General features: G+C 43.0%; 4 protein-coding genes across 4 annotated transcripts in view; 3 read left to right on the top strand and 1 right to left on the bottom strand.

Moving 5' to 3' along the window:
• Positions 1-6,203, bottom strand: part of LOC133446405 (NALCN channel auxiliary factor 1) — a 133,516-nt gene extending 127,313 nt beyond the window's left edge. Inside the window, exon 1 of the mRNA XM_061724430.1 lies at positions 4,785-6,203. Coding sequence (XP_061580414.1) covers positions 4,785-5,519 — 735 coding nt within the window. The 5' untranslated portion in view covers positions 5,520-6,203. The remainder of the gene's footprint in view (positions 1-4,784) is intronic.
• Positions 6,204-47,466: 41,263 nt separating this feature from the next.
• Positions 47,467-56,065, top strand: abhd13 (abhydrolase domain containing 13). Its single transcript, XM_061723357.1, has 2 exons — positions 47,467-47,664; positions 52,547-56,065. The coding sequence occupies exon 2, from the start codon at positions 52,581-52,583 to the stop codon at positions 53,634-53,636; it is 1,056 nt and encodes a 351-aa protein (XP_061579341.1). The 5' UTR covers positions 47,467-47,664; positions 52,547-52,580; the 3' UTR covers positions 53,637-56,065.
• Positions 56,066-59,727: 3,662 nt separating this feature from the next.
• On the top strand, positions 59,728-66,043 carry tnfsf13b (TNF superfamily member 13b). The gene is made up of 6 exons (XM_061724429.1): positions 59,728-60,107; positions 60,810-60,906; positions 61,874-61,930; positions 62,750-62,862; positions 63,897-64,047; positions 64,672-66,043. Exons 1-6 carry the CDS (start codon positions 59,883-59,885, stop codon positions 64,782-64,784), a joined length of 756 nt encoding a protein of 251 aa, XP_061580413.1. The 5' UTR covers positions 59,728-59,882; the 3' UTR covers positions 64,785-66,043.
• Positions 66,044-99,370: 33,327 nt separating this feature from the next.
• myo16 (myosin XVI) lies at positions 99,371-247,544 on the top strand. The gene is made up of 35 exons (XM_061723355.1): positions 99,371-99,782; positions 105,612-105,881; positions 121,551-121,621; positions 121,950-122,093; positions 140,723-140,831; positions 145,847-145,971; positions 146,049-146,174; positions 152,206-152,281; positions 156,410-156,560; positions 157,420-157,570; positions 158,573-158,683; positions 162,205-162,270; positions 168,422-168,549; positions 170,977-171,082; positions 173,661-173,778; positions 174,801-174,948; positions 175,022-175,139; positions 179,762-179,879; positions 182,213-182,284; positions 182,552-182,693; positions 185,657-185,729; positions 191,934-192,086; positions 193,316-193,516; positions 195,923-195,998; positions 202,725-202,906; positions 206,021-206,101; positions 212,262-212,467; positions 223,538-223,640; positions 225,551-225,647; positions 226,966-227,245; positions 229,857-230,236; positions 231,517-232,758; positions 236,504-236,656; positions 238,385-238,467; positions 246,908-247,544. The coding sequence occupies exons 1-35, from the start codon at positions 99,755-99,757 to the stop codon at positions 247,088-247,090; spliced, it is 5,871 nt and encodes a 1,956-aa protein (XP_061579339.1). The 5' UTR covers positions 99,371-99,754; the 3' UTR covers positions 247,091-247,544.
• Positions 247,545-288,358: the final 40,814 nt, after the last annotated feature.

Here is a 288,358-nt window from a genome sequence, read left to right as displayed (position 1 = left end):
CAAACATGCTTACCTGTTACCAAACTCTGAAAAACAATATAAGGTTATCTTTGGACCTGGACGTTTTAGATGTAGACTGTATGGTCATGTCCTTACTCTTGCATCAAGTACAGGGAACGCACGACACAGGTTTCTAGTAGGAATGGGCGATATTTTACCGTTCATGATATACCGTCAAAAAAATTCCCCACGGTAAGAGTTTGTCATCTCACGGTAAAAACGATAAATTCCCATTGATGACGTTTTTGTGTAAAGCTGATTTATGGTTCTGCGTTAAATCCACGCACAACGTACATGTGAAGGAAGGAAGGAAGGAAGGAAGGAAGGAAGGAAGGAAGGAAGGAAGGAAGGAAGGAAGGAAGGAAGGAAGGAAGGAAGGAAGGAAGGAAGGAAGGAAGGAAGGAAGGATATGAGCCTGAAAGAAAGAAAGAAAGAAAGAAAGAAAGAAAGAAAGAAAGAAAGAAAGAAAGAAAGAAAGAAAGAAAGAAAGAAAGAAAGAAAGAAAGAAAGAAAGAAAGAAAGAAAGAAAGAAAGAAAGAAAGAAAGAAAGATTTTTTTATTGTCATTTTTATCGTTATCGGGATAAATGCCAGAAATTATCGTGATACATTTTTTAGTCCATAGCGCCCAGCCCTAGTTTCTAGACCTGCCTTCTATCACCTTCATATTATTGATAAAAAGAAGAACATTTTGTCTTACGTAAAGTGATGCAGAAAAATTAGTCCATGCATTTGTCACATCAAGATAGCACAACAGCAATTCACCATAAAAGGGATGTCCTAAAGTGACTCCAAACAGCCTCCAGCTGATGCGAAACGTTGCAGCGACAGTTCTGACGAGGATTAGCAGGAGAGATCATATTTTCCCAATCATAGCCTCTCTCTTCATTGGCTTTCTGCAAAATCCTGGATAGAAATTAAAATTCTTCACTACACATATAAAGCCCTTCGTGCTTCGCCACTTCTTATCTTGAAGACTTAATAGCTCCATATCATCCCAACAGAGCACTTTGCTCTGAAACTGCCGGCTTACTTGTGGCTCCTAGAGTTTCCAAACGTAGAATGGGAGGTAAAGCCTTCAGTTCTCCGGCTGCTCTCTTGTCTTGTGGAGCCAGCATCCTGTTTGTGTTTGGAGAGGCAGACACCCTCCCTACCTTGAAGATAAACTTAAAATATCAAGTTTATAATTCAAGCTGCCTTGGATGACCCTGAGCATTTAGTTATGCTGCTATTTCCTCGTTGTGCAATCTTTACTCTTCACCTGATAGGCCATTTTTGTATGTTACTGATGTTATCTTTTTTATGTAGGTTTGTGTCATAGCAGGAATCCCTGGATTAATCTCTATGTCTTTGTTGGTGTATCTTTCCCATCATTTCAGACCCCCAACTGGTGAAGGCAGATGGCTGCTCTTCATGAGTCTGATTCAGCTGGAGGTTTCTTCGTGTTAATGGGTAGCTCGTCCTTCGTGCTGTCGATTCATGCTCCACGATGGGAGACTGAACTGAAAACTTCATGCAAACTGCTGGATTCCTTGGAAGCGCTATTGTTTTTTTGTTGTTGATTTTTAATGAATTGGTATAATAGGAATTTCAATTGGATGGACTGAGAATTATTTGTACTATCAATAAGTGGCCAGCTCAGTCTCCAGACTATAACCCATCTGGCCGGTTTGGGATGAACTGGAAAAAAGGAGTGAAAGAAAAAGCATCCTACAAGTGTCACACAGTGAAGGGAACTGAGTTTGGAAGAACTCGCTAAAGAATATTTGATTTCCATCCTAGAGAGAATGCCAAAGAGTGAGTGTGTTCAGCTGTTATCTTTGCCAACAGTGGCAACTTTGATGAATCAAAGGTTTAGAAGTTTATAAATTGATTCCATGGTTGAAAAGTTTAACTTTTTTTCCATTTATTTAATTTTGCTGTATTTCTCAGCTCTAATCACTATCTTTTACCCATCTGTCTTCACAATCAATCACGGAAACTTTACTTGCTTAGCAGAACTTCCAGCACTAATTGCTTTGCAGGATTAAAAATATTAAAGCAATGTGTGATAGTGGTTGAACATTTGTGAACATGTTGGAAACTGCATTTGTGCATGAAAAGAAGTGGGTTATTTATGTATTTTTATGCAAGTACCATTACTCTACAATGTCTGTTCCTAAAAGTGTCTTTCACTGCAGTTATTTCTATTTTTTGTAAAACAAAACTTTTCAATTCATCGCCTATCATCTACAATCTTGACAACACACACACAAAAACTATATTGTATTACTGTTTTATTTCACTTGACTGAAAAGAAAGTTTCATCACCCTTTTCATATGCGAATGAAGCGTTTAAAATAGTGAGGTTTGAGAAAATAGAAATATAAGGAATAAAACTGAACAGCAATGAGTATTCCTTCAACCCGTCTAATGTCTTTTTATCGTCCAGGAGCTTTGTGGCTGCTGATCCAGGCCGGCAGGCTCGGGGTGCTGAGATTTCACAAAGGTCATACAAACATTGAGCCAGATTAGCAATTCAGAGTGAGCCAAAGGGGCTAAAAGCGCTGATGTCGCCCTTGCTGATTCTTATTACGTTAGCAAAGAGTTGCAGTGTAAAAAAACACCCAACTCCTTGGATGGCGAGATAGTGGAGCAGACAAGTTATTAAAAAAATGTAAATAAACTGTGCACACATGCTCAGTTATTAAACAAACAGCATAGTAGAGCACCTGATGCGCTTGAGGAAGGTTTATCATCGGTATATATCCTGCCACTAACTGCACTGACAGCCAAAATAAAAACCCTGACCATCTGCCCTTGTGCAACATTTACCTTTCAGAAATGAGGCTAGGTGGCTGGACTTTTATGACAGCGCATTTGAAATCTGTTTTTCATTCCTTGACCCAATTTTTCTGAAACTCGGTGCTCAGGGCAAGCACCTAAGTCAATCTATGGCGCATTAAACGCAAAAACATGCACACAAAAAAAGTGACAGCAAAGCTGTAGATACAGTACATGTGGTCTGATGATGCATGTCATCAAGACTGCATCATTACACAGGCTTGTACTGTCTCTCTACTTGATAGGCTGAGATAACATAAATCTCTGCAGTCCTTGTCAGTGCTTTCTCACAAATCCTCACTGTCCTATACTTGAGTATCAGATGGAATTCTAATCAAATAAGAACTGTAGGAACTGCAGGACTATTGTCTGGTAAATATGGTCCAAAAATTAAATGTTTGCACAAAGATTAAGACGGTAATAAATGACTCTTTTCCCGTTTCCTCCTGAAAGCCTTCTGAAGTGGCTTCTTTCAGCACCATGGACAGTTCTCATGCGGTGCTGATGGAGAGGCCGGGCCTTCGTAACAGTCCCTTGCACAACAGAATAAACACGCTCAGGTGTAATTCAAGTGATGTGTCTTCACCCTGTTCCCCTTTAGAGGGTTTTCACCGTTCATCACAGTGAGATCAGCTGTATTTCCGTGTTGATTTGTTGCGGTCAATCTGCCCCAAACCTGCAAGTCAAAGCCAGGTGCAAGTGCTGTGATGCTCTACTCTACATTTGGAACGGAAAGCAAACTGGGGACAAAGCAAAGCCCGGATTAGGTGCTGAAATCACTGGAGTGCTACTATCCATAATGAAAAGTGCACCAATTGACACAACACTCTCCTCATCACTGTCCTCCTCATCTCACAGAACCGTGGGAAGGTTGGCCTATAGACCTCACTCTGTGCCACAAACGTCACCTCCACAGTCCCAATATGCAAATCAGTCCATTTTTCTATGTTTACCTCTAAAAGTTAGGAAAAGAAATGGGGTGAAAGAGAGAAAACATGAGGAGCTGCAGACGTTTATGTGACTCCAGACTCCAGAGCCCAAAATGTCACTTTTCAGTACCACTCAAGGTGACAAAACTTACTTATGATTTTTGAAAAGATCCACGCCTATAGATGATATTTTGGTATGATAACCCTTCCTGAGTGGCAGCTGGATCATAGTTATCAGCTCATGAAGTTACCCACCCCCTTCAGAAAATTACGTTGGGCCACATGATGCTCTTCTAGTTTGAGGCTCATAATGACCTGTAACAATGGTATGGGGTATAATATACATTTCCTGAATCCTTATGGTCCTGTGAGTATTCCAGTTTTTGTATTTTGTGTCTCTGTTGTTCCTAAGTGACACAGGGCTAAAAGATAGTATATGATTTAGGCGAAAATTGTGTAAAAATGTGTGTTGTTTATAGTTTAAAGAGCTGCAGTGACCTCTATGTTGGTCAGAAAGGTTCAAGATCTTAGCTTGAATGAAAGCTTAAAAGGTCCCCTTTAAAATTATACCAAACACAATATTGTGAAACATTGACATATATCCTGTACATGAGTCTAAACCAGGATATGCAGCATCTAAAATGTAATTTTGTGAAGGGACTGGGTAACTTCATGAGCTGATAACTATGAAACAGCTGCCACTCAGGAAGGGTTATCATACCAAAATATAATCTATAGGCGTGGATCTTTTCAAAAATCATAAGTAGGTTTTGTCACCTTGAGTGGTACTGACATCTGGTCTGGCCCATGGACTACCTGCACCTGCGCCACGCTGTTTGTGCGCAAAATCTGGAAAATGAGATGAAGAACCTCTGATAGCCTGCTGGCAGGTTGAACTCTACCAAAAGAAGAAGAAAAAAAAACAAAAAAAACGCCAAGTAACATGACAGATATGCACGCTGGTTGCCATGGCGACCGTGAAACCACCCCCGAATGCACATGCGAGCCTTTTGGCCCTCGTTCATGGTCCTACCTTGCACTCGTCCATGCACGTCCTAACCGAGTATACATCCGTCTCGTATTTGTGCACCAGCAGCTCAAAGTCCCGGTAGTTGTCCTCCACCTGCCGGTCCAGCCGCTGGAAAGCCTGCACGCACTGGCGGCACCGCGGCGCGTCCACGCCCGCGCCCGCGCTCGCGTTCAGGCTGCAGTTTACCAAGTCCGGACTCTTAAACCCGTAAAACAAATCCCAAAGTGAGTAGGAATTACAAAAAGAAAGGTACAAATCGTTCAGGTGGTCCACGTACGCCCCTCCACCGGAGAGGCCCGCGCACACGCTCTGCGCGTCCGTGAAAGTGAAGCAGTCCTTGGACGCCGCGCCGGGCCGACAGGTGTCCATGATCCGCCACAGAGGTTTGGTAGTATTCCCTATAAAAATAACATCTTCCTCTCCGGCGAGATGATGATGATGGGGGTCATGTGATGCGGGGATAGGGGAGTTTGGGTACTCGCCCATCATGTCCGTGATGATTTCGTGCTCCTCGTCCGAGCGCACCTTGTCTCGGGTGCGCGTCAGCTTCGCCTCGGCGCAGAACCACAAGTGATCAGAGAGCAGGACGGTGATGAAGAGCAGCGAGGCCAGCGACAGTCGCCATCTCTGGGCCCGCTCCGACTCGGTGAATGGCTTCTCGTTCTCTCGGGGTGCGAACCAGTATTTTAAGCCTTCTTCTTCGTCATGCTGCCGACGCATCCAAGCACCCCTGGTCATATTTTAGGAGAGAGCGCTGCCCTGAGCCGACTCCACCGCGGGGGCTGCTCTGCCACAATACTCATGGACTTGTTGTGGAGACTGGACTCGGGTTTGGTTCTGGGGGTTTTCCGAGCCTCCTGATGCCGGTTCCAGGGCGCTGCTCCACTCCACCACCGTCGGTCGGGGTTGCGGGTTCCGTATCCAATTAGCGAGCCTGCACAGATTCAGCACAGTCGCGCTGCTGCCGCATCCCGGTTCTCCACGGCTCTCCGGGGGGAAACGGCGTCCTCTTTGACCGCATTGCTCTCCCCATCTTTCCCCGCACGTCCCTTCCCGGGCTGGAGCAGCTTTCTACAGCAGCTGCTCGGGTTGGTGCTGATGCTGCGCGTCCGCTCGCTTTCTGCAGGATTCACTTAAAGCAGAGCAACGAAACACCAGTCGACGCAGCAGCAGCCGGATCGCTCTCTTTCTTTCTTTCTTTGTCCCGTACCTGAGCTGGAAAGCCTCGAATCCCTTCCTCTGGTGGCCATTGTCATCTCGGACCGCGGTTTAAGTTGCCGCCATGTTCGTCTTGAAACACTTTTTCGGAAATCTGGGTCTGTTTGCGTCATCTCCATCGTTGCGAGAGCTCCATCGTGGCGCAGTGGCGGAGCAGCTTATTACCTGTATATGCGCCCCTGCACGTGCACACGCACACGCGCAGGGGGCGGCCAGAGGTGTTTAATTGTGTTTTGGCTGTCCCCCCCTCAGCTCTTCATTACAGCCGCTAAATGTTTTTCCTGACAAGAGGCAACACACACTTGTGGCGACATCTTGCTCGTGGTGCAGGGTTAAGCATGATTTATGGTGCCGCGTTAAATCGACGCAGAGCCTACCGCGTACCCTACGCAAGTAGGCTCTGCGTTGATGTAACGCGGAACTATAAATCAGCCTTTAGACGCCAAATCCATTCACAACAATGCAGCAAGGACACCTCACTTACTGAGTCTGAATAATCATTCAAATGATCCGACCCATTTTTTTACGCACCGGGCTGCGCTCGCATCTCTCTCATGTCAGTCCGTTTCCTTCCGCAGAGGAGAAGAGGGGGGCATTAAGAGGGAAATGAAGGGTTTTGACAACTATGTAGGCTCGAGCCTGGACAGGTGCACTGAAAAAAATAAATCTAAGTGCATGTAAATATAACATATTTGAATCTGTGATATTAACAATTAAAAATGAAGTTTGGTGTTTGTTTGTTTGTTTACATGAATACATCTAGTTTTGAACTTAATCTGCATTTGTTCAAAAAACAAGACATTGTGCATTTTTTCCTTAACAATGTAATGCCAAGCAATCTTTTCATTTACACACAAACTACAAGCAATTATCTTGTTGTATTTGCTTTTCATTTACCAATTTTAATCTATTGGGCAGATTGACCAACGTTTAGATGAAACATGCTTTATTTGTTTAAGTAGAACACAGTAAAAAATATCTTGCTTGATCTACTTTAAAAAAAATTAAGGCGATTTTTATGTAGATCAAGAAAGACTAGTCTTTGTATAAACTACTCAATTTTTGTACAAAATTAATTTGCAAGTGAAGTCAACTTAATTTTTTTTCTTTTTTTTCCTTTTTTTTCTTTATTTCTCTTTCCTTTTTTTCTTTTTTTTCTTTTTTTTGTCCTTTTTTTCTTTTTTTCCTTTTTTTCTTTTTTTCTTTTTTTGTCCTTTTTTTCTTTTTTTCTTTTCTTTTCTTTTTAAAGTCAACTTAATTAGATAAATAAAGTAAACTTAACACAATTAAGTATTATTATTAAGTAAGTATTAAGTATTATTCACATACATAACATTAAGTAGTTTATACAAAGACTAGTCTTTCTTGATCTACATAATAATCTCATGCAAAAAGTTTACTTATTTTTTTAAGTAGATCAAGCACAATATTTGTATCAGTGTGTCAGTCCGTTTCCTTCTGCAGAGGAGAAGAGGGGGGCCATAAGAGGGAAATTAAGGGTTTTGACAACTATTCAGGCTCGAACCTGGACAGGTGGGAGGCAGCTGAACAAGCACTGGGCTGGTGAAAATATAGGCTGGATAATATTCTTAGTCCCCGACCCCGGTCTTATCAGCTGTGTTGTGTTTGGTCAGTGGCACCATGGCTCCATAAGCTCTGCTCCTGCGCGTTTGATCCCCGAGGGATGCACAGAAAGAGAGGTGTGTGCATGGGGAAATAAACGGAAGTTGCTCATATGAGAGCTGAAAGTAAATTACACTATTTACTTTCATTCTTTGAGCCACTAATTGCCAACAGCATTCGCATTTGAGTGCTGCAAAAGAGACAAGAGAGCTCCGTTTAATGTTAATAGGCTTTATTGGGAAGAAGATGGGGGTGATTACCTGATTAATTTGCGCCGCAGTCCCTGTGCCTGACAGCTGGAGAACAGAAAAGTGCTTAATAGTGTCAAACCGGTTTTAGGGCTGCTAGCAGATGTGTAAGCTTATTGGACGTTTCACATAAAGAGTAAATAAGAGGTAACCAAGCAATAAGTTTGGCCTGAGTTCAGGTAGGGACACATTTACCATTTTTTAATGACGCCTATAAATGTTTTCTGCATGCAGATGCCTGTTGACACCGACTGTCTGCTTATGAGAACATGCAGTTTGTCGATAGCATCTTATTCTATTCCATCTTTTTACACTATGGTCACATGTCAAGCTGATGATTCAAAATCAGCATACTACCATGTACTTTTGGCCTCGCTTGAAGTCCTGGAACTCCGGCTGCTTTTCCGTCAACCTGCTCTGCAGCATCTTTTATTAAGATATTGGATTTCTATGTGCAACACAATGATTAATGACTAAGATGCCTGCATTCTGGGTCTCGTTTGGTTTTGTTGGACTAGTCCAGGGATAGATAGTGGTCCTAGAGCCGCAGTCCTGCATGTTTGAGATGTTCCTGTGCTTCATCACCCTAGGACTGTGTCATTAACAGACTTGTCCAGACCTGGATGAGAAGCTGGTGATGACCGTTGATTAGAATCAGGTGTGGTGATGCAGGGAGACATCAAAAACATGCAGTCCTGCATGTTTTGGATGTCTCCCTGCATCACCACACCTGATTCTAATCAATGGTCATCACCAGCTTCTCTAGGACCAGGGTTGCCTATAGTGTATCAGTCCATCCTCACCAGAAACTCTGATGCATTTGTTTCTTTCTGCATGGGCAGGTTGTCGCTGTGTTCCCTGGACACATTAGCCATACGGAGTGGAGACATGACTTATTAGGATTTCTAGACTGAATCTGAGTTGCAGATGAACAATCTGGAGGTAAAGTTTCCACGACTTGGTACAAACATAACTGAACATTTATCACAGTGGCACAGCTGGTGTGTCTGTAGGTTGCAGATCCTACTAAGTCATCTTGTACAATGAAGAGTTGGGTCACATGAGCCAGAAAGGATATTATAACTCATGTAAACTGCATAAATATAAACTTCCTATTACTCTCTCTTTCTCTTTATGCCTGAAACTACGCACTTTGTTCACATCTATCACTTCATATCTTTGTAAACAGCAAAGATTTATTAATTCATCAAGTTGTTAGAAACATCAAATGTCCCAGTGGCTTGTTTCCCTTGACGAGTTTCTGAGGACTGGGGCTTTTTAATGTCAGTTAATTTCCCATCTTCACTCTGTGACGGACACTTTCAGCTGATTTATTTCCAAACAATGGAAGATAAGGAGTCAGCTGGATGCACAGGTGTGTAGTAACGAGTTACATTTACTCCGTTACATGTACTTGAGTACGTTTTGGGAAATGTTGTACTTTTAGGAGTAGTTTTGAATCACTATACTTTTTACTTTTACTTGAGTAGATTTGTGAAGAAGAAATGGTTACTCTTACTCCGCTACATTAGGCTACGTTGAGCTGTTACTTTTCTTTTATCCCTTTTATCCGCGTACGCGTCGATCTCATGACATCACTGGTGATTCTTTGGGGGAAAAAATTTGTTTTTGCATGTTTTGTCACATATGCACAGACTCAAACACACAGAGTTTCTATGAGTTCATGGGCTTGTTCTAGTTCTGCCTGGTTAAAAAAGAAAAGTACAAAGGCTTGACATTTTGTGCTACTTGTGCTTAATTTTTTTTTTATTCTGTTATTATTTTATTTATTTTATTATTTATTAAAGTACTTGAATTCACTTTAAGATTATTTTAATTTAAGTTTTTTTTTATTCATTTTAATTTATTTTATTGATTTAATTTGCCTGAAGATGATTATTTTGTACTTTTGTCTGTTTGAATGGTTGTGTTAAAAAATAAATCAGACGTTACTCAACAGTTACTCAGTACTTGAGTAGTTTTTTCACCAAGTACTTTTTTACTTTTACTCAAGTAATTATTTGGATGACTATTTTTACTTTTACTTGAGTCACATTATTCTGAAGTAACAGTACTTTTACTTGAGTACAATTTTTGGCTACTCCACCTAGCTCTGACTGGATGTCTGGAGCTCTTCCTCTGCGACTGGTGTCCGCTTAATTGTAACAGCTGATGGTTGATGTGAAACGGCCAGATTTCGGTGGGAACACGACGTGCACTGGAAATAGAGATGTTGATATGGCAAACATCTGTTGTGTGGTTGCTAGGGGCGCTCGAATGCGCATTAATCACTCCGCGCCCTTGCGCATTATGTCACCGCGGGAGATGTGATCGCGCCCCGCGGGTAAAGACGCACAGCCGCGGCTGGAATAGTGCGCACCTGTGTTCACACCCTCCTGTCCTGGTCTGGTGGATGTATTTATGCACCTCCCCCCCGGCCAGGGCAGTCACCGAATCAGTTCCACGTCTCCAGCCTGACTGGGCCGAGCCGGACGCGTCACGCGTGTCGGATCCTATAAGAGCGAAACCGGTCAACAACATATGGAGTTGGAGTCTGGCGCAGCGGAGACTTATCAGTTTCACACCAGCCCTGGCGCGTCCCTACCTGTTTGTGTGTTTGTGCCTGTGAAGGAGAAACAAAGTAGTGCAAGGACAAGCGAGAGGGAGAGAGAAACAGAGATAGAATAGAGAGGGAGTGGAGCGACAGGGGTGGAGGAGGAGAGAGAAAGGTGGAGCATCTGTGAGATGAATGCAGAAGGCCCGGCCCTTAAATCCGGAGCTTTCACAGTAACAGTACGGCCCGTCGCACATGACTCATCCACTATCCACGCTGCCTGTCGGGGAAAGTGTGTTTGCGTGCGTGCATGTGAGTCCTCCCTGCAAAATGTGTGCGGCCGATTGTCCTGTCTCAATGTAATGACACTTTTAAGATGTGTACGCACTTTTAATAGTTTCTGGGTGCACAGAGGTTGGAAATAATTGCGTAACTTGCCAAAAAAATAGGCCCCTGGATGTCTTTTTCTGTTGACAAAAAGCTCAGAAATCTATTTATAAATGTTTCCTTATAAAAAAAAATGAAAAAATATATAACTGAGCTTTTTATTTTTTTAAAGCATCCTTTGATGCTTTTTTTTAAATCAACTCTGATGGAAATAACCCCGCTGTGCTCTGGGGAGGTGGAGGAGGTGAAGCTGAGGTCTCGACCCTCCGAGGGCGCGTCGTGGGTGGGAGAGCTGGATTTTACGCGCTGCTGTTCGTGCCGACCAGCCCTCCCGGTGCCAGGAGACGGGGAGGTGGTTGCCAGCTCGGACTGGCTGGAAGTCAGAGGCAGGAGGCAGGATTAGAGGGAAGGAGCAGGTGACGTCCTCTTAATGTGCCAAACCGTGTTATACGTTCAACTTTCACACCTCCTGCTGAATGAGTCACTTCTTTGCACCTTATTCTCTTACATCCAGTACTCGAGTTGAGGGGGGATGAGGGGGGATGAGGGGGGATGGCATCCCTCCTGAAATAAAAACGGTAAAAGTCACCCCCCCCTGTAAAACTGCCATCCCCCCTTTCCATCCCTTATGTCATTTCATCAATGAATGTGGTTTTACTGCTATTTCAACATTTAGAGTCATCACCAGAAAAATAACACCAGAAAAATAACTTATTTGACAATTTTCACCTGTTTCAAGTACATTTTCACTTGAAATGAGTAGGAAAATCTGCCAGTGGGACCAGATTTATCTTTTTATTACAAGCAAAAAAAATCTTGTTCCACAGGCAGATTCTTCTACTTATTTCAAGTGAAAATCTACTTTAAACAGGTGAAAATTGTTGTTTTTCCCAGTGATGAGTCTTGTTTTAAGTGTAATGAGATTTTTTTTTACTAAAATCAGACATTTTAACAAGAAATAAGACAAATATTCTAGTTAAGATTTTGAGTTTTTGCAGTGATCCATTTTACTTATCCTCTAAAGGACAGAGTCATATTGATAAGTTCAGAAAACTGTTTTTTATTGTTGTGTTTTGATGTATTTGATGTAAGCCCAGTGGATATTTAAAGCTTACAGAAGGCTGCATTTAACTGCTGCTATGTCATTCCTGCAGTATTTCTGCAGGTGTTTTGGTCACTGCTATTATTTGTAATATATTATATTATTTGTATTCAGCACAAATTATCTGTCCCCATATGATAAAATCCACCACCCCCCCTGATTTTTTTTTACAACTCGAGTACTGCTTACATCCCTTGTGTGCTCTTTAAACTGCACGTTTTTTTCAGCTATTCTGTATTCAAACCCTCATTTTCTTTCTCCCGTCTGCGTTTTTTTTCCTTCATGTCCCACCACCACCATCGGCATCCTTCCTTTTCTCCATTTCTCTTTTGTGGTTCACCATCAGCCCATCTTTCTCTCCTCTCCATCGTCCCCTCAAGCCTTTCATCCGCGTGACGTCAGGCAGGCGGCTGGGCATCCCTGATTGGTCGGCGGAGACAACACCCTCAGCCCTCTTGGCTCCCATGGTGTAAATTGACAGTGGAAGTGTAACATAAGAGCCACTCCGAATCATTGGTCTATTACCTGCGCTATCGATTAATCAAACACGGTTCGTTTCAGCATAAAAGCAAATGGTTTAAGAAGAACATCAGCATCAGGCTGGTACATCATATAATCAGTACTCGAGTTGAGGGGGGATGAGGGGGGATGGCATCCCCCCTGAAATAAATACAGTCAAAATCATCCCCCCTTTCCATCCCTTATGTCATTTCATCAATGAATGTGGTATTACTGCTATTTCAACATTTTTAGTCATCACCAGAAAAATAACACCAGAAAAATAACTTATTGACCAGTTTCACCTGTTTCAAGTAAATTTTCACTTGAAATAAGTAGGAAAATCTGCCAGTGGGACAAGATTTATCTTCTTATTACAAGCAAAAAAATCTTATTTGGCATATTTTATTTTCACAAAGAGACTCAAAACAGGCACTTTTCACAGAGATGACTAGTTTTGTCCTCGCATATGTTTAAGAAGCAGTTTTGCATCAACTCAGCTGGCACATGAGGCAAGTGCTTATTCCTGGTTTTCAAGTGACGTCATATATCAAGGGCAACGCCCCCTTTGGAGGGTAAAGAGACATAGTTTATGAAGCCAGTCAGACATCTGCACACGTCTCAGAGGACACTAGCCACGGCTCCGTTCCTGCACAGAGGAAAGAAACCCCTGAGAGGACGAGATGGTGGATCTGGGAGATTTAATAAATGCACCCATGTCCCCGAATCAGCAACGACAGCCGTCCAAATACACCAAACGCGCCTGCATTTGCAGCGAGCAGGAAGCCAAAGCAAACATTGGCTCTATTATTCATTATGCTGTTAACATAAATGATATCTTACCACAACCAGTCTGGTGTTTTACCAGAGAGACCTCGACGTTGGCCTTAACAAGTCAGGTGCTGAAATTAGCTAGTGAGTTAAAAAGCTAGGATGTTACTGGGCAACGCATCCATCCATCACCTGTCTCATAGATCCGCTGGATCCCGGGTCTCTTGAGGGAAGAGGCAGAGCTTAGGCTTGCCACCTGTCCCTTGAAATACGGAATCTTTAAGTAATTGGGAATTAAAAGTTGCGTTCCGTATTGAACCAATATTGAATATATTGCAAAACTATAACTTCGTAATAAATTCAACTAAAGGTGAAACAAATGTATTATTTCCCACTACATTCAAAGTGAGATATTGCAAGCCTTTTTTTGTTATAGTGAATTAATTGAATGAATGAATTATTTTATTTTCGTGTCCGGACATTTAAATGACCCATCCCTCATGGGATTACACAGACACATTAATTACATTAAAAAAAAAATACAAAAAGAATACACCCACAGAAATACCAACCCACACGTATAGTTTCGGTGATTATGGCTCACAGTTTATGAAAACCCCAAATAAAAAATCTCAAAATATTTGAATATTTTATGAAATCAACAATTAAATCATCCAAATTATGACAAATAAAGGTTTAACATATCTTGCTTTGCATGTAATAAGACTATGTAATATTTAGTTTCACCTTAAACCTAACCTAAAGTTGAATTATTGAAATAAATGAACTTTTACACCATATTCTTCACCTGTAGCTATATTCTACATCTGGGCTGATGTGGACATACGTAGCATAGGAGGATATTTCAGTTGCTAGTATGGTTGTCTGTCTGTACAGTCATGTAAGTGCAAAGCTATTTAAGCACTTTAAACTTTAAATCAAAGCATTTTGTTTTTTCATATAAAATAAATACATTTTTATGCAGTTTAGAAATTTTGGGGATGTCCCTTTTTTTGGCTCCTGCGCAGCTGAAATCGGGGCGTCCCTTATTTCTATTTCTGAAAGGTGGCAACCCTAGCAGAGCTACACCCCCAACCGGTCGCCAGTCCATCACAGGACCACGTACGTGCAATTCAGGGTCAAAAAGGGGCCTAACATGTGGGTGAGGAGGCCAGGGCACATGGGGAAAACCCACAGAGACACACGGGGAACAAGCAAACCCCAACCAGAAACCCTCCGGCCAGCAGCCTGACCAGGAACCTGCGTGCTCTGCAGGTCCTGACCACTCAACCGGCGTGCAGCTGTACACCCAAATAAACATAAAAACACAACCATGAGCTTGTGTTCAGACTGACGAACTTCAAATAAAATATTGGTCCTGTCATCGATTCAGTTTTTCTTAATGTTTTTCACAGCGTAACAACACAAAGTTTGTATAACTGTCAGTTAGAGCAAGAAGTGATAATATAACTAAATGGTAATTAATACTCAGCTCTGGACTATTGTTTTGCTTCCGTCATGTTGCTGAAAAGTGTGAATACCGGTACGAATAATGCACGGAATATAAGGAGAAGCACTTGATGCAGACTTTACGACTTTTAAAGGGGACCTATTATGAAAAACACGTTTTTTCTTGCTTTAACAAACTGGTCTCCCCTCAGCCTGCCAACTCAGAGAAGGAAGAAAGCAACCAAATTCTGCAGTGTCTGTACAGCCGGCCGGATGAGCCATTCAGTGTGATGTGACTTTTACGAGCCGTTCAAATTCTGCTCCCGTCGTGAGTCACGACAGGAGCAGAGGTTTGGCCTCCGCTGCTGAAACCACGCCCACAACTAACTCCGCCATAACAAGAACTCCGCCATTGTTTGGAAGCGGTGTATCGTCTGTGCTAACCACTTCACCTCGGGCTGTTTCAACAACGAGGGACAGTAAAAATTTTGCATCAACACTTACCCTCATAAAAGGATCAGTACCAACAGTACGGACCCGGCAACTGCACACGAGTCAGCGGTAAGTGACGTTAATTTTTTATGTTATTTATATTTGTCCACGGGTAACACCGGACTGACCGGAGCTCCGGTGAGTGGCTTCGGTGTTACCTAACGGGTAACACCGGAGCCACCGGAGCCACTCACCGGAGCTCTATTAGTAATACATTTTTTTCTGTGTATGGTTTCAGATCTTCCAAGCAAAGCACCTGAAGCTGTTCAACAACACCTTCAGAAGACGCACGGCCCTTCCTTGAGCCACCAATAGTGCATAAATGTTATTTATATACAACTTGGTGTATATAAACAGAGTATGTTGTATATAAATAGTGTATATGGTGTATATAAGTAGTGTATATGGTGTATATAATGTGTACAAATGTTTTGTTTTTTTTTAACAATAAAGTTGCCATTTGTGAACATTCAGTGTTGTGATTTCTTTACAGTTAACATGATTCATTTGTCTTGTAACATTAGAAATGAAATGATGAGGAATCGGAGTAAATAACTGTGGTGTACCTGTTTAGAATTCAGTTAAATCTTCCTGTGTGAATTAGTGTGAAGACGAGGTGACCCGTTCCCTCTTCAGGGAACTAAAGGCTGATTTATGGTTCCGCGTTACACCAACGCAGAGCCTACGGCGTAGGGTACGCGTCGATTTAACGCAGAACCGTAAATCAGGCTTTAAGATCCGTTTACACCGTGTCATAACTGCATGCGAGCATCCGACTATCGCGTCGAGCTGCGTGACATCGGACGCTCTCTGTCCACACTGAAACCGTTAAACTCGCGGCCAGTTAGGACAGTCCAATAGAAAATAAAGCAATGGAATTGATTTTGTCGCTGACGCTCACTCGCATGGGACACGCTTTAATAGTGTACGGAGCCGGCTCTTCTGCCCGGAGAGGCTTTGTTCCCTCCCCTCCTACACGTCATTCAAGCAGCCAATCAGCGCAGAGCCTCATTATCATAACCTCCCCGCCCCTCAGAATCACTCATAGAGAAGGAGGTTAGAAACGGTAAAAATAAAGACATGGCCTACAGGCTGAATTTCTAATTTATGTAGAAAAAACAATCAAAAGCTCTTTTTTTTAAGACATTCAAGGCCTGTTTAAAATAGACATTAAATGCCATAATAGGTCCCCTTTAATTACTTTGCTTTTGTTTTGTTATTCAGAAAAATATAATGTTTTGGTAATATTTACCTCTGTACTTTGTCCACTTGTGTACATTTTGTCATAACCTGCTGCCCAAATGGTGCGTTGAAATATGGAAGAGGTTGAGGCAGGAGATTAAAAACAAAGCCTGCTCTTTTAAACTCATCAGTTATGTCTACAAAACTACCGTAAAAGGCTAAAAAGAACAAAAAAACAGCCCGTCTGACCATGGACCTCTTGTGTATGACGTCCTCGTGACGTCATACATCCATTTATCACTGGCTTCCATCAGGTAATGTTATCTATGTTATTTATCTTTAAATTCCCACATTAACCTATTTCTTTTTATAGCTCCCTTTTTTAAGTGATTCATTATTTTTCATTTATTTCTCTTTCCCTCTCCTCGTGTCTTTCCTCACTCTTAGACAGATGGTTTTTTGCCCCCCCTTTTCTTTGAGCGCTGCCATCTCTCTGTAATTGGACCCGCGGGAGAATTAAAGCCGTGATGGAGATACAGTCAGAGCAGATCAGACTCCCGCCCCTCCAGGCTACTCCCCCCCCACAGCTACACCTCTGCCCAGCCTCGGAGAACGAGAGTTTGCTCTCCTGATCGATTAACGTCCCACCTCCATCCCGGCAATCTCAGCGGCTCAGCTCACTTTCCCGATCATGAATTCCTGACCTGTTGTCGTTCCTGCACCCTGCAGTCTGGATATCTCCACCCAGCCATCCGTTTCCAAGGAAATTCCTGTCAGGGAGGTGCACTGCCACCTTTTGTGGAGAGAAAACAAGCAAGACGATACACAGAGTGCAAAGATACAGCAACCGAGCTTCTGTCTCATCATGTACAGTCATTATTCTGTGAATATCAGCTACGTGCTTGTTAGATTTCCTCATTTTAAACCTTAAATGCTCAGACTAAGGCTGGGACTTTAGCACATTAATTTCGATTAATTAATTACAGAAAAAATAACGCACTAAAAAAAATAGCGCATTTTAATCGCATTCGTTTTTTCCCCTCGGAACGTTTCTCACGGGACGACTTTCACACGGACGGCGCACCAACCAACCAGACCCTTGAGAGAGAGAGGCTGCGTCCGAAATCGCATACTTCCACCATAATGATATTTACTGATATTTACTCAAAAGTGTGCCGAACTTAAGTATACTTTTAGTATATACTTTTTAGTATGGCATTTCGGACGCACCGAGAGAGTTATGACACTTACGTGGACTCTCATTGTAAGCTCCGCGGCGAAATCAAAGCGTTTTACAACTCTCTCTCTTAAGGTTCTGCAACCAACGTGCATTAGTGTTACAGCGAAGTGCGGCCGTCGTCATAACACAAGCTAAGTTGTTACCACACACGTTCAAGATGAATGAAGTCGCAGACGAAAAGGGTCTCGTTGGTCCAGTGGATGGAAATTTAGTTTTAAAACACGGATGGATGGAAGCGTGCTCTGTTTTCTAATGTGTTTCCATGTTCTGGAATGTGCTTGAAACAGTTGAAAGTATTTTGTTATATTTAAGTGTTTACAGAAGGTCCTTGACTATAGGCTACCTGTCTCATTCAATGTGCATACTGCATATATTTAATTTACTGCACTTTATAGCAAATTGCACTGATTTGTTCTTGGTGAAGCACCACCTTGATAAAAATAAACTGTTTCATAAATTGAACATATGTTTTCACTAGTCAATCATTCACTCGTATACAAACATCCATTTGAAACAAACAAAAAAAGGAAATCTCATTGTTCTCAGGTCTAAAATTGATATGCGATCAAATTGCAATTAATTGCGATTAATTAATTACAAAGCCTGTAGTTAATTTGATTAATTTTTTTAATCGAGTCCCAGCCCTAGCTCAGACCCCTCTTTGAAACATCTTCCAGTGGCACCACAATCACACTCTTGGAGCTGTGTGTTGTATAAATATTTGTGCGTGAGGGTGTGGATGTGCCTGCATCTTCTCTTGCTCTGATGTTGCATCACTGATGGGTTTACTCTGCATCCAGATGCCTGGAGTCTGGAAACACGCAGGATGTGACTCCTCTTACTGGAAAAGGAGAGTGGCAGGAATGATGAGCTCACTTCCTTCAGTTCATCTCCAAGATCATCACAACATTTCCACTCAGAAAGCAGCAAGATTATCAACAACGTTCAGCTGACGATGGTTTTGTGTTTATTATAAATGATGAAGGGGAAGTTATTGTGTTGTGGTTTGTTTTTAGATAAAATACCTTGATATGAACACTGAGAAAATACTAGGAGCATTCTCGTAGGCTGAGTTTGGAGTCGATTCCTTCCGAAAATTAACATTTTAGAGATTGTCAGTCGTGTCAGGCAGGATTCACACCCGTATATGAAAGATTCCCACTTACTTTTTATTGAACACTGAGGATATCCACTTCTTAATTTCCTCTACAGTTCAGTACGGCATAAAAACACAACCCTTCCTCTGAATCTCAGTCTGGAGAGGCTTCACTTTCATTTGTTTTAGGTTAAAAAGGATTTTTCCTCTCCGACGCCACGAACCAGAACTTAAGTGCACGTATAAGTGAAGTGGACTGCTAAATATGATTAGTTGAACGTTGTGCCCGTTCAGAAGTGACAGGAATCTTTAAAAGAGCTGCAGAAATCAAAAGTATACCCACTTCTTCTTCCTCCTCTCAGCCACCGTGAATGAACATTGTGTTTCTAGCAGCTTGAGCTGCTCTGTCTCAGGTTCCAGTCGGGGGAAAGCCTTGTTTGGTTTCAGAGATGCTACTGCATCGAGCCGAGCCTCATCTTCCCCTTTGGATGAGTTTGTCTTCCATTTTCTGGACTCGTCCATCTTTCCTGGCAGGGAACAGGCCTCTCTTTCTCTCTGGAAGGCATTTAAATGGACGTAACCGGAGGGTCTGCTAGTTTGGCATCTGACGTGTCATTGACTGTCCGTCTGTCCGGGAGTGTGGTTGGACTGGGATGGGGGAAGCTTTCCCACTTCTGGACCCTCGACTGTTTATTTCACTCCCTGGCTGCATTCAAAATCACATCCTCCTCATTATAGCGCACTTGCATGAATGAGCATTAACGTTATATCAAAAATACTTAATGCCTGTTAATAAAACTGATGTCCTCAAATCAGATGTGGGTCTGACATCTAAAAACTGCAGTATGATTGTGATGTGAAAAGCAGATGTGTGTTATTACGGGGTTTCCCCAGGAGGGGGTGTGGTCTGTCAGCAGTCTGAAGGCTTGAGTTAATTATTCAAACTCAATCAGGAAATCAAGCACAGCTTATTTCTGAGGTAAATAAGGACGAGTCGGTAGGATTGTTCAACTTACAAGTTGACAGCGTCAGCACAGCGAGAGCGGGCCGTTGCAGCCGTCTCTGCCTTGCAACTGGCCTTCTTCTTTGAATCAAAATCCCTTGAACGATCATCAGAATGAAAACAGGAAGGTTTTTATTAAATAAGAGTTTGAAAAGTGTAGAAAATGACGATCAGAGAAGAGTAAATGTTTTCTTTACAGTTTGAATTGGAGGCATTGGACACAGACTGCGTTTACATGCACTCAATAACCCTTTTAGAACCCGAATATTGGCAATAACCCGAATTTGCACGGCCATGTAAACACCAAGAACCTCTTTGAATAACCCGAATTTGCTATTTGCATATTCCGGTTTTTAAAAACCCGAATATGAGCCCTGGGTTACGCCTTTTAAAACCCGAATATTCGGTCATGTAAACGCCAAACGGAATATCCCCATCAAACGGAACATGAATTTGTTTTCTGTGCATGCTCTGTTCACAAGGAATCCTGGTCTTTTGAGTCCAGGAAGTTCTTATAAACACGGAGAAACGCAAGACCACGCCACACTTTTGGAGTGAGGAGGAGACTAATCACTTCATAAATGTAATGAAGGATATGAACATTTTGGCATTTGTAGACGGTAGAAAGTACGGGGATAGCGAGATTTACAAGAAGGTGAGTGAAAAGTTGCGCGAAGCAGTATTTGTTTTGAATTTGGATACAGGAAGAAGAAGCGGAAATGATGCTAATCGCGTCATCACGTTCTCCGCGCGTCGCTGGTTTGATCGGGATATACCAAATGATTTATCACCATGTATACAGGGATAACCCTGTTTGCTCACGCATTTAAACTGAATATTCTGAATGTTTCAAAAACTGGAATATTAGCAATAACCCGAATTTTGACTGCATGTAAACGTAGTCACATTCATGAGCTGTGCAGCGATGGGAGCAACACAAACAATAATGTCCTTGTCGGAAAATAAGGAAATATACATAAATGATGGAGATGTTCGGTCAGCAGTGACCTGATCGGTTTCATCCGTATGACATAAAAAGGTCCAGATGGACCTTTTTAGATAGAAGTGACAGAACTACAGGAAGTTCTGTCCAAATGCTCCTTGTGCGGATGAGTCCGCCTCCTAAAACCCGACGTATGACTCCCTGGTGACCTTTTCCTCCTGGACCAACATGAGGTCACGTTCCAGGATGTTTTGGACCTTTATGCATCTCTTTTCCATCAGCCTCAGTTGTGTACGTCACCAAGCGCCGCACAGACATCTGGAACGTGATCTGGACCTCAGTTCATCACCACTTCAATTAGTTCTCACCTGTTTTTATCCCAATTACTGTACTTTTCATTGATCGAGCTGTTTTTAAGAGCCTGCACAGAGCTCTTGGCATCATTTGATTTTAACATCCTTCCTGGAGCGTATATTTATTTTCATAAGCTGCATTTAATGGAGAACGCCGAGGAATCTGCAGGAAACATTTCTCAACGCGAAGCCTGGCGAAGACTCGGAGTCGGAGCGCAGAAAATGAGCTTCTCTAAATGCTTTTTGCCTCAAAATAATCTGTGCTGTCAGAGAAAAGCACCTTCTGATGAAAGGGATGAGTCGGCCCTCGGATCTAACAGCAAAGAAAAATCTTCCTTTGAAGAACTGCGAGAGCAAGTCCAATCCTGGATAACACGGGATGTGGAAGCAGCTGGGCCGACGTCCAGTCACCTCTCCTCGTCCAGAGGAGACGTTTCCACAGGAATACGCAGTCAGGGATATATTAGCAATGAGGACAGTAACTCCAACCCTTAGTTGCAGCTCTTTTCTGCTTGTTTGTCCTCTTTTGGGCTTCGAGACTCTGCTGTGGTGTTAAAACAAAGCTCATGATGTAAATCATGCAGGTCTTAGCCGCCTCTTCCTTTCAAAAGACCACTTTGGTGCAAAGTAGTTTACATCCAACTTTCACTTTGAGACACGGAGCTCAGCAGTAATTGGTCGAATCAGACTAGATTGGGTTCAGACTCAAATGATAAATCCTTGACAAGACATTCTTGATCCTCTCTCATCACCTCGGACACAATAAAGCTCACGGAAATCCACATTCTTGGTTTTGAGCAAATTTAACAAGTTAAACGGGAAACTTAGTTGACACAGATTCAGGCCAGTATATTTATATCTGCTGATCTCTCCACGAGCCTCAGATTAATCATTTCAGCCTGATATGTGACAAACATTTAAAAAGTTTCAAAAGGTTTTAAGGTCCATGACACAAAACATCTCAGTTCCACATTGTTAGTGTGGCTCCGTCTATTTCCCGGTAAAAGCACACTAAGCTATTGTTCCGAGCATGTAGTTGACGCATACTTCAAATAAAAGTCACAGTCCGAGTTCTTCTTTCAAAAGTTTAGTGAAAAACTTTTCTTCCAACAACAAAAACAAAAAAAAACTGTGCGTTAATATATGAAAAAAACAATATTCTCGTGTAAGCACGGTCAAAAACTAGTGTGCTCTCTCGGTTACATAGCTTCACAAAAAAAAACAATAATGTACGTACATCACGTGACATATATGCAACCAATGAGAAAGCTGCAGTTATTAATATTATTAGGCAAACACCTTGCGAACTGATATTAAACTGCATATTACTCGAAATACACTTAATCAAATATACATGACAAATGGCTCTAACATACATAGATTTAAGAAATCATACAAAGACTTTGACTTCTATGTTCATCTAATGTCTCATTATATGACGACATCTACCTTCAGTGTCTCGTTTTATCACGTCATGATGTTGACGCTGAGGGAGCGTTAGCATGGTGGTTACGGGGGTGGGCCTGGGGGTCCCTGGGTTGGCCTACAAACTGCTCCCCAGGCTGGAAAAATGGTTGTAACCAGTGATTAGGTCTAATTTGAGGGGGTTTCATTAGATACATATTGATAAATAAAAAGTATTAATTAAAGGGGACCTATTATGGCATTTAATGTCTATTTAAAACAGGCCTTGAATGTCTTAAAAACAAGCTGTTGATTGTTTTTGCTAAATGAATTAGAAATTCAACCTCTGAGGAATGTCTTTATCTTCCCATTCTCTAACCTCATTATCCATGCGGGATTCTGAGTGGGCGGGGCTATGATAATGAGGCTCTGTGCTGATTGGCTGCCTGAATGACGCGATACACCGCTACGGAAAAATGGCGGAAGCTCCGGCCAGCGGAGTTAGTTGTGGGCGTGTTTTCACACATCGGAGGCCAAGATATGTAAATCGCTCCCATAATTACGTAACGAAAGGGAGCAGAATCTGAACGGCTCGTAGATCCACATCACACTGATGGCTCATCCGGGCGGCTGTACAGACACTGCAGAATTTGGTTGCTTTCCTCCTTCTCTGAGTTGGCAGGCTGAGGGGAGACCACTTTATATATGTTAAAGCAAGAAAAAACCTTTAAACAATCTTTGTTCAAGTTCTGCCTTAAAAAAGGAGCAGATGATGGGAGGAGCTAACTGTCATCTTGTAAGGCAGGTTTATTTCTACAGCACAATTCAACTATAAAATGCAGGGATTCAAAGTGAATTAAAACAAAAATAAAAAAGTGTCATTTAAAGTGTCATTTAAACAAGAAAGAAATAAGAGCAATAGATAAAAATCAATAGTTAGAATATGATTAAGGTTTGGCAATGCAGGTTTAGAGCTTTACTCAAATGCAGTTAAGAACAGGTGTGTTTTCAACCTGGACTTAAATAAAGTGTCTCAGCTTATCTGATTGTTTCAGGGAGTTTGTTCCAGACGTGTGGAGCATAGAAGCTTCTCCATGTCTGGTTCTGATTCTGGGAACTGATAGAGAACTGGATCCAGATGACCTGAGGGGTCTGGAAGGTTCATACTGGGTCAGGAGGTCCCCGATGTATTTTGATCTGACACCTTGTGTAGTTTTCCACAACCTGTTCACTCCGTCGTTTTACTCTCGATTGTCGAGTCAAGACGCATGTTTAGGGGGTTAAGCCTTTTTCTACTGTACATTCGAGTTTCATTCATCTCAAATGGATGTGGCTGCACACATCTGGAAAAATGCAGCAACTAATTTCTAAGAACGTTTTTCTGGTTTTTAAGAATTCTACTAAATATTTCAATCGGCAATCACATTTTTGCTTAAAATAAGATTGATTAAATTCCTTGAATATTAGGCTCATTTTCTGGAGGGGTTGTGTTTTCAGAGGATGATGGCTGAGGAGCATTCTTAGATCTCATTCCTAGGAAAATATTTGTCTGAGACACATGAGACTGGTGTTTCCCAGTCCAGGTCCCCGGGGGCCACGTGGCCTGCATGTTCCAGATGTTTTCCTGCTCTAACAAGCCTGGTTCACTAAGATATCCGTCCATGGAGAGTCTCCCTGACAGCCGCGGGCACCAGACTCTCTAAGCAGAGCCGGGGTGCAGTCGCCAACCTCCTGCCCTGATGTATTCGGCCCGATGTATCGGGCCAAAAACGTGTCGCTGTAACAATGCATCACTGTAAATGAAGAACAATAAAAACTGATGTCAGAATGCATGAAGGATCAGCTCTTGATTCAGAAAATGCTGACAGCACCATCTCATTACAGCGTTGCCAAGAGACCAATCATAGAGCAGTTACACAGTATACGGAATTAGATGAGATAACAACAGGTCCAAAGTTGCAATCAGGCGTTTTTGATGAATAACTGCAGAACAAACTGTTTGGAGAGACAGAATTATCTGCGATATCAACATCTGTAGGCTACATGGGTTTAGTTGTCTGTTTGCATCGTTCACGCGTAGCGGGTAACTCAAGCTCCTGCCTGTCATTAATCATGTAAACTTGAGCTCACAAGCGCCAAATAAACCTGTAATGCTGCGTTTCCCTCCAGTTTTCAGAGGCAATGAAAAGTTGAGTCACATTCTCCTAGATTATTATGTAACCCAACAAACGTTTCCATTTATTGAAGCTCCCATGATGCATTTCCTTCAGCACGGTGAACCCAGGAGGAGTTTCATCTCCGAGGCAGCCGAGGTGACGACTACAAAGCAGCCTCAGAGCTTCGGCGTTTATCCGCCACGACGACCCCCTAAGACTCCCTGATGCAGCCACATAAACGCTCTCTTGGTAAACAGAGCCGAGGTTTCCCGGTTATCTGATCACCGATGCAACATGCAGGCCGCCACAGCTCGCAGCTCGCCGTCGCAGCTCGCCGTGCGTCATCCATCTCATCACAAAGGCTGACCGACCTCAGATGACTTTGCAGACACACTCTGCAGTCTGCCAGTCACGTGCGAACCTCTCCCTCTCCCCCTGCGTTGGGGGGGGGGGGGGGGGGGGGGGTTGCTCCACTTCTGATCACAGGACGCATCCGTGCTTCTCCCGGCCGTCGGAAATCTGAGTGTCGGTGAGGAAGTTGAGAGGGACCTCCGATAGCAACGCTTCACAAACAGTCGTTTAGCTTTTACTGTTTTTGTTTGCAACGATTGTGTCACCGTAGACGACGTCCACACACACATGCAGCACACACACATGCAGCACACACACATGCTGCACACACACATGCTGCACACACACATGCTGCACACACACACGCTGCACACACACACGCTGCACACACGCACGCTACGCACACGCACGCTGCGCACACACACGCTGCGCACACACACGCTACGCACACACACGCTACACACACACATGCTGCACACACACATGCTGCACACACACACACGCTGCACACACACACACATGCTGCACACACACACACGCTGCACACACACACACATGCTGCACACACACATTCTGCACACACACATGCTGCACACACATTCTGCACACACACATTCTGCACACACACAGACATGCTACACACACATGCTGCACACACACGCTACACACACACATGCTGCACACACACATGCTGCACACACACATGCGGCACACACACATGCTGCACACACACACATGCTGCATACACACATGCTGCATACACACATGCTGCACACACACACATGCTGCATACACACATGCTGCACACACACATACTACAGACACATGCTGCACACACACATGCTGCACACACACATGCTGCACACACACATGCTGCATACACACATGCAGGACACACACATGCTGCACACACACATGCTACGGACACACACTTGCTGCACACACACATGCAGGACACACACATGCTGCACACACACATGCTACGGACACACACATGCTACACACACACATGCAGGACACACACATGCTGCACACACACATGCAGCACACACACATGCTACACACACACATGCAGGACACACACATGCTGCACACACACATGCAGCACACACACATGCAGCACACACACATGCAGCACACACACCCCTCTGTAAATATCGGCCTCAGACGAGTAAAGTTCAGTCAAAGGTCAAACAGTGATCAATTCTGCTGCGGTTTAATCAAGCGGCCGTTCGCTGCACCTCCTCGTAGCGCCGTGGCTTCCTTAAGGGAGGCGGGAAGCCGCAGCGGCGCCTTCTCATCCCGCATCTGGACATTACGATAATCATGCAGCATCGTGAGAACCGCAGCCTCGTGGTGATGCACTGCGGCACGGCGAGGTTTCACGCTGAAGGAGCATCGATGGCGAACTGAAACGTCAGGCAGATCTCCGTCACCGGATTCCCAGAGAGCAGATCGCCGAGCGGGAGTAATTTATGGGGTCACGCAGGGGTCACGGCGTAATCAAGGTGGGATCCAGAGCGCCGTGAGGCCCGGGGGCCGTAAATCATTACCATCACACGCTGCTGCCTGGCGTGCACTGGGACGCAGGTGCACGGGGACTCATCCCAGCAAGTATCAAGCCGTGTCATCGGGACGCACTCGCATTCTGCTCATCTGGCAGCGCCACTTGCTCAAGGGTCACATTACATTCCAATTTCCCCAGGTTGTGATAAATAAAGTCTGTCTGTCTGTCTGTCTACAGTGGGGCAATAAAAGATCATTGACTACGTTTACATGCAGTCAATAACCCTTTTCTAACCAGAATATTAGCAATAACCCGGTTTGGCACGGCCATGTAAACACTAATAACCCCTTTGAATAACCAGAATTTGCTCATATTCCAGTTTTTAAAAACCCGAATATGACCCCTGGGTTACTCCTTTTCTAACCCGAATATTCAGTCATGTATAGCCTGACGGTATATCCCCATCAAACGGAACATGAATTTCTTTTCTGCGCATGTTCTTTTCGCAAGGAATCTTGGTCTTTTGAGTCCAGTAAGTACTTATAAACATGGACACACGCAAGACCAGGAGAAGACAAATCACTTCATAAATGTATTGAAAGATATGAACATTTTGGTATTTGTAGATGGTAGAAAATACCGGGATAGCGAGATTTACAAAAAGGTGAGCAAAAAGTTGCGCGAAGCAGGATTTGTACGAACGCCAGACCAGATCAAGCACCGCTGGAAGACGCTGAAAAAGCCGAACTACAAGGCCAAGAAAACAAAACGACTTCTACTGGGCTGTTCATTATCCGCCGTGCTGCTGTTATTATTGTTGTATGAATTTGGATACAGGAAGAAGAAGCGGAAATGACGGGAATTGCGTCATGACGTTCTCCTTGCGTTGCTGGTTTGATGGAGAAATCCCAAATGATTAATTACCATATATACAGGGATAACCCTGTTTGCTCACGCATGTAAACTGAATATTCTGAATGTTTCAGTAACCGGAATATTGACCGTAACCCGAATTTTGACTGCATGTAAACATAGTCATTGTCATGCTGAAGGACCCAGCCACGTTTCATCTTCAATGCCCTGCTGATGGAAGGAGGTTTTCACTCAAAATCTCACCATACTTGGCCCCATTCATTCTTTCCCTACACGGATCAGTCGTCCTGGTCCCTTTGCAGAAAAACATCCCAAAAGCATGATGTTCCCACCCCCGTGTTTCACAGTAGGTTTGGTGTTCTTTGGATGCAACTCAGCTTTCTTTCTCGTCCAAACACGACAAGTTGTGTTTCTACCAAAAAGTTCTATCGGTTTCATCTGACCATATAACATTCTCCCAATCCTCTTCTGCATCATCCAAATGCTCTCTAGCAAACTTCAGACTTTATACTGGCTTAATCAGGGGGACACATCTGGCACTGCAGGATCTGAGTCCCTGTAGTGTGTTACTGATGGTTCCTTTGTTACTTTGGTCCCAGCTCTCTGCAGGTCATTCACTAGGTCCCCCGTGTGGTTCTGGGATCTTTACTCACCGTTTTTTCATCATTTTTACCCCACGGGGTGAGATCTTGCGTGGAGCCCCAGATCGAGGGAGATTATCAGTGGTCTTGTACGTCTTCCATTTTCTAATAATTGCTCCCACAGTTGATTTCTTCACACCAAGCTGTTTAGCTATTGCAGATTCAGTCTTCCCAGCCTGGTGCAGGTCTACAATTTAGTTTCTCACGTCCTTTGACAGCTCTTTGGTCTTGGCCATAGTGGAGTTTGGATTGTGACTGAGGTTGTGGACAGGTGTCTTTTATACTGATAACGAGTTAAAACAGGTGCAATTAATACAGGTAACGAGTGGAGGACAGAGGAGCCTCTTAAAGAAGAAGTTACAGGTCTGTGAAAGACAGAAATCTTGCTTGTTTTTAGGTGAGCAAATACTTATTTTACTGAGGAATTTACCTATTCATTCACTAAAAATCAAACAATGTGATTTCCTGGATTCTGTCTCTCATAGTTGAAGTTTACCTATGATGAAAATTACAGTCCTCTCATCTTTCTAAGTGGGAGAACTTGCACAATTGGTGGCTGACTAAATATTTTTTTTATTATTTGTGATCATTTCAGTTCATATGCATCACTTCTCCTACAGATGATGATCCTCTTTCAGAACCGCAGCTTCAGGGTTGCTTTCAAGACCTTGAAACGTCCTTCCTAGGTGCTGTTATTCCACTTTTAGTGGTTTTGGGGGTGTTTAGATAGGGCTTGCGTGTTTGTTGCCCTGCCTGTGTCGTGCCGCCGGTCCAATGTTGGTCCAGTGATGCACAGAGCCCGACTCTCCTGCACCCGTGGGTGCTGCCTCCTGGGAATCAAGGTGGAATCTTTTCATCAGAGGGGAAACTAATGACGAGGGTCATCCAGGTTATGGTGTCGCTCACAGGGACAAAAAAAAAACCTTATGCTTTAGCTTCATCAGTCCAAAGCCCCGGGTTAAGGTCCGGTTTGTGCTGCTGAATGGCAGAACCCTGCACTGCCACTCAAGACTCTGACGAATCTTCCTGACAATCTGAAGCTTTATGAAGTTTTTTTGATTTAGTTGTCTCAACCCAGTTGCCTGGAAACTGAAAAACAAAAAAAATATGTTTTATTTGTCAAGAAAAAAAAAAAAATGATGCCTGACACGCAGAGGTGGGTAGTAACGAGTTACATTTACTCTGTACATTTACTTGAGTAAGTTTTGGGAAATTTAGTACTTTTAGGAGTAGTTTTGAATCACTTTTTACTTTTACTTGAGTAGATTTGTGAAGAAGAAACTGTTACTCTTACTCCGCTACATTAGGCTACATTGAGCTGTTACTTTTCTTTTATCCGCGTACGCGTCAATCTCATGACATCACTGGGTGATTCTTTGGGAAAAATGTTTGTTTTTGCATGTTTTGTCACATTTACACAGACTCAAACACACACATATTTATATGAGTTCATGGGCTTGTTCTAGTTCTGCCTGGTTAAAAAAGAAAAGTACAAAGGCTTGAAATTTTGTGCTACTTGTGCTTAATTTATTTTTTTGTTCTGTTATTTTATTTATTTTCTTATTTATTAAAGTGCTTGAATTTACTTTACGATTATTTTAATTTAAGCTATTTTTAATTTTTTATTAATTTTAATTTATTTTATTGATTGAATTTGCCTGAAGATGATTATTTTGTACTTTTGTCTGAATGGTTGTGTTAAAAAAATAAATCAGATGTTACTCAACAGTAACTCAGTACTTGAGTAGTTTTTTTTAAAAGTACTTTTTTACTTTTACTCAAGTAATTATTTGGATGACTACTTTTTACTTCTACTTGAGACATATTATTCTGAAGTAACAGTACTTTTACTTGAGTACAATTTCTCTGCTGACACGTGTGTTTGGTTTCTCAGGCCTATCGGTTTTCTCATTCATTCACACAATATCCACGTAGGACTGTTTCACACTTTACACCCTTTTTCTTCAGATCCTGTGATATTTGTGTTCACTCTGGTCCAGCGTTCCTGTTGGGTTTTGGGTTTATTTTGTTGTGAGTTACTTGGTTCTTTCTTGTGTTTGTGACCCGTTTTCTGTTTTATTTTGAAAATCTGCATCTTTGAGTTTGATTCTTTTTCAGATTTCCAGAGTCCCGTGATCCCGACTGCACCTGTGTCTCGTCAGCTCCGCTGCGTATACAACTCATGTCCGGACTTGCGTTCTTGGGAATTGAGAAATGGCCATCTTGTCTTTCCCCTCCTTCCTCCTTCCTGTCTGCCAGTCTGTTGTTTTCTGTTTTTATTTTTCTCTGTTTTTCCTGCGGAGGCTGTCGGGGTGCTTGTTTTTCTGGAGAAGAGACAAAATACCGTTGTCAACAATATGAAGCTTTGAGGAAGACAGACAACTTCCCTCGTACAAGGATCCGTTCTGATTGGATGAAGAAAAATGACCAGACAGGTTTTACATGAGATGCAGTTACTGGTTGAAAAGGTGGGGAGTGGCCGTGGTTTGGACCTGCTCTCTTCGTGGGAGGACCGGCTGGTACCGGCCTCGTGGTTCCCTTCATCTTCTCTCTCCTCTCTTCCTCAACATCCGGAGAGAACTCACCTCCTCTGCCTCCCTTAGTCCTCCTCCTCCGAGTCTCGGCGTTGTGTTTCCCCGCAGTACGACCTTGAGCTGATGAATCTGGGATGTGCAGGGTGTGTGTGTCCCACGAAGCAGCTCCCATCAAAACAAGATGTATATATGTGTGTGTGTGTGTGTGTGTGTGTGTGTGTGTGTGTGTGTGTGTGTGTGTGTGTGTGTGTAAGCATGCAGCAGAAACCAACAGATATCCTGGCTTCTCTCCTCCTTGTATTAGTTGTCGTGGCGCCGAGCCAAGGGTTTCGAACCTCCTCATCTTTTCTCAGGCCGTCACACTTCTTCACAGCACAAGGCAATATGTGTGATGACAGTAAATAGAATTTCTATTTTTTTTTTTAAATAGAAGAAGAACTCATGATTCTATATAACTCTCCATACTCACTCAGACATATGAATTTTCCTTTTTTCTTTGTTCCTAGAATTTTAAAAGAGGTTGGGAAAAGATCATTTTATTTTAAAGCTCCATCAGATTGGAATAATCTTCCCCTTTTTGCATTCTATTACCTCTTTTCATTGTTTTAAGTTGGCATTATACTCTCATCTTAAAACAAATTGCCTATGTTTTTAATTTATTTATGTATTTTTTTGTGCCTTTTTTCTATTTATTTATTTTTATTTATGTATTTATTTTTTCTTTTCTCTGTGTTATGTTATATTTATCTCATTGTTTCGGTTATTCAATTAGTCTACTTTGTAACAAGACTTATGTGGGTAGGGGTTGTGTGTGGGAGGGGGTGAGCAAGATGTCTGTGTTTGTTTTATGTCATGTATGTCTGTACTGTAATGTGATATATTGTAATGTTGTATGTTTTATGGGACCCCCTTGAAAATGAAATGTTACATCTCAAGGGGCTATCCTTTAATAAATTCCTACGTAAATTGCTAGAATTGTTATAATGTAAAAGTACTTAAATGAGCCGAATAGTACGACAAATGATTATATCCTAACAAAACCTTTTGTGCTTTTCTTTTGGACTCCTGCATGCACAGTTTTTTTTGTTTTTTTTGTTAAGTAAAAGACTTTTGTTTGTGTTCCTGCCGCCAGAATCTCCTGGATTTGGGTCCTCACAGTTATTCCTGACAATATTTTTTCTTTCTTTGTTAATCTTCTGCCTCTTGATTACCGACATTCTGGATCATTCACCAGTTTTCCTTTAGATGCCGAAGCCAAGAGAGACAGAAAAGTCCCTTGCATACTCCTTCTTTACGCTTTTTTTGCAGCCTGGCAAAGAAGAGGGGATCGGTTTGTGACACCTCTCTGGAAAGGGGTTCTTACATACGGAGATGGAGAAACAAGGGGAAATGCTCTGCAAAGAAACCCAGAATGTACGGGTCACGTTTGCTACGTGGCTTCAGATGAGCACTAAAGCCACTTGGCTGGCAGCTCCATATATACCAGCTGGTCCGGGTATTGAAAGATCCTCGGTTTCGTTTGTCTGGTGCACCATAAGAAAACCAGTGAACAGAATCAAATGTTATTACAAGCCTTTATTATATCATGCACAATAGTTTCCAGCCGAAGGTACACTTTTCTCAAACCACATAAGTAGGAGAGAAATGCACACATTGGTCATCAATCCAGTCGTATTTATACTGAAAAGGGAGGTGTTTTGTACATTATAGGTGCAGATGTTGAACCTTATCTGTGGAGACAGCTGCGGGGAAAGATACCTAAGCATGTCACCCTTTCAGCCATATATTTTCTGTTGATTGTTTCTTACTTGAGATGTTAACTCAGCAAAGATCTAAGATAACTAAAACTTTGAGAAAAGCAGGATAGGACCATACCTGTCAAGTCTCCTGTTTTGGCTGGGAAACGATCGTATTTTACCCCTCTTTCCCGCCGTCCTCCCGTATTAGTATTTTCCCGTAAATTTCCAGTTTTATAATATAATAATTTTTAAAAAGCATTCCTGTTCCTCTCCAAACTGAACCGTCACTAGCCTCACGAGAACTGCTGCTGGCTGCAGCCTGGGTGGCAGTTCTTGCGAGGTTAGTGGCGACAACGGGAACAAACTCGGAACAACAAATCAGAGATGGATGGATGTAACAAGAGAGAAGACATTTCTGCCAAAAAAGACTTTGTATAAATATCTCTAAAAATGGTATAGAGAATGTACTTTCCTGAAGAGGAGCAGGATGGGGCTCAGTTACGTGTCCTGAAAGACGTGTTCAGTGTCAACAAATGTAGACCTGTCAGATTCTGAGAACATAATTGTAGTTTGTACGTGTTTGACAGGTAAGTTATTTTGGATTTCTTGGAAACCTGTCTCTCAAAAACCTGGACCTCGGTTGGGCTGGTGGGACAGCGGTGGATAGGGTTGCCACCCGTCCCTTGAAATACGGAATTGTTACGTAATTGGGAATTAAAAGTTGCGTTCCGTATTGAACCAATACGGACATATATTATGCTCTTATTTATTGATGTCATAATATACAGGTGAAGGTCGGAAAATTTGAATATATTTTAAAACTTCATTAGTAGTAAATTCAACTCAAGGTGAAACAAATACATTATTTCCCACTACATTCAAAGTGAGATATTTCAAGCCTTTATTTGTTATAATTTTGGTGATTATGGCTCACAGATAAATAAAAAATCTCTATATTATGAAATCAATAAACAATTCAATCATCAACTTTATAACAAATAAAGGTTCAACACATCTTGCTTTGCATGTAATGAGACTATGTAATGTATTAGTTTCAACCTTTAAGTTGAATTATTGAAATAAATTAACTTTTACACCATATTCTTCACCTGTAGGCTATATTATACATCCTGGCTGATGTGATGACGGTTGGCTGTCTGTACAGTCATGCAAGTTCAATGCTATTAAGGCACTTTAAACTTTAAATCAAAGCATTTTGTTTTATAAAATAAATACATTTCTATGTATTTTAGAAGTTTTGGGGATGTCCCTTTTTTTTTGTCGCCTGCGCTGCTGAAATTGGGGCATCCCTTATTTCTATTTCTGAAAGGTGGCAACCCTAGCGGTGGAAAATGTCCCTTATTTTTAAATAAAAAACTTGACATGTATGGATGGGACCTATCAGTTTTAAAACATCTGTTTCTATTCGTTGTCTTCACCTAAAGAAGAACTTATCTAAACAGGTTAGTAATATAAACAGGAGGTGTTCCTGCCCTGAGAGTGGAGTGTAGAATCTTACAGAAAAACCCCTCAAACCTTTAACAATTTCATAAAGTCCTAACAGTGTGGATGGATGAAGAAAGAAATAAAAAGATTAGCATTCAAGCACAATTAAAGAAAACACAAAAACATGCTGCTGCAGGGACGCGGCGCGTGAGAGGGGACCTCAGGTTCCCCCCCAGCTGGGCTATTAGCCTTATTTCCAGCCCTGGCCATTGTGGCCCGCTGACACGCTTTGATGAATAAGTACCTTTCTCTTCCGCTCGCATCAGGCAAAGCGTTAAGGCAAAGCCCTACTTTAGCTAATTATAGTGCAGGAACCGCCGGCGACAGCTCGGCCGGCAGGAGTGCATTTACAGAGTTACTATCACGGGGCTTTTATCCCGGCGTAAAGAAGTGCAAATAATTAATTATCCAGTTTAGTCTTTTAATGATGATCCATTTCAGAAATGTGATTTTCACTGAGTGTGCACACACACTCGCACGTATTCGACCCTACACTGCTGTGCACAATCACACTGAGTTGTTGAATTAAAAATTGAGAGATTGTCCCTCTACAGATAAACTGTAACCTTTCATCTGCGGCTGAAGCTTTTCTTTCCTTGAACTGGAGCCTCTACGCGTCCGCTGTTATCAGCGTTGTCAGGGGTGACCTCCCGAAGCAACTACATCACTTATTACTGGCCAGGCTAACCTTCACACGCCCACTAAGCTCCCCCAAAGTGAGTGAATTTGCTCTTTGAGCTCGCCGATGTTGGCCGACATTCCCTAAAACGCCCAAAGGTTACTTCAGGAGGCTCCCGGCGCCGCTCGGGCAGCGTGGGAACATTCGTCAGCGTCAGCAGGTTCTGCCGCTCTGCAGAGTCTCTGCAGGCTGAACAGGAAGCGTAATTACAACATACCCTTGATGGGGGACCTTTCAGAAATGCCCTTGAATGTCCGACATGAGTTTCTATTCGCACCTCCGTCCGAAGGATGAGGTCACCCACGGAGAGGCGTGTTTTAGTTTCCTCCCAGGATGCAACATCAGATCAAATCTTGAACTATAACTGTGGATTCTCAACAAAATTGTCAGAGGCGTCCAGGCTGCCATTCATTTTCTATGAAAACTCGCTGCAAGAGGCGTTGGAGGCGTTGGAGGCTTTGGAAGCGTCCAGAGCGCCAATTTGAAGTTGAGAGAGTCTCAACTTTATGCAAATGAGCAGCAAAGACGTCGAGGAAGTGTCCAATCACAGACTAGGACTCCCAAAGCAAGAAGGTCTATGGGCTACAGAGGTCTTGGGTCTGGAGGACCCAGGGTCAAGCCCCAGAATGGCATCTAAAGCCGAGGACACACCAAGCCGACGTCGCCTGCTGTCGGCCGACTGCTGTGTCGCCTCGCGTCGCCCGTGTCGGGCTTGGTCAGGCTCAAAAAGAAGCACTTGGACACACCGCAAAGACGACACCCAACGGCAACTAGCACGTACGTTCTACGCATGCGTGAGAGGTAATTCCCCTCCATACCAGCAGGCAGCGGTAGTCTGTATTCACTCAAAAACAAGGGAAAACCGGAAGCTCTGGGAAGCGGTAAACAAAACAAATAGGCTTTATATTCACACCACATTTCCACACCACTCTCGCTACCACAATGCGTAAGAATAAAGAATCGGCACTGGCGTTGTCAGCCTGTTTCTCTTCTCGTCCACTGATTCGCTACCTGAACAGCCAATCACAGTGAGCTGTTTGACCAATGGCCGACGCCGATTCAACATGTCGAATCGGCTGAAAAGCTGCCGACGGGCGGCCGACCTGTGGCGACGTGCGTGACACACAGGGGAAACTAGGCCGACAGATGCTCATCGACGGCCCGACGGCCGACAGTCAGCTTGGTGTGTCAGGGCCTTAAGATGAACCATCTTGGGCCCCTGCGCAAGGCCTAAACCCTAATTGCTCCATTGTGTGTGTCTCAGATGTAAGTCGCTTTGGATAAAAGCGTCTGCTAAATGACAGTAGTAGTAGTAGAAGCCTCAATGCACATTGTACTTTTGTGTACACACAAACGTACGCTCATTCAATGCACACATGAGCATAGCTGTGCACTAACAAACGTTGTGGCAGGGTGGAGGAAGTGCAGCCACTCAGGCAGCCTCTCCACCCTGCCAGCCTTATAAGGGAGAGACAGAGAAGCTGCAAGGAGGACTGGAAAGCTGCTGCTAATCGTGGCGCTTGTGCACGTGTGTCCTCTGTGTGAGGTTCCGGTGGATTAAATAAAGGGTTCTGCACTAAACTCCGTGTCCTCTCTATCCTGTCGGTCGCGCCCCGTAGCACTCGCCGTGCTACACTGGCACCCAACGTGGGGCCCGACGGGATGGAGAAGGGAGGCACAGCGCGGGCCCTGGAGGCGCTCGCCCATGCCATGGTGGACCTGGCCGCCCTGCTCCGTGACCAGGGCGAGCAGCAGCTGGCGAGGCTGGAAGCGCTCGTGGCCGCAGAGCGACCCACCCCTGCACCACGCTTGAGGTTCGCCGCAGCAGCGCGGGAGGGGCTGGCAGCGCCGCAGCTGAGAGGCTGGGAGGCAGAAGCTGCGGGCCGCCAAGCGACGGCTCCCAAGGCGGCGGGACCCCCGGAGCGGCCCACCCCAGCACCACGCCTGAGGTTTGCCGCGGCAGCGCTGGCGGGGCTGCAGCCGACCGGCCGGGGGCAGTGGCTGCAGGTCGCCAGGCGACGGCTCCCGAGGCGGAGGCGGAGTCGGAGGCAGAGTCAGGGGCGGAGTCGGAGGGGGCTGCGGAGGTGGAGGCGGACCAGCAGCCGGAGCAGGGCGGCGTTACGGAGGAGGCGGTCCTGGACACACCAGCTCCAGAGCAGGGCTGCGCCGTGGAGGAGGCGGTCCTGGAGGCGGACCAGCGGCCGGCGCGGGTCCGCGTCACGGAGGAGGGGTGGTCCTGGACGCACCGCCTGGCCCGAGGCCACCATCGGCCCGGTCCCGAGAGCAGCTTCCTCGGCGGTCGGCTCGTCACCGAGGACGGCCCCCCCGACCGTTCCCGCTGGTCGGCCCGGCGCCGAGGGCGGCCTCCCGACCGGGAAGGCCCGGGGGCGCGGACGGCGGTTCCGGGCTTCCTCTCCCGCTCCGAGGGGGCAGGGGGGGAGGTGCAGCCACTCAGGCTGACGGGACACAGGTGTGGCCCGTCAACCTCTCCACCCTGCCAGCCTTATAAGGGAGAGACAGAGAAGCTGCAAGGAGTACTGGGAAGCTGCTGCTGGTCGTGGTGCTTGTGCACGTGTGTCCTGGGTGTGAGGTTCAATAAAAGGGTTCTGCACTAAACTCCGTGTCCTCTCTATCCTGTCGGTCGGGCCCCGTAGCACTCGCCGTGCTACAAACTTATTTTATCAGGAATTATTACTGTATATTTCATCTAGCAAACTGACATTTTTGCTAATTTGACTGCCGTTTTACCTGAACTCAACTGATGGTTGAGGGGCTGTATGGTCCAAACTATTTTATTTGCTACATCGATCCAACACAAAATAATTAAAAACCTTACTTATTAATCACAAAGCATAGTTTAAACAATATGACCAAATCCGCTATGACCCAGTGTGTCAGTGGTGATCACCGCAGACAGACTTTAGCCGTTCACCGGGACCAACGACTCGCCGATAGTTGATCATCCTGTTGATCAGGCAGCAGCACGATGCAGGCGTCCTGAGCAAACACAGGCCATTTTTTGACGCTTTCGGTGTGGATCCACAGTAAGGATTAATAGTATATCCTAATGATGGATGCTGGCAGGCCGCCATGGAAACTGCTGTAGTTTAACAGATTTTACTGGAACGGGGCTAGGGTTGCGTTTTCCTGTATTTTGGCATTTTTGAGGTGTTTTAAAAATACTGTTACCAAGGTCACAAATCTGACCGCCACCGCCAGAGGCGCTGCAATGGGGCAGGCAACCCAGGTTATTGCCTAGGGCCCCGTGCTGAAGGGGCCCAGAGGGGATGGCTGACGTCAACAACAAAATAATGGAACTGCTTTAGACGCTGCAACGACAGGCATCAGAAAATGCCCTTCTGGGGCCCTTTCCAAGTTGTCACTGGCTAATTGATAGTAGGGGGGCCCCGACAGAAGGCTGATATCGATCCATATCAGCGACACAACTTGAAACCCCCATAGACACTGCAAGCACCCCTTAGTCAGCACCAACGTGCGGCAATAGTGATTCACAATTTGAAAAAATGAAGCGAACATCTCCCTCTGGGCACAGGAAAAGAAAAAAGACAAGAAGAGGATGAAAAAAAAAGTGCTAAATGGGAATGCATAAGCTCTGTGTGTTACATTATAAAAAGTATATAAAAAGTAGTGCTGCTAGCCAGTCTGCCACTTTATCCCAAAACCACAGTCATCCATCGAGCAAGTTTACTGCACATTAAAGTCGTGTAAAGTGAATTCAAACATTTTCTTCTAAACACATTCAGCCACATAATAAGTTACTGGGTATGTAAAGTTTGTGTTAAGCTATTTATGTTATGTATTATTTATTTTATATGTTAATTCCTGATCTGTGGTCCTGGACTTCATTCATCAGGATTTCTGGGGGGCCCCATGGTCTCTCCTGCCCAGGACCCCCATGGGGTCTAGAAACACCCCTGGCCACCGCTGCCGCTCAGGATATTTAACAGAGTAAAAGATAACAAAGGAACACATCTGAAATGTAGCTGGGAAATAAGATGCCGGCTTCGGGTTGCTAGCCGAGCCACTTCCACCCGGTTCACTTCACACGACGTTGAAGGTGCCGTACACAGATATAAAACAAGGTTTACAGGCATGGTCCGACAAGAACTTTCGGTTTCAGCTCAACTCTTTGTTCGTGTTGCGAAGGAAAACCAACAAACAGCATCAACTCTTCACTTCGATGCAGTCGCAGAGAGAAAGAAAGAGAGAGAGAGAAAAGAAGAAAGGTTAACAGGGTGACTCAGATCTGCCCGGACATGTCGGGGGTCTTATTGACGGGAAACAGAGACCAAGGCATATCTGCCTATGAGAACCAGAGAGGGAACGACGTTAAATGCAGTACTATTGATGTACACATACTCTTCTTGGATGTTTATCTCAGTATCTAAGCCATCAATTACTGTAAATTTGATCAAAAAGAGAGGTTTTAAGCCTAATCTTGGAAACTCCAAGAGCACCAACACACCTGCAGTCTGACGGTGGAGAGCTTTGTTTGTATGAACGAGGAGTTTCTCAAGAAAAAACAGTGTTAATATGTGAGAAGAATTTTAAATGATGTCCTGAGTTTAACAGGAAGCCCATGAAGGGATGCTGAGGCGGTTTGAATCAGCTAAGAAGCCGTTTAAAGGGACGTCCTGAGGGGTTGCAGCTGGAGGATGAGACAGAAAAACCTCAAAACATGGGGTTAAACCCTCTAGGGCATATTATCGGCCTTTAAACGGGAATTCTGTGCTGAATTTTGAGAAACTAACTGATAGAGTAGGTAATATAAAAATTAAAGTAACTAAAGTAACTCTTTGTCACTATATTAGAGAGAAAATATCCTCCTTTCCTCTCTTTTCTAATGAAGCGCTGGTTCATCTCCTTAAATGAGCAACATGCCCCTGCAAACAGATGAATTTTTATTTTTTATTAACCTTTATTTATGCAGGTAAAATCTCATTTGGGTTTCATTTATAAGAGAGACCTATTTTAAGTAGAGCCAGCAAAACACAAAGTTACAGACTAACTGAACGTACAAGATACAAAAACCAAAAAAGGAACATAAGATAAATAATAATGAAAAAATTAAGGAAAAAAGGAACTAGTTAAATACAGTGAGTACAGATATACAGATGAGCCTCATGGCGGAAACCGTCGGCGTGAGCTGCAATGGGTCTGTTTCCAGTACTCGAGTTGTAAAAATAAAAACCGGGGGGATGGTGGATTTTATCATATAGGGACAGATCATTTGTGCTGAATACAAATAATTTAATATATTACAAATAATAGCACTGACCAAAACACCTGCAGAAATACTGCAGGAATGCAGTTCTGTAAGCTTTAAATATCCACTGGGCTTACATCAAATACAACTTAACTTATCAATATGACTCTGTCCTTCACAGGATAAGTAAAATATATCACTGCAAAAACTCAAAATCTTAACAAGAATATTTGTTTTATTTCTAGTTAAAATGTCTCATTTTAGTAAAAAAATCTCATTACACTTAAAACAAGACTCATCACTGGAAAAAACAATAATTTTCAACTGTTTCAAGTAGATTTTCACTTAAAATAAGTAGAAAAATCTGCCAGTGGAACAAGATTTTTTTCCTAGTAATGAGAAGGTAAATCTTGTCCCACTGGCACATTTTTCTACTTATTACAAGTGAAAATTTACTTGAAACAGGTGAAAATTGTCAAATAAGTAATTTTTCTGGTGTTATTTTTCTGGTGATGACTCTAAATGTTGAAATAGCAGTAAAACCACATTCATTGATGAAATGACATAAGGGATGGAAAGGGGGGATGGCAGTTTTACAGGGTGATGATTTTGACCGTTTTTATTTCAGGGGGGATGCCATCCCCCCTCATCCCCCCTCAACTCCAGTACTCTCCGTTTCACTGTAACACATCTCTCTTGGACTAAATGCTCAAGCTGCACGCAAAGCTCGGGTTCATGAAATGGCGGCCCGTTAGCTTCGCTTGAAGGGCGAGCTCAGCGCCGCCAAACATCAAAGAACCGAGGGACGGTACGTTCATCAGGTCAGAGATTTTGGTTGGGACATGTTTGAACTCTGGATGGAGTCGCACAAGCAGCTTGCCCTGCGTCCAACCTTCATACGACCTCAACCAATCCCCTCCTCGACCTGAGCGTCATCCAGAATCTCAGCAACGTGGCCAACAAACTATTTATGATCCAAAACATCAAACAATCCTTTTATTAAAAAGTCTACCAAAACTATAAATGACTATAAAAGTACTGGCTTTTTAAAACCCAGAGTGCTTTGAATGAATAAGCCTGTTTTTTTAGAGGCTGATGTTGGCGCCGTTCGCACTGCGGGGTCTTGAAAGTCAAAGAAATCAGACTCTGAAAGTCATCTTGTCATCTTTATTTTTAGCACGATTGTTACGTGTCCTAATTTTCTATTTCCTCCATCGGAGGAGGTTGTTGGCCCGAGACCAGGAGAGCGATGCTGAGTGGCATTTATTCCTGCCATGAAAACGCTCAAGATGTGACAGGAGCCTCGAGGACGGGGGGGGCACAAGCCGGCATTACAGTCCAAATGAATTTTTTTTTGCCCCCAACTTTATCACCACTCCCTGAAAGCCTCACATAAACCCACCGGCCGCCCCGTTAGAATTACAGACACGATCACAGGCGGAGCAGGGAGTTTATTTGCAGGTGTGATGGAAATCTGAAAATAAAGACTGACAAAATAACCAAATGGTCTTTATGTCATTTGATGAAAACCTTGCAGGGGATCAGCATACAATCACAACAAAGTATATTTGCACACTGATGGTTTGCTCCAAGGTGTAGGTGTGTTTTATAGACAAAGATTGTGTAAGTAAATGTATAATAATCTATAGGTGTGGTGTAATGCCAAATGTCATCAAGTCTGTAAACAGTCAAGAAAGAAATTATAAATGGACAGGTGATCAGTACTTACTTCCCGGATTCAGATAAAGTTAAACAACAAACAAAGAGAATAAGATAAGATGATTGCATTTCCAAGACTCAGACAGTGAGTTCATTCAAAGTACAAGTCTGGAATCAAAGTGCATCATATAAAGCAGGGGTGTCAAATGTGCAGCCCGCGGGCCGCATGCGGCCCGAGAGAAGTTTCCAACGCAAAAAAATGAATTGTTAATTTACTAAAAAGGAAGGCATAAATGATTGCCATGAATCGCAGCTTATCCGATAATATATTTCTTCTACAAATCCATCGTTATTCCACAAAGAGAGCAGTTTTCGACATTTGCCGCATTTGCCGATTTTATTTCTTTGTAGACGGTCGTTTATTTTTATTAACTGACTACTATTATATATTTTCGCAGGAAAAATATCACTGCTAAAAAAGATGATAGAAGATATTTATTCGGAGAATTTCAGTTTTGAATACGAGGATAGTGACAAAGTAAAACAGTTAAAAAAGAAGTGCTGACTTTTTCGGCACACTGGCGTAAATATCCGCACCAATTTTTAAAAATAAATACACTTAATTGTATTGGAAAAATCTTTAAATCACAGAAAAACACTCTCGGATGTAATTAGAAAGATTTTGATTTTAATTAAATTTCCTATAAAAAAGCGAAATATTAAAAAAAACATACTTGTTTCTGTTTATCTTTGTAAAATGATATTAAAAGTATCTTACATAATTTGAAAAAAAACGAGAAATTTCAGGAAAAGATCCTGAAGAAATGTATTTTACATAACTAGAGTGTAAACAAAGTGCATATTTCCTTTAAAATTAACTAAACTGATATTGGATTAGATAACATTGTTATTTTTCCATTACACAGGTTAAATGAAGGACATGTGTTTTTTATTAAATGTCCATCTCTTTGTCCTCCCCTCCTCCCTGCTGCTACCTCCTCCCCTCCTTCTTCCCTCTCTGCTGGGACACTTTACCAGACACATGTGTCCACAGCTGCAGGTGAGGCGGGTCTCCATCACGTCTCTGGTACGTGAAGAAGAAAAGCAACATTTGATTGAATCCTGCCAGTAAAATGAGACGAACAGGAAGTTTGAGGCCGGACAGCCCTGGCAGGTGACGTCTGGCCCTGTTCGTCCCATCTCTCATGCTGTATTTAGACCGAGTCGCCATTATGCGCTTGTCCTCACTGGCCTCGGAGCAATGTTCCGTCTCCACGGTGACAGTTGGTCTAAACGGTAGCCATGGACACCGATATCCAGCTTCTCATGTACGGCATCCAGTGGCTCGCGAATCAAAGGAGCATCGCTTGTGATGATGTCAGACGAGCTGAAGCATGTCCTTCACAAACTGGGACAAAAATAAATGCAGCGCGGCAGCTTGCTGTGTTAGCACTGAAGGTGCCGGGTTCAAATCCCAGCAGGGGTCTTTTCTGTGTGAAGTTTGCATGTGTGTGAAGTTTGGGCTTTTGTGGGTTGTTTCCGGGTTCCTCATCTCCATTTATGCTCCCACTTATGAACACGCCACAAGGGGAAAACAACTTTTAATGGGAGAGAAAAGGAAACTGAAATGTTCAAGTTTCAGTGTAACCTGCAAAGGTCCAAACATTTGGAATGAGCTTGGTAGTGCTATAAAAGAGTCTGGATCTCTCTCAATTTAAAAAAAAAGACTAAAACAAAAATTGTTATTAAATTATGTATCTTATTAAATTTTTTATGTACCAATACCTTATTGATTATTTTTATATCAATATATTTGTATCTAGGAAATCTGAGGAGGTCTCAGGGTTTTTTTTTTTTTTATTTAGGTTATAAGGTTATATATTGTATGTACCGTATATGTATTATATGTGTAATTTATAGTTGTTCTGCTGTGCTACAGTAGCTTCTGGGGAGTCCCATTTTACAAAACCTCAATTGATTATTATCTGTATTTGTGTTTTTTTTTATTATTTGTAAAAATAAACTCTAAACTTCCTCCTGCAGCCCAGAAGTGATGAGAAATCACCCATAGGATAAGCGTGATTGTGTGGTTGTTTGTCTCTACGTGGCTCTGTGACGGACGGGTGACTCACGACCCTGAATAGTCACACAGATGGATTACAGACAGATGGATGGATAAATAAAAGACGTAACGATGGCAACTCTTGCAGTAAAAGTCGCAGCATCAGTCAGAAAAGGTGCCGACTGACCGAAATGTCAGTTCTTATCAGTCGCTTGGATTAGGCCCATTTTCTTTTTCATGTTATCAAAAGAGGAGCACGGACGCCTTGGAAAACGGGACTGTACCTCTCTGATGTCCCCAGGAGGCCACTGGCCGCCCGGCGTGAGGTGAATGATAAGCGTTTCCTTTGACCTAATGGTAGGATATTACCTGCCAGGTCATCGCAGTGGCTCCTCGTCCTATAGCGGCGGTGACTCTGTGTTATTGAGCCGGGGCCCTCCAGCGGTTTACAGAGCTATATTTCAAGTAATTGAGAATGGAGCTGGTGAGCTGGTGAGGGTGCAGGAAAGTTTGTGTGTTTGTGTGGAACAGATGCTTTGTGCGTCATGTCTGAAGTAAATTGAGTAAAAGGTAAGGAAAGGAGAACTTGCCAGACGTCAGTTTGCAAAATCTGTCAGAAGAGACAAATAATAATTTTCGAATTATTTCCTTTTTTATATATTAAAATATTTTTACTTGTATAAATCAATTTTTTCTGTATAATTTATTGATTGAAGGTATCAGATACGTCACATCAGGCATCAAGCAGCTAATGCATAATGAAACACCAAGCATTAGACACGGCCAACAGAATCACCCCCAACTGTGTTAGTACTGTTTACTTTGCTATAAAATCTAAACAACGAATTTAGTTTACACTCAAACATCGTAAAGTCAGTATTTTTATATTGGAAGCTATGGTTACTCATCATCACTCCTCCCTTAGGAGGCTGTTTTCCAAGCAGTTCTTACTAAAAAATGGGCCGTGGCAGTGTTTTACCCTTCAAAAAAGTGTCCGTAGAGCGTTTATACAATCTTGTGTGAATTATTACGATACAAGTAAAGCTGTTGGGATGACCGGCTGTTTGGATGCCAAAATTGTGCTGCACTCGGCAGAACTTCGACGTCAGCAAATCCTTTTACGATTTTTATTTATTTATTTTCAAATTTTGTTGCTCTACTGACCTTCATGGAAAGCTGTGAGACAGAAAATAGGAGATGATCCACAACAAAGTTATGTAGCCCCGAACCTCTCGTCAACAGCCTCAAAGTTGTGACTTAAAGTGTCTTGCCAAAGGCTGAGTAAGCTTCTCTGCCTCCACAGCGAGAAAGACACAAACTATGCATTTTTCTATGTGACTTATTCATGTATTTTAGGTTTATCATATTCTGACTCAGTTTTGGTAAATTCTAAGTTTTCATCTGGCAAATTAGAGCTGCATGCTCCGTCTACTATGGAAGCATATGAGGGACTATATTCAAATTAAAATGCATTTGCGGAAATGCTTTTTCATTTTAAGAATGTGGCCGCATTATTTGAGTCAAAAATTAAATTGATAATATATAATCCGATTTGCATTTTAATTTTCGTATTCAACACTGCTTATTCTTGTACTTAATTCAAATTAAAAAGAAAAAGACATTTGAGATTTAATTTTCAAATCATGCCTCAGCAAATAGTTGCCAATATTCAATTTTAAATCTAAAATGTGAAAATGAAAATGCATTTCCAGAAATGCTTTTTCATTTAAGAATGTGGCTGCATTATTTGAGTCAAAAATCAAATTAATAATGTTTAATCCGATTTGCATTTTAATTTTCGTATTCAACACTGCTCATTCTTGTACTTAAAAAATAAATGGAAAATATACCATTTCTAATTGAAAAATCCTGTTAAATAATCTGCCAGTTAATGCATTAATGTTAATGCTCTGCATTGTTTAAGTTTAACCCTTTAGAGTTACAGTAAGACTGTTTAAGAGTTTTTCTCTTAATATATGGCAGCAGAGAGTTAATGAAACTGCAGGCTGCGATTCTGAAGCACTCCAAATTTTGATAAGTTTATACTTTGTCCGACAGCGGCATCCAGTGGACAAAAAAGGAATCGCACATATCTTTCTAGGGATGCACCCCTTTAAATGGGCCACACCTTTTTTTACTATTTATACTGGTGAATGGGGAACATTACATAAAACTCTGTGATGTTGTCTTGTGTATTTTAATTTATTTGACTTATTTCGTCAGTAATAACAGCTGCCCATGCAATGTTTGGTTTTTGACAGTGACAGTGGACTTCACAACCCCCCCCCCCCCCCCCCCCCCTCACCGTCCTCAACAGCACTGTCTCCACCACAGGCACCTTCAGGTTCCTGGGATCCACAATCTCCCGGGACCTGAAGTGGAACCACCCACATTAACTCTGTCCGGAAGAAGCTCACCAGAGGTTGTACTTCCTGCGTCAGCTCAGGAACTTTAACTGCCACAGCAGCTGCTGATCACCTTTTACTCTGCCATCATACAGTCTGTTCTCTTCCATCACTGTCTGGTTCAGATCGGCCACCAAACTAGACAGGCACAGACTGCAACGGACAATTAGGTCTGCAGAGAGGATAACTAGGACTAACCTCCCATCTATCCAGGAGCTGTACCGATCCAGGACCAGGAAACGGGCAGGTAGCATCCCTGCAGACCCCTCACACCCAGGACACAGTCTGGTTGAACTCCTCCCCTCTGGACGGCGCTACAGAGCTCTGTAGCCAAAACCTCCAGACTCAGAGACAGTTTCTTCCCCCAAGCTGTTGCTCTTATGATCATCACTCCTAGAGTCTCAGGGTAATCAACCACTGTGCAATAAGAATAATAATACTAATAATACTAATACTAATACTAATACTAATAATAATAATAATAATAATAATAATAATAATAATAATAATAATAATAATAATAATAATAATAATAATAATAATAATAACCACAATGCACCTTTAAATAACCATGACTACCTCATACTGCTGCACCTTTCACGTTTTTTTTTAAATTGTATATATGTTAATAAGAGCCATTTGTCTATTTACTTAATGTCCAGTGAGTGAAACAACCGGAGTCAAATTCCCTGTCTGGCATGTTCATACTTGACCAATGAACCAGATTCTGATTACCTGGTCTGTTATTGACAGATACAGAAAACCCGTCCCAGAGAGCCCCTGCGGTGCACATCTGTCACGTTTCACGCAAATAAGCCATCAAACACAACGTTTTGACTTATCTAGAACTCAAGTTCACTTCAAAACTGTACCAACATTGACAAGAGACCAGCACCAACTTCTCTCCTACGGTCTGATTACAGCCAAAATATTAATATTGACTTTCTGGAAGAAAAGGGAAGTATCTACAAGAGCCATTTGTCTATTACTGGTTGTAACTATTTAAATCTGGGTTCAGTGAGCGAAAAAAAAAAAACGAAAACAAATTCCCTGTCTGGCATGTTCATACTTGGCCAATAAAGCTTATTCTATTCTATTCTATTCTTATATGCTATTCTATTACATTCTGTTCTTTTCTATTCTTTTCTATTCTATTCTTTTCTTTTCTATTCAATTCTATTCTTTTCTATTCTATTCTTTTTTTTTCTTTTCTTTTCTATTCTATTCTATTCTTTTCTTTTCTATTCTTTTCTTTTCTATTCAATCTATTCTATTCTATTCTATTTTATGCTATGCTATTCTATTCTGTTCTTTTCTATTCTTTTCAATTCTATTCTATTCTTTTCTTTTGTTTTCTATTCTATTCTAATCTTTTTCTTTTCTATTCTTTTCTATTCTATTCTTTTCTATTCTTTTATTTTATTTTATTTTCTATTCTGTTCTTTTCTATTCTATTCTGTTCTATTCTATTCTATTCTATTCTTTTCTATTCTATTCTAATCTTTTTCTTTTCTATTCTTTTCTATTCTATTCTATTCTATTCTTTTCTATTCTGTTCTGTTCTGTTCTATTCTATTCTATTCTATTCCATTCTATTCTATTCTATTCTATTCGATTCCATTCTTTTCTTTTCTTTTCTATTCTATTCTATTCTATTCTATTCTATTCTATTCTATTCTATTCTATTCTATTCTATTCTATTCTATTCTATTCTATTCTATTCTATTCTATTACCGCACGAGCAAACGGCCCGGAACCTTTTTTTCTCTCTCCCAAAGATGTACCCGGAACTGAAGAGGGTTGCACCTGTAATGCTAACCTGCAGCTAGCCTCGCCGGTGCTGCGCTCCGGGCTTTTACCTTCCTGCATCTCCTGATATTCAGTTAACCACCCTAAGATCTTGATGACAGCAACTGTACTGCATTTGTGTCCCTTCCTGGTGGAGATTTCCCGCAGCTGAGACGCTAAACATGAGAGAAAGGTGAGTAGGTGGTTTAGGTGCTACACGTAGGTGTTGCTAACGGTAGCCACTCACGGCTAACGTGGATTTCTCTGACATTTCCCTCACAAACATGACCCGCGGCGGATTTGACAGCTTTGTTCAGGCCGAAATCACACGGTTACACAGTGAGTGTGTCCAGTATCGTTGGAACAGCGTCTGCAGCTTCTGCTCCATGTGGGTGGGGTCCTGGGGTTTAACCTGCTGTTATTATGGTTCAGTTTGTCTGGTGTTTTTATGGTTTCTTCAGTTTTAAAGTGAACTTGAATGAATGAATGAATGAATACTTTATTACAGACTCAAAAGGTTCCATATAAAATACATAGAAATTACAGGTGACACATTAAAAAACATGCAAACATCTGTTCCAATGTTTCCATAGTCCAGATGTGTTTGATGTTAGTGACTCATGGAGTCGACACATACATTTAAACATAAAATTCCTCAGCAGAGCATGGAAGGTGGGGACATAACAATTAACAAATAAAGTGCTTGCACTTGTCCATCTTGGAAGATTAAGGAGGATCCTGAACACATTAGGGCTGGGCGATATAGAATAGAATAGTAGACTTTATTAATCTCCCAGAGGAGAAATTCAGTCGTGCAGCAGCCAAAACACACACACGTTTTATACAAAAAATGACAAATAGAAATTACCATAAATGGTTAAATAATAAAAAAGAGCAATATAAAAAGTAGAAAGTAGAAGTAGAAAAAGACTATGTACAGGAGAGAAAAAAAAGTAGTAAACACAAAATAAACGGATAATATTTACAAAAATATGTGAGGTATTAGTGGTTATTGCACTTTTAAAGAGACAGGTTTATTGCACACAGGTGGCTACAGTTTCTTATTGTACAGTCTGATGGCTGTGGGGATGAAGGACCTGTGGTAGCGTTCTTTCCTGCAGCGCGGGTGGAGCAGTCTTTGGTTGAAGGAGCTGCTGGTATGGCCTTTTATTAATATCTTGATATTTTTAGGCCATTTCACGATACACGATATATATCTCGATATTTTGCCTTAGCCTTGAATTAACACTTTGATGCTACAATCACACCAGTATGATGATTCTATATGTCTACATTAAAACATTCTTGTTCATACTGCATTAATATATAAAACTTATTTTAAACAACATGCAAAAAGGGGGAAAATCACAACTAAGTCAAATTTACCAAAACTGTATTTATTAAACAGCTACCAAGCAGTGAGTGGCACAAACATAAAAATTGTCATTTAAGAACATCTTCTGGTCCCGGTTTTACCAGGATGAGCTGCTCTGAGCAGGAGGGCCTTTACAGCAGCTTTTATGTTAAGACTATTGTAGGTGTAGAGACTGCAATTCATCCTCTCCTCCTTAAATTTGCATCACCTTCACTTACTTTTAGAAATATGACGTCATATAGTCTTGTTTGACTTTGTTTCGATGATAGTGATTGATTTCATGTGGCCACATTTAAGCAACACTAGGTGACGTTTCTCAGCTCTGTAAGAGAAAGGCTCTGCGCGCGGATGCGTTTGGCACTGAGCGGCTCCTCGGCTCTCCGGAGAGCCGTGCGTGTCGTGCAAGGAGAGAACATCCCCTCCCGTCTTTACTAAACCGTCCCAGTTTGTTTTGAAAAGAGTCCGCTGCGAGTAGCAACCGCGCAGATGAACTCACGGTGCAAACAGGCCGAGTTTGGGAAAGTTAGGTGGAACTCACCGGCGGTCCCGGACAGCAGCGCTGACACCAGCAGCTGGTCGTGGGCGTATGATGATGCACGCACGACAGTATGTGACTGACGTATGTAACTAGGTGCACTTGTTTTATCTCTCTGAGAAGGAGAGACGAGAGAGTGAGAAAAACCTGTAATTTAAAGCAAATGCGTGACAATGTATACTCGAATATTCACGATATAGTCATTTTGTACATCGCACAGAGTAGAAGCCGCGATACCTCGAGTATACTCGATATATTGCCCAGCCCGCTAGAACACATCATTATATGCTACCTGCAACTTCTTTAGCTTGGTGGTGGTATAATTACACCAAAGGTGAGCTGTGTAAAGAGGTGTACAATAGGCTCTGAATAGATTTATCTTAACATCAGCTGTGCACATATGGAATCTACGGGCAATCATATTGGCCTGAGCATCGAGCTGACACCACTGACGCTGGATGTCATCATCATCACAAAGATCCTCATTTATGATGTGACACAAATACCGTACTCTCTTAACAACATCTAATGGGCGATCAGACAGTAAGAATGGGGGAAACTTTTGTTTCTGATCCTCCTTAGCTTTAACAATCAGAATAACACTCTTCTTAGGGTTAAACACAATGTCATACACAATGTCCATAGCTAGAGCACACTTTAAGCAGTTTCTGTAGCCCAGCACTGTATGGAGACATGATGACCGGGTCATCAGCATATATGAGGTGATTAATAAGACTATCACCTATCATACATCCGGTCTTGCACTGACTAAGCTTCATGGGAAGATTATCCATGTAAATATTGAAGAGGACAGGTGACAAAATGCCACCCTGTCTCACCCCATTAGTTACATTAAAAAGTGCAGATATAATACTGCCCCATCTGACTTGCATGGTCTGTTGTGTGTACCAGAACTGCAGGATCCTTATCAGGTGAAGTGGGACACCACGCTCTTGCAGTTTGGAAAACAGTTTACCGTGGTTGACCCTATCAAATGCTTTTGACGCATCTAGGAAGCACATAAACCTGGTGGAATTCTGCCGTCTGTATTTACTAATAATTTCTTTTAATGCATATACACACTGATCAGTCCCAAGGTTGCTTTTAAAACCAAACTGGTTGTCCGTATTTCCCACATACTCACTAAGCCTGTCTAAAATACGTTTTTCTAACAGTTTAGAAATTATCCCAGCTAGAGCAATAGGCCTGTAGTTATCTATGCTGGAGATTTTTCCAGTTTTGTCTTTAATCACAGGCACTAACAGTACAGACAGCATAGAGTCGGACAGTATGCCATGCATTAATAACCCAGGAAAACGCATACAGTAGCAAGCAAGACATGTAATCTTTGACAGGCATATTTCAGATGTTCTGTTATCTGATCAAGACCACATGCTTTGTTCATGGTGAATTTCTCAATGGCATAGTACACATCATCAGGTCTAATAATCACACCGTCGTTAAAAGTAACATTTCCAGCATAAAATGTATCACTCTTAACACAATTAAAAATGTTACTATAATGGTCGCTCCAAAGTTCTGCTAGAGTTCTGGAGAAGCCAAGACGTTGGCGTTTGATGGCTTATTTGCGTTGAACGTAACAGATGTGCACCGCAGGGGCTCTCTGGGACGAGTTTGTATCTGTATCTGCCAATAACAGACCAGATGAGACGGATTACACATGTGAAATAGTCGTTGGTGTTTTTGTTGTCTTGACTAGTCCTGTTCTGGAAATGAGCTAGCAGATGGGTTTCAGTGACATTTGCAGGATGTGGATAAAACTATCAAGCTGGATGGCCTCTTTTCCTATAATATAATATATGTAATACTCTGTAATTGATCCTTTTTCACAACTGTGTCTAAACTAGACTTGTAGTAAAGACCAAGACTAGTTTCAGCTCAAAACCAAAAGAAACCCAGTTATTTCCTAGTTATTTCATCATCCTGTAGAACATCAGCAGCATCCTGGTTCAGCTAGTTTCCATATGAGTTTGTATTCAACTGCAGCACAATAACACAGAGAAGTGGATGATGATGTTGAACTCACTATAAATGTTTTCATCCATCAGCTGAGATCAGATATGTGTGGTGACTGCACTACCGCTATTTCTACACTATTGGAGGATTGAATCCAGTGCTTTTGAGGATTGACACGACTACTAACTAGTCCCAAAGTCCTCTAGCAGAATAACCAGCTCCAACACCCCCCTCCACCTCAGAAAAGTAATGAATAGTAAATGTTACTGATTTAAATTGGACTGAATTTGTAGATGAAACGTGATTTTGAAATATTAAAGATACAATTATCGACTTGAAATTACATTATTTACCATTATAGTAATCAGATTAGGGAATAATATAATTGTTTTATATAGATAATAATAAGAATGGTAGATAATATGAAGATAGAATGAGTACTTTCATTACCCTTCTATAGAATTGATCCTTTTTAATAGCCTACGTTTATTCATAACCACCTATTTTATGTTTATTGTGATTCTATTAGCCTATTGATTTTAAATGAAAATATTTAATGAATGTATTGTTATTAGCGTATTTTGAAATAGAGATTTTTATATAATCCTGTGATTTTGATGTTATATTGTTATTGTTTATATTGTCATTTGTATTGGTCCAAATAAGTTCAGTTGGCAGTTAACACCGAGACCAGTAAAAGCCACTGACGATCAGCCGACTCACATTTCCGTTTTCATATTTATTCTTTCAGGATAAATGTTCTAAAATATGTCACCCTATAAGTCAGCTTTCAATCTGTGGGCGTAACATATTCCTACCCACTTTAAAGATTTACTCGATTTAATAATAATAATGACTTGGATTTATATAGCGCCCTTCAAGACACCCAGAGCGCTTTACAGAGATCATTATTCATTCATACACATCCTCACTGGTTAAATACAAAAATTAATATTATAGAAGTTGCTCTATGTATCTAAATGGAGAAGACGAACCCCTTAACTTGTCGGGGTCATCTGATTTACAGTAAAAAAAAATTGCGAGTCAAACGCAGTAATTCTACTTATTTAAAACTAATAGAGCCTGAAATTATTATATCAGTTCTTCAATGTGCTTATGTATTAATAGTAATTTAGACGTTCCTGCTATCTTCACCCACGTTCTCTGTTTGGCTTTCTGTTTGTGCAGGTTCTGTGTGTTGTGACTCAGCTTGTGTGCAGCGATGGAGAAGCCGTGGCGGCTGTGGGGGGCGATGGAGCGTTGCACCCTGACTCTGGTGTCCTGGTCGTGGGGCGCCTGCCGAGTCTCCCTCCTCGCCCTCATCCTCACCTTCCACCTGTACGGGGGGGTTTTCCTCCTCGCCCTCATCCTGGCGTCGGTGGCGGGCATCCTTTACAAATTTCAAGATGTTCTCCTCTACTTCCCCGACCAGCCGTCCTCCTCCCGGCTTTACGTTCCCATGCCGACGGGAATCCCGCACGAGAACGTGTTCATCCGCACCAAAGACGGCGTGAAGCTCAACCTCATTCTCCTGCGTTACACGGGAGGCGACGCTCCTCCCGGGGTCACCTCCGGCAACCAGAGCAGCCCCGCGTCCTCCGCTCCACCCACCATCCTCTATTTCCACGGTAACGCAGGTAACATCGGCCACAGGGTGCCCAACGCCCTGCTGATGCTGGTGAATCTGAAAGCCAACGTGGTGCTGGTGGACTACCGCGGCTACGGGAAGAGCGAGGGCGAGCCCAGCGAGGAAGGGCTGTACCTGGACGCCGAGGCGACCCTGGACTACGTCATGACTCGCCCCGATCTGGACAAGACCAAGGTGGTGCTCTTCGGCCGCTCGCTGGGCGGCGCCGTGGCCGTGCGCCTGGCGTCCGCCAACCCTCACCGCGTGGCCGCCATCATCGTGGAAAACACCTTCCTCAGCATCCCCCACATGGCGGCGACGCTCTTCTCCTTCATGCCCATGCGCCTGCTGCCCCTGTGGTGCTACCGGAACCAGTTCCTGACCTACCGGCAGGTGGCGCTGTGCCGCATGCCGTCGCTGTTCGTGTCGGGCCTGTCCGACCAGCTCATCCCGCCCGTCATGATGAAGCAGCTGTACGAGCTGGCGCCCGCACGGACTAAGCGGCTGGCCATCTTCCCCGAGGGGACGCACAACGACACGTGGCAGTGCCAGGGCTACTTCGCCGCTCTGGAGCAGTTCATGAAAGACTTGCTGAAGAGCCACGCCCACGAGGAGAGCGCCCAGCCCTCGGCCAGCGTCACCATCATCTGACGAGGCGGTCGCCGTGGACCGTGAGGAGAAAACGCGGTCAGGATGAGAGCGTTTCTTTCTCGGTGGGAACGGAAAGAATGTAATTTCCTTTTTTTCTTTTTTTTACTCTTTATTTTCACTCTTTTTACCTTTTATGTAAATTTGATATGTTAAAATATTTTTGCTCTTCCAAGGTTTTAAGTGACGGTAACTCCACCACCACCACCCCCCCAGCTCCCGGGTTCTCTGTGTTGCAGCTATGAATGCATGCATCTGCAAACTTTAATGAATGAAGCCAGAGCTTAAACACGCTTAAACCAAAAACACACGTCTCACAAGGGCCGTTTCCTTTCACCGAAACGATTGACGAGAATCCAAACTTCTAATATTGTCTAATTCTGTTAAATGAGAGTCATTTGTTGGGGGGGTTTAATGTAGATATATACATATTGTTAATCCACCGCACTTTTCAGTTCAGACGTCCCTTGCTAACATATTCTGAGCAATACTCCGAAGAGCAGAACGATGTTTCTGTTTCCTGCTGTCACCGCTCGTGCAGCGTCATGGCGTGTGTGATTATTTATTAAGACGTGTTTTCAGTTGGCGGAGGTGAATCGGTCAGAACCATTAAGTAACATCGGCACTTCTGCCCGCGAAAGCCGACTTCTTAAGGACTCGTTTCCTGTCGAACTACGTCTGCGTCAGTGAGATTAGAGTCGGCCGCGGGCGTTTCAACTCTGCACCGTTTCCGTCGTGTTTCAGCCGGGTTCGAGGAGTTCATGCGGCTTTTAAACTGGTCTGAGGCGTTCGCTTTGGTCTTGTTTGGGGCGGTTCTGGTCCGTAGTCGAGTGCAACAATAAAAGTGTGCGTCCTGAAAGTGAACTGTCACCGGCTCGTCAGTCCCACGACGACGCATGCGCTGAGAAAGTATGTCGGCGCCGATAAGAAACTGAAATACACTTCTCATTTTTTTTCAAGAGTTCTGCTAATAAAAGAAGAAATTACAACAACAAAAAAACTCTTAAATCAATTTCAACAAGGAACTGCAGATTTCTGAAGAATTTGAGAAAGAAATACTTGGAAAATAAAGAGAAGAGGGCTACTAAAGGCCCGTTTTAACTTCAATTGGACTTATTTCCCCACCTTTCCATATTGAAGGGGCCAATAAATGATTACCAGGACTTGATCCCTTCAGTCTGCCGTGTACGCCGTTGTGAGTATTGTATTGACAGCTTTAAAGAAATGAAACAACCCTGTCGAGAACTAGGAATAAAGAGTCTGCAGTGTTTGTGATTATTTATTAGCCATTATTATTATCACCAACATTGAAATAGTTAATTGGAGGGTTCCGTCTCCCCGTTCTTCAACGGGGGAAAGTGGCTTCCCTCTCTTGGAGGGCTTTTAACAAGCTAATTAACCTTTCGTGCACGTCTTCCACAGAGCAGAGCGCGGCGATTAAAACACCATTTCTGCTCTTGATTTGTAAATGCAGCGCGCTGCAGTGCAGTGGTGAGGAAGCCATCATTCAACACATCTCTATAGCCATAATTCATTAATTTAACAAAAAGAAAGAAAAAAAAAAAAAAGACTGACAGCCCCAAAAAGCCCAGTTTTGTGTGTTTTCATGTACTGAAATGGTGTGCAGGAAATGAAAGTGCTTTCTAAACGGTCATGTATGAATAGCCCTTTTCCCAGCTGTCTGATTTTCGTTCTCTCTCTCTCTCTCTCTCTCTCTCTACGATTTGCACTGAACCAACATTTTTTGTGTAATATCAAATCCACATGCTGAAAACAGTTGTGAATATATATCTGCTGATTTGATCCACGAACCTTGTTCTCTACGCCTCTGCCGTTGATTTCATGTCGCACCATCTTCCTCATTTATGAAAACATCTAGGAACATTTTCTCCTCTTTCTTTTTTTTTTGTTAGCTTTCCCTAAAGCAAATTTAAAAAAGGATAAAATACCGGACTTGTGTGTTGTCTCGGCTCAACACGCTTTGAACCGAACTGGAATAAAACTGAATGTCCTTTTAATCTTGATGTGAGATGATCTGCCTGGTATCAGATACACTGTGGAGAGCATCTTCCACGTCTGTGGATTAAGCAGAATGAAAACTGGTGCAATTTCAGATGAATGAAATGCTTTCTCAATCTGGCATGTGATTACGTCGAGTCAAACTTCTTTAACAAACTCTTTAATGTACATTTCCCACGATTCAAACCTCGACTCTCCCGCCGAGAAACGCAGATGAAACCTCCACCCTGGCAGACATCTGAATGAGTCGTTTTTATCGTCAGTAAGAACCTCTCGGTTCTACTGCTGTTTGTTTTTTCTTCCATTTTATGCTATTTTTCTTTTCTATTTCAAAATTGTAGACTTCTTTTCTAAGCACACATTTTCACTATTTTCTGTACTGTAACATGCAATAAACTTCTGGATGAAACTTTCTTCTCCGCTCATGTTTGATCATTTTTAGGAGTACTCACTCGTTCAGTCTGGACAGAATAAAACTCGGCTGGACTTAAAAATAAACTCAGCTGATCAACACATGACACGCTGCACTTCCTTAGCAATGACAATAATAGACTCCTTGAACAGTGATAACTTTGAAAATCTCTTCATATGTTGTTTCATCTTTCTCCCAGTTCATCGTGAAGGAACTGCAGCTCTTTACCACGTTTGCAGGCTTTGATTAATGCACAGCTCTCTTCAGGTCTTAGTGCTGGATTCAGGTCTGGAATCGATACCTCTCCTGGTTTCTTTCCTTTCTGTTTTCCATCCATTCTGCTGTAGATCAGCCGACGGCTCGGCATCAGACCGAGCTGTCGGACAGAAGGCCTCACGTTGTACTCTAAACTTTATTATACGGACAAGTTCATGCTCGTGTGGCTGCAAAATGAGCCTGAATCCTCAGCACGCGCTTGGCGGCTGGCGTGGGGGGTTTGTGCTGATGTGCAGGGGTGTTTCTAGACCCTCTGGGGGTCCTGGGCAGGAGAGACCAGGGGGCCCCCCAGGTCCAGTCCAGGACCGCAGATCAGCAATGAAATCTTTTATAAAAACAATTAACATATAAAATAAATCATGCATAATTTAAATATCTTTATGCATTTTTCATATTTCATATTTTCATCCTCCTTGTTTTTTTTCTTTTCTTGTGCCCAGAGGGTTATGTTTGCTTCATTTTTTCAAAATGACTGACTGTCATTGCAGTTTTTATGGGGGTTTCAAGTTGTGTCGCTGATATGGAGCGACATCAGCCGTCTGTCGGGGCACCAGCTAATAGTTTCAACTTCATTGCACTCTGTAGCCCACTTTTACTCTCACCATTCTTGGAGAAGAACAGTTTTATGTCCTGGGCCCCTCCTCTGATGCTCTTATTTCGGGCCTCCTTTTCTAACCTTTTTCTGGTGCCCGGTTTTGTGCCTTTTGGGGCGCATGATCAGAATTAGAAAAGGGTTTATTGTTAACACACACAAGGAATTTGTTACAACAGAAATGTACAATATGAGGTTTTAAAGTGCCGGATATGAGTCTGTACAAAAAGTGACTTAGGATGACTTAGGACAGATAAAATGTATAAACAGAAATGTACAATATGAGGTTTTTAAAGTGCCGGATATGAGTCTGTACAAAAGTTACAGGATTGAAATATTTACGTTAATGTAACGTAGAGTGGGATGGGGGGGCAGTCCGTGGTTGACGGGGAGAGGGGGAACCGGGGCCTTGTTGATGAGGACAGCTGCAGACGGGAAAAAACTGTTTTTGTGGCGTGAGGTTTTGGTCCTGATGGACCGCAGCCTCCTGCCAGAGGGAAGAGTCTGGAACAGTTTGTGCACGCTTCAGGGTCCTGGAGGCGTGCAGGTCCTGGAGAGATGGAAGATTGCAGCCAATCACCTTCTCTGCAGAGCGGATGATACGCTGCAGCTGCTCCTGTCCTTCACAGTGGCAGCAGCGTACCAGATGGTGATGGAGGAGGTGAGGATGGACTCAATGATGGCCGTGTAAAACTGCACCATCATTGTCTTTGGCAGGTTGAACTTCTTCTGCTGCCGCAGGAAGTACATCCTCTGTGATAGCCTTACCACCACCCCTACTATCAACTAGCCAGGGACAACTTGGAAAGGGAAAATCTAAAGTAGTTCCATTATTTTGTTGTTGACGTAAGCCGTCCCTTGGGGCCCCTTCAGCTCGGGCCCCTAGGTAATTGCCTGGGTTTTCCTGCTCCGTCGCGGCGCCTCTGCCGACATGTAACACCCACCGGCCACTCACCCTTCCCGGATCGATTGGAGGCACCAATTACCATATTTTCTGGACTATGAGCCGCTACTTTTTTCATAGGTTTTCAACCATGCAGCTTATACAAAGGTGCGGCTATTCTGTGGGTTTTTCTTCCACCACTAGGGGCGCTCTAACCGGTATTACAATCAAAACTAAGACAAAATAAATGCAAAGAAGAATACGCTACTTCTTTTTTGGCAGATAGAAGTAGGTAGAAGCAGATTTCAAACAGATAAATAGATAAATAAATACTGGTTATTTTCTCTTGGTTCTGTCCCGTTTTAATCAGCAAAGTTGCTGCCGTGTTAAAAGACACTGTTAGGAAAGGATCTATTTAGGTACAAACATGTACATCATTTACAGTTCAAAATGGTTCTGTACATGTAGTAACTATCTAATCTAACAACATAAATATCTGCGGCTTGCATATCTTTTTTTTTTTAAATAGAGCGGATGCGGCTTATATACAGGTGCGGCTTATAGTCCAGAAAATACGGTACTCATTTTGTGATCCTTACTGATGTCTTTTTCCTGCAGCGTTGTGTTAGCGCACCTCTTAATGCTCCAGAGCAGGAAACCGCCTAAACATCTGTCGTCACATTCGTGCCCACATCGGCCGATGATCGCTCAAAGCCAGGAACTTCCCAGAAATCCAGTAACTGGCATCAAAACTTTGTGCGCAACTCTGATTGATACCCGGTAAACACGCCCCCTGGCTGTGATTGGAGGAGCGGTGGAAACTTGGTGGTTCCAAAGGAGCAAATTAGCTTGTTTGTGTCCAATTATCAGAAAATAATGGGGATTTCAGCCAATATGACAAAAATACTCAATTGCACCCGACGTTAGGGGGGAAGTTAAAATAAATAAATGACCGGTGTTGTGCAGTTGGGGTTTTATTCACTTAAATTAAATACTTGCCTGCAGTACTCTACTGCCCTTATTTTTAACAGCTTGTGCTTTTTATTATTTTACTTCTTTTCTTATTTTATTTCATTTATTTGTTATTTAAGCGTACTCTTATATTAGCAACTTGTGCTTTTATTATTTTACCTTCTTTTCTCATCATTTTATTTCATTCCATTTGTTATTTACTGTCTAATTATGTCTTGCCGCTTTTAATGTTGATGTAAAGCACTTTTTTTTTTTTTTTGTTTATTTTGGTCATCCAATAAACACTGTTGACCACTTTGAATCATCTTGTGTTGAATTGTGCTATATAAATAAACTTGCCTTGCCTTAATTGTTAATCCTGGTGAGGATTAGGGGATGTTCCTTTTTAAATTATGTCCTGTTGCATAAAATCTTGATAGAGTTCATTTTCTCTTCTTCTCTTTTCCTACTTGGTAATCGTTGCATCACTTCACATTTTTAATTTTGGGAATTGTAGCTTGTCTTGACTTGTTTGAGCTTTTGTCGAAAGTGAAGGTTTTTCTTTTGTCGTTTTAGTATTTTTGCACTTCCCTCTTTCAGCGCGTGCCAGAATCAGTCAGTTGTAAGAGTTGATCGTCCTGTTTCTCCTACTGGGTCTAACAAAGGTTCCACCTCCGCCACCTCCAGGCCCGTTTCCATCGCACCGCGTTGTCGGGTTGACCCGGGTCGTCCCGTTGGGCGTCCGAGGAGGCCAGGAGGGTTCGGCCTCCGCCACCAGAGTTGGCGTGGAGACTCTTGTCAGGGTCGTTGGTCATGCAGGAAGCTGAGTGTGGTTAGCCGAGCGGAACAGCAGAGGGGAAGCTGTTTTACCCTTTTTATACTGTATTTGAACTGCGCAGTCACTCAGACCGAACTGGATCTGCCGGCAGACGGACAGAAAACGAGAGTTAAGGAAGCCGGTCTGGCCGCCGGAAGACAATCGGGTCATTGTTGGGTCTTGGGGACAGAAGAAAACGTCCACTGTTCTCGTCCCGAGCCTGTCCGGGGGGGGGTTTAGGGCGCGAGGCTCGCCGGGCCGTCGATGTGAGCTCCCTGGGGGGTTCATGTTCCCCTGCCATGGCAGCTTCGGCAGGCGTGGGGTCGGGGACCAAGGGACAAACGGCAGGTGAAAGAAGGCTGTCCTGGCCCGTGTTCCTGCTGACACTGGCCGCCGTCACCTCCTCCTCGCTCTCAGCTCTCTCCCTCTATCAACTGGTGGCCCTCAAAGCCGAAGTGGAGGGACTCAAATCCGACATCAGTCGCAGGAGAGGAGAGGGGCAGGAGGCCAGGAGCAGGAGTCAGGTGAGTACGCCGTCATCGGAGGGTAGGGCTGGGCGATATATCGAGATTTTAATATTATATCGATATATTTACAAACGCGATATCGTACGAGACAATATCGTTTATATCGATTTAATTTTTTTTTTTTTTTTATGATTTTGATAGCTTATTTTGTGACAAATTGACTTGAATGTTTTATTTGAGATTTGCACAAATGTTTTGTTATTTGCACAACTGTCAACCTCAGTGGAAAAGTCTGCCTGTTACTGTCTACATTGTATTAATTGCAGTGTATTTTAATTTAATTGTTATGCAGGAAAGGGATATTTGTTTTATTTTATTCAAGAAGCATTTTTATTCTATATATGCAGGCAGTTTATTTTTATTTCATTTGTTTTATACATTTGATATTGTGCAGACCTCTGTTAATAAAGAACCTGTGTGACATTTGGCACGAGGCTTTGTATTAAAACTGACTGTTTTTTTAAGGGTTTGTCTCAGAAAAAATGAAGCTAACAGAGATGCTATGCTATAATGCTTTGGGGGAAACCTCAATTATGTCACAGAAAAAATATCGATATATATCGAGTATTGTCATTTAGCTAGAAAATATTGAGATATGACTTTTGGTCCATATCGCCCAGCCCTATCGTAGGGGTTTACATCCCCCGTAACAAGCGCTGACCTTCGCTGAGTGTCAGACGGCTGCTTCATGTCCTGCAGACTGAAAATATCAGGAGCAGGAGAAACATCCAGGAGCCTCAGCAACCCTTCAACCTGACGAGGGAGAGGAGGATGGTACCTGGGACGGAGACGCCAGGTGAGACGGCAGCAACAGGAAGGTCAACACTGACAAGGGTTGTTGTGCTTTTACAAATCTCCTTAAAGGAGCAATGCCTAAGATACGTGTTGAATCCACCGACGCTGTCAAGTCAGCTTTGCATCCAGTTAAAATAGACGAGATGCTTCGCTGCCGTCTCAGAGAACCTGACAGTCAGCTGTCAGACGGCCGAGAGCAGCAGAAACGCTTCCTTCAAGACCGAATGAGAACAATTCATCTGCTTCGGGGTCGAGTTCCCCGCCTCCGAAGCATTTCCACCGTCTGTCGGATAATTTAGACGATAGATGCTGAGAATATCCACATTTTACCAACGTAATCCATCACTTTCATGCAGATTGTGACATTTTTACACCTGAGTATATTTCCCTTTGGCAGGTTTGTAGTTAAGAACAATTTGAAAATACTTTTTTTTTTTTACTACTTTTAGAGAGAAATATTGTAGTTTTTGCCCTGAACAAGCCGGTAAACATTAAAAACTGCAGCTGAAGACACATTTCAGATGTCAGATGCGAGTTTTGTGTGTAACTTCTTGCATTGTTGAGTTCTAATAAAAGTCAAAATAATCAGATATCCCACTGAAATTAAATATAAGAGAAAAGAATATGACAAGTTAAATCCGATTTGTGTTCAAAAAGCTTATCTTGGCTTGTAATTAGTCGTCTTGTGACCTCTGAGGCAGATCTGGGTTTAAATCCAGCAGCCTCGACAGGAACAAGCCGTTCACTCTGCTCAACGTGTCTCTGATGAACTTCATGTGCCGAACCGGTACTTTTACAGAAGTAAATCTGATTTCGTTCTGAAATGAGTTGGTGAATTGTAAACTTTGACTTGATGATGTAATTTCTGCTCTTCTCTAATGTGGGTTTTTTCCCCTTTTTCATTAGTTTTTTTTGTGAATTTAAGGGATATGAGCACTGAAACCAAATTTTCTCGTATTTTGAAACAGTTTCTCAATCCTGCCTGCAGCTACTGGCGAACAGCAGCAGAAAGACCTTCCAGAAAGGTAGCGTGAGTCCGACATCACCGTGGCATCTGAAAGCATACGCTTTCACTCTTTCTGTGACTCGCTGCACTGTTTATTCTTCACTTTCTTACCTGCTTTCGTTCAACATGACCGGGGGTCGGCAACCCGCGGCTCTAGAGCCGCATGCGGCTCTTTAGCGCCGCCGTAGTGGCTCCCTGGAGCTTTCTCAAAAATGTTTGACCTTTTTTTTCCTTTTTTTCTTCTTTTTCTTCTCTTTTTTCCTTTTTTTTCTCTTTTTTTCTTTTTTTTCCTTTTTTCTCTTTTTTTCTCTTTTTCTTTTTTTCTTCTTTTTTCCTATTTATATTTTTTCTTCCTTTTTCCTTTGCTTTTTAATCTCAACATTTCGACTTTTTTCTCGAGATTGTACTTCAAAATTAATCTCGACATTCTGACTTTGTTCTCAAAATTTTGACTTATCTCCACATTTCGGCTTTTTTTTCAACATTTTGACTTTTTTCTCGAGATTGTACTTCAAAATTTATCTCAACATTTCGACTTTTTTCTCGAAGTGCATAATGAAAAAAAAAAATTCCACCAGTTATAACTAAAATAGATACATGCAGCATGTGTTGCCTTCATTCTAAGGCTTATAGAAGACTTTTCATTTTTTGCAGCTCCAGACATATTTGTTTTTTGTGTTTTTGGTCCAATATGGCTCTAAAACATTTTGGGTTGCCGACCCCTGAACATGACTGATACAAAACATGTTTCGGTTCTTTCGCTTCTTCCTAAATGTTCATGAAGACCTGAGGAAGCTGTGGCTGCGTTTGCATGTTTTCTAACCAGAGTTGTCCTCAGGTGAATACACAGGTATCCCCTGGCAGGCGGGGCTGAAGAGAGGCTCCGCCCTGGAGGCCGACGGCGACCGCATCGTCGTCAGGGAGGAGGGCTTCTACTTCGTGTACAGTCAGGTGGGTCCATGAGCTGCCGTGTCATCACTTCTCCACACGGGGCTGCTGCTACTCTCTTTTCTGTGTTTTTTTACACACATTGGGAGGGAGGGGGTGATGGGGATGGGGGGGATGCTCAGTAAAAGCATGCAGCTGATTGAAGGACCTTGAAGAAAGGTCAGATTAAGAAGTCCCAGAGAATACCGGATAAAGCCTATGTTATTACAGCCTTTACCACACTCATTTCATTTTTTCATTTCATTTATTCTTTATTTCATTCAAAAAAATAAAACAATTCAATACAAATACAAATGTTCTTAAATTGTGAATGAAAAGGGAGCAGAAAGAAGAAGAATCTTATGTGATCTGCCCCTTTTTCCAAGAAATAACTTCACAATTAACATAAATTAAAAAAAAAAAGAAACAACTAAGTGAATAAAAAACTAAAATAAAACTCCTTGCGAGACGTTTGTTCCTGTTCAGATGGAAACAACAAGCGCCTCCATCCTTTTCTCATTGGGTCAATAATGTCATGTACTTCTTACAGCTAGAAAAAAAATCAAATACACACTCAAGGGATCCTCTCAATCTTTTTTCAAAATATGGAGTCCCTTTCTCGACTTCTATGACTCCTTACAGGAGCCCATTGACAATGAATAGGATGGAACTCACACATGATCGATCGCAGCCGTGAACACTCCCCTCTTTTTTTTTTTGTTTTGTTTTATTTTTTCCCTTTTCACTTCTGTTCTATTACTCCTCAAATGTGCTTTATATCCTGTTAAATAAACCTATGGGTGGGTGGTTGGGTGGGAGGGGGGTGGGAATGGTGGACTCACTGTGTCAATGTTTCAGCTGAACAATGCACTTTTACATTTTGGAGATGAATGTGCAAATTGAAGTCATGCATATGTTCTGTACTTTTCATCTCTGTGGGATAAATATAAAAAAAAAAACAATAAAACATATTTACAAAAAAAAAAAAAAAGAAGTCCCAGAGAAAAGTGAGCATGAAGTGCGTTTCAGTGCCCCGAGCTAAAGACTGACGTTGGCAGGTCTTCTACATGGACCGGACCTTCATCATGGGTCACGTGGTGTTCCGGATGAAGAGGTTCGTCGTGGGCAACGAGGATCCACACGTTCACCTGTTCCGCTGCATCCAGAGTATGAACTCTGATCATCCGTACAACACCTGCTACACGGGAGGTGAGTCCGTCTCCGGCCGCCTCCAGCCGTCTCTGGCCCGCCAACAGGTCACACGAATACCGAGGGGTTCTGATGAGCGGCGTCTTTGTTTTCAGTCTCAGTCTCATCTAGCATGGCTGTGTCGGTGATTGAGCGGAGGGAGGGGTCTTTTTTTTTTTTATTCTTTATTTATGTATGCCAGTACATATCATAAAGTAAAAGCAGTGATATTCTTATCTGCCATCCAGTTTTTTCATTTTAAGTAAACATACAGGACTGTCTCAGAAAATTAGAATATTGTGATAAAGTCCTTTATTTTCTGTAATGTAAAAATGTCATACATTCTGGATTCATTACAAATCAACTGAAATATTGCAAGCCTTTTATTATTTTAATATTGCTGATCATGGCTTACAGCTTAAGAAAACTCAAATATCCTATCTCAAAAAATTAGAATATTCTGGGAATCTTAATCTTAAACTGTAAACCATAATCAGCAATATTAAAATAATAAAAGGTTTGCAATATTTCAGTTGATTTGTATTGAATCCAGAATGTATGACTTTTTTTTTTAATTGCATTACAGAAAATAAAGAACTTTGTGTGAATTTCAGAGTCTGAGCTGATGTTTTTTGCATCCCTCAGGCATTGTGAAGCTGGAGGTGGGAGACTACCTGGAGCTGCTGATCCCGCGGTCCGCAGCCAACGTGTCCCTGGAAGGAGACTCCACCTTCCTGGGGGCTTTCAAACTGGTCTGAGGTGTCAGTCACCTCCCACCCGAGCCAAGGGATGCCGTTGCAGGGAAGACGCGGCCTATCTGGAGGAGAGAGAGCAGTGCAGCAGGTTTTTTGGTGTTTTTTTTTTCTTTTCTTGTGGTTCTCTCTCGTGACTTTTGCGAATACGACAAAAATACAGGAAGCAGACATTTCTCTTGTGGCTGAACAACAGACTGTGGTTTCTATCGCCGATGACATCACGAACGCTCTTCATTTTCACCATCCATCAACACAAACTGTTTCTAAAACTGTCAGATTCACTTTTGCTTTTTCTCACATATAATCACACAAAGGATACAAGATGTAAGAGACCTCCCACTTATATAAAATCACGCTTTCACTGTATGAATCAATAATATAACCTCCCATCCTGCAGCACTGACACCCACGAGGTTGAAACAGTTCTGTCTTTAAACGGCATATGCTTTATTCATTAGCCGATGTGTCAAAGTAATGTCATTATTTCACTGGAGTTTTTCTTTTTTATACCCGGATGGTGAGATTTCAGTTGCAATAAAGTGATGATACCTGCAGAAGAGATCCTGGATCGAGGTTGTTATTTCCACCGATGGGCACGAAAGGAAGGAAATCACATGGCAGAAGAAACGCAGGGAGAGCAATCCAGCTACGGTTGAGAGGCAGCAGTGAATATCGTGCTTAAGAGGATATTTTTAGCTCCGAGCAAGACCTTACACTGATTTATTTGTCTGCAAGGAGCCAATCAATGGCTCGCTTCTTGTGAATTCTGGAAGGATGCAGCTTTCTTAAGGGTAATGCTTCACTTTGGAATAATCTTGATGCGCGATGAGAGTGAGATGTTATCACAGATCACAGAGAAGGAGATGAATCAAAGCTGCTGTCACAGATAAATCAAAGCCAGCCCTCGACAGCCGATATCTAACGGCCGGGTGAATTGCTGGTGACATAACAGCTCAGACTTGACACGGCCTTGTGAGCCGTCGCCCTGCAGGGCGGAGTGCATGTTTCCCTTTTTTCGCCGCAGGGAGTTTTGTGAAGACGGACTGGAGTCGTCAACGATCTCGCCGATGTTACGTTCCGGGGACGAGCTGGATTTGTGATGTCAGCTCAGATAATAGAGGATCTAATTATGGTCACAAAGTGACATCAAAAAAACTTTCCCACAAACGAAATATGGATCGATGCAAAAGCCTAACACGAAGTTGTTGAATTTTTCTTTTCAAATATTATTATTATTGTACATGTTTAAACATAAATCTGGCAGGTCGTTAAATAAAAATATATAAAACTCATCCCAAACGTTGTCGGTGTCTGTCTGCTCCTCCTCTCCGAGGTCCCCTGGCCTGTCGCCCAGCAGCAAAATAGCTGAACATGACATAGAGCAGTGTTTCCCAACCCTGGTCCTCAAGCCCCCCCTGTCCTGCATGTTTTAGATGTTTCCCTGCTTCAACACACCTGATTGTAATTAATGTACCTCATTAACTTGTCACCAAGGTCTGCACAACTCTGTTGATGACAAAACTACTTATATCACGGTCTGCTGAAGCAGGGTAGCATCTAAAACATGCAGGACTGGGGGGGCTTGAGGACCAGGGTTGGGAAACACTGACATAGAGGGTGTCTCTAAATCTCATCTAAATGAACATTTTACGTGAAAACACTTCATTTTATCTGCCACATTGTCTACTGCAGCTCTGTGAGGTATCTTCATTCTTGCAATTGTTTAACACATCTAGGAAGTAGAAAAGGTTGCAGTTCCTCAACTGACCAGCGGGGGGTGAGGGGACATAGACTGTTATAAAACAATGGACAAACTATAGACCCTTTTTCAGCCTACGTCACAATGTTGCGCGCGCATCTTGGCAACAGAAGTGGCGTTGTTCACCAGCAGTTCTGACTTAAAGCAAGCATTTAACAAACTGTTCCCAGCATCAACATGTCTGGTTGTTGCGTAAACGGTTGTACGAATCGCTATTCCACCGGGAGGACTAAAGTTTTATAGGACCATTTCAGAGCAACCGGTGCTCCTGCGGCGGCTCGTACCTTCAGGGACAGCTGGACATCGAAGTCTCTGGCCTGCAGGAACTGGACCCCTCCGGACCCGGGGGGGACCCCGGAACCCCTCCGACCCCCTCCGGCCCCGGGGACCCCGCACACCCGCTCCGCTCGCCGCCGCAGGCTCTCCAGGGCCGGCCGGAGCCGCTCCGGATCCTCCGGAACCTCCGGGGGCCTCTCCGGGTCCTCCGGGGGTCGCTCCAGAACCTCCGGGGCCGCTCCGGATCCTCCGGGAGCTCGGGGATCCGCTGGCCGCTCATGACCCTCTCAGTCCGGGTTCGAGGCTCTGCAGCTCCGCGGTGAGGCCACTTGCTAACGTCTTCAACCCACTCATTAATAGAACACGGATCTGGAAGTCGGACACCATTTGTCAAAGTCAACTTGTTAAGGTAAAATTTGCAATCTTTAGTTGATAATCCCCTTGCATAGCTTGACACGCTGTTCATCTCCGCCATACTTCCGTAGCCAAAATGCGCATGCATACGTTCTACGTCATCATTGTTTACAAACTATCTTTGTTTACAAATCTTCTTCTTACAATGTCTTGTTGCCCGGGAAACCGAAGGAAACGCCCCCACCCTGTATCAATGTGATGGAAATTTTAGCCTTAGCTACTTGAAATGACCAAGAGCAGCAAAAAATAGCCTCAGCCCAACTAAATGTTCAGACTGGTAGTCTGCCCCAAAAAGATTAACACTGACCTTAAAGATGTTTTTGTCGACTCAAATCGTAAGAATGAATCATCCTTTCATCATGATGCTTCCTTTGTTTCACTATCATTTCTGCATCGAGACGCTTCATGTATGTTCTGACCCTTTTGCATGCAACTGTTTAATTAAATCTACTGAAATGTGAATAATCTCATACCTTATTTTTGGTTACTTAGAGACTCTGGTCGGAAAGAACGTATTATAGTGTGTTTAATAGGTTTTTCCACAACAGTCAATCAAACGTCTACAGTCGATCTACACCGAAGTGGCTGCAGAGTTGGACACTTTCACATTGGAGTCTGGAGAATGGCTCATTTTTGGTTTTTGGAGGTTGGCGCATGGGTGAGTCCAAAAGTGAGTCAAACTGTTTTGCTTTTTGTTTAGCTAGATTTTACACCCATGATAAATGCATTGACGAAGGGGGATTATCATTGTTATTGCTCCTTGTAGCAATCTCGTTGCCATTGGGGTTTATTCACTCTCACTGCAGACACACGTGCACCCGCACCTTCAGCACAGCCCCCTTGCTGCTGTGCAGCCACTTCTTATGAAGGCAGGCAGGGTGGAGAGGTTGATTGGGCACACCTGTGCCCAATCAACTGAGTGGCTGCTCCTCCACCCTGCCACACTCATTATAAAGATTTTTGTGGCTGTAGTGGGCTTTCTTTGAAAGAGGGGTGAGGAGTCTGGGAGACAGGATGGAGCTAAGCCTCTCTACCTATCAGGTAAAATTACTGAAAGCAACTAACTGATGTACAATCAGAGGTGTGGACTTTTGACTGGCACCACCTGCTTCTTACCACCGTGCTGACTTTGAGCTGCGATCAAAGACCCAACAGAGCATTTAAACAGTTAAAAGAATGTTTTGTTGTGCGGTTGATTTGCCTAACAGGCCGCTGTGACGGGTTGCGGGTTCGTCCGGAGGAACAAGCATCACCAAGAGCAAGTAACTCGTGCTAGATTAGCGTCGACTAAATGCAGCGGCCATTTCTGGTTCTGCCACCAAATCTTCATCTAAAACAGGAAGTGTGTCCCAGATGTAACGGAGGATATCGGGCAGAAGTGGCTGAAGTGGTGAAGTTAAAGAGCGTTGGGAGAGAATTGCAGGCTGAGGGGATCCATAAAACTCTGAGAGGCTCTCCGAAGAGCCGCCCGCTCTGTTTACCAGCTGAACACACAGCAATGGAGAAAGAGAGGGAGGAGGAGGGTGTAAGGAGAGAGGGCTTCAGAGCGCGGACCTCTCCTATAAATGTGTCAAGAGTGATGCCCCCCTCCCTCCGGGCCACGGATGTCTTTGTGCGCTGTCTTGGTGACAGCTTGTGTGTTTGCGGAAGCTGATGTCATTGTGGTGTCGGCTCTCAAAAGAGAAACCAGCGTCCAACCGGGGAATCAGGAAATGAGACCTGCTGCGTGCACATGCTGGCAGCGTGGATCATTCACACGCTCGCCGCCGCCGCCGCACTCGCTCTTCAAGTTCACACATCACAAACATCCAAGAGAAGTCTGACAGCTTGGGAAACGGGCCTTTTCGCTCACTTGCCGTAATTGATGAGTTCTCTGTCATGACTGAATATCAGGACAAGGCGTCTGCAAGCCTCCAGCAACTGTTTTACTCACTCTGAACTAAAGACGACAAACACAGCCAGGTGTTTAAAAATAAAGGTCTAAAAATCTCCTTTAATGATTATTTTCATCCTTTAATTTCTCAGAAGCATCATTCTGTCCTTTCACGTCCCCCTTCCTCCCTTTTCAGCAGAGGATCAAGGTGATCCTTGACTCCTGATAAATGAAATTCAAAATCACCACAAAGCACTCAGGTTCACCCACGAGTGCTGACGCTCGTGTTCACCATCACCGCCCGCCCAAATGCAGACCTTTCAGACGGCCTCGCGGCGCTTCCACATGCCACACGATTCCTATATCTACATACTGGTGCTGCATTGGGGGATTAGCTGGATCTGCCGCCGTCCGCCCGGGGTAATCAGGCTGATCCAGAGCCCTCTCGCTGAACCGGCTCCAAAGCCGTCTGGATTTCTCATGTAAGTGAGGATTTGCTTTATCAGGAAACTGGATTGGGCCGTTGGCCACTCTAAAACCTCAACACCAGAGCCTGCGAGCGCCATGGTTTTTTTTCTCCAATGGATTCAGCTTGAGAGGACATATCCGATCTGAGAAAAAAACGAGACTGCTCCAGTGGAGTAAGAGGTTTATTATTTTTTAGCAGTTTTTACCATTTGATCATATTTAGCGTTTCTACATCAGATCTGAGCTGATCTATAATTCATGTGGCTCTGCTTCTATCTGGTAAATCAGCAGGGGTACAATCTGTACAAGGACAGAAGAGTTTTTAAAGTCCTCTGTGTTCAATGTTGTCTTTTTTCTGCGTGCACCATCAGGGTTTGGAGCATCCGGATCAGTTTCTTTGCCCTGGTCTGGATTCATCCTAGAGCATCTGAAACACAGTGGAACCCGAGGACCAGAACCCAGTTCAAATATGCAGTAAATACTTCATAAATTAGGTGTTATGGGTTTCCCCGATTGCCCCACCAGTTCAACAAAAGAAGTAATGTCAACATAACAAGCAAACTATGACTGTGATTCAATGTGGATGTACTAATTCATCGTTTTGAGGGACTTTCTGTTTCTTTTCTCATATCTTTCAAAACAACTGGTGGTTTGACTTTATTTCACATCCCCATCAATGTCCTTCTTAGGGGGTTAACAGTTCTGAGGCCTCCGTAAAAATAACCTTGGGGACTCCCCCAGACAGGGGGGTTCCTCCTGTCTGCACGTGCCCTGCCAGAACGGGGAAGTGTGGTGCAAACCCGCTGACCGTCGGTTTCCAGTTTAAAAAAATTATTATTTAACGTTTCCCTTTGCCACACACGGGCCCAGAGAACCCTCTATGCTGATGTTTGCTCGTTTCTGCCTTTTAAACATGACATTTAATGATGAAGGATCCGATACAATCAATACAAAATGAAAACATCAGTCACCTGCAGTCTTCATCATTACATGCACGTGACATCGTCTCATGTCGACCTCCAGCTCATCAATGTGATATTGGGATTTACATCCCTAATGTTCAACCAAATGGCCATGCCAGGTGCAACGAGGGATAAACTGGAGTGGGACTCATGTATTTGGTCACTAAAACAGAAGTTAGGGAATCCCTAAAGTTACTGACGTTCTGTTGGGAACGGATTGCGTGCGTCAAAGTCGATGGAAATCCGATAAACAGACACTGATACTACTCAAATTGCAGCTTTATGCAGATTTAATTCCTACTTCCTTTGTTGCACGGAGAAGCGGCGAAGGGAGAGGCCAGAAGTGAGGTTAGGAGTGGAAGAAGAGAAAAGGAGCGTTTCCCTCTGCTCGCCACTGTCTTTTTTTGCTTCTACCAACACGGCATCGTCTGAGTTTCTATCTCTCCTCCCCGGCCACAATACAGTGCACATCATGCCCAGGAGCACAATCGCAGGGTGTAGTGTGCACGAAGTCCCCAGTCGCTCATTGCCACCATCTGCTTTTGGGCTTTTGATAAGCAGCTGTAATTAGACATTTAAACTCCCGTCACACTTGTTTTTTGTTCATCGCACAGAAGCCAGTGCTCTCTCTCTCTCTCTCTCTGGCAAACTCCTAAATCTCTCTCTCCTTCTCATCGAACCAGCCTAATTCTCCCTCCCAACTACCCCCCCCATTCACCCCAACTGCCCCCCCCTCGTCTCCTCCCCTCACGCTCTCTCTGCCTTTAACTCAGTCTCTGCTGGTGGAACGTCAGTAGTGGCGTTCAGCCTATTGGGGCTGATGCAGAGGACGCTGGGAGTGGATATCTCTCCGGCTCACTCGGTCGGGGAGTATCAGATCTCAGCCGTCGAGGCCGAGCCCGGACCGTCTCTGGATTTTTACTGCCGACAGGAGAGCGAGGAGCACGGTGTGGCACTGCTGTGAGGTGACGGCGCTCATCACCTCCCACTTGTCTGGGTCTGGCCGTTGAACTGGGTGAGTTTCTTTGATCGTAGGAGGGTCCAAAGGTGCAGTGTTGATGTCAGTGTCAAGATAAAGCTCAGAAATGTGTCATGAAACTTCACGCATGAGCCGTTTCTGTCTTCATGATGCTTTTACGGGAGAAAAACGGCGTCTTCTTCTTGAATCTGACCTTTGTTGTTGTTGTGCTCTGAGAGAGTTGACGTGTCAACTGGAGACTTGTTGACTGCAAACTCCTCCCAAAAAAAAGAAGAAGAGGAATGAAAAAACCAGCATGATGAAAGACAGTTGCTTTTTTCTAGGATGTTGGAGAACTTTCACTGGTGATGTTTGAAGTCTGCGGCATGTCGTTGGAGAGAAAACCAAGACTGGACCATAGTGACGTGTTGTTGGAGTGGGAAAACCAATATCGTAGAGGCATGTTTCAGGAGTGGGAAAACCAAGACCGGGCCATAGAAACGTGTTGTCGGAGTGGGAAAACCAAGACTGGGCAGTAGAGACGTGTTGTCGGAGCGGGAAAACAAATACGGTAGAGGCGTGTTGCAGGAGTCGGAAAACCAAGACCGAGCCGGTAGAGACGTGTTGTCGGACTGGGAAAACCAAGAACAGGCCATGGAGACGTGTTGTCGGAGCGGGAAAACCAAGACTGGGTCATAGAGATGTGTTGTAGCAGTGGGAAAACCAAGACTGGGCCGAAGAGACGTGTTGTTGGAGTGGGAAAACAAATACGGTAGAGGCATGTTGCAGGAGTCGGAAAACCAAGACCGAGCCGGTAGAGACGTATTGTCGGACTGGGAAAACCAAGACCGGGCCATAGAGACGTGTTGTTGGAGTGGGAAAACCAAAACCGTAGAGCCGCGTCGCAGGAGTGGGAAAACCAAGACCGGGCCGTAGAGATGTACTGTAGGAGTGGGAAAACCAATACCTGGCCGTAGAGGCGTGTTGTTGGAGTGGGAAAACCGAGACCATAAAGATGTGTTGTAGGAGTAGGAAAACCGAGACCATAGAGGCATGTTGTAGGAGTGGGAAAACCAAGACCGGGCCATAGGTATGTGTTGTAGCAGCAGGAAAACCAAGACTGGGCCGTAAAGACGTGTTGTAGGAGTGGGAAAACCAAGACCGGGCCATAGGTATGTGTTGTAGCAGTAGGAAAACCAAGACTGGGTCGTAAAGACGTGTTGTCGGAGTTTGAAAACCGAGACCATAGAGACGTGTTGTAGGAGTGGGAAAACCAAGACTGGGCCGTAGAGACGTGTTGTCGAGGAAGGAAAACCAAGACCGGGCCGTAGAGACGTGTTGCAGGAGTGGGAAAACCAAAACAAGAAGCAGCAGTGGTCAACTTTCTGGATCATTACAGATGTAATGGTCCGAAAAGCTCTTTCCTTTGTGTTGGAGAGAGCAGGTATCAGAGGAGAAGCTACGTCTGCTTGTGTCTACCCCTGATTACACAGCTTTTGTTTCACATGCGCTCACAGATGGCCTCATTCAGGCTGAGCATCTACACACTCCAGTGTGTGTGTGTGTGTGTGTGTGTGTGTGTGTGTGTGTGTGTGTGTGTGTGTGTGTGTGTGTGTGTGTGTGTGTGTGTGTGTGTGTGTGTGTGTGTGTGTGTGTGTGTGTGTGTGTGTGTGTGTGTGTGTCGTATTAACAAGACAGGAACAGTGTCCTGCTAATTCTGATTCAATTTTTAAAATGTAGAATTGTTTATATTGGTCCATCATACCCTAAATATGTAAAAAAATAAATAAAAACAAGATGTCCATTTAATACTTATAAACCTGATTTTGTGTATAATCTGTGTATTGACACAACCAACATCATGAATATTCACACAGTTTTGTTCTGATTGGTTGTTTGCCAGAAGGTCCTGATAATTATTAAATTGTCCTTCTAATTAACGTGTCGCTATTTACACTAGGGATGAGTTGGCAATATGATTACTCTCTATGCTATGAAACTGAAGATTTTATAAAGGTTAGTAGGCTGACTAAACCCAACCTTCCAACCTTGTTTCATTTCATTTGTTTATTTGGAAGGGACAGATACAGAAAACATTGACAGACATAAATGGCTATCTGATGCCTGTATCATAGCGTTTATAGTGAATGCTAATTTGCAACACTCGTCCCTAACAGGGCTCACGTCACAATTAAAAGGAAGGAGTTAGAAAAGTACACATACTTGACATGCCCTTACAAACATAAAAAACATACACAATACAAACATACAAAATTACACACATAATAAGAGCTAGCTTTGCTTATCTAGGCCTATCTGCACATCTCTACTGCTATAATTATTTCAGCATATAGCCTATATATGCTACTAATCCTTTGTAAGAGGAACCTCATCTACACACCCACACACAATTACCTACACTCACAAACACATCCACCCACCCCCATACACACACACATACCCCCATGCACGCACGCACCCCCCCCCCCCCCCCCCCCTTATGAAATTTTATGACACCAAAAAATAGGCACAAATATATCTAAATTTTGATCAAATATTGTTTTTTTAAAACATTATGGACAAAGAATGTCAAGAAATCTAAACCTTAAAAGAGCCATTTTCTCACAACACTATTTTTGTGCTCCGCTGCTGCCATTGTGTTGATTATGTCATTGAGAACTTTTTTAAGATTCTTAATACATTCATTTAATTAATCTATTTGTTCTGTATCCAAGACAAGTCTATCTTATTAAAATGTAATAAATAAATGTTGATAATGGATTTCTCCATGTACATGACCAGTATTTAGAGGAATGACTTCTAAACTGTCACAAAAGAAAGATGCCATAGAGCAGATAATTTGTACATATTTCACCTTCTCACCAATCAAGACTATCACAGTATGATGGAAAGATTGATGAAAACAAATCCGTCGATTTTAACTCCTTTCATTTATTGTTTATTTAGGATGGACTGATTTATTCAATATCTGAAGGTTGATTGAATTGGTTGAGTGTTTAATTCATATGTCAAATTGCAAGTAAAAGTTAATAATGGGAGGAAACCGGAGCACCCGGAGAAAACACAAAACTTTTACTGAACGTGAATATAAACCTCTGCGATGCTCTTCATCTTGTTATTGTTGTTTACTTCGTGACAGCCCATTTCTTCTAGCACTCACTCTGGATGTTGGACTATCTTCTTGTGCTTATAATGGCGCAGACATACCGGGGTGAGGAATTTCTTAAAGGGATTGTGACATGAAAAACACATTTTTCTTGATTTTTTGTGTTTTGTTGGGTGTCTTGACATCAATTACACCCAAAAAACAACGAACTTTTAACATTCAGTGTATTGTGTGCTTTCTGGGATTTTCCGCATAACTGTGCAAAAACGGCGCACCTGGTTTGGTGGCGGATCGTTACGTAACGATCCGCTAAATCACCGCCCCCTCCACCCAGCTCCCTGCCTCCTCTCCTCTCCAGTGCACCATAAAGGCTGATTTATGGTTCCGCGTTACACCGACGCAGAGCCTACGGCGTAGGGTTACGCGGCGACGCGCAACATACGCTGACCCTACGGCGTAGGCTCTGCGTCGATTTAACGCGGAACCATAAATGAGGCTTAACACGGAGCTGTTTAGAGCCTCTTTTGTTCTAATCACCGGAGGAAAACTGCTAAGAAGACCCGCGGCCACTGACTGGACTTAAGATAAGGGGACAGTGCTGCTTGCATGCCTTTATTTTTATGATTGTTTGCTGTGGTTCGCCCTCCTGCTTTTCCGTGCATGCTTCGCCTGTCGCTCCGACGCCGCTGTGAGCGTATGGCTGGAGGAGGAGGAGGTTTGGAGGAGGAGCGGAGCAATGATTGACAGGAAAGGGGGGAAAGGAAGCATTTTTCACGGCGCAAAAAAACACTGTAATAAAAAGCCAGGAAAAGATTACTAGAGTGAAGTTTTTCTTGTTACACTCTTTTAGACACATTTGAGGGATGTTGGCCAAGACTTTTAATAGTGTTAAAAGCATGTTAAAAATGATGTCACAATACCTTTAAATCGTCTCCACAGAGAAGGATTATATACCATTTTGGAGTTTGATTCTGAATCGGAGTCCCTTTTTATAACAGTATCCTGCTGTTCAGGGAGTTCTTCAATTACTTCAAATTGTTTCATATTCCCGGTAAATCCTGACCTGTACTTCCTTCTATGTCTTTGTTTCTTTGCTTTTTGTTCAGTGGCTGGTGCTGGTTTGGATAACTCTTCTGGTTCAGGGTCCCCCACTTTTGCAGCACTGACCTCAGACTGGTCACTTTTTTCTGTGAGTTCTAACATCTTACACTTGTCGGGTCCAGGCTCCATTGGTGACCCTTTCTCTGTTTCTTTTTGAGAGACGTCTTCTGGTTTGGAGACCATTGGCCCCCACCAGCTCAGAGACCCCCTCTGGTTCTGAAACCCCTACTTTTGTTGTCAACTCTAGTGAAACCATCAAGTCTGTTGTTGGTGTACCATCCTCTGGTTGAGGAAGGTGTTCAATGACCTGATTAGCATCCTCAGATTTTCCTGACTTTTTCTTCTGTCTGCGTTTACGCTTCTTTGCTTTTTGCTCAGAAACCCTGTCTTGTTTGGAAACCAATTCAGTGGTCTGTTTCAGCTCAGAGACCCCCTCTGGTTCTGAACTTTCTGTTTGTTCAACCAATTCTTCTGGAACCTCATGGTTCCTGTTTGGAAGAAAACCCTCTGATTTAAGGACTTCATCGTGGACTTCTGCTGGGAGATTTGAGAGCTCCTTTTCTTCTGAGACATTTTCAAAAGCAGAAGCTTCAGTTTGACTTGAGACACTTGTTATTTCTGAGATGTTTTCTGTTGCAGAAGACTCGGGTTCATCTTCACTGATCTCAGAGGTTTCCAGGGCAGACTTCAGTTGCTCCTTGAGCTCTGCAAACTTGAACTCTACACTTCGTTTTACTGTTTCCTGAGCCTCCGGTTTAGAGATCAAGATTAGAGCTTGTATCTTCTTCCAGTTGCTTTTTTAAGTCCTGTATTTCGTCAAGGACTGACTTATGGGCCTCTGCGTGTGGACTTAACCTCACCGTCCACTTTTTCAAGCGTTTTGGAGGACTGAAGTAGATCCTCAATAATACCTTTGCACTGATTGAGCTCTTCTTCATAGACCAGTGTGAGCTGGCGTTCAGCCTCCAAACGACTTTCAGCTTCTTTTATTTTTTTCAAATATGCAAGCGAATCTTTCTCTGCTGCTTCCTTAAAGTGCTTTTCCTGATCGAGAAAGAAATCCTTTCTCTCCAGCTTGTCCTTAAACATCTCCAGCTCATTTAATGGTGCATTCATATTTTCAAGCTCTGCACTTGGACGCCTTGGAGTTCTTGTGAGTGGTAGATGCCCGGAAGGGCAGACGGTCCTTCTTCACAAACCCTCGGGCAGTCCTTTGTGGATCAAAGCCCTGTTTGCAATTTGACTGTTTCTAAGGATAATTCCTGTTTTGTGTTCCCTCTCTTTTGACGTATTCTAAGCGGGTTTTCTCATTGGTGGGTAAACCTTTACAGTGCTGCTTCTGAGCACCAGACACCACCACATCGCTCCACAGACGTTTACTTAAAGATGCTTCGGTACCACTCATTATTATGGTTGTTTTTTTCCAATGATTTAAAAGTATAAAGTATATAAATAATATGGTACGTCTATTATTTAATTCCTATTGTACAGCATTTGTGAATTTTGCAAATGGCATTCATGTAGAAGGAGAAGGGGAAAAAACAGAAGACTGACTTTCTTGATTTGTTTCTTTTTTTAATTGCTGGCAACAGATGTAAACTCAAGCATGAGGTTTCTTGAACATTGTGCTTTTTAAAAAATTATACAAATTGAATAATCAAAGTTAAAACACTGTATATGACACTAAAGTGTATGTTTATAAGGATTGTCTGGAAAAAAAAAAGCGTGTCATATTTACTTAAAGGGGACCTATTATGGCATCTAATACCTATTTTAAACAGGCTTTGAATGTCTTAAAAACAAACTTTTGATTGTTTTTGCTAAATAAATTAGAAATTCAGCCTCTGACCCATGTCTTTATCTTCCCATTCTCTAATCTCATTATCTATGCAGGATTCTGAGTGGGCGGGGCTATGATAATGAGGCTCTGTGCTGATTGGCTGCCTGAATGATGCCATACACCGCTATGAAAAAATGGCGGAAGCTCCGGCCGGCAGAGTTGTTGTTGTTGTTGTTCCGGCCAGAGTTAGTTGTAGGTGTGGTTTCACGCATCGGAGCCCAACCGATGCAAACTGCAGTTTCATTACGTAACGAAAGGGAGCACAATCTGAACGGCTCGTAGATCCACATCACACTGGACGGCTCATCCGGGCGGCTGTACAGACACTGCAGAATTTGGTTGCTTTCCTCCTTCTCTGAGTTGGCAGGCTGAGGGGAGACCACTTTATATATGTTAAAGCAAGAGAAAACGTGTTTTTCATAATAGGTCCACTTTAAGTCCCTGAATAGTCAGTTTCACTGTCTTGGACTAACATGAATACCTGATTTATTTCAGATGTTACTTGATTGGTGAGCGTGATGAATAAACACTGTGCTTATTATGCAGATATTTCTAACAAACCAGGTCGCAAATACTGACACTGTAGTTATCTGGTCTTCATAAGTCACATATACTGGAAAATATTGTGTGTATCTTGGGGTCTCAAAATCCACTTATACGTGGAATAACTGTGTGAGAGGTTATAGCCCTCATAAGTCACATAAACCAGACAATGTCCCCATAAGTCACAAACAAATCAGATTTGATCAAAATATAGCTCTAGCTAAAATCTCAATAGATGAAGCTGGAAGCATGGGTAGAAACCCATTTGATGCTCAGACCTCTAAAACCTTTGGAAAGGCACGTACCCATTTGTCCTATTTTTGTCATACGTCCTTATTTTTCATGAAAACGTGTGTGTGTGTGTGTGTGTGTGTGTGTGTGTGTGTGTGTGTGTGTGTGTGTGTGTGTGTGTGTGTGTGTGTGTGTGTGTGTGTGTGTGTGTGTGTGTGTGTGTGTGTGTGTGTGTGTGTGTGTGTGTGTGTGTGTGTGTGTGTGTGTGTGAGAGACAAGGGGAGTCAGAGAAAGCTTGAACTGAGCTGTACTCGTTTATGTTAAACCTCAGGGACGATATGATTCAGAGTTGTTAAACACGGTGTAAAGAAATCAATGGTGATGTACGAGGAGGATCGGCCCGGCCCGTCTTTCAGCACCACGCACGAGGGTTTGTGTGAGTGTGTGTGTGCGCTACACCCATCTGTCCCCACACTCGGCCAGACTGTGAGCCTCCGTGTCTGGCAGCGTGGAGCGGAGTGAGCTATCGTTCCCGTTTTAAGCTCCAAAGATTATCGCCGCCCGTGCCGCTTTGACGATGCCATTTTTCCAGCAGCGGTCCAGCGGGCCGGCGGCGGCGCTGGTGGCTCAGCTCTCAACAGCCCTGCCAAGCTGCTGCCGTCAGGGCCTTGAGCTCCTCCGTCGCCCTCGTCTTCCGCGGGTCACCACATGTAGGCCGACCCTGACCCGACCCTGGCCCCGACCCTGACCCGTGAACCCGGTTTTGTTTGCTTTGTTCTGTCACTTTCTACACTTATTCCTCCTGTCTTTGAGCGTCGCTGGCAAGAAACCCCCGCCCCGCCTGAAATCTGTGCTCTACTGGGCCATGTCGAGACACGCGCTCCCCTGCGCTGTGGTCAGCTGTTGGGCCACATGGTCTCTGGAGTGAGTCACCTCCCCCTCCCCGATAATTATGGGTTGATATATCGGCAAAGTGGAACCGTGACGGAGCCAGAGAGGACGACAACAAAGACCAAAACCAAAGTTAGGATGTCTGTTGATATTTGGGTGTATTGGTGGATTTTCTGCAGCTGCAACTCTCGTCGTGGCTAAGGACGCCCCCAAACCTCCGCCCCCAAACCTCCGCCCCCAAACCTCCGCCCCCCTCATGTTTCAGGGGCGTTGAGGCCTGGGGGCTTTGGCCAGATTTTAGCAATGCAGTTCTTGCATGATTACGAACGAAGACACTTGATCCCAGAGGTCGGTGACAGAGTGCTGCTTGGTTGTAAATGTCACTGCTGCATAATGACGATATAATCGATATGCTCGGCCGGGGGAAGTTTTTCAGTTTTTTTCCAGCACCTTAAAACCGGGGACCTTCATTCTGCAAAAACAAAAACAAAACCTTTATTTGCCCCACATTTGTTTTGATCCGTCCGCCAGCTCATCTATTCTTAGCTGGAAGTCAAGGGGTACCCCTTCTGGGGCTCCTGTGACAGGCAACCCCCACGATAAGCCCCTCCGAGTAGGTGGATGCATTTCATGAGGCCGAAGTCAAACAGCTGACTGAGCAGACTAAAGAGGAGGGGGGGGGGGTGATTACAGGGGTTTACCTTTCATCTGGAGAGGGAGCGATAGATTTATCGCACCTTTAAATCAGATTAATGCAAACTGTGATCCATACCAATACGTGATACCTGTAAGTAGTCAGCTTTTACTTTTTCTATCTTTCTATCTGTAACATGTATTTTAAGAAGATAAATGTTTATAACTGCAGCTGATGCTCCTTGATCCATCTCCCAATGAAATGTGTGAAAACATTTATGAGCTATGGAAATGTGTTGCACTGCTTTGTTTTGGTGTTACTTGACTCGTTTCCTGTAAACACATTGTGCCCGTTGCCAACAACGACACTTTCATCTGCAGCTTTGGGTGTTAACTTCAGCTATCTTTTTCACATGTAGTGAATCAATCGTCTGCATTAGTTGAAATGTGACGTTTTCAAACCATTCCTTAAAAAGCGAGCGTCCTGGGACCGGACAGTTGGTCGGCTCGAACAGCAGCTACGCTGGCGGCAGGTGGTGGAAAGAACTGCTGGCAGCAGCCACGGGGTATTATTTGGAAATGGATCCCTTCCAGGAGGCTAGGATTAAATCCAAACCTTAGGTCTGAGCCCCCCCCCCCCTACACACACACCCACCCACACCCCTCCATGCGATGAAGCGTTGTCATCAAAGCAGTCTGGACAGACGCGGAGCGAAACAGGTGGAGCAGCTGACGCGAAGGCCGACCGAGCCCAAAGCAACGGTCGCTTCTGTCGGAGAAGAGAGGCGCTGTTCCCCCGAGTGAGCTCATTCTTCCGTGTTGATGTCGGCGCGCCGCTGCTGGCATGTGAAGGCGGCCCTGGCGACTTTGTTTTCCTTCCAAGGTTGCAGTCGGACCCGGCGTCGAGCAGAAGAGGAGTCACGGTCAGGGTCGGCGTCTGGGCTCGCCAGGACTCGCCGTCGCTGCGTTTGAGAGCACGTTTCATCGTTTGTGAAAGTTGAAATAAGGCCAAACCCCCCCGTGATTAAGGCAGGGTTATGCGCAGTGAGAGGAGTTGAAGCAATTTTAAACCAGACGATGAGGACGGGATGGAAAGTGCAACAGAAAGCATGAGAAGGCGAGAGCAGTGAATGAAGCAGTTGGTTCTCCTGCCTTGCTGGAATGTGTTCACGGGCAGGTGCATGAAATCTAGACGCTCCACTGCTCCCATCTCCAAGCACACACACACACACTCATGCTTGACCCTCCCCCTTGCACACAAACGCTTGTCCACCCACCAGTCCCCTGGCCCGTAGCTAGACAGCGGGTATTAGCACGGCGAGCGTGAGCCCAGCTGCAGAGCTATGCTAATGATTGGAACAGAAACGGTTAAGCATTCCCTTTAAAAACACTTCTTTGATGCAGTCGAGAGGCCGTGGGGGAATCTCTGCTGAGATGAAAGATAACGTCTCGCTGTGATGTTTGCATGCTTGATTTGAAACATGTCATCCTTCACATTTAACCTCATCCAAACGAAGACGGCGCTCAACGGGGAACTACGAACGCCGTCTCCGACGATACTGTGCCGCATTCCTGCCAAAGTTTTGTCCGCAGAGCGAGACAACGGCTTTAAACGGGAGAAACGGGGAGATACGAAGCAGAGAAAATGAAGAGGGGGGGAAGAATCACAGCTGGAGAAATGGTGGAACATGACGAGTAACAGAAGCCAAGAGGGTTTGAGATGAAGGTTCATCTGAGTGGTTAGGAGGAAGAAAGCAGAGAGGAAGCAGCGATAAAGCAAAGCCTGCAGCCTTGTTTGAGTGGAGATGAAATGTTCTGAAGCAAGAGATGATTTCCACATGAACCCAACCCCGAAGGGAACCGCTTCAGCGCGGCCGTGTCTGTATCCCACAAGTCTGGAAGTTTCTAGATTCCCTGAACCCTTCCCGTGCATCTCCTCTACACAACATGCTTACTGATGCATTTCATAAACTCAACTGGAGCCATAGACGCGTGGAGGTGGGAAGGAAAGGCCGTTCGCTCAAGTAGAAAGGGATCAAGTCAAATCATCCCTAACTGAACTCGGAGTATGGATTAGCTCAAGGGTGGTTCTGGGATATTAATGGAGAATTGGACACGGGGCTGTTGGGTATCAGCAGTGACGGTCACAGCTGTTGGTCACGACTAAAATTCACTCAATTAACTGAGTGAATTCATTAAACCCGCAGTAGCTGTTGGAGCCGGAAAGTTCACGATGGAAAATAGATACCAATGTTGGGCAAATCCTGGGAATGCAAATAAGTAAAAAATTAGATTTGTTAATGTCTCAAAAGTCTTAAAAATCCTCTTTCATGCAGCAACGAGGAGAAGCCGAGAAAAATGGGTAACGTGACCCCTCGTTTGCCCGAGCTTCAGTCATTTCACGGTAAAACCAGACAGCAGCTTATTTTACTGAGGTTAACGTACCAGAAGTACTATAAAACACCACCCTTGTTGGGGCTCAAAAAAACTGGAGCTTGCCGACATTATACATTCAAACATTAGTTTCTTCACAACTGGCAAAGATCAATAGCATTTCTGAAGTAACATAAATCCTTATGTTTCCATTTGGAAAACCGATGGGATGAGCGTCAGCCCCGCGTGCAGCATTTTTAGTGTTAGCCAATAAACTGGACGTCAGTTGTTGGTGAGGACGTGACATTTCAGAGTTTAACTCATGTTAACAAGAGACCGCCGTTAATTGTGTGTGAAGTGAACCCGGAGATTAGGGAAGACAGACTGGGAGCTATGCAGACAGATGGAGAGAAGATGCTGCAGACAGTTAAAAGAGAGAAAAGAGAAACAGAATGCTTGTAAATACCCAACCAGGTTTTTTCAGAGGTGTTTCTCAATCTTCTTGTAGCACTTCTGTATTCAGGCTGTTTCTGATTCCTCATGTGTTATTGGCCTGCAAGTGTACTCCTGGCTCTGTGCGGCCCTCTGACGCCAGCCTTTACTCAATACAACGGACTCGTCCATGGAAAATGAACAAAAGTGTATTTCTGTCATCGGATCGTGGCTGAATAAAGAATAATGGACGATGGTCCGGTTTCCCTCCCACCCCAAGGTGGGCGTTGGATTATCAGCAGCAACGCGCCGCACTAATGATGGCGGCATTAACTATTCATCACCTCACTGCAAATTACGGGGCTGGGGCTCGTGTGTGTGTGTGTGTGTGTGTGTGTGTGTGTGTGTGTGTGTGTATAGATATAGGAGATATCTGTGTTTCAGCTTTAAACATCCGTTTCCTGGAGAGCTTCTGGTTGCAGAAGTGAGCGTTCTTCTCCAAACAATTGGATTATTTGCAAACGTCCTTCCCTTGTTTTCCTTGCTTTTGTTACAGGTTGCTATGGAAAACTTCAGACTCAGACTCATCCGGACATGGCGACGACATGCTGCCAATCCAGGCACTTTTTTTGTTTGTTTTCATTTTCCATTTCCCCCCCCTAGACATTTTCTCTCCTTTCTTTTCATCAGACGCTGTGATGATGTGATGGTAGCGAGTAGAAATGGGAGCAGGGGGGGGGTATGTGAGGAGGGGGTGGGGCGGGTCACTCATGAGGCTGAGGGTGTTAAAAACACTCCTCAGATGGAGTAAGTGGGCTGGGCTCACCAGCGTCTGGAGAGTGGGAGGGACGCCCAGAGAAAGAAAGAAAGAAAGAAAGAAAGAGAGAGAGAGAAAGCAAGACAGATGAATAAGAATGTACAGCTACAAGCGGCAGCGTTTCCATGGCTACGGACGAGGGGATGAATGAATGACATCAGAGTGGCGGGGAGGTGAGCGAGTGTGAAATTGATTTGCCGGTTGGAGCTCTGGGAGACGACTCTCGCTGGGGTTTTGCCAGGCGGACACATTTCTTGGGGTGTCTCCTCCGGAAGGGGCTCTCGCCGGTAAGGATCCTCTTTTTCTCGCTTAACCCACCGACTCTCTCGCCTGTTGACCGTTAGGGTGATGCTGAGTTGCCAGTGGTGCTTTAGGTGCCTTTAGGTGTTGGCGGCGTGTTTTCGGCGAGCGTGCACTTGATGTGGCGGTCCTGGCGTGTCTCCGGGAGTGAAAGGAGAGGCAGATGTGCCAAGCAGTTGTCATGGCTCTGAATGTACCACTGCAGGCTCATTGTAGAAGAATGTGTGTCTTTTTGTTTGGGAAAGAATTGTGCAAAAGAAAACAATTCTGTGCACAATAAGATAGACACGCTATTAAGTGTCACTTAATAAATATCACTTTTCTAACTGTTTGGTTCTGTGTTGGAGTAAAAGAGCGGCTCCGTCTTGGTCCTTAGAGAAATTGTCGCCACCTTTCTGCGGTAAAAGAGCCTCTCTTCCGCCGCGAAACTGTGGACTTGTCGGCTCTGATTTACGGGCGCCCCTCCTTGGCCGTGCAGCACCATTCCATTTAAAGTTCATTGGCAACGCTTGTGCATTTCATTTGCTTCCACTGATTAATGAGGAAGTTGACCTGCGTTGACCTTTGCTGGACAAAAGGGTTACAGTGGAGGGGGGGGGGGGGGGGGGTCGATGTGACGGATTACATTACTCATCCGAGGTGATTCGTAAGGCGTTATCTCTCACCGGGACAACCAGCTGGTCTGTTTTTGTTTGAGAAGCGATTTACCTTCACAAAGGAAAGATCAGTGTGATTTCAGCCAGATTGTTTTATTTTTTCTCCCCCGCCGCATGAGTATCGGGGTTATGATAGTTATAGCAGGGAAGATCAAGAGGAAAAAAGCAGAATATTAAGTTTTACACACGGCGGGAGAAATATTCTCGGTGGTAATGACTGTGTCCAGCCTCAGATCTGCTGGAAGAACATCAATTATGAATAAGGAGGGATGAATATACATGAGGTAGTCTCCAACAATTTAATTTTAGGCTGGCCGAAAAAAAGAAAAGGAAAGAGGAATGTCCACAGGCTGGTGTAGTAAAGTAGGGCGTACTGTACCTGTGTGCTACTGTACGTTTCGGTGTTTACAGTCCCTGGATAAAACCCTCTCTTGGCTCAGGGGATAAACAAAAACAAAAAAAGCCGGGTTAAAGGGGCTCCGGTGGAGATAATACGGAGCCGGGCTGGCGTGTCTTCTGAGGGCACGGCTGCCTGGCTGCCAGCTTTTTTGGCAGCATGGTTGGGGGCACAAGTGGGTCAGTCGTGGGAGAGCCATCTAACATCACAATATCTCTTCACTCTCAAGTAGAAGAATAAGAAAAAACAGCCCTGTAGCTAAACATAACCCAGCGTAGAGGGGTGTTTCTTTATTTGTTTATTTGTAAGTCATCTGAAGGCTGATCTGGGTCATCTCGGTTTGTGCCTCCGGTTCTGCTTCCTTATTTGCGGCCCCGGCTGCATGCTGGCTCATGTTTTATTCTGAATTTGTCCCTCTCCTTTTTTTGGTGAGAAAGTGTTGAAATGTTTCTTAGTACCAGTCCCAGCCTCAGAAACCTGAAGGCTTCAGAGACCAGATACATGCTAACCTCAGGCGTTTACATGGTGGCGTCAGGATAGCGTCGCCACCCGTCCCTTGAAATACGGAATTGTTACGTAATTGGGAATTAAAAGTTGCGTTCTGTATTGAACCAATAAGGACATATATTATACTCTTATTTATTGATGTCATAATATACAGGTGAAGGTTGGAAAATATGAATATATTGCAAAACTACATTCGTAGTAAATTCAACTAAAGGTGAAACAAATATATTATTTCCCACTACATTCAAAGTGAGATATTTCAAGCCTTTATTTGTTATAACTTTGATGATTATGGCTCACAGTTTATGAAAACCCCAAATAAAAAAATCGCAAAATATTTGAATATTTTATGAAATCAACAATTAAATCATCAAAATGATGACAAATAAAGGTTTAACATATCTTGCTTTGTATGTAATAAGACTATGTAATATATTAGTTTCACCTTTTCAATTCAATTATTGAAATAAATTAACTTTTACACCATATTCTTCACCTGTATCTATATTCTACATCTTGGCTGATGTGGACATACCGGTGCACAGCATAGGAGGATATTTCAGTTGTATGGTTGTCTGTCTGTACAGTCATGCAAGTTCAATGCTATTAAAGCATTTTAAACTCTAAATCAAAGCATTTTGTTTTTTCATATAAAATAAATACATTTCTATGCAGTTTATAAGTTTTGGGGATGTCCCTTTTTTTGGCACCTGGGCTGCTGAAATCGGGGCGTCCCTTATTTCTATTTCTGAAAGGTGGCAACCCTACGTCAGGACCAGGAAGATACCTGATAACTTTGTTTGTTAACAACCAGATTATTTCACTAGAGGAAATCATACCAACATATACAAGTTAGATTTAAAGAAATATATGAAAGCCAACTAAGCTTCTCAGTAGAATAAAACTAACCTCCTTCGCTTAGACCTCAGTCCTCATCTCTTACAGTGTTACAAGCGCTGCTGTTCCCCTCATGGTAAACACTTACTCTGCTCCTAAATGCCGACAGTTAAACCAGAAATGAGCAAAGATTAAGTGATTACCCATCAAGGAGAAATACTGCTGATTCCACATCCAGCTTAAAAACCTCTCAAGTCCCGCAGCGTTTCCCTCCACGGCTGAAACGCTCCTTATTTCTTTCTTTTTGGCTTGTTTCTCTGCAGCAGTTTTTCTTCTGCTTCCTTTGCTAACACGTGTCTGCAGTGACCGCCACGTGTTAGCATTTCCCGCTTCTCTTAACCTCACACACTAACTCCTACGGGCAACTCAGAACCACCAGCTAAAGCTGACGTCCGTGTTTTTGGACTGTGGGAGGAAACCCACGCCAGCAGGGAGAACATGCAAACTCCACTTGTACTGTAGCTGCGAGGCATCAGTGCGAGATGCTGCAGCTTAGTGTTCAGGTGTTGAACAATGTAGGTACAATCGCTTCCTTCTGCATCGTAGACTTGTTTTTCTGGTTGTTCGGGAGTAACATCCTCTTTGTTGTGTTAATGGACTATGTTTTTGCTCATGAAACCATGAGCATGAGTAAATGTCTTATTCAATCATCTCTGGTGCTGGTTGACTCTGTTTCGTTGCGCTAAATCAATATCAAACGGGATGATTTGCACACAACTTGGGCAGCTGACAGATCTCGACTTCATGCTGATTATTATCCCTTTTTATTCCCAGAAACAAGCTGGTTTATAATATGATGCATACATGGCAGGGAAATTGGTTTCCTCAAATCACTGCAACATGTTTCGCTACTCCAATAATTACAGTCATGTCCGCTCCTTTCAAGAATGCATGTCTCTCTGCTTGTTGGGTGTAATTAAGGTTTTTTGGGAGAATTTGTACAGAATGAGTGTGTTTGTTGCCCTCAAACACAGCGACGTTTTAGGGGCCACTGTCGTTGGAGTTTAAACGGTTCTGACTGTAGCATGAATCTGGGTTGAGCAGCCGGAGACAGTTGTGGATGATTGCAGGAGCTTTCTGTGACTCGCCGGATCCGTGTTTGTGTGTCAGCCAGTCGTCGGTTTCATCCCGAACCATGAGGGAAAAAACGCTGTCTCTTAACGGAGAGCTGTTGGAGCGGTTACATGCTGGCTCGTGCTGTTCCCTTTTCTTTTCTCCCCCTGTCTGGGTATTGATTGTCTCTTGCTGAGGCTTGCGTTGCATCCTTTGTGTTGCATTGTTGTCCATTTCACCAGCTGCCATGGAGCAGGCAGTTCGGGAGATAATAAAGGATAGACCGAGAAAGAGGGGAACTCTTCCAGTTTGAGGGATTCTGAAGTGGTTTAGGGGAGGAGACCTAGAGGAGAACGCATAATTACGGGTGGAAAGTGAGGCTCACTCAGTGCAATAATGGATGAAAGGAAGAGAAACCTCCTCATAAGTTATTAATTGTTACAGCTCTGCAGTCTTTCCTGTCTTTGTCAAGTACTAATTTACTGCGTTTGTCTTTCGAATCCCCCTGACTCTGACAGCTCCTCTGCCCTCTTTTATGGAGCCATCGTGTCGTTGCTTCCCCCCCCCGGCCAGTGGTGATAATGAGCTGCATCTGTGTGCCAGTCTTCCAGCAGAATCGCACCGGATGATGTCACAAATGTCCTCTCGTTGCACTTTCCCCCACCCTTTTGCTGACAACTGCAGAGTTTTGAACTCACAGGAGTTCAGGTTCACCTGCCTGTTGAGCTGCAACTCCTCCCCCTTTTCAAGTGTATTTCTTTGTTTACTGGAAATCTTTATCAACTCGCTGTCTCCGTTCAGCTAAAGTTGCTTTCGCCAACGAAAATTATGACTAAATATCGTCGTCAACGAACCTTTATCAACTGAGGAAAACGAGACGAGACGCAACGACAATAATGGTCATGTGACGATAATGATAATTAAATATATAATGCAATATCGTAGAGGAATAAAAACGAGACTAAAATGTAGATTACAAAATAAAAACTCTCGCTAAAATGTGTCTTCATTTTCGTTGACCATAACGAGACGAGATGAAAGTTAGTATCAAGAGGCTGATGCCGTTAACGCAGAGCTCTAGGTTCACGTCAATTAAAAACAAAGTTACATAGAGAAAGGGGCCGATGGCCGGCCACGCGGGGATCTGCTCTGGGGCTGGAGAAGAAGAAGAAACCATCTTTGGATACACTTTCCTACATAGATGTGGAAAAGAAAACTGAATGTGTCGGTGAAAAAGACAAACACGGGGAGAAATGCGGAAAAATAAATATGTTGTAAACTCAAATTAGAGCATCTTTATCTGGAATAAATGTATTCTTGAGTCTATAAGGTAACAATAATATAATAATAAGACAACCTTGTTTGAATTGTAAAATTACATCAGTGACCTAATTACATTGAGGAGTGTTGATTGTTATGGACTACGCTCTAATGATCATTTATTGCTTTCTGTTCTATGTGTGCGCACAGAGCAAGGAAAAAGAACATTCACATACTCTGCCCCTTATACATGGAACAAACTTCAAAAGGATCTAAAAATAACAGAACTTACTCCATTGAGTGATTTTAAATCCAGAATGATTGCACTTGACACAGCATCTCTGATTTGTAACTGTTTTAAATGATTTCCATTTTTTGTTTCATTTGATTTTATTTGATTTTAATATTTTACATCACACCTCTGTAAATTTTAATATCTGAAATCTTGTGCTCCCTCTTGGCCAGGACACCCTTGCAAAAGAGATTTTTAATCTCAATGGGTTTCTTTTCCTGGTTAAATAAAGGTTAAATAAAAAAATAAAAAATAAAAATGGGTTTGGCTAAATACAATCTTTGACTAAAACTTTAATAAAATGGTCCTGGACAATTCTGACTAAAATAAGACTAAAATGCTCAGACTTTCAGTCGACTGAAACTTGACACGACTAAAAGGAGTATGAACCTGACTAAAATTAATAAAAACTAAAATTATAGCTCGACCCAAAGACTTAAACTAAAATTGAAACATGCTGCCAGAAACAACACTACGTTCAACCCTGAAAGCGTCACAGAAGGACGTAGTTCTCTTCTCTTAAACGGCCTGTTAGGGCTGGAGGAGGTTTGAAAGTTTCCCAGATAGAGTAGATGGAGAGGGTTGTCGGGAAAGGCAGCCTGGATATTAAACCAATAACAAATCAATACGTGGAGCACGACGGCCCACTCTGGAAACCCTTACAGAAAGCAAGAGCCAACAGAGTAAATGACACTGTCTGAGTTCTGCATTTAAATATCCACTTTTGTCACGTTGAGAGGACTTAATACCAAGTTCTGAGTTTAAAATTAAGCTGTTCTGTTTTTATTTGATATCAGCCATGTTTTTTTGTTCGTGTTAATGGCAGTTTGAGGCATTTGTTAGACTTTTATGCATGAGAACACCAACCTGGAGGTTTAACAGTGTTTTACTGTGTTAAACAGCAGATGACATGCTGTTTTATTCGCCCGTATCGTTTGGACAGACCTGCAGGGGGTCTGGTAGCCTGCAACCACATCTGGCTACACAATGTTCAGTTCAAACTCAAAACAGACACGGTTTAGTGTTTTGTTTTGATCTGATTATCTACTGGTCCTGATATTTACTATATTTATACTCTATTTGTCTCTTTCAACCCGACTCGCACTACAATGGACGCATTGCAATTACAATCTTTGTGTTTTTGTGTCTTCAAGTTTTTTAATCTGATCATTTTTATTGTCACCATCTTTATTTATTCGATTATTATAGATTAATAATAGTTGCAATAATATAAATGCAGTGCTTTCCGAGTAATGGTCTTTGGTGTAACTGTGATCCGTTAATAAATATTTTGATATATTTGGTGTCCACACCAAACATTTCTATACTTTTCTGTAAAGTTTATCAGTTTTATAGCTTGTTATTTAGTGTTTTATGGTTGTCTTTTCACTGAATACATTATTTACGAGCCCATAAAACCATACTCTTGAGTTTGTCATGTATTTACATATATTCAGCAGTTTAACATGTTGGTACCGGTTAAGTTTAAAGTCGATAAGAAAAAGGAAAAATAGCCTTTTAAAGTTTTGTTCAGAAATTCTTTTTAAAGAGCACAAGTTCAGCATCGTGACAAACGAAGCTGTGAATCTTAAGCTGGATAAAGTGATAAAGTCCTCTAAAAATGCCCCCCCTCTCCGGCGTTTCTTGCAGACTTGCAGCGTTTAGAATATGAGAGTGTTTTCTGCTCTTCAGTTTTAACCTGGATTAGGCTGCAATTATGAAGTGAAAAGGCGTTGGATTTACATTTAAATTCAGTCCACATAGTGATTAAAAGAGATTTAACGCTTACTGCCACGGACAGAAAACTTCACCTGTACTTACTTTTTTAATCTCTAAATCAATTAACCCTTTTAATTTTTCCAGAGCCAGTGCTGCTCAGTCTTTGCAAACAAATCCAGTTTTCTTGCAGCAATAAAAAAAACATCTTAGTTTTATTTTATGTCTTGTTATGTGAAAAGGTCTCCTTCGTGGCTAATACTGGCTCATCCTCGTGCGTGAAGGACACGAGCAGGAGAAAGGAAACAAACGCCCAGATCGACCTTCGAGCAGCCAGGTGTGACATCGGCAGGTGCAAACCGACATCCCGACATGATTCCTTTAACCTCCAGAGGAAAACAAGGAGCTGCAGTGCGACACCTGCGCCTGCAGCCGTGTTTGTTGTCACCACACAGACGTTACATCGGGATCCCCCCGCCCCCCCCCACGCTGTTTATGCTCGCGCCGGCTGTCTGGGCACGTAAAGGGCTGACAAAACATACCTGGCAACCTGCTGGAATATTATTAACATTTTTACTGTCCAAACTTGTGAAGTGCAGTCCTTCTCAAGCTCTGCCAGAGCTTCAGCAGCCTCGCCTGGGTCCAGGTGGGAGCTGACGGCAGCGGTAGCGGCCCAGGGGCTGAAGGTGGCCCCGTCTGAGGGCGCCGGAGCCGTGACCGGCTCTCCCTCTCGCCTCGGGCCAAACTGCTCGTTGGCAGACGGCCAGTCCGGCTGCTGGCTCAGCTGGTTTAGCGGCTTTCATGATCCAGGACCTTTGGAGGCCAATCCAGAGCCGGTGGTGGCGGTTTCCCACCACAGCTAACTGCACAAACGTCATACTCAGCTCTAATTAGTTAGTTTCTGAGTGGCTGAAGCAATGGTGGCTTGTTGTTAGTATCCCAGACTGCACTGCAGCCATCACTCCAGAACCAATTATGGATAAAGTTGGTGCTTGATATCGATTTACCTGATAAGGTGCCTAAAAACTCCCCACGAGTGTGACCTCTAGCGGTGGAAACCACAACCATTTTTTGCACCATGCTGTACTAGTGTTGTTTTTGGCAGCCTGTTTCAATTTTAGTTTTGTTTAGTCTTTGGGTCGAGCTATCTTTTTAGTTTGTATCAGTTTTAGTCACGTTCAAACTCCTTTTAGTCGTGTCAAGTTTCAGTCGACTAAAAGTCTGAGCATTTTTAGTCAAAGATTGTATTTAGCCAAACCCACTTTACAATTCAAACAAGGTTATCTTATTATTATATTATTGTTACCTTATAGACTCAACAATACATTCATTCCAGATACAGAAGATTGTCAGGCCTTTGTCAGGCTGGTGTGGTGAGGACCCAGATGCAGGAGCGAGAGGGAGGCCAGAGGCAGGATTTCTCAAAAACAAGGATTTATTCCACAAAAGGAGGCAAAAACCAAAAGCGCTGCTTGGCAGGATGAAAACTAACAGGAACAGGGATCAAAAAACTGGAGCACATGGAGGGAAGCACAGTACGGACCGACAAGGAACAAGGGAATGACAAGACCAGATATACTCAGGGGATAACGAGACACGACGAGAGACAGGTGTAGACAATCAGGGCAGATGGGACACAGGCGGGGCAAAACAGAAACTCAAAGACTTGGGGGGGAAGTGTCAAACCCTGACAAAGATGCTCTAATTTGAGTTTACAACATATTTATTTTTCCGCATTTCTTCCCATCCTTTTCTTTTTCAACGACACATTGGGTTTTCTTTTTCACATCTATGTAGGAAAGTGTATCCAAATATGGATCTTCTTCTTCTTCTCCAGCCCCAGAGCAGATCCCCACGTGGCCCGGCCATTGGCCCCTTTCTTTATGTAACTTTGTTTTTAATTGACGTGAACCTAGAGCTCTGCGTTAACGGCATCAGCCTCTAACTCTGCAGCTGCATCTTCTGGATCTGATTCCCCGCTGCCACGACTGGGATTGAGGACTAACGTCACCCAGCAGAACTAAACCAGAGGAAACTCCTGAAAACATGGACATTCAGGATCTTTGTTAGAACATTTAATCTTGTTTTGGTCAACGAAAAGGAAGACACATTTTAGCAGAGTTTTTATTTTGTAATCTACATTTTAGTCTTGTTTTTATTCCTCTACGATATTGCATTATATATTTAATTATCGTTATCGTCACATGACCAGCATTCTCGTCTCGTTTTCCTCAGGTGATAAAGGTTCGTTGACGACGATATTTAGTCATAATCTTTCATTGACGAAAGCAACTTTATGCTGTACATACGTTTCATTGTACAGCTAAGATATTTCAACATGGGGGGTGGAGGGGAAATGGTGACTGACTCGCACCCTAGTAGTCATTTGAGAAATTGCACATTTAGGAATTCCTCGGATCAATCACCAACCATCTAACTTCCGACCTGGAAGTAAAGTGCGGTCCCTCAGGTGGCTGCTAGAGGCCGGATGCAAGAGAGAGTCAATCACAGACTCCACGGATGTCCAAGTTTACAGCAGATTCGGGGTTAAGGTGTAAAATGAGGTTAGAATGACACGGGGGAATTTCAGCTCCTTTACTGCTGTGGACATTCATTTGTTTTCACAAAGCTATACACGATTTACTCTTGTTCGGTCTCTTACGGGAACATTATCTTGTTTTCTCTTTGTCACATCGGCCATCACGTCGTCTTTATCTTTCCCGGCTTCAGTTCCATTGTCAGTGAGTGACAAAGTGCCTTAAATGCTGTAAAGTGATGCAGTTGCTGCAGGAGATAGCAGTTCCTCTCGATGTGACGGGAAAAATGCAAGAGTCTTGCTGAAAATCATCAAATATTCCTTAAGCTAAGACGGATACAGAGTTTTTAACATGAGGGGAAAATATATTTGTCCAGCTATTGTACATAAAAACGGCAAGCACTAAGGAATGCAAAGAGTATTTGAAATGTGAAATTTGCTTAGCAAAATACATAAATATTTGTTTGGGTGACTAGATCACACGTGATGAATAATTAATCCACTCGAGGTCTCGTTTCATATATAATGTATCGCCCTCAAACACTCCACGAACCCTCGGATGCGCCATAATTGGGAATTATTCCCGCTCCAAGCACCCTGCACCGCAGGTGACAGATAACTGGATATCACGCCTGCGTAAATATTCATAAACTCCGGCACGGCAAGTTTAAAAAGTCCTGGTGGTTGCCGGGTCACAACATCTCCCGACACCTCGGGGGTGAAAAACAACAAAATAACAGCAGCATCTAAAGCCGAGGCCCGATCTCAGACAGACACGTGCAGAACCGGCTGCAGAGAGATCCGTCGCCGGCAGCGTCAATTGGGTATGGCAAGGTACGGCAGCCGCCACACCTTGGCTTCAAGGGAAAATGTAAATGTTTGTTTTTTTAATACATTTATGGAATTACTCTGTGTCTATTTGTATTGATTATTCTATTACTTAATACATATAGAATAACTACAAATGCAAATCAGAACAACATGATCGATTTCACTAGTTATTATACACTGCAAAAACTCAAAATCTTAACAAGAATATTTGTCTTATTTCTAGTTAAAATGTCTCATTTTTAGTAAAAAAAAATCTCATTACATTTAAGACAAGATTCAAAAACAACCATTTTCACCTGTTTCAAGTAAATTTTTACTTGAAATAAGTGGAAAAATCTGCCAGTGGAACAAGATTGTTTTGCTTGTAATGAGAAGATAAATCTTGTCTCACTGGCAGATTTTTCTACTTATTTCAAGTGAAAATTTACTTGAAACAGGTGAAAATTGTCAAATAACACGTAATTTTTCTGGTGATTACTCTTGTTTTAAGTGTAATGAGATTTTTTGACTAAAAATGAGACATTTTAACTAGAAATAAGACAAATATTCCTGGTAAGATTTTGAGTTTTGAAAAAGTTCCAATTTTCTTGACCACACAGATAAGCTACATAGCAAACTTCTGTGATGAGTATTTGCTGGACGTGTTGATTGATACTCTAGTTAAGTTCTGTGACTCGTAACCTTGCCATACCTTAGCTTCCACTGAATTGACGCCACTGGTCGCTGGATTTGTTTTTCCCCGGCTGCCTAATGATGTGCGTCTGGCATCCAGAAAAACAGGAGGAAACAAAAAGCATGACGAACTTTCTTTGGGATGAGGGAGCGAGAGGAATGCTCGTCCTGAGGGACGTGCATGACGTCCTAGTTGTTGAAGTGGCAAACGTCCGACGGGAGTGAACGGGTTCAGACGTCATCACTCGGGACTCGGGGCGCATTTAAAGCTGCTCTGGGAGGCTTTTGTCCACATTGTTTTAGTAGTCTGAACACACACCTGTCCGCAGAGGGATTGGGGAACCGCCTGCTGAACTAACACCACAGTAAAGCTCCTTGTCATTACACAGATCTTTCCTCATCCTGTAAGGATCTACAGCCTATTGCACACATCCTTTGTTGAATTAAGGTTTGAGAAGGAAAAAGGATCATCTTTTATTTAATAAAGTTCATTTTGTCTATGTCTTTACAATTCAATTTGCTAAGAATTTTTAGTTTTTTTTTTAATACCTGACATGATTCTGCGATTCCTTTGGCGTTCAGCAGCGTCACCAGATGGTGTGTGTGACCCGCCATTTATCAGCGGATGTTAAAAGAGAATTAGTTAGAAGATCCAGATCTCTGCAGGACTGAGGAAGCTGCACTTACGACGAGATGATCGCATGATGGTGTCTTTTTAGACGTAGCTTTCTTGTAGAAAGGGACTGTTGTGTTGGTCGGGAAAAAATTTAATAAAAAATAGTAGCACTGGCATGGCAGCACCTGTGTCCAACTGGACTCTCAGCAGTCTGACCTGCACTGATCCAGCTGGAGCTCATATGTGATTTCCTGGTTGTGTTGTTCTCTCAGGTGGAAGTCGCTTTGGATAAAAGCCTCTGCTAAATGACAGTAGTAGTAGTAGTAGTAGTAATGACGGTAATAGTAATAGTAGTAGTAATGACAGTAATAGCAGTAGTAGTAGTAGTAGTGGTAGTAGTAATGACATTAGTAGTAGTAGTAGTAGTAGTAGTAGTAATGACATTAGTAGTAGTAGTAATGACATTAGTAGTAGTAGTAGTAGTAGTAGTAGTAATGGCAGTACTAGTAGTAGTAGTAGTAGTAATGGCAGTGGTAGTAGTAGTAGTAGTAGTAGTAGTAGTCATGGCAGCGGTAGTAGTAGTAGTAGTAATAGTAGTAGTAGTAGTAGTAATGACAGTAGTAGTAGTAGTAGTAGTAGTAGTAGTAGTAGTAGTAGTAGTAGTAATGACAGTAGTAGTAGTAGTAGTAGTAGTAGTAGTAGTAAAAGGAGGCCTGACTCAGCTGTCAGATTGACAGGTGAGTCAGGCCTCTGCTGTCTGCTGTCTGTTCTCCTCCAGGATGCTTCAACTGTCCATCAGGACCAACAACAGGGACGCAGGAGCCGACATGCTCTCTCCCACCTGCAGCTAAAAAACCTCAAAACTCAATCTAAAAACACAATCAGCAAAGTAAAAAGGATCATCTTTATCCTCTTTTTTCTTTGTTTCTGTCGCACCTCATCATTCCCAGCTGCATTTGCTGCTCCTATACGTGCTAATGATAAATGAAAAAACCCAGGAAAACGAAAGGTGAGGTTCGGTCACCAGGATGGTTTCACTGTCAGATGTGAACCTGCAGGTGATCAGATTTGATTTGATCACATTTTCCAGTGTGGGGCCCCTGAGACAAGGTTTCACCTTTTTTCATGTTTCACCACTTCCTGCTACATCAGTGAGAAAATATATAGCCGCCTGTGCAGATAACAACATTTCTAAAGGCGTTAGTGACATTTAGATGGAAGATGGTGGTCTGATCTGATCCTGCAGGTCTGGACATCATGTGACATCATGTGGAAAAGCATTAATGACACTCGGCTACCTGAAGATGCAGCTAGAAAGGGCACGGGTCGGTGTGAATTATAAAGTCTCCCCATGGTGATATCTTCCCAAACGCTTGCACACGGGCTCCTGGGTATCCATGAGCACAAACACACATCATCCTGCAGGCAGGAGGTGGAGCGGCGGCGGCGTGTTGCATCAAAAGCAACGAGTGGTTTCTTTGACCTGATTCCTTGCGACAGGAATTACTCGAGCATCTTCCGACACACACACATCCAGCTCTCTCTGCTGCTGCTGCTGCTGCTGTCGCCACAGGCTGAACCTCGCCACATTCCCCTGTTCTTTCACTCCATTTCTACATGTTTTAGAGCAGAGGTGAGGAAAACAAATCCCTCACGTACGGCATCAGCCGCAGCGGTGCGAGAGCCAAAATGAGTGTCACAATCAGCCACCGCATGCGAGTTACCTCACACTCATTTATCTCTGTTCAACCCCTCTCTCACTCCTCCCATCTTTCTCACTCACGTTTCTTATTTTCACCCTTTTCTTGCGCGTATTCTGCAAAGATTTTTAATGCAAAGATGATTTATTCATACATGCAAATCAGCCTTTAGAGCAGAGTCAGAGATTGCCCTACAGACACAGTAAAAGCACAAGGATGGAGCTGAGATTGCATCACACCGTGTGTGAGTGTGTGTGTATGTGTGTGTGTGTGTGTGTGTGTGTGTGTGTGTGTGTGTGTGTGTGTTCATGCGCTGGTGTCAAACCCTACCTTTTCAGTAAACTGTACTTACCTGTAGTTAATCTGGGGACATTTTAAGAGCGACCATGAGTGCTTAACCTGTCACGGCACCAAAAACCGCACTGCAGCAGCTTCTCCTCTCCTCATCTGGAGCTGTCGTTCCACCAAATTCCCTCCCTCCCTCTCTCTCTCTCTTTCTCTCCCTCCCTCCCTCCCTCCCTCCCTCCTTCTCTCGCTTATTTCTCTTTCTCTTGCCCCCCCTGCTGCATCTGCCTTCCCCCAAACCTCCAGTTATCTTTTTTTGCTGTTACATCAGACAGCCTCCCTGGAGCCCGAGCGGGACGCGCGGCGTTGCCACCCACACCTGCGCTCCTCTCCTGACTTTTACGCATTTTATTTAATTTATTTTTTTTTAAACACAACTTTATTGAAAATATACAAACTCTCAAAGAGGATAATGGACAAATATCAATTTAAATGCAATATGAAAAGAAAGGAAAAAAATGGGGATTCTTGTAAGGAATACAAAAACAAAAAACAAGGCGCTCTAAGAATTAAAAGCTGCATATGAATAACAAAATAAATTAAGCATTTAAATTCACATAATGGAGCATAGAAAAGAGAGGAATTATTAAATTAGAATAACAAATAACGAGCAATGTCTAGACTTATTTTGTGTATGTCTGTCCAGAAACAATGAGACAAAGGACATTGATAAAACAAATGATCCAGTGTTTCTTCATCCTTTTTGCAGAAGGAACATTGATCTACCTCAAATTTAAATCTTTTTTTTAAGAAATTCTGCCACAGGATAGACCTTATTCATAATGTTAAAATGTACTTCTTTAACTTTAGGCAAAATAGGCCATTTAATAAATTTGGAGTAGTAGTAGTAATGACAGTAGCAGTAAGCAGTAGTAGTAATAGTAGTAGTTATGACAGTAGTAGTAGTAGTATTAATAGTAGTAATGACAGTAGTAGTAGTAATGACAGTAGTAGTAGTAGTATTAATAGTAGTAATGACAGTAGCAGTAGTTATGACAGTAGTAGTAGTATTAATAGTAATTATGACAGTAGTAGTAGTAATAGTAGTAGTAATGGAAGTAGTAGTAGTAATGACAGTAGTAGTAAGTAGTAGTAATAGTAGTAGTTATGACAGTAGTAGTAGTAGTATTAATAGTAGTTATGACAGTAGTAGTAGTAGTAATTAGACAACTTAATGGGGATCCTGTTCACATCAAAATCACATTTCAAAACAAAATCTAGACATCCTATGTTCTTAAACAAAGATCTTGGGATGTGAAACCACCTTTGGTTGTGACAGACAGGCTTCTATCCAGTTCACTCTAAATGTGCTGATTGTAAATTCGAATTCTGGAGCTTTAATACCACCATTGACATACTCCTTAACCTACGGAAGAGTATTAGGACCCTGCAGGAGAAAAAATATTAATCAAATATTAAGATTTTTGTTTATTGTGCACTTTGAGAAAAAAGTCGAAATGTCGAGAAAAAAGTCGAACAATATCAAGAATAAAGTAAAAATTTCGTGAATAAAGTCGAAATTTCGAGAATAAATTTGAAATACATTCCGACTTTTTTCTCGAAATTGTAGTTCAACATCAATCTCGACATTTCGACTTTTTTCTCGACATTTCGACTTTTTTCTCAACATTTCGACTTCTTTCTCGACATTTCGACTTTTGCATCATGAAAAAAAAAATCTTCCTCCTTTAAAATATTATTTTTATTTTTATCCTGCCTGGCCCTAATACTCCTCCGTATTAACGAGCTGGGATCTTTTGATGTAATGTGTTTTATTCCTCCACAAGAAGCCTGGATTTTACTCACGCATCTCTGCCGGTGGGAAAGTGAGTACAGGATAGTGTGTGTGTGTGTGTGTGTGTGTGTGTGTGTGTGTGTGTGTGTGTGTGTGTGTGTGTGTGTGTGTGTGTGTGTGTGTGTGGTGTGTGTGTGTGTGTGTGTGTGTGGGTGGGGGGGTGAGTGAGTAAGGATTGCGTCATGGGGGTGTGTTGAGCGGGGGGCGGGGCCAGCCGGCTGTCCGTCAGTGACGTCACTGCAGCACGTGTGTCGGCTGTGTTGGGGAGGAGGACGCGCTGCTGCTGCGGGGCGACCACGACCAGAACCAGCCAGCGGGTCGAGCCGGGGAGAGCATGCCCGTGCACGCGCCTGTGTGTGTGCATGTGAGTGTGTTGTGTGTGTGTATGTGTGTGAGTGAGTGCGCGTGCACGAGCCGCAGCGGGAGCCGCCGGCGTCGGCGGTGAATAATGATAATGCAGACGGGGGAGCGGAGTTTGGAGAGGATGCAGCGAGCCGGATTAATAATGCATCAGGCCGGTTACGAGCTCTGCATCTGTTAGTTTCTCTGGAACCTGTAGCTGCCTGCAACCTGCAACCTGCAACCTGCAACCTGCCTAAAACCCGCCTGCAACCCGCCTGCAGGACTGCCTGCAGGACTGCCTTGCTCACCGGCTTCCCGCCCACCTTTCTGCTGCTGTCGGACCATTGACTTGTTCAGAAAATGTCTCACTACCATTTTATCAAGTGCTGTAAGTAGCCGTTCTGCCACTGTCATTTCTGCATTCGAGGTTACCAATGCATTACGACCCCTCTCTCTCTCTGTCTATATGCATATATACATATATAGGAATAAAAAAATATATGTATATGTATATATGCACGATATGCAGAGATTTGAGTGTATGGGGAATTCAAGTTATTTGCCAGCCGAGTCTAAACTTAAAATGGGCATATGTACCCCCTTGTCTTGTGTGTGTGCCTTGTCTTGTGTCTTGTGTGTGTGTGTGTGTGTGTGTGTGTGTGTGTGTGTGTGTGTGTGTGTGTGTGTGTGTTCGTGTTCGAGTGTGTGTGTGTGTGTGTGTGTGTTCGAGAGTGTGTCTATGAGAACAAGTGGGTGTGCGAGCTTGCTGCAGAGACCTGCCGCAGATGTGTGAAGTTGACCGGCGAAATGCGGCAGGTACAGCAGCATAATGAAGGAAAGATGAAGCAGAGCCACCGAGACGCAGATCCCACGAGTGTCTGGGATGTTCATCCCTCGCCGACAGATCAGGCGAAGGCAGAAAGAGAGAGACACGGTCATGTCAGGGAGAGGAGGACTCGATAGAGAGAATCTGAGGGCGCTGGAGAGGAAGGAGGGATAGGCAGGACTGGAAAATGGGAGAAGGAGGCGAGGATGGACCGAGTGTCATATGGAGAATATGGCAAAGTGTTGCAAAGAGTGACGGGCAGCAGCAGGGGGGAAAGATGTTGGTATTTGAGCGCTGATGTTGAGAGATGGGTGATATGCATAATGAAGGTGAAGCAGGATGCCAAAGTCTCCATCCCTCGCCTGTCCTGTGCACCTGTGATGTCTGCAGTTTGCATCGGTGCGTTAGTGTGAGCACTGCTCTCTCAATTACAAGCTCCTGCAGTGCCGTCAGGGTTATTAGCTGGAGCCTGCATGGGATGCTGTCCGTTCAATCAATAACCGTTTGTCTGGAGATGGGACGGCACGAGAGGGAGGCTCGTCTCACCGCTGTTTCCGCTTCACTTTTCTCCCATTAGACCTGCTGTCTTCTCTTTAATCCCCTCAGTTCATTAGTCCGCAGCTCTTTGTCATTGTTTTCTGCTGAAATGTGGAAATTAAAGTATAACTCATCACTAATTTGTATTTTTCTTCTGTACTTGTTGATATTTTTATAGCAAACAAGGAGAGAAAGACTATTAATCAGTATTTCTGCTTTGACACGCTGGTTCTGGGAATGATCCAGTGTGAAGTCATAAGATCCTACCAGCAGTTTTAAAAAGCACGCCTTCTTCCTTGTGCATGTGAAAATCTCAACCATCCTCAAGAAAAAGGGCCTGAAATCCATCAGAGTAGAACATAAAATGATACTCAACCATTAAAAGACCCATCAATGTGCTTATCTGCACGATCAAGTGGCTGAAACCTTGGAAGTTATTGTTCAGACGTTTGTGTGGAAACGGCCAAGTCGCTGTTCGTGTAACAGCTAGATTACGGTGATATTATACAACTAACCAAGTCTAGAAGTCAATTTACCAATTAAATTCATTCTTTTTCCCAGCGAATCATCCGTCTCCGCCTGAGCCCGTCCTCTGCATCCTCTTCTCTCAGATTGACTAACTTCATGTCCTCTTTCACCACATCCATAAATCTCCTCTTTGGTCTTCCTCCAGACCTCCCTCTTGGCAGTTCCTGCCTCACCACCCTTCTGCTGATAGATTAACTATCCCTCCTCTATACATGTCCCAACCATTTTCTCTCCACAACATCAAAGTGCGCTGTCACTCATCTTCTTGTTCCTGATTCTATCCATCCTCCCTAAGAGAAGTTCAACATTTTAACGTCTTCTACGTCCAACTCTGCTTCGTGTCTTCTCTTCAGTGCCAGGGTCTCACCCCCGTCTTGTACGCTTTTCCTTTCACTCTCGCTCATACTCGTTTATTACACTTCACCCCGTTCTCCACCCGTTCCAACCTGTTTGCAGATGCTTCTTCTCAGTGTTGGGTCGAAAAAGTGATGCTGACGTGATTTGCTCTGCGTCACACTGTCCAAGAGGAGCTTTCATCCTCATTCAAGCTGTCCTCAGGGACAAAAGTACCCGGAGAGCGGATGTCTGTCACCTATGGCCAAAGAAAAGTTCAACATTTTACCTGCAGTGTGGGAGTAAGGGGGGCAGGGTAACGGCCCCTTTTGGGCGGGGGAGAAGGTTTGTCCCTCAAGACTCCTCTCCCTGGCCCTGCCCCTTCTCAACCTTTCCCCGACCCTGCACCCCAACCTGGAACTTGCTGCGTGCTGGCCTGCGGTCCCCACCCCTGGTCATCCCGTTGCTGCTTCCACCTGCCTGCTGTGCTTTTGACGTCCCCAACCCCCCCAGTCTGGTCCTCGGCAGGAGGGTCCCCCCTTATGAGCCTGGTCCTGCTCAAGGTTTCTTCCCTCCTAAAGGGGAGTTTTTCCTTGCCACTGTTTGGCTTAAGGTTTTTCTCCCACTAGGGGAGTTTGTACCTGCCGTTGTTTATGTAATAATTGCTCGGGGGTCATGTTCTGGGTATCTGGAAAGCGTCTAGAGACAACTTTTTTTGTATTGGACGCTATATAAATAAAATTGAATTGAATTGAACATTTTAACGTCTTCTACGTCCAACTCTGCCTCGTGACTTCTCTTCAGTGCCAGGGTCTCACCACCATCTTGTAGACCTTTCCTTTCACTCTTGCTGATACTCTATTTTCACACTTCACCCCTGAAACCTTTCTCCACCCGTTCCAACCTGCTTGCAGATGCTTCTTCTTCCCCTCTTTTCCACACTCTCCATTGCTCTGGACTGTTGACCCAAGTACTTAAAATCCTCCTCCTCCACTGTAGATCCCAATGTCATGTGCAAACATCGTAGTCCATGGAGATTCTGACATCTGTCAGTCCGTCCATCACCTTCTCAAACAAGAAAGGGCTCGGAGCAGATCCTTGATGCAGTCCCACCTACACCTTGAACTGCTCTCTCACACCTAGATCACCTCCCCACCGTGTCGCAGCTCCCATACATGTCCTGCACCTCTGTGCTACTCCAGATTTCCTCGTACGATACCATAGCTCCTCTCACAGCTCCCTTTCATATATATATGCACATCAAGCAAATTATTTAATAGACATTTTAAACTGTTTTCCACCTTTGGCTGCATATCGTTTTCCATGCGAGTAATAGAGGTTTTTCATGGCAGTGATTGCGGGTAATGGCGCACATCATGAGCTACATTAGTCGCAGGACATGACACTGCTTTGTGCGCTTGGGCCTGGAGGACCCAGGTTGGCAACAAAGGTGGGCCCCTGAGCAAGGCTCTTAACCCACCAACTGCACCCCGGGCGCTGGAACAATGGAAGATAGGTTAAAAGCAGAGGACTAGTTTCCATGTGTTTCGCGAAATATACATATATCTACAGAAAAATAAAGATTATTAAAAAATGACATTTTCATGCTTTGACAGCCTTTTAATTTGTGGGAATATGCTTTATAAAGTATTCATATCTCTGCTCTCTAAACTCACACACTTTGAGAAAAAGTTCCTGGTTCTGAAAATTAAAATACATTTGCAGTTTAAACATCTTGTAGTAGAAGAAAATGTTCATCATTATCACTAATTAACTGTGAAACGTCTTCTATCATCCACTCACTCTATAAAAGGTCCAGCAAGAGGGCTGGTGTTGGCAGTTTTTATGTTATTTTTTTCAAAACAGATGTTTGTTGCTGTTCGACAGGGAACCCAAGCCCCTAAAAAAATGACACAGCTGAATCTCCTGTGCTGAAAAAGTGCAATAATGAGCTTTAGCCCACCTGTCTGGAGCTGGAATACTAATCAGCTGTTTTTTAACACGTCTAACAGAGCAGGTGGCATTGATGTATTGTCCTGGAGCATGTGGCAAACTGGCGGGTTGTGGGGGGGCACGTTGAAACACAGCAGCCCGTTTGTCAGTTGGGATGTCTTTGATAACGCCTGATAAACCTCGTGTCCAAACACACGTCAGCCCCTGCAGATGGAGACCAGCGGCGTTCTGATGAAAGTGGACTAGAAGCAGCGGCGGTGCGGCACCGTCCGTTTGGACCGTGTGGAGAAAGTCTTTTCACTCCCGAGTGTTTTTCCACTGTTCAGAGGAAGCGTTTTTAGATGAAAATTTCATTCACAGCGGTGCCGGTAGCGCCGGCGAGTCTGTCAGAGGGAGGCAGCAGTGATGCTGCAAATCTGGCACAGCATCACTTTTGTTTTGAAGCCCAACGTTCAAAGCAGAATTTTCATTCTTATTTTTAAGTCTTTTAACCTCAGATGTGAGGACGATGAATATGAGAGAGAAAGAAAAACGACATTCTTAAACATAGGGATGGGTGCAAAAATAGGCAAACTTCAGTTTTGGGATCTGAATGGAGCTAGTGGTTTTTATCATATGCAGCAAACAAAACGGCTTGTTAAAGTGTGCACATGGCTTGGTTGTCTTAGGTCTTAGTCTAGCTCTCATTAGGGTCTCATCTTAAGAGAGGTAAGGTTTTCGGTTCTAGTTTTTGGGCAATGCAAGAGAGCAGTGTCCCCATGCTTTACAGTTAAGCTGCTTATTGCAAACACATTGCTGCAGCCGTAAGAAACCCACGTCTCCACATCCTCTCATCAATGGCTGTATATACAGTATAAAATGTTAGTTTCCAAAGTTACAAAGACAATACGTGACCCATTTCTTAAAAATGGATGCCAGCAAAAAAAAAAGAAGAAGAAAAAACAGCCCCCCCTTAATTGTCAATAACTGCTAAAAGGTTAGTTTCTGGCACCTTGCAAAGATTATTGCACATCGGGGATGTTTTAAGGTATCAGAAAGCAGCTAGAAAGAGACAGATGCCCCCCAGACAAAACTTTTCACCCCACGAGCAGACTGAAAAAGTGAGTACTAGATCCAAGTGCAGACAGCGAAGAGACAGAAATGCTCAGAGGAGAGCAGAAGAAGTATAACAGGCACAAAACCCAGGAACAGCGAGGGAGCAGCACATGTGAGGTTGATAAAAGAGAGAACGGATAACAGACACGGCAGGGCCACGGAGACACAAGGAAAGAACTCTCGGTACACTCTGTCTCTGCAAAGACGTGTCTTATCTTTGTGTTTGGCTTGTCCTTTGGGATGGTTATGACCCAAATTTGCCAAAATTGTAGAGGCTATCAACTCCAGATTCCACGCTTGACTTTTTCTTTCTCATAGTTTGCATCATTCCTGACTTTCAGGGTTCTTTTGCGGTCTCATTGTTACTCCACTTGCTGCGCAGGCCGTACATCCTAATCATCCACGCAGGACTGGAACAGGCTCATCATCAGCATCGTGCTGAGATCTCCTTGGCTCGGTTCCACCGAGCGCCGGCGAGATTATGCACAGTCAGGAGAACCGCTGCGCTCAGACAGCATCCGAGGAGCCAACTGAAAAACGCTCCGATGCTCCACCTGAGGGCTAAACAGCGAATATCTCTGACAGTAAATATGCTAAATTGTTACTCAAACACAGTCGGCATGCTGCTGACACTGATATGCAAGCGCACAGAACAATAAGACAGATGCAGTGTTGTGCCTGGAGGTGATCCTGACACCATTAGTGTGCTTTATCATGTGCGCCTTTTCTCATTAGCTCAGCATCAAACTGTTGAGTAACCGTTACGGAGTGGGCTTTTCACTGAATGGCCTCCTTCACTCCTTACAAGGACAGCTTTCCATCAGGGACTGAATTAAAGCAAATGAAATACCGTGTAAACGGCTTATGTATAACGTGCATCATTTTGTCCAACTGGACAAATTATCATCATCATCATCATCTCTCCTCGTCTTTCTTTCCCACCAGGTTGTTTCCAGCTATGTAACGTCTTTCGACATAACATGGAGATAGACCAGTGTCTCCTGGAGTCTCTCCCCGTTGGCCAGCGCCAGCGCCTGGTCAGGAAGATGCGCTGTGACCAAATAAGGGCGTACTACGAGAGGGAGAGGAACCTCCAGCGTCAGCAGGGTGGCATCAAGGCCCGAGCCCCGTCCATCCACCGCAAGAAGCACCGCGTCCGCTTCGGCCTCGCCGACGTTTTACGAGATGCGGTCGTTAACCATGACGACAAAGAAGGTGCGTGAAGGGTGGATGAGTGTCTGTCTGTGGTACTGATGCAGCAGTGTTGGGTCGAAATAGTGATGCTGACGTGATTTGCTCTGCGTCAGACTGTCCAAGAGGAGCTTTCATCCTCATTTTAGCTGTCCTCAGGGACAGAAGTACCCGGATGGAGGACGTCTGTCATTGATGGCCAACTATTCTTCCAAACAAAAGAAAAGTGGGCCTTGTGTTTGGGCTCTTGGACTCTTGTTCCGGGATAAAACAGTCCCATTTGCTTTGTTTTCAGCCGCCTACACCGTTCAGTGGAGTTGGCATTCTTCAAGGATAAACAAATGCTAAAAATATCGGGAGAATATGGCACGACAGCTTGCTTGGTTGCTAGACATCACTCACGGGGCCACGAACAGTCACAACAACTCAAACTACAGTTTGTGCAACTAATATATCATTATTAACGACTATGGTCGTGCATTTGTAATGTGGACACAAGGAAAGTACTTTAAAACGTTTTAATATGAACCCAGGAACCAACCAAACTGGGCTTTTGCTTCTGGGAGTCTTTTGTTTCAAACAGTTGACATTAAAGTGGGATTTTGGTTGTCTTGCTCTTGGTAAAAGAAAGTACCTTTGCATGTCTCTTCTTTGATTTTGCACCAATGCCCAATGGGACATGTTTTTTTGCAACTCCCTCTCTGAAGTAAAAACAAAAAACATGCTGAAACTTATTTGGACTCTCGAGAGTTCAGCTGAAGTCAAGTTTCTTATCCTCATAGTCAAGGATGATAAGATAGGTTTTCAATTAATACTGTATGTGAATCTAAAATTTAATATAAAACAATCTTTTGTAAATATTACACAGTTTGAAGAACTGTTTTCTTCCTTTTCAACAATGAATTTTCTGCTTTTGAGAGTCTAATATAAATTTGGTTGTTTAAACCCTTGAGACGTGTTATTACTGTAAGAGAGAGCTAACGGTACCTAATCCGGAAGCTCACCTGACAGACTTTTGACTTTCCCCTTCTCAGTTATAATACAGCATAATTTGAAGTTCAAGTTGGGTGGAGATGAAGAAAAGGAGGTCGCTCCATCTTACTTTGAACAAGTTTTTGATGAACCAATCCCCTGCAAGCATGAGCAACTTACTGAAGGCCACTTTTTTCTGACATAAACAGCCCCGAACATAAATGCCACGTGTTTGAGTTGGAGGCGACTTAAGACGCCCAAATAAGGTGGCAAGGACATAATATTTGAACTGTCAAGGGTTTTCTGGGTTTTTACATTAATTTGCCATAAAGTAATATTTGATCTTTATCCTAGTGATGTCCCAATCCGATCACGTGATTTCTGAATGATCCGGATCAGGTTGGAATGGGTTTTTTTCATTTTTATTTCACTAGCCAGCTGACGTATACGTGGAGAGAACTTGAAGCGGGCTGCTCGGCATTTCGGATGTCTGCAGAAATATTTTAATTTAGACAGCGAACGCAGCGCTACAGCCAATTCTACCGTTTGCTGTTTGGGGATTTTGTGTGACAGAAAGGTTAGAGCTACTTCTTATTCTTTTCTTTTAAATGGGCGTTCCCAAAGTATTCGATCGGCAGATACTCAAAACCAAATGAGTCGGGAGCAGGAAACAGTGGTTGGGCCATTCCTACTTCATCTACTTCACAACAATTGCCAAATATAAAGTGCTTAAGCTGACAATGGGCCAGTATTTATATATTCTTGTCTTGTAATTGAACACACCCATTGCACTTTCACAATGCTGGAAGAAAACTCTTGGAGGTAACTGTGGTTGGAGGAACTTTTCTTTGCTACCCTCGCTGGCTCGCCAAGTTTTGGTCACACAGCGAACGAGACAGATATCTTCGTAATCAGCAGAACCTCTGCATTGTCATGATATGTGTTTGTGAAGAGTTGCAGAAGCACTAAAGCGGAAATGTGTTGCATTTGCTACATGCTCATGTAGGTTTTGAGTTGTGTTTCGTTTGGGTGGCGATGCAAATGAGGCTTTTAGGCGGGTTTTTCCGTAATAATTCTGGCCGAGGATCATCTTTAGCGCACATTTATGCTCTCAAGAACAGAAAAGTAATTATTTTCCCATCTTTCCATTACAGGAACCCATCTCAAGGGTCAGTTTGTGCATTTATGCTTTTATTATGCATGTAAGCTTCATCCATCCGTCATAAAACAACAGTTAATTTCCCAGTAAGATGTAGAGCTCATTTGTTAAACAGCAAACCTAAAGAATGTCTTTCTCTGAACGTTCATTCAGCATTTCTTCATCTTATGTACCGACTTCAGTCCTGTTCAGGGTCACAGGGGTTTGCTAGGCCCTCAAGGTGGTGGACATGCTGGATAAGTCACCACCACTGGGCCGAACAGAAAATATGAGACAAACAACTGCTCACACTCCATTTGTCTAATGTTCATGTTTTTTGGACTGTGGGAGGAAGCCGGATTACCCGGATAAAATCCACACGAGGAGGAGGAGGCGGACAGAAACATTTAAGCTTGACTCAGAAACACCCAGCCAGGATTTGAACCGGGAGGGTTTTAACTGTGAGGCAACGGTGCCGATAAACAAACCACAAAAAGAAACATTTGCAGCGTCCAACGCCGCCGGCGGGCCGTCATTTATCCACTGTCGTTGGAAGGAAACAGACTCTTAAAAGCTTCTCTCTGACAGACTGTAAATTGTGTCTTCCCCACCACTTCCCAGTAAAAATGCACTCAGCTCCGTTTTTATTAGATCCTGGTGTCAATAAACTTTAATAAAATGTAAAGTGGGCTCCCACACTGTTGTACAGGCCCATTGATTTTTCTCCGACATCGCCATCTCTTGTTTGTAATGCTGATCACCGCTCATTTGCACGGTTGTCCGGCCGTATCTGCGCCAGGATGTGCAGCAGGCTTTGCAGGTCCGTTTGTTAAGCTCTCCTGTGAGATTCAGCCAGGATGTGCTGGTGTTTGGGGTCCGTTGGCGTGGCATGAATCTAGGACTCGTGCGCTGGGGTCCCTGCTCGAGGGAACGATGTGCTTTGATCAGACTCAGTGAGTCGGGAGCGATGTTGGCCCGCCTCGTTCCCATGGCCTAATGTCTGGACTTGTGGAGCCGTTCAATCCATATGGAGGTAATTTTCAAACCTCGGATTCATGAGATTTGGCTTAATCTTGACAACAATTACTGGTTTTGGTGGTTTTGGTGTCTTTGGAGCTTAGAGAAGTACATTTTTCTTACCATCGGCGTTTGACTCAGCTCTCCTTGCAAAGAGGAACCGTCTTCTGACCAAAGATGCTTCTTAACATTTCCATCTGTCTGCAACAACATTTTTAAACAAAGGAGTGAGTACTTTTAGTATTTTGCCTTGATGGCAATAATGTAGATTCACATTATTTTTTATAATTTCTAAATTAGATGTGACTAGCAAAAAAAAAAAAAAACAAAGGAAACTTTCTTGATTGCGACCATAAAATCCATGTTTTTTTTTGTTCCCATTAGGAGAGAAATGTGAAATGTTGCCTGTAGACTGAACCAAAACAAGCCAAGAAAGAATGGCAGCCGTTTAGCTGACAATTATTTTACCGGCGTCGCTGTTATTCTGTATAAACTCTTACTAATTATGTGCACCGTTCCGACTTATGAGAAAACAGCTGGAAAGACGACGGTGACTCATTTAAAAACCTGTCACTGCGTGAGAGGGGGGAAACGACAGAATGATGGGATAAACTCCTGTCGTCCTTAATGAAGCCCGTTTTAGTGAGTTGGCTTAAAGTTGCAGAAACTTATTCTGCTGACGAGACAGCCGGGTAATCGCATACGTCTCTCCGACACTCGCAGAGGCACAAAGGTTTTTTTTCTTTCTCCTTATCTTTTCTCTTGTGCTGGAATTAAGATTCATGAGAGTGAGATAAGGAGAGGCAAGGCAGAGACAAAGGAGGAGGTTACAGCTGAGTGAGGAAATAGAAAAACTGGGAAAGAGTGAACAGAGACAGGGATGTTGGTGAGAATCTGCAGGGTTCAGGTGAAAAATAGCAACGACACGACACATGTCATCCTCTGGCCGGAGGACCCCCTTTTAGGGATGGGCGGTATGGATTAAAAAATGTATCACGATCATTTCTGGCTTTTATCCCGATAACGATAAAAATGACGATAAAAAAAATACCAATTCAACTCCAACTTTTCGACTATAAATCTATCTCACTCTCAGATCCGCCATGTTTGTTACACAAAAACGTCATCAACAGGGAATCTTTCTTTCTTTCTTTCTTTCTTTCTTTCTTTCTTTCTTTCTTTCTTTCTTTCTTTCTTTCTTTCTTTCTTTCTTTCTTTCTTTCTTTCTTTCTTTCTTTCTTTCTTTCTTTCTTTCTTTCTTTCTTTCTTTCTTTCTTTCTTTCTTTCTTTCTTCCTTCTGCTCTCTCCTCCCTTCTTCCCTTCCTATTTTCTCCCTCCCTTCCTTCCTTCCTTCCTTCCTTCCTTCCTTCCTTCCTTCCTTCCTTCCTTCCTTCCTTCCTTCCTTCCTTCCTTCCTTCCTTCCTTCCTTCCTTCCTCCTGCTCTCTTCCTCCTTCTTCCCGTCCTCTTTTCTCCCTTCCTTCCTTCCTTCCTTCCTTCCTTCCTTCCTTCCTTCCTTCCTTCCTTCCTTCCTTCCTTCCTTCCTTCCTTCCTTCCTTCCTTCCTTCCTTCCTTCCTTCCTTCCTTCCTTCCAAAAATCAGCTTTACACAAAAACGTCATCAAGGGGAATTTATCGTTTTTATCGCGAGATGACAAATTCTTACCATGAGGAATTTTTTTGACGGTATATCGTGAACGGTAAAATATCACCCATTCCTATCCCCATTAGCTGACGCCAAAACGACAGCTAGTCTTCCTGGGGTCCAAACGTTAACATACACACTCAAACATTACAAAGTCAATTCATAGAAATACAATTCTAAATAGAATCACAAATAACAAATCACAAATAAAAAGAAACAACATCATACATATCATGTAGGGGTGTAACAATATATCGTGCCACGAAATTTCATGATACAAAAACGTCACAATACGTGTCGTGGAGGTGACAAAGTGTATCACGATATTGTGTTATTAATATTAATCTATTGTGTTGACTAGTAACGCATAACCGACCACGCGTGCCGACCGCGCCTCGACCCGCGGACCAAAAATCTTACTACGCTCAGAAGAAAGTAGTACCGTTTTGCGGTCCCGATCACGGGAAAATATTTGTACTTGTATGAAACTGAAGATGCATAATGCAAACTTGACATTTACTTTTACATTTACATTTACAATTGTTTTGTATTTTGTGTCTTTCAAATAAAAGACAATTTTTTCCAGTCATATGTTCCTCATTCAAGGTTGTTAAAAAAATACTGCTATAATATCGTATCGTTATCGTGACCTCAATATCATATATCGTACCGTATCGCGAGATTAGTGTATCGTTACACCCCTAATATCATGTAAACTTATAGTGATGTCAACAAATACATTCTTAGTTTCTGTTTAAAACTAACCTTTCTTTTAATGTCACGAATTTCACCTGGAAGACTGTTCCAATGTGCAACTGATCTGTAAAACACTGTCCTCCTCATAGATTCAGACCTAGGTAAGGGTAATGTTATCTTACCACTATTTGCCCTCTGAGTGTTGTATGAATGAGTGTCTGAACACTAAGGGGTAAATCCACAAAGAACAGATTGCGCCCGCAAATAGCGCTGTGAATTGCGCTGCATTAGCGCCCGCAATTTGCCCCGCTTTAAGGTCCTATTCACAAAAGATTTTGCTCTAATGATATACCGGAGCAAACACGCCCATAAAGTTTTGCGGCTGAGTGCAATTTGCACTTGTCTGAGTGAGCGGAGCTGTTTCCAGTGTTCTCCATATTTCAGCACACAGATTGGTCCATAATGAGACTGCAGAGAGCACAACAGCCTCAACTTTCACGTATTTGTACTTCTAGTATTTCGCATGCAGATAGATAGATAGATAGATAGATAGATAGATAGATAGATAGATAGATAGATAGATAGATAGATAGATAGATAGATAGATAGATAGATAGATAGATAGATAGAACTGTATTCATCCCCAAAGGGAAATTCAACCGTCCAGCAGCTCATCAAAACATAAACATAAAAATCAACCACACTTCCATTCAGACAATACAAGCACATTCATAATATTAAAATAAACATATAAGGTTTTTAAACAAATATCATGTAAAGTGCAAACTAAAATATAGTCCAGTTGTGGCAGAGGTGAGTGTGTGAAACTGATTTCAGGACGAGTTAAACAGTCTTATTGCTGCGGGACGCAAGGATCTCCTGTACCGCTCCGTGCGCAGTGAGCGGAGGCTGCGGACCCGACCGCTGCATGCAAAGCAGCAAAAAAAAAAAAAAAAAGCAGCAAAAAAGAGTGCACTGCCCACCACCGTGTGGTAGAACATAGCCATCATCTCCACACACACATCAAAAGACCTCAGTGTCTGTATGACATAAGCTAATGAAATGTCAAATGTTAAGAGGCTGTGCGCATTTACGCACAAGGCACAGCACCAGTAACTTCATTAACACCGGATCGGGATCAGATCAGGATCTGATGGTAATTCATGTTCTTTATTTTGCTACACACACCTACAGGTCAGCTGTTAAACACACACATTCTAGATTTATATGTTTATATGGTGGAATTGTTTGTAATAAAGCAGCCCCTTATGTATGGATGAATCCTGCAGCTCCGTCCTGTTATTTTTATTTTTAAATCCACAACCCCACTTGATCTGACTGTCTACAGTCATGTCTGACTGTAGATTTCACCCTTAATATCATTCAGTATCACACAGGCTTGAATGATATTGAAGAGAGAGAGAAACAGAGACAGACGGGGAGTGAGGAGTTTGCGCGCAGTTTAATACACGCTTCCAAAAGACGGTATTTGCTCCACTATTTTTGCATGTGGCAAATAGCGCTGGCCTTTCTGAATTAGGCGCTTTTTGCAATGAGGCTTATTTGCATAGAAAGGGGGCAATTTTGCGCCGAATGTATGAATATTACCTAATTTACATGCATGCAAATGGCACCGGCGCAGACTGCCACTATTTGCTTGGCAGCGCAGTTTGTGGAGCAATTCGCCCTTTGCGGGTGCTTTGTGAATTAGACGCTCTCTTTTTGTCTCATTTGCACCGGTTTAGCGGCCGCAAAAGCCGCGCAATCCTTTTGTGGATTTGGCCCTAAGTTATTTTAGTATAAAGAAATGTAGGAATTTGAGTGTTAATGATGCTATGGAAATATGTAAGCACACTAGCAGTCAGTCTATCCTCAACCCTCAGCCAGGAGAGACGTTCATGCATTTCTACAACACTTGTTCTTGATGAACAACCAAGAACCAGTCCTGCAGCCTTGTTTTGTGCCATTTGTAGTTTCTTTAGAAGACTGCTCGATGCAGCAGACCAAACAACTGAACAGTAATCCAAATGACACAAAACCAATGAACAAACAACTTTGCAAAACAACTGTGTCTTTAGAAACGGTGCACATTTGCGTGTTACGGCAACAGCTCTGATTCTTTTGTCAGTTAAGTGAAACTGCTTTTTCCAAACCAATCGCTTAGCTGAATCAACGTCGGAGTCAAAGGGAACGGTTGCCGCTGCCGCTCTTGTGATCAGGTATCCTGCAACCAGGGAGGGAGCTTCTGTCCTCCACCTGCATGAACTTTGGTTTACATCAGTTCAAGTAAATGTAAGACAGTTATTATGAACCAGCTGATTTGTTAATTATGATCATTTGTTAGTAATTAAATCACAACAGCAGGCTGATGGTTTAAAGCCACGTTGAGGTTGAAGCTTGTTGTAAGATCTATAAATGCTCTTGATTGAGATTTCATCCGAGTTCCTAATTAATCACTTATTTAAACAAAAAAAGCCCCATCATAATTTGGTTGTTGCAATCAGTTGGCGTGTGTTTAAGCTGCTCTCTTAGCTACGCTTAGAGGAAAATTATTTCAAAAAGCATTTGATGAGGAGCCATGAAAGGCTTTCAAGATCCCCAGAGAGCGAATGCTGATGTCTTTGTTACACTGCTGACTTTTTTCCCCATTTTCTTCTCTTCAAACTCCAAATATTTCCTCACTGGTTAAAAAAAAATAATAATCCCCTCAACACAACCATAAGCTTTTTATTCTCAGCGGGGATGATAAACCAAGGCAGCTAAACCCAGAGGTATTGCTGGTAGGAACGTACCCAGGTCTCTGCATTGATTAGCCGATGCTTCTTCTCCTCTCTGCCTCGGCTGTCCGTCTGTTCGCTGTGCGTTTTATGAAAGTGTAATTGCTGTGCATATGCTGCAGTGCAATTTCTGCACACAAACAAAGCACTGGCTTCAGGTTTTGTTACTGATTAATGTGTATATACCCAACGTAAGCACAGCGCAGGTTCTCAGACTCTGATAAGTTCTGCACATTTCGGGAGTCAGGCGGGTGGAGGTAATAGCTTCAGTCTTTGTGTGGCGCTTTGGGGCGTTAGGCACAGTTCATAAAACTCAGACATGCCCTGCATAAAACAGGAACACCGCGCACAGATTACGCCGTGCAGCATTGCAGAGCCATTTGTGCTGATGCACGTCAGTGTTGCAAAGTCTCTGAACCCAGATTTGTATTTAAATGCTCATATTATAATGTACACACATCTCAGTCTACTCTGAGGATTTATATTCCAACACAGGAACAATCTTATCTTTCTTGTTATCTTGTTAAATGTTATGTATAATTAAAAAGCAATAGTCTGAGCCGGATGGCAGCAAAGATCAAAACTGTGTTCCAGCGTGATTCACTAATGTTGTGGACTAAAGTGTGAACCTCCAGACATTTAACACGAGTGGTGTGAAAGAATATTGATGCGGCGATATATATCGCGATACTTAGTCACCTAATTAAAATATCGATTTGTCATATCCTTATATTGATTTATTAGGAAATACACATTCCACATTTTTGTGTGTTAAAGTGCACCTTATTTTAAATATTCTGTGTTCAGTGACACATTTGGCTGCCATTTGGCAGTGTCTATGTTCTTTATTTTGCACTTTATTTTGTTAATTTTTTTCACCTCAGTGTTTAGGACCTATGCGATATGTTCGCGAAGGTTTTTTTTTTTATTGATCTACAAAACACCTATTGAATAGACTTTATTGTCATTGTGCTCAGGTTACAATGAGATTGGTTGGGATGTTCCCACCAAAGTGCAAAGGAAGCAAAAAAAAATAAGAGGAATAAATAAATATGAAAAGCACCATATAAAAACATAAAAACCATACAAACAATACAAAACAAACTCCCACATCACTCAAAAAAAAAAAAATACACCTGTTCTGTTATGTTATGTTATGTATTATTTAACAGTCTGATGGCCCAGGGATAGTAGGTGTTCTTGAGTCTGTTTGTCCGCTGCCTCAGGACTCTGTAGCTCCTGCCGGAGGGCAGCAGGTCAAAAAGACTGTGCCCGGGATGGGATGGGTCCTGCAAGATCCTTCTAGCCCTTTTCAGTCCCTTAAATCAGTTTGTCCTCTGATCAGTATCCTCCAGTGTACATGTACAGCAACTCGTGTTTTTGACTGAGTTAACGAAGGAAAATACTTATCACATTGACTACGTTTACATGCAGTCAAAATTTGGGTTATTGCTAATATTCCGGTTACTGAAACATTCGGAATATTCCGTTTACATGCGTGAGCAAACAGGGTTATCCCTGTTTACATGGTGATTAAACATTCGGGATATCCCGATCAAACCAGCGACGCACGGAGAACGTGATGATGCAATTAGCGTCATTTCCACTTCCTCTTCCTGTATCCAAATTCAAAACAAATGCTGCTTCGTGCAACTTTTCGCTCACCTTCTTGTAAATCTCGCTATCCCCGTACTTTCTACCGTCTACAAATGCAGAAATGTTCATATCCTTCATTACATTTATGAAGTGATTAGTCTCCTCCTCACTCCAAAAGTGTGGCGTGGTCTTGCGTTTCTCCGTGTTTATAAGAACTTCCTGGACTCAAAAGACCAGGATTCCTTGTGAACAGAGCATGCGCAGAAAACAAATTAATGTTCCGTTTGATCGGGATATTCCCTTTGGCGTTTACATGACCCAATATTTGGGTTTTAAAAGGAGTAACCCAGGGGTCATATTCGGGTTTTTAAAAACCGGAATATGAGCAAATTCGGGTTATTCAAAGGGGTTATTGGTGTTTACATGGCCGTGCAAATTCGGGTTATTGACAATATTCAGGTTTTAAAAGAGTTATTGACTGCATGTAAACGCAGGAAATGTTACAATAGGTATAGTATCCTGATACATGTATCGGAAAATATTATATCGTATCGGGAAAGTATCGAATCGTGATGTTCTTGCCAATATACACCCCTATTTAACACATCGACTTTTATTTATAAGCAGCCTTCCAAATATATAAAGTCTCTCCGGAGAAAAAAAATCAACCAGATAGAGAAGAAGAGAGCACAAAGAGTGAATATGCAGGCTGGGGGACATTTCTCTTCCTTACACCATGCTCAGATTAAAGGTACGTCAGATGTCTGTCACATTTTTGACAGAACTGGGCCTCTGCCCACAGAGGTGGCAGCCAAAGACGCAATCCAAGGCAAAACCCTCGTAGTGTCATCATCAAGGGTGTGTTTTTGTTGCTGGAGGTTTAATTTAAGCCTCAGATATGAAACTGTTGCTGCATCAGATGATTAATTCGTGTTCCTTTTAGAGGTCTCGTTGTACACGTTTAATATTAAAGCCAGCGACGCGTGAAAATCAGACGCACTTTGTGGACTTGGTGCTGAAGTCTTCCTTTTATATGTTCGTTTTGATTATTACTTACTTCCCAAATGAAGATGGTGCCATCATGACTTTACCCCCAAGTGTGGCCAGCAAGGAAAACCGATTAGGACAAATTTGCATCCAGTTTGCAGTTTCCATTTCCCTTCACGCTTACAAATGAGCCATTTCATCTCCGTAGTTGGTCTGCAGGCTGGAATTTACGACAAGCCTTTGAGGACTTAATGTCACAAAAGCAGAAGGTTCTGGTAAAAACTGCTCTCATGAGTGCTACAACAGTATCTACAGTTTTCAGTTTACTAGTGTATGAGGCCTGATTCGTAATGTTTGAATATTTAAAGACATGAAGATGCATTTTTATACAAAGAGATGCCCAGTTTACATTTTTTAATATATACAGGACTGTCTCGGAAAATTAGAATATTGTGATTTTCTGTAATGCAATTACAAAAACAAAAATGTCATACATTCTGGATTCATTACAAATCAACTGAAATATTGCAAGCCTTTTATTATTTTAAAATTGCCGATCATGGTTTACAGCTTAAGAAAACTCAAATATCCTATCTCAAAAAATTTGAATATTCTGGGAATCTTAATCTTAAACTGTAAACCATAATCAGCAATATTAAAATAATAAAAGGCTTGCAAAATTTCATTTGATTTGTAATGAATCCAGAATGTATGACATTTTAGTTTTTTTTAATTGCATTACAGAAAATAAAGAACTTTATCACAATATTCTAATTTTCTGAGACAGTCCTGTGTATATATATTTTTCTTTTAATACTCAGAGGTACCAGCAATAACAAGCCAGAAGTCTATAAGCCCGTTTTCTCATCATTGTATGAAGCTTTTTTTTTTTTTTAAACATACATGATGGGGATCAGAGTGGGGGGTGGCATCAGCTGCAAGTCTGAAATGAGAGAAACACAGGAAAACACACAACTAGCACACAAAGCCTTTGGAATCTGCAAGAGAGAAAACAAACAAACAGAAATGGGAACAGGAAAAGACACAAACAGAAACCATTCCAGGTCTCTAAAACTAAATCTAAAAACTAGGCTACTGCGATTATCTGTCCCCAAAACTGTGTGTTTAGTATGTAGGTGAGTAAGCAGGTGTGTATGTCTGTCTTATTGTGTGTGTGCAAAGAGAAAGAGGCTTTACCTGAACTGCAACAATTTTTTTATATATTTAAATTGAGTTCCTCTGAAGAAGGTGTTTTACTTACTGAACTCTTATATTTTAAACGGTTTGTCAGATGTCTTCTTGTTGGAGTTGATGTGTGTCAGATTGTTACTCTGAACTCTGTAAAATCCTATCGTTCTGAAACAAGTGGGCAATAAAAGCTTGTTCCATCACGATGAACTCGTGGTTAAAACAATCTGCCTTCAGACCAAAATATTGTTTTAAAACAGTATCGAATGTTTTATTTAATAGGATTAAAAGAAAGAGAAAACATCAGCGTTGAGCTTCAGAAACACGGGGCGCTGAAGTGAGACGGCTCTTCTCGTCCGTGACTGTGAGATACACGAGCGTTCGTGAGAGTGAAGAATCGGGGCAGAATCTCATTTTGCCGTTCCAAAGAGCGCTTTACCTGGGGACAGGATGTCTGGCAGTTTAATAAAAGAAAAAAAACAACCCAAAAGGTAATAATTCTCTCACACATTTTATAGAGATTGAATCAGGATTTGATCAGATTCATAGACATCCACGGCCCACTAAGATGAGAAAAGCCAAACCAAACCGAGAGTGCAAGATAAGTTCATATCATGAACTTATCATGATCAGGAATTTGCATCATATCTATTCCAGTTATTGTCCGTAGTACAAACAATAAATTAAGGAAAAAAATCAATTTTCACGGTAATAACTTCTTGTAAGAACGTCTAGTCGGATTTAAGGTTATTGAACAGGGATGTCCCGACGTCTCCAACTGCGACTGCAGCTGAGAGCACTTTGGGCCAACGGCAGCACAGGCTGCTCGCTGAGAACGAGCGGCAACCATCAAACTTCAGCATTGAGGCTCATGCAGAACTAGGATTTGTTGCAGTACTTCGACTGATCTCTAGGGTTTGGATGCAAAAGCGGGTCAATTGCCATCGACTGCCACGTTAAAATGTCCAACTTTAGAGCAGGAATAAACACATTTCCAGTCTGTTCCAAAAATAAAACCAAAACGCTTTGGTCTCAGTCATTCAATTTCACATCCATGACAACTCTGAGGGGGGTGAAATCTTTTGTACGATGCCAGGAGAATTTATATAAAGCATTAAACTTATTTCTAATATGATTGATTGATTGACAGTTGGCTTAGCCAATGGCTGGCTGTTATCACGTCCACATCTGTAATCATCATCATCATCAAACCACCCGTTTGTACGAGCACAGCGTCGGCTAAACGTGGCGGTCGTTTTGGCCGTCGAGTCAATACGTGCCAAGATGTAACAAAATGTAACAGATGTAACATGTTACACGGTATACCTCTCTGTAAATGTCTGCCAGCAGCTCTGCTGACATTTCGGTGGGGATCCGCTGGAGGAGCCGGTAGACAAAGCTAACTTTGATTGACATACAGGGGACATTTTCCCATCAGCTTGACCAGTAACATGGTGGTCTTCGGAAACCAAGGGGTCAAGGGACCTCATGCTTTGTCCGTTTTGTCCGCTTTTTTTCAAATTAGCTAATTATAGCGACAAAGTCACTTAGATGGCAACACTGACATCAGATCCAGGGGTGCACACTTAGTCGCGCTAGAGTTCAATAAAACATACATTTAGATAATCCCTGCCTCACAAAAGCTGCGGCTCATTCTGGTCCCGGTGTGTCCCAATGTGGAAGTAGGCGGGAAAAAGAGCGCTTGAGCCCGTCATGTTTAATTCACTTCGGAACATTCTGTTATGCGAGCTGCAAATGGATTATTTATCTATTTTTGCTTTGAATATTTCATAATATAAACAATAATGTGTTAAACAAATGTTTGTATTATTTTGTCAAATGTATTGAGATGAAGTGTAAAATGCAAGATAAAATACTGATTCAATGTCACGCCCAATGGGTGGGGCTTATTATTGGCAGCAAATATGGAAATCAAAGCTGCGGTCTAGTAGATATGTTTTTATGTTTCTGAGTTACTGAGGAACTTGTTTGTGCTTGCTTTAGCTTTTGCTTTTCTTTTTGGTTGCTTTCTACTTTGCACTTTGGGAGGCCGGTGATAAAAACATCCCCACCACAGAGCTGCACCGTCCCTGTGAGAAGAACCCTGTGACACACCTAACATTAGGGCAGGGCAATATGGCCAAAAATATTTGTCACGATATGTATTTGAAAGTTTGCGTTAGCGATATAACTGATATAATTGAAGTGAGACAAAATACAACTCCACAACTGTATTAGTGCAAAAGAAAAAACCCATCAATTTAACAGTGCAAATGCAAATTCCTTGCTGACAGTTTAACCAAAAGGCATTTCCCGTGGAAATGGGCCGACATATCCTGAGCATAACCACGTATAATATGCACAAAACTTAAAGAGTTGCTTTGCATCATAAAATCTTTCCACACTCCGAATGGGCATCACATCACTGGCTAAACAATGGATTACTGCATTAATTAGTTCCCCCCAGCGTTTGCTACTTTTGTCATAAGGCGTGCAGCTATTTACAGCTACGCTGATTGTTCGGTGAGTCAGCTTCTTTGGTCTCACCACCGCGCTGGTTGAAGTGGACGCCTCTTCACGTCCAGCTTTGTTGTGCAGAAGTGCTTCTGCTTCAAATAATGAAATAGGTTTGTGGTGTTTCCTCCCTTCGCCAGGACGGCCCACTTGCATGTTCTACAAAATATTGTCCTTTGTTGGGTATCTGACGTGCGAAAATCAAACCAATTCCACACCACTGAAGTTGCACCATTTTTCAAACCAATTCTGGTTCATTTGATTTCATTCAACAATCTGCTTTCGCCCTTTTCATTCTCCGTCGCCGCCATGCTTTTCCCACCTTGTGCGTATGAGCGTATGAAAACGAAGGCTCTGCTCATTACCCGTATTCTATGGCAATATTTCATTTTCTTATCATTGCATAACTTTGTACCGGTATTACTGTGAAAGGTATATGTCCCAGCCCTACCTAATATTACTATTTCATAGTAATATTACTATTACTATCTCACTTCTGGCTGCAACACAAACTGATGGCTCAGCTGAATATAAACCTGAGCGACTGAATAAGACTCAACCGGTGAAGCGAGCTACATCTTATACACGGAGGATGAAGAGATCAAAGCCACTTAAAAGTATAGTTTATCTGGTTTAAGAAGCAAACCACAAGAAGCTTTAAAAGCTTCTTTTTTCGTAATGAGCTCTGATATTCTCTGACTTGTGAAGCGACAACGTCACATTGTGTGAAAAGTCAGGATCCATGTTGTCTTTTCTTCCTTTTGTTTGTCCATCGCTCTTTGTTTGTTTGTTTGTAGGCAACACACGTCAGCGCACCTCCGTTTGAGCTCCCACTGTTTCATGTTCCCACTTATTCTGGGAGAAATCTTCCAGTTGCGTAATGAAGTGACTACTGACCTAGTTAATGCGCAGCCTCTCTCCTCATCTGTTCACAGCCAAAACTTTTCCTTTTTTAAAAGCAGATATGTGTCAATGTGTTAGTGGGGTTGTGTGGCTCACGGAGCCGGCGACCTCCCGACCTCCGGCAGGAGCGGGAAGCTCCCGACATCCAGATCGGCAGGCTGGGTGTTGATCCTGACAGAGCCGGGCGGAGATCGCCGTTCAGCTCGGCGTGAGCGTCTTCACACGTCGCAGGTGTCAACGTGTCGATGTCTCTTGTTTTGCAGTGTTCCGTCTCCTGAAGGACGGAGCAGACGCCAACTCACCCATCTCCTCCGGAGGATCCTTGCTGCACCTGGTAAAACACACACGTAAAGCTTTGTAACAGCTGGTTGGACACCGTAAACACGTCAACCGGCTCATTGTCATTTTTCCTCCCAAAAAGTGTTTTCGATCCTCCGTAACTTCCTTCAGTAACTTAATAATCGTAACTTCGCAAACTCCCTCGTGGCAGCACAAGACTATAATCATTAGCACTGCTGCAAATGAGATTTTCACATTCATTACTCATCATATGCCCCGAACCAGCGATCCCGGCTGCCGTTTACAGCCAGCGGTGCCTCCGGAGGAACCGCCGGCTGAACTAATAATAAGCTAATCTGCTTCTCCCTGCTTCCTCCCTGCAGTGCGCTCGCCATGACAACGTGTTCGCAGCAGAGCTGCTGATGGAGCGAGGCCTGGACGTCGACCTGCAGGACGAGGACCTGTGGACGGCCCTGCACGTGGCGTGTTCGTGCGACCACGCAGACGTGGTGCTGCTGCTGCTGCAGGTGAGAGAAACACATGTAGATCTGCACGGGAACAACAGAGATTAGTGTTCAGGACGCGGTGGATGTTTGCAGCCGTGGCTTTGTTTGTATCAGCCACCACGCGCCGTCCGAGGGAAGTGTCCTTCATTATTCAGGCGGTGCCTCCGAAATGCCATACTAAACAGTGTATACTCAAAAAGTATACTTAAAGAGCATATTGCAGGTTAGAATTTTTTCAAAAATTATACCTGACCTTATGTGAAAATGACTATGTGAGAAGTTAATGTAGGATTTAATATGTTTTACAAGACATAAGGGCACGTATTCAGAGGAAAAAGTGGCTGATTTTAGCAAAGCTCCTACAAACGCTTTTTTTTTCGAACACCGCGTCATATGACGCAGCACCAGGGAGACGTCTCCACAGCTCTGCCCCATCTGACTGTGCAGACCCCGTACACATGTAGCCGGGTATCTGCTAAACCGAACATATTTTCCTACGTTTGGACCTGTCATCCACATGAAAACGCAAATAAACAAATGTTTAAAAAAACTCCGGGCAAAGTGAAGATTTTTGAAAACTCTGTTTATGTAGATGCGTGTAGACACACACAACCGGAGTTTTGCGTTTTCGAACGTCACATTATGCTCCAAAACAACAACAAATCTGCTCTGAGTCTGACGTATAACGTGCGACCCAGAACTACAGATGATCCACCATCTGTCCTCCAAGCTATTTATTAAATAAATGGTCTCTGCTCTGGACAGCCGTTTACTGCGTTACACCGACGCAGAGCCTACGCCGTAGGGTACGCGGCGACGCGCAGCCCTACGCCGTACCCTACGCCGTACCCTACGGTGTAGGGCTGCGTCGATTTAACGTGGCAGCTCCGTGGTGGGACACGGGGGGACTCGAGCTCGTTACCCGAGAAGGAGACGCCGCTCCCGGGGAAACTGCGCCGCAGAGGCGGCCCGGAGGCCGGAAGACCAGATGATCTACAGGTTTGGAATGCTTATGAATGTGGTCGAAAACGCAGACGAAGGGGGGGAAATATTCGGTTTTAAAAATACCCGGCTATTTCGGATGCATTTAATCAGAAAAAAGAGAAGATAATAAGCCTGTTTTCTGTTTAGAAAGTACAAACGTAGACAGATTACAAGTACTCACCCATTTTTAAGGAGTTACTTTCGGAGTTTCTTTCAGGAGCACGGGCGGGTGCTGTAGTCAATAAAGGCGGATTTATGGTTCCGCGTAAAATCGACGGCGTAGCCTATGGTGTAGGGTACGCGGCGCACGCAGCGTTCGGTGCGTCGCCGCGTAACCTACGCCGTAGGGTCTGCGTTGGTGTAACGCGGACCCATAAATCAGCCTTTTAAAAAGCGAGTTTCAGCTGTCAATCAAAAGAACGCGGGGGGACTAACGGGTTCGTAATTATAAGGCTGTGGCCCGTCATATTGGTGTGAATACACATTCACAACCTCTTCAGTGTCACAACTAACATTAAGATCATTTTTTAAGATTATTTTTCCTATTGTTGAAATTCACCGCGCTCCCTGGTGCTACGTCACTTCCGGTTCAGCTTTTTCAGATGCGGAAGTAAAATACTCTCACAAAAACAACTCCGGAGGTCACTGTAGTATATATTTATGCGTATTTCAATGAAAATTCAGTTCCTACATTATTTTCCTACACATTGATTCACAGGGGTCTCCAACCTGCAATATGCTCTTTAAGTTTGGCACACTTTTGAGTAAATATCAGTAGTCTGCATTAATTCGGACGTACTACTCAGAGCCACAGGGCACTTCCTGCCGTTGGGAGGGGGAGTTGTTACCATGGTAACGACTCCTGTCACAGCAGCAGTAGCAGCAGTTTATCCTGGCCGAAAACAAGATGACATTATATAATATTATTGTATACGAATATTATGAGATGAATATTATATAATAATATTATTATACTTAATATTACACTTATGACATATACGTATCACTTAGCAACCAAACACCGCTGCATTGCATTGTGGAAAGTTTCTGCTTAACTAGTGTCCATCAATCCACACTAATAAATTTCTCCGGAATGAGTATGGATGGCGCATACTATTGTGTACGTACTAATGTTTCCGAGGCACAAAAAAATCTCACATACTGTTTTTGTATACTCATTAGGGTGGAAGTATGGAATTTCGGATGCAGCTAGGGTCTGGGAATAGAGGAAATGTGCATGACGTCACAGATGCGACTTCACAGCGGGTTACGACCACTGATTGGCAGAAAGACTGAGTGGCAGCGTAAACTTTCAGTTTGAGCAACTGGAAAACATCTAAAATGGGAAAGAGCTGTTGTGGGATCGACTGTACTCATACATTTAGCAAGAAATCGGAGTTATCGTTTTACAGACCGCGGAAAAACAAGCTTAAGAGAGACAAATGGATCGCTGCAATTCACAGAAACAACTGGATTCCAGGGACCGAAACGTGGATTTGCGGTTCCCATTTTGTATCAGGTAATGTTGGATTTTTGGGTAGCTAACGTTAAACGGTCAAATCATAAAGTTCGGTTCCTCATCACTTTAATTTCGCCAACAAATCCTGCCTTGAAGTAGGACCAAGCGTCAAGACTTTTGTCTGCCTTCAAGCTTTGCTTCATGTATTTCCCCGGCGTAGAAATTAAGTACATATAAATATCAGGAAACTCGATTCGTGGCCAAACATTAATGTCTGATAAAGCTGATAATCAGCTGTTATTCCATCTTCTCCACTAGTTGCAGCCATTTATTGCTGATGTTTTGCCACTCAGTGCGAGTAAGGGGGCGTGGTCCAGCGGGAAAGTGACGTCAATGCAAACCCTCTATTGTCACGGTCTGCAAACAGGATTTCTCAGTCCCACACAAGCCCGCCGAATCTCCGAAAACGGGACTATTTACAAGCACCGCATTAGCATGATATCAAAGAGAGAAGCCTGCTCTGCGGAGGGCGTCTGGGCGCGGGCTGCGGCGGTGCTGATTAGCTCCGTAACGAGGGCCGCGCCAGCTGCAGGGGAGGGCCGGCGCATCCGGCCCAGTCGCTCAACAGGCTGGACGCTCTGGCGGCGTTGATTAGACCCGGGGAGGATCAGCCGCAGTCTGGAGCCCCGGCAGCAGCCCGGTACAGCCTGGCGCCGCTGATTGGGTCCTGAGCGCTGTGATTGCCCGCCGCCCGTCTTTGAGGCGGGAAGCAGATAGTCCCGTGGGAAAACGTGTCTGAGGAGCTCAAAGGCAGAACAGTGAACGGAGGCGCTGGACTTCTAGCGTCTGTAGATTGACAGGGGCGTGATACCAGAACCGGAACGTGTGTTTATGCAGCCGAGCTATGCATTTATGATGCGAGGGAGGCAGCTTCAGTGCAGTCCCCCCGGAGATAGTCGCTTCCTTTCCCGTCCTCCACAGAGAAAGTTATTTTCTTGTAAATGAGGCCACATTTCGCTGGACTCGGCTCTGCAGGAGGCGAGGTGAGAAAGAGGGGGAACATCTGTGTCATACTGAGCCAGTTGCCAATAAAAATGGTTTAATTTATTCCTTTTAAATCAAATCAAACTTTATTTATGAAGCACTAATCATAATAAAATAGTCATTTAGCATAGCAAAACTCACACAGTCATGGTTAAAAACACACATCTGGTCATTTTGACACCCATCCTCACTTTATTTATTTATTTTTTTTTTTTTTTAATTCTCTTTTTAGTATGGTTTTTATGGTTCACATGTACCTCATCTTGACAATTCACAATTGTCATACATTCATCTCAAAAATTACAGTTGAGTCACATAGTAGTATATCTTAGATTATACAAATAATACAAAGATGAAAAGTTCCTTCCACTAGGGATGGGCGTTATGGACTAAAAAATGTATCACGATAATTTCACAATATCCTGATAACGATAAAAATGAGGATAAAAAAAATACCAATTGAACTCCACCTTTTTAACTATAAATCTATCTCGCTCTCAGATCCAGCTTCACACAAAAACGTTATCAACGGGAATTTATCCTTTTTTCTTTCTTTTTTTCTGGCTTCTTTCTTTCTTTCTTTCTTTCTTTCTTTCTTTCTTTCTTTCTTTCTTTCTTTCTTTCTTTCTTTCTTTCTTTCTTTCTTTCTTTCTTTCTTTCTTTCTTTCTTTCTTTCTTTCAAAAACGTGATCAACGGGAATTTATCGTTTTTACCGCGAGATGACAAATTCTTACCGTGGGGAATTTTTTTGACGGTTTATCGTGAACGGTAAAGTATCACCCATTCCTACCTTCCACCATATTATAAGAAATAAAAACGAAATAAGAACTAAAATCCCTAGAACAGGGATGCTGGGGTGCAACTTTGCTACTACCAAAACCTTACAAGAGGTGTAAAAAGACAAAGCAAAACAAAAGGGGAGAGAGGGACGTAAAACCAAGCTTTAGCATTAGATAAATGATGGTCGTTCCGGTGTCACATACATAATCCATCCATCCCATCTTTTAAAAAACACTCCTTCTTGCAATCTTATGGCAAAGTCTGTAGGGCTGCAGCTATCGAATATTTTAGTAATCGAGTATTCTACTGAAAATTCCATCGATTAATCGAGTAATCGGATAAAACATATATTTGTTTAGTTAAAGAGCAATTATAAATATACATAAGATGTTAGATGTTAATTGACATCAAGACTAAATTATATAATCCAGTAGGTTCATGGCTGTTCATTTAAAAACCCTGAACTTACACCAGTCGACCAAATTCACTGCCTTCACTCAAAAAACTAAGGATCTTACCAAGAAATGTTCTTATTTCTAACCTAAAAATGCCATTACACCTGATATCAGACATAACTTAAAATGTTAGGTGTTTTCCCACGTGTTTCAATTGAACTTTCATTTGTGTCAAGCAAATTTTAAGTTCTAGTTAAGTTTTAAGTTAGAGTTTTGGCAGTGTTCAAAATAAAATTATGAGACCTGCTGTATTGGAGCACATTAGGCACCAGTGCTGCTTGTTTTCTCCATGAATGACTACAGAGACAAAATGAAATGAAAATTACCCAGTTAGCTTTATTACGTTTTTATTTTTCTGACATTTTCTGCCTTTTCTTTTAGTCAAAACTGTAGCGGGAACAGAGGTTTATATACCGGGTAAAGGCTGATTTATGGTTCCGCGTTACAACAACGCAGAGTGGTGCGCGTCGATGCGTACCCTACGCCGTAGGCTACGGCGTAGCCGTGGAGAGCCTGCACGGCAGCGCAGCACCGCCAGCCGGACCGGCGCTCTCCGCCCTCGCCGGAGAGCGCCGTAGGCTCTGCGTCGATTTAACGCGGAACAATAATTTTGGCTTTAGAGGGGGAACATATAGGAGAACGGACCAGAAGAATATAGCGTGGATTAAAAATAAAAGTTAAGCACTGAACTACATGTGTCTCCCGTCTGGGCCATTGCAGACTGCCTGAGCATGGCATGTTACAAAACAAACATACCCGCCGCCTCTTTCTCCCCCCTTTAACGTGCGTAGCGCATGGATGTATGGCGCAGCGTCAGCGCCGTGTGTCGCATTAAATGTGGTCCGGGCGTAATACGAGGATTTGAGCTGGTGAAATTAAACGAAAAAAATAAATAAATTAAATGATTCCTCGAGGCAGAGAAAATTCCTTGATCATTTTTTGTAATCGAATTACTCGAATTATTCGAGGAATCGTTTCAGCCCTAGATGTCTGTCCACTCATCCACTGTAGGTTTTTCTGGTTTTAACCACTTCCTTGTAATGGCCTTTCTACAGGCCGCACTTAAAATCTGAAATAAATATTTGTCCCCAGAAGTGGCGTTATCTGGTGATACTGTATAACTCCTAAGTATAAAGAAACAAGCTTAAATGAAATGTCTATCTGTAATACTTTACTCAAAATTTGACAGACCTCCTGGCAAAAAAGGGGACAATATTGAACAAGACCAAAATATATGAAACCCATCCTCACTTTAATACCCCCCCCCCCCCCCCCCGACATGGACATTAAAACATCTCCGCATCGGTCGTGTGTTTGGCTTGCAAGTGGTATTTGAGACTCCTTCGATGGTAATTCATTTCAAATCGACAGTACATGCAAATATCTTATCCAGTGTCTTATGTCTTATCCAGCAAACTTTTTGAATGTGAACTTGCCGTTCAAAAGTCCCTTTTCATTCTCCATCTTTCCTCGCTTTTCAAAAAAATTCACGCAGTGGTCCACCATACTTTTCCTCAAGCTACGGTGCCGTCGACCGCCAAAAATTATATAATGCACTTTTTTTTTTTTTTTAATCTTGCGCGTTAATCGGGCATTAAAGAAATTGTCGGCGTTAAGAGGACGTTAAGTTAACACGTTATTAAGGCGTTAACTTTGACAGCCCTAATAAAAACATAATCATGGATATAATAAAAAAAAACAAAAAAAACATCATAAATAAATAAATACCTAAAGAAAAAAAGAAAAAACATAAATAAATACCTGACGCTGAAGTGAGGTTTTAAAACCCGTATTTTCCGCCACAGACCGAAATCAATCTTCCTCCTCAAACATGTGTGAAGAAATCAAACTAAAGGAGCTTTTTTTGTGTGTTTGTGTGTTTGTGTGTTTGTGTGTCGTCATCATCTTTGATCGACACGGGAAGGAAATCTGCTGCATTCATCTATTGTGCGCCGCTCTGCCACCTCTTTCCCGTCCTTCGCGTCTCTGCCCTTGACTCCCCCTCTACCATCTCCGGTTTCCACACAGAGGCCCAGAGTGGGCTTTTTTGCTGACAGAGATGTTACCAGTGTCATCTTGGAGGGGGGTGATGAGGAGTCTGAGTGCACCGCCGCTCTGCATCCAGATTGGCTGTAATATTAATTCTCTTATCTCCGGCGTCCAAGCAGCAGGCAAACAAACCGGCTCTCAAATCCATCATCTCCAACCTCATTCCTGAACCTTCATGGCTCCACTTTAGGTTGATCGTCATCGGGGTCCTCGTTGGGATTAAGTGGAGGGTTAAGGGGGGGCACCGGATAGTTAATTACCCCATGAACGCGGGGCTGTGTGCACTATTTATAAATAGTTACACTGAAATCCTAATAAATGAGCTAAATTCTCTGCCGTTTGGTTGTGAGGGCAATCTCGGCCCGGTGTACCAGGATATGTGGAGACGAGCTGATCTTCATCTTCGTCAGACTTGTAATAAGAACTGCAGCTCAAATCTTGCTTCTATTGGAAACTCAATTATGACTTTCTCATTTCATTTCCTGTAAAACCGCGGGGGAAAGAAGAAGATGCGGCGATCGATAAACGTTAATTCCAGGCTTTGCGCAGCGCCGGTTCTACCTTTCGGACTCGCGAGCAGACGAGTGCTTTTCCCGTCTTAAACCACCGAATCGCTTTTTTTTTCTGTAATTCATCTGCTTTGATCTTTTCTGATGAATCACTCGCTTGCCGCCTCTGAACTTGTGCAAATGTGAGTCATGAGGAACTGCTCCAGCGACGACTCCGTTCTGGAGTTGACCCACTTTTCATGCTCGTGGAGGAGATTTACATTTAAAGCCCTCAACTCCAAGTTTTCCTGCTGATGCACGAGTCCTCGACAATGTGCTCATTAAGGACGTTGTGACTCTTTCTGATGATTCGACCGGGCGTCGATGCAGGATGTGTTCGGCTCCAGTGTTCAGCAGCATTTAGTCACCACGGAAACGGTCGGAGCCCAGGATGAACTACAGAGTCTATCGTGTTTCCTTAAAGGGGACCTATTATGAAAAACACGTTTTCTCTTGCTTTAACATATATAAAGTGGTCTCCCCTCAGCCTGCCAACTCAGAGAAGTGTCTGTACAGCCGCCCGGATGACCCGGCCAGTGTGATGTGGCTTCTACGTACCGTTCAGATTCTGCTCCTGTTACGTAACGAAGGAAAGGATTTACATCGGTTGGTCTCCGATGCGTGAAACCACGCCCACAACTAACTCTGGCCGGCCGGAGCTTCCGCCATTTTTTCGTAGCGGTGTATCGCGTCATTCAGGCAGCCAATCAGCACAGTGTCTCATTATCATAGCCCCGCCCACTCAGAATTTCTGCATAGATAATGAGTTTAGAGACTGGGAAGATAAAGACATGGTTTAGAGGCTGAATTTCTAATTTATTTAGCAAAAACAATCAAAAGCTTGTTTTTAAGACATTCAAGGCCTGTTTAAAATAGGTATTAGACGCCTTTAAGCATAATCTGTCTCAGAAACTTTACAACTTTACATGACTCACGTCCTTGGAAAAGTTTGATTTCATCTTTAACTTCTTCAGTCAGCACATTTACATTAACTAACAGAAAGTTGAATTGTTGCTTTATTCCGACCGATATCAACTTTTAAAATTCATGTATACACTTTAGCCGGGCTGTAGTGGAACCGAACTGAATCTCTTGAGATCGAGCTGTTAGTGCCAGATAATGCGTCCTAATACGATTTATTCCTGCATGTATACCAACCCATGCTTAGCTGAGCTACCGACCGCCCCGGGAACCCCCCTTCTGGAAGTGACGACACGGCGAAAGCCAGAATATCAACACAGTAGGAGAAGAAGAAGATGATGAACAGAGAATTAACCGGAAGAAGCCACCTAGCATTGAGGTGTCGAACGCCCCTCACTTAATAATCGATTCTCTTCTTGTGCATGTTTACTGGGATTTCTCTGAAACTCCTCAGCTAGATGGTTGCCAATATTGATTTAGATGTGCATGGAACCGCACCGAGTGAGTTGTTCTGCCACAGAGGGGACGGTTACATCAAGTCCTGTTTTAGGGGACGTATTATGAAGACGATTCATTTTTGGATGTCTGAAGTGACGACCGACTTGTTTGGCGCCACCAAAGTCTAAAACTGAGTCGGATCAGGAAGCTTCACCACGGCGACCGCCATCATTTTTACCTCAGACGAGGGTAGCGGAAAAGTGTCACCCCAGTTCCAACCACCTTCTACTAAAAGAGGTGGTTGGAAACAAAGCTGGACAAAGCTGATGACCACACCCCCTCTGGACTTTCCAGGACCCCGAACTCATCAAATAAGCCAGAACAAAACTTCTCCGCCGGCCGTTGGGACTCGTGCACAGACAGAAACACGCTCGTCAACATTTGCACACGGAGAGGAGTTATTGGGTTTATTACGAGCTTTGCAAGAACAAATATTAGGAAACTGCTGCTGTCGGAGTGAAACACGTGTGACCCGGCTGGGACGGTGGAGGCCGGAGCGTGCACGTGGAGGCCGGAGCGCGCACGTGGAGGCCGGAGCGTGCACGTGTGTCGGGTGGGAGGCTGAGCAGTTATTCTGCTTCTCAGAAGACTCACTCTTAATCTTTGCTCTTTAAGCTCCATATTTCAGTAAGTGTCTGCATTTTCATGAAGCCTCATAAAGGAGCTGATTGTTTTTATTTTATTTATTTATTCGGTGAGGACAGCACATATCGTTTATGACGTGTAAATACGCAGGACTTATTTAAACTTCAGCAAAAACAGGTATAAACACACTCAGTAGCTCACATGCAGTAACAGGAAGTTGAATTGTTGCCTTAAAGCAGCACAACGTAACTTTCAGCTTTTCTGAGTTTGGCGGCATCTTTTGGACAAAAGCGGTAGTGTTTTACCAGAAAGAACACTACGTTTCCCATGAGCACCAGCGCGTACTGCTGGAAAACTCCTGTCCCGTCACGTGCATTTGTTTTGAGAGAAGACGGGACGCTTTTCTGTTTCACCAAGTGAACAGACGGAACGCAAAAAAAAAGATGTTAAACTGCTGGAAAGGAACTGGAATTTACCGGGATACCTTAAACAAGGAAGCCAGGGAGCGGTATATGGAGAAAATAATGATTATTAACGGTCTGGATCCATATGAAATCCCTACTGAAGAATGGAGCTCCTCGTCGGAGCTCCATTATTTAGAAAGGATTACTGCCGCAGTTCTGCAGAACTACCGTCTCCGGCTACCTTGTTTAGGAGTGTTTGGCAGCTGCTTTGGTAAATGTTTGACTCGCCATGTGTTTCAATAAATTTGTATAATAGTACAACATACAGTACATGTTTTGTATCCCTCTTACTTCTCTTCTTTTTTTTGACTGCTATATTATGTTTAAGAGGCTCCGAGGGGTGAGCAATATTTTTGTTTTCCTCGTGAGATTATTTTTTTTCCTCTGCAGCTACAAATAAGAGTTCATATTTTTTCCTCAACAAACTAGTTTTATCTGAAGATTGGGGTTAATTGCACCGCAGAGAGCTGGCCAGCAACTGCGTTTAGCTGGAGAAGTGGGGAATAAAACCCGTGTTTTGATGCGACCCGGTCTGTGTGAGTGTTTGTGGTTTAAGGCTGATTTATGGTTTTGCGTTAAATCGACGCAGAGCCTACGGCGTAGGGTACGCGGCGACACGCACCGTACGTTGCGCGTCGCAAAGTACTATGCCGTAGGTCTGTGTCGATTTAACGCAGAGCCATAATTCAGGCTTTACTGTGTGGAAGATTTGGTTGTTACAGCCGCGATCCAAGCGAGCCGACGACTCTTTCACTCTTTTACTTTGTTATATCAGATACTCGGCCTCCGTGGTTCTGCCTCCGAGCAGGAAATCGGTGAAAAGTTAAACCATTAGCGATCTTTTCCCTGGTCTGTTGTGTGGAGCTGCTGCAGCCGCAACGCAGCAACTGGTTACCAGCTTCTGCGGAGCTGAGCTCCAAGCCCCGCCCATTTTCGTCACGACTGCTAATCGGGAAGGACGGGGAAGTGACGTATGCCGTAAAGCAGTCAAAGCCGTAAAATTTGTAGTTTTTTAGTGTGGCAGGGTTCCTCCATGCTCCTCAAAGTTACATAGTGCCAGTGAAGGCGATACAGACCCCTCAGACCATGACAGAGGTGTCATTAAACCTGTTGGAAGTTGATGTTCCATCACAATGACTCTGGAAATATGATATTAAGGTGGAAAAGTTACGTAATGTCGCTTTAATCCGACCGATATTGAAGTTTTAAAAGCCATGTAAAAACTTTAGCCGAGCTGTAGTCGAACCGAACTGAAGCTCTTGAGATCGAGCTGTCTAATGGCTAATCCGAGTTATTCTGTGAATGTATACGCAACCCACGCTTATCTATTATCTAAGTAATAGATAAAACAACCATGTTTAACAGTATTAAGATTTTCAAAGCTTAATACATGACTCTTTCTCAGTGATTATGGTTTTCTTATGAAACACCTTAAATGCTTTTTTCTAAAAAATTGTTCGTCAGGTTTTGATGTGGTGACTTTAGCAGGATTAATTATTATTAATTTTGTGACGTTGGCCACTTACTTATGCGTTTATGAAAACGAGACGTGTCAGTTTCTCCTCACCTCCCACGGGCACGTTGGCTGTTTCAGTGAATGTTGTTTTCTTGTTTCGCGCAAAAAGCAGTTGTCCTACCCTTCTTTCCCAACCTGCCCCAGGAGTCGCTCATAAATCTCTGTCCCGCACTTCCGCCGTGTCGTCAGACTCATATTAGCCGTAAATGTCAGCCGGTTACAATCGTTACACAGGATTCCCTGTTTGTGGTTCGTTAAACAAACAGGAAGCAGTTTACAGTGGGAATGTTTTCCAGCTCCTTCCTCCGTGTTGCTTTTAGCACCTGATCCCAACGAGGGGATATTAGTCCTGCTGGAGGGCTCGGCCACTTCCTGATCTCTTCTTTCATGGTCTTTTTGGTGATTAGTGCAGTTTTCTCTAAAGAGAACCAACATCGTGGATGTTATACAACGACACATGCGACGCTGTTGGAGCTAAGGCTAATGGCTCTGGTCTTGTCCCATGATTGGTAGATGGTGGTTTGACAGCTCTGGCGTCTGGAGTCCCTGATGAGTATAAATCTCCTCATAAATGCAGGTCGTACCCAGTAGACTTGAAGTTCTCGAGACCACTTTTTAGTGGTCGGTATTGTCTCGGTCTCGGACTCGGATAACTGAGAGTCCGTTGCACCAAAGTGACAGAATCTTGTGATCAGCAGTTCTTCCTCTTGTTAATGTACAGTTTTGTAAACTATTTGTATTTTGCATTTGATTTACTGTTTTGGTGCATCTGCATCTGTGTTTGCATTTAATTACAGTTTTGTGTTTATAAGGCCTTATTTAAATAAATATATGAATAATATTTGCATATCGTTGATTAAGCATCAGGTCCATTTCAGTGATGCGGATATACGTGTAATCTGGCCACTATAATGGTAAATAGTGTAAATTCAAATCGATAATTGTGTGCATCTTTAATATCTAAAGTTTCAGATTCAGATGACTTTATTAATCTCTTTGGGAGGTTCCCTCGGGGAAATTGACATCTCCAATAAACCGTCAAAAAAATTCCCCACGGTAAGAATTTGTCATCTCGCGGTAAAAACGACAAATTCCCGTTGATGTTTTTGTGTAATAGCTGGGAGGGAATATGTCAAAAATCATAAAGATTGTGCACTTGGTGACAAGTTTTTGATATTTGGCATGGTGTTAGGTATGGACATAAGGTTTTCAAAAACCACCGCAAACAAATTGGGATGGCCCCCTAGTGGCTGGTTTGCAGAAAATTCAAAATGGCTCCCGCTGAAAAGACCAAAGGTCATATCTCAGCTTCTCTTAGTCCTAGATTATTGTTTATTGTCACTTTCTCTACTTGTTTTGGTGCTAGGAATTCAATTCTGAGATATATTTCCTATTTCAAGGTCATGTTGAAGGTCAAATTTAATTCTCAAGGTCATTTTTTGCACAAAAAACTCCATATCTCTAGAATTAAGTCACATAGAAAGATTATATAGGGCTCTAGACCCCTATTTTTACCCCCAAGGAATGCAATTTTCTGTTTATTGGACAGGTCACTATCACTGTGTCAATCTCATTGGTTGAGTACAGTGGCATTCATTCAGGTTTAAAGCTAGGGTCTACGATTTTACATATCGTACATTTTTATCAAAGTCATTTATAAGGTTGTTATGACCCAATAGTGTTACCTATGAAATATGATTAGCAAAAAGAACCAAAAGAAAATATTTCTTCTATCTGCTGTAATCCTGCAAAGAAGTCAACCAATAGGCGCCATTCGGCCGACCGGCGCCTATTGGTCAATCTGCTTGAATGTCAGTGATTGGACAGTCCTCACCTACTCCACGCCTCCCAAAGTACGGCAACACAAAGGACATTTGAGAGAGAGTATTTGCCGAAGCGGCGCTTGTTTTTGGTCCTGCTGGCTCCCGTACCAAAGGGCGTGTGTCGGAGGCGGGAGCTTCATGTGAGGCAGAGCACGGGGAAGGGGGTTTGTGTGGGGAGTAGGTGTCTTTTTTTTTTTTTTAACTCAAGATCATAGACCCTAGCTTTAAGATGAACATAACCTCAGAACTAAAGGTATTCTATGCAACAAATCCTTGATCCCTGATCAGCTAGCAAGATTTGAAAGAGGCACCTCTAAGCCCCGCCCATTCGGTCCAAATGATACGGATTGGTCCAGGTCCAGGAAGGGAAAGAACCAATCAGATGTCTTCATTTTAAACCACGCCCCCCCACCCTGTCCCATGCGCGCACTCGCTTCCAGCCCCCGTGTCCACTTCCCACAGGTCCTCCTGGGCTTACAGTGTCCCAGTGTAACCCCCCTCCCTCCCTCCCTGCCACGGACCCCAGTATATAGATATTATGTAGTTATTTCCAGAGCAGCTCAGTCCCCGCCCCGCTGTGTGTGACCGGGGAGCGGGAGCCGTTAGTCCTGCTGCTGCTGCTGCTGCTGCAGAGGCTGCTGCTCCTGCTGCTGCTGCTGCTGCTGCTGCTGCGGGGGCACGTGAACAGCCGCAGCCGTGAAAAGCCGCAGCAGCTCTGCCTCGGAAGCTGTATGGGGTCCGTGGGGATGTAGGCGTCTTGCGGCGAGAGCTGAGCGCGCCGGTGCACGGCACCGCAGCGCACCGGCTCTGTTGCCGCAGCTACGCCGTAGGCTACGGCATAGCCGTGGCTTTAGAGCCTGCAGCGCGATGGAGACAGGCAGGATGCACGTTTGGGTGGGCACAGCCCCCCCCTGCCCCCCCTAAAACCGGCCTCGCTTACAGGTGAATGAGACATGGGGTAGTTTTGCTGTAAATGTGCTGTCCAAAATGTTTAATAATTGTATGAGCGTTCGTGTTTGTGGGGGCGTGGCTTTGGACGGAGCGCTCGTGGGTGGGGGCGGGGCTTAGAGGAAGCGCCACTTTCAAATCTTGCTAGCTCTAGGAAGTTGCATAGAATAACTCACAGTGAAAGAATAGGATTTTATTAAATAACACCCACAAAAAACATCAGCTGTGCATATTTAAACTCACTTAAAATCTACAATGCCTGCCTCTATGGCCTCGTTTATTGGGCCAAGAGTATGAAATCAGAGCTACTTCACTCTTCATTATTAGTGTAGCCTCCCTCACACTTACAAAAGGTGGTACAGTGGAGTCCAGCTCGGTAGCATTTACAGTTTCCCTTACAGGAAACCACACAGCCACAGTGAAGGAGAAGTGTGCATCCCTTGCTGACATCTTCCAGATCTGTCCAATATGGCACCCACACTTTGGTTCTGGCATTCCATTCCCAACCCCAATCACATGGGTCTGGAATCTTAGGAGTTTTGGGGAGGGATTGCTTCCAGCTTGCCATGCTGGAATAAGGCGTGCTGGGTCGGGGGGATTGAATCCAGGGACTTGAGGCTATGGGTGAAAACAAGCTTCCTGGCTTCATTGACTGACTCTACACTGCAGTCCTTGCTATACATTAGAACAGTCCAGCGTTCGAGATGTCGCATATGCACTGATTCCAGTGTGACGCTGGTTGGGTCTTGGGTGATTTCAATGAGGGTGTTGGTGACTTCAGGAAAAGCTGTCCATGCATTCCATGTGTTTTTTTTTTTGCCAACTCCAAAGATTGCTGATACAACGTTACACACGGTGAATGCGTGGAAGAAGGGCAGTGCTTGGCATTTTTGAGGTCCCAGCATTTCTGAGATGTGGTGAATTGGAATATCTTTATATGCTTTTCCTGATCCAAAGCCAATCCACAGTTCTGAGAGGCCCGGCTCCTTGAACAGGTTGATGGCCAGCACCACTACATCACTATCTACTGTCTTTAGGTAAGCCTTGGAGCATGGATTCAATGTGCTCAAATACATAAACAAACAAAACAAACAAAAAGGCTTGTAGGTTAGTTGGTTTGTTGCTCAGGACAAGGTCAGCCTTTGTTGTGAGAAGGTAGTACTCTGAGCCAGCTGTGATCTCTTGAAGGTTCTGACTAAGGTACTGAAACATCTGGTCTTTATTTTGACTGTCCTTGAGGAACTTCTGCCATTGAGCTCCCTTTGGCAGAGGCATCTTAGCAGACACTCATGTTCGACACCCTGCAGTCCCACCCCGCTTGACACGAGTTTGGTATTTCAGACTTGCCTCTATATATGTATTCCAGACCGCATACACTCTTGTCGTTCTGTCAGTCATCAGGCTGCGCAAGTAGGTTAGCAAGTGCATTTGAGTGTACTCTCCAAACACTCTGGCACGCTGGGTCTTGATGATATGTATTACTGCTGCCATATCAAGCACAACTACAGAAGCCTCTTTGGCTGATGGAGAGGGGCCAGGACCAGGCATTCCTGGTAGGCATCCACAAATATCTGACTTGGTTCCTGACTGGAGTTTGCCTTGATCAGACAAGGATGGAGGCTCACGCTGATTCTCGTGCTCAAAGAATTCATCGATGTCTAGATCAGGACGGGCTTGTAGGGACAAGAAGAGCTTGGTGATTAGAGCTGTATTTGCCTTGGCAGAGCCCAGCTTGCTTGCAGGCCACCTCAAACTCATCAATGGCCCGTAGGAAACTAGGTTTCAAGAACTCGATGATCTCCTTCTCCTCTTGCTGACCATAGAGGACTTTGATCCACTATCTTCCTTTAGAAATTTGATGCTGTGCTTCTGACTTTGATCAAGTGCCATTAATGTGAACTTCTTTTCACCACGTTGTACGACAAACTTGCCCTCCATGAAAGCCTCATGTACCGATGGGTGGGTATCTGGTAGACGTGCCATCTTTCAAGAAGACTGGCATCCAGCGGGCATAGTTTGTATGTCCAAAGGCAAATAACCATGGCCACAGATCCTCACAAGCTTTCAGGGTTAGTGGCCAATTGCCCACTCGCTGACCCCGGATGAGGCGGCAGTTGATCATCAGGTAGTCTCTCACTGTCAGCCAGTAAGAGATTGTTGGAGCATTACTCATAAGTCGATTCTCCCACATCTCCATGGTTTCATGAGGCCCATAGCTCTCTTGGCAGTATTCATCATATGCCTGTACTTTGAGTACATGGAGCCAGGCAAGAGTAAGCTGGTATGCATACCTTGTACGTTTGACATGCTTGCCACTTAGAAGAGATGCTGCAACACCAGTGTTGAAAATTTTGCGAGAGAAAACACCTGGTCCCAGCCAGACCCAGCCAACAGCTTACGCCCAGACTCTTGGGACATCATCTCGATGTGAAGGAAGCCCATGAAGTACACCATCTTTGATTCACCAACCTCATTAGGGAACTTCCACTGACATTTTTCTGTTGGGCATACAGAGGACAGTCATCCGCTATGACTGGAATCTGGCCAGGATTCACAAACTCTGTTGCCTTCATGACCACAAGCATTGAGTGTTTCTGCGCCCAATGCTTGACATCTTCATGGCTTTGGCCATGTGAGATGAACCCAGAGTAGGTCACTGGTGTGTCTTGAAGTGTTCCATCGTTTTCTATCAGGACCTTGTGGACATGGTCTAGCCATGCTTCGTCAGGCACCCCTGCTCGGTTGTTTTAAGAAAAAGTTGGTCTGGCTGTTCCAACTAGAATTGATGAAAGCTTGATTTCCACAGCATATTCAGCTATACACGGCACAATGGCAAAGTCATCCGGAAGCTTGATAGTGGTGCCTTCAGAAGCTGAAGGCACCACTATCCCCCCCATGTTGTCACATGTCAGATGGTTAGTCTGGGATATAGCGGTGCCATGGATATCAAATCGACCACACTCGTCAATATTATCAACTCCACCAGTACTTGCTTTCGTTGTGGCTTTGTTCTGAAGTTGAGTTCATCTTAAGCCTGAACGATGGCCATAATGCTCACCCAATTAGATTATTGATACTACAGCGATAGTGACCTGTCCAATAAACAGAAAATTACATTCCTTGGGGGTGAAAATAGGGGTCTAGAGCCCTATATAAGCTTTCTATGTGACTTAATTCTAGAGATATGGAGTTTTTATGTACAAAAAATGACCTTGAAAATTAAATTTGACCTTCAACATGACCTTGAAATAGGAAATCTATCTCAGAATTGAATTCCTAGCACCAAAACAAGTAGAGAAAGTGACAAGATACAACAATCTAGGACTAAGAGAAGCTGAAATATGACCTTTGGTCTTTTCAGCGGGAGCCATTTTGAATTTTCTGCAAACCGGCCACTAGGGGGCCGTCCCAATTTGTTTGCGGTGGTTTTTGAAAACCTTATGTCCATACCTAACACCATGCCAAATATCAAAAACTTGTCACCAAGTGCACGATTTTCATGAATTCCCTCCCAGCTATAAAGCTGATTTATGGTTCTGTGTTAAATCCACGCACAATGTACGTGTGAGGGAAGGAAGGAAGGAAGGAAGGAAGGAAGGAAGGAAGGAAGGAAGGAAGGAAGGAAGGAAGGAAGGAAGGAAGGAAGGAAGGAAGGAAGGAAGGAAGGAAGGAAGGAAGGAAGGAAGGAAGGAAGGAAGGAAGGAAGGAAGGAAGGAAGGAAGGAAGGAAGGAAGGAAGGAAGGAAGGAAGGAAGGAAGGAAGGAAGGAAGGAAGGAAGGAAGGAAGGAAGGAAGGAAGGAAGGAAGGAAGGAAGGAAGGAAGGAAGGAAGGAAGGAAGGAAGGAAGGAAGGAAGGAAGGAAGGAAGGAAGGAAGGAAGGAAGGAAGGAAGGAAGGAAGGAAGGAAGGAAGGAAGGAAGGAAGGAAGGAAGGAAGGAAGGAAGGAAGGAAGGAAGGAAGGAAGGAAGGAAGGAAGGAAGGAAGGAAGGAAGGAAGGAAGGAAGGAAGGAAGGAAGGAAGGAAGGAAGGAAGGAAGGAAGGAAGGAAGGAAGGAAGGAAGGAAGGAAGGAAGGAAGGAAGGAAGGAAGGAAGGAAGGAAGGAAGGAAGGAAGGAAGGAAGGAAGGAAGGAAGGAAGGAAGGAAGGAAGGAAGGAAGGAAGGAAGGAAGGAAGGAAGGAAGGAAGGAAGGAAGGAAGGAAGGAAGGAAGGAAGGAAGGAAGGAAGGAAGGAAGGAAGGAAGGAAGGAAGGAAGGAAGGAAGGAAGGAAGGAAGGAAGGAAGGAAGGAAGGAAGGAAGGAAGGAAGGAAGGAAGGATATGAGCCTGAAATAAATTAGCATAAAAGGAAAGAAAGTTAGTTAGTCCATACCGCCCATCCCTAGCTCTTAGTCTTTGCAGCTCCGTCGTTCAGGCAGTTTATCAAATGAGTCCTTTAACTCGCTGTACGACCTGTTAGCATCGTCCTGGTTCTGCTCAGGTGTCCCGCTGGGAGCCAAGATAATTAGACCCACTTCATCACTGACTCAGGTCTGATGAATGTTCGTCTCATCCTTGCCTTTTTTCTCCCCCCATGTAAAAGGCCGGCGTGAACCTCCTGCTGCAGGACATCGATGGAAACGTCCCGCTGGACTACGCCGCGGAGGGAACGGAGACCCGTTACATCCTCCGGAAACACCTGGAGGAAACCGGTAAACGCCGCTGCACAAGTCCACCCTTCCTTCTTCTTTCTGATGCCTCGATTCCACGTTTCTACAAAACCTTCCAGACTAAACGTTTATTTTAATGTGTGTGAGTGTGAAGGGTAAACGCGAGGTTCTCTGCGTGTGAAGGTGAAGCACACCCGCGGGCCTCGTGACGGCAGATAGCAGTGGGGGGGGCATCTCCCAGGGAACGGATGATAAGAGAGATAAAAGCACAGGAACGGGGAGGTGGTAGCAGATAAGTGACGAAGGGAGAAACAGGCGAAGGTGACGGAGGAATAAAAACACGGGGGATCAGACAAGAGGAGGGCAGATAAGGACGATGATGGAGGGTCTTCCCTCCGGCGCGGCGTGAGCCTGCGCTGAATCACACGACAGATGCCAGCATGTGAGGGAGGACGGCTGACTTATCAGGCTCGGACCACACACACACACACACACACACACACACACACACACACACACACACACACACACACACACACACACACACACACACACACACACACACACACACACACACACACACATACACACTCTCCGGCAGCTGATTTTTATTTCAGTCTTCTTCCTGCCAGCCGCTGTGGTGATCTCCGAAGCCCCCCCCCCCCTGTTTCTCGCTGGATTTTGCCACCATGAAACCTACTCGTACTCACCCTCTGTTGCCATAGCAACATGGTTTGCATGCACTCCATCCCCACCGGGTTTGTGTGGTGAAGGGAGAGACAGACCGTCGGTGAATATCTGCATCAGGGAGAAGGGGCGGAGAATAAATGTCCTCAAACCCCCCCCCCCCCAATCGCTGTCATCGCCGAGCCTCTTTCCTTCACGCGAGTCTCGGCTGTTTCAAACTCCTCCCACTCTGGTGAGGAAACTAGAGCTGCAGCTATCGAATATTTTAGTCATCGAGTATTCTACTGAAAATTCCATTGATTAATCGAGTAATCGAATAAAACATATTTTTGTTTAGTTTAAGAGCAATTATAAATATACATAAGATGTTAGATGTTAATTGACATTACTAAGACGTTACTAAGACTAAATTATATAATACAGTAGGTTCATGGCTGTGCATTTAAAAATCCTGAACTTACACCAGTTGACCAATTTCACTGCCGTCACTCCAAAAACTAAGAATCTTACCAAGAAATATTCTTATTTCTAACCTAAAAATGCCATTACACCTGATAACACACATCACTTAAAAGGTTAGGATTTTTTCCCACGTGTTTCAATTGAACTTTCATTTGTGTCAAGCAAATTTTAATTTCTAGTTAAGTTTTAAGTTAAAGTCTTGATAAGATTTTGAGTTTTGGCAGTGTTCAAAATAAAATTATGAGACCTGCTGTATTGGAGCACATTAGCCACTAACGCTACTTGATGTTTTATCCATCAATTACTACAGAGCTAAAATTGACAACTACCCAGTTAGCTTTATTACGTTTTTATTTTCCCCCCTCATCACTCTACAGCTCTGTGTTTTTACAGATTAAATGCGTTAGCCACGCATCGACACGCGTCATAATGAATAGAAACCTAGCCCTCCACAAGGCTAACGTTATGTTAGCAAGGTACCGTAACGTTAATCTCATTAATTAGGGCTACGTTAACTTAATTTTACCGTGTCTCGGGTGACGGTCCTCCGCTCTCAGGGTAAACAGGGTGTTGGGTGGAGATGCTGCAGCTTTGAGGACGTACTGTTGTCGTATCAAGCGTTGTCTTACAGTGAAACAGCAACAGTGTTGCCTTGGTGTCCAGCTGGAAATGCTCCCACACTTTTGACATTTTCTGCCTTTTCTTTTAGTTAAAACCAAACATATCTGCCGCCTCTTTCTTCTTCCTTTACGTGTGTCAGCGTGTTGTGCCGCATTAAACGTAGTCCGGGAGAAATACCCTGCTTTGAGCTGCAAAATTAAACAATTCCTTGAGGCAGAGAAAATTCCTCGATCATTTTTTGTAATCGAATTACTCGAATTATTCGAGGAATCATTTCAGCCCTAGAGGAAACGTCTTCGTCGGTGGAGCCTCAGATACCTCCAGTCTCATTTTATTTCATTTCATTTATTTATATAGCACAAACCCGGGGCCCACAAGCTCATAGGGGTCAATGATACGGCCCCGTTTTGTGTGATACATTCATATATAATCGTAAATTGTAGGCTATAATTACGATAAAATGTGCATTGTGCGGCCAGTGTAGGCTAATTCTTACTTTACAACTGTCCTGAACGCATCAGGGCTGTGAGCCAACGCTGATTGGCTGTAAAGCCTGAATTATGGTTCCGTGTTAAATCGACGTGTAACGTGGAACCATAAATCAGCCTTAACAGTTACAGCCAATTTGCCGACTCGGCAAATTTGCTGCCATGAAGGAGATTAGCGCTAAACTTTAAAAGAGGACTAAGCATGTACAAAGTTTTGAATGTTGCCCTGTTTTCCACGTTACCTGGATTATTTTGTTCGGGCCAAGGGTTATGGAAGAGTCAACTGGTGAGTGAGTGTAACCTTCTTAAATAATGTCTTTATCAGAATGTTGTGGTATTCTCCTGCCTATTTGAATGTGCTTTGTGTTGTTGTCAACGAGACCGCCGAGTCTATTCTCTGTTATAGAGCTCAGAAATGATGTTATAGACCGTTGTGTCTATATCTATCTAAATAGATTGTGTAATTTTAGACCAGTTGTGTTTTTTTTTGTATTTAAGCTGAATCAAAGATGGAACTGAGTCAGTCCGTGACTATCTGAGTTCCATGTGATTGACAGCTGTCAGGCCTGTGTGTGTGTGTGTGTGTGTGTGTGTGTGTGTGTGTGTGTGTGTGTGTGTGTGTGTGTGTGTGTGTGTGTGTGTGTGTGTGTGTGTGTGTGTGTGTGTGTGTGTGTGTGTGTGTGTGTGTGTGTGTGTGTGTGTGTGTGTGTGTTCTTCTGAACAAGTTTGTGACTTTACTCTGCTTTCTGCAGCATAGGCCTATAGGCTTGGCTCAATAAAAGTGAGAATAAATGTTGATTGATGGGTAGGATGAGGTGTTGTTGAACGTTAAAATGACTATCATAAGAGCCCATCGAGAATGCTCCGCACCCTCTGTACTGAGACCCGCGCTCCGCCATGAATCATCTCGTTTTCCAGGGGTCCAATATAAAACATACAACACAGTACAAAACAGTCACATACAACATACATAATACATACTGTAAGGCTCTCACACACAAACCCACAAAAGATAAAGACATTGAAGGTTAAGACAGAATAAGATGTTTTTTAAATAACCTTCTGAAGGAGTTAAAATATAATGTTGACTTCAGCGACACATTAAAGTCATTCCAGAGTTTTGGATCTAAATGTAATATTAAATTGTAGACCAGATGTTCGACAGAAGGGTAAATGAAGATTGCCACTGTGTCTAGTGGGATATGAATTAAAATTAGATGAAAAAGTAAAAAACAGCTGGAAAGTGACAGGAAGATCTTGTTTTCTATTGAGAAACTTATGCTCAAACAAGCATGAGTGGAAAACATTAAGTTTATGAATGGATAATAGGGAATATTTCATAAAAAGAGGTGCAGATGGTTCGTCTTTACCAGACTGAAAGATCGTTCTTAAGAATCTTTTTTTGATTATCAGTAATTTGTTAAGAAAAGTTGGATAAGTTGCAGACCAGACAATATTGCAATAATTCATATATGAAAATAGGAAACTATAATACAGAGTCAAGTGAGCAGAGGGACAAACCTTTTTCAGTATGCCAAGCATTTTCATTGATCTTTTGCAAACTTGATTAATATGATTATTCATATTCATATACTGTATATACCTCCAGTCTGTGTAACTTGTGTATTGATCAGCTTTTTCTACCAATCTGCTCTGAAGTGACAGTGGTGATAAATTTGCTTTTATCATCACAGAAATATAAAACTACCCTATTCTAGCTTCAGCCAATCAGAATCCAGCCCCACACTCACAAAGATTTTTGGTTGTCATTACATGTCATGTTTGACTTTACTGGTGAAGTTTGTTTCACAAATGAGATTTTAATAGGGTTGTCCCGATCAGGATTTTTTAGCTCCCGATCCGATCCCGATCACTTGAGTTCAGTATCCGCCGATCCCGATTTTTCCCAATCCGATCACTTTTTTTGGCTCCCGATACATTTCCGATACTTTTTCCCGATCAGATACATTTTGGCAATGAATTAAAAAAAAAAAAGAAAAAAAGAGGACTAAAACTAAATTATCCTAAGTTTCTTTTATTGTCCATTGGAGAACAACATGGACATATATTTCAACAAAACTTATCAGCTCTGGTGCCACAAAATGTAAAAACATGAAATTGTAAAACTAAAACAAAAAGTGCAGAATAGTGTAATGATAAAAATAAATACATGTAACTTCAAAAGAGGTGGTTGAATGACATCCAGTCAAACTCACAAACACAAGAAAATTAAGATACTTTTTGGCTTAACCTTAGTGCAACATTCTGAATGGCATGAAATGAATAGTAGCAGCTTAATGAACATGAACAGATATAAAATTTCACAATTCAAACATGTAAACCATGTTAGTTTCGCTTACTTCACCGGAAGTGACGCCGGCCGGAAGTGACGTTAAATACAACGATATATAAAACGATTTAATATTTATCAAAAACATTAATAACCAGGAATGTCCTGATACTTTTTTGGCCGATACCGATGTTTTGAAAATGCCGTGATCGGGACAACACTAGATTTTAATCAACTAAGTACACTTACAACTTACGTGGTCTTTTGTGTTCTGCTGCAATACTTTGCTGTTCTCTATTGTTTAAATTGTGTTTTGGTATTCTGATTGTTGTATGGCGACCTTGAGTGCCATGAAAGGTGCCTAACAAAAAGAGTACCGTTCATCAACGTCCAGCGGCTCATCTGATTTACAATTAGTGATCAATCGACGCCGTTAAAGCAACCCGTGCCGGGTTTCAGCCTGCTCACGGGTCTGATCCCGACAGCTGAAGGTGTGTGATGTGTTTTAGGTGTCGACGTGTCGTCTCTGAACGCCATGAGGATGCAGAGACCCGGCACCATGCTGTCGGAGGTTCGGCGGCTGGTGTCGGCGGGGGCGAGCCTGGACCAGGCCAACGAGGACGGCGTTACTCTGGTCAGTGAGGTCACCTGTGCCTCGGTCGCCCACTCCCTTCAACTCCGTATTCACCAGGTATTCTCTCCTCCCCGAAGCTCCACATGGCATCCGCCGGCGGTTACCGAGAGGTGGTGTCCCTGCTGCTGGAGGCCGGCGCCGACCCCCACCCACCCGACAACACCTTCTGGACCCCCCTTCACCTGGCCGCTAGATACGGACAGGTACGTTTGAACCTGCTCCAGCTGACATCTCTCACCCACAATGGGAATAAACGGTTATCGATAGTTGATTACGATTTGATTTGATTTCGAACATGTATGTTAAAAAAAAGAATACACCAACATGTTGGAAACGGAGTAGGATTGAAGTAAACACTTATCGAGTCCTACCCCTTACATTTAACAAGTTTCAACAAACTTACTTATAAAACACAAATAACCAAACACCCCTACTTTAATAACTATTCAATATAGTGATATACAGGACTGTTTCAGAAAATTTGAATATTGTGATTTTCTGTAATGCAATTAAAAAAAAAACTAAAATGTCATACATTCTGGATTCATTACAAATCAACTGCAATATTGCAAACCTTTTATTATTTTAATATTGCTGAGTCTTGCTGACCATGACTTACAGCTTAGGAAAACTCAAATATCCTATCTCAGAAAATTAGAATATTCTGGGAATCTTAATCTTAAACTGTAAGCCATAATCAGCAATATTAAAATAATAAAAGGCTTGCAATATTTACACAGTTAATTTGTAATGAATCCAGAATGTATGACATTTTTGTTTTTTTTAATTGTATTACAGAAAATAAAGAACTTTATCACAATATTCTAATTTTCTGAGACAGTCCTGTAATACTCAATTATATGTATATATAAATATAGTCAAAAACAAAACAAATCAAAGCAAACAATAGAAAACATTTATTTTAGTTGCATTTAGTTGTGCTACTATGTATGTATGTAATAATAGAAGTAATTATAATGTATATTATTACATTATCATTACTTTACTATCATACTACAATATAATAGACACACACATATATATATATATATATATATATATATATATATATATATATATATATATATATATATATATATATATATATATATATATAATAGACAGCAATGATATAACAATATACTTGAATAACTATATAAGAGTAGTAGTTGCAGATGGAGACAGATGGAGCACACCCCCGATCTGAACCAGTCCAACTTTATTGATCCAGATTGCTGCTATTAATGAAATAATAAGGAAACTATTGATGGGTTGTTCCTCAAAGCAGAAGAACTTGCCTCCAGTTATCTGATAAACCGGTCTTTATGGTCCGATTGATCAAAACCAAGCTCCCCGTGTACAGAAGATCCATGAGTGGCATCATTTTGAGATTAGCAGATCGGCGGTTTCCGTTAGAGGAGAGCAGATTGATTTGTGGACGAGCTGTTGGAGCAGGATGGGAATAAAAGAGTGTGGTTCCCGACATGAACCCAGAACACTGATCACGTTCTGATCCGGCTGTCCCAACAGGATAATTAACGATTATCCCTCCGGGCTGCTGATGATCACATTTATTAATCTGGTGTTGAAAGTAGCGGCTCTGCTTTTCTTTTGGTTTGTTTGTCCTGAAGCGTGATTGTTTCCTTCTTCCTGTGTACAACTACGGCGGCGGCCTACTTGTGCACACTGCTGGTGTGTGTTATGGTACTTTTCCACTAGTACCTACTCGGCTCGACTCAACTCGGCCTTCTTTTCCATAAGGAGGTTGGAGCGAAGCTGTTGTGAAGTATTTGATTGTGTGATCTAAACGTGATGACGTCAGATACGACTCAGCCCGCTTAAATCCTCGGCAGAGTAGTTACAGAAACAGTATCTACTCGGCGCGTTAGACCCCTAGTGGAAAAGCGCAAAACCGAGTCGAGGCGAACCGCGCAACTACTAGTGGAAAAGTGCCATTAGTATGTGTGTTAGTGTGTGATGTGTTTAGTGCAGGGCTGGGGATCAATTAAAATGTCAAGAATCGATTCGATTCCGATTCTTAAGATTCAGAATCGATTATCAAGATTTGATTCGATTCCGATATTGATTTGTATTAGTGTTATTAAAACTGTTTTTTGAGCTGTTGCATGAATTATATGACTGTGTAGTTATGAAACATATTACTACTAGTATTATATTGAGATTCAACAGCAAGTATTGCAGCTAATGATGCTGTAAGGACCAATCAGCTCCCAGAATGCTGATAGAACTGCTTTCAGAAACATCGTGTGGGTCAGAATTATCAAACAGATCCAGGGCAGCAAACAGACGGATGTATGAAATCAGTTTAATTTTTTCCCACATTCCGTCTAAATTTTTTCCATTTACCGGTACTATTTCGGTTTTTAATTTTTGAGAATTTGGTTTTTAGCATTTTATGCAAATGTAACCCCAAGACAGTATATAAAGTAATGAAATATAGACAATTTATGCAATTATAACCGAAAACTTTCATGTTTTCATACTTTTAAACATATCTAAAAGACAAAAACATGGCACCATTTATTCTCGTGTCCAACAAAACATTCCTTTTTTGGGCATGAACAAAAAAATACCAAAAGTTGTAATGTAATGATGAAAAAAAAAGATCTTTAGACATACGAATCGATTCTTAGGAATTGATATGAGAATCGATTTAGAATCGGAAAATCGATTTTTTTCAACACAGGCCTAGTTTAGTCTGTGATGTGTTAGTGTGTGATGTGTTAGTGTGTGTGTAAGTGTGTGAGAGACTTCAGAGCAGCAGTCTGGAGGACCGAGGAATCGATCAGCTTAGGTTCCCAGCAACGCTAAATCACCTCAGCCGTCTGATCTTCACTGGCGCCGCCGCGCCGCCTCCTGCATACAAACGGGTCCCAGAACCACCTGAACTTCTGCTTCCTGTCACCCTCTCGTTGTTTTTTTTTTTTTTTTGCCAAACTTGAAGCGACAGCTAACAAACACAGGCCTTTGTTATAGATGTGGGCACGTATGCAACCCCATCGATCGCCCTTCCTGTCTCACTGCTGAACACTGGAAGGAGGTGCTTGCTGGGGACCGGCTGGTACATCAAACCCAGCGAGCCGTTCTGCAGGGCGGCACCGTCCTACCGTGACCCTCTAAGAAGACGTGTGACCTTCCTGCTGCAGCTAATTAACCCGCCCCCCCTCGAGGCATCGCGATAAGACGGACTCTCGGCTCGTCTGTTGTGAGTCAGGGCTTTTGCAAAGTGACTTTCTCTGGAGGTTAAGGTTTTAAAATAGTTCTATGCTGGATATTCAGCCTAAAATGTGAGACATTTATGAAGTATTTAGCTTTTTAATTTAATGCTGTGGTAATTAAACTGTTAATAGGTTTAACCTTAAAGTTAATGATAAGATTCACATCCCGTTAAACATTAAAAGGAAAATTGGCACTTGAAAAACTTGAGTTTTTACTGACCTACATCACAAATTAGCTGAAGGACCCGGCTCCCACGGTTCCTCTGGCGTGTCGCCAGCGGCGCTGATTGGCCTCGTTACCTGTCTCAGCCGTAACCGAACCGAACGTTTGCACGGTTCAGTATCAGCTGCTCACCTGCAGTAGATTTAATTTTCTAGCGTTGATGCTGTCGATGGCTGTCATACCCGTTCCACCAAACCGGTTCCAGGGCTGGTTCTGGTTCTGGTTCTGGGCCAGTGCTGAGTTTGGAACCGAGCTTTCTGTTTCCACTGACAAAGAACTGGCTCCGGGCCAGAAAAACCAGTTCCAAGGTAGAACCAACTCTTTGCTGGGCTAGAGGAAAGAACCGCTTATGTAAGTGGAGGAGGTGGAGTTATTAAGGCCAACAGCAATAGAGGGAATACGCATGACGTCACGGATGCGACTTCACAGCGGGTTAAGCCCACTGAGTGGCAGAAAGACTGAGTGGCAGAAAGACTGAGTGGCAGAAAGACTGAGTGGCAGCGTAAACTTTCAGTTTGAGCAACTGGAAAACATCTAAAATGGGAAAGAGCTGTTGTGGGATCGACTGTACTGTAGAAATCGGAGTTATCGTTTTACAGACTGCCAAAAAATAAGCTTAAGAGAGACAAATGGATCGCTGCAATTCACAGAAACAACTGGATTCCAGGCACCGAAACGTGGATTTGCGGTTCCCATTTTGTATCAGGTAATGTTGGATTTCTGGGTAGCTAACGTTAAACGGTTAAATCATAAAGTTCGGTATCCTCATCACTTTAATTTCACCATCAAATCCTGCCTTGAAGTCGGACCAAGCGTCAAGACTTTTGTATGCCTTCAAGCTTTGCTTCGTGTATTTCTCCGGCGTAGAAAATTAAGTACATATAAATATCAGGAAACTCGATTCGTGGCCAAATATTAATGTCCATGGACCACTGGTTCTTGGGGTAACTGTACGTTCACTGTCAAGTCCAACTGCCTTTAATTTAAGCCGATAATCGGCTGTTATTCCGTCATTTCCCCTACTAGTTGCAGCCATTTTTGCTGATGTTTTGCCACTCAGTGCGAGTAAGGGGGCGTGGTCCAGTTGGAAAGTGACGTCAATGCATACCCTCTATTGCAAGACTGCGAGACAGAGACATTTTCAAATAAGAATGAATCTGGATACAGCAAAGCAGCAGTGGTCTGAGGAGGAGACAACCTGTCTTTTCGAGATGTGGTCCATGGAGGTGCTACGAGGACCAAGTCCTAGTAGAGCAAATACATTGTTGTTTGTGCCAAAGCAAACGCAGCAACGTAACTGACATTTGCAGTGACGTAATGACGTGGCTCTTCTTAGAACCCTGAGCTATGGAAAAGCAAACCGGTTCTCAGCTGGTTCTCAAGTTGAACGAGTTGTGAACCAGAACCAGCACTGGAACCGGTTTGGTGGTAAAACGGGTATCAGAGACAAAAAGCGGGGCCCCTAGAGCAGGGGTCGGCAACCCAAAATGTGGAAAGAGACATATTGGACCAAAAACACAAAAAACAATTATGTCTGGAGCTGCAAAAAATGAAAAGTCTTGTATAAGCCTTAGAATGAACGCAACACATGCTGCATGTTTCTATATTAGTTAGAACTGGGGGAAGATTTTTTTTTTTCATTATGCACTTTGAGAAAAAAGTCGAAATGTCGAGAAAAAAGTCGAAAGGTCGAGATTGATGTTGAAGTAAAATCTTGATAAAAAAGTCGAAATGTCGAGAAAAAAGTCAAAATTTCGAGAAAAAAGTCGAAATGTCGAGATTAATGTTGAAGTACAATCTCAGGAAAAAAGTTGAAATGTTGAAAAAAAGTCGAAATGTTGAGAAAAAAGTCAAGATTTCGAGAAAAAACTCAAAATGTCAAGATTAATGTTGAAGTAAAATCTTGATAAAAAAGTCGTAATGTCAAGATTAATGTTGAAGTAAAATCTTGATAAAAAAGTCGAAATGTCGAGAAAAAAGTCAAAATTTCGAGAAAAAACTCAAAATGTCAAGATTAATGTTGAAGTAAAATCTTGATAAAAAAGTCGAAATGTCGAGAAAAAAGTCAAAATTTCGAATAAAAGTCGAAATGTCAAGATTAATGTTGAAGTATAATCTCGAGAAAAAAGTTGAAATGTTGAGAAAAAAGTCGAAATGTTGAGAAAAAAGTCGAAATGTCGAGAAAAAAGTCAATATTTCGAGAAAAGTCGAAATGTCAAGATTAATGTTGAAGTAAAATCTTGATAAAAAAGTCGAAACGTCAAGATTAATGTTGAAGTAAAATCGTGATAAGCTCCTGAAGAAGCTCCAAGGAGCCACTAGGGCGGCGCTAAAGAGCCGCATGCGGCTCTAGAGCCGCGGGTTGCCGACCCCTGCCCTAGAATATCGAGAGGGGGAAGAGACAAAGATACAAGGTCATGGACCCGGAGCAGGTAAAAGAGCAGCCCTCACAGAGGAGTAAGGGAAGGAGCTGACAGCCCTCACGCTTGGGCGTGCGGTTAAATGAAGCCTGACAGCGACACGGCGTCCCGCTGTGACGGGTGATGGAAGACGGGCTCATTACTAAAGATCTCCTCAGTCACAGACCCCACTTTACCCGTCGTGTGTGACACATTCCTCACGTCTCCTGCCTCACGCTCGGCCGAGCTTCCCGCCGGAGACCGCTACCTTCGACGAAGGTAACGACCCCTTAAAGCGGCGGGACCGCTGCGAAATGGGTCTGGTTGTTTTCTGGGATTTTCAAAGGGAAATGTTTTCTCTCGTCTCTTCCAGACCAGCGTTGTCGGCCAGCTCACGAGGCACGGAGCCAACCCCACTTTGCTGAACTGCAACCAGGACAAACCATCTGGTAACGCATTCACCAACACACAAACCTGCACACGCATGAACACACACCAGAACCACTGCAGCTGGAAAAGACAGGCGTGTTTTATCAAGCGGGAGGTAATGAAGCAACATATTAAAGGAAGAAAAAAGACTTTCCTTGAGCTGAGCCCATATAGGTGAACTTGAACATCCCCGTGATAAAGTAAAGCATCACTCATATGTGCTGCCTGTTATCATTATTATCATTTTGACAAAACTCTGCATCTGCACTGATTTAAATAAGGTTGTTCCAGTCGTCATGAAGACTGTGGATTGCTTCTCTAACGGACATAAAACCAAAAGTAATAACAGTTTTGTACTAAACATGTTTTCCCAGACATCCGACATCTGTTCCTGTTTTGATTGGAAGCCTCCAGACTTCAGGAAGGACATGAATAAATAATGAGCTGCAAATTGATCCATCTACCATCAGAAAGTGATGCCCACTCTTGATGTGTAGTTACGATTATGGAGCCCTTTCAAAAGCCAGGACGCGTTTCCGTGGATACAAGGTGTGGCAGGCGCTCTGGGGCTGCGTTCGCCTCTTAATGCAGAAGTTTGCTCACGTGTCCAAAGGGAACGTCATCCGTAGTTCAGCTGCAGGAACTTCCAGAAACCAGGAAATAGTCTGCAAATAAGACATTTTTGTAATTATTATTATGACATGAGTGACAAATTTGCAATAACACTCATGCAAGCAAGAATATAATCATACAGTTTCAAAATAAAAGCCACACAAATGTTTTGAGGATTGAAATTAGCTTAAAAGTGTAGTTTTTGAAATGCTCCTCACATCAATTCAGTTTAATTTATATATATGTATCATGATTAAGGCTGGGTATCGATTCAAATGTCAAGAATCGATTCGATTCCGATTCTTAATATTCAGAATCGATTATCATGATTCGATCTGATTCGATATTGATTTGGCTTAGTGTTATTTTAAATTTTTTTTGAGCTGTTGCCTGAATTATATGACTGTAAAATAACTAGTGAAATAATAATTTCACAATAATTATTGTGAAATAACTAAGAAATAAATAACTCAAACAGGCCTTTCAATATCCATTTAAAGTGCAAAAAAGAAAGAAATTGCAACAGTTCATGCAGTAAACAAATCATTTTAGCTTATCTAATTTATTCTGTCACCACGCACACATTTTTCAGAAGTGTCATGACAAACTGTGTGTCCGACTACTGGGATTAAAGTTCACCTGGCGAAAATGATGAAAAAAAAAAATCAAAAAAAAATCGATCTTTAGACATAAGAATCGATTTTTAGGAATTAATATGAGAATCGATTTAGAATCGGAAAATCGATTTTTTCAGCACAGGCCTAATCATAATACACCCCGTCTGCCGTGGCTGTGAACGATACTGAGCCCGAGTACTGAACCCTGTTGGACGCCATAGCTGAAACATATCATGTATGATTTAATCCAGCTTGGTGCTGTCCCTTTAACCCGATAACGGGCTCTAACCTTTGTAGCACCATGCTGTCTACGGCACCACGAAGGGGGTTGTTAGTGGGTCCAGCCCAGTTGCTATAGTGTGATCATTCTGAGACCTGACTGGAAAACTCATACAGCTGGTCACATTCCCGACTTAAAGCTACCTTTTCCAGAATTTTAGATATCATTTTGAGGTCTTTATGTATAATTTGCTTAAACGTGTGGGTTGAGATTAGGGATGGGCGGTATGGACTAAAAAATGTAGCATTTATCCCGATAACGATAAAAAAAATACCAATACAAAAACGTCATCAGCGGAAATCTTTCTTTCTTTCTTTCTTTCTTTCTTTCTTTCTTTCTTTCTTTCTTTCTTTCTTTCTTTCTTTCTTTCTTTCTTTCTTGCTCATATATTTCTTTCTTTCTTTTAGGCTCATATCTTTCTTTCTTTCTTTCTTTCTTTCCTTTTATGCTAATTTCTTTCTTTCTTTCTTTCTTTCTTTCTTTCTTTCTTTCTTTCTTTCTTTCTTTCTTTCTTTCTTTCTTTCTTTCTTTCTTTCTCGCTCATTTCCTTCCTTCCTTCCTTCCTTCCTTCCTTCCTTCCTTCCTTCCTTCCTTCCTTCCTTCCTTCCTTCCTTCCTTCCTTCCTTCCTTCCTTCCTTCCCTCCCTCACACGTATGTTGTGCGTGGATTTAACACAGAACTATAAATCAGTTTAATTTATAGTATAATATCGTTTTTTCCGCGAGATGACAAATTCTTACCGTGGGGAATTATTTTTGACGGTTTATCGTGAACGGTAAAATATCACCCATTCCTAGTTGAGATAAAGTGTGATGGTCAGAAGCATCGTTTACTGGATCTTCGGGGTTACTATCTAACGTCCCAGTCGGGGGATAAAATGCCATTCACCCTCAAGATTTAATCGGACCCACTCAGTTTGGTCCTAATCAATAGCTCCTTCTGCATGTGGTCTCAGCGAAGTGAGACAAGCCCCCCCCGGAGACCATGACGACCCCCCTCCTTTTTAACAGGCAGATGATGAAGGATGGACAGCAAGGGATGGGTGTCAAGGGCGCTGTCTGTCACGTAAAAATAAAAGACAGGATGAAGCCCTTCCCCTCCCTGGGGTCCTCTTAGACCTCATTACAGATGGAGGGGGTTCCCTCCCCCCTTTCATCTGTTGTGGTACATCCACGTGGAGAGGAGGATCCTCTGTTTTACACTGAAGAGATGAGCGTTGAAGTGGTGCAGAATGGAGACGAAATCCGTCGTGAACGTCAGACTTTGGGGTTTTGAGGATCTGTTAACCCTTTATGATCGACTGGAGCGCCGGCGCTCCCGTTTGCATATTGATTTACAAAATGTGTATACAATTACAACCAAATAAAACAGAGCAATAATTCTTTTTGCATGTTAAACAGGAAGAGTTTCCATTACATATCTTGCATTTAGTGTCCCAGAGTTTTAATCCATTAAATCGTTTGGAAAAATCTCATAATAATCCAGTGAAATTGCGCACACGGAAATTTTCATACTTGACATTGCGGGTTATTTATAGATCCGGTACGCGTTCACAGCACGTCTTACATTGACTAACGTTGACACATACATAATCACGTTGGAGCTGATTTCAGCGCCGGATGAAGACGCATTATCTAAACGCGATATATAAAATGATATATCTCAAAAACTAAAGTATGAATTAATTCCAAATACATTTCCTATGGTTTGAAAGGTTTCTGTGTTACTTTTTTCCATTGACAATTTTGGGGGATCTAGCTGTGGGATTTCTGTATTTAGACAAAATATGTGTAAAATTAAAAAACGATTTACATTTTTTTGGTAGTTATTTGCACTTTTTAGCAATGTATTTAGTTAGTATGGACTTGTAACATACAGATTAAAAATTGTATTATATGGGTTGGGTTGGGTTGGGTGGACAAAAATGTCTAAAACCCTAGCAATATCAAATAAAACAAATTATTTTTTCTGTCAAAGAGCACAGTTTTTGATGTATAACTCACTCATAGTTCCATACATGACTTATTTTGTGGAGATATGGGGTAACACCTATAAAACAAATACAAACCCTATTTTCCTGTTACAGAAAAGAGCGTTAAGGATAATTAATAGATCTGACTATTATAAACCAACAAATAATCTCTTTATTAAATATAATTCTCTAAAATTCCATGATATAGTAGAGCACAAAACTGTTTTAATTGCCTTTAAAGCCCAGCAGAAACTGCTACCAAACTGCATTCAGGACCTGTTCCAGATAAAAGAAACCCGCTATGACCTGAGGGGGAAACTCATGTTTGAGACGACGACAGCAAGAACCAATATTAAAAAGAGATGTACATCAGTTAAGGCTAGAGAAATTTGGAATAGTTGTAATAACAACCTAAAAATGTGTAGTTCTATCTCTATACCTTTTCATCTTGTTTTGTAAAACAGTGTGTACAAGCTGAAATAAAGATTAAAAAAAATTGTATTGATGCATAGCAAATAAAAATACTCCATAAAATGGCAGTATAGCATGCAAAAATGTAAAAATATGCTTAGGCGGACTTGTTCTATGGTAAGTCATAAAGGGTTAAACTGGTGTCAGGTTTTACAGCGAATCCCTCTGCTGATCCAGACCTCTCTTGTGTCGTCAGACGTGGCCGTGTCAGAACTCATAGCAGAAATGCTGCTCAGTGCCGAGGAGAGTTGGCTCCAGAGGGTGAAGGATCCCTCCGCTCCGCCGCCTTCCACCGACCGGCGCTACGACGGCGGCTCTCACGACCTCAGCGTCCCCCTCAAGAACTGGTGGGTTCCATGAGCACGCATGGCGTCCAGTGTTGGGTGTAACGTGTTACTGTAACGAGATTGCATTCGCCAGTAACGCAGTAATGTAACGCGTTACAGTTGTAATTTGGGTAATCCCGTTATAGTTACTCTAAGACAAGAAAAAATATGTTACTTTAGTTACTTTAAGCTTTTCAGCTACATGTAGAACGGGAGAACCGAAAAGAAAATCAAACTTGCCTTTCATGCGTCTTCACGCGTTGCACAACACTTGTCTGACTTAAGGCTGATTTATGGTTCCGCGTTAAATCGAAGCAGAGCCTACGGCGTAGGGTACGCGGCGACGCACACCGTACAGTGCGCGTCGCCGCGTACCCTACGCCGTAAGTTCTGCGTTGGTGTAACGCAGAACCATAAATCAGCCTTTAACGTGATTTTACGGGATTTGACGGGATTTTACGGGATTTCTGGTGCTGATCTGGGCACTGCAGTAATATGGTTCCAACTACAGGACTGTCTCAGAAAATTTGAATATTGTGATAAAGTTCTTTATTTTCTCTTATGCAATTAAAAAAAACAAAAATGTCATACATTCTGGATTCATTACAAATCAACTGAAATATTGCAAGCCTTTTATTATTTGAATATAGCTGATTATGGCTTACATTTTAAGATTAAGATTCCCAGAATATTCTAATTTTTTCAGCAACCAGTAACTAAGTAGGGTAAGGGATTACTTTTTTTAAAAGTAACTAGTAATATGTAATGGATTACTTTTTTTGAGTAACTACCCCAACACTGGGCGTCTCACACTCACGTTGTAAATGATATTCCTTTCACTGTTTCCTGTCCTCTCCTTGCTTGTGCGTTCATGCTCCAGGGACCCCCGGGGACTCTCCATCTCCAGGCGGGACTGTCTGCTGGAGAGGTGCGTCATGTTCAGGGAAGCCGGCGGCGCCATGAGCCGACAGCCGTCGCAGGACAACGGCCTGGACGCCCCCTTCAGCTCCGGACCCAGCAAGCTGGAGCAGGTGCTGTTGGGTCCAGAAACTGCTTAGGACTCTTTCAAGTTACTGTCCAGTTGTAAAAAAAGAAAAGGGATTACCTCATTGTCGATTTATTGAAAATGTTTGTTTATTCAAACGATCCCGGTATTTTAAACACCAGCTGGAGCAGAAATGCTGTGATATCTGCAGGTATCGCTGGGTCGTAACCAGTACTCGAGTTGTAAAAAAAGAATCAGGGGGGATGGTGGATTTTATCATATGGGGACAGATAATTTATGCTGATTACAAATAATATAATATATTACAAATAATAGCACTGTCCAAAACACCTGCAGAAATACTGCAGGAATGACATAGCAGCAGTTAAATGCAGCCTTCTGTAAGCTTTAAATATCCACTGGGCTTACATCAAATACATCAAAACACAACAATTAAAAACAGTTTTCTGAACTTATCAATATGACTCTGTCCTTCACAGGATACGTAAAATGGATCACTGCAAAAACTCAAAATCCTAACAAGAATATTTGTCTTATTTCTAGTTAAAATGTCTAATTTTTAGTAAAAAAAAATCTCATTACACTTAAAACAAGACTCATCACTGGAAAAAACAACAATTTTCACCTGTTTCAAGTAGATTTTCACTTAAAATAAGTAGAAAAATCTGCCAGTGGAACAAGATTTTTTTGCTTGTAATGAGAAGATAAATCTTGTCCCACCGGCTGATTTTCCTACTTATTTCAAGTGAAAATGTACTTGAAACAGGTGAAAATTGTCAAATAAGTTATTTTTTTTGTGTTATTTTTCTGGTGATGACTCTAAATGTTGAAATAGCAGTAAAACCACATTCATTGATGAAATGACATAAGGAATGGAAAGGAGGGATGGCAGTTTTAAAGGGGGGATGATTTGGACCGTTTTTATTTCAGGGGGGATGCCATCCTCCCTCAACTCCAGTACGGGTCGTAACTGGTCCAGTGTGGCCCACTTGGAGAGCTGAACTTGGGTGCGGTGTGTTTTCCTCAGGTCAAGCTGATGCCTCCGGCGCCCAACGACGACCTGGCGTCCCTCAGCGAGCTGACCGACAGCAGCCTGCTCTACGAGATGCAGAAACGCTTCGGCAACGACCAAATCTACGTAAGACCACGCTGCAACTCTGGCCATGAACCAAACACAACACGGAGCACATCACTGATCACTGGGCATCACTGTGATGTTTGTGTGTGTGGTGGGGGGTTGTTTACGGTCTGGGGGTTTCAGTGTGCTGTGATTGGATCACGTCCTAGTTCTACCCGTGAGAGTTTGTGCATCCAGTAAGCCGAAGTGTAAACATCACACACACAGTTACAGGCGCTGCAGCGAGATGCTGCCCTGAAATCTGTGGTAGATTTGATTATTTCTGCCAAATTGGTTATTTTTTCTGTAGTTGAAGGTTGATATGATGGTGATATCACAATATCATAACATTATAATATCATGATATTGTAATATTAGAATATCAATATGTATTTTAATATCATGATATCACATGATCAAAACACAGTGAATCAGTTAAGTGATGATAATCACTTATTCTTATGTACAAAGATCTCAAAGATACTTTTCTTTTCATTTGAGGTCATTCCACTCATGCCGTTTTTTTTTTTTTTAAAGGATAATTTTAAAGGATAATTTCTCCCCAACTTAAATGAACTGCTTCATTTGAGTAAAAGCAAATGAAGTACATCCAACATGATTTATCACCCGGCCGACATGAGTTACCTCATTTTACTTGCTGATTTAATTGGGATGAACTTTATAAATTTACTTGTAACACATTTCAGCATTTAAACTGATAATGATGACTTTCCCCAGTTTGAATAAGTGTGTCTAAAAAGACGCTGGTACCGAACTAATGCACTAAAACATAAACATTTTTGTTCTTTAGTAAATACAAAACAAGGAAACTGTAAGTCTGTATTGGTGTCGCCTGAGCTTGAGTCCTCATAATGACACACAAACACACACGCGTGTGTGTTTACACATGTGAAAACTACAAAATCAATCAAGTTCTGATCGACCGGAGGGAAGAATCCATAACCTTTTCTGGAGTGAAAGACTTCCCCCTCGACAGGCCCGTTTACGTCCCTTTCAATTGTCTTTTTTTATTTTTATTCCCTCCTTTCCTGCGAAACTCCTCCGGAGCCTCGTCGGATATCGAGCTCAGCCTGGAACCAGATCAATGTGAAGCGACGGATGCCCCGTCCTCTCTGCGAGGAGCTGTAACAGCCTGATATTACTGGCGGCCAGACGGGCCACCGGCGGCAGCGTTGGGCCCAGCAGGGCGCCGAGGCGGCCCGGATCACAACAGTGCTGCATGAAGACGAAGGAGATGACTGTAATCCTGAGTAATGGCTGGTTACAAGAGGTCGGCTCCGTTATAAACGAGAGGAGAGGAGAGGTTGTTAAAGCAGGGCCTTTCTGCTCGCAGCAGGTACCGTGGAGGTATTAGGGCAGGGGTCGGCAACCCGCGGCTCTAGAGCCGCATGCAGCTTTTTAGCGCCGCCCTAGTGGCTCCTGGAGCTTTTTCAGAAATGTTTGACCTTTTTTTTTCTTTTTTTCTTCTTTTTCTTCTTTTTTTTCTATTTTTCTTCTTTTTTTCTTTTTTTTCTCTTTTCTTCCTTTTTCCTTTCCTTTTTAATCTCAACATTTCGACTTTTTTCTCGCCATTTTGCCTTTTTTCTCGAAATTTTGACTTTTTTCTCGACATTTCGGCTTTTTTCTCAACATTTCGACTTTTTTGTCAACATTTCGACTTAGGGCTGTTCGATTAATCGATTTTAAATCGTAATCGCGATTATGTAATTAGAACGATGTTAAAACGTGAAAATCGTAAAATCGATTTTTCACTTTTTTTTTTTTACCTTGTCTGCACACATATTAATGATTGTTACCATATTAATGATTGATGGAAATACCTCTTGATACCTGCGACAAGTGCCCCATGGGAGAGGCTCTTTAGTGTAGGAGGGGGCGTTGGAACATGCCACCGGGTAGACCGGCTCGTGTTCCTTGATTTTTTTTTTCAGAGATAAAACTTTATATTTTATTATATTTTTTAAAACTTTTTTTCAACTTATTTTACAGAGTTTTGCACTTTATTCATTCCTTTTTGGTTTAATAAGAGCAAAGTTTGCACTTAAAGTCCAATGGGGCAAATGTTCAATAAAAAAACAGCATATTTGAAATCATTTCTTTGCCTTTTGTCAATTCACAAAATAATCGTAATCGAAAATCGGATTTTGAGAGAAAAAAATCGAGATTTTATTTTTGGGCAAAATTGAACAGCCCTATTTCGACTTTTTTCTCGACATTTCGACTTTTTTCTCGAAATTTTGACTTTTTTCTCGACATTTTGCCTTTCACCATTTGCCTTCATTCTAAGGCTGATACAAGACTTTTCATTTTTTGCAGCTCCAGACATATTTGTTTTTTGTGTTTTTGGTCCAATATGGCTCTTTCAACATTTTGGGTTGCCGACCCCTGTACTACGGAGTGTTCACGATAGAAGGATTCTCCTCCGTTATCTAACTCACGCTCGGTTGCAGAGGATGTGCTGAATCCTTCCTGAGACTCTAATGCCGCTTTTCCACTAGTATCTATCTACTCAGCCCGACTCGCCTCGGTTTTGCGCTTCTCCTCTCGGGGTCTAACGTGCCAAGTAGATACTTTTTCTGTTTCTTCTCTGCCGAGGATTTAAGCGACTGAGTCGGCTGTATCTGACGTCATCACACTCCAGGCCACCGATTGGTCAGGGGGTTGGAGTCAGACGTCTGAGTCAGGATGTGAAATCAGCGAAAGAGCGACTCAAGGCTTCTTGTTCATTTTATTCGACCAGCAACGGCAGCGCTAAAGTCTGTTTGGTGATCCAACTCTGAGGTGCAGATGTTCATAAACCTGGTGCTGAGGAGAGAATTAAAAAGGGATCTAGATGGGCGATAAGGAACGACCAGATCTACCAGGAGCTCTGTCACTTCATAGCTGCTCAGCTACCAACAGACTTTTCAGCAGCGCAGAGACAAACTAAAAAATTAAAAAGCATCGTTGCTTGAAGCTTCTTTTTCTTTTTTTTTTTACACTCAAATTTTATTGATTTTTTGCAGACAAGAATACACACAAAGAACATTGACAGTGTCAGTGGTATACACATTTACCTGATACATCATCCATGCTTTTCCAGTTTCATTCAGACTCTCTAGTGGTGTCACTGTTGTGAGCCTTATATGATGTCCATTTGTCCCATTTCGTGTTAAATTGAGCTTGCTGGAATCTCAGTATGTGTGTGAGTTTCTCCATATTGTATATCTCCTGTATAATGTCCAACCAGTTCCTCAGAGTGGGAGGTTCCACTTTGCACCACTTCCTAGTAACTGCCTTTTTTGCTGCAGCTAACAGAATTTTAACCAGATATCTGTCTTCAAATATAACATCTTCACTCGTGAAAGCACACGGATACAAAACCTTACATGACATTGGTAGTTCATACCCCGGTATAGTTTTGTGTTGGTGACATTACCGTCCTGGAAGAGCGATAGGAACCGTCACCCCTGCTGAATAACGGCGCCGCGGCCGGAGCGGGACAGCAGCATTAATGACTCGTGTCTCCTCTTCCCTTCCAGACGTACATCGGACACATCCTGCTGCTGGTGAACCCCAACAAAGAGCTGCCCGTTTACTCCCCCCTGGTAAGCACTCTGTAGCTTTCTTCAGGCAATACTAGGGGTGTAACGATACACTAATCTCACGATATGGTGCGATACACGATATTGAGGCCACGATAACGATACGATACAAAATTGTCTTTTATTTGAAAGACACAAAATACAAAACAATGCTGTGTGTAGTGATGGGCGGTATGGACTAAAAAATGTATCACGATAATTTCTGGCATTTATCCCGCTAACGATAAGAATGACAATAAAAAAATACCAATTCAACTCCACCTTTGTAACTATAAATCTATCACCACATTCAGTCTTTGGAGCCCCCAAAACAGTTTTTCTTTCTTTCTTTCTTTCTTTCTGGCTCATATCTTTCTTTCTTTCTGGCTCATATCTTTCTTTCTTTCTGGCTCATATCTTTCTTTCTTTCTGGCTCATATCTTTCTTTCTTTCTTTCTGGCTCATATCCTTCCTTCCTTCCTTCCTTCCTTCCTTCCTTCCTTCCTTCCTTCCTTCCTTCCTTCCTTCCTTCCTTCCTTCCTTCCTTCCTTCCTTCCTTCCTTCCTTCCTTCCTTCCTTCCTTCCTTCCTTCCTTCCTTCCTTCCTTCCTTCCTTCCTTCCTTCCTTCCTTCCTTCCTTCCTTCCTTCCTTCCTTCCTTCCTTCCTTCCTTCCTTCCCTCCCTCCCTCCCGTATGTTGTGTGTGGATTTAACACCATAAATCAGATTTACACAAAAACGTCATCAACAGGAATTTATCGTTTTTACCGTGAGATGACAAATTCTTACCGCGGGGAATTTTTTTGACGGTTTATCGTCAACGGTAAAATGTCGCCCATTCCTAGCTGTGCGTTTGCCCTATTGTTCCAGTTTGTAATGCTTTATAACTGTTTAAGTTTTAAAGAGAAAGCCAAGCCAACCATTTTCCACAAACTGAACTAAAAGTAAATGTCAGGTTTGCATTATGCATCTTCAGTTTCATATAAGTAAAAATATTTTGCCACAAACTTAATAGTTTCTCTCATGTATGACTTGACTTTTTTCTTTTCCAGAAATGTAACAACTAAAATTAAATAAATAAATAAAAGGTAAATAAATAAACTATGAAAAGTCCCAAACTCAAAATGCAACATGACTGTTATTTATCTTCTGCCAGAGCTAAGAGCTTCACATGCTCCAGCCTTCGGTCATCAGGTGAACCCCGTTATCGTTTCACCGCTCCCACCTTTGGGGACGACACAATCTTTACATTATAAAAAAGATTGATTTACTTATAAGTAAAAGCTCGGAGCTCAAAACCCCGCAAGAGTCAGATCGGGACTGTAAAACGGTACTAGTTTCTCTGAGCGGAGTAAGATTTTGGTCCGCGGGCCGTCCCGTGATCCCGCTGCTCCAATAGGATGCACGTTACTAGTAAACACAATATATTAATATTAATAACCCAATATCGCGCTACAGTTTGTCACCTCCACGACACGTATCGTGACGTTTTTGTATTGCGAAATGTCGTGGCACGATATATTGTTACTACCCTAGGCAATACAGACACGGGTCCTTCTTTACAACAGGCATTTATTGCTGGGGCTCCTGTGCATCCACCTCCTCATCATCCCTATAAATAACAATTGTAGAGCGTGAAACAAAACACTTAGCATACATGTACAAAAGACACACACTGTATCTCCGTATAACAAAATACCTCGTTGGCCGCTTGTCCTGAAAAGAGGTTCCTTTAAGAGTCTTTAGAAAGTCCATTGACATCTGCTTTAGCTTCAGAAGTCCATAGTTATAACTTGTAGCAAAGTCCAGTGCGAGATAACCGCTCTGTTGTGCCACCCGTGTGTTTTTCGTAACGTCTAAACCACAGCTAACTAACTAAGCTAGCGCAGCGAGTGAGTGCTCAAGCGAAAGAGAGGGAGCAGCACGTCGCAGCGTCACTGAGGACAGACACACGTGCCTAATCGTTCTTAAGTGTGAAAAAACATCAATTTACTGTACTATTAAACTTAAAGGGGACCTATTATGAAAAACAGGTTTTTTCTTGCTTTAACATATATAAAGTGGTCTCCCCTCAGCCTGCCAACTGAGAGAAGGAGGAAAGCAACCAAATTCTGCAGTGTCTGTACAGCCGCCCGGATGAGCCATCCAGTGTGATGTGGATCTACGAGCCGTTCAGATTCTGCACATTTTCGTTACGTAACCAAAATGCAAACCACGCCCACAACTATAAAACCGTGTAACTGCATGCGAGCGTCCGACTATCGCGTCGCACTGCGTGACATCTGACGCTCTCTGTCCATCTCCCTCCAGCAGCTGCCACTTTATTGAGGTTTTTGTGGTGAAATGAGGAGGAATCATAGGAGATAACTTCTCATTTCAACTAACTGGATCAGCCGTTCCTCATCATGACTGTTTCCTACAGCGCTTTCAACCGGCTTTCAACGCGAGCGACAGGAAGAAAATAGAAGCAGGGCGTCCGACAAATGCTCAGATCAAAACGGTGCGCCGCGTCGCTGTGGCCAGTTAGGACAGTCCAATAGAAAATAAAGCAATGGAATTAATTTTGTCGGTGACGCTCACTCGCATCGCATGCAGTTATTAGGACACGTGTAAATAACTCCGTAAATAACGTGTAAAATAGCTTCTGTCATTTTTTCGTAGTGGTGTATCGCGTCATTCAGGCAGCCAATCAGCACAGAGCCTCATTATCATAGCCCCACCCCCTCAGAATCCCACATAGATAATGAGGTTAGAGACTGGAATGATAAAGACATGGCTCAGAGGCTGAATTTCTAATTTATTTAGCAAAAACAATCAAAAGCTTGTTTTTAAGACATTCAAGGCCTGTTTAAAATAGACATTAGATGCCATAGTAGGTCCCCTTTAAATTTTAACTTTACATCAACTAAATTGTTTATCTTTTTAACACATAAAATTATGAAATCAACTATGAATTATGTACTATGAAAATAGAATATTTTTCAAAGGCACTTACACACCCGTCCTGCCCGTCGGGGACACGTCCGTACATGAACACGGGGCAGAGTGATACGAAGCAGATGAGCCCATCGCAGATTAAACGGACCTGGTAGCTGATAAATAATGCAGTCTTCCTGTCAGCGATACGCAGTGACACACACACATGCTTACACACTTATTCTCACGCTGAGTATGTTGCGCTGCCACTGCAAAAAACCAGCAAAAAGTTTTCAGTGTAAATGTGATTTTGCAGCTCTTGTCTTTATTAGATACATTTTAATTCTGCAGAAGTATGAAAAGCAGATTAGAGGAGGAGGAGGAGGCACGCTCTTCCAAAGCGAAACCTCTCCACCAGTCGTCCCACTTCAGCCACCTGAGTAGTGTTGTTTCTGTCAGCCTGTTTCAATTTTAGTTTTAGTCTAGTCTTTGGATCAAGCTATCATTTAAATTTTTTCACGTTCATTCTCCTTTTAGTCGTGTCAATTTTCAGTTGATTAAAAGTCTGAGCATTTTAGTCTTGGTTTAGTCAAAGATTGTATTTATCCAAACCCCTTTTACAATTCAAACAAGGTTATCTTATTATTATATTATTGTTACCTTATAGACTCAAGAATACATTCATTCCAGATACAGAAGACTCTAATTTGAGTTTACAACATATTTATTTTTCCACGTTTCTCCCCATCTTTTTCTTTTTCGACGACACATTGGGTTTTCTTTTCCACGTCTTTGTAGGAAAGTGTATCCAAAGATGGTTTCTTCTTCTTCTTCTCCAGCCCCAGAGAAGATCCCTGCGTTTCTCTATGTAACTTTGTTTTTAATTGACGTGAACATAGAGCTCTGCGTTAACGGCATCAGCCTCTAACTCTGAACATTTAGTCTCGGTCAATGAAAATGAAAACACATTTTAGCAGAGTTTTTATTTCTCTACGATATTGCATTATATATTTAATTACCGTTATCGTCACATGACCAGCATTTTCGTTGTGTCTCGTCTCGTTTTCCTCAGGTGATAAAGGGTCGTTGACGACGATATTTAGTCCTAATTTTCGTAGATGAAAGCAGCTTTACTCAGGAGCAGCCTCGAGCATCTAAACCCCTCTGGGAGACTGGTAGAGCACCAGTAGGAACATCCACGATGTCACACAGGTGTGATGTTTGGGGCTGTCAATCAACCTGTGCAGGGGCGTGGCTCACCGCCACTCTCCGCCCCCTTCGTTCTACCACCACAGAATTATTATAGCGGGCTCTCAGGTTATACATATTCACACTGCCCCTCTAGAAAGAAGCCCGATATTTATTAATATAGTAAAAATAGTATTATTTTAAGCAACAAAATCTTTGCTGATGGTGTAAGAGAAAGTGTAAAGAACTCTTTAAAACTAGAAAATAGTCTAGTTTTTGCAGCATATTCTTCATGAGTTGAGTTCTTAACAGCATCTCCTTCTTGATCCAGTGTTGGATTAAAAACTCTCGATCGGCTCAAAGTGTTAACATACCACGTCCATTTCTACTTTTCCTCCTATGTTAGTAACTGTTCAAGGGCGTGGTTGCCTTCAGAAATCAGAAATCGCTTTATTTGGCTAAATGTATAATGTACACGGGAATTTAACCTGGTAAAAACAGCACCACTGAACTATTAAATAACAAATTAGAAATAAAAATAGAAAAAATATATACCGTATTGGCCTGAATATAAGACGGTGTTTTTTCCATTGAAATAAGACTGAAAAAGTGGGGGTCGTCTTACATTCGGGGTCTAGACGTTATACCCATTCACACCGCTAGATGGCGCCAGATATCTTTAAAGCGAATGCTGAACTTAACTCCCCAGGCCAAAGCGAACCCCTGTCACGAAGAAGAAAAATAAAAAATAGTATAAGAAAGAAAAGAGAAGAAAATAAGAGAAGAGATAACAGAAAGTGGAGAAACGTAGCGACAATCTGGAGAAAAGAGAGTGGAAGTTCGGCAGGTAAACCGGCAGCTGACGAGAAGTTATGATGCAAACTTCAAGATAATGATTTCAAATAGTCAAAATAACATGCTTTTTCTCTCGAATATATTGTTATAATCATTTGTTTCAGATGTACTGTAATTATTTTCTGTATAAAAATTGAATTTGGTGTTCAAAAAGTCTTTCTTCAAACTTGAGTCTTGAAAAAGAGGGGGTCGTCTTATAATCGGGGTTGTCTTATATTCGGGACAATACGGTAATAAGTAAGTAAAAAAGTATATTATGTATGTAAGTATGCAATATGTACAATTAGGGGTGGGTATTGGGAAGGACCTCACGATACGATACGCATCACGATACTTGAGCCACGATACGATACACATTGCGATATCCCGATTATGCGATATCCCGATTATTATATTCTACATAGTTCACCAAAAATTTAAAAATGCATTACACATCTTAAAATCCAAGTTGTATATATGTACATCAGATGATAGTGATGGATCTTAAAATCCGAGTTGCACGTTCATCAGATTATAGTGACAATTCATGGGACAAACTGAGTCAAAACAATGTTTTATTATAACTATACAAGCTAAAGTTACAACATATTTGTATATGTTTTTCATATTATTTACATCATATGAAATTAACATTAAATTTAGTATGAGGTTGCTTTAATTATGTGTCAAATGATAATAAACACAAGAAATATGGGTACTAAAACCAAGGACAGGCACAGTGATCAGTCAGTATATATATAAATCCATAAATAAATAAACCTCTGTCCATTATTTTTCATTTTTTAAGGACAGGCAATTGTGTTATATAAAAAATAAATTATAAAATGAAATAAAACGTGAAATAAAACCTGAGCTCAGTGCAGGGCCCTCCCAGGGTTGGTAGAGAGTGGCAATGCCCAGGACTGTCACTTAGGTAGGAGCACTGGGTGATATAATGGGAAAAAGATCGGGGATAAAAAAAAAATTAAAAATTAAAAATTAAAAAAAAATTATATAATTATAAAAAAATCGATATTCAAATTTTGAATATCGATATTGAATCAGCTGGAAAAGTATCGCGATATATTGCCATATCGATATTTTTGCCCACCCCTATGTACAATGACCAGGAGTATTAACTGGATGGTGATTGGTCAGTAAGATGCACCTTCCTCCCAAACACACACACAGTAAGTGAGTGTGAGTTTCAGACCAGGTGTGTCTGCTCGTCCTCCTCAGGTGAGTCAGCTGTACCTGAGCTCCACCGGCCGTCTCTGCTCCTCCCTGCCGCCTCACATCTTCTCTTCGGCCGAGAGAGCTTACCACATGATGCAGCAGGAGCGGCGCCCGCAGTGCTTCATCCTGAGGTAAACCTGCCGCCCACCTGGGTGCTGCGCCCGCGCCGCCGCGCCGTCTCAGCGCCGGGCCCCTCGGGACTCTGGGAACAAAACGCTTCTGTTGAACGATGACGCGGGTAAAAGGCAGAGCCGGCCACCTGCCTTGTGCTCGCCCCTCGGCGGCCTGCGCACCTGTCACACAGCGGAGACGGATGTTCGCTCTTTGTCCTCGACCGGACCGACGCAGCTCCCTGATTGCAATTAAACCGTGTTCCGGCTCCCGGTGACGATCCCACCGGGTCGGAACCAATCTGGTGGAGTTAATGCTCTCTGCCTCGGGCCATCCATCTCACTCTCTCTCACACACACACACACACACACACACACACACACACACACACACACACACACACACACACACACACACACACACACACACACACACACACACACACACACACACGGCACTCTGGCTGCACCGACATGTACACGTGTTCTCTTTTCCTTTTTCCTTTTCTTTTTTTGAAATCTCTTTTTATTAAACACAAAACAATGTTACATTCTTAGCTTAATACACAGATTTTATATTATTTTTTCCCTTTTTTACATTTCCAATTACCCCCCCTCAAAACCTTTGTGCATCTTCCCATATAGTCAATCAGTAATAAAACATTAGTGAGTCATTTATATACACATACACATCTTACACCAAAAATGGGGAGACAAAAATAATAGTTATAATGACAAATAAGATTAGATTAGATTAGATTAGATTCAACTTTATTGTTATTGCACATGTACAAGTACAGAGCGACGAAATGCAGTTCGGCATCCAACCAGAAGTGCAACAGAAAGTATTATAGTAAATACAGAATATATACAGATTATGAATTATAAAGTGTAGATGGATGAAATTAACATTAAATAATGCAGAGATATATCGTAAAAAATACTACCGTTAAAGAGTAAAAAATCAACCATAACAAATGTATATGCATATATGTACATATTCCTACCATACAGAGAAGAAAGAAAAAAATAAAGAAGGCTAAAAGGATTTATGTGCTTTACTTCTGGACATCTTATCTTAGGGACTTTCATAAAGTGTCTTGAGCTTTTCAAAATATTAATAGATTCCAAATATTATAAAACCGGTGTTCTGCCAATTTCTGCTCCCTGCCGAGAAATGCTACTTTGTGCTTCTGCGCATGCGCACAGTCGATTTGAAGTTTGATTGCCACGCTAAATTGATAATATGGGATGTTGTATTTAATCCTTCAAAATACACGACCCATGACATGAATTGCATTACACTTTGTGAATATTATACGATAAAGAGAAAAAAACAACAATTCTATCGCTTTATTTCATATTCATTCAGTCATTCGCCTTTATTTAACCAGGCAGGTCATTAATAACACATTCTTATTTACAATGACGGCCTGGCAAGAGACAAGGACCAATTGGGAGAAAAGGAAGTGGTTTAGGGAGTAAAACACAGTAAAATTGTAGCTTCACAAAAGGTAGAAAACCATAAGGTAGCATTTTTTGGCAAAGCAGCAGAATTTGGCAGAACACCGGTCATTGGACCCTCTTAGTGTGTATTTTATCTTTTCTGATTTTGATAAAACATTAGATCAGTCATCCATACAGATAATTTTAGTGGGCAAGCAGATTTCCAGTGTAAAAGAATTTGTCTCCTTTTCTTTTTCCCCTTTCTTTCCACTTTATCGTTCCCTCTCTTGTTCTTTGGGTTGCATCTTGTATCAGCTCACACACACACACACACACACACACACACACACACACACACACACACACACACACACACACACACACACACACACACACACACACACACACACACACACACACACACACACCCCCCAGGGAAGGGCTCCTGCGAAATGCCCTTGAAATCTAATAAGAGCGGCTAAATGAAAAGACGGCCAAAGACCTCTGGACTTCTCACTCAGCGGGTCCGTAAGTGGGCGCCGCGGCAACCGCCCACGCCGCCGAGCAGCGGACCGTTACCGAGGGGCCTCTGACCTTCCGCGGCCATCTGCTCGCCGTTACCTCACGAGCATCGCCTCCGTGCGCGCCGGAGCGTCCGTAGAGGCGCCTTATGGCGGCCTCGATGTCCGCCCCACGGAAAATTAAAATCCAGCCTCCCGCTAGCGCGACGCGGCGGTCGCCGGAGCAACGCCATCCCTCTCACAGGGAGCGATGAGGAGTTTAGGACGGGCCGAGGTCCCTGAAGCGATGATTTCTCAACTCGCTTGAACTTCCTTCCGAGTTGGGTCACCTGAAAACGCTGACGAGAACTTATTCATGAGGGAAAGTGTGAAAACAATAGCGGCAGGAATGAACGATTAACCTTTGACCTCCTCTGAGCTTCTATTTGATGAGCAAGTCAGTGTCAAGTCTTGTAATAATCTCTGATTTCCTTCCTCTCAGCGGGGAGAGCGGTTCTGGGAAGACGGAGGCGTGTAAGCACATTGTGCGGCACCTAACGGCCCGGTCCGACCCGAAAGGCTTCGTGTTGGAGGCCAGGATGAAGCACGTAAGTCTGCAGCCGTCGTGGTGGCCAGGCCAGCGGGCTCGGACCACCGAGGTGTTGTTTCAATTTCAGTTTTAGTCTAGTCTTTGGGTCGAGCTACCATTTTAGTTTTTATTAGATTAGTCGTGTCAAGTTTCAGTCGACAAAAATTCGGAGCATTTTAGTCTTTAGTCAAAGATGGTATTTAGCCAAACCCATTTTACGTTTCAAACAAGGTTATTCAATTCAATTTTATTTTATTTACATAGTGTCTATTACAACAGAAGCTGTCTCTAGGCGCTTTCCAGAGAACCAGAACACGACCCCCGAGCAATTATTACATAAACATAACAACAATGCCAGGTAAAAACTCCCCTAGTGGGAGAAAAACCTTAAGCCAAAAAGTGGCAAGAAAAACTCTCCTTTAGGAGGGAAGAAACCTGGACCAGGACCTGGATCATAAGGGGGGACCCTCCTGCTGGAGACCAGCGACCAGCGTAATTTATTTTTCTTATTATTATATTGTTACCTTATAGACTCAAGAATACGTTCATTCCAGATACAGAAGACTCTAATTTGAGTTTACAACATTTATTTTTCCGCATTTCTCCCCATCTTTTTCTTTTCTGACGACACATTGGGTTTTCTTTTCCATGTTTATGTAGGAAAGTTTATCCAAAGATGGATCTTCTTCTTCTCCAACCCCAGAAAAGATCCCAGCGGATCTGATTCCCTGCTGCAGTGACTGGGATTGAGGACGTGATGTCACCCAGCAGCAGAACTAAATGAAGACACATTTTAGCAGTTTTTATTTTGTAATCTACATCTTAGTCTCGTTTTTATTCCTCTACGATATTGCATTATATATTTAATCATCTTTATCATCACATGACCATTATTTTCATTGCGTCTCATTCTCTTCAGGTGATTGACGACAATATTTAGTCATAAAGGCAACTTAACACAATGAGGTTGGCTGATGTTTTTCAAATCCATCGCTGCTCTCGGAGGCATTTCTACACTTTAAATGTTTATTACCCGTCAGTGACAAGCACATGACGTCGTGCACGTGTCTCTTTAACCGTCCAACATGTCTCATTCAGGACTTCCACACGGGCCGGGGTTAAGTGGATCACTGAGATCATGAATAAAGCTGCTGTCTTCATCCCAGAACACGTATGAGAGGGAACTCAGTTTACTATAAATCTGTTTATGGACTGAAGGATGTGGGAGTCCAGAGCGCTGCGTCTCCTTTCATCTTTATAGGCCACTTCCTCCTGACCTTTGATGTCACGACGGTCCGAACAAAGTTTGGCAGTAAACCTGTCAGCCGAGCTCATCTTTACTGCTCATAAATGAGATGCACGCCGCCTCTTCTTCTTTGGTGCCGTTTAGATGAAATGTGATTAAAGTGCATCAAAGACCATTTCTTCTGAAGAGGCTTAAATCTGAATTTACTAATATTTCTTTATCTCTAAAGAGAATCTGCAGTCTTCTGTTTAAGCATCAAATATGGATAATCTGTGACATTCAAAAAAGTCCCCGCGCGGTTTTGTTTCTTTATGTTTCCGCTTGGATTTTTGGGCGTTTAACGCGACATTAATCCGCTTTTCGCTCTATTTGAGCATCAGTCAGCCTCTGAGATGTGTCAGAAAAAAGCAGAATGCAGTCTGGGAGCGCTGCGCTGATGAAGTCATCGTTATGTAGCACATATCTGGGTCAGCTCCTCATTCTGGGTCACAGAAATATGAGAAACTCAAAGACTGGGAGCACACTGACGCCTGGTGGTGGGAAGTGGGACTCGCACCCTCAGGCCTGGGAGAAAAAAACCATTTCCTGAAATAGACAGAGGTGTCAGAAGTATTCACATTCATTCCTCAGGTAGAAGTATAGATACTAGAGTTTAGAAATACTCCTGTAGAAGTTGAAGTATCAACTCAAGTTTTTTACTCAAGTAAAAGTATAAAAGTACTGGTTTCAAAACTACTTAAAGTATAAAAGTAAAAGTAATGTAAGGGGGAAAAAAGCCATTAAGGACAAAAGCCATTGAAAATGAATGCATCTTAGTATAATGCAAATATATTAAAGAACCATATATGTGTACTATTGAGCATTAACATGTGTTTCAGAGAGCAGGAGATATGACTAGTTGCCTATAAGTATTGTAATGGTGCAAAAAGTCAAACTTCAGAGGCATGTTATCATTTATCCTAACCTTTATTGGAATGTACATCCAAGTTTAGTTGCAGGAATCTGAGGGAACGGATGTAAGAACAAAACTGGACAAGAACATCTGAAACAACCACAACCAAATTCACTCTATCCGGATGGAGCAATTTAACTGGATAGTTTTCTTTTAAAGGCCGAAATGAAATAGAGTAACGAGGCTGTTTTTAAAATGTAAGGAGTAAAAAGTACAGGTAATTGTGTGAAAATGTAAGGAGTAAAAGTAAAAAGTCGTCTGAAAAATAATTACTCCAGTGAAGTATAGATAACCAAAATTTCTACTTAAGTAAGGTAACGAAGTATTTGTACTTCGTTACTTGACACCTCTGGAAATAGATGAATCTGAAGAAGCTCCTTGTGTCTCTGAACTACGCAGGTGAACTGCGTCCTGGAAGCCTTCGGTCACGCAAGAACTCCAAGGAACAGCAACTCCAGCCGCTTCATCAAGCTGCTGAGCATCCAGTACTGCGAGAGGAAGAAGACGATGCTCAGAGGTAACCGGAGCCTCCGTCGCCTCAGCGCTGGGCCTGAGTGGGGTTTTGATTTTAATTTTAATTTTAATTCTACCAGACGGGAGGTGCAATAACCACAACCTCTTAAATCCCTCAAATAATCCCCAGACTGGTTCTTTTCATTTATTTACCGTTAACATCCACATATTACTCAGATATACCACATTTATTATTTATAAAATTTTTACTATTAATTAGTGCAACTTTTAACTGTGTCAAGTCTTTTCTTTTCTTTCATATTTAATAACGAGGATCCGACTGAAAAAAATAGTATTGAGTTTTTTACTTCTTCTTACTCTTTTTTCGAGCATGACACACTAAATTATATTATTAATTCTTGTATACTTTGTTTACGATGGTACATTTATTATTTAGTGATTATTATTCTTTTTTTTATGTAATTGTTGTGCTGTTTTATTTATTTTTTGTGCTTATGTTTGAAATTGAAGATATCAAACAATCAATATCAATATTAATCAATACTACTTGTACTTGATTATTTTAAATAGATAAATATTCAGTTTAGTTGTAATTGACTTCAGGGACGGAGGTACTGTGTTAATGTTATGATAATATATCAAAATAAAATTACAAATATAGTTATGATAATATATCAAAATAAAATTACAAATATTTCATTTTCATTTCATTTTATTCTTTATTTCATAAAAAAAAAATAAAACAATTCAATACAAATACAAATGTTCTTAAATTGTGAATGAAAATAAAAATATAAAGTTAAATGCACCTAAGAAACACATTAATGGGATTTTCCTGCGGCCGCCAGCAGGGGGCAGTGCAGCCCCATATATCCTTACTCCTGTTTCTTTTTAATGTATTCATTTATTTTTTTTAAATGCCCCATAAATCACTTTATTTAACTCTGGTTTATTTGATCCCTGGACACTTGGCTTCACTAAAAGCCGCAGATGGAACAATTAGGGCTCTTAATTAATCACAGTGTGGTCACCGGTGTCGGTCCCTGACGTGTCCTGATGTTTCAGCGCGGCTGAGCGCCTTCATGCTGGAGAAGTCCCGGCTGGTCCAGCTGCCTCCGCGCCAGCACAGCTTCACCATCCTCCACCTGCTGGCCGAGGGCCTGTCGGCGGAGGAGCGGAGCGGGCTTCACCTGAGCACCGGCCGGGGTCACAGGTGAGCGGCGGCCAGGGGGGGGCGGCGGTTCTCCCCGATGCTCCGGTGATGTTCACCTGCTTCTGTCTCCCAGGTATCTGAGGGGAGGAGCCTCCGACGACACGCCTCCCGCCGCCGCCGCCTCCGGCCAGAGCCGGGAACATCTGGCGGCGGTGCGACAGTCGCTGCGAGCTCTGGGCTTTAACAAGCAGGTATCGACTCAGACGAACACAACTGACAGGGAGGAGGCGCGTTATGGCGCTTTTCCACTAGTACCTACTCAACTCTACTCATCTCAGCTCGACTAGACTCAACTCGGCCTGGTTTCTTTTCCATTACAATTCAGAACCTGGAGCAGAAGTAGGAGGTTGGAGAGAAGCTGCTGTGACGTATTTGATTGTGTGATCTAAACGAAGAAGACAACAACACTAAAGATGTAGAACATGGAGGAGATGATATGTCAATGTCAATGTCAATTTTATTTATATAGCACATTTAAAAACGCAGGTTGACCAAAGTGCTGTACAGTATACAATAACATGAAGCAATACCAAAAGAAAATACAGTACAAAATGTAGAAACAATAAAATCCCTAACATGCTAGAATGATCAATATAATAGTAGTAAAACATAGAAAGTAGAAAATAGACGGCAAAGAACAGACACATAAAGTGCACAATCACTTCTCACAAATGTAGGCAACTATTTATCGTACACCAAAAGCCAAAGAAAATAAATACGTTTTCAAAGAAGACTTAAAAACTTCTAGGGTCTGAGCAGATCCGTCTTTAGGGACGTCCAAAAGCAACTGACTTGACGACCTCAGTGCTCTGGCTGGTGTGTGAGAGTGGAGAAGTTCTGTAAGGTATTGGGGAGCCAAGCCATTTAGTGATTTAAAAACTAACAGCAGAATCTTAAAATCAACCCTGTAGTGAACAGGAAGCCGGTGCTGGGAGGCCAGAACCGGTAATGTGGTCACGCTTTCTACTTCCAGTCAACAGCCGAGCAGCAGCATTCTGCTATATGTGCTGCTGGGTCAGTGGCTTGTGTTCAATATCAAGTTATAAAATGAGAGTGAGAGAAGCTTCAAGCGGAGACGCTTTTTAATTTTTTTAGTTTGTCTCGGTGCTGCTGAAAAGTCAGCTGGAGCCGCGAGCAGCTATGAAGAGACAGAGCTCCTGGTGGATCTGGTCGTTCCTTATCGCCCGTCTAGATCCCTTTTTAATTCTCTCCTCAGCACCAGGTTTATTAACATCTGCACCTCAGAGTTGGATCATGAAACAGACTTTTGCTGCCATTTCCTGTTGAATAAAATGAACAAGAAGAGCATCAGAGTCGCTCTTTCGCTGATTTCCACATCCTGACTCAGACGTCTGACTCCAACCCCCCGACCAATCGGTGGCCTGTAGTGTGATGACATCACAGCCCGACTCAGCCGCTTAAAACCTCTGCAGAGTAGTTACAGAAAAAGTATCTACTCGGCACGTTAGACCCCTGGTGGGAAAGCACCAAGGCGAGGTGAGGTGAGTTGGTACTAGTGAAAAAGCGCCATTAATGTCGCCGACCTGAAGTAACAAGCCCCTAATTCCCTCTGGGGTGACATCTCACCTGGTGACTCCTCTGGTGGAGGAAGTTTGAGCACGACTGAGATGATTCAGGACTTTTCGGGTGAATTTAAACCAAAATCACTGGAAAACAAAGATGACGTTGAGTCCAGTTTAATCCGCAGAGGAGCTGAATGGAGCATCTGTGCAGGGATCCCCCGGGCAGGCGTGAGGATATTTGATGTGGCGTTGCCGCGGCGCCGGTACGGCCCGTCCTGCGCGCCACCAGCTGTGCTCCCGGCCCGTTATCAGCTCCTATTCTTAGATCCCCGGTCAGCATCCGCCAGCAGCCGGTGACCATCGCCTCACCTTTTAATCCAGCAGCAGCCGCCACACGCGGCCCTGGTGGGGGGGGGGCGGGGGCCGGGGGGCTGGGGGGGCTGGGGGGAGCGTCAGTGGGAGTGATGGACCACCCGTTGGTCTCTGCCTCAGCCCTCATCAGGGGACGACTCCCAGCCCCGACCCAAAGGTCAATCGTCATTAACGCTCTCTCTCTCTCGCTGCTTTTCTTTCTCGTCGCTCTCTTTCTTCTCCCCCCCCCGTGCATGTTAGGGGGGGGGGGTCACCCTCCGTATAGAGTGTCAGACGGAGACTAATGCTCGTGTTTATCTCGGAGATATCTGCTCCAATATCCTGCCTTGGGAGAGAGCAAGAGTAGACGTATTCACACGGACCCCCCCCCACCCCCCGAGAGCCGCAGCGCCGCCATAATGGGGTATTCCATTAAGTGTCCTCTGCTGAAGGGCATGAGGAAGGGAGGGTGTGATTGAGGGAGAGGGGGGGGGGGGGCTGACATGCTTTTGCATTTTGCAGCTCGTTGTCACATGATGCTGCAAAAGTTCCTCCCCACTGATATGACTTGCTTTCGTCAACGAAAATTAGGACTAAATATCGCCGTCAACCAACCTTTATCTCCTGAGGAAAACGAGACCAAACGAAAATGCTGGTCATGTGACGATAACGGTAATTAAATATATAATGCAGTATCGTCAACGAATAAAAACAAGACTAAAATGTAGATTACAAAATAAAAACTCTGCTAAAATTTGTCTTCGTTTTCGTTGACCAAAACGAGACGAAATGTTCTACTAAAGATCCTTAATGTCCATGTTTTCAGTAGTTTCCTCTGGTTTAATGTCCATGTTTTCAGTAGTTTCCTCTGGTTTAATGTCCATGTTTTCAGTAGTTTCCTCTGGTTTAATGTCCATGTTTTCAGTAGTTTCTCTGGTTTAGTTCTGCTGGGTGACGTTAGTCCTCAATCCCAGTCGCTGCAGCGGGGAATCAGATCCAGAAGATGCAGCTGCAGAGTTAGAGGCTGATGCCGTTGACGCAGAGCTCTAGGTTCACGTCAATTAAAAACAAAGTTACATAGAGAAAGGGCCGATGGCCGGCCACGCGGGGATCTGCTCTGGGGCTGGAGAAGAAGAAGAAACATCTTTGGATACACTTTCCTACATAGACGTGGAAAAGTCGTTGAAAAAGAAAAAGACGAGGAGAAATGCGGAAAAATAAATATATTGTAAACTCAAATTAGAGTCTTCTGTATCTGTAATTACTGTATTCTTGAGTCTATAAGGTAGCAATAATATAATAATATTATAATAATAAGATAACCTTGTTTGAATTGTAAAATGGGTTTGGCTAATTACAATATTTGACTAAAACTAGACTAAAATGCTCAGACTTTTAGTCGACTGAAACTTGACACGACTAAAAGGAGAATGAACGTGACTAAAACTAATATAAACTAAAATGATAGCTCGACCCAAAGACTAGACTAAAACTAAAATTGAAACAGGCTGACACAAACCGTGCTGAGTATTTGGATGATGTTTTACTTGGAGGAACTTTTGCACAACTGTTTACAAAACCAAACCAAACCGTCCAGACACGTGTTTTGGACGACAGAAGATTTCTGGCGGATGAGAGATGAGAGCTGGACGTAATGAGGATTTGCTGCAAAGCTTTGATTAAAACGGCTTGTTATAGCAGCGCTGCTCTGTAAGGAGGATTAGATTTGGTCTTATAGCGTTTGTTGTCATAAACAAACCTGCGACTCCCATCTGGACCGTCCGGATAAAGGTGAACCCAGGTCAGGTCCGAGGATGCTCTGTGATGCTGGGTCAGGAGTTTATTGGAAAATTAACCAACAAAACTAAAAAGTCAGACATTTATTTCTTGTAGTTTTTGCAAAAGATGAAATGTTGATAATCTTTGATATTCAACTGGTAGATTTACGGATAAAAACCAACAAAAGCTAAATAAATAAAACACTTATTCAAGTATTTGAGTATTTTTTTAAAAGATTTTTTGGCGCAATTTTCTCAAGTGAACAGGAAATGGGTATAAAGAGGGGCGAGACACGTAGGAGAGAACGACAGACTGGGATTTGAACCTGCGCCACTTATGGCACTTTTCCACTAGTACCTACTCGACTCAACTTGGCCAAGTTTCTTTTCCACTACAATCCAGCACCTGGAGCAGAAGTAGGAGGTTGGAGCGAAGCTGCTGTGACGTATTTGATTGTGTGATCTAAACAAAGAAGACAACAACACTAAAGATGTAGAACCTGGAGGAGATGATAGATGTGCTGCTGGGTCTGTGGCTTGTGTTCGATATAAAGTTAAAAAATGAGAGTGAGAGAAGCTTCAACCAGCAACGCTTTTTAATTTCTTTTAGTTTGTCTTGGCGCTGCTGAAAAGTCAGCTGAGGCCGTGAGCAGCTATGAAGAGACAGAGCTCCTGGTAGATCTGGTCGTTCCTTATCACTCGTCTAGATCCCTTTTTAATTCTCTCCTCAGCACCAGGTTTATGAACATCTGCACCTCAGAGTTGCATCATGAAACAGACTTTTGCTGCCATTGCTTGTCGAATAAAATGAACAAGAAGCCGTCAGAGTCGCTCTTTCATTGATGTCACATCCTGACTCAGACGTCTGACTCCAACCCCCCAACCAATCGGTGGCCTGTAGTGTGATGACATCAGATGCAGCCGACTCAGCCGCTTAGAACCTCGGCAAAATAGTTACAGAAAAAGTATTTACTCGGCACGTTAGACCCCTAGTGGGAAAGCACCAAACCGAGTCGAGTCGAGCTGAGTAGGCACTAGTGGAAAAGTGCCATTAGAGTCACATGATCCAGTGAGAAGTAGCAGAACTGGCTCACATGACCCCGTTGGCGCTCCGCCCTGTTCCTCGTCTGTCCGCCAACATTTCTTCTTCTTCTCCTCCAGGAGGTGGACTCGGTGTTCGAGCTGCTGGCGGCCGTTCTCCACATCGGGGACCTGCGCTTCACCGTGGTGACGGAGGCCAACGCCGCGCTGCCGTCGGACCTGCAGCTGCTGGACAGAGGTCAGAGGTCACACTCACCACCCCCTCCTAACATCTGGAGCCACACCTGCACCTCTGTAGATCCGGTAGTGAGGAGTAGAACCAGAGACGTTCAATAAACGAGACAGCCCACTACGGTTGGGTTTCCTGTATCTGTGTCACGTGGGTTTCCCCACTGCCCCGCCTCTTTAGGAGACTAACAGCAGGTCCTGAGTCTATTGAGTCCTATGGGAAAAGTGAACGTGAGCACAGATTATTACCAATTCCTTCGCCCCATAGTAACCTAAGTAAATATGGGACCCATTTTTCAAAAGCCACAAACCTTCTGAACATTCTGACACCAAAATGGAAATTTTCAGACCGACAGATTAGGAGAAAATGAACTTTGTTTGAGACCTGTCTCTGTCTGAGCAACACACTCTCGTGAGATTTGGCTCTCATAGCTAATAATATAATATAATATAATAATAATACATAGCTCTGCTCAGAGTCGTCGGTCACTGCAGAACTGCCAAAGTCGTTTTCCCATCGGATAAAATTAAGTTTAAAACTAAAATAAAACTTGCTTCTTTGCTTAATAATACTGTTATTATTGAAGTCTTTTTGGAAGGGAAAAAAGAATATTAGACTGATCCGATGATCTTGTACTGGGTTGATATCAGATAAAGCAGAGCAGATAGAAGGGGGCAGATAAAAAAAAAAAACGAGCGGCAAAATCAGGCGCAAATATTAAAGTTGTACTGTATCAGAGACGTTCAATAAATAAATGTAGAGTATCTTTGACTGTATCTAGTGGTGTATGTTCCAAAACGATGTGGGGAGAGGGGCGGCCACGCCCACTTAGGAGACAGGAAGTGTTCCATTTCATACCATTGGCAGTAACGGTAATGCGCTATCTTCTGTATAGAGTATCTTTGGCAGCACCTCCTAACCCCCCCCCCCTTACCTGTTTGGTAAGCAGTGTTTCCTGCCAGAGCGTAACCATGGCGACCAGAGAGAGACTGTTTTTAGGGGGTGCTGAGTGTTTTTCCCCCTCTCATTGCACACACACGCCACACGTGCTCCCCTGACCCCCCCCCCCCCCCCTCCGCCAGAGAGACGGTAAACAAGTGACATCAGCACTCCGAACGGGAAGCGGCGAGCCGTTGTCACGGAGACGCGGTGTCAGGGCTGGTGATGTCAGCGCGGGGTTTCTGGGCCGCCGTCACCTCCTCGCTCGGTTGTTTGCTGCTTGTTTATGAAGATGACTAAGCGCTCGCAGCTCGTCGTCTCGTCAGCGTGATGTCATCGTCAGAGCAGCGCCAGGCTGGCCGCACGCCAACGTGATGTCATCAGCACGCCAGCGTGATGTCATCAGCACGCCAGCGTGATGTCATCAGCACCGCCGCCGCCATCCTCAGCTTAATAACAGTTTAACAACAGTTTAATAACAATCCTCCTTTACTGATGTTTAAATCATGTCATGTAAAGTACTGTCTCTCTCTCTCTCTCCCTCCCTCTGTATCTCCATTCATCTCTCCCTCTCTCTTTTTCCATCAATCTCTCCCTCTCTCTCTCCCTCTCTCTCCCTCTTTCTCCCTCTCTCTCTCCCTCTCTCTCCCTTTTTCTCCCTCTCTCCCTCTTTCTCCATCTCTCTCCCTCTCTCTCCCTCTCTCTCTCTCTATCTCCCACCGTCTCTCTCTATCTCCCTCTCTCTCCCTCTTTCTTCCTCTTTCTCCCTCTCTCTCCCTCTTTCTCCCTCTCTCTCAATTTTTCAATTCAATTCTAATTGGCTTTATTGGCATGAATGATAGTAATCATTGTTGCCGAAAGCTACATATACATACAATAAATCACGACACAATCAACACACAAAACACCAATACAATTACAACAAATACCCAACACCAAATACCTAACACCTGCATACAATATATATATATATATATATATATATATATATATATATATATATATATATATACATACACACACACACACACACATATATATATATATATATATATATATATATATATATATATATATATATATATATATATATATATATATATATATACATATACATACACATATATACAGAACTATTTTACATTAATAGGCAGGGAGACTAAGGATAAGGAGACTGTGTCTGGTTGTGTTTCTCTCCATCTATGACATGCGCTGATGTATTTAGCGACTTCTAAAGAACTTTCCTTTTTTTCTCCAATTAAATGTTGGATTTTGTCCTGATCTGGAAGGGAATCAAAATCCTGGACTTGTTTAATTTTAGGAAAGAACTTAGATCTAATGTCTTTGTAATGTTCACACTCTAACTAACTAACTCCCTCTCTCCCCCCTCTCCCCCCCTGTAGTTGCTGGACTGCTGCAGGTGACCTCCGGTGACCTCAGCGCGGCTCTCACCTCCGAAGTTCAGCACATTAAAGGTACCGACTCACCAAAACACGCTTGACAATCCCAGAATATGTTCACGAGAGTGTTTGGCATTTCCCAAAATACCTGAGTAGATGGAGGAGTCTCGGTGGGGGGGTCATCCATCTCCGTGATGCCCCCCCCAGGACGGAGCTGGAAATAACCGCTAACGAGCGCCGAGGACTGGTTCTGTCAGCTCTGATGGATTTGTTGGTTTGTTTGTGTCTGTTTGTGTATTTGGACGACCCTCGACCTCATCGCCCCCCCCCCGTCTGTTTCAGGTAATCTGATTACCCGGCGTCTCCCGGCGGAGGCGTCGGAGCAGCACCGGGACCAGCTCGCCAAGGCCGTGTACGGACGCCTGTTCAGCCACCTGGTCAACGCCGTCAACCACTTCCTGCAGGGACAAGATGACAGCGTTGGGTATAGCTGTGTGTGTGTGTGTGTGTGTGTGTGTGTGTGTGTGTGTGTGTGTGTGTGTGTGTGTGTGTGTGTGTGTGTGTGTGTGTGTGTGTGTGTGTGTGTGTGTGTGTGTGTGTGTGTGTGTGTGTGTGTGTGTGTGTGTGTGTGTGTGTGCGTGTGTGTGTGTTAGAGATGCACCGATCGGTAGGAATGGACGATATTTTACCGTTCACGATAAACCGTCAAAAAAATTCCCCACAGTAAGAATTTGTCATCTCGAGGTAAAAACGATAAATTCTCCTTGATGACGTTTTTGTGTAAAGTCGGATTTCTGGTTCTGTGTTAAATCGACGCACAACGTACGTGAAGGAAGGAAGGAAGGAAGGAAGGAAGGAAGGAAGGAAGGAAGGAAGGAAGGAAGGAAGGAAGGAAGGAAGGAAGGAAGGAAGGAAGGAAGGAAGGAAGGAAGGAAGGAAGGAAGGAAGGAAGGAAGGAAGGAAGGAAGGAAGGAAGGAAGGAAGGAAGGAAGGAAGGAAGGAAGGAAGGAAGGAAGGAAGGAAGGAAGGAAGGAAGGAAGGAGCCTGAAAGAAAGAAATTAGCCTGAAAGAAGGAAAGAAAGAAATAAATGAGCCTGAAAGAAAGAAAGAAATGAGCCTGAAAGAAAGAAAGAAAGAAAGAAAGAAAGAAAGAAAGAAAGAAAGAAAGAAAGAAAGAAAGAAAGAAAGAAAGAAAGAAAGAAAGAAAGAAAGAAAGAAAGAAAGAAAGAAAGAAAGAAAGAAAGAAAGAAAGAAAGAAAGAAAGAAAGATAAATTCCCGTTGTTGTTTTTGTGTAACAAACATGGCGGATCTGAGAGCAAGATAGATTTATAGTTAAAAAGATGGAGTTGAATTGGTATTTTTTTTTTATTGTCATTTTTATCGTTATCGGGATAAATGCCAGAAATTATCGTGATACATTCTTTAGTCCATACCGCCCATCTCTAAAGATCGGTATCGGCTGATAATGCCCCTATCGGTTTTGATCGTTTTTCTCAAAATAATAGTTCAAAGCAGGTTGATCCGGTGATCAAGCATCAACACTGAAAATGGCGTCGCCGGTATGGGAGTTTTACAATGTCCGAAAAGGACCACAAATTTGCAGTTTGCAAAGAGTGTGCAAAGGAAATGGCCCGAGGATGAATGTTATAAAAGAATTTCAACACAATGAAGCTGATAAGACATTTGAACGTTTCTCACACGAAGGAGTATATTGAGTTTTCAAAGCTGGCTGCTGCTAAGGCAGAAAAGGAGCGTGCAGCAATGCCGCTAAATCACCTGTAACAGAGACCTATAAACGACAGCAGCAACAGCAAGAAAAATAAAGAACTACATCACAAGGTTATGAATTCATACTGTAAGCCTTAATCATCAGCTGCTTTCTGTTTTAGAAGACACGGGGTTTAGCCGTGTCGTTAGCTGCTTGGATCCACGGTACGCGCTGCCGTGTCGTAATTATTTCACTGATGAATGTCCGAGTGTCCGAATTATACCAAACTATATACAGTCACATCCAACCCTAACGCAGTCGTGTCAGTCGGCTTCATGAGTGACATTTGGAGTTCTAGTGTGAAGAGTTTTGCTTCACTCACAAGAGTTTCCTCACACGCGGCGGATACTATCGCTAAAGCTTTCACAAAGCTTAATAATTCATAATTAATTTTTAATTTTAAGATTTAATTCCTTTTTCCACAAGAAAACTAAAGTTTATAGTTTACAACTTGTATACTCTAAGAGAGTGAAATGTCTGCTGTTGTCTGTGTTGGTGCACATGTTGTGTTGTCACACATTTATTACCGCAAGAAAGCTGAAGCTAGTAAACTACACTTACTCTTTGTAAGTGAGTCCAAGTCGTCTCTAAGAGTCTCTAGAGGGTGAAATATCGCCTCAGCCTGCAATAAAACAATTCATGATACTTTTTCTCATGTTCTAATTTTTATACCTACTAATATGATGTCAGTGTTGTGTACATGAGACAACAATATTGACGAATTTATGGATTTCACGCTGTGATCGGCAAATACAGCTTTTAGTGATCGGCTCTCAAAATCCTGATCGGTGCATCTCTAATGTGTGTGTGCGCATGTGTGTGTGCACGTGTGTGTGTGTGTGTGTGTGTGTGTGTGTGTGTGTGTGTGTGCGTGTGCGTGTGCGTGTGCGTGTGCGTGTGCGTGTGCGTGTGCGTGTGCGTGTGCGTGTGCGTGTGCGTGTGTGTGTGTGTGTGTGTGTTTCATGTTTAATTGAGCCAGGAATGTTTTAACCGGTGGATCACGGGAAAAATCCCATGCTGCTGATATCTGTTATTTCAAACGCCACCACTGAATTACATCCGACAGCACACACAAAGGAGTCCCTCTCTCTCTCTCTTCACCTCCCTCTCTCTCTCTCTCTCGCTCCGTCGGGTCCCGTGGAGTCGAGCGCCGATGCTGTAACACGACTCAAAGCTCGGAGCGCCGAGGTTTCTAATAGTTTACATAGCACCGCGTGCAGGTTTAAGCACGTACGCCGACATGTGAATTACGAGCAGGGGGGGGGGGGTTTGTAGGGCGCCCTGTAGGTTCACCGCGCACACACACACACACACACACACACACACACACACACACACACACACACACACACACGTTTCCAGGTGGAGGTTGAGGGATTCCTGGCGTTGTTTACGTCGCCTAGTCTTATCGTCTTCTTCCAGATAAGTTGCGCTGCGTTCTGGTATGTGTTTGTTTGAGGTTGTTTATACACCGACCACAGAATGAAATAACTCTGTCGTGCACACGCTTGTGACACACCCATTTCAGAGGTTATTGTGCACGCTCCCACACACACACAGACACACACACACATGGGGAAAGGCCTGATAGCTGCAGCCAAGTTCTCACACTCATACTTGAAAGTGAAAATGTCTGTGTGGTAAATAAATGTCTCTGTGTGTGTGTTTATTGTTCCAGTGATCCCGCCATGGAAATCGGGATCTTGGACGTCTTCGGCTTTGAAGCGTTTCAGAGGAACGGATTTGAGCAGGTTGGACTTGAGTTTTTCAACTCCAGATTTAAGTCTAGAAACAAAAGAAGCGAGAAAAAAAAGCACTGGTATTGTTTTTCCATAAACGGACCCCCCCCCCACCCCATTCCACCCATCCTGAGCTTCAGAAACCTCCTCACATAAAACGCGCTGTTATAGTTTCAAACAAATCCCAATGAAATAGTTGAAATATTTGCAGCTCTTATCTGTTTGAGGCCAGAGATGTTGGTAACTGCGAGGAATGAGCTGAGGTCTGCGGCTGACTGTGGCGTGACTTTCAGATGTCCTCAGATGAACTGATGGCTGACACAATGAAGATTTGTTTGCTTCTTGAAGCTATTCTGAGTGTGTGTGTGTGTGCGCGCGCTTGTTTTTGTTACCTCATTAGGACCCTTTAATAATTTTCCGTGTTGAGGACCGGCGGTCCTTTGTGGGGACCGGTGGTCCTTTCCAAGGGCCGAAGTTATTTCAGGGCTCTTGTTGGGATTTAGAGCTCCTTGCTGCTTTTAGAAGGTTGTTTTGCTTTGATTATTGGCCCGGCGGTACCACCGGGCTGCAACAGCGAAATGCATTAACCAAGCATAAAAACACAACGTCTCTGAGAGAACCAAAACCAAAACCACAGAAGAAGAAAAGACATTAAAATGCAGCAATAAAACAGACCACCTCTGACTCAAAACTCACATCAGTAAAAAATGTTTTTTTGATCTCTTGGTTTAGTTTTCTTAGATGATTTTTCCTGCAGTCAAGTGGGACCAGAACCGTTTGCTCTCTTGCACAAACACACAACCACAACTCCCCATTCTCCTCGCTGTTTCCGTCACTTCAATATTTTTGTAATTATGTATATTGCAGCGTCGAGCGCACAGCAGGCACAGCCCGATGCAGCTGCCCTGATCTGGGCTGTAAATCTGCCAGCATGCTGTCATCAAACGCACACTTTTGATAGTCTCATCTCCTGAAAAAACCATCAGGGATCAGGCAGAGGAGCGTATTTGTGTGTGTGCGTGTGTGTGTGTGGTGCTTATTCCTGCTATTCAAAGCTTACACTTCCTCCCTGTGGAGTTACTGGTTCCTGCCAGCTTTTATTAAGGCCAGTGTGTGTTTGTCTTTGCTTTTGGGAGCGTGTGTGACTTTGGCGTTGGTGTCTGTGTGGCACTAATCTCGGTGGCTTTACTCACTTGGACGTCCTCTAATCCAAGTGGAAGTGCAGGGTTGAATAACCTTTTCCTCTTCAGGTCACGCAAAGTGCCACAGAAGACGAGGAGGATGACACAACTGTCCTCTCCACCCGCAACATCACAAACACACACAAAACACATCACCGAGAAACGACAGCCGGCGCGTTTCAGACAAACAACCGCGGCGGTCTCTCCACGCAGATATTTTGATTCAATAACAAGCAAGTTCTGACATGTTTGTATAGCCGTGCACATAGACAGAAACGCGCGTGGAGCGTGCGTGACGCGACCGGGGTCATTAGAGCTTGTTAATTAGAACTATGTTTGTCAGGTTGTGTTGTACCTGCTCAGCATTTTGCTAATGAGCTAACTCAATCAACCACCTGCTGGGACCGAGCTTTTTAATGGACGACGCGAGCTGGGTGATTTAAAAAAAAACAAACAAAAAAAAAAGCAGAAAGGGAAATATGAGAGAAAAGCACAACAGCCAGAACTGGGAAACGTCACGCCGACTGTAGAGCAGCGTTTCTTTCAAGGTCGGATGCAAAAAGGTGGATTATTGTGGCGCCATTGAGACAAAACATCCTCAAGAAGGGACAAAAAAGTATTTATCTGTCTCTCAAATTCACTCATTAATGACTACAAATGATCATTTAAACCGAATCCCGAAGGCTCATGGTGGTTTTTTTTTCTTTTCTTTTTCCTGATTTGCTTCTGTGTGAGTTCTGAGTCACAGAGAGGGTAAAATACGTTACGTGCTGCTTTTATTCCTCATCATTCTAGTGGCTGAGTTAAGGCAGCGGCTAGCTGCTGTCTGTGATGCAGCTGCTCCGGCTGTTGGGTGAAGGTGCAGATGTAAATATGGGTGCCGATTGGACCTAAGGTACATGTCTTGTTGGACGTTACACTACTCTTTACTGCTACTGGTAATCTTGGTCGTTCCTGGCGTCATTTCCCTCTGTGTCCCTGTAACTCTGAACACTTTGATGCCCACAACAGTATGATGATTCTATATTTACATTAAAACATTCTTGTTCATACTGCATTAATATATGCTCATTTTAAACTTTCAAATAAGTCAAATTTACCAAAACTGTATTTATTAAACAGTTACTAAGCAGTGAGTGGCATAAACATAAAAAGTGTCATTTCAAAACAGAAGCACGTTGCATCTCTCTGACTCCCCGTCTGAAGAACATCTGCTAAGAACATGTTCTGGTCCTGGTTTTACCTGGTTTTACCAGGATGACGTGGTTTTACCAGGTTTTACCAGGTTTTACCTGGTTTTACCTGGTTTTACCAGGATGACGTGGTTTTACCAGGTTTTACCAGGTTTTACCAGGTTTTACCTGGTTTTACCTGGTTTTACCAGGATGAGCTGCTCTGAGCAGGAGGAGCCTTTACAGCAGCTTTATATTAAGACTAATTGTAGGTGTAGGGACTGCAATGTTTCATCCTCTCCTCCTTTAATTTGCATCACTTTCACTTACTTTTAAAAATATGACGTCATATAGTCTTGTTTGACTTTGTTTCGATGATAGTGATAGATTTCATGTGGCCACATTTAAGCAACACTAGGTGACATTTCTCAGTTCTGGAAGAGAAAGGCCTGATTTATGGTTCCGCGTTAAATCGACGCAGAACCTACGCCGTACCCTACGCGGCGACGCGCACTTACGCCGTAGGCCATGCGTTGGTGTAACGCGGAACCATAAATCAGCCTAAAGGCTCGGCTGCGCGTGTCGCACTGAACGGCTCCCCGCTCTCCGGAGAGCCGTGCGCGTCGTGCGAGGAGAAAACATCCCCTCCCGTCTTTACTGAACCAGTTAGCTTTGAAAAGAGTCCGTTGCGCGTAGCAACAGCGCAGATGAGCTCACGGCGCAAACAGGCCGAGTTTGGGAAAGTTAAGTTAAAGTTAAAGCGGGGTGGAAGTGTGCGGCGGTCCCCGACGGCAGCGCCGACACCTGCAGCTGGTCGGGGGCCAAGTCAGTCACAGCATGTGACTGACATGTGTGACAGGGTGCGCTTGTTTTATGTCTCAGAGAAGGAGAGACGAGACGAGAGAGTGAGAAAAGCCTGTAATTTAAAGCCCGCGGCTAAAAGCATATGTATATTCGAATATTCACGATAGAGTCATTTTGTACATCGCACAGAGTAGAAGCCGAGATACATCGTCTATACTCGATATATCGCCCAGCCCTAACTCCAAGGATAATGAATTTCTGGTCTTGAACTGATGCAGACAGGCGAGTGTGTGATATCTTCCGAAAAACGTACTTTGTTTAATTTTAAGGCGGCATGTCGCATCGCTTCCCCTAAACTGTCACGTAGAGGCATTTAGGTCAAAGTTTTCAGCTTTATCACGGTTTATCAGGGTTATCGGATGAAGTGGATCAATAAAAACATAATAATTCAACCAAATAGCCGCAAGTTTGGCCATTCGCACTAGAAAACATTAACAATTAAGAGTTTAAAAGCAGAATAAAAAATCAGAGCGAGACACGTTTAGAAAAAAATAATAATAAGAGATGAAATGCTAGAAATAAGTGCATTGTGGGAAATTACTGAAATGCAGCAGTAAATAAAAAGGTTTTTAAAGCAGCTGAGAGTTTCAGCAGCCCTGATGCATTCTGGGAGTTCGTTCCACAGGTGAAGAGCTTCTTACTCTGGGTACAGAAAGTGGACGTGGTCTGACGACCTGAGGGTTCTGGTTGGTCCATGATGGAGGCCCGGGTCCACAACGACCACCGCCAGTGCTGCGAACCTGCGGAAATTGGGTTAATGTGGGAGACCAGGTAGAAAGGCCGGCAGCGGAAGAGGGGAAGAGGAACGGACCAGGAGTTATCCTGAAAGAGGAGTTTGTTCGGATTGTTCTGGAGGTGAAAGGCGTGTCCGAGTGATGAGCCTAGAGCTGGAAACTGATGGTGTGTTGTTCCATGTTGTCAGTGGTTCTGTCCCACAGGGAGGATGTGAGTTGGAAGAGAAGGAGAAGTTCTGGTGTGAGTGAGATGAAGTGATGCAGAGCATCCCCAGAGGTGAGAGAGCGGTGATTAGAGCAGACACGAGGAGGGGCGGGGAGTTGATTGGGGAGAAAGGATGCTGAGGTGGGAACTGCCAGACAGGAGGTCTAAAGGAAGACCAAAGAGGGGATTTATGGGTGCAGTGAACATGAGGTTGGGTGGTGTGAGAGGAAAAGATGGTCGGGGATAGATGGAGACAGATGACTGGCGGTGGCGACCCCTGAAGGGAGCAGCCAAAGGGAAAAGAGGACGATGATGTGGTTGCAGTAGCATGACAGTGTTGTAGGACGGCAGGCACCACTCAGGGGAAACACCAATGTTAAATAAGATGTACAAAGAACCCCTGCGTGTAGCTGGCGTTGCGTTAGTTTTTATAACTAAGTGGTCATCGTAAGTACAACTTATTTCAATTAGTTTTCCATCAGTTTCATGATTACAGTTGGAGCACAAAAATAAATTAAAAGTAAATACAGGATGCATCCTCATCCCCATAATTGGCTCCAGACTGTGAAACTCTGTGTCTTGCATTCGATTCAGGCCTGCACTAAACTGGTCGGCATGGCAACGGTTTCCTTCCAAAATCACACAGAGCAGCTCTTATCAGTAGAGCAGCTCCAGCCAGGTTCTCCATCGCCAGAGTGCGTCCACGGAAGTGATTCTGGCATCGGGTGGCCAGCTGGAAAGGCGTACAGTTCAAGAGCTGCATTTTTCTAGAAAGAAGCATCGTAAATAATTAAATGGGAACATAAATGCTCCTTATTTCCTTTTCCCTGAATATATGACCACTGGCGTTGTTGCAGAAGAAGCCAGGAGGGTCATTTGGTAAAAGATTGCTTTTAGTGAATGTGTAAGAAAATATACTCGTCAGTATTTCACTCATTATGAAACAAGTATATTTCATTCTAATTACAGTTGTATATTTCGTCAAATGAATGTGTTGATTATGCCGAGTCTTATTCTTTCGACTGCAGCTCCTGGTGGTCATAACAGTTTCTGTATAAAGCAAAACCAACAATGAGGAAACATTATTTTCAACCAGTGATATGTGCCAACAGGAGGAGAGCTTTACTTTACTCTAGGGGTGGGCAAAAATATCGATATGGCAATATATCGCGATACTTTGCTGGCCGATTTGATATTGATATTCAAAATTTGAATATTGTTTTTTGAAAAAAAAAACAAAAAAACTTTTAAATAAGTCATGTCATAATGTCATGATGGGTTGTATATCCAGTACGACTTATTGTATACATGGGTTTAAATAATATAGTTAATGTTAATTTCATATTATGTAAATAATATGAAAAACATGAAATTATTTTGTAACTTGTAACTAAGCTTGTGTAGTTACAATAAAATGGCATGGATAATTGGAATTACATTGTTTTGACTCAGATTCTCCCATGAATTATCAGTATGATCTGACGAACTTGGATTTTCATAATGCCTTTTACAGTTTTCAGTGAACTATGTATAACATCGAAGTATATTTCGCAAACTTTGGATATCGCAATATTGTATTGTGACTCAAGTATCGTGATGTGTATCATATCGTGAGATCCTTGGCAACACCCACCCCTACTGTACACGCCTGCCTGTCTCCACTCCTAATAACGGCAATTTTCTCCTAATAATAATGTTTGCGGCATATAAGTTAACATGAATTTAGTTAAACGAGGCAGTGAAACTCTAAACCATGTGCCTTTATAAGGTCATATTTGAGCCTCCCTCATTAGAGGAAAAGTTTTCATGTCACACATTGTAGTTAATATACTGGAAAAAGCTGCGTGCGCTCCACCCACGAGGTGGCCGAGCTAACGCCTGGCGCAGCACGTGAGCAGTAATTGCGTTATGGCCCATTGACTCTGCTATTGATGGCACAGCAGGTTATGTTTGAGATAGTATTCGTGCCTTTGTTTGCTTTCAAACCTTCAGCAGCGTGTCTCTGGGGGACTCTACCATGTGTGCTGAAGTGTGTTTACCGTGCGCCGTGTGCATTCCAGCTGTGCGTGAACATGACCAATGAGCGGCTGCGGCAGTACGTCTCCGAGGTGCTGTTCCAGCAGGAGCAGCAGGAGTGTCTACACGAGGGCATTTCCATGGAGATCCCCCGTTCCCACGGCAACCACCCTGCCGTCCTGGACTTCTTTCTGCAGGTAGTGTACGACGTTTGGTTTCGTTCGGTCCGGTTTGGTTCGATAATAGCACGTGATGTCAGGTCAAGTTAAGTTACAGATTGTTTTTTTTCTGGCTGTAATTTCATTAATTAACTTAAGAGAATTGTTCTGACTACATGTTCATGGTTTAATTGTGTCATTGGATGCCAGGCCCTCCACACATTTGTTTTTTATTTTAACATCGACCCAAAATATGCTGAAACTACGGAAAAGTATGAGGGCCAGGCAGGAGAAAAATAAAAATAATATTTCAGAGGAGGAAGTTTTTTTTTCATTATGCACTTCGAGAAAAAAGTCGAAAGGTCAAGATTAATGTTGAAGTACAATTTCGAGAAAAAAGTTGAAATGTCGAGAATAATGTTGAAATACAATTTCGAGAAAAAAGTACAAATGTTGAGATAAAGTAAAAAAATTTGTGAATAAAGCTGAAATGTTGAGAAAAAAGGCAAAATGTATTCTTGAAATTGTATTTCAACATTAATCTCGACATTTCGACTTTTTTCTCGACATTTCGACTTTTTTCTCGAAGTGCATAATGAAAAAAAATCATCCCCTCTCAATTTTTTTTCTCCTGCATGGCCCTAATACTCTTCCGTACAAAGGAAACGTTAGTGAAATTGAATATATCTGTCTAGGTCAACCTTTGGATATTTGTGACACTTAAAAGGGTTTGTCACACACTTGTTACTTTTCTACGATCAAAAGTGATGATTTGAGCACCGGTGGGGAGCAGAATAACTGAACGCTGCCTCACCTTGCTTGGTTCTGGTTCTGGAACCACAACAAACCAGATCCAGATGAACCTCAGGGGTCTGGGAGCTTCATAGGGAACTAACAGATCAAGCATGTGTTTTGGTCCAAGACCATTCAGTGCTTTGTAGACCAGCAGTAAGACTTTAAACTCTATACTTAAAGGTTAAAGTTTTTTTCTGGCTGAACTTTCATTAATTAACTTAAAAGAATCTTTCTGAGTACACGTTCATGGTTTAATTGTGCCAGTGGATCCCAGGCCCTCCACACATTTGTTTTTTATTTTAACATCGACCCAAAATATGCCGAAACAAAGGAAACTCATGTCTAGACTGGAGAGCTCTACCTGTCGGGGGTCGATAGGAGTGTCAGAAGCAGTAATGCATCACTGGGATCTCATGTGCTCTGTAAATATGACGGACATAAATAACGTGCACGTCGGCCTGCTCCCTCCGCAGAAGCCTCAGGGACTGCTGTGCGTGTTGGACGAGGAGAGCCAGAGCTCGCGGCCTGCAGAGCAGATGCTGTTCAAGAGGCTGTCCACCCAGCTGGACGCCAGCCCCGTGCGGGGGCTCGCTCTCACCACCAAGGACGGCAACGGCAACCCCCCCCCCAAAGACCAGGGCCCGGCCTTCACCGTCAGCCACTACGCAGGACAGGTCCGTCCGTCCGTCCGTCTTCGGGGGGGGATACTGCAGAAGGGTGGGACGGAAAGATCAGGGGCCAGATTCACCAATATGTTCTTAAGAACGATCCTAAGAAATGTCTTTTCTTAAAATTTTCTTAAAAACTGTAATTTCTTACGAATTTCTTATTTTTCCTACTTAAGAACTTGTTAAAATATGTCATTGCATTGCACGCGCCAACAAACAACATTTATACAGGTAGTTTGGTCTTAACCGTCAGTCACTCACTAAACATGGAGAAGGAGAAAAAGAAATGCAGGAACTTTTCAAGGTTATGGTGGATGAGATTAATGTGCGAAAAAAATTACTATTGGGGAAAATTAGTAATAATTAGCTACCACGCTAACTAACATGCTAACAAACAGTTAACAGGCTCTTTGTCTCAAACTATGACCTACTAGTCTAAACTTGTCTAAAATGTGTTGAAAAATGTGATATTTGAGGCTTACCTTTTCACAGAAGAAATTTTAAGACAGGCCAAGGTTTTCTTAAATTTAAGAAAAAAGTCAAGACCAAATTTGAGAACTTTTATTTCAAGAATACCATTTTTTCTTAAGTTTTTTCTTAAGAAGAAACTTAAGAAGAAAGTTGAGAAAATACTTAGAACTTTTTTGGAGAATATGACTTCTTCTCTTTTTCTTCTTAAGCCTGAAACTTAAGAAAGAAATTACTCTTAAGAAGATTTTTTTTCTTAAGAATGTTTTGTGAATCTGGCCCCAGATCCATGACATCAGCAGAGTTCAAGTCTGCAAATCACATCTGTTTTCACGTGTTTTTTTCAGGGGAAAATCAGCGGTTCTGATAAAAATAGACCAAATAAAGCGTGTAGCGATGCTTTATTGATTTTCATTTTACACCCATACATCATCTGTTTCTGCTAATGCGGCGTATTCTGAAACATCGACAAGCTGCAGCTCTGCGTGGCGTTCAGCTCTCGCAGGGTTCAAGCGCTCACACCCACGGAGAGACCACTCCGCTCCCGCTATAAATGCAACAACAAACATCGCTTTAGCAATTAACTCCTGCCAGACGATGACTGAAGCTGGAAGTCGTCCTCCACATCTTCTTTTTACAGATGGAACACTTTTAGCGGCGCGCTTTTTATCACTGCATCGCACAGCGCCGGGACCATTTCCTCCTGGTATTTCAGCACCATTAGCTTGTTCCTGAACATGACGCACGCACAACACGCGCCAAGGGCATGTGGGAACACGCATCTGGGCTGAAATTGGTATTGAGCTTCCATCAAGCCTGCGCGTCATGCCAAATGACGATGGCATACTGCATGAATTTTGAATAATAGTCGAAGGACTCGCCTCCGATTTTTACGAGTCTGAATGAAGTTAATGCAGAATTCTGAGCTCGAGTCCAAACTATGTCGCAAGTTGTTGGAATCGTGGGTCGAGTCAGACTCTGGTCTGAGTACTGGACCCTGTAAGACTGGTTTAGACCTGTTTCACCGAACTCTTAGGAACTGGTGGTGAACCAGTACCAGGTGGAAACGCGCATGGAGACAAATCCATTTTACAGATTTCTTTCTATCTTTCTATTTTTTATCATCCACTCTCTTCCAGCCTTTCTGATTTTATGATTATATCAGCATTAGTGAATATTTGTGACACTTATAAGGTTTTGTCACACACTTGTTACTTTTTTTAGATCAAAAGTGATGATTCGAGCATCGGTCACATGACCTGTTAGCCAAGGCTGGGTTAGTAAAAGTGTTGATGGCTAACCATTGGCCCCACCGACTGTCAATCAAAAGGCTACGCCTCCTTATAAATACATTTATTGCTTCATATATAAATTCACGTGATGCGGTTAAGAAAAAAAATCATGGAAGTGAAATCAAACAAGGCAAACCAAAACGTTTTTTTCAACCCGGCTGTAAATATGTTTATTAAAAGCTTCACTGAATCTTATTCTGTGATAGAAATACTCAGATCGCCATCAGTTGTTGTTGGTTGGCCTAAAGTTTGTCTGTTTAGACTTTCAGGACATGTTTTTTTAATAATACTACATTTAATAATACAGCGAGGATAATGATCTGCTCCTGCATCTTTACAATTTGATCTTTTTGAGATAAACAGATCATTCAATTGTGATTAATCACCGGTTAACTATGAAAATCTAAATCGCAGTTAAATAATTTAATCACATATAAACACATATAGTGTTCAGGTCAATTAAGTTCATGGTTCTCAGTGATAGTTCAAGGTTGTTATTCTTTTATGTTGTTTGTGACAGAAACAGAGTAAAAGTGAACGAACTGGGTCAATTTGTGGTGCGATAACTGGTTTACGTAGCGTGCACGTTGGTTTTGAACGTACTCACAGAGTGTAACAGCGAATGCCTTTTTATGGTTTGTTTTTCCACCAGATTTCGTATGACCTCATCGGCTCTGTGACTAAAAACAAGGACTCCCTTCCTCAGAATCTCCTGCTAACAATGAAGTGTAAGTGCCCAATGAAAAACAGACATATTAACACATTGTGGCGTCAGAGCGCACTCCAACACAAAGATGCACTCATGTTTAAAAAAGCAGCGCACAAAAGCGCTCCTTGTCTCGGTGTGCTTGTGTTTGCATGTGTGTGTTGCGTCCCATATGCAGCAGCCACCGTCTGTGTGAGTGTGTGTCCGAGAGTGTGTGTGTGTGTGTGTGTGTGTGTGTATTGTCCATCGGAGTTGCCAGATGTGGGGTGTTTATGGCTCGCAGGACACAAGCAGCAGTTGTGCGCCTGCCAGCCTGGTCCCGGGTCCAGCAGCCTAATGGCTATAATTTCCATGATGAAGCTAAACCTCTAAATGCTCGCCCTTCACTCATGTTTGGCTGTTATCCCTCTGTCTGACAAGCGGATACATTGCAGCCTTTCATCCACCCACAGACGTGCACAATGTGATTTTCTTTTTTCCCCTTTTTTTTTTCACGCGTACGACCTCTCCTCACTTAGTTCAAACTTTTAATTCTGTTCAATTTAGTTCATTTGTATAGAGCCAATTAACATCAAAGGTCATTTAAATGGACATAACAGAGAGAAAACGTTCAATTCAAACTTGATTTCAAACATACTTTTGCAAGGCTAGACATAAAACAAATGTGTATTTCTGTTACAGGTGTAAAATTATGGCATGGACAAAGCAAGGAACTGAAAAGTTGCACAAGTTTGTATCAGCTTAAGAAAATGTTTAAAAAAGAAAAGATAAGTGCCTACAAAAAAGAAGAAGGAGAAAGAGAAAAAAATAGATAGAAGAGTGGTATTTTTGTTTGTTTTCTTGTTATAAATATGTGTATAGATAGATTGGTGTTCAGTAAGTCAACGTAATTGTATTAACAGAGAGGGGCAGGTATCATAAGTTTTCTTTTTCCTGCTCCTTTTCTTTCATGGTGATAATGTGTACTTCATGGAATTTGTACAACATTATTAAGAATATATACCATGAATGGAATAAAAAAAAATAAATTCAAGCTGAATGCCGTCCAAAAAATACAGAAATACATAAAAAGAGCAAAGCAAACAGTTTTCCTTGAATCTTCCCTTCAGTCTAGTCCCCCGTCCTTGTTGGGCATCAGAGAAGACGGGATAGAGATGTCAGTAACAAAGAGCACTTTCATTGAGCAGAAGAAAAAAAAAGGAGAAACACAAAGTTAGAGACTATAAAAACAGCTTATCTATAAATGGAGATTTAAGAGAACAGAGTGAGTTAAAGTGCCGTGACGATAACGCGTTAGAGAGTTACATCCGCATCCTGACACCAGACTGTGGTCACGGTTGAGTGGACGGCTCTGTCAGGATGATATAGAACTATGAAATCTTAAAGTCGCATTTAGATGTATAAACGTGGCACATATAAGGCCCGTTTCTGCTCGGCTTTAGGTAATTTGTGTGTGAGAAGAATTTTGAAATGAATCCTGGATTTAGCGGAGAGACGTTGAAGAAAAGTTGAATTAAAAAAAAAAAAAAACGTCTCCTGGTGATTCTCATGAGAACCCTCCACATACGACATCAGCATCACGCAGCATCCGCCACTCTGTCGGCCAGGATGTCTGGCAGGGTTTTATCACAAAGATCCAAAACTGAACAGAAGAAAATCCAGGATCAGAAGTCAGACGAAGAGCAAGTGGAGCGAGAGATTTCTATCTAAAGAGAAGAGCAGAAGTGAATCTGAGGCAGGAGCAGCAGAGCAGATTTTTTTTTTTTCTTAAAGATTTGTGGCTCTAGTAGCTTTTATTCAAAGTTTAGAAAGGATCGGGGTAGAGAGAAAGAATGAGGACGACATGCAGCAAAGGGCCTCAGGCTGGGACTTGAGTACAGGGCCCGCTTGCTTTAACCACTATGCTAACCAGCAGTCCAACAGCAGAGCAGATTATTACCATTTCCAAGAATGCTGCACTACAAAAAAAAAAAAGAAAATAGGATTGATCGTAATAAAACATCCTTAAATGGAATTTTTCTTTCAGAGAAAGTTGGGGAATTTAAAAAAAATAATGAATTGCAGTACTCTTATCTTTGGGTAACTAATACATTTAAGACATACTTTTGGTAGCTGAGTATCAACTGAACAGTAGTGCTTTGCTGTCTAATGTAACCTAATGGAAGCATATGTTAAATATAAAAAAATAGAGTTCCTAGTACACAACCTTGCGGAACACCAAGAGGTGTTAGCAAGACTCCTGAACTGGATTCTAACTGATAATTGTGACTTACGCCCCGTTTACACGTAGCAAAAACGGTGGCGTTTTCATGCGTTTTGGCCGTTCGTTTACACGAAAACGAAGCTCAAAGTCACCAAAAACGATCATTTCTGAAAACTCCGGCCAAAGTGGAGATTTTCAAAAACTCAGTTTTCACGTTTGCTTGTAAACAGAGAGAAACGGACATTTAGGCTTCAGAACGTCACATTATGCAACAGAAACGTCACCAGCGTCATGTGTGCGACCTGTGTTTACAATTTGTTTGGCCACCGTCAATATTTTCTTGTATTTTACCTGTTTTATATTCTAAAGTCACACTTAAAAGTAACTCCACTTCTCTGTCACTCCAAACGAAACACTCTCATTCCGTCTTGGAAGAAACTGGCAGTCAAGGCTGATTTAAGGTTCCGTGTTACACCAACGCAGAGCCTACGGCGTAGGGTACGCGGCGACGCGCACCGTACGTAGGCTACGCCGTCGATTTAACGCGGAACCATATTATTCAGGCTTCACACGTGTCATTTGTTGACGTTTTTTCCAGGATTCTGATTGGCTAGCATGACTTTATCTTCTCGTTACACTGCCCCCTGCAGGTTTGGCTGCTCATAGCACCTTAACAGCGTATTTATGCGGGTTCGTGTAAACAAGGGTATTTTTCAAAATGTAGAGGGGGAAATATTCGTTTTTGTAAATACCCGGCTATGTGTAAACGTGGCCTTAAAGCTATAAGAACAACCATGGGATCTATGTGTAATACTACATAAGTCTTCCAGGGGTGAAGTTTTATTGTTATTATTTATTCTCAAGGTTTATTGAACTGTTGGTCAGCTCTGCTCAACAGAAGGAACAAACAACTACACAACAACATATATGGGGATGCTAATATAAATATATATTATAAATAAAATACTATTTTGAATTGAGGGTTTTTTTCTAAAAAATATTTCTGCATCCCGCTGATGGTGGTGCGGGGGCTGGAGGCCGTCACAGCTGTCCCCGGGAGACAGATTGACCTTTCATCACGCGGTTATTCAGGCATAAACACGACAAGCAACCGTGCGCGCTGGAACCAACACTATTTATCTGATTTGCATGTGGTTGAGTGTGGGAGTGAAGCCGCCAGGCGACGGAGGAACGTGCAAGTCTCAGCTGGGAGGTGACAGCGGTGCTCGCCTTCATGATGTTACCCCCACAACACATCTGTTCAGCTGCTCTCAGCAACCTCTTTTTCAATGATTTAATAATAATAGGTACATATTTTACATTGTTAGTCATCATTAACCCCTTTCAGACAGAAACCAGTAATAGAGAGCTAAAGCAGTCTGTCTGAATGCATCCCAGAATGCAACGGTGTGAGTGGCAGTCGAGGAAACCCCCAAATATGATACACAGTAATCCTTTTAAACAATCTGAAACTAAGCACGACGGTTTAGCATGTTGTGACGGGATTTTGCATTTATCTTAATTCTCACACCTGGTATATACTGAATAATGACTAAATAATCAGAGAGAACGGCTGTGGGATGTTTGTGGCGGCGACGCAGGAGCAGCTAAGACGATGCAGTCATCCGTGACCAAACCCGTGTCCACAGTTGCAAGCGATAAATGAATTAAAATAGCTTTTGTTCCAGTCGTCTGACTTTTGCAAGTGCAGCTTTAGTTTGGTGGGTGCAACCTCAATTATGGGCTGTATTTATACTGGCGAGCTGGCGAGGCTGCAGTCGAGGCTTGACGGTGTACAGCGCCGTATAAGCATAAGCTACTTAATCAATAAAGCAACGTCTGCTCCAGCCGGGTGGAACGGGGTTGATGATGAATGACGATCATCATCAACGTACAGTTTAGACTTCGTTTACGCCTTCGGCGCGCCGGAGTCGCTGACCCGGATCGGACCTTTTGGAGGAAAGTCCCGTACGACTTCAGATAAAATCAATGATCATCGGGGCCAAAGAGGCGGGAGCAGAGAAAATGGACGTGTTATGATATGTGCCGTTCCCTGTGGGGGGGGGTTTGGGGTCTGGGTGACGGGAGCAGTCAGCCGGATTAGAAGGGAAGAGTTAGGAGATCTGGAATATCTGACTTCGTACAAATGAGTCTTAGGCCCAATCTCAATACTCCCCCTACTTTTCTCCACTCGCCCTTCTTTTCTTCCCTACCCCCTAAAAAAGAAGGGGGAGATTTTAGGGCACTTGGCTCAGGTGTCTGTCCCAATTCTCCTACTCCCCCTCGTTTTCATCCCTACCCTGATCAGGAAGCTGAGAGCCAAAAGCTGTTTTAATTTCAGCTGTAGCGCTGTTAATATGCCACTTTATTAAGTTTTAATATTTTTTCAGGCGTAAAAGTAACCTTTAAGATCCCCAACCTGGGCTCAATTTATCCAAATAACGCCTGTTAAGAAATTTGCTCCGAAGATTTCGGGATTTCTGCCCGACTGCCGGCTCCGGGTACGGCGTACGGCGCGCTTCGCCGCAGGCTCTGCGTCGATTTAACGCGGAACCATAAAACAGCTCCGCTCTCTTCACTTCAGCTTTATCTGAAAGTGTGTAAATTACCCAGATAACAGCTTTGTGGTTTCTGAAAACTATTATATCAGAAACATCCAAAACAAATCTGACGAGTCACAGGATTATTTCTCTCCATTTCCCACAAAAAAATGCTTGCTCCCTTGGTCACAATCTGAGACGAGTCTGCCCGTTTGCCTTCGGTCGGCGAATCAAATCGACGCAGAGCCTACGGCGTAGCTTACGTAGTCTACGGTGTAGGTTACGTAGCCTACGGCGTAACCTAACAGCCTTTATTCCAGCACGATCTTCGCGAACAACGGACAAAAAAGGGATTATGTACATTCACTGAGTGAATATTATGAAAGTAAAATATATATTTATCGCTAGAAATGTAATCAAAACTCAAAATATTGATTTTATTCACAAAAAAATAAGAAAATGTCCGCCATGTTCTTTTTTTGGATTCAGTCCGCAAATGACGAGGAAAAGCATTCTGGGAAATTTTTATACCCCCTCGCTCGCAAAGTCAGCATGTGAAATCCCTCGATTTGAAGGGGCTATTCTCAGCCCCTAGCCCTCGATATGCCCGCTCCCCCTAGGTGAAAAGAGGAATTGGGACACCACTACCTTCACGGGAACGCGCAAAATTTAGGGTTAGTGAAGAAAACGAGGGCGAGGGGGAGAATTGGGACGGGGCCTTATTCTCACCTATTGGTTTCAAATTAATGCTATGATTAGCAACAATAGTTCTGCAGTTTAATACCACCAAGAAAAAGAGAGTTTCTCCCGCTTTTCTGGGTGTTTTTGCATCCCAGGGTGGCGTACTAGCAGGTGTTTGGTTTGACGGATGCATCACTCCTGCGTTCCCTCTTACACCCGACGTCCCTGGTAGCGTCAACGGCAACGCCACGCTTCAGTAACGGATCAAAAGAATGAATGGATGGTCCTTTTTCTCCAATTCTGGGCTCAACTAGTTGTGTTCCGGCAGACTCCGGCAGAGCAGCTGTTGCCATGACGACCGTGGATCCCATCTCACACTACCCCCTCCTTAGATTTTATATCCAACTCCTATGAGTATATTTTTTTTATTACTACAGAATGATCCAGTTGGCTTTCATGTGTTTTTGTTTCAGGAATCTCTTTATTTTATGTCTTAAAGTAAAAAAAAAAGAAAAAGAGGAACATTTTAACTTTAAGTAAACACACACAAAAAACAAAACATAGCTGGGTAACAAAAACCTCAAGCGTTTTATTGTGAGGAAATGCTGTAAAACTAATAAGGTACTTTTGATTAATTACTTTTAATAATTTAAGAGGCTTTACTAACTTCATTTTAATTAGTCACGAAGTGAAAATTCAAGGTTTGTTTTTAGATTCCTGATTTACGGCCTGATTTTCTGCCTGTAAGACGTAAAGTTTTAAACACATATTAATATTAATTTAACTTCTCACAAACTGCAATAAGAGCTGCCACTTGTTGTCTTGTTGCTGAAGATAACGTAGTCTCAAACCCCCCCCATCTCCGTTATTATTGATGGATAAGAATGAAAAAACGTCTCAAGAACTCCACATTGATGGCTAAAGATGAAGAAGTCATTAACTGTCAGTGTTGAAGTGTTAAAACGAGCTCCACGCACTTGTTTGTGTTCATTTAATTATTCCATCCATCTACCTCTCGCTCCTCTTCTTTTATAAATGCCCTTTTCTCCTCCGTCTCTCAGACCAGAGCCACTCACCCACTTCCACGCGTTGTCTGGCTTTCGTAACGAGTTTGTTGTGGACGTCGACGCGTGTGTCCACCCCCCCCACCGTTGCCGTAGCGATTGTTTACATGCAGCCTGAATCCCCTCTTTCCTTCCTTGATTACATGTTCTATCTCTCCTTTTATTTCCTTTCCTTCCCCCCCGCCCTTCTTCTCCACCAATGCCGTTGCTTCTCCCCCCCCCTCATGTTTCTCCCCCTCTGCGTGTTTTGTGTCTGGCAGCCAGCGAAAGCGTGTTGCTGCGGCAGCTCTTCCAGTCCAAGCTGACTCAGACCGGTTCCCTGGTGCCGGCGGTGCCGGGCCGCACGGGTCCGAGGGGGCCCAAGGCCGCTGTGTCCCTCCGCAGGGCGCCGCCGGCCTCGCCCGTCTCCCAGCAGCCCTGGCGGTACCACGACCTGTCCAAGGTAACCCACGCCGGTGTTCTGTTGATCCATGCTGCCCCTCCAGAACTGCTACTTTGTGCTTCTGCACAGTTGATTTTCAAAGTTTGATTGCCACGCCCATAATGTCTTGCATCCCTTCAGTCCACGCTGCTGTTAACGATGAGTAACATCCTCAAATATATATATATATATATATATATATATATATATATATATATATATATATATATATATATATATATATAGATATATATATGGTCCGTGTACTTCGCTGCCATCCGTTTTTTGTTTTGAAATGACAAAATAAAAATAGAGAAATAATCCAAAATAATCCGTTTCCCATCTTTTGTTTTGATAATAAAAAACGGAAACCGGATCGTTATCCATTATCCGTTATCCGTTATCCGATTTCATTGATGTGTTTGAAAATCGAAATTGGGAATTAAAACAGCGAGTGGAAAACTATTTTCTCTATTTCCTATTCATTTCCAACGGGGGTGTCAGTATGTTAGAGTTCAGTACATGTTATTGATTGGACGCTGCTTTTTTTTGGACACTGCAGCTGAACGGACTGTCACAACATCACTGCAGTTTCATGACGGAGTGAAGACAGATTACAGATTAAACTCATGTTTCACTCCCAGGTTTCATATTTGATTTATTTTCTGTTTCAACATTAAAAAAATCTAAAACTGTTAATTTTCAATCTGATGAACAAAAGAACCAGAAACAACTTTCTTCATTTATTATTGCGCATGTGCAATCCCCCCATTTGTCCAATCCTTGTTTTCAGTATCCTTGGAAACGAATAGGAAATAGAGAAAAGAGTTTTCCACTCGCTGTTTTAATTCTCAATTTCGATTTTCAAACACGTCAATGAAATCGGATAACGGATAATGGATAACGATCCGTTTTCCGTTTTCCGTTTTTTATTATCAAAACAAAAGATGGGATACAGATTATTTTGGATTATTTCTCTATTTTTATTTTGTCTTTTCAAAACAAAAAACGGATGGCCGCGAAGTACAAGGACCATATATATACAAGCCAGCAGAGATCATTTTAGATATTTTGCGGCGCAGTATCAGGCCAGCAGAGATCATATTAGATGCTTCCCGTGCCCGGATTTCTCCCTTTCTCTCTAAAAATCTGTTTTGCGGCACAGTATCAGATCATTGTTAGCTTAACTCTGTTAATAAGCTGATACATTGAGGTGTAAGTATACTGACATTCATCCTACACCGGCAGTGAGTTGATTAGTCGTCTCACCTGAATGCATCAAGTGACGGGAGCATTATTTGATAGGATTTTACTGCACTATCAAATTATGCTACCCCTGAAATATTGATGTAAAATGGATAATATGGGATGTTGAGTATTTGATCCTTCAAAATACACTACCCATGACATGAATTGCATTACACTTTGTGAACATTATACGATAAAGAGAAAAAAAACAATCCTATCACTTTATTTGATATTCATTCAGTCATTGGCCTTTATTTAACCAGGCAGGTCATTAAGATCACATTCTTATTTACAATGACGGCCTGGCAAGCGACAAGGACCACTTGGGGGAAAAAGAAGTGGGCTAGGGAGTCAAACACAGTAAAATTGTAGCTCTACAAAGGTAGAAAACCATTAGGTAGAATTCTTTGATAGGGTATCAAAAATCGACAGAACACCGGCCCAGCAGCCTGTTGTCTAGGCCTGTGTTGAAAACATCGATTTTACAATTCTAAATCGATTCATATGTCTAAAGATCGATTTTTTTGTTATTTTTTTCATCATTACATTACAACTTATAGTATTTTTTTGTTTATGCCCAAAAAAGGAATGTTTTGTTGGACACGATAATAACTGGTATCATTTTTTTGCCTTTAAATGTGTTTAAAGGTATGAAAACATTAAAGTTTTCAGTTATAATTGCATAAATTGTCTATATTTATTTGTTTTATATACTGTCTTAGGGTTACATTTGCATAAAATGCTAAAAACCAAATCCTCATAAATGGGAAAAAATGAAACCCTGGATCTGTTTGGTAATTCTGACCCACATGATGTTTCTGAAAGCAGTTCTATCAGCATTCTGGGAGCTGATTGGTCCTTACAGCATCATTAGCTGCCAATACTTGCTGTTGAATCTCAATATAATACTAGTATTAATATGTTGCAGAACTACAGCCATATAATTCATGCAACAGCTGAAAAAACATTTTTAATAACACCAACCAAATGGATATCGGATTGAATCAAATCGGATCGAATCAAAACGTGATAATCGATTCTGAATCTTAAGAATCGGAATCGAATTGATTCTTGACATTTGAATCGATCTCCAGCCCTACTGTTGTCTAACGTGCAACACCTTAAAACTGGACTGATAACTTTGTTCTGGCTGAGAACAGACTGCTGTGGCTGTTTTTCTATCAATGGAAAAACAGGGAGGGTATTTTAGGGGAAAGAGGAAAAAAAGCCCGTCTAATTTAAGCTCCTTCCCACCGCAGATCTATATATAAACCTCTGGGAATTGGATTTGTTTGTGCAGCCAAGTAACAGATAAAAACCCCGGAAGAATGCGAGCGCAGGCCCATTAGGTTACGGCTCCGGCGTGCTCGTACATTTCTCTCAATTAAAAAAAAAAAAAAAAAAACGAAAGTTATGTACCAGTCCCTTTTTTTAGTGCGGTGTTTTTCTCTCCCCCTTTTATCGGCTCCATTGTTCTGGAGAACACAGCGTCGTTGTTCTGATTGTGTAACCTCCAGGAGGTCCCGTCTGCTGTCTCTGTGGCTCATTAGCCTTCAGGAGGGGAGGCTTACATAAGGCCCCTTTCACCTCCCCGGCCGGCTCCGGCTCCGGCAGACTGCTGCTGCAGGATCCGCTGCCGCACCGTTGCGTAAGACTGTAAATACTAAATTATAACACGGTAAATGCCATGGGTCTTGTTAGGCCTCGGAGCATAAAAATCATTACCGGCGCTGGATTCTCCGGCGGGACTGTTTAGTGTAATTGCAAATGTCACAATGTTTTCATCTTTAATGAAGGCCAACGCCGTCAAGTTCGGCGACAATATGTGTGGAGAGTGAGATGCTCAGGAGTTTATTACCCCCTCTTTTATCTCCTGATTTCCCGCAGATCCTGAAGAAAAAGGGCTCGGGCTCCTTCCTGCAGCAGCTGGAGCGCTGCGGACCCGTCACGGTGGCCGTCCAGCTGCGGGTGCGAACTCCTCCTCCTGCATGACGATGAGACACGTCCAAACCCCTCCGCCTGCAGGAGTGTCACGTTCTTGCTGTTTGCATGTTCGTGCATGAAAGCAAATATGTTTCCATAGTAACCCGCAGGGCAGATGCATGCAGATGTTAGTTAACAGGAGTTACAGCATCCCCCCCAAGCTTCTGCAGCTATCAGACCTGTTCCAGGTTGGATGCTGGGATTTCATTTACCGTATTTTCTGGACTATGAGCCGCTACTTTTTTCATAGGTTTTGAACCGTGCGGCTTATACAAAGGTGCAGCTATTCTGTGGATTTTTCTTCCACCGCTCGGGGCGCTCTAACCGGAATAAGAATCAAAACTAAGACAAAATAAATGCAAAGAAGAATACACTACTTCTTCTTTAGCAGATAGAAGTAGGTAGAAGCAGATTTCAAACAGATAAATAGATAAATAAATACCGGTTATTTTCTCTTGGTTCTGTCCCGTTTTAATCAGCAAAGTATCTATCGTCAGTTTTGCGTTTCATCCCAAATAATTTTGGGCCAAATGCACAGCCAGCCAGGCCCAGGAAGCCGCTCCTGATCTGCCATCACTTACAGTCGTACTATTAGTCTATGCACATTAGACCATTAGTAACATTAAATGTCACACAATAAACCCAAGTATGTCAGTAGGCGTTTTTTAAGTACTTCTGAGCCCTTATACTACAACAGTATAATAAAATCCATGGCTTTTAGTTTTGGTGTCCACCCCAAGAATTTAAGTGGCCCCATTTGGCCCCCCCTATGAAAACTTTTTGGAGGCGCCCCTGGGTCCAACATTGCACACATAAAACAATAAAATACAATCCTTGCAATTAAAACATAACTAAATCTAAACAAAAATGATCTGAAATGTAATGGAATTTAACCCTTAAATTGTTGAAACCAGCCAGAACCAAACAACAAAAAATATTCCATTTTATACGCTCAGAATTTCAGAATAAAACAAGAATTTCAGCATAAACCAACTAACTAGAACTGACTTCCTTGCTAAGTACTGCTTTTCTTAATGTATTTTTTTAATCTAGCTTTATTGTTGATCGTGGTTAAATGTGGTGGAAGCTTATTCCAATATGTTACTGCTCCATACATTGTAGCCCTCTTTAGTGCATTGGTTCTTGGTAGAGGAAGTAGTAAATTTAATAACTATATAACTATAACTATAGTAAAGTAAATTTCATAACTATAAATAAAACAAACGATAATGTTCGTTCAGCCGCTGACTTGAGGAGATGTGGTTCAGAGGAGCAGCGCCTCCGGTCTGAATGAAACCAGTGTGTTGCACAATCAGAGTTGTGGAATTGTGGTCGCCGAGCCCCTCGGGGGGGAACGGCGAGTGGGCCGAGGAGCCGCGCTGCACCGAGCCATGAGCGGATGAATGAACAATGCACAACAGCCAGCCCTGCGCCACGCGCCCGGCGCTGGGAGAGGATGCTGATGCGAACGCTGCTCAGAGATGTTCCAGGGGCGGCGAGAAGCACAGATGTCAGCGTTTGTGCACGTCTGCATGTGCCTTGGTCCAAGTATTTCTGCATTCAAGATTTTTTGTGGCTCTAGTGGCCCTTTATTCAAGTTGCAGACAGGAAGGGCGGAGAGAGAGAGAATGGGGATGACATGCAGCAAAGGTGCACAGGCCGGGGTTGGATCCTGCGACCGCTGCAGGAGGATTGCCATACGTTATAAACTGTTCTAGTAGAACAGGGGTCGGCAACCCAAAATGTTGAAAGAGCCATATTGGACCAAAAACACAAAAAAACAAATATGTCTGGAATCGCAAAAAATGAAGTCTTGTATAAGCCCTAGAATGAAGACAAACACATGCTGCATGTATTTATATTAGTCTATATTAGTTATAACTGGGGGAAGATTTTTTTTTTCATTATGCACTTCGAGAAAAAAGTCGAAATGTCGAGAAAAAAGTCGAAATGTCGAGAAAAAAGTTGAAATGTTGAGAAAAAAAGTCAAAATGTCGAGAAAAAAGTCGAAATGTCGAGGAAATAGTCAAAATTTGGTGATTAAAGTCGAAATGTTGAGAAAAAAGTCGAAATGTTGAGAAAAAGTCAAAATTTCAAGAAAAAAGTCGAAATGTCGAGATTAATGTTGAAGTACAACCTCGGGAAAAAAGTCGAAATGTCGAGAAAAAAGTCAATATTTCGAGATAAAAGTCGAAATGTCGAGATTAAAAAGGAAAGGAAAAACGAAGAAAAAAAGAAGAAAAAAGACAAAAACGAAAAGAGAAGAAAAAAAAGAGGAAAAAGAGAAAAAAAAGGAAAAAAAGAAATAAAAGGTCAAACATTTTTGAAAAAGCTCCAGGGAGCCACTAGGGTGGCGCTAAAGAGCCGCATGCGGCTCTGGAGCCGCGGGTTGCCGACCCCTGTAGTAGACCCTCTGATTGTGTATCTGATCTTCTCCAACTTGATATGGTACATGATTTCCCGAACCCAATGACTGTATTTTGGAGTTGCCATTATTCTTTCCCACATCTCTAGATGGGAGTCTATCTGAGTTACACCAAAAATGAATGGAGACGGTGCAAGTCTTTTCGCAAAGATCTTAGAAAAGGTCTCAAAGATGGGCTGCCAGAAAGCGCAAAGCTTTGGCCACGTCCAGAACATGTGTAGGAGAGTGGCCGGATCTCGCCCACACCTATCACAAGTGGGGTCAATATATCAGCACTGATCTTAGAGGGTTTTACTTTAGACTAGTGCAGACGATGTATAATTTTAAACTGAATGACAGCATGTCTAAGACAGATGGAAGATGAAAAAATTCCCTGTATTATTTTGTGTCAAGTGTCGTCTGTGATTTGCTCATTTAAATCTGTCTCCCATTTATTTTTGAGGAGGTCCAAAGGCATCAAGTTATGAGAATAAAGTATTTTAGTATATTGTGCTAATAGTTCGTTTTCTGACTAGTTTACAATCAAAAATTGAATCCAATAGGCTAGTTGGAGGACGTAAGGGAGAACATATAAAGTTTGAGAGTACAAAATTCCGAAGTTGCAGATATCGATAAAAATGTGATTTGGGAATGTGATATTTTTGTACCAACTGTTCAAAGGAGGCAAAGCTGCCGTCAATATACAGATCAGACAGTGATACCATACCTCTTCTGGACCACATATCAAAGACCCCATCTATTAATGATGGGACAAACATATGATTCAGTGTAATTGGGGCAGCCTGAGAAAGATCTGTAAGTGCAAAGGATCTTGGAGTGGAGTGCAAAACAACAGGGGTGGAGTTAAAGTTAGAAATGGGCTGTGTAAATGGCAACTTAGAACACAGTAATAAGGCTTTTAAAGATGTTGAATTTACAGATGCCCCCTCCAGATTTAGCCATTCAGTGTCAGTGTTATCATTATCATTATCCATCCAATATAACAGTACTAGAGTAGAGATAGAGGCAGAGGATCCCATCGTTCGATATCCTGATTTAAGTTTGATAATGGGCTGATAGTTGATAGCATAAAGGTCTTTATGTTTATCTGTAATCCATTTGCCGAGGTATTTGAATTTTTTGGCGCTAATTTTAAAGGGGAGTGAATTTAAGGATGTCTCATCATTGCTAGTGCCAACAGGCATCAGCTCACTTTTTTGAACATTGACCCTGTAGCCGGATTCTTTTAGTAAGTCCATTAGCTTAGAAAGACTCAAAAGGGCACCGGGGGTGGATGAGATTCGCCCTGAGTACTAAGTACTAAGTCTCTGGATGTCGTAGGGCTGTCTTGGTTGACACGCCTCTGCGACATCGCATGGAGGAAGGGGACAGTACCGCTGGGGTGGCAAACTGGGGTGGTGGTCCCTCTGTTTAAAAAGGGGGACCGGAGAGTGTGTTCCAACTACAGGGGGATCACACTTCTCAGCCTCCCGGGGAAAGTCTAGGCCAAGGTACTGGAGAGGAGAATACGGCTGATAGTTGAACCTCGGATTCAGGAGGAACAATGCGGTTTTCGTCCCGGTCGTGGAACACTGGACCAGCTCTATACCCTCCGCAGGGTGCTCGAGGGTTCATGGGAATTTGCCCAACCAGTCTACATGTGTTTTGTGGATCTGGAGAAGGCATTTGACCGTGTCCCTCGTGCCATTCTGTGGAGGGTGCTGAGTGAGTATGGAGTCCGGGGCCCTCTACTAAGGGCTGCTCGGTCTCTGTATGATCGAAGCAGGAGTTTGGTTCGCATTGCCGGCAGTAAGTCAGATTTGTTCCCAGTGCATGTTGGACTCCGGCAGGGCTGCCCTTTGTCACCGGTCCTGTTCATAATTTTTATGGACAGGATTTCTAGGCGCAGCCAGGGGCCGGAGGGGATCCGGTTTGGGAACCTCAGGATTTCATCTCTGCTTTTTGCAGATGATGTTGTCCTGTTGATCAGAACGGGACCTTCAGCATGTGCTGGGGCGGTTTGAGGCCGAGTGCGACGCGGCAGGGATGAGAATCAGCACCTCCAAAACCTGAGGCCATGGTTCTCCATCGGAAAAGGGTGGCGTGCCTTCTCCGGGTGGGTGGAGAAGTCCTGCCTCAGGTGGAGGAGTTCAAGTATCTCGGGATCTTGTTCACGAGTGAGTGAACAATGGAGCGGGAGATTGACAGACGGATCGGTGCAGCGTCCGCAGTAATGCGGTCGATGTACCGGACCGTCGTGGTGAAGAGGGAGCTGAGTCGAAAGGCGAAGCTCTCGATTTACCGGTCAATCTACGCACCTACCCTCACCTATGGTCATGAACTCTGGGTAGTGACCGAAAGGACAAGATCGCGGATACAGGCGGCCGAGATGAGTTTCCTCCGCAGGGTGGCTGGACGCTCCCTTAGAGATAGGGTGAGGAGTTCGGTCACCCGGGAGGAGCTCGGAGTCGAGCCGCTGCTCCTTCACATTGAGAGGAGTCAGCTGAGGTGGCTTGGGCATCTGTATTGGATCCTCCTGGACGCCTCCCTAGGGAGGTGTTCCAGGCATGTCCCTCCTCCCTAGGGAGGTGTTCCAGGCATGTCCCTCCGGGAGGAGACCCCGGGGAAGACCCAGGACACGCTGGAGAGACTATGTCTCTCGGCTGGCCTGGGAACGCCTCGGACTCCCCCCGGAGGAGCTGGAGGAAGTTTCTGGGGTGAAGGAAGTCTGGGCATCCCTGCTGAGGCTGCTGCCCCCGCGACCCGGGAACGGATAAGCGGCGGACGATGGATGGATGGACTCAAAAGGGGTTGTGATATATATAGTAGCATGTCGTCCGCATTTGTTGTGCTGATTTAAGAGCAAACAATGTAGAAATGGACTTCTGTTTGTAGAAATGTCATTCACACCATGGTTAAATGGGTTTTTTTCCCTGTTACTGCTGTGCAGATGACTACAGGTTACTGCCTCCAAGGGTCCGCTGTTTTTGTGTCCTATCGTCTCATGCACATTGTGATTGTCTGATATTGAGACTCAGATGAAAAACAGATTACATTTGATGATAAATTAGTGAAGAAAACCAGGTTATTCCAAACGTTTGACATATTTTTCTCTGCTACTGTACTGTAAAGGGGACCTATTATGAAAAACACGTTTTCTCTTGCTTTAACATATATAAAGTGGTCTCCCCTCAGCCTGCCAACTCAGAGAAGGAGGAAAGCAACCAAATTCTGCAGTGTCTGTACAGCCGCCCGGATGAGCCATCCAGTGTGATGTGGCTTCTACGAGCCGTTCAGATTCTGCTCCCTTTCGTTACGTAACCAAAATGCGATTTACATAGTTTGGCCGCCGATGCGTGAAACCACGGCCACAACTAACTCTGCCGGCCGGAGGTTCCGCCACTTTTTCGTTGCGGTGTATCGCGTCATTCAGGCAGCCAATCAGCACAGAGCCTCATTATCATAGCCCCGCCCACTCAGAATCCCACATAGATAATGAGGTTAGAGAATGGGATGCTAAAGACATGGCTCAGAGACTGAATTTCTAATTTATTTAGCAAAAACAATCAAAAGCTTGTTTGATTTGACATTCAAGGCCTGTTTAAAATAGGTATTACATGCCATAATAGGTCCCCTTTAATTATCATTATCGTCACTTGACCAGCATTTCCGTTGCGTCTCGTCTCGTTTTCCTCAGGTGATAAAGGTTCGTTAACTCACCCCCCCTCTCTCCTCCCCCAGAACTCCACAGCAGAGATGCTGAGTAAGCTGCAGGCCTGCACCCCCCACTTTGTGGAGTGCGTGCGGCCCAACGCCGGCGGTCAGCCCGACAGCTTCGACAGCCTCCACGTCTCCACGCAGCTGCAGTACATCGGGGTGCTGGAGATGGTGCGGGTGATCCGCTACGGATTCCCCGTCCGCCTGACGTTCCAGGACTTCCTCAGCAGGTCGGTGACCCCGAGCTGGCCGTCGCCCCCCCGCCTCCTCTCTCTCTCGTCCTTCCCACTGCTCAGCCGTCCAGTCGTGCCGACAGTGTTGTGCAAGTTCATACTTCTCATGAACTAGTTCAAAGTTCAATTCATAAGTTTAAAAATGAATAGTTCATGTTCATAGTTCACCATTTTCAATTTGAACTAGTTCAAATTCGGTTCATTTCAATATTTTTAGATGAAAAGTACGAATGAAACGCCACCCTATCCTAAAACTGTTCACTGTATACAATCATGATTTGTCCTAGTGGCTTTTCAACTTTACCCAGAGACTGTAAATCTCCAACAATTTAGTCCATTATCAGTTTATCTACCTGTTTCTGGGAAATCAAACCTCTGAAGGTGCAGCAGTGGGACTGGGGTCGTTTGGGGCTGTTGGGTCTTCTTGGTCTTTCCTGATGTCTTTTTTTGATTGTCAAGGACTTGCAGATATTTTCTCACACTGGACGGATGCTTTAACTCCACCTGACGTTTCAAATTTGAAGTTGACGAGGCAGATGTTCGGACTTGTTTTCTCAGCGCAGGTGGGAAAGGATTAGATTTTTACCGTCGGACTCTTTGGGAAACGATGTGTAAAATTCCCGCTGATAATGATAAGCGGATCATCATCTGACGTCTCTCTCTTCACTGGTCATGTAAAGACTGCACCCGTTGCCAATGCGAGCTGGTGCCTGTTTCTATGCTAGTGTGTGCACTGCATTGTGGGTAATGTAGTGTGAAGTCGTTGTCTCGAGTATTTTAAATGTGTGCCCCGCCCACTGGTGAAATATATTGCGTAATAATAGAGGGTTTGCATTGACGTCACTTCCCCACTGGACCAGCCCCCTTACGCCGAGCCGAGTGGAAAAAATATCTGCAACTAGTGGAGAAGACGGGATAACAGACGATTATCGGCTTAAATTAAAGGCAGTTGGACTTGACAGTGACCCGTACAGTTACCCCAAGAACCAGTGGTCCATGGATATTTGGCCACAAATCAACTTTCCTGATATTTATATGTACTTAATTTCTACGCCGGGGAAATACACGAAGCAAAGCTTGAAGGCATACAAAAGTCTTGACGCTTGGTCCGACTTCAAGGCAGGATTTGTTGTAAAAATTAAAGTGATGAGGACACCGAACTTTATGATTCGACCGTTTAACATTAGCTACCCAAAAATCCAACATTACCTGATACAAAATGGGAACTGCAAATCCACGTTTCGGTGTCTGGAATTCAGTTGTTTCTGCAAATTGCAGCGATCCATTTGTCTCTCTTAAGCTTATTTTCCGGCAGTCTGTAAAACGATAACTCTGATTTCTTGCTAAATCTATGAGTACAGTCGATCACACAACAGCTTTTTCCCATTTTAGATGTTTTCAAGTTGCTCAAACTGAAAGTTTACGCTGCCACTCAGTCTTTCTGCCACTCAGTCTTTCTGCCACTCAGTCTTTCTGCCACTCAGTGGGCGTAACCCGCTGTGAAGTCGCATCTGTGACGTCATGCACATTCCCTCTATTGGACCTAAACAGTGAAGCTGACACTCATATAATCTGAACAGTTCAAATTCCAGTTTGTGATCTGCAGAGTGAACAAGTTCACGTTCAAGTTCTTTATTTGCAAATATGTTGCGTTCAGTTCAACGTTCTCACAGAAATGAACGTGTTCAATGCATTTGAACTCGTTCATGCACAGCACAGCGCGCCACCGGGTCGCTGCGACCTCCGACGCCGGCGTCCGGCAGGTCTGGCAGGTCCGGCAGGTCTGGCAGGTCCGGCAGGTCGCGGCGACCCGGGCGGCGGACGGCCAGCTCTGCAGGACGAGAAAAGTGGCAGCAGCCCTGCTGTCGGAGGTGCAGCCCGACTCCGGTAGACATCACCTCCTCCGAGTCATCCTGACACGCAGGATTCATGAGGTCCGCCGGCGGAGGCCTGATGGCTCTGAACAGGTTTCATCAGCGTTTTTAACACCATTACTGTATTTCCTGCAGGAGACGAGCTCCGCTGTGCCACATGTAATTTACTTTTCTGTGCCTGCTTTTCCTTTTATTGTCTGGGAGGAGAGTGAATGATGGGATGCTGCAATGCATCTCGCTCTCTCGTTCTCTCTCTCTCTCATTTACGGCCTCTTGACGCTCCTCTCCGCCTTTTTTCTGCCGGTTCATTGTGATTCTGAGCAGCAGTTGGAGGACCGGCGGGATCCAGCGTTGAGTCCTCGCCCCGCCTCGCTCTCCCGTCCTCGTTCCGACTCTCAACCTCTCTCCTTCCGTCTTTTTGAGGATAAAGGGATTAAGGGGAACATTCCTGTCAGATAACAAGAGGCGACAAAGCTGGTCACATGAACCGGGACATGAAAGTCGGGGGAGGATGTGAAATGAAATAATTTGGCGTTAATAGTCGTTTAAGTGATTTGACAATCAGGATAAAGATGAACCCTGAATAACGCGGTCATATCCCCTCACAGACGTCGTACCTGCAGCAGCCGCCGGTCAGCTGACTGGAGGCAGTGAAACAAGCAGGAGACCTTTAAAATGCGGGGCAGGGGGCACGTGCACACGACGCTCACCTGGAAACACGACGCTCACCTGGAAACAGCCTTTACAGCAGGATGCGTGTGTGATGACCCTCCATCGGTTATGAAAGGGTTCATACCAGCGATCCTCCAGCTGTTCCTGCCACCACGCCCTGGAGGAGGAGAAGCGTCCGGACCGCCCGCCTCACCAACGAGGTCGTAGGCCGATCATTCAGTGCGTTTACATGGGAAGTTTAATTCCTCTTTAATTCAGAATTAAAATTCAATCCGATTTAAAATGAGTAAAAATTACCATGTAAACACCTAATTCCGAATGAAAATGGCCATTCCGAATTGAACTTAATTCTGAAGTAAGTGACTGGTTTATTGCGAGATGCGAATAGAATAATTCCGCAATCATGTTTATACTCATTCCGCTTAAAATTAATTCCGGTCGAAACGAAAGGAGGGCCTTTTTTTCCCCCTAAACGTGCCCCAAATGTCACCAAATTTTGCACACAAGCCAGGCCTGGCGAAAAATGTGATATTTAATGGTTTGCATTAATGGGCGTGGCCTAATGGATCAACAGCGCCCCCTTGAAAACTTTGCGCCTCAAGCCCCACAATACGGTTTGACGTACATGCACGAAAATCGGTACACACCTATATCATGTCGCAACTTAAAGAAAAGTCTCTTGGCGCCATGGCCGAAACCGAACAGGAAGTCGGCCATTTTGAATTAATCATGTAATTTCGGCGCAATTTATGCCATTCCTTCGGCAGTTAATACGGCCCGAACCGTAATGTGCACCCAGGTGTGTTATAGATCAAAATGTGTGTCTCAATCCTGCAACGACACGCATTAATTTTCTGAGACAAAAGCGTTACCATGGCGACGCTAGACGCCAAAAAGCGCACCCCCCCTTCATCTGATTGGTCCATATTTGATAGTTCCTACTTTCTGCATAACTTTTGAATGGTTTGATATAGAGAGTCGTGGTGGTGTCATCCGCTAAATGTCCAGGCCTGAAGAATCTACATGCAAGTCATACAAGCTTCCACTGCAGCACGCCTGAACGTACACAAGGGTGCGAGGGCCCGTTCATCGCTGCTTTAATTCCGTTTGTACCTTAAAGCTGTCTCTCGTCACCTCGGTGACATTCATCCCTCCACGTCTCTCCTGCGCTCGCCTCAGGTGAAGCCGGAGCCAGAGAGGCTTCTGGGAGCTGGGAGTGGACCACTGTGCTGTCTTCTTCTCTGCTTTCCTCCGTCTCTTGATGCTTTTTGAATTTCTCCTCTTCACTTTCTCTCACGAGTCCCGGTTTTCTTCTCTCTTCTGTTTTAACGGCGAGGTGAAGCGGCGGCTCAGTAAATCAGCCTTTAGTCTTGACGTGGCTGTAATCTCCTGAGCATAAACCGACCTCTGCGGCCTCCTGGCCGAGCCATCGCTGGCGGCGCCCCGGTAGCCAGAGCCGTTTACGAGGAACTCTATTTCACCCTCACCTTTACTTCTTTTATAAAGCAACGTTTGTTTTGTGGTCAGGTTTATTTTCCGCCGGTGTGTGAGGTCAAATACAGCCACTTAAACTTTGTTTCCTCGCATCCGATCTCTTGGCGCGCGTCGCTCTAATTGTTTTATCATGAAATAATAATAATAAAACCCAGAAAGACGCGTCGGTTGGTACGAAGCGAGTCACAGACGAAGGTGTCAGCCACACGGCTCACATATTTATGTGGCTTTTTCTGTCTTATTATTTCCATTAATGGGCTTTTCCAGGTTGTTAAATCACCTGCGGGGGGATACCTGTATTTCATTTTAACTGCTATGTCTAATGGCACTTTTCCACTAGCACCTACTCGACTCAACGTGGCCTGGTTTCTTTTCCATAACGATTCAGCACCTGGAGCAGAAGTAGGAGGTTGGAGCGAAGCTGCTGTGACGTATTTGATTGTGTGATCTAAACGAAGAAGACAACAACACTAAAGATGTAGAACCTGGAGGAGATGATATATGTGCTGCTGGGTCTGTGGCTTGTGTTCAATATCAAGTTAAAAAATGAGAGTGAGAGAAGATTCAAGCGGCGACGCTTTTTTATATTTTTTAGTTTGTCTCGGCGCTGCTGAAAAGTCAGCTGAGGCCGTGAGCAGCTATGAAGTGACAGAACTCCTGGTGGATCTGGTCGTTCCTTTTCGCCCGTCTAGATCCCTTTTTAATTCTCTCCTCAGCACCAGGTTTATGAACATCTGCACCTCAGAGTTGGACAGTTGGAGAGTTGGAAATGAACAAGAAGCCGTCAGAGTCGCTCTTTCGCTGATGTCACATCCTGACTCAGACGTCTGACTCCAACCCCCCGACCAATCGGTGGCCTGTAGTGTGATGACGTCAGATTCAGCCCGACTCAGTCGCTTAGAACCTCGGCAGAGTAGTTATGGCACTTTTCCACTAGTACCTACTCGGCTCGCCTCGGCTCGGTTTGGTGCTTTCCCACTAGGGGTCTAAACGTGCCGAGTAGATACTTTTTCTGTAACTACTCTGCCGAGATTTTAAGTCTGTTTGGTGATCCAACTCTGAGGGTCAGATGTTCATAAACCTGGTGGCTGAGGAGAGAATTAAAAAGGGATGTAGACGGAGATAAGGAACGACCAGATCTACCAGGAGCTCTGTCACTTCATAGCTGCTCAGCTACCAACGGACTTTTCAGCAGCGACGAGACAAACTAAAACATTTTAAAGCGTCGCCGCTTGAAGCTTCTCTCACTTTAATTTTTTAACTTGATATGGAACACAAGCCACAGACCCAGCAGCACATCTATCACCTCCTCCAGGTTCTACATCTTTAGTGTTGTCTTCTTCATTTAGATACACAATCAAATACGTCACAGCAGCTTCGCTCCAACCTCCTACTTCTGCTGCAGGTGCTGAATTGTTATGGAAAAGAAACTTTATTGAGTAGAGCAGAGTAGGTACTAGTGGAAAAGTGCCACAAGCATCCATGACTGATGGTCAGCTGATGCAACCGGCGGCTTCCTGGTCGCCGTGAACCGGCATCACGGGGGTTACCCCCCCCCCCCGAGACACGCCCGTCTCCTAAAAGCCGGGAGCAGCGCAGGAAAGGTCGTGGGTTTACAGAGTCCCCCCGTGTTTTACGGCCCCGCGGGGACGGCGGGGGCCGCCCACTCCGCTGGTATCACCATAAAGAGAGCGGGTGACGGCGAGTTCAAACAGACAGCACTTCTGCAAATCAAACACATCCTGCACTCGCGTGAACCCGCTCGCTCACTTCTGACAGCTCGAGTGGTTTATGTTTCCAGCCATCTGCTCGTTATGTTCGCCTCATCACGTCTGTGACATCATCGAGTGGCCTGCGCTCTAATCGAGAGCGGCGGAGACAAAGCGCTGACCGTCATAATGCACCCACCAGTTTTATTATTTTCTTCTTCTCTGATGTCACAATCATATCTAGATAATGTTACTGGTGCTTATAAGATATAAGCTTTGATTAAATTTAAAGCATCCTGCTAAAGAAGCTCCGGTTTCAGCGCGTGTTGGAGCCAAAGGTTTTGCTGAAAAGGTTACAGGGCACCAGTGTGCAGGTTTATATAGCTGATCTTACAGATCTTTACAATATCAGGCTGATATTGAGCTACAGGAAGTACCAGGATCTAAAAAAACAACAAAAAAACACACGTGATGCTCCAAATGAACTAAATTCAGGTTGCATGAGTTGAGAAGCAGCAGGATTCCAGTTATTGTTGGCATGATGCTTATGGCCTCCAAGCTTCTCAAGTCCAATAAACCATCAGGCCTCTGTGGTTAGTTTACCTGGAATGGCTTCGGAGGGTCATCTTCAATCAATCAATAAATCAATCAATCAATCAATCAATCAATCAAATTTTATTTATATAGCACCTTTCATCCAGGTGCATGAAATACAAAGTGCTTTGACATTTTGACTGAAAAATAAGCATAATAAAAACAAAAAAGATAAAAACTGGGAGACCAATGCACACTGACATACAATATAGTTAATTAAAATGAAATAATGATAAAAGTTCAAGGATTAAAGCTAAAAAATAATCCACAATAATAACAGTCCACAATAATAAAATATAATAATAAAAACATTACAAGAAATAAATAAATAAATAAAACAAATACCTTTAAAAAAAAAAAAATGTTAAACAGAATAAAACTATCAAATTTAAGGCTACATAAAAGCCAGACCAAAGAGATGAGTTTTTAGTCTACATTCAAAAATGTCCACATTTCCAGCTCCTCTCAGATCGTCCTTCAGGCTGTTCCACAGTTTTGGAGCATAGTGGCTAAAAGCAGCATCACCAAATGTTTTAGTTCTACTCTGTGGAACAGCTAAAAAGGAAGAGCCAGAGGATCTGAGTTCCTTCCTGGTTCATAGAATAAAAACATCTCTGAAATATACTCTGGTGCAAGCCCATGTAGCGCTTTATAAACTAATAAAAGAACTTTAAAATCGACACGAAAACTAACAGGTAGCCAGTGTAAGGATTTTAAAATGGGCCTAATGTGTGCTCTCCTTCTGGTTTGAGTCAGAACTCGCGCTGCACCCACCAGGGTTCATTACTCCCTCCAGATAGGTAACTTTTAAGAAGCAAGGTGTCAGTTTAGTGTTGGAAGAGGACAGAAAGTCAGGTGAGAACGTTTCTACTTCAGGTGGTACTAGCCGAAGGTGAGGAAGAAGCTGTTATCCGTGAAAGCTGCATCAGTGATGTAAATATGTGAGGAGGAACACGAGACGCGTGCTACTGTTAGGATGAAGGTTTTCCCTGCAGGTCCAGGGTTGTTTCAGCAGGACGATGCAGGACCTCACAGCCGGATCCACCTCCGATCCACGTAAACTGTGAAGAGGAGACTCACAGAACAACGACCAAGGACTACCGTATCCACTATGAGGCATTTCAAATCCTTAAAGGAGCATGAGGCTCCTTTTAAGAAATGAGACTCTCTAGCGCCACCCTTCACCACGACGGCCATTGGGGGTACTGCAGCCAACAGTGAAGCCGGCACGGGAGAACGGGGAGAACGCACATGCAGCGTCATGTGACGTCACATCCACAGCCCAGCGCGGGAAATTCGGGCCCACAATTGCAGCACATTTTGCAGCACACAGCCTGTTCAAGGCAAAGGAGAGATACACTCGAGGGCTCATTCTTTTTGGTTTGGAACGCTTCATCTGACATTATTACTAGAAAACTTAAAACGTATACGAATTTTTTTCATAAATCCTGCCTCAATCCTGCCTCATGCTCCTTTAATTCTTCTCAAAAACCGTCACTGCCCTTTATAATCCTTTATAATCAGGGCTGCACATAAGTGGGCCGCCAGAGCGCATGCGCCGTCAAAATCCACAGTGCGCTGTCAATCTTGTGCTGCAAAGCGCTTTTGCGTACCAACAGCTGGGGCTCATATTATTGGTTGTGGCCAGACCAGAATACCCCAGAACTGCCACTCAAAGTTGGTACTGGGCTGGCCAATCACAGCGCGTCCGTTGCTGCTGTGGGTTGCGCAGGGAGAGAGGTAAGGATCAGCTTTACTGAACAAACCCTGACACGTCTCGTCAAAATGTCCAAGAAGCAAGCGCCATTAAGTAATTATTTTGGCGTTCCACCACCAACTACTACAAAGAGACGCCAAACTGAACCACTACCCATGGATAGAAACAGAAAACGTGTGTTCGCCGAGAAGCGGCTGCATGATGTTACGCGGCGACGCGTACCGTACGTTCGCGGTCCCACGTATCCTACCCCGTAAGCTCTGCGTTGGTGCAACGCGGAACCATAAATCAGCCAGCGTCCGTCACTGCGTGCAGCAGTTACCTGCAAGACGCTGCTCTGATTATGGCTCACAGTTTATGAAAACCCCAATAAAAAATAAATTAGAGAATATTTTATGAAATCAATAAACAATTCCATCATCAAAATTATAACAAATAAAGGTTTAAAATATCTTGCTTTGCATGTAATAAGACTAGGTAATATATTAGTTTCACCTTTTAAGTTGAATTATTGAAATAGATTAACTTTTACACCATATTCTAGTTGAATTATTAAAATAAATTAACTTTGTAAAGGACCATATTGAGCCATTCATCTTTATAAGTGAATAAATATCGTTTTGCCTATAACTTATTCCTGCATCCCTCTTTTATCGATCCGGCGAGATGGGTCACCGCGTTTTTGGAGGCCCAAGTCACATATCCAGGGTCTCCTCTGAGCACCAGACCAAAATAATTATGTGCAGCCCTGTTTATAATTCCTGTATGTATGTAAACCCACTGTATGTATGAATTTTGTTGTGCTCACTGACCTCTAACCAGTTTTATGTGGAACACTGAGCTCAGAAATAATGCAGTTTTAGTACGACTTTGGTAGCGAAGAAGCCGCTCCGCTTGATTGATGTTCTGACCGTTCTGACAAAGTTGGTCCTTGGTTGGATACGGGTTGCAACGTCAGACAATGTATGATAACTGATTATGTTGGGCTGGCAGGCAGCCATCATCCAACATTTAATCCATCGTACCTTACCATGATTAGATGCCAACGTTAGGTTTTTAGCATAAACCCGATTTTCAAATCTATATCATAATCTAATTATAATCAAATGTTGGAATACAACCTTGTTCCAACCTCACACTAACTTCAGGTGTCTGCTATCGCTGGCAACGATGAACCAATCAGCAGAGGTGGGTAGTAACGAGTTACATTTACTCCGTTACATTTACTTGAGTACGTTTTGGGAAATTTTGTACTTTTAGGAGTAGTTTTGAATCACTATACTTTTTACTTTTACTTGAGTAGATTTGTGAAGAAGAAACTGTTACTCTTACTCGGCTACATTAGGCTACGTTGAGCTTGTTACTTTTCTTTTATCCCTTTTATCCACGTACGCGTCAATCTCATGACATCACTGGGTGATTCCTTGGGAAAAATGTTTATTTTTGCATGTTTTATCACATTTACACAGACTCAAACACACACAGTTTCTATGAGTTCAGGGGCTTGTTCTAGTTCTGCCTGGTTAAAAAATATTGTGCTACTTGTTATTTTTTATTCTGTTATTTTATTTATTTTATCATTTATTAAAGTACTTGAATTTACTTTAAGCTTATATTAATTTAAGCTATTTTTTATTAATTTGTTATTTTATTATTTTATTCATTTAATTTGCCTGAAGATGATTATTTTGTACTTTTGTCTGTTTGAATGGTTGTGTTAAAAAAATAAATCAGACGTTACTCAACAGTTACTCAGTACTTGAGTACTTTTTTACTTTTACTCAAGTTATTATTTGGATGACTACTTTTTACTTCTACTTGAGTCATATTATTCTGAAGTAACAGTACTTTTACTTGAGTACAATTTTTGGCTACTCTATCCACCTCTGCCAATCAGAGAACAGGAGGTAGTACAACGCTTACCTCCTCCAATTTTTATTGTATTGGACATATTGGAGTTATTGTGAATGAGTTCGACTAACCAGACTATTTTGTTTTGCTTTATATATGTTTTATCATGCGTCTAATAACCCGGTGCACCTTATGTATGAAAATAGACCCGTTCATTGATATGACGCCTTTCAGCCCGGTGCGCCTAATGGTCCACAAAATACAGTATTTAGCATCTGAAACGTTGTATTTGGAAAGATTGAGCTCAGATTTACAGGAAGGATGATGTCCTGCAGAAGTAAAGACGACTCTCCCAACCTTTTGTTTTGTTATATTACCATTAGAAATCCTTGAACTATCTGGAAATGCGCTTCATACAATAGTCTGAGCCATTTATCGATCACTTTTGGAAGATCACAGACGGAGAAAAAGAAAGTAACGGTGGCTGAATTTCATCTGGTTTGTAATTAACGGAGTTCAGGTGCATTTAAAGCCGTGTCTGACCTCGCCGACGGCGCCGGGCCTCGTCTAAATACTCTAATCTCAAAAATCGGCCTGTTCTTCCTTTATTTCAGTCATTTGTTGCACTGCAGTGATTTATGGAGTTAATAGTGATGTAGCTCGTCGGGGGGGCTTTGTTTTACAAGTACAATAACAGTCAATCCTGTTATCGATCTCCGTGAACAACAGGGGGAGATTTATTGAGCAGATCTCTGTCGCAGGTGGAAGTGCTTCCAGCGAGCGGCGGAGCGGGGCAGACACAGACCCCACCAGGGCTTCATGTTTATCTCTCTGACGCTTTTCAGAGGGAGAAAGTTTGCTTTCCTTTCCTCCTGAAGAACCTTGACGGGTGCAGCGCTGGGTTGCTGGCCATCCCTGCACAAACAAGCCCGTGACTCACCCCGGCTGACCGGCCACGGCAACCGTTGCCGGGGACGACATCAATGGGAACAGATGCTGTTTGGCTGCTCCGCCGTATAACCTCGCTGACCTTTGAACTCATTGTTTCCAAAACAGCCGGTGGCCGGCGTCTCCTCTAAATTTCTCCAGTCAGCACATCTCTCTTTCCGCCGCTCCAACGCTTCTTCTTCTTTTTCCCCCTTTTTTCTCTCCGCAGATTTAAGGATCTGGTGGTCCCGGCGCTGGGAGACAGGAAGCAGTCCTCGGCGGAGGAGGGATGCCGCTCGGTCCTGCTGCGCTCCAAGCTCCAGGGATGGCAGGTGCGTTTGTGTCCATCGCTTTCCCGTCGCCGTCGGCAACAAAAAGATTTGCCAAATGACTTAATCCCTCGGTCCCCCGTTTGAAAGATGCCGTGGAATCTTTGACGGCTGGTTCCAGCTGTCCGGCCTCATCACGATTCCTCTCACGCACACAAACACACACACACACACACACACACACACACACACACACACACACACACACCCTCCACACACACACACACACACACACACCCACCCCCCCGCCGTCTGTCTGAGAGACTGCTGTTGTGTCTGGATGAGTGACCCTGCAGGTCACGGTTCCTCACACACTCCCAGCGCCGCTACACACACACACACACACACACACACACACACACACACACACACACACACACACACACACACACATCTCTGCATCTCGCCGGTGCTGCAAAGGACGCTGTGGTCAGCGGTGATGTGTCGGCCTCGCACTACCGCGCACCTTGGGCAGAGCGACCTTTAGCCCCCTCCACACCCCCCAATCCCCCCCAGAGTCCAGGAAACACATCGTCTACACTAAAGCTGCTTTCATCAATGAAAATTATGACTATGACTGGCAGCACGGTGGCTTAGTGGTTAGCACTGTTGCCTCACAGCAAGAAGGTTCCCGGTTCGACTCCCAGGCCCGGCAGGGTCTTTCTGTGTGGAGTTTGCATGTTCTCCCCGTGCTTGCGTGGGTTCTCTCCAGGTACTCCGGCTTCCTCCTACAGTCCAAAAACATGCATGCTAGGTTAATTGATCATTCACCGTAGGTGTGAGTGTGAGTGTGTCTGGTTGTTTGTGGGGACTGCGGGTGGAAACTAGCATTTCTGCTAAACCCGGTGTATTTACACTGCTTGATGTAGTGTTCATTAATATGCATTGTCCCGTCTAAAATAAACTTTGAAACTAAATATTGTCGTCAATGAACCTTTATCACCCGAGGAAAACGAGACGAGACACAACGAAAATGCTGGTCATGTGACGATAACGATAATTAAATATATAATGAAATATCGTAGACAAATAAAAATGAGACTAAAATGTAGATTACCAGATAAAAACTCTGTGTCTTCATTTTTGTTGACCAAAACGAGACAAAATGTTCTACCAAAGATCCTTAATCTCCATGTTTTCAGTAGTTTCTCTGGTTTAGTTCTGCTGGGTGACGTTAGTCCTCAATCCCAGTCGCTGCAGCGGGGAATCAGATCCAGAAGATGCAGCTGCAGAGTTAGAGGCTGATGCCGTTAACGCAGAGCTCTAGGTTCACGTAAATTAAAAACAAAGTTACACAGAGAAATGCGGGGATCTGCTCTGGGGGGGAGAAGAAGAAGAAGAACCATCTTTGGATAAACTTTCCTACATAGACGTGAAAAAGAAAACCCAATTTGTCGTTGAAAAAGAAAAGAATGGGGAGAAATGCGGAAAAATAAATATGTTGTAAAGTCAAATTAGAGTCTTCTGTATCTGGAATGAAGGTATTCTTGAGTCTATAAGGTAACAATAATATAATAATAAGATAACCTTGTTTGAATTGTAAAATGGGTTTGGCTAAATACAATCTTTGACTAAAAATAGACTAAAATGGTCCTGGACAATTCTGACTAAAATAAGACTAAAATGACTTTTAGTCGACTGAAACTTCACACGACTAAAAGGAGAATGAACGTGACTAAAACTAATATAAACTAAAATGATAGCTTGACCCAAAGACTAGACTAAAACTGAATTTGAAACAGGCTGACAAAAACAATACAAGTCCAAACCACGTCCAGGCCGCAACCCACAACCCGCCTATTATCGTAAATTATTGCTCCTTTTTTTACGCTACCACACTCGTGTGAGGTTTCCAGCAGGACACAGCGAATAACCGACCTCCCACGTCGTCGTTGTTGTTGTTTTTTGTGCAGATGGGCAGCAGCAAAGTGTTCCTTACGTACTGGCAGGCCGACCAGCTCAACGACCGCTGCTACCAGCTCCGTAAGAAGATCATCACCTGTCAGAAAGGTAATATCCACCGACCGGGACGCCTGTCCGTCCGTCTGGGTCTCCGCTCACGCCTCTGCCTTCTCCCCCCCTCCACGTGCAGAGGTGTCAAGTAACCAAGTACAAATACTTTGTTACCTTACTTAAGTAGAAATTTTGGTTATCTATACTTCACTGGAGTAATTATTTTTCAGACGACTTTTTACTTTTACTCCTTACATTTTCACGCAATTATCTGTACTTTTTACTCCTTACATTTTAAAAACAGCCTCGTTACTCTATTTCATTTCGGCCTTTAAAAAATAACTATCCAGTTAAATTGCTCCATCCGGATAGAGTGAATTTGGTTGTGGTTGGATGAGAAGTATAAACATAATACCATTCCGACACCTTATTGGTTTGTACGCGTCTGCTCTCTGAAACACATGTTAATGCTCAATAGTACACATATATGGTTCTTTAATATATTTGTATTATACTACAATGCATTCATTTTCAATGGCTTTTGTCCTTTATGGCTTTTTTCCCCCTTACATTACTTTTACTTTTATACTTTAAGTTTCATTTCATTTTTCATTTTATTTCATTTTATTCTTTATTTCATTTAAAAAAAAAATAATTCAATACAAATACAAATGTTCTTAAATTGTGAATGAAAAGGGAGCAGAAAGAAGACGAATCTTATCTGATCTGCCCCTTTTTCCAAAAAATAACTTCACAAATAACAAATTAAAAATACTAATAATAAAAAACAACAACTAAGTGAATAAAAAAACTAAAATAAAATAAAATTTAAATAAAATAAAATTACCGTCGCCTATGGGTATGTCAGTCAAACTCAACGAACATATTTCATTATATTTCCTTAACATACTGGCTTTAATTGTTCTTTTGAATGTAATGTTTGATTTGGATTCTTTGTTTTCTTTATTCAGATTGTTCCATAAACTGATTCCTTTCACAGAAACACAACGTTCCATCAATATTGTCCTGCATCTTGGTTTTTTTTAAATCTCTGTTCCTTTTAAGTTATACTTGCTTTCTCTTTTTTCAAATCTTTTCTGAATGTTGATTGGTAAAGTTTTTTTATGAGCTTTAAACATAATTGGCAGAATACTATAGTCTACTAGTTCATGAAATTTCAACAATTTTAACTGAAGGAATAATGGATTTGTTGGAAGTAATAGTTTTGAAACCAGTACTTTTATACTTTTACTTGAGTAAAAAACTTAAGTTGATACTTCAACTTCTACAGGAGTATTTTTAAACTCTAGTATCTATACTTCTACCTGAGTAAGGAATGTGAATACTTTTTTACACCTCTGTCCACGTGTGTCAGTGGTCCGAGGCTGGCTGGCCAGGCGGCGGGTCCATCGCCGGCTCTCGCTGCACCACCGGGAGGAGCGCGGCGTGCAGCGCTTCCTGCAGGGCGCCGAGGACCTGGGGCTGCGCACCTACGACCAGCTCGTCATCCAGAACGCCTCCGACATTGCGAGAGAGAGCGACCGCCTGCGCTGCGGCGGCAAGGCCCTGCTCAACGCGCGCGGCAGCAGCAGCAGCCCGCCCCTCGGCGAGAGGCCCGAGCCGGTCGGTATGGAGGAGGACCAGCCGGCCAGGAGGTACATCCGCCCAACAAAGTTCCAACACAAAAGTCAAAATAGCCATTAAACGCCACCGATTTCCTGTTTTCAGTCATAAATTGTCAATAATATAAGCAATCGGAGCCAAACTCTCATTAAAACGGCGTTTCTGATGCCGACTACAGTCTAATTAAGCTCTAAATGTGATGACATCATCACGACTAAGAGCGTTATTTGGTCTGGAGGGGGAACAAACTCTTTCCAGTTTCCGTCATCCACAAGATTTATGACGCTACGAAGGAATCATTTGCCTTCCTAATTATACGTGCGTGTGTTTTAATCATGTGTTAATTTGTTTCTGCATGTGTGTGGATGTCTGCACGGCCTGTGTTTTGGTGATTAATGATGTCATTCTATACCTGCATGCTGGGGACGTTTAATTGTGGGCTCCATGATGGATGGCGGGATAATGAGCTGCATTATCAGATTGTATAAGGTTGCAGCGATGAAGCCGTGTTCCCGCCTCCACCTCGTTCTAACGCTGCACATCGCCCTCGAATCAAACCCAACAACCTCAACAACCCCCAAAGATGGAAATAAAACTAAAACGGGAGATTCGGAGGCAGTTTGGCGATGGCTAAGATACGCCACGCGGTGTGTCGAGCTCGTCTGTCGTCATCTCGCGGTAAAAACGATAAATTCCCCTTGATGACGTTTTTGTGTAAGGAAGGAAGGAAGGAAGGATGGATGGATGGGCCAGAAAGAAAGAGAAAGAAAGAAAGATAAATTCCCGTTGATGAGGTTTTTGTGTAACAAACATGGCGGATCTGAGTCATTACAGTTTTGCAGTACAGGTGTAACTCATTTAATTTGGTTTTTATTAATTCAATTTAATTGGTGTAGTTTAGTAGTAATTAGTATTCTTTTGTGATTTGGGGGCTCCAAAGACTGAATGTGGTGATAGATTTATATTTACAAAGGTGGAGTTGAATTGGTATTTTTTTATCGTTATCGGGATAAATGCCAGAAATGATCGTGATACATTTTTTAGTCCATACCGCCCGTCCCTACTGCTGACAGAAGCAGGAAAGAAAGAAAATCCTGCAACAACGACAGGAGAATGTGGGATGTTCTTGGTTGCCAGGTCGGTCACCTGATCTGTAGCTTTCCTCGTTTCTGAAGACAGAAACAAACCCCCAGCAGCTGGAGGCGGCTGCTCCAGCATCTCTGGGGGCGAAGGTCGGGCCCTTGATGTCCTGCAGACTTAACGCAGTCATGACCACTTTGTCCAAATACTGTTGATTAGGCCTGTAGCGATACGTTGACACATCCACTTCATATTTTGTCTTCGACACATCGCCATGCACACGTGAGTCATACAAAACAAACCGTTTTTGCACTTTGCAGAATAGACACTGAAACTGCAACATCCTCACAGCCCGACAAAGTCCTGCAAAAAGCAGCAAAACGGACCTAAATCATCAAAAGTCTGGGAATACTTTAAATTAAGTCCCTAACACCTTTTTGAATTGGCATACCAGACAAGCAATGTTGGAGCATCTAAAGCATCAATAATAATAATAATTGCAAAATATAATAAGCAAAATAACTGCATAAACAAATGTCACATGATGAAATTATGTTCTGCATCAGCTCCTATGATTGATGTTTTCTGGTCATGACTCCATTTACCGGCATGAAAAACCTTTTTTTGGTTGTTTGTTTTACCAGTTAGCAGAAGCTAAAGTGCCAATGAACTTGTTTTTTTTAGTTCCATCCGCCATAGAATAGGTTCATTTCGTGATTAGACTTTTTTTATGTAATAAAAATATGCAATTTAGTGTGAAATTTAGTGTGTTTACCCAAATATGTTATTTTTAACACATTTGGATAACATGCAGTGCAATGCAAAACACGTGTTTTGTTTGCAATTTAAATTTTTAATACATTTATTCTATATTTTTATTTTGCTGTGCAAAACTCTGTTGTTTAATAAAGTATATTACTAAGGATTTTTTATATTTATTTGATATATTATGGTTTTTATTAATCAAACAACAGAAAAATAATCGTCCAATTACTCATTATAGATTAGAGAATGAGGGTTGTTTGCTTAAAACGGCTCTAATTCCTAAATTGTGAAAAACTTTTTCTTTAAACCTCCTGAATTAAAGTCTATCATATTTTTTTTTTATCATAAAAGCTTCATTTGAAGGTGAAGTTACCGCCGGCACAGTGAGGTGACGGCGTCACACGAAGCGTACCGCCGGACTGCCGCGTCCTCTGGGGATTAAAAAGGCATTTACTTGCATACGTTCATTAATGCCAGACTAATTTCTCTCCTATTTCTCACGATGCCTTCCCCGATCACCTCCACACATGCTCGCTTTCCCCCCCGCCTGCTGTGGCAGAAATAACAGATGGCTAACCCAGATTAACCAGGAAATATCAGACTGGATGTGATCCAATTAATGGAAGGAGATTATATTCAAAGCATAATCTCCTTTTCTACCAAACTGCCGTATTTAGGCATGATAGTTGAAGCGGGCATACGGTTTTTAGCTTCACGGCCGTCTAAATATACCGTCAACTAAATCTGGATCAGACAGAAAAGAGATTTGACCATGAGTTCATTCCCGTCTGTTTGCAGGACGGTGGAGAAGAACGGAAAAGGCCACGACGGCCCCGGAGGGAGCCGGGTCATCCGCCACCTCCGGTCCAGCTCGGTGCCCATCCCTCTGGCCGTGGAGAACGCTGCCGTCCCGTTCTCCGCCAGCCCCCCCCTCAAACCGGCCTTCCAGCAGGTGGCGCACGCCCACGAGGACGGAGCCGGGAACGGGAACCTGTCGTCGCCGCGGAAGCAGCCGCCGCCCAAACCAAAGAGGGACCCCAACACCCGCCTGAGCGCGTCCTACGAGGCCGTCAGCGCCGGCCTGACCATGTCCACCAAAGAGAGCTGCACCCCGGAGGGGTACGGGTCGCCCGCCGGGAGCCCCCCCAAGTCCTACCTGTCCCCCACCGACCCGGCAGGTACACGACTCCTCTGGGCTTCAGAGGCTTTGACTACGTTTACATGCAGTCAAAATTTGGGTTATTGCTAATATTCCGGTTACTGAAACATTCGGAATATTCCATTTACATGGTAATTAATCATTTAGGATATCTGGATCAAACCAGCGACGCACGGAGAACGTGATGACGCAATTAGCGTCATTTGCGCTTCTTCTTCCTGTATCCAAATTCAAAACAAATGATGCTTCGCGCAACTTTTCGCTCACCTTCTTGTAAATCTCGCTATCCCAGTACTTTCTACCGTCTACAAATGCAGAAATGTTCATATCCTTCATTACATTTATGAAGTGATTAGTCTCCTCCTCACTCCAAAAGTGTGGCGTGGTCTTGCGTTTCCCCGTGTTTATAAGAACTTCCTGGACTCAAAAGACAAGGATTCCTTGTGAACAGAGCATGCGCAGAAAACAAATTCATGTTCCGTTTGATGGGGATATTCCGTTTGGTGTTTACATGACCCAATATTCGGGTTTTAAAAGGAGTACCCCAGGGGTCATATTCGGGTTTTTAAAAACCGGAATATGAGCAAATTCGGGTTATTCAAAGGGGTTATTGGTGTTTACATGGTCGTGCAAATTTAGGTTATTGCCAATATTCGGGTTTTAAAAGGGTTATTGAGTGCATGTAAAAAAAAAAAAAAAGAAATGGATATTCAAATTTTGAATATCGATATTGAATCAGCTGGAAAAGTATCGCAATATATTGCCATATCAATATTTTTGCCCACCCCTAGTGATAAAGTTAGAAAAAAAAAATTAGAATATTGTGATTTTCTGTAATGCAATTAGAAAAACAAAAATATCATACATTCTGGATTCATTACAAATCAACTGAAATATTGCAAGCCTTTTATTATTTTAATATTGCTGATCATGGCTTACAGCTTAAGAAAACTAAAATATCCTATCTCAAAAAATTAGAATATTCTGGAGATCTTAATCTTAAACTGTAAGCCATAATCAGCAATATTAAAATAATAAAAGGCTTGCAATATTTCAGTTGATTTGTAATGAATCCAGAATGTATGACATTTTAGTTTTTTTAATTGCATTACAGAAAATAAAGAACTTTATCACAATATTCTAATTTTATGAGACAGTCCTGTATGGGTTGTTTTGATGCATAGCAAATAAGAATGCTCCATAAAATGGCAGTAAAACTATGCTTAAGTGGACTTGTTCTATGGTAGGTCATGAAGGGTTAACTTTGAGTAATCTTTTATTTTTTGATCATTCCCTCAGCCAAGCCCCGGCCCCACAGTGACGACTACACGACCATGAGAAAGGTGCCCCCCCCCAAGCCGAAGCGCAGCCCCAACACCAAGCTGACGGGCTCGTACGAGGAGATCAACGCCGTGGCCGCACACCTGCACCAGTTCCGCCCCGCCGAGGTGAAGCTGGCGCTGCTCTCCCGCGGCGGCGTGTTCGGGGGATTCGGGGGGGGCGTGATGCAGCGAGCCGCCTCCGTAGACGTGTCCCAGGCTGTGGCGCTCAGCCTCTACAAGGCCCAGGACGAGGAGGACGTGTACATCGAGATGCTGGGGGCCCGGAGCCTCCAGGACCCCCCCGACAGCCCGGAGCAGCCCGACTCGGAGGCGGTTTACGAGGAGATGAAGTACCTCCCTGCCGACGGCGATGGTGGGAACCCTGTTGCCACGGTGACCAAGGCAGCCAAGCTGGAGTCGTTAACGCTGGGCCTGGTGGGGTTGGGGGGGTTGGGGGCCCCCCCCTCGCTGGGCGGGGAGGCCAAGCGGGCGGCGGTGGACGGTGCTCAGACGCAGGGCGCGTCCGCCGGCGGCGCCCAGAGGACTCAGCTCGGGAAAGACGGCGGCTGCGACATCCCGCCTCCCTTCCCCAACCTGCTGCCCCACCGCCCCCCCCTCCTGGTGTTCCCCCCGTCCCCCGTCACCTGCTCCCCCGCCTCCGACGAGTCGCCCCTGACCCCCCTGGAGGTGAAGAAGCTGCCGGTGTTCGAGACCAACCTGAACTACGCCGCCGGCCCGGACAGCCCGCTGTCGCCGCAGTTCGTCCGCCAGCGGGCCGACTCCTCGCCGAGCCTCACCGTGCTGATGTCGGAGAAGAGGTCCACCCCGCCGCTCACCCCGCCGCCGCAGCCCCCCCCGCCTCCCAGCGCGCCGCCGCCGCCTCCCTACCGGCCGCCCTCGCACTTCCCCTTCCCGCCGGAGGCCGGCTTCCTGGCCCTGACCCGCGCCGCGTCCGTCACCGGCGGCCCCGACTCGGGCAAGGCGTCGGCGGCGCAGAGGCCGGGCGGGGAGCCGCTGGGGAAGCCGCCGCCCTACTCGCCCGTGAAGATGTCCCGGCCCGAGCCCCGCAGGGCCCACTCGTGCTCGTCGTCCCCGCTGCTGTTCAACCCGGCCAACGGCAGACCCCTGACCAGCCCGCTGGACGAACTCAACACCCTCTTCAGCTCCGGACGCAGCCTCCTCAGGAAGTCCACATCTGGCCGCAAGATGCGCGACGGAGGTCTGTCATGAATACTCACACTCACGATTGCACAAGTTCAAGGCAGAAAGATCAGTCACTGTTGCACTCGTCGCCTTTACTCCTACATTACTGGTTTCAACTAGATTTATATTCATAGATCCATTTTCTGCTCGATTGTATCACTTCTGTTTGTGCACATTTGTTCAGGGTATATTCTTATTTTTTTTTAAAAAAGGTTTTTGTGGCACTCATGGCTAGGAATGGGTGATATTTTACCGTTCACGATAAACCGTCATTCCCCATGGTAAGAATTTGTCATCTCACGGTAAAAATGATAAATTCCCGTTGATGACGTTTTTGTGTAAATCTGATTTATGGTTCTGTGTTAAATCCACACACAGGAAGGAAGGAAGGAAGGAAGGAAGGAAGGAAGGAAGGAAGGAAGGAAGGAAGGAAGGAAGGAAGGAAGGAAGGAAGGAAGGAAGGAAGGAAGGAAGGAAGGAAGGAAGGAAGGAAGGAAGGAAGGAAGGAAGGAAGGAAGGAAGGAAGGAAGGAAGGAAGGAAGGAAGGAAGGAAGGAGGGAGGGAGGGAGGGAGGGAGGGAGGGAGGAGATGGAGGAAGGAAGGAAGGAAGGAAGGAAGGAAGGGAGGGAGGAAGGAAGATGAAGGAAGGAAGGAAGGAGATGGAGGGAGGGAGGGAGGGAGGGAGGAAGGAGATGGAGGAAGGAAGGAAGGAAGGAAGGAAGGAAGGAAGGAAGGAAGGAGATGGAGGAAGGAAGGGAGGAGATGGAGGGAGGGAGGGAGGGAGGAAGGAGATGGAGGAAGGGAGGAAGGGAGGGAGGAAGGAAGGAAGGAAGGAAGGAAGGAAGGAAGGAAGGAAGGAAGGAAGGAAGGAAGGAAGGAAGGAAGGAAGGAAGGAAGGATAAATTCCCGTTGATGACGTTTTTGTGTAACAAACATGGTGGATCTGAGAGCGAGATAGATTTATAGTTAAAAAGATGGAGTTGAATTGGTATTTTTTTTATCGTCTTTTTTATCGTTATCGGGATAAATGCCAGAAATTATCGTGATACATTTTTTAGTCCATACCGCCCATCCCTACGCATGGCCTTTATTGAGAAAGTAAGTAGACAGGAGACGGGTAGAGAGAGGGGGGGGGGGCATTGCAGTACAGATCGACAGGCCGGGACTCGACCCTGCGCTGCCCGCACGAGGACTGTAGCCTCTACAAATGGCGCCCGCTCAACCCACTGAGCTGTCGAGGGCCCCAGCACATGTGTTTTTCAGCAGAGTGAGGCGTCTGACAGAGTGGGATGAGTTATAGAGTTTAACTGCAGTCGGTAGGAACGATTACCTGCGTGGTTCCTTAGAGCAGCGAGGATGGATGAGTCTGCTGCTGAAGCTGCTCTCCAGCTTGTCCGCTGTTTAGTTTTGTTGAGGGGTTTCTAGCGGGTCATCGTAGCTCCGACGAGGGGACACTGACCTTTTAGAAATAGAGGGGAAACCCAATGTCATGCATAGTGACAGGGGTTCCGTGTCATCGGACCCTTGTTGTTTTTCAGCGGTTCCATTAACGGTAAACGTCGGGTTTATTATATATGAGACAGAAACACTGCGATCCGGCTGTGTTTTCATGCCGGTCCTTGTTTCCTCAAAGTGTTTTACTCGTGGTTGGGTTAATAATACATGAGCAGGAGAACAACGAGGCTCAGGAATCAAATATTTAACAGCTCACTCATGTTCTTCTGAGGCGAGTGAGACTCCCCGGCGACAGCTGATGGGACAACCCGAGCACTTTTCTAGTGGACCGTTTAGACCAGGGGTGTCAAATGTGCGGCCCGTGGGCCGCATGCGGCCCGAGAGAGGTTTTCATGCGGCCCGCGAGAAGTTTCCAACGCAAAAAAAAAGAAATGTTAATTTACTAAAAAGGAAGGCATAAATAATTGCCATGAGTCGCAGAATATCCGATAATATATTTCTTCAGAGAGCAGTTTTCGACATTTTTTTAGTTTTCTTGAATGCATTTGCCGATTTTATTTCTTTGTAGACGCTCGTTTATTTTTATTAACTGACTACTATTATATATTTTCGCAGGAAAAATATCACTGCTAAAAAGATGATAGAAGATATTTATTCTGAGAATTTCAGTTTTGAATACGAGGATAGTGACAAAGTAAAACAGTTAAAAGAGAAGTGCTGACTTTTTCAGCACACTAGCGTAAATATCTGCGCCAATTTTTAATTAATTGTACTGGAAAAATCTCTAAATCACAAAGAAACACTCTCAGATGTAATAAGAAAGATTTTGGTTTTAATTAAATTTCCTATAAAAAAGCGAAATATAAAAAAAACATACTTGTTTCTGTTTATCTTTGTAAAATGATATTAAAGGTATCTTACATAATTAAAAAAAAAACAAGAAATTTTAAGAAAAGATCCTGAAGAAAAATATTTTACATAATTAGTGTAAACAAAGTGCATATTTCCTTTAAAATTAACTATACTGATATTGGATTAGATAACAATAGTAAAAAAAAAAGAATTAGAAAAAAGAAATTTCGCACCGTTTTTGTTATTTTGAGCGTGCGGCCCACGAGAAAAAAATTGGTCAAATCCGGCCCTCCAAGCAAAATGAGTTTGACACCCCTGGTTTAGACCAACCTGTCAATAATCTGTCCTCTCAAGGCCCGACGTGAGTGCGGCTGCTGGATTTGCGTAACAAACCATTGCATCACACGTCTATAATAGCAATAAGTCAGTGGGTCAGCGAGCCGAGCGCCTTATAAGAGACGGTATGCGGGTGGAGTGCGGACGCTTACGCACTCGCCTCCTCATCGGCACCTGGACCCGCGCAGGAAATGCAGCGGCATCATGGAAACAGAGCGTGTGTGACGGGCAGGGGGGCATCGTGGTATTTAGGGCAGGCGGACGGCCGCGGCCTCCCCCCCCCCCCCTCAGATCTGAGCGCGGAGGGGACGCCAGCGGGCTTAGCAGGACAACCCACTTCCGTTCCCTCTCGACATGTTCAACGGGCCAATGTGATACCTGACGCTGGGGGAGTGGCCCGGGGTTACAGTTGCTATCCCAGACATCTCTGTGCAGAGCAGCTGACTAACACCCCCCCAACCACACACACACACACACACACACACACACACACACACACACACACACGCCATCCACAGTTCCAGGGAATCAGGAAACCACAGGGCTACCAGGGAGAGAGGATATGGTCATGAGATCCCTCACACACCGACAGCGACGTGGAAACCCACCGCAGTCGCTGTCATTTATTCGATTACACCACGTAGCGTCTCGCTCCCGAACCCGGCCTTTTTGTCCTCTCCCCCTGAACACAGAGCCGTTGCGTGGGACCCGCAGCGAAGTAGAGTTTCCTGCGGATATATTTAGGTGTCTTGTGACCATGGGGAGACCAGAAGGCGCGTATTCTCGGTGTGGGACAGCAGCTGATGAATTCCCGTCCCCGCCGCCGCATGCATGCGCCACCGCAGGCACTTACTCATGCTGTTTGGGATGTGAAGCCCCGAGGAGCTGCAGGGGCGGAGCCGTTCCTCCCGAGGCCCGGGATGGCCGTTTGCTGATGCCGAGGGCACGGAGCGGTGAACGGAGTTGAATGAACGTGAAAGAGAGTAGAGGGAATATGCAGTAAACACAAGGCCTCGGGGGGCGAAAACTGTTAAAACCCACAAATGTGTTTTGATTCCTGCTTCTTAATTTGACATAAACAGAAAGTGTCATCTCCTCTTTGGTTGCATTCCTTTCAGGATTCAATTCGAATATCAATCTGCCGGGGCGAGAGGAATGTGGCTCAGCGCCAACCTCGCCATCGCTGCAGCTGCAGGACAAGAACGCCAACAACCACTCTCTTCACTCGCCAAGCCCCGTCCCTGTCGAGAATGGCAACCAGATCTCCAACGGTATTCACCCTCTCCGCTCCGCATTTAGACGTTTACACACCACATCCTTTTCCTTTTCCTTTCCTTTTCCAGTCCAGCTGATAGTTTTCTTAAAAAGGTAAACTATGCAAACGCGCGGCGGGCCTTCCAGGGACGCACGCGCAGCCCGCTGCACGCACAAAACCCAATCAAGGCCGCATCCATTTCAAATTGGATTCCACGCACTGTAATGTGTGCGAACACGTAAAGTAACCGCACGCGTGGACAAATAACTGAATTGCCTCTAGACTCGGAGGTGCCACAAGGATGAGTTTTATGAACTGGGAATATATTGTTACATCCTTCTTAACTGCAGCGCTATCATGAAGGCATCGTCTTAGTCCAGTGGTCCTCAACCTTTTTTCAGTGATGTACCCCCTAACCAGCGCGAAGCACTTTTGGTTGTAAAAAAAGACCTAAAACAGAGCACTGTGCCATCAGTAACTGATTTATTAGACATACAAATATTGCTGCTACGCTTCAACCACGACTCCATCGTTGGTCCAAGTGATTGACAGGTGAAGGACAGGTGATGCGGGGGATACTCTGCGGTTTTAGGATAATAAGTTGAATAGCCTACTCCTGAAGATAAAATAAATAATAGGAATTTAGACATATTTTCCTCAATTATTTATGAAATATTGATTTTTAAAGGATTTTTGCATGGATGCTACTTTTTAAATATATGTATATTTTAAAATCTCACGTACCCCCTTTAGTGCCTTCACGTACCCCCATTTGAGAACCACTGTCTTAGTCCACTGTTGTGTGTTAAGATGGACGGGAGATGTAAGTCTTATCATTTACAGTCCACTGAAACTGGCCAAGGGGACTTGTGGGTAAAGTTGCTTTCGTCAAGAAAAATTACGACTAAATATCGCCGTCAATAAACTTTTATCACCTGAGGAAAACGAGTCGAGACGCAGCGAAAATTTTGGTCATGTGACGATAACGATAATTAAATATTATAATGCAATATCGTAGATGAATAAAAACGAGACTAAAATGTAGATTACAAAATAAAAACTCTAAACTGCTAAAATGTGTCTTCATTTTCGTTGACCAAAACGAGACGAAATGTTCTGACAAAGATCCTTAATGTCCATGTTTTCAGTAGTTTCCTCTGGTTTAGTTCTGCTGGGTTACGTCACGTCCTCATTCCCAGTCGCTGCAGCGGGGAATCAGATCCAGAAGATGCAGCTGCAGAGTTAGAGGCTGATGCCGTTAACGCAGAGCTCTAGGTTCACGTACATTAAAAAAGAAAAAGAAAAGAAAATCCAATGTGTCATCAAAAAAGAAAAAGATGGGGAGAAATGTGAAAAATAAATATGTTGTAAACTGAAATTAGAGTCTTCTGTATCTGGAATGAATGTATTTTTGAGTCTAAAACATAACAATAATATTATAATAAGATAACCTTGTTTGAATTGTAAAATGAGTTTGGCTAAATACAATCTTTGACTAAAACGAGACTAAAATGGACAATTATGACTGAAATAAGACTAAAATGTTCAGACTTTTAGTCGACTGAAACTTGACACGACTAAAAGGAGAATGAACGTGACTCAAACTAAACTAAAATGATAGCTTGACCCAAAGACTAAAACTAAAATTGAAACAGGCTGACAAAAACAACACTACTTGTGGGTAAAAAAAAAAGCAAAAAGGACAGACTTGTGGTTTAATAAGTGTCTTGTCTTGTGTGTTCAGGTTCGCTGGATGACGAGGGTCACGGCAAGTCGCACTCGAGCGCCGCGTCTCTACACCGGCACATGGACAGCCATCACACTCAGGTGACCGCAGGAGCACACACAGCTGTTAGCGATGGCGTCGGTAAATGCACGCTGAGAGTTTGCGTTTCTGTTGAATAAATCCAGTTTTTAAATAATAGAAGCAAACATGGAGAACTAAAACACCGGCCGACGTTCAGGAGCCTCCCAAACGCAGGATCACATGATGGAGCCGGCGTTCGAGGCGTCCACAGAAAGAGCCTTTCACAAACGTGACATAAAACCTTTTTGTGAGCCGTGTCACGTGCCGCGGCTTCGCCTCGGGGAAACATTCCCGGTCAGATCTTCCTTTTATCCGTCCGGACCAAAGTGGAATCCTCCTTTGATCCGTGCCATCTTTCATCAGACTGAGAACCGCCGGTGCTTTTTTTTTCAGGGGCGGATTTAACGGGAGAGCCGTGACGTTCTGAGAAGGCCCCTCGAGTACGCGGTATTCGGCTGGCACCGTGTTCCCGCTCAGAGCTTCCAGCTTAAATAAGTTAATGATGAGGGGAAGATCTGTTTAAGAGGAGGGAAAGCTTTTTTCACTAATGACTAAAGTCCACGTTCAGTTTTACGTCATTCTGGCGTCATCGCATCACGACCCCTGCTGGAGGTCGTCTCGGGATGATGGATGTGTTTTACACTAAATCAGCTCAGCGTTTTAAGTATGTGGCCGTGTCTCCATTTAAAAGCAGATCAAATACATTAAGATTCAGATTCAGATGACTTTGTTAATCCCTTTGGGAGGTTCCCTCGGGAAAATCCCCATCTCACTCACACAGCACTGTCATATAGAAATCAAACACCAAACACCCATATAAAGATAAAAAGATAGTTAAAAAGAAAAATTGCAGTGCCATAAATAGAATTATATGGATAGAAAAGAAATAAGTGTTATGTAATATTGCACAGTTATTGCACAGTCCGGTAGTCAAAGCTCGCTTGCTTTTCACGGCGTTGTGAAACGCCGTTTAAAAGAAATGACGGCGGCCGTAAGATCGTCTCTGCTAACGTTTAAAGGCGGTTGCTTTGAACCTTTTTAACAATAACCGACCCGATCGACGGCTACTTTGGAGCTAAAAAGTTCTCATTTATGTCAGGAGTGGTAGATTAGGACCCAAGCGCAGGAGAGACACAGAGAGGCAGACGTTCCATAAAAGTGATTTTATTTATGCGGAACACAAACCAAAAGCGCTGCAGAGCAGGGTTAACAAACCACAAGAGCCAAAATCCAAAAACCTCGACAGGAAACATGGAGGTAGGAAACAGTACGGACCAGCAGGGAGGAAGGGGGAGACCAGATATGCACTGAAGGGTTAACGAGACACTGGTGCAGACAAGTGCAGGGGAGCGAAGTTCCCATCTCAGGGGAGATGGGAACCAGGGAAGTCAAGACCAGAGCTGGGTAGTAACGAGTTACATTTACTCCGTTACATTTACTTGAGTAAGTTTTGGGAAAGTTTGTACTTTTAGGAGTAGTTTTGAATCACTATACTTTTTACTTTTACTTGAGTAGATTTGTGAAGAAGAAACTGTTCCTCTTACTCCGCTACATTAGGCTACGTTGAGCTGTTACTTTTCTTTTATCCCTTTTATCCGCGTACGTGTCAATCTCATGACATCACTGAGTGATTCTTTGGGAAAAATGTTTGTTTTTGCATGTTTTCATGGGCTTGTTCTAGTTTTGCCTGGTTAAAAAAGAAAAGTACAAAGGCTTGAAATTTTGTGCTATTTGTGCTGAATTAATTTTTTTATTCTGTTATTATTTCATTTATTTTATTATTTATTAAAGTACTTGAATTTACTTTAAGATTCTTTTAATTTAAGCTATTTTTTGTTTTATTAATTTTAATTTATTTTATTATTTGATTGATTTAATGATTATTTTGTACTTTTGTCTGTTTGAATGGTTAACAGACAAAAGTCTGTACTTTTTTACTTTTACTCAAGTAATTATTTGGATGACTACTTTTGACTTCTACTCGAGTCATATTATTCTGAGGTAACAGTACTTTTACTTGAGTACAATTTTTGGCTCCTCTACCCACCTCTGGTCAAGACAGAACTGAAACACAAAGACACGGGTTTCAAAATAAAACAGGAACTGTAAAATCCGCCGTATTTCATATTCCAGGACTTTCCAAGCAAAGCTTAGTCACATGACAACGTCATAACTGATAATATTTAAGGATGAGCTCGGGACAGCTTTGCCTGCGTGCACGGTGGGGGTCAGCGGACCCCACGCACCGCTCCTCTCATATTCCAGGTTTTAACGAGTGATCTTCTCTCTGTTGTCTCCTAACGCGTCTCCTCTCTTCCCACTTTGTTTTCCAGAGGGGGCATCTCAACTTTTCTCCGTTCGGTGCCGGGGCTGCCCTCTAAGACAGTGAAGGGGGTCGGGGGGGGTGGGTGGGGTTGGGTTGGGGAGCTCGGTGGAAGTCCCGTCCACTTATAGAGACGTGGTGAGTGTGTCATGTCATGCTGCCCCCCCCTCCACCAAACAGCAGTGCTTTTCATTGACCCGTGGCACGACGAGGGCGGCGAGAGTCTTTACTCTGGCCTCTTACAAGGATCAATGCCGTAACTGTGAACAGTCGGAGTTGAAAGCTGAACATTTATTCAATGTTCTGAACAAAAATGAAAGTTTTGATCCAAAACATAAAATCTTATTTAGGCAAGGCAAGGCAAGTTTATTTGTATAGCACAATTCAATACAAGGTAATTCAAAATGTTTTACATCAACATTAAAAGCGGCAAGACACAATTAAGCAGTAAATAACAAATAAAATTATAAGAAAAGAGGTAAAATAATAAAAAGCACAAATTGTTAAAAAGTAACAAAAAGTAGAGTACAGCAGGTACATCTCATTCTTAATATGGCAAGAATTACGTTTCTATACGGTCAAAACGTACAGTGTTACAGTATTACAAAAGTAATCTCTAACAATTCGTATGGTGATTAGGGCTGGGCGATTTTGGAAAAAAATAAAATCCCGATTTTTTTTCCTGTAAACCCGATTTCGATTTCGATGTTTTTGGTAAAACTACAAAAGACAATGGAATAAATTGTTTCAAATATTTTATCTTTATTTTGAAAGAAAAATAAACAAATTTCCCTATTGGGAATGAAGTGCAACTGAAAGATACTGTAAATCCTCCTTGAGTTTAGTAAAGTGACAACATTAACAATCTTCTTGACCAAACAAAGTAAAAAATCGTTTTTCCGATTTTCCTTTTTTTAACATCGTCTTGATTAATAAATCCGATTTAGATTTAAGATCGATTAATCGCACAGCCCTAACGGTGAATTAAACCAATTTGACAATTCTATGCCACAATGCCTGTTTGCAGGTCTTATTTCACAAAACTGACGAGAATTACGTTTCTATACGGTCAAAACTTACAAAGACCAGGTCCAATACAGTATTTAAAAAAAAAAAAAAAACATGGATTCTTGAAAAGCACTGCTTTTGAGGGACTTCACCTCCATATCTATCTGTTTTTTTCGCCCGTTGAGACGTCTTCCGCACCATTTCCATCCATCGTCCAGACAGAAACTGCAGCTCCGGGTTCCGAGGCGTCTCCTTTAATCTCTCACCCACGTATTTTCACGTGGCCTCCGGTGCCGTCTCCGGCTCGGTGAAGGCCATCAGACATGCAAATGTGCATGTGCATTCATACCTGTAAGATTTACCGCCGGGAGACGCTGAAACCCGAGCTGCAGTTTTTATTGTGATTAATTCATTAACTGGAGTCTTGTCTCTTTGAATCGGTGCTCGTTTGGTCATCTCAGCCGAGAAATAACCAGGACTTGTTTTAAATCCGTAGCCAAGCGCCGGATGGGAATTGATACGATTTTTACGATTCCAATTCCATTTTCGATTCTTCTTAACGATTTGGTTCTTTATCGATTCTCATTTGCGGAAAAAAGGACAACAAAAGGTTGACTAACATCACCAATATAAAATTTGAATTATAATAAAATAAATATTATTCTGTACAAATGAACAAAATACAACATAAATTACTCTGTGGCAATTCCATAAGAATGTCCAACATTTTTCTAATAGAAATTAAAATTCTCCTTTTTAAAAGGATATATGAACTGAGGACTGGCTGACATAAAACTATGTCAGCTAGTGACAAATCCAATCAAGTCAAATCCAATCAAACTGCATTTTGCAAATTTGCAACCGTCAGCTACGAGGAATTAACAATTCTTTAGCAAAAAAAACAAGCTTATCTGCTTTTTCAGGAAGGATAGGTGATCTTTCAGGTCTTACGGTGTCTCCAGCTGTGGAGAAAACCCTCTCAGATGGGGTGGAGGATCTGCAAATGTTTTTGCATGTTGGTAGTATCTACTCAAATAATACTCAAATAATGCAGCCACATTCTTAAAATGAAAAAGCATTCCCGCAAATGCATTTTCTATTTGAATTTAGGCCCTCATATGCTTCCATAGTTCTGAACAAGAACCAGTTCTCGATTCCCATCCCTAGTTGTGAGCCATCAGCTATGAGCCCCTGCTCCACATGCACCGAGTGCATCGTTATTTTAGAGCTCCAAAGGCAGAAAGCTGGAAGGCTATCAGAGTTTATGCAGAACCAGGAAAGAAGAAATGATTTCCTGCTGCCGCACTCGTCCCAGGAAGCTTTAGTCCTCAGACGGTGATGAGAACCACCGGACCACCGGACCACCTTTACCTGCCTGCCAAGCGGCCGGATCTGAATCCGTCCTGGAATGTGTGCTGACGCCGCAGAAGCTCCGGTCACATGATTCTGATGACGTGTTTGAATGTTTTTAATAGCGTGACCCTGGATTGCCGAGGCGAGTAGTTTTGATGCTCACCTCTCGGTCTCTCTCGGCCTGAGAGGGACGGGCGGGCGGAGGCTCGGCGTCTCCGCACCAAGCCATCCATCAAAGGTTTTTCCAAGAAAAGGCTCACTCGTAATCACTCCTCGCATTAATTCCTGCCTGCAGCTGCTGCTCTGCTCCATCCTTCCTGCTCCCTCCTTTCCTCCGCGATTCCAGGCAGGAATATTTCTCAAAACTGAAGCGGTGGAGTGTGTTGTTATTCAACAACACAGGAAAAAAATGTTTTACTATGAATCATTTACTATGATCATTTTAATGTTTACAGATTTATGACCATGTTGATAAGGATATAAAGTTAAGCCCTTCCCTCCAACCACAGATGGATTAGTGTTTCCAGAAAGTCCCACGAACAGAACTTAGTGGAACTTCTGGAACATCGATGCAGCTTTTTTATTTAGTCTCTGATACCAGGAAAACAACTGTTGGCTGCCGTAGATGCAATAACTGGAATTTCTTTAAAAAAAAAATGGGAACATACCTTGGAAGATAGGAGATATCATTGTTTTTAGAAGCTTAAGATCTTTTTTCTTTTAAGCATAAACATAATTTCTAAAAGCCGCAGCGTCATCGTGTTGTGATGAGGCGACACCTTGAGTCTGCAAATGTTCTGCACTTTCAGACGTGAAGGCCGCAAAACAGGGATCTCCGATTAATGGAATATTAATGGTCAATGGTGTGTGTGTGTGTGTGTGTGTGTCCATGTATAGTCATGCACTGCAGAAGGACACGCTGTTCCCTCTTGTCTACGGTCGCCGTAGCCGGTGCTCCTCGCCGGCGCCAGAGCCGAGAGGAGCCTGACGGGGGGTGGGGGGCGTAAATTATGGATTAGATCCTTTAGCATTTCGCTTTAGCGGTAAATCGGTCCGTGTGTGCATTTGTCGACGGTCGTCCACATGTGCCGTGGAGCGGGCGAGGACGTGGTCAGAAGTTCTTCAGCAGAGCGCAAAAACAGTCCAAGTGGAGCGAATCGGATATGTGGTCACAGATTGAAACAAAGGCAGGTTTTGTTCGCCCGCAGGGGCCCAGAAGTTAATTAGAGGATCAATTAGACGCAGCAGCGAGGCCTCACGTTCAGTTTCTGCGACTTTGCGAGGGTTTGATGAAGTACGTCAGGCATCCAGTTACAGGCAGCCTCTGAAAGTCCTCGTGAACCCGTGATGTGAACTGGTGGTGTGAACGGGTCCATCAGGCACGCGGAGACCACGTATGCATGTGCACGTGTAATCGGGGGCGAGTCCACCTGGAGCCTGCACCTGTGGCTCGGTCAGACACTACGCTGATGAAACCGTCCTGTTTGAAGATGATGGGTGATCCTTTCTTCCTTCTCTCTCTCTTTTGCAAACATGCACGTGGCTGAAAATATAGAAAGAAATGTCGATACTAATTGAGACATGGAGGTCCTTGAGGTCAGCTTGTGTCCAGTCGTCTGCAGCAGGAGTCAGGTGGTTTACACGCTCACATCTGGCATCGAAAGGCGTCTCCACTCAGCTCTTTTCAAGTGGAAATGCATTTTTTTTTTGTCTTTGTCAATGATGCAAAGTGCATTATAGAACAAAGAAATTGTCTTAGGGATTTTTCTCTACACGTGGAGCTAGGAATGGGCGATATTTTACCGTTCACGATAAACCGTCAAAAAAATTCCCCACGGTAACTCGCGGTAAAAATGATAAATTCCTGTTGAAGAAGTTTTTGTGTAAAGCTGATGGAAGGAAGGAAGGAAGGAAGGAAGGAAGGAAGGAAGGAAGGAAGGAAGGAAGGAAGGAAGGAAGGAAGGAAGGAAGGAAGGAAGGAAGGAAGGAAGGAAGGAAGGAAGGAAGGAAGGAAGGAAGGAAGGAAGGAAGGAAGGAAGGAAGGAAGGAAGGAAGGAAGGAAGGAAATGAGCGAGAAAGAAAGAAAGAAATATATGAGCCTGAAAGAAAGAAAGAAAGAAAGAAATGAGCCAAGAAAGAAAGAAAGAAAGAAAGAAAGAGAGAGAGAGAAAGAAAGAAAGAAAGAAAGAAAGAAATGAGCCAAGAAAGAAAGAAAGAAAGAGAGAAAGAAAGAAAGAAAGAAAGAAAGAAAGAAAGAAAGAAAGAAAGAAAGAAAGAAAGAAAGAAGATATGAGCCAAGAAAGAAAGAAAGAAAGAAAGAAAGAAAGAAAGAAAGAAAGAAAGAAAGAAAGAAAGAAAGAAAGAAAGAAAGAAAGAAATACGTTTTTGTATTGGTATTTTTTTTATCGTTATCGGGATAAATGCCAGAAATGATGGTGATAAATGTTTTAGTCCATACCACCCATCCCTACGTGGAGCATAATCTCACCGCGATCAGAGGTGTCGCTGCTCGCTTGTATTATGCCACTTTTCCACTAGTACCTACTCAGCTCGGCTCGCCTCCACTCGGTTTGGCGCTTTTCCACTAGGGGTCTACCCGTGCCGAGTAGATACTGTTTCTCTAACTACTACTGAGTCGGCTGTATCTGACGTCATCACACTACACACCACCGATTGGTCGTGGGGTCGGAGTCAGACGTCTGAGTCTGAGGGATTACTGTACAACCGAGGTTTTCGGCACCAAGACATCAGGACTGAACATCTGGTTCCTGCAGCGGCATAAACACAACCTCATGTGAATAAACAACACATGACGTTTCTTTATTTAACCCAACTGAGACCCAACGCTGCTTCCACGGGATTTCAGAGGGCAGGAAGCTGCTGGCGCTGCCAATCAAGCGCTTTGATTGGTCATCAGCGGGTGTGACGACTTCTAGAGAATCATCAGCTCTGGTTGCACTGATATATTCAAAAAATTACTATTATATTACCAAAGATACTCTATACAGAAGACAGCGCATTACCGTTACTGCCAATAGTATGAAATGGTATCCACTTCCGGTCTCCTAAGTGGGCGTGGCCGCCCGTCTCCCCACATCGTTTTGGAACATACAACACTAGATACAGTACAACTTTCTTCCAAAAAGACTTAAATAATAAAAATAACAGTATTATTAAGCAAAGAAGCAAGTTTTATTTTAGTTTTAAACTTCATTTTATCCGATGGGAAAACGATGAGAGCCAAATCTGGCGAGAGTGTGTTGCTCAGACAGAGACAGGTCTCAAACAAAGTTAATTTTCTCCTAATCTGTCGGTCTGAAAATTGCCATTTTGGTGTCAGAATGTTCAGAAGGTTTGTGGCTTTTAAAAAATGGGTCCCATATTTACTTAGGTTACTATGGGGCGAAGGAATTGGTAATAATCTGTGCTCACGTTCACTTTTCCCATAGGACTCAATAGACTCAGGACCTACTTCCGGTCTCCCAAAGGGGCGTGGCAGTCACGTGACACAGATACAGGAAACCCAACCGTAGTGGGCTGTCTCGTTTATTAAACGTCTCTGATATTACTAATAAATGATGAAAATAATTAAAAAAATATTAATAATAATAAAAAAGTCCATCCCGGCAGCAGAAACGAACCATCTTGATGTCTCCATGATGAATGTTTCTCATCGCCGCCTCCATCGGTCATCGCGTCAGCCTCATGTGACCGGTCCCGAGGCGTGTTTGAACCCGAACCCACCCTGCTGTCGTCTCCCTCTCCCCCCCGTCCAGGTGTTCCAGCGGCTCCGCCTCTGCGGCGGCGACGACAGCGACGACGGCGCCGCCCTCGGGGAGCTCCTGCGCTGGCGGCGACTGCAGTGCGAGGGGCGGAGCGACTGGAAGCAGCAGCGGGCGCCCCGGTCCCCCCCCCTGCCCCCCACACTGCTCTGGACCAGCAGGAAGGCCTCTCCGTGACCGGGCCGCGGACCCCCCCCCCCCATTCCCCTCCCCCCTTCACTCACACTAGCACTTGCGAAGTGAACTGACGTCACGTGAACATTTATTTCTGGCGCTTTGGTCCTAAAATCTGTGACGTCCATCGACGGGGGGCTGAAGTTAAAGATCAGAGCAGCAGGTTCTCGTGCTGGTGAGATGCTGAATGGACCTCGCGTGTCTTTATCCGAGCCAAACACTGCTGAACACGGAGGAGGTCTAAACATGGTGCTGATGAGACTCGACGTCCTGCGGCTTCTGCACCACAGAGTCTCAGACTCCTGAAGTTTACAAGCAAACCGACGCCTCTGCAAGCTTTCACCGGCACCTTCGGGCTCCGGGTGCTGCTGTCGCCCCGGCAACGACCCGCCAGGCGTCAGGGTCATAGACATATATACGTAGACGCCGCATCGAGTGGTTTTGCCCGCTGCTGCGATACGTCAACGTCGCCGCCATATTGGATGTGGCAAGACTGCGCTGTAACTAATACAAGTAAATGGACTTATTTTCATAAAGCGCCTTTCTACAAAGAAATGTACGTTTTACGTCTCATTTATTCATTCACACACGCACTAATATACTTGGGAAACAGTTGGGCACCAAATATAATATATTTAATTTTCTCAGATGGCAAAAATAAGAACTTTATTGATCCCAAATAGGAGTAATTCATGTTCTATCAGCTATAGAGAACAAGGTAGTGCCGAAAAACAATATATATCCCCCCTCACAAAAATAGGAAAAATAGAGAAACATATTTTCTCATCAACAAAACAAATTTAAAATTTTTCAAATAACAAAATAACATATTTGAACAATTTTTCAGACAATAAAATAACATTTGAACCATTTTTCAGACAATAAAATAACTGAAGAAATCTGAAAAATTGTTCAAATATGTTATTTTGTTACTTGAAAATTTTAAAATATGTTTATGTAATTTCTTATTGTCATCTATTTCTTCTCTTATTTTTGTGACTTTTCTTTGTTTTTTTGTGAGCTGATATAACGTGAATTACTCCTATGTGGGATCAATAAAGTTTTTATTTTTGCCGTCTGAGAAAATTAAATATATTATATTTGGTGCCTAACTGTTTCCCAAGTATATTAGTGCGTGTGTGAATAAATAAATGAGACGTAAAACGTAAGTTTCTTTGTAGAAAGGCGCTTTATGAAATGAAGTCCATTTACTTGTATTAGTTTACAGCACAGTCTTGCCACATCCAATATGGCGGCGACGTTGACGTACGGCTCAGCGCTCGGTGCGGCGTCTACGTATATATGTCTATGGTCAGGGTGACCTCAGCATCTTCCCAAGGTGCACCTCTCCTCCTCCACCAGCCGCTGAGGAACAAGACCTTCTGGCCAAATGCTGAACTACTGCACTTACCTTTACTGTGAGTCGGAGCTCCGACCGACCGGCTGAAGAGTCGAGCTGTGACGACCGAGCTTCACCTGACAGGTGTACCGTTCATGTGGTGAGCGTGAACCTCTTTGCCAAAGCGATGAAACGTGTGAAAACTACGTCTGAACTAACGAGGACGGTTATGGAAACAGAAGCGTTGTTACATCTCGAGTGTACAGACCATCTAAGACCAAATCCAAGCTCTCGCTTGCGTTCGCCTCCGTCCCACGGACTCGTGTTTCCAGGTGACGGTTGAACACGTGGCACTCGAGCGAGAAAACCGTCTAACTTTTTCTGTCCGCACCTGATCAGGTTTGTATGGAAGAGTATTAGGGCCAGGCAGGAGAAAAAATATTTGAGAGGGGAAGATTCTTTTTTTATTGTGCACTTCGAGAAAAAAGTGGAAATGTCGAGAAAAAAGTCGAAATGTTGAGATGAATGTTGAAATGCAATTTCAAGAATGAAGTCAAAATTTCGTGAAATAAAGTTGAAATTTCAAGAATAAAGTAGAAATTTCAAGAATAAAGTTGAAATACATTTTGACTTTTTTCTCGAAATTGTACTTCAACATTATTCTTGACATTTCGACTTTTTTCTCAACATTTCCACTTTTTTCTGGAAATTGTACTTCAACATTAATCTCGACATTTCGACTTTTTTCTCAACATTTCCACTTTTTTCTCAACATTTCCACTTTTTTCTCGAAATTGTACTTCAACATTAATCTCGACATTTCCACTTTTTTCTCAACATTTCCACTTTTTTCTCGAAATTGTACTTCAACATTAATCTTGACATTTCAACTTTTTTCGCGACATTTCCACTTTTTTCTCGAAGTGCATAATGAAAAAAAAATCTTCCTCCTCTAAAATATTATTTGTATTTTTCTCCTGCATAGCCCTAATACTCTTCCGTAGGTTTGTGTGTTTCAAAAAAAAAAAAAAAGAAAAGAAAAAGCTGGACTCTTGTACAGAATCTCCCGCTGTGGGCGTGTCCTCAGCGACCCGGAAACGCCCACTCGTCCCACCCTGACCCCGACCAACTGGACCCTCGGTCCAGCCGGACCCCCCTCGCCCCGCTGACCTGATGGATGGAGCCACCCTCCGCGGGGTTTCCACGGTAACGGCAGTGTAAATAGTGGCCGGTGTTGTAAATCCTAGTTTTGAATTGTGACAGAAAAAGCACATGAGATTGAAGCGGAGGAGACGTGAGACGGTGCCGTCTACGACGGAGGAGAAGAGGATATTTAAAGAATGTTCAGGGCTCAATGCAATGATGGAGGAAATGATGGAGGAGAGGTTTATTTTGAAAATGTGAATATGTTTTGTTTCTGAATGATTGTCGACGGCTATGAAATTGTTTATATTCTATTTAATATTATTTGTCGGTTCCCGTCTCCTTGCCCGTTTGTCCCTCCGATGCAAGCCGGGTGTTTTATTGCACAATGTTTACATGCCGCGGCGTCGTCCTCGGCAACGGGCGGGGCGTGTCTCCACTCCAGGCCTCTGACCTTTTGAAGCCCGGGCCCGGATCGGCGAGCTAGCGGCGCCGCTGCAGGATCCATCGTGGCCGGCGTCCGAGGAGAGACCGGCAAACCATCTGGGCTGCATTTCTGACTGAATGTACAAACGCAGACTTTGATCCCCCACCCAAACCCCCCTCACCACCCGTAACTTATTACCGGATCCCGCGCTTGTATCTAAGACCTGTACCTGACTGCTTAGTATGAATTATGTCTTCAGAAGTTATGTATGCAGTTGATTTTTAAAGCAAGTAAATAATAGTAAAGAATGAAACTTCTCCATGACCCACGACCTTGCGTTGCCACGGCGATGTCGAACACGACGCCTCGACGAGGCTGCTCGACCTTTCTCAGTGAAGACGCTGCATTGTCAATCATCCCGATCAGATTTCTGGTTAGTTGTGTAGTTTTGTGTTTTTACTCCCCGGGTCACGACGTGACGACATATCAGAGCTTTTTACCGATAAAAAGATAACGAGGTCACGTAGGAAACGTAACGCCCGTCCAACGTGAAGGAGTCTCAGCCACCGATGGGACGACTCATCGGTCACCAAACCGGCTTCATCTTGGTTGTCAGCAATCTCTCAATCCACCGCTCCGGGATTGGCCTTGCGGCGTTGTGGCGCTGCAGCCGGCGCTGCAGCCGGGGCTGCAGCCGGCGCCACGTGGCCACCCCGCTCTCCCCAGTCCGGCCTTGGTTTCCAGAGAGAGACGATGGTTCAGCACCTAAAAAAAGAGGCATTTCACTGCCTTTCATAATGTTGTTGCTGGTTTTTATTTGTTCCGTTTTGTTTGTTTGATTTTTACTGTAATCTTTTTTTTTTATATATACATTCACTATATTTTAATCTGCATACATTCGTGTTTGTGAAAATAAAAATAAAAAAGATTGTGATATTTCGTAATTATTATGAACCTAATGTTTTATAATACTGTACCTGAACAGCAATAAAGCACAATTGCATCAGTGACTGTCTCTTTTTATATCGTCATCAGGGTTTATATCATAATCATAATCATGGGTGCAGATCCCGGGGGGGACGGGGGGGGGCGGGGGTGACATGTCCCCCCCAATTTCTGAAAAACATGAATTGTCCCCCCCAATAAAAATTCTCTAAATTATTCAAAATTGAACAAATGTATTTTCAAGGTTGAATATGTAGAATATTTATTAAAAATATATTTCTAAAAAAAATAATACATCCACGGTGCGTTTTGAGGTGTCCATAAATTATTTTTTTTTAGTCTGAATTAATAAAATATTTTAAAAAAATTTGACGGGCTCGACAATTACTTTTCGTCAACGTTGTGTTTACATTTGTACCTGCCCGTAGCCAACATGTGGCTCACTTCTCCGCTGTTTTCCTGCCTCCTCCCGGTCGTATGCATCTGTTTTCAAAAGAAGCCTTTTCAATAATCAATGGGTGGATCAGCGACAGGCTGTGCAGTATTTTTTGTCGAGCCTTTACCAATTTATGGCATGGTATGAGTTGCATATTGGCAAAAAATTTCAAATTAAAATCACGTTGGTGTCCCCCCCAATCCTGACATCGGATCTGCACCCCTGATCATCATGTTTATTTGGCCAAATCAGGTCAAACAAAACATGGAATTTGACTCGGTTATTTTCGCTCACTGTACAGTAAATAGGCAAGTGACTCCTCTTATTAACATATATACAATTTTAAAAAGTGGAAGGTGCAGCGTTAGATGAAATCTGTGTACCGGCTGTTTTCCAGCAGGTCATGTGACCTTCTTCACCTCTGTGTGCGTAGATAAACCTCCGCTCGGTGTTGCAGCAGCGTGTCCCGCCACGGGTCTCGCCGCTTGCTTTTCCTTTTTTTTCTTTTCTCCAGCTGAACAACAGATGTTCTTTGGCAAAAACAAAAAGAGGAGATAAGACAGAAGTGCACTTCAAGATTTTCCCCTGAGGACTCCACGTTGTGGGATCGGTGAGTCTTCCAAAGCCACATTTCTTCACCGTTCATCATGTTTAACAAAAAAAACAACAAAAGTTTCCTCCCTTAGAAGGACATCAGCTGCCGCCGTCACCTCGTTCCCGGTTTTTCTAGACCCCTCGGGCCTCAGCCCCGTCGCAGGTAACACCGAGCAACGAGGGATTGGACTTGTAGTGGGATTGATTTACCTGGATATTGACTCTCAGATGACGGACGCTCTGCCCTGTGCAGACTGTCGTGCTCCTGTGTGTTTGTGCACACTTCAATATGTGTGAATAATAAATAAGTGTCCTCTGTTTCCTGCTCGGCGGTGCGCGGTGGTGCCGCAGGTCTGAGCTGCCTCTGGATTACACTGATAACAAATCTTGAAGGAAAGAAGGCAGAACACAAGTGTAAAAGTGTCAAGTGTAAAAAACACAAAACAGCAGCAGATCTTTATTTTTGGACATCTCTGAAGCAGCTGCATCTGTTCCTCAGGGTCACCGCTGCTTATTGATGATGTGACAGAAACCAGGAGCAGCTAGATAAATGTATTTATGGAGAGACTGCTCCGCAGAGCTGACCCATAATGCACCTGTGAAAGGAACCCAGGAGCTTTATTCTGACGGAGACGAGCGAAGACAGAAGTATAAAAGGCAGAAAAAACTAATAATATCTGTTATCCCTCAGTTTCCTGAGAAAACTCGTGTTTGGATCAATAATTTGCGTCAGTGACATTTCTGAGGAATGAGCTGCTCGGCTCACCGTCGGGGAGTTCTGCTCACAATCATCTCCAAACAAGTGCAAACCCACCGCTTATTCGCTTTAGACGTGAAGCAACCGAAAGAAGGAGCTCTGCAGTGACCTGAGGGGGGTTTCATCTGAACTTTACCAGGTTTTTTTGCCACTGGAAGCAGCGTCTCACGTAAGGGGCATCATGGTCAGGGGCGTGACATCGTGGCAAGAGGCCCTCGTGCAAATATTTTTTTCATGCTGCCCTAAACCAAAGCGCACACCGCGTACACACAGACATGCAAACACACGTGCACAGTCCATGGATGTATTATGTTAACCTGGATACCGGACCGGAAAATGGCCGCCGTTCATTTCAATGGAAGTTGTTCGCCTGTCGCATACGCCGGAAAAGTTCCTGACTTCCGGGTTTACTTCCACGTTATGGGGCCCATACATGGATCTTTTATAAAACTGGATGGGACGTCAAAAATGGCCGCCCATTCATTTCAATGCATTCTGCTCAGTCAGCGCATAAGCCGAAAAAATCTCTGACTTCCGGGTTTACTTCCGCATACACTGGCCCATAGAGCATGCGCAGTTGAGTCTCCTCCCATGATGCTCTGGGGCCTCCCATCATGCCCCGGGGCAATGACGCGAATATTAATATAATATGTATTAATATAATATATATTATTACATGTATATTATTACATATATTATTAATGTATTAATAATAATAATAATGACTTGGATTTATATAGCACCCTTCAAGGCACCCAGAGCGCTTTACAGATATCATTATTCATTCATATAATATAATTATATATGTATTAATATAATACATGCATGGAGTGCACGGACACGGCTGTGACGTCACGCCCAGAAAGAGACTTTTCTTTGACTTTTCTGGCCGTTAGAAAACATTTTTGACGGATATAAAGTCCATGACTTAAAAATATAGAATACAAAGATTAGTAATTGCCGGTGATTACAGCTGGAGGTGTCCTGTGAACAGTTTTAGAGGCTTCTCTTTTACTATTGCGGTCTATGGGAAAAAAGCTTTCTGGGCCCCATGGGATTTTTTGTTGCAGTACCGCGGCTGGCCACTGGAAAAAATCGGCGTGCCTGCTGAGTGCGAGACCGGGGGCCTGGCACAGCCACTATAGAGAACTGCTACTGTCGCCATGTAGGCTAACGTTGTGACTGGCGCTCCCCCTCACGTCAGGGCTATCCTCCGGCGGGATGCTGGCTTTTTCCTCGGTTGTTGCAGTAACAAAGATTTTTTGCTTTAACGTGATCCTGCTTCTTTCTTTCTTTTCTCTTTTGTGCGCCGCTTTTTGTTTTTGGGCTAACTGAACACGATGCTACGCTATTTTTGTCATCTGTTTTCTTTTGTTTACTTTTTTTTTTCCTTGCTGAAAACTCAAGTCACATCAAAACTATTTCTGGCCGCGTTCCCAGCGTTCACCACTTTCGTTGTGAAGTTCCATGTTTGGCTTACACCTGGCCCCCCGCCAGGTGGATAAAGCGCGTTGGCTGTTTCATCTAACGGTGGCGTTGACAACGAGGCGGCTCGGTGACGACTTTTCCCGGGAAATAGGCTATGCGGTTATTGAGTGCCTTGAAAGGCGCCTTAAATAAATTACCGTATTTTCCGCACTATAAGGCATACCGCATTATAAGGCGCTACAGTAGAGGATGGGGTTACGTTATGCATCCATTAGACCAGTGCTTCTCAATCCTGGTTGCCTGCAGTTTTTAGATGTTTCCCTGCACCAACACCTGATTCTAATTAAAGGTCTTCATTAGCTTGTCACCAAGGTCTGCACAACTCTGTTGATGACACAGGTACTTTTATCACAGTGTGCTGAAGCAGGGTAGCATCTAAAACATGCAGGACAGGGGCCCACGAGGACCAGGATTGAGAAACACTCCATTAGACAGTGCTGCGCTAAAGGGAGTGTCAACAAAACAGTCAGATAAGTCAGTCAAACTTTATTAATAGATTAAAAATCAGCTTTCTGACAACTCCATTCACTCCCAAAATGAATAAACTGATTTATTATTTTCTCTGAGGTAAAGCCTTAGTATTTTCGTGACACATTTTATGTTTTAACAACAGCAAAGTATAACATGTAGTGCAACATTTATTTCACATAGTGCAGGGGAACATTTCCTCCATTCAGTAAACACGTAAAAAACATTCTGATGCTGTTACGGTAAATTAAACGTTAGTGCAATCACAACATATTCAATATTGATCCATATATAAGGCGCACCGGATTATAAGGCGCATGGTCAGCTTTTGAAAAAAATTAAGTCTTTTAGGTGTGCCTTATAGTGCGTAAAATACAGTAAATGTAGTATCATATTATTATTTCAGCAGAACCACACCCGTCTCCTCGATGAACACCAGAACCAACAACGAGCAGCTGAAATCCCTCAGAACTGTTTCTTTTGTAAAAGCAAAGCAACGCTTCAGCTTCTCCAAATGATTAACAAGCTTATTGAAAAATATTCAACTGATTCTGATTCAACGCGACGGTAAATGTGACTCACGGCTATTTTTAGTGCTGCTGCCGTCAAATTACAGGTTTCTTCAGGAAACTGAAAAATCATTCTTATGTCTGTTTTGTTTTTCCTCTCTTCCTGGAAAGGAGTGGATTTGTAAATGATGTAAGTGATAAGATGAAGTCTTGGCTTGTCTTTGCTGTTTCTGTGGAGATCTGCAGCTTTTCTCTGAAGACACCTGTGCTTCCCCTGACTCCTACACTCCCGCCTCTGGCACTTCTTTATCTGTTCATCTCTCTATTTATCTCTTCTGCAAAGTCAACATGTGCACGCAGCACAGCATGGGCTTCCCTCCACCTCATCCGTGTCGGCTTGGTCTTCTCCACTTAAAAGTGACAGTAAAAGTAGCAGAAGACGCCACGCGCCGCATGCAGGGAGAATAAATTAACCCCATTTCCTCCTGCGCGTGCCACACGACAGGCGAGGATGTTCAAATTAAGTTTCGGCTTTAAGTTAAACAAAGTCACAGCGATCTGGCCCACCTCCAGGTAGAAATGCAAATAACTGACACATGCAATCAGTATTTGCATAACATGTCTCTGTCATCTGGAACCTTGCGGTTGTTCTTCCACAGAATAGTTGTTATTCATCGGGAGTGGGTGGATGGCAGTTCTCAGGAAGGAGGAAACTACGGTTTGTGGTTTGCACGAAGGGAAAGAAAAGGGAAAGTATCGATCACATGGGCCGGTCTGTACTTGAGCGCTCAGCCCAGGACCGTGGAAGACGCTGCTCTGTTTGTCCGTTAGTCACAGGTGTCAAGTAACAAAGTACAAATACTTCGTTACCTTACTTAAGTAGAAATTTTGGTTATCTATACTTCACTGGAGTAATTATTTTTCAGACGACTTTTTACTTTTACATTTTCACGCAATTATCTGTACTTTTTACTCCTTACATTTTAAAAACAGCCTTGTTACTCTATTTCATTTCGGCCTTTAATAAAAACTATCCAGTTAAATTGCTCCATCCGGATAGAGTGAATTTGGTTGTGGTTGTTTCAGATGTTCTTGTACAGTTTTGTTCTTACATCCGTTCCCTCAGATTCCTGCAACTAAACTTGGATGTACATTCCAATAAAGGTTAGGATAAATGATAACATGCCTCTGAAGTTTGACTTTTTGCACCATTACAATACTTATAGGCAACTAGTCATCATATCTCCTGCTCTCTGAAACACATGTTAATGCTCAATAGTACACATATATGGTTCTTTAATATATTTGCGTTATACTAAGATACATTCATTTTCAATGGCTTTTGTCCTTAATGGCTTTTTTCCCCCTTACATTACTTTTACTTTTATACTTTAAGTAGTTTTGAAACCAGTACTTTTATACTTTTACTCGAGTAAAAAACTTGAGATGATACTTCAACTTCTACAGGAGTATTTTTAAACTCTAGTATCTATACTTCTACCTGAGTAATGAATGTGAATACTTTTGACACCTCTGCCGTTAGTCTATGAGCGCGAACAGCGATTCAGAGGGAGCGTATTAAAGCGTCTCAAAGGCCACCAAAACACAAACAGGACTCGCGCTTTTATTGATGCCTCTAACTAATGCTGGAGGCCTGGCCCGGTTGTGTTGACTTCCGACCCGCCGGGGGATGGTTGGCTCCGGCCCGATCGATGCTGTGGAGGAGCGGCGGAGGCCTGAAAGGTTGCTCCCCCAGCTGAGAGCATCCAGCCAAAGGTTGAGGGCTATAACAGCGATATACGCCAGAGATGGCTGCCCTCTTCCCAGCGTTAAAGGCCCCAAACATCCATTTAGGATGCTCTTCCCACCTCCCTCTGCTCTTCTCCCCCCCCCCCCCTCATCTCGGTTTGGCTGTCCTGCCGTGACCCCCGCGCTTGTTCCCAGCTCACCTCTTCACCCACTTCTCGTAGCGGCGCGGCCGTCCGTGAGCCGCTCACCGTGGAGGCGTGAAAATCAATATCATCTCAGCACTGCCTCAATTTTCAATTAACAACGGCGAGGCCCCGTCTCTCCCGAGTCCAGACGTATCCGTCACATCAGATCAGCCTCTGCAGCCCTGCGGAGGACAAACTCCGGCTCAATTCAGCTCGGCTGTAACGTGACTCTTATCTCGACAGACGCTGAACTGCAGCGTCGGCTCGGAGGAAGACGTCCTTAATTAACCCAAAAAAGCAGTAAAAGCATCGTCTTCCAGAGCTTGTTGCAGAAATCATTTGCGGTTTCCAAGCATCTGTTTTTAAACGGTATACAGGTACGCACAGTACTGGAGTTGAGGGGGGATGAGGGGGGATAGCATCCCCCCTGAAATAAAAACGGTCAAAATCATCCCCCCTGTAAAACTGCTACCCCCCCTTTCCATCCCTTATGTCAGTTCATCAATGAATGTGGTTTTACTGCTATTTCAACATTTAGAGTCATCACCAGAAAAATAACACCAGAAAAATCACTTATTTCACAAATTTCACCTGTTTCAAGTAAATTTTCACTTGAAATAAGTAGGAAAAGATTTATCTTCTTATTACAAGCAAAGACATCTTGTTCCACTGGCTGATTTTTCTACTTATTTCAAGTGAAAATCTACTTGAAACAGGTGAAAATTGTTGTTTTTTCCAGTGATGAGTCTTGTTTTAAGTGTAATGAGATTTTTTTTACTAAAATGAGAAATTTTAACTAGAAATGAGACAAATATTCTTGTTAAGATTTTGAGTTTTTGCAGTGATCCATTTTACTTATCCTGTGAAGGACAGAGTCATATTGATAAGTTCAGAATAGTGTTTTTATTGTTGTGTTTTCATGTATTTGATTAAAGCCCAGTGGATATTTAAAGCTTACAGAAGGCTGCATTTAACTGCTGTCATTCCTGCAGTATTTCTGCAGGTGTTTTGGTCAGTGCTATTATTTGTAATATATTATATTATTTGTAATCAGCACAAATTATCTGTCCCCATATGATAGAATCCACCACCCCCCCTGATTTTTTTTTACAACTCAAGTACTGGGTACGCACATTCTGATTTGATCGTAAATGAGAGCGATTAAACCAAATTCTGAAAACTGCACAACTAAATTGTTTGATTTGAGACACTTCACATATTCTGAGGAAATCTTATTTACCTGTTGCTGTGCTGAGACCCGGCCGAGACCCGGCACAGAAAAGTGATGTGCAGATGTTCTGGGAGGACAGATGTTCTGGGAGGACAGCTCGGTGGTTAGTCACCGAGTAGATTTGTGACCGTAGGAGTGAGCCTGACCGCGGACGGCCCTGTGATCGACCGCCGACCTGCTCAGGTTGCACCCGATGACAGCTGGGATGGACTGCAGTCCCCCACGAGCCCTGAGCCGGGTGAAGCAGGCGTAGGAAGTGGATGAGTGATCAGGAGCGTATACTGGGAGTCACTCAGGTGATTCCACCATGCCAGACTGTTATGTTAAGGCATTAAGTGATAACACATCCTTCACCAGTTCAGCGTGCTTAACAATCTTGTGTATTTTAATTTAATCTGATTGATGCCTTCAACAGTCACAATCGGATCGATCAAAGTTTTCCTACGACTTAAAGGTTTGTGGATTTTCAGAGGAGGATTAGGCCAGATATTCAGGTTGGATTTTCTCCAGGTACTCTCAGTCCGTGCCCTGATGACAGCGCAATGTTCCGAAAAGGAAGTCCGCCTTTTCTCAATCAGCTTTTTCATATAAAGCTATTAAGGAATGGAATGGGCTCCCGGACAATCTAATGAACATGGCTGACTTCCATAGTTTTTCTAGGGCCGTCAAAAAGTGGCTTTTGGATAGTCAGTCCTGTTCTCATTGAAAATACCGGACGGGTATTTGGCCATCATATGGTTCCCTTGTGGGTGCCATCTGATGCCATTTGGATTTTCTGATTTATTTATCTTGACCCAACCTTATTTTAGGTTCAATTATTCTAATCTATGTTATTTTAATCAGTCTGTATTTTGTAGTTGCACTAAGTGCTTTAAATGTTAACCTTTTATTGTGGTTTCAGGACATTGTACAGTAGTCTGTTTCTTGTATGTGCATTTGAATACTGTCATTGTAAACCCTAATGCTTGAGTTATGGTTCTGCGTCAAAACGACGCCGTGCCTGCGGCGTGTGGTTTGGATCGACGCAGAGGACACGCCGTCACTGACGCCGTCACTGGTCAACGTGCACCTCCTGAAAATTGTAACTACGCGTCGAGGCGACGCAGACCACACGCAGACCGAGAGGGCTGTGATTGGTTCGCTTGGAAGCAACACGTTTCCGGTTTGAAGCAGTCGTGAACTTTCAGCGCTCTTTTCTTCGTGTATGTGTGATTTTTTTTTTTTTTTTGGTTTTTTGCACAATAGTTGTCCTTATCTCTTTTATTTACTGTGACCATAAAAAGTCGGATAAACCATTCAGGAAAAGATCGCTAACTAGCGGCCGCGGGGGGTACTGCACCGCGACGAAATGGAGTGACAGAGAAGTCCGAAGGGTTCACGAAGGCGTCACGGCGACGGCGTGTGCTCTCTGCGTTGGTTTGACGCAGAACCATAATTCAGGCTTAATGTGTACTATTTATGTTTGTCAAGGACTACAGATGGAAATTAGCTTGTGGCTAACTCTGGTGCAGCCATCTTTTGAATGTACCTGCACATTGTCCTTTAAATAAATAAATACATAAATAAATAAATAAATAAATAAATAAATAAATAAATAAAATAAAGCTCAGCTAAGCCACTTTCGCTCAGAGGTTTGGGTATAAAGACTCACCTCCACTCTCCAGCTGTGATCCCACAAAAGCGAGAGGTTCCTCCCAGGATGTGCTTCTACGAGGCGTCGCAGCACGCTGAAGACACGCCTTGTCTCTACCTTGCGGTCAGCAGGGGGGAATAAAGGCGCTGCAGACTGCAGCTACAGACTCTACCATTAATCACGACCCGCCCTATACAGGGATGGTCTTGCTGATTTCAGCATGGCACGTCGTAAAACAACTTTCTGCATTTATTACAATAGCGAGCACAATTTTCTTCATCTTTAAATTCTTAAAGGAGCATGAGGCAAGAATAAGAAATGAGACTCATTAGCGCCACGACGACCGTCGGGGTCCCTGCAGCCAACAGCGAAGCCGGCACGGGAGCGCCGTTCAAATCAAGCTCTAAATATGACTTACAATGTTATCTTACTTGGTCAGTAGGAAATGAGCCATGTCAGCATCTGTTTTCAGTCCCAATTCAAGTTGAAGCTGCCTCCATGACTCAAACACGTATCCAATGTTTACTCGTGTGCCGCCGAGAACGCGCATGCAGCGTCATGTGACGTCACATCCGCAGGACAGCGCGGGAAATTCCGACCCGGAATTGCAGCACATTTTGCAGCACACAGCCTGTTCAAGGCAACAGACAGATACACTAGAGGGCTCATTCGTTTTGGTTTGGAACGCTTCATCTGACATTATTACTAGAAAACTTAAAACGTATACGAATTTTTTTCATAAATCCTGCCTCAATCCTGCCTCATGCTCCTTTAACTTTGTATTTTGTGTATATATTATCAATTACGAATATATTACGAGTCTGTCGTTTTTTTGTTTCCTGTCGTGGGATCAATCAAATCTTATCTTATTCTGACATATTTGCCACATTATGAAAACTAGAAATGCAACAAGGAAGCCCCTAAAAGTTGAGCAGCATTGTATAGAAAGGAACGAGTGTTAATAAAAAGAAGAAATTACTTAATTATGTCAAAGTGTTGCCAGCATCGAATTCAAGGCAGGAGATTTGAAAATAAACATCTTTGTGTAAAAGTGGTGCTTGCACTACTTAATAAATTATTTTTTTCATTTACATAATTTACTGTATGATGTACCCCGCCACAACCTGACCCCGGATAAGTGGTAGAAGATGGATTCGATGTCTCAGGTGTTAAAATAGATCTCTGGACCTCTAAAAGTCCTGTCTCCAGAGACTTTGCTGCTGATCAGGTGATCCAGTGATGTGGACTGATTGCCACAAAACCTCATTGACACAAAATACCTGCCAGTTATTAACACCCAGTAATCATATATAATATCGGGATTTTGTCTCCGGTTGGACAGGAAACAATCAGCAGGGATGCTCCTGTGAAATTAGGTTAAGCTACACTCAACAGTGATGGAACCCCCACCCCCCCGTGGAGACGTTGAAGGCTCATTGGCTCCATCTCATTGGTACCATCTGCAACTACTCTGATTTCTGGTTCATATCAGCCTCTAATCCCATGAATCTCCTTTTAAGTAGTGCTTGAACACTGCTCGGCTGGCATTCAGTCAGGAAAGATGGAAGTAATATATCTCTAAAGGAACATTCGAAAGGGTTATATGCTGCTTTCTACTCCTGATGATCTTTCTTTTCTTTGCTATGATGTCTAATAGTGTCAACAGCTCAGATGTGCAGTGCCATAATCCACCAAAGAAATTCCTTCCTACATCTGAACCCGATAAACATGCAGTTGACTCAGTAATACAGACACACAGGAACCCCATGCGCCTTTCAGAATAAGAAAACAGGGCAGTAAATCACTGAAAGCACATCGGTGTATCGAAATGAGCCTTATCTGCTCCGCCCTCCATGTATCCAGAGACCGGCAGCTGAATCATCTTCCTTCCATGTTCCTTCCAGCCCGCAGTCAGCAGAGACTGTCTCGAGCTGGCTTTAATGAAGCTAATTAACGCGGCAATTAACGACAATCCATAGTGCTGACAATGTCAGACACACACACACATGAACATCGGCTGAAGCACACTGAGGGGTTTAAATGGAAAAATCAGCTGCTACTGTCCGTGTGATGTAGCTAAACATACTGGGACCTTTGTGTATTGATGATTTCTCAAATATATAAGAATTACGAAGCCTTGCGCTCATTTTCAGCCATCTAATTGTAATCTTTAGTGCCTCCAGTGTAGGTGTACACCCAGCATAGCTCCAAAGTCATGTGATCATTTCCAAACAGATAATTATAGGTATTTCTGAGGCAATTCAGCTCATTTGTTTTCTGATGGGTTGATTTCCTGGAGGCTTGAGTATGGAAGTAAATCTGTGGCTGCGTCCGAAATTGCATACTTCCACCCTAATGAGTATGCAAAATGAGTATGCGAGATTTTTTAGTGTGTCCGAAACATTAGAACGTACTCAATAGTGTGCTCTATCCATACTCATTCCGGAGAAATGTATTAGTGTGGATTGAGATGGACACTAGCCGAGCAGAAACTTCCCACAATGCAATGCAGCGGCGTTTGGTTGCTAGGTGATACGTATATGTCATAAGTATAATATTAAGTATAAAAATATGATTATATAATATTAATATTATAATATTCGTATATAATAATATTATATAATGTCATCTTGTTTCGGCCAGAATAAACGGGAAATAGCGGAGCGGTGCTTCTACTGCTGCTGTGACACGTCACTTCCTCCGTGACGTGTGCGCTCTTAATAGTACGTCCGAATTAATGCACACTACTGATATTTACTCAAAAGTGTGCCAAATTTAAGTATACTTTTTAGTATATACTGTTTAGTATGGCATTTTGGACGCACCATGTGTCATCGGATTGTGAAAGAAAAAAGGGATTGAATTTCAAGCACTGAATATTTATGCATTGAAATTATGTATCTGAAAGTTTATTTTTTTTTACGTTAAAATATTCAACTGCGAAAAATTCAACCTCAAAAAATTCAACCGCAAAAATTCAACCACAACATCCAGGAACCCAAGGAAGAGCAATCTATTCTAGATTCAAGATCGGGAGCGTGTCAAGCAAAAGGAAGGAGCACGAGTCACCCCAGTACAACTTTGGCTTGTCGGCTAGCATGGTGATCGAATTTTGTCCAATAATAATGGGGCTTCGGTGTGTTTTAAATCTTCTTTATGCCATCAGTGTGGTTTGTGTCTAAGATTCAGTAATAAACAGCTGACATTTACCCTGTAATCACATATAATCGATTGCTCTTCCCTGGGTTCCCGGATGTTGCGGATGACATTTTTTTTAATTAAATTTTTTGCAGCTGAATATTTTTACGTTAAAAAACATTCAGATACATAGTTTCAATGCATAAATATTCAGTGCTAGAAATTTGATCACTTTTTTCTTTCAAAATCTGATGACACAGATTTACTTCCATACTTGAAGAGCAGAGGTGATGGCTAACAGCTAAACCACTGCTAATGTTTTCAGTCACTCACAATATGAATGTCCTCTTCGGTAGATACCCGTTTAAAACTACTTTTGACATCAAAGTTGCCAACAACTGTGTTTATGGAGGCATGGTATGTGACATATCAGCAAGTAGCCCCCAAATTAGCTACTCTTGCTATTGCAGTTAAGCTGTCAGCGTTGTTTAGCAATGGCAGCTGCTTGGGTGGAAACCTCATCCCAAGATGTTTAAGATAGATTTTGGATTTGAAATGATCATATTTCACCAGGATTAAATTAATTTACTTGTAATTAGTTTGATCTGAAAAGGAACAACATAGCTAGTAGTGGATTGGAAGTTAGTTGCATAACTTCAGATCTAGTATTAGCTACCTAGCACAAGATCTACAGACAGCTCTGCATCTGCTGCTTAATGGCTCCGTCATCTGAAGTGAACTTAATTAACTTTAGCTAATGTTAGCACTAACTAGCTCACTTAACTGAGGCAAAGCTGCCATCAAACGATCATCCATCCATCTATCCATTATCAATACCTGCTTATCCCTATTTAGCGCCACAGGGATCTGCTGGAGCCTAACCCAGTGCTACAACAACTGAGATTAAACGGCTTGAGGTAATATTAGAAGATTTAAAAGCATTGCTGCTCTGATTTACCAACGAACAAATGTAAACAACCTTGTTGATTCTGGACATTGAATTGGGAGCTTAATCCAAAACAGCCTTTAAGCTCTGATTTGTGTGGATTTAAGAAACACCTAAATCCAACCTGGACACCTGTCACAAATCGTTTTCCTTTTTTTTGGCATAAACACCATAAAACTTCTGGATGTTCCAATATTTTTCCATGAAAATTGGACATTTGTCGGATTTCTGGTCCGACAAAAGGTCAGTTGGTTACTATGTTTCTGTGTTCGAGTCATTTTGGTGATTTTTTTTTTCTTTCTTGCAAGAGACATAAACATTTGAGGCTCAGCAACTATGGTCAATATATTGTTGATTGTACTAAAACGTAACAAGTTACCTGCCAACACAACACAGATGGTTCACTTACGCTTGCAGTTCAGCCTCATGAGCTTCAACTGTTGGAAAAGCACCAACATTCAGCTTTAGTCTTTCCGCTAATCCAACAGTGAACTTGGCCGTGTTTCCAACAGTTCTCTGTGAAGTTTTGCACATAAAAATTAAACAAAATCATTTGCCTTTGTTGCTGGCCTGGAAAAACAAACTGCATCCATTGAGCCATGGTCGACCATAGTTGGTGAGATCTTGGAAACTAAAGGAAACTCCCGGGTAAGAGGTACTCGCAGATTCACCAGATGGGAAACACACTTGATTCTTGTTGCTCAGGCATAAATGTCACGAAAGCTCTAACTCTTGTGTATGCACAGTGACCATACAAGGAATGTTTCACTCCACTATGTCATAGAGAGAAAATGTCATAAAAACATTTTCCAGGAGGCAAGGCAGGTCTGTTTATATAGCACAATTCAATAACAAGGTGATTGAAAGTGCTTTACAGAGATATTAAAACAATGGTAGAAGAGGAAAAAAAGGAAAATGTGTGATTTAAAATTCATACATAAAGAAAGAGAAAACAAGAAACAACAATAAATGAAAACAGTGGTTAAAATATTATCAAGTTTTAAAACTGAAGCTTAAAAGTAAAACAGTGCAGATTTGGAGCTTTATTGTATTTATGCAGCTCAGAACAGGTGAGTCTTCAACCTGGATTTAAATACACTGAGTGTTTCATCTGATCTGAGGCTTTCTGTGAGTTTCTTCCAGACCTGTGGAGGATAGAAGCTGAACAAAGCTTCCACATGCCTGGTTCTGACTCTGGGGACTGATAAAGAACCGGATCCAGATGACCTAATGGGTCTGGAAGGTTCTAACTGGGTCAGAAGGTCACCAATGTATTTTGGTCCTGGACCATTTAGAGCTTTATAGACTAGATCAGAACTTTAAAGTCTATCCTCTGATGGACAGGTAGCCTGCGTAAACACCTCAGAGCTGGACTAATGTGGCCCACTTTTCTTGACTTTGTTATTGCCTTAATGTGTTTTTCCAAATTTAGGCCTGAGTCCATCACTACACCCGGATTTCTGGCCCAGCTGGTGGTTTTTTGGTGTATAGATTAAGGCCCCGTTTACACGTAGCAAAAACTGTGGCGTTTTCATGCATTTTGGCCGTTCGTTTACACGAAAACGAAGCTCAAAGTCACCAAAAACGATCATTTCTGAAAACTTCGGCCAAAGTGGAGATTTTCAAAAACTCAGTTTTCACGTTTGCTTGTAAACAGAGGGAAACAGAGATTTAGGCTTCAGAACGTCACATTATGCAACAGAAATGTCACCAGCATCATGTGTGCGACCTGTGTTTACAATTTGTTTGGCCACCGTTAATATTTTCTTGTATTTTACCTGTTTTATATTCTAAAGTCACACTTATAAGTAACTCCACTTCTCTGTCACTCCAAACAAAAAGACTCTCATTCCGTCTTGGAAGTAATTGGCAGTCAAGGCTGATTTAAGGTTCCTTATTACACCAACGCAGAGCCTACGCCGTAGGGTACGCGGCGACGCGCTCCGTACGTAGGCTACGTTGTCGATTTAACGCGGAACCATATTATTCAGGCTTCACACGTGTCATTTGTTGACATTTTTTCCAGGATTCCGATTGGCTAGCATGACTTTACGCTTCTCGTTACACTGCCCCCTGCAGGTTTGGCTGCTCATAGCACCTTAACAGCTTATTCATGCGGGTTTGTGTAAACGAGGGTATTTTTCAAAACGTAGAGGGGGAAATATCCGTTTTTGTAAATACCCGGCTATGTGTAAACGTGGCCTAAAGCTCTGTGGTGACCTGTAATGGTTTCTCATTTGTTTTGTTTTTGTTTAGCTGTTTAGTTTCTGCACATCCAGTCATTAATCTCCTCAGTGCATTTACCAAGAGCCTGTACAGGGCCTCGGTCTCCTGGTGACACTGTAATATACATCTCTGTGTCATCTGCATAGCTATGGTAGTTTATTTTGTTGTTCTTTATAATCTGTGACAGTGGGAGCATGTCGATGTTAAACAGAAGAAGTCCCAGGATGGAGCCTTGAGGAACTCCACATGATTCTTGTCTGCGTAAAGTATGTTTTGAACCAGTTTAGTAGATTTCCTGAAAGACCCGCCCAGTTCTCCAATCATTTGAGTAATATATTGTGGTCAACTGTATCAAATATAGAACTGAGATCCAGAAAATCAAGTATTGTGCATAGAGATTAATACAACGTATTCCTCTTTTTTTTTAGCGTCTGGTCATGTCTAAGATGATAATCGCTACTGTGTACGAGTCAGATAATAAAAGAAAAACATACCATGGCCACTTTAAAGAACAAAGACAATTCAGTGCTTCTAGTCTCGCAGTATTTGTATTTCACAATATTTTTAGAGAATATGAATATTCAGGTGGGTGTTTGTGAAACCAGCGTGTCCCCTACAGAAAGCAAGAACATTTACAAATAACTTCTTCTTTGACACTCTTTGCTATTTTCAAGCATTTCCTGGGGCCTCTATAGATGTGTGAGGTATTCCACATCCCCTCCATGCTGTCAATTCTCAGTTTAATCAACACATGCATGTAGAACTTTGATTTATCAGTGATGCTTTACATTCAAAACGTATTATAATATGTCTGGAATGTGAGAAAGACACACACAAAAAAAGCCCAGAAGCAATCCGACCTGGGTGGAAGAGAAAATGTCAGAAGCCTCTCTGTTTGGTCCCAGGGGCCTTTTCTCTGTGGAGTGGCAAAGCTCTCTTCCTTCATTTATCGCTGCTGTCAGCAGTTAAATGAAAGATTAGAGAAAACCCCGCACGACCACACGTTTATACACTTAATGTCTGAGGGAGGCGCGACGACAAATGATGGGAGGAAAACACCCTTCAATTCTCTTTTGATGCCAGACGTCCACGACTTGTTTTTACACACGATCTTATCCCGCCCGCTCCACATGTAAATGACAGTCAGCGTTTAAAAGCTCTGTGGCACTTTTAAATCAGGCATTAGTAACTACTTAATCAGGCATTTGCCACCCAATTAAATCTCATAATTGCCCTACTTCAGATATATAAGTAATTTAATCAGCATGGTCGACTCCTCTTTGTGGGTGAAAGAGGAGCCACTGAGGTGCATCACCAGCAGCTGCCTGGACCGTCCTAGCACTTACCTTTGACGGACCTGCAGGCCATCTTCATTTACTGTCTGTCAAGACAATTAAGGATTACAAGCTCAAAGGACACAATGACACAAATCTGCACACATGCAGAGGTAGTGTCATTGTGTGTGATCTGAAGACGTCGTACACTTTACACGAGCTTTGCTCTCTGGATATCCTTCAGCTCTACATCTATATGTATGTAGAATTTAAATATGCTACACTTGTATGCTTTTTCTACAATACTTGTGCTTTATCTTCAAACTAAGGCCCCGTACACACGTAGCCGGGTATCTGCTAAATCATCCACATGAAAACGCAAATAAACGAATGTTTAAAAAAACTCCGGGCAAAGTGAAGATTTTTGAAAACTCCGTTTATGTAGATGCGTGTAGACACACACAACCGGAGTTTTGCGTTTTCGAACGTCACATTATGCGCCAAAACAACAACAAATCTGCTCTGACGTCTAACGTGCGACCTTTGTTTACTACAGAACTACAGATGATCCACCATCTGTTCTCCAAGCTATTCATTAAATAAATGGTCTCTGCTCTTGACACCGTTTACTGCGTTACACCGACGCAGAGGCTACGCCGTAGGGTACGCGGCGACGCGCACCGTTTTAATGTGGATACAAATTATTTTATAAACGGAGGGGGGAAATATTCGGTTTTAAAAATACCCGGCTACGTGTGTACATAGCCTAAGGTAAAGCTGTGCCTTGAACTGCATTTTGACAGATATTGCGGTCATGAATAAGTAAGTAAGTAAAGTTTATTTATATAGCACCTTTCACAGACAACGGAATGTCACAAGGAGCTTCACGAAAAATAAAACATCAATAATAACACGAATAAAACACTACAATAAAAATACGATAAAAACAAGACAATACCGATAAAAAAAGTCCTAGAATAAAAGTACATAAAATCAAAATGGTGGTCATAAAACAACCCTCTCGCTACGAATGTTTAGTAGTGTAGTGAAGTAGTGAATAGATAAATAAATGATCAAAAATAGTCAAATTGTTAAGATTGGGGTATAAAATCCCCCACGAGGTGTCTGTCGTTTCATCATATACACACATCTGAAATCTGTCACGGCTGCAGCATCACCAACCTGTGTAAAGTAACTCATCTTGGTTTGCTGCACAGAAACGGCTCACCGTTCCCGGTTTAGTCGGCTCCTCGTAGCCAGTGGAGGTGGAAGGGGATGCAATAAAGAAGCAGACAGGCCCATCTGGTCGCAGTCTCCTCAGGCCATCCTGCTCTGCTACATCTGTTCGCCAAGAGCTTCAGCCATCCCAGCTTTTAATTGTTTTAGTCCCCTGTCCTTTGATGTGATTGGCAAAGGGGGGAGGTTTGCTAAATCATGTCCATTAACGCGCGATCAGCCCTCATAAATGGCTCCTAGTGGAGTGTCCGGTCCTCGGGGTGACGGTCCAAAACTGTGCCGACCAACAGACACTGGCTCAAACCGCTTAATTTCAATAATGAAGAAGAAAAAAAAACCTACCGGCAAAGGCGTGAATTAGTGTTAGAGCAGACCTGCTGGCCGACGACGCAGGGGCAGCTGGTCTCTCCCAGCGGCACAGCAAAGCTTAAATGAAAAGCATCGTTCACGTCAGACAGAAAAAAGCTGTTAGCAACCGCTAACATCTGACTTGGACGGGGAACAAACAGGAGCGACTCTCAGGTCCAATCAGAACATCGCATGGGTTTAATTCTACATCCAGATATGTCATCTGTGTCGAAGACGGAGAACATGGCGCCAAAACGACTTTTTGGGATGCCAGTTTTTGCAAAGGGATCTCCAGGTAAGGATATTTCATGCTGCATTTTCATAAATCTACTCGTTTCACCACGATTCTTCCCTGACAGCCATAGTTTGTCTGTAACGACCCAAAATGGTGCCGCGTATAAAAGGCTGAATGTCAGCTTTTTGTAACTAGAAAGTCTGAACCTCCAAAATGAAGTGTTTGGAATGTGGTACAATTGAAGAAATGATACATTCAGAGACTATTACGCCAAGACTGCTACTATAACAAATATGAAGTCAAACGTTTTTCTTTCTTGGCTGAATATATATATTTCCTAATTTAGGCCATTATTTACCTGCATTTCCCACATCTAGACCTATTAACTCAGGCAAAAAGACATTAAAACAGTAAAATGATATAATCTGTAATAGGGCTGGGGATCGATTGAAATGTCAAGAATCAATTCGATTCCGATTCTTAAGATTCCGAATCGATTATCACGATTCGATTCAATTCGATCCAATATCTATTTGGATTAGTGTTATTAAAAATGTTTTTTGAGCTGTTGCCTGAATTACATGACTGTGTAGTTATGCAACATATTGAAACTAGTATTAAACTTGACCATGTTCATTGTTTGATAGTTTCTTACCACATGCATGCGTGAATTGCGTGATTGTGTATCTGTTACAGTTAATGTAGAAAAACGGCTATTTTGCAAAATAGCCGGCTAATGTGCAAAATAACCGACAGGGCGGCTAATGTAGAAAAACGTCAGTAGCAGGTTAATGCTGTGGATGTGTCAGACCCAACACTTTTTCGGGGAGTGTAACGTTAGGCTTCTTCAACAGCCATAAATAGCCTTAACAACAAGCATGTGCAGCATATGGGCTTCTTCCATTGGCTGCTACGCACCAACTACACTGATTGGCGACTGTAAGTGACTGGTTTGAAGCGCGAATTTCATCCATTCAACGGAACTGTAGGCTATTCTGTAGTGTAGTAACTGGACTCTATCTACCAAATGACCAAAGTTTTTTTTTTACTTTAGATCTATGAATACCCTATACTGCACGCTTATTCTCCCTTACTTGACTTACTGTGTTGAAATCTGGGGTAATGCCTGCAAGACCACACTACAGACAGTTTGCACAATACAAAAAAGAGCAATACGAATGGTGAATAATGTTGGTTTTTATGATCACACCAATTTATTATTCATCAAGTCAAAAGCACTCAAATTCATGGACCTGGTAGATCAGAAAACAGCTTTGTTTATGTTTAAAGCCAGAAAAAATCTACTTCCTCCCATCATACAAACCATGTTCAGAGAGAGAGAGGGCGGTTATGCCCTCAGAGACCAATTCAATTGGAAACAACCGATCTGGAATACAGCTTTGAAAAGTAGGTGCATTTCTGTTTGTGGCGTGAGGTTATGGAACGCATTGCCAGAAGAATTAAAATATAGCAAAAATGTGTTGAATTTTAAAAAAAGGTATAAAGACATGATGATGGATAAGTACAGACTTGTTCCCGGGTAATGGAATGATGTCATAAAGAAAGGAAACAAAAGGATGGGTATATTGAGTATCATTTTTATAATAATTTAAATAATCCTTTTTTTAACACGTGTACAGATACATGCATGTATGTAAGTGTAAGCATGTGTAGTGTACATATGTATGTGGATATGTAATGTGCTCGTATATATGTATGTACATGTATGGATATATGTGTAGGTACGTATGTTAGTACGTAAGTAGTTAGGTATGCATGTAAATATGCATATATTTTGTTGTTGTTAGCTATTATTCATTTGTTGTATTTATTTATATTTAGATGTAAGAAGGGGGGGCATTCATAAGCCGAGGCTTCAACCCTGCCCCTTTGGTCGTGACCTAAGTGTACATGCTTGGTGCTGACCAATACATTTTTTTCATTCATTTCATTCATTCATTCATTCATTTCATTCATTCAATGAATTACGTTTGCTTAGTTTGTTTTGGTTTCATCAATTTGTGCAAATGGAGGAGGAGGACAGGCCTCCTCTCATCATGCGCTTCGGGTTTGCGCGATTCGGGTTTAGGAGCGCACCTTCCATGAGAGAGACGAGTGAGACTTCCATGAGAGGTGCAAAGACAAGGTGGGAATAGATCTTTCCTCACAAAGACTGTCACACTGGATATTTGCGAGTACATTTCCCAGACCTATAAGGCTGGTAGAGGTGTGCCCAAATTCAGAGCGCACTCCACTTCACTTTGCCACCTCGGTGGCGCAACTCTATTCTGGGGGGCCAATGACGTGATCTGTAGTTTGCACTATTCGTTTTGGAATACTCAATTGAGGAAAATACTGCATGGGATTTGGACTCAGAATAATTGCTATAATTGCCACGTCATGGTCCGGTCAGGTCGAGACAATTGTCTCGAGCTGACCGGAGCATCGAGACTGGAGAGATGATTAAAAATGTGATGTCCGCGCACCATGAGCTTAAAAATGTATGTACTTTGCAAAATAGCCGTTTTTCTACATTAGCCGCCCTGCTGGTTATTTTGCACATTAGCCGGCTATTTTGCAAAATAGCCGTTTTTCTACATTAACCGTAACATATCTACTGGGATTACAGTTCACTGGGCGAAGATATAATAACTAAAAAAAACACAAATCGATTTTTAGGAATTGATATGAGAATCAATTTTTCCACACAGGCTTATTTGTAATGTCCAAGACTGAACTCGGGTGAAATGAGCACTTTTCCTCGTAATCTTCAAGAAAATGCTGAAAATGTTTCAGTTTAAAAAAGGAAGATCACCTGAGAATGTCTCAAGAATGGTCATCCACACATAAACGTTTCAACACACACACTAAACAATCTCCCATCAACTCATTTGCTAACCGATAGCGTAGCAGTCATTCAGCTGGAGTATTAACTTCCCTTTTAGCAGTTCAGTCCTCCATCCATTAACTCTGGGTGCATGTGAGGCATGTGTGGGTAGTGGCGCCATTCCAGTGCAAGCGGTCCCAGTTGATGCTTCTCATCTCCCCATCCTGTCAGTGGGCTTTAATCCTAATGAGTGCACTGTTCTGGGTATTAGAATACAGCAGGCGGAGCACAAGGCTTCTCTGTTACCAGCGGGCCGACGCCACGCTCACACACACTGTACGCACGAGCGTTTCACGCAGGCCTCCATCATCTGACTCGTGTCACATTATGCTCGCCCTTTTCGGACGTTCTATGCGGAAAAACACGCGTTTGAATTAAACACTTAACAGTGTTGGTTTTGCTGTCTAATTTCCATGCTGATTTATTGTGCAGCAAACAGAGACTCTGCTGTTGTGGGGATTTACGGCGGCGCTCAAGTTGAGCTGTTGCACTTTACAGCAGCGGCCCTTCCACACGGAGCCTGTAAGCAATGACGTAAAAGCACAATAAATATTCATTACAGGCAACAAGGAGAGATACGTGTGAATAACTCGGAGAGACAGCGAAATTATTGTGAAACATGACAGTTGGTGGTACAAGCCCCCCCGTAGAGCTGCCAGATGTACACAATATGCAGCTATTTGGTCCTTTGTTGAAGCTTTTTTGCAAAATTATAGATATAGAAAGAGAATAGTTAAAAAAAGCAGATTTCTTTTAAAAGATCTTCCCGTTAGTATAAATTTACATCCCTTCTGTGCCATTTTCCTTTTTTTCAGAATCAGAATCAGAATCAGAAAAGGGGTTTATTGCCAAGTTTGTTAACACATACAAGGAATTTGTTGTGGTGATTGGTGCAATACACTAAAAATAAAAATATAAAAACAAACAAATATATAGAGATAAAATAAGAGATAGAATAAAATAAAATGTATAAACAGAAATGTACAATATGAAGTTTTAAAGTGCCGGATATGAGTCTTTACAAAAAGTGACGTAGGATGACAGATGACAGATAAAATGTATAAACAGAAATGTACAATATGGGGTTTTTTCTATCTATATTAGATATTATACATTAAATATTGTCGCTAATTTACAAGTGACTGAGAATTTTATACAAATATATTCATAGTTGTGCTTCCAGCAGCTAGATTACAGCTAGATTACAGTTATTAATGAACCTGGAAATGAAAAGAGACATGTGCTTTTGTAATGTACTCTAGATGTGATCTCACGGTCTAAAAGTGCTCCACTCCCCTATTTTCAGATGTGTTCATCTTCTACTCGAGTGGTAACGCAGCTCCTCGCCCTTCACAATGAGAAAGTGCTCTCAGCTCTTCTTGTTCCCCTCAAATGACTGACGTGACATTATTGGGTCACCTTGCTCCGCTCAGACGAGGTGTTGAGAAGGGCTCACATTTACGCCCGACACTGCCAGGGGTCTCGTCGTTCTCGGGTTGGGAACAGAACGTTACGCAGCTGCAGGCAGGTTTAATTTGGACTGTTTAACAGCCTGTGAGCTCCAGAGCTGTCAGAGTAGCACAGAGAGTCTCGGAGAGAGGCCCAGGCAGCTTGACGCTAACTGAGTATCTGTCGTAGTGTCGGGTTCTTCCTCTTCGTCAGAACTATCTGCCGCCTGTTTTAATCTGCAGCCGCTCGTCTCAACAGTCACAGATCTGTTGAAGGTTTCTTGATGTGTGTTTTGAAGATCTTTATTTGATTCCTCGAAGTTTCGTTTGATAATTAGCAGCAACTGGGCTGTTTATTCCGGTCATGTGTCGCGTAATCAATACCTCCACCTGTTCTCGACATGACGGAGCAAAGTTCATTCACTCCAAACAAGGTGATGGAAATACGCCTGATCAGAATTTTAAGTAGAGCAACTTCCTGTCTCGGACATGCTCTGTAGTTACATACAGCAGATGTGAACCCTTCCTAAGTGGCTCTAATTCTCATTGTCTCAATTCGCAGGTACTCAAGTCCGGATTTGCAGATTTGGGTAGTCCGTACTTCAGTGGCGTATCCAGGACATTTTTACTGGGGTGGCCAAGATGGGACACAGAGCCAGACTGGGGTGGCCATACCGGGAGAACCTTTATGAATGGCATGTGATCAAAATGTGTAAATATCACATTGCTTTGCATCAACATCTACACATATGTATAATAATTGAATTCTAGAACTCATGTTAGCATTCATTAAACTGTTGTTTTGACATTTGACAGTTTTCTATTCCTCTTCCATTTCAACCTATTATGGTAGTTACACATTTTCAGAGCCATTCTCATTGTAGAACATTAAAGTCCTCAACAAAATCAATCTGCCGATAATATCAGGTATAATGTACAGGACTGTCTCAGAAAATTATAATATTGTGATAAAGTTCTTTATTTTCTGTAATGCAATTAAAAAAACTAAAATGTCATACATTCTGGATTCATTACAAATCAACTGAAATATTGCAAGCCTTTTATTATTTTAATATTGCTGATTATGGCTTACAGTTTAAGATTAAGATTCCCAGAATATTCAAATTTTTTGAGATAGGATATTTGAGTTTTCTTAAGCTGTAACTCCACTCTAAATCAATTGACAGGCGTGTCCTCTTGTTTGGGAAGGAGGAGAAGAAAAAAAACTAGGTTATTGTGTTGATGAACTTCATGAACTACCAATCAGGTCTGGGGTGGCCACAGGGTGGCCACTGAGATTTCAGGGGTGGCCCAGGCCACCCCTGAAATCGCCACTGCCGTACTTGTACAACTCGGGAGAACCCACGTCAGTCTTGTGTACCTGTGTTGAAGTACACCGTGTGTCCCTCTTAAAGAGTTTCTGTCTTGCCGTTGCTTCTTCAATACTTGCTCAAGGGTAAGAGGTCATGTTCTGGGTCACTGAAAAGCGATGGTATATAATTAAATGGAGTTGAATTGAATCTAATGGACCGTGTGTTGCTCCCACTTAGCTTTTTATAATCAATACTCTATTGGTTGTGTTTTTAATGGATGTCACGCCTCTGGATGTCAGCTGTGTCTTTCTGTCGCCCCAAATAGGAAGTTATAACGACTATTTCTCACATGAAGACATAATATAGTTATAACTTCATATATACTCCTCTCTCTTCTTCCATGTTGCTTATCACACCAGTATAGAAATGCATTCTGGGCAGTGTTGGGTGTAACGCGTTACAAAGTACCGTGTTACTGTAACAAGATTACATTCGCCAGTAACGCAGTAATGTAACGCGTTACAGTTGTAATTTGGGTAATCCCGTTATAGTTACTCTAAGACAAAAAAAATCACGTTACTTTAGTTACTTTAAGCTTTTCAGCTACATGTAGAACGGGAGAACAGAAAAGAAAATCAAACTTGCCTTTCATGCGTCTTCACGCGTTGCACAACACTTGTCTGACTTGAGGCTGATTTATGGTTCCGCGTTAAATCGACTCAGAGCCTACGGCGTAGGGTACGCGACCGTGGTGTCCGTCGCTGCGTACCCTACGCCCTAAGTTCTGCGTTGGTGTAACGCAGAACCATAAATCACCCTTTAACGGGATTTTACGGGATTTTACGGGACTTTACGAATACACATTTGTGCTGATCTGGGCACTGCAGTAATAAGGTTCCAACTACAGGACTGTCTCAGAAAATTTGAATATTGTGATAAAGTTCTTTATTTTCTGTAATGCAATTAAAAAAACAAAAATGTCATACATTCTGGATTCATTACAAATCAACTGAAAGCCTTTTATTATTTGAATATTGCTGATAATGGCTTACATTTTAAGATTAAGATTCCCAGAATATTCAAATTTTTTGAGATAGGATATTTGAGTTTTCTTAAACTGTAAGCCATGATCAGCAATATTAAAATAATAAAAGGCTTGCAATATTTCAGTTGATTTGTAATGAATCCAGAATGTATATTTTTGTTTTTGTAATTGCGTTACAGAAAATAAAGAACTTTATCACGATATTCTAATTTTCTGAGACGGTCCTGTATATGTTGTTCATTGGCAATCGAGTTAGGGTGCAGCTCAGGTGATATTGCGGAGTAATCCAAAAGTAATTTAACTAGTAATGTAACTAGTTACTTTCAGCAACCAGTAACTAAGTAGTGTAAGGGATTACTTTTTTAAAAAGTAACTAGTAATATGTAATGGATTACTTTTTTTGAGTAACTACCCAAACACTGATTCTGGGACAGTTTGCCATCTCAAGTCTCCACAGGTCTCCAGGATCAAGTACGTCCCGAGATTTGGACCGGACGTGATGAGACACGGACTTGAGCTGGAACAGAACTTCGGCTGGAGATGATGATGTTTTACAAGAACTCAAGTACGGACCAGAAACCCCGTTGCTGATTGTTCACACCTGTGTCTCGTTAGCTGTCAGGATACGTTGTCCTGTGTCTCCTCTTTGTCCTGTGTTTCCTTGTCCCCCTGCCAGTCCGCCTGTTGTCCTCTCTGTTGTGTTCCAGTGTTACTCGTCTCATGTACTTTTCTTGGCAAAAACAGTCCTTTTCTTTTTTCTGTACTGTTTCCCACCACAGAAAGAGAAGAAGTCAATGAAAAGAAGTCAAGAAAACAAAACAATAGCTTACCATTTTTGCTTCCCTTCAGTAGTTTTTGTGACTGTTTTTTTCTTTCTGTTTCTGAAGGCTCGGATCAACCGTGCTGCTGATGCATGTGGCACAGCTGGTTTTCTTTCTTCTTGGATTTCGTCATCCTGTCTGAAGGAAACACAATTCTGCATTGTAAGCAATAACATACTGACCAGCGAGCGCCACGTGTGCTCGGTTTAATACTGTGGCTCAGTTAGTCTACAGCCAAAATGCTGAGCATGTGAAGTGAGTTCTTGTAATCTGACATCAAAGCGGGTTGGTTTTGGTGAAAATAAACTCGGATTATCTGCTCATTTTTTTTCTTTTGTACTCAGTTGATGGTAGCCATGTTTAATGTCAGTTGTGATGCTAAATGCCAAACCTCACCAAAGAGTGAGTCAGAACAAGATTTATGAAAAACCACGAGACCAAAACTGCTGTTTTCAAAGCAAAAAAAATGTGAATTATAGCAGTTTCTTCCCTTACTGGAGTCTGGAGACTCTGATGTCCTGAGCAAATGTCCTGAGCAAAATGGGGACGGCTGTGGTTCTTCTCGTCAAAAGAAAGAAACTATGAGATCATGGATACGGCCAGCTGAAATGAGTTCCCGCCATACGATGGCTGGACTCTCCCTCAGAGATGGGGTGAAAATGTCCAACAATCAGAGGGAACTTGGAGTAGAGTCGCTCTTTTACATCGAGAGGAACTACTTCAGGTGGTTCGGGCATCTGGTTAGGAGGCCTCCCGAATGCAGGAGTCACTGGAGGGACTATATCTCTCTGTTGGACTGGAAACACCTTGGGATCCCCCCAGATCAGGAGTCGGCAACCCAAAATGTTGAAAGAGCCGTATTCAGTGCTTTAAGTGGGCCGGTACGGAGCGGTACGCAGTACCGGCACTTCTAAATTGTACCCATCAGCATACCGGAAATTATTTACTGTGTGCGGCGTGTACCGGTACTGTTCTTCCCAGATTCCCCATCAGTCAGTAACTCCCCCCGATCTCCCCAAAGTCTACAGGTTGGATTTGTTGATTAAGGTGTTTTGATGCTCAAAGCTTACCGTACAGACGTAAAGGCGCGCTTGGCCAACCCGCGGCTCACGAGCCACATGCGGCTCTTTGGCCGGTGTCATGCGGCTCTTGCAACTTTATTTGATAGGTGCAGTGAAAGACAGACTCGTAGGAAGTGAGTGCAAAATATGCCGCAACTGGAATCGAACCCGCGTTCGCTGTACGCAAGGCGCCTGCTCATCCAGTTGAGCTATATGGGCGCGCTCGTGGTTGTGACGGAAATAACTTGGAGGGACAAAATGCACGGCCAAACGGAAATATGAAGGTAAACACAGGAGGTTTTTAACAGAGTGGGAGAGTTTAATATGTATATATATATATATATATATATATATATATATATATATATATATATATATATATATATATATATATATATATATATATATATATATATATATATATATATTGTGTGTATAAGCCTTAGAATGAAGGCAAATGGCGAAAGGCAAAATGTCAAGAAAAAAGTTGAAATGTCGAGAAAAAAGTCAAAATGTCGAGAAAAAAGTCAAAATTTCGAGAAAAACATTCGAAATGTTGAGATTAATGTTGAAGTACAATCTTGACAAAAAAGTTGAAATGTCGAGAAAAAAGTCGAAATGTCGAGGAAATAGTCCGAATTTTGTGAAAGGAGTCGAAATGTCGAGATTAAAAAGGAAAGAAAAAAGGAAGAAAAAAGAGGAAAAAAAAGAAAAAAAAAGGAAAAAAAGAGCAAAAAAAGGAAAAAAAAAGTCAAACATTTTTGAAAAAGCTCCAGGGAGCCACTAGGGCGGCGCTAAACAGCCGCATGCGGCTCTACAGCCGCGGGTTGCCGACCCCTGCCCCAGATGAACTGGATAAAGTGGCTGGGGAAGTCTGGGCTACCTGCTTAGGCTACTATCCCTGTTACCTGACCCTGAACAAACAGGATTGTTGGAGGTGGACTGACTTGGGAACACCTCAGTATTCCCCTGGACGAGCTGGAGGAGGTGTCCAGGGACACGGAGATCTGGGCCTCTTTGCTGACCGTATATATACGGAAGTACAAGGTTGAACGGATCGGCCAGTCGGAGAGTCACGGGTGTGATTCCTGGGCTCCCAGTGTCACATGTCGAAGTGTCCGTAAACAAGCCATTGAACCCTCAATGAGTTCATTGGTGTGTGTGGAAAAAAAAAAAAGGCTGACATACACAAGATAAATCAAACTGTGCAGACTGCTGTGGTCTAAAAGAGTGATGGGCCAATGTGGCTTGCAGCGCAAAAGTGCTTTGGGGGGGTCAACAACGATTTCAAAAGGCCTCTATAAATACAAAGCATTTGCTATTCAAATATTTGGTGGCTTATACCATCCCGTAGGCCTCGAGTGACGGCTTGTTTCCGGATATTAAGACCTGCACTTGTATATTGTCTGAGCACTTTTGAGAAAATGCAAAACAGAAGGCATCAAGAATTATTGTTAAAGTGCAACATGTACACCGGGCACGTGTTTTAGTGTCACTTGTGGGCGAAGACAGTCAGGTGTTCGGTAAGTCTGATTCTTATCGATCTCCAACCCTCAATGACCCTGTTCTTGCCCCCTCCGGCACCGCTGCCATGTGCAAATGCACACGTACAAGTACCCGTGATCATATATATTTGCATATACATACATAAACCAATTGCATTGCTATTCATCGTCATGTGCTTTCCATAGCTGAAGAGAGTGATAACCCGCAAGCCTTATCTGCGGCTATGACAACACTCTAGAAACGCTGTGGGGCTCGTTGACACCTGTTCTGAGTGTGCTGGGTGTTTCTATCGAATGGTGTTTCGATAGAAACAAAAGCCTTCTGTTGGGAAAACCTTGAGATAACAGGATCTAAAAAAAATAAAAAATAAAAATCAGAAGAATCAGGAGATGACATGTTCGAATCAAGAGGGATTTGAAGGACTATTCACCATCTGATGGCCTCGGTGTTTATTGTTGATCCAGACCCTTAACAAACCTTCCACAATTATTGGTTGCCCCGGACAACGGGGGATTAGGTGAAGGAGGCGCATGACGCTTGTAGATAATTCTTGAAACACTTCTGTTCGGACAAAGGAAAAAGGCTGACTGATGTTGATAGTAGTCTTTATTCACCAGTCAATGCAGTCAGTCAAAACAAGAGCAACCCGGCTCCCAACCCCCCCCCCCACTGGCCCCCCCCAAAGTCTGCCTTACTCCGCAGACGCAAAGGTCAGCCGGAGTCGAGCACCATAAAGAGGAGAGCATGGTCACCGAGTTCCTCTAAAGTTCAATCACATTCAGCAGAGGCCCACCTCTCTCTTCTGTCTCCCCTCTGTTTTTATACTTGTGTGTGTGCATGTGTGTGTTTGTGTGTGTGTGTGTGTGTGTGTGTGTTTGCATGCTAGAAAGAGCAGAAGAAGCTGAGGTTTTTAGATTGTTTTTAATAACCCAAAAGGGGGGTGTTGTTGGGATGGAGGTGGGGATGGGTGGGGTGCACACTGACCCTGAGGCAGAGGGACCTCAGGGTCAGAACAACAGGAAGGAAGTCATGTGACCCATTCAGACTCACAGAGGGAGGGGGAGGGGGGACGGCGAAGCGCAGACAAACAGCGAGGGAGACGGACCGCGGGGGTAAAAAGGGGGGAAGGGGGAGGAATCTGTTCTTTTCACTCTTGTTTTTCTCAGTCTGACGCAGGTGTCTGCAGACGTGCTTGGCGCCGGTCCAGGTGTGGATTACAACATCAAGACCGCGAGAAGGAAAACAAGAAGCTGATTGATACAGAAGGGGAGCCGGAGAACTTAAAGTGCAGGAAAGACTTCCCTTTTTCGTCCACCGCCGCACATTCCCCCCTTCGGTCCCCACTAAATGGCCGTATGCGATCCCAAGGAAGGAGGCATTACCCTCTAAAACAAAGAGATGAGGCTGCCTAGCAACGCTTCTGTTGCTGTATCCTAGCATCCATGGTACAACACTGTGAGGAAGACGTTCATCTTCTTTTTTTTTAATGGGTGGGGCTACCTCCTGCTTTATGAAAGCTGTCCAGGTCAAGGGGCAGGATAAACAGTGGTCATTAATGACTTCATTTATTGGTCCCTGAAGTCCAGACGAAGTGGTAGTGTAATATTAGGTCATATAATAGCACGTTGTAAGAACCGCTGGTTTATTGGTGGGTGTTAAACTTTGGCTTTTTGATGTTCCCTGTGTGGGACATCTCCTAAACCTCCTCCAGACATGAGATGCCCGACATTAATGGCTTATTCAATCTGTTAAAATGATGCCATTCAGTCATTCGGACGTTGGCAACTTAATGTTCATTACTCTTCATGTAGACGTGCACGCTAAAATGTGCATGCCACATTTTCCATTTATACCAGATTGGAGTGTAAATCAAATATGGTACGATAACAAAACTCTGACAGTCTCGGTTTTCTCGCATCATGTTTTATCACCACAACAAATTATATGACTGTACCTGGCGCGCCATCGCTGAGCAAACCACAGCAAGCGTGGATACAGTAAATATCAACTTTTCTTTGTTTTAGCTTCTGCAAGTCTTTAAAAAATATATAAAAGAGTGTGGTCTTAAGTGTGAGGATTCAACAGCACCCCAGCAACCTTTTACAACGTCTTCACTTCACTCATTGTTTTATTTCAGATTAAAATGTATGAAGTTAGCAAACAGAACTGCACTACAAAGAGTACAAAAATCTGTAAAATGTCATCTATGTAAAAATTAAAACACCTCAGTCAAGTAAGCTAAATAAAATAAGACGCAACATAAGCCCCCTTTATATTACTGAACTCGCCGTGTTTATGGCCCAAATTTATCGTGTCGGCTGTCCCTTTTACATTAACTGATGCTGGGTCGCCTCCTCATAACCTCCGAGGGTTCACCTAAACACGGGTCAGGTCTGACGTGGACAGAACGACAGGGATGCTGCGACCTCGTGGGTTTTATTTATTTCTTTATTTTCCTTTGTCTGCATATATATTCACGGTTAAGTTTGGTTAAACGACAAAGCCATTTATATATGCATTTTAAAGAGGGTTTTTGTGCGTGTGTGCGTGCGTGCGTGCGTGCGTGCGCGCGTGCGCGCGTGTGCGTTTCCCCAGATGCCATCTTCTAACCATTTTCTTTGGTTTATTTTGTTGTTGATCAGTTTCATATTTCATGTCAAATACAATATTCATGTGTGAATAATTATTCCTCATCTTTCAAATGCATTTAGTGAATCTGCCATCTTCATTTTATATCATATAAGTAGTCAATAAGTGTTTTCTAGTTGAGCTTGTTGGACCACGTGTTCGGAACAAAGGACATGTGAGAGACCGATACAAAAGGTTGGGGGTTGTAGTTTCTTCTCCTCTGGTGTCACCGTTTGTAGTTTCTCTGGCAGCACCAGATTGGGCGGGGAGACGAGCCTCCAGAACCACTCAATCATGAGAGCGGCAAAGTCTAAACCACGACCTCTCCACCTATAGCAGTGGTCCTCAAGCTTTTTTCAGTGATGTACCCCTAACCAGCACAAAGCACTTTTGGTTGTAAAAAAAAAAGACCTAAAACAGAGCACTGTGCCATCAGTAACTGATTTATTAAACATAAAAATATTGCTGCTACGCTTCAACCACGACTCCATCGTTGGTCCAAGTGATTGACAGGTGAAGCCAGGTGATTGACAGGTTAGGTGGAACCATCCTGATGTGGGGGATACTCTGCAGTTTTAGGATAATAAGTTGAATAGCCTACTCCTGAAGATAATTTAGACTTATATTTTCCTCAATTATTTATTAAATATTTATTTTTAAAGGATTTTTGCATGGATGCTACTTTTTAAATATGTATATTTTAAAATCTCACGTACCCCCTGTAGTGCCTTCACGTACCCCCAGGGATACGCGTACCCCCATTTGAGAACCACTGACCTATAGTATAAATGTTTACGTTAGCCATGCGGTCGGGGTCTTTTATTGCATCTGGGGACAGTCAGTGTTTAATCACTTGGACTTGTTTGACCAGTGAGCTCACAATTCTGTACAATAAACGCTTTTGGTGAATTTTGATCAGATCATTTCCTTCTTCCAATTTTTGAACACGCGATCAGATTTTGTTTAAAGGGGAACTATGTTGAAAAAGAATTTTTTTCTTGCTTTAACATATATAAAGTGGTCTCTCCTCAGCCTGGCAACTCAGAGAAGGAGTAAAGCAACCAAATTCTGCAGTGTCTGTACAGCCGCCCGGATGAGCCGTCCAGTGTCACGTGGCTTCTACGAGCCGTTCAGATTCTGCTCCTGTCGTGACGTCACGACAGGAGCGATGCGTGAAACCACGCCCACAACTAATTCTGCCGGCCGGAGCTTCCGCCATTTTTTCGTAGCGTTGTATCACGTCATTCGCGTCATCGCGTCAGGCAGCCAATCAGCACAGAGCCTTATTATCATAGCCGCCCGCCCACTCAGAATCCCACATAGAGAAAGAAGTTAGAAATGAGCAAGATAAAGACATGGCTTAGAGACTGAATTTCTCATTTATTTAGCAAAAATAATCAAAAGCTTCTTTTTAAGACATTCGAGGCCTGTTTTAAATAGGTATTAGATGCCATAATAGGTCTCCTTTAAATAGAACTCTGACACAGTCTGACATATTTTACTGGTCCCTTGAGAAAAAGAAAAAAAATTGAAAAAGAATTAAAAAAATTCTGCCAAAGAAGACTAAGATCACCGACGGTGAGATGTGAAAGACCAGGAAAGAGTGGGACGTGAAAGAATGAAATGAATGAATGAATGAATGAATGAATACCTTTTATTTCCATTATACAATGTACAATGAACATGTAGAGCTTCAAACAATTAAAGTAAAAACAAGAAGTTAGTAAAAAGTGCAGATATGCAAAATAGTAATATAAGAATAAAAAGTATAGAAGTATTTAAAACTTTATGGTAATTGTACATATAATTTACTTGTATTTGTTCAGGATGTTGAAAAGAAACCTCTCCTCCGTCTGTTCGTCCTTGCTTTTACGTTCCTGTAGCTGCCAGATGGCAACAGCTCAACCAGCTGGGAGCTGGGATGAGAGCCGTCCTTGGTGATGCTGCGAGGCACCGGGTGGAGTAGATGTCCATCAGGGAGGGGAGAGGACAGCCAACAATCCACTGTTTTGACTGTCCCTCTGAAGCCTCACCTTGTCTGCCTCGGTGCAGCTCCAGTACCAGGTGGAGACACGGTGGGTCAGCAGGCTCTCCATGGACGAGCGGTATAAAGGCCAGCAGCAGCTTCCTGTCCAGATCCTTCCTCCTGAGGACTCTCAAGAGGGACTCCCTTTACTACAGGTGTTTCAGTCATAGGGCGGAGTTACGTCCTACGTCACACACTGTCTGATGCGCGTTCTCGTTGTTAGCCGTGGAGCGTCAGCAACATGCTAGCGAGTCCCTAACATGAAAAGTTGTTTTATTTATAAAAGGTTTTCTTAACACAAAAGTTAAACCTGGGGTAGACACCATACTACGTTGTAGTGTCACCCAAACCAATTGTTTGATAGTCATTGTAATTCATAATTTACGTTAATTTAATCTCTATAGCTGGTATTTAAACTTTAAATGGGCATATTGGTGTAACAAACCAAAAAAAAAAAAACTCATCAAATGCATCAATGCATGTACTATAATTGTAGTCTGGTTACATTATAGTATATATTTCGCCCAATATTATAAAATGTCACAGTGTAAAATGTATTAGAGTAAGACTTAATAATAATAATAATAATGTACAGCAATGACAACTGTAGGTTACTGCATGTATTAATTGGGCAAACGGATGCATAATAATAATAGTACATGCAGACTAAAATTAGACTATGATGATCAGCTGTGTTCTCTTTCTCAAATGTGTGTCCCCCCCACCTATCATATTGTATGCATTTTAATATATATATATATATATATATATATATATATATATATATATATATATATATATATATATATATATATATATATATATATATATATATGTGTATATATATATATATATATATATATATATATATATATATATATATATATATATATATATACCGGTGTATATATATATATATATATATATATATATATATATATACATATATATATATATACCGGTGTATATATATATATATATATATCACTGTTTCTTCAGAGTCGGGACAAAACATGTGCACTGTAGAAAAGTCTAATTCAAATAAAAAGTAAAGAAATGTGTAACAATTGGCATGCTTACAAAGTTAGATCAAGAGGAATTCTGAATGCTGATGATAAGTTTAAGCCTTAAAAAAAATTTTTTTTGAGGGTATTTGTTCAAATGTATGACTAGTAGTAAGCTCACCCATGTTAATTATTTTGTCACAGTCAAGGGGTCTCAGTATTCAATTATTAAAAAAAACTTCAAAAACCTCTTAAATTGTGAGAAAATTCATATTAAGTTAAAGATAAGGGTTAAAAGTATTTAAGACAACATAGAGTTTTAACATAAAAAAAGATTTTCCATAAAAATATGGCCATCGAAGTTGTGTCACACTTTTTGTCAACTCCATCATCGTTTTCATTAACCTCATTTAAATCAGATAATAGCATGGTCAGCTATTTCCCTGAGGACCCCTTTTCATTCTCCTGGCTGTGGTGAATGCAGCAGTAGCACACATGCTCTGGTAAGTTTTACATTTTTTGATATTTTAAACAAACAATGTTAATTTTTCTATGGTCACAGCCAGAAAATATCAACTCCGTGTATCCATTGTGAAAGTTTTAAAAAACATTAGTGGATTAAATTTAAGTATTTTAGTGAAGACATGTTGACAGCTAGCAACTGACAAAAAAGTAGCTAGCTAGCTGCAGTGTATTTTTGCGCAGAGGAAAAAAACATGCCATTTCGTCAACTCCGTCATCGTCAACTCCGTCACTTTTTATCGATGACGGAGTTGACATATCATTTTATTGTAACGTTAATGACAGTTGTTATGACTCAAGATGTATGTTCAAGCAGGAGGAGTAATACTCTGTTCAGTAAAGTAGGTAGAATATCCTCAATACATTTTAAAAGATAAATTGTTCTCCTTTGTCAACTCCGTCATTTTTTGTCAACTCCATCATCACGAAATCAGCACAATGAAATGTATATTTTTGTTATTTTTTGGCGGGAATCAAATTCGCTTTTCAGATTTTTGTTGGTACAGTAATAAAGTATCATCAGATAAACATGTTGTTTTGTCTTATTTACTTTAAGAATGTTTTCAAATACTATTAAAATCAAATATGAAGTATGAAAATGCAAATATTTGGGAATTCCTGTACGAAGAACCCTGTGTAATTAAGCCAGAAGTATTTATATTGTATTTTCCTGCCTATTTCAGTGACTTAACACTATAAGAACACAAATCAGAATGTTAGATTCTTGTTGGGATGGAATAATAGTAATTAAACACTTTTTAGTGTCAGTGACGGAGTTGACAAAAATCAAGGCATTGTGGTATATATGTGAATTTGTCAAAAATACATAAATACCTACAGCCTGCACCTTTATTTGGTTAAATAGCTCACATCTTGATCTTCCTGAATATACAACTCATATGAACATAAGGACAATTTTCAAAAAAACAATTTCAGAATGCATTTTGTCCCGACTCTGAAGAAACAGTGATATATATATATATACACAGCTCCAAAGGTGGGTTTTATTCTACGATACAAGGAGGTCTGCAAACTCCTCATCCTCAGAGCTATGAACGCTATAAATTGGCACATTACCGGAACCATAATATGATACGACCCCTGGGAGTTATTTCAGGCAGGCAATCTCTGCAGCGCTTCCTCGTTTACCCCTCTGAAGGGTTCATCCCAATTACACAATTTGTTCTTTGACCTATTTGAGGAGCAACAAGTATGCGTTCCTAGATGCCTTCAGATGTCTCACCTACCAAGCTCGCTGCCAACCCGGCCTCCGTCCCGGCTTCCACCTGTGGGCTCCGATTCGGGAAGGGGGGGGTCCTACACCCCTCTATTTATGTGTAAGCCTGATAAACTACGCCTGAATGGGGCCTCAACGCCAAAGCCAAATACGTGTTGTCTGACTGAAAAAACAAAAGACCACATTTCACACGTTCATGTGGACATAAATCATCTGAGACAGCTATCCGAATAAATAGCTTGTGATGTTTTGTCTTTTCTTTGTTAATTGAATGAAGGATCCGGTCCAGACACTTCTGAGCGCGACGTCTACTACGCAGCCAGCACCTGCCACGATAAATATACAGTAAAAGGAGCAGGATTTATAGTTTAGCTGTTTTATTGGACGGCACCAGATCTCACAGATGTGTCGAATAAAGTGGTCGGTCAAGGGCTTCAGCTGCACGGAAAACAAACGTTTCTCACCAAAAAAAGGAGGATTGCATCCACAAAATGAAAGGAAGAAAAAAGTTCCGATATTTTTTCCAGACTTTATCACACTAACGTGAAGAAACTGCACAGGAATCGTAAATTAAAATCCCAGCCAGTCAAAATGAGGCAAAGTGATGGGCTGTTTATCGTGATGTGTCCGTTTCACATCAGTAACTTTAATTTCACACATGTCTGTGGATTATTGAGTCATCGCCGCCTCATCTCCGCACTAACGAGGTAATAACACATCACTTAGACCTTTTTATTGCACTTTTGCGATTTGTTTAATGGCGTTGGAGAGAAAGACAATTCTACTTGGATAAAATCAATGTTACGGTTTCAGTGGATAAACTCTGACCTGCGGTCGCGACCCGAGCCGTTGGAGCGCATGACACGCAAGGTGAAACTGTGCTTTTTAGCAGCAATCTCCATGAGCTTCTGCTCCGTATCACTTTCCTGCTCTCCTCTGTGATTTACACGAGATGTGGGTCAATAGATCGCGTAGATTAGGGACCATTTCAGAGGACATGAAGCCAATGGCGGATCTGGCCTCATGCCTTAAAAGCACGACCTCAAATGAGACATTTTGATGGTCCCCACTTCACTTTTCCATATTGTTCTTCCGTGTCAGGGTTTTCATTTAGTTCCTCAGTCTGATTCAGTGCACAAATAATAATATTACATCTTGTTGACTATTTTGATTTATAGAGGAAGCATGTCGCTGAATAAGTCAGGAACTAATGTGAGACTCAAAATGAGAGAGAAACCACTCAGGTTATGTGTCATATCCAGTTATTTTGCACCGCATGACTAAAGTTGCTTTCGTCAACGAAAATGATGGCCAAATACCGTCGTCAACGAACCTTTATCACCTGAGGAAAACGAGACGAGACGCAACAAAAATGCTGGTCATGTGACGATAATGATAATTAAATATATAATGCAATATCCTAGACCAGGGGTCGGCAACCCAAAATGTTGAAGGAGCCATATTGG

This window comes from Cololabis saira, chromosome 6 (genome assembly GCF_033807715.1).
Source record: "Cololabis saira isolate AMF1-May2022 chromosome 6, fColSai1.1, whole genome shotgun sequence".
Lineage (NCBI taxonomy): Eukaryota > Metazoa > Chordata > Actinopteri > Beloniformes > Belonidae > Cololabis > Cololabis saira.
Note: the sequence above shows the minus strand (reverse complement) of the source record. Positions and strands in the feature narration are given on the sequence as shown.

Bases quoted from the DNA above. Each gene is read 5' to 3' on its own strand.
- tnfsf13b (XM_061724429.1), top strand. From the start codon at position 59,883: ATGGCAGCTTCGGCAGGCGTGGGGTCGGGGACCAAGGGACAAACGGCA. The intron at 61,931-62,749 runs GTAGCGTGAGTC...AGTTGTCCTCAG, and splicing joins CAGAAAGACCTTCCAGAAAG to GTGAATACACAGGTATCCCC. The intron at 62,863-63,896 runs GTGGGTCCATGA...TGACGTTGGCAG, and splicing joins TCTACTTCGTGTACAGTCAG to GTCTTCTACATGGACCGGAC.
- myo16 (XM_061723355.1), top strand. From the start codon at position 99,755: ATGTCTCACTACCATTTTATCAAGTGCT. The intron at 206,102-212,261 runs GTGCGAACTCCT...CTCCTCCCCCAG, and splicing joins CGGTGGCCGTCCAGCTGCGG to AACTCCACAGCAGAGATGCT. The intron at 223,641-225,550 runs GTGCGTTTGTGT...TTTTTTGTGCAG, and splicing joins CCAAGCTCCAGGGATGGCAG to ATGGGCAGCAGCAAAGTGTT.
- abhd13 (XM_061723357.1), top strand. From the start codon at position 52,581: ATGGAGAAGCCGTGGCGGCTGTGGGGGGCGATGGAGCGTTGCACCCTG.